Below are 283,146 nucleotides of genomic sequence, written 5' to 3'. Positions count from 1 at the left end.
GAGGGACAGCATGGGCCATCGGCCAGGGTGTTGAATAAGAGTCCTCAAACTTCCGGCTTGACGTCGTGACGATACAGTCCAGGGTGACAGAGCTCTGCTCCCCGAGACTGCTTTTCAGCCTGCTAGGGAGCCCCAAGGGGCTTAAGTCACCCCGGAGAGGTGACGAGCGAGGGGGAGATACCTGTAGATCACAAAGATAATGGCAATTGTCTTCGTTTGATCCAGGAAACTCCCCAAACCAGGAGGAGGAAAACAAACTGCTTGCTTGCTAGCGGTTTGTCCAAGTCATCGGCTGCCAAAGAAAAACAGCACTAAGTTTTGGATATTTTACATCGTGTTATCAACCTGGGTGAGACTATTTTTCTTTCCCTTTTTACTAACTCTATCAACATTCCTGACGAAAATAACTTCTTAAAAGAAAGAACGATTCTAAGCCGTCCCCTAGCTGGTGAAAGGAAGCGGCGACCAAAGAGAGGAGCGGTTCGCTGCTCTGAAGGGGAGGCTAAGAAGACACGGCAAGTCTATCCTATCAAACATTAATCTGTATTTGTTAGAAACTCTTCGAAAGCAATAGAGGGGAAATAACGAGTGTTTTTTTTTTTGGACCTAATATTGCAAATGGAGATCGGGAATCATCTTTCCAGGCATTAAAGAGTGGACACAAACTCTGAAACTTTGTTGTGTCTAAACAGTGGAACTGGCGGTGAGCCCAGATGAAGAGCAACAGTTATCTCTTATGATGACCTTGGCTTAGCTATAACTTTTAAAGCCTGTTTTTTTTTCCTGTTTCCTTTTTGGACCTGCAGCTTGGATTAATTACAGATGATTACAGACAATTAACTCTTGGATTACAAATAATAAACCTGATGGCTTTCAGATCAAGCTGGATTTACAATTAAAAACTCTAGATCATCTGGTCAGACTTGGATATATACGTCGAGAACTGGACAGTGGGAATAATCCTTGAAACTTTGTTATATCAAATTGTAAAATTGTAAAGCTAATAGTTTGCTTAGAATATAGAGCTGTGATGATCAGGTATTATTGATGACCATTGAATATAAGGTATTGCTGATATAATGATATATTGACAATATTTGAATACCTAAAGGGTGGAAAAGATAGTGTAGTAGATCAATAGAACTTTGGAGGGTTGGTCTGATATTTGGGGGAAAATATTCATAATGAGTCTACCAAATTTATCTAAAACTGTTAAAAAAACAGCCTCTGCACCATCATCTGGGCCTCCCAGTCCAGTAAAGCAAAGGTCTATTGATACAATGTTATTTCAAGAAAAATTTCAGAAAGATCTACAAACAACACTTCAAGCAATTCAAGATACAGTGGTATCACACAAAGAGGAGACAAAGAAAAATCAAGAAGAAGCAAGAAGAAACCATGAAGAAGCCAAGCTCAGTCAACAGAAATTGGAAGAGAAAATTGATAAAATCAATGAACAGATCGGGATGATGAGTACGCAACTCCAAGATATTCAGCAAAATACTATAAAGAACCAACAAAGAATTGAAAAATTGGAAAATAAGGCAGAAGAAACAGAGAAGAGACTGGATGAACTGAAAAGAGAAAACCACGAACTTTTTCAGGCTAATAAAAATTTACAAGACTCAATTGCAGTGATGGAGATGGAAAGAGCCTCAAACATTCTTAGATTTCAAAACATACCAGAAGATAAACAGGAGGACTTACCAGAACTGATGGCAACCATTTTGGCAGAGACACTGGGAATTGAAAAAGAAGAGTTGGAAAGTGAGATAGACCAAACATATAGATTAAATTCAAGCTATGCAAGAAAGAATAGAATACCACGTGAAGTACATGTAAAATTTGTGAAAAGATCGACAAGAGATGAAATACTGCGAAGGGCCAGTGAGGAACCAATACAGTACCAACAAAAGGAAATCATGGTATTGAAACAGATACCTTGGAGAATAAGAGAGGGGAGGAAACAATATCAATTTTTGACCACTAAATTGATTAGGAAAGGAGTGAATTTCAGATGGCTGGTACCTGAAGGGATCCCGGTCAATTGGAACACAAGAAGACACAGACTTGACTCTATCCAAAAAGCAAGAGAATTCCTTGAAAGACATATAACCTTCTTTGAAGAAGAAGCACAGGGGCAAGATATAAATGAAGGAGAAAGTAGAAAGAAAAGAGAGAAAACACCAGAAGAGGAGAGTGAGCTAAGTGAAGAAGAGAGTCAGAAAAAGGATACTGAGCAAGATTTGAACAAAACACAAAGAGAAAAAAGGAACACTAGGGCAGTAAAACCTAAATACAAGTAAACAAGATGGAGAATGAAATTGGGATCTTCTCAGTGAACATTAACGGTTTGAACGCACCAAGAAAAAGAAATCATGTTTTTTCAAAACTAAAAAAAACCAAAGCAGATATAATTTGTCTTCAAGAAACACACATCAAACAACAGCATTACAAATATCTGATCTACCCGAAGATTGGGAAGCTCTACTACTCAGCTGCACAACAATAGAAAAGAGGAGTAGCTTTGTATGTGAAAGAAAAGTTAAACTCTAAACATATCTATTCCGATGAAGAAGGGAGAATCTTAATGGTAGAAATAAAAATAAATCAAAAAAAGGTCTTGATGATAGCAATATATGCACCTAATAGTAAACAAGAAAAATTTTATCGTAAGCTATACAAAACAATACAGTGGTGCCTCGCATAGCGAGGTTAATCCGTTCCGGATTAACCTTCTCTATGCTGAAGCATCGCTGAATGGGGCAGGGATTTCCATTGGAACGCATTAAACATCATTTAATGCGTTCCAAATGGGCCAAATACTCACCGTTCAGCGAAGCTTCAGGATGGCCGGCAGCCATTTTCACGCCCTCGCCTCGCTTAACGAGGGCGCAAAAACGCTGCGCGTGGCCATTTTGGGCCATTTCCCGGCTTCCGGCGGCCATTTTGGCCACCGAACAGCTGATCGTCGGGGTTCGTTTTGCGAAGATCGGTAAGCGAAACGCTTACCGGTCTTCGCAAAGCGAATTTTTCCCCATTAAAAAAACGTTGAGCGATCACATTAGCGATCCGAAAAAACGGATCGCTATGCAATTTCATCGTTATACGGTGCGCTTGTTAAGCGAGGCACCACTGTATTGGAAAAAGAATACCAAAACATTTGCATATTAGGTGACTTTAATGCAATTGTAGATGAGAGATTAGATTATAAAAATGGCAAAAAAGGGGAAAATGGAAGGAGAAGACTGCCAAATGTTTTCTTTCAGATGGCAGAAGAACTAGGACTACAAGATATATGGAGAGAAACAAATACTAAAAGCTCTCAATTTACCTTCTACTCAAATAGACATAAATCCTGGTCGAGAATAGATATGATCTGGCTATCCTCAGAATTAAAAACTGAAATACAGGAAGTAGAAATTGAAACCAATATTTGGGCAGACCATAATCCAATGAAAATGCGGTGGAAAGGAGAGAGAAAAGAAAAGACAAGATGGACTTTAAGTCAGGAAATTTTGAAGGATAAAGAATTTGTGGAAAGAACTAAAAAAGAAATGGAACTCTTCTTCAAAGAGAATAAAAAAGAGGAAACATCCCTGCAGACAATCTGGGACACAACTAAAGCATACTTCAGAGGATTGGCCATATCATATATAGGAATAAAAGGAAAAATCAACAACTTACAAAACTGAAAGAAGAACTCAAAAAACTGGAGCTAGAGCTACAAAAAGAACCGTAGAAAAAAACTCTTAAAAACTAGATGGAGATAGTGAAACATAAATTTAACTTAATAGAATCAGAAGAATTAGCTCAACAAGTCAAAAGAGCTAAACAAAATTTCTTCGAGAATGCCAACAAACCTGGAAGATGGCTATCCTATAGATTGAAAAAAGAAAAACAAAAATGACTGATAACAAAGCTACAAGATCAAAACGGAGACCTCCAATATAAAAAAGAGCAAATAAAAAAATAGCTAAAGAATATTATGCTAATCTCTATGACACTCAAGAAGTTTCTCTTGAAAAGATAATACAATATATTAAAAAAGCAAATCTCCCTAAAGTACCAGAAAACATTAAAAATCTCCTAAATGAGAAAATAACAATGATGGAAGTAACGGAAGCAATTAAAAAACAAAAAAATGATAAGACTCCAGGACCAGACGAATTACCAGCGGAATTTTATAAATCCTTCCAAGATATAATAAGCTTACCAATAAAAGAGGTCTGCAGTGAAGTCCTACTAGAAGCTAAAATACCCAAGACATGGCTAGAGGCATATATCACGTTAATACCAAAAGAAGATATGGACTCCACACATATAAAAATTTTAGACCAATATCACTGTTGAATGTGGACTATAAAATCTTTGCAGTAATTATAGCGGAAAGATTGAAAAAGTTTTTAATTGAGTTCATTCACTCAGACCAAAATGGATTTTTGCCGAAAAGACAACTAAGGTATAACCTAAGGATAATTTTGGACATATTAGAATATTATGAGGTACATTCAGAGAAGCAAATGGCATTAATCTTCTTGGATGCCCAAAAAGCCTTTGATAATGTGAACTGGCAATTTATGATACAGCAAATAAAAGCTATGGATTTTGGCAAAAACTTTACAAATGTAATTGAGACAATCTACAATGAACAAATAGCTAAAGTAATTGTAAATGGTGAACTGACGGATAATATTAATATTAAAAAAGGCACAAGACAAGGATGTCCGCTCTCTCCATTGCTATTTATATTAACTCTGGAGGTATTAAATAGGAATGTGAGGAACGACCCAGAGATTAAAGGTACCAAAATAAAGGACGAGAGCTACAAGCTACAAGCATTTGCAGACGACTTGGTGTTTATATTGGAAGACCCATTGGAAACAACATTGAGACTACTGGACAAAATCGATGAATTTGGGAAAGTAGCAGGATTGAAGATAAATAAAGAAAAAACTAAAGTTATAGTGAAAAACTTAAGAGCCAAGCAAAAAAATCAACTCTCAAAGATGTCAGATTTACAAATAGTTAAAAAAGTTAAGTACCTAGGAATATATTTAACTGCTAGATGTGTAACTATAAAAGAAGATAATTATATGAAACTATTTAACCAAATAAAAATAGATCTAGAAAAATGGAAAAACTTACAACTATCACTATTAGGAAGAATTGCAACAATCAAAATGAACATTTTGCCAAAGCTACTTTTCTTGTTCCAAACAGTGCCAGTGAAAATAGAGAAGAAATATTTTGACGATCTAAACAAAGTGATACTACAATACATTTGGCAAGGGAAGAAAGCTAGAATCAAACTAAAAATGCTCCAAGAATCCAAGGAAAACGGAGGATTTGGTCTACCGGACTGGACCTTATATTACCAATCATCTGCTTTAACTTGGCTGAAAGAATGGATTAGCCTGAAAAACAAGAGACTTCTGTATTTAGAAGGACATGATCTGCAATTGGGTTGGCATGCCTTTTTATGGTATCAGAAAGCCAAATCTCATAGGTATTTTCAAAATCATTATATTAGAAACTCCTTGTATATAATATGGGAAAAAATAAAAATGAAAATGTACACAAAAATACCAGGATGGGTTTCACCCATAGAAGCATTTGTTCATCCCAACCTTTTGAATGTTAGAAAAATTTTGACTTATACAGATATTTTAGACAAAGATAGGCAATTAAAGCCAAAACAAGACCTTATAGACCAGGGGTTAGATGCATCGTGGTGGTCTATAATGCAAATACAATCAAGATATGAACGGGACCTAAAAATGTACGATTTTTATAAAGAACAGACAACTTTTGACCAAATAATGTTAACATCAGATGACAAATTAATTAGGAAAGTATATAAATACCTTCTAAATTGGAAAATGGAGGATGAACAGGTCAAAGAAACGATGGTTCAATGGGCAAAAAATTTTGGGTACAATATTGACTTAGAAAAATGGCAAGGGCTGTGGTCTAGAAACTATAAGATGACAATGGCAACATCTTATAAAGAGAATCTATATAAAATGTTTTATAGATGGCATTTACCTTCTGATAGATTAGCTAAGATGTACTCTAACAGGTCAAGTAAATGTTGGAAATGTCATAAAAAAACTGGAACCTATTATCACCTCTGGTGGACTTGTGATAAAGCAAAAAAATTTTGGTACAAAATACATACATGGCTTGTTAAAATAATCAAAAAACATGTAGATTTTAGGCCAGAGCTCTTTCTGTTAGGTATAATACCAGAAAGTGTTGATAGACAAAATGTATATTTAATACTGCATATTCTAACAGCGGCGAGGATTATTTATGCACAGTACTGGAAAAATGAAGGAACACCTACGGATCAAGAAATAATTAAAAAGATATTGGACTGCGCCGAAATGGACAGACTAACACTGAAAATCAAAGGAAAAGAAGATACAAAATATTACCAAACATGGGACTTATTCTATCAATGGTTAGAAGGATGTTGTATAGATTAGGAGTATAATGTGTGTAGTAGTTGTTTTACAAATGATTATAAGCTGTACCCTGGTGACACGATGTTAAACCAATATGGATGGATTTATATAATAAAAAAAGATTTTTTTTAAAAAAGAGTCCTCAAACTAACAAATATCCCTTTCTTTTGTAAAAGAAGCTGGTTGTACTTCAAACCTGGAAGGATGCCAGTGCGTCTCATCCGGCTCAGTGACTTCTTTTTTAAAAACTTGAAAGCCGGTTTTAAAATGTCACTTTAGATACCTGCTTCTGAACATGCCGGAGAACGTGACAGGTTGACTTCCTTGTTTGATAAAATCCTTCCTCTTCTCCAATAGCAAATATTCAGAAGTGCCCAGTGTTCGAATTAGCACTGAGTGAAGTTCATCCTGATTGAGTTTCTCAGGGTCATCCCTGAACAATGTGGCTGAGAAATACTGTTTTTTTTTTCCAAAGGATGTGATCTTGCCAGCCATGCAGCCTCTCGGTGCTGCTGTTTCTGAGCAGGAGGGTGCCATTTTGAGACCTTCTCAAGGGCGCCATTTTGTGTCCTTCTCTCTTGTCTGAAATCTAATACAGTAAGTAAGTAAGTAAGTAAGTAAGTAAGTAAGTAAGTAAGTAAGTAAGTAAGTAGGTAGGTAGGTAGGTAGGTAGGTAGGTAGGTAGGTAGGTAGATAGATAGATAGATAGATAGATAGATAGATAGATAGATAGATAGATAGATAGATAGATAGATAGATAGATAGATAGATAGATAGATGATATAAATAAATAAATGAATAAATAAATAAATAAATACATACATAAATAAATAAATGGGGTTGAGAGGGACAGAACAGGATCTTGAAGGACAGCATGGGCCATCGGCCAGGGTGTTGAATAAGAGTCCTCAAACAAACAAATATCCCTTTCTTTTTAAAAGAAGCTGGTTGTACTTCAAAGCTGGAAGGATGCCAGTGCCTCTCATCCGGCTCAGTGACTTCTTTTTTAAAAACTTGAAAGCCAGTTTTAAAATGTCACTTTAGATACCTGCTTCTGAACATGCCGGAGAACGTGACAGGTTGACTTCCTTGTTTGATGAGAAAATCCTTCCTCTTCTCCAATAACAAATATTCAGAAAGTGCCCAGTGTTGGAATTAGCACTGAGTGAAGTTCATCCTGATTGAGTTTCTCAGGGTCATCCCTGAACAATGTGGCTGAGAAATATTGTTGTTTTTTTTCCAAAGGATGTGATCTTGCCAGCCATGCAGCCTCTCGGTGTTGCTGTTTCTGAGCAGGAGGGCGCCATTTTGAGACCTTCTCAAGGGCGCCATATTGTGTCCTTCTCTCTTGTCTGACAGGACTTGCCTGCCCAAAATGGCTTCGGTTTTTGGCACCTAAGAACAAACTGCCTTCCCGTCTCGAATTTTTTCTCTCCCCAGAGCCGACTGCGCTCTGCTTTAGGCAAGGCCAACCATCAGTGATTCGTGAGTATCATGAAGGTGCTGAGTGAGGCGGATTTCAGCAAAGTGAAGCTGCGCCGGAGGGTAGGACATTTCATTTATAAGCACTACCACTCCACCATGACTACAATGTTGGACTTACGAAGAGGACGAAAACGTGGTGTTGAGAGAGAACTCAAACGTCCTAAAGCTTGGACTGGGAAAAAAATTAAAATTCGAACAAAAGAGACTCAAAATGTGGTAGCAGTCTGCCTTAGACTGAAGACGAAGGGACTGGACTTTGCTAAAATGGCAAATGCAATAGAATGTTAATTGTACCGTGTTAAATGTTATATGCTGTGTGTTCAATGAAAAAAATGTATGTAAGTATTAAAAGTGTTATGTGATGTTGTTGGGTAAGCACCTGTGTAGATGATTGGTGAGTATTGTAATTGAACTAGTAATTGAATTACAAGGGTTAATGTATTGCAAGCATATAATTTGTTTAATTATTACATCCCCTTCATGGATTGCTGCCTTGTCGTGGCGAAGGGGCTTGAGTAACTCACAGAAGCTATGGGCTATGCCGTGCAGGGCCACCCAAGACGGACAGGTCATAGTGCAGAGTTCCGACTAAATGCAATCCACCCGGAGTAGGAAATGGCAATGCCACTCCAGTATCTTTGCCAAGAACGTCCCATGATCAGAAACAAAAGGCTAAAAGATATGACCCTGGAAGATGAGCCCCTCAGGTCGGAAGGCATACAACATGTTACTGAGGAAGAGCGCAGGACAAGTACAAGTAGCTCCAGAGCTAATGAAGTGGTTGTTCCAAAGCCGAAAGGACGCTCAGCTGTGGACGTGCCTGGAAGTGAAAGGAAAGTCCAATGCTGCAAAGAAAAATACTGCATAGGAACCTGGAATGTAAGATCTATGAACCTTGGGAAGCTGGATGTGGTCAAATAGGAGATGGCAAGAATAAACATCGACATCCTGGGCATCAGTGAACTAAAATGGACGGCAATGGGTGAATTCAAATCAGATGATTATCATATCTACTGTTGTGGTCAAGAATCCCATAGAAGAAATGGAATAGCCCTCGTAGTCAACAAAAGACTGGGAAAAGCCGTAATGGGATATAATCTCAAAAATGATAGAATGATGTCAATACGAATCCAAGGCAGACCTTTCAAAATTACAGTAATCCAAGTTTATGCACCAACCACCAAATTGAACAACTTTATGAAAATTTACAACACCTTCTAGAACTGACACCAAAGAAAGATGTTCTTCTCATTCTAGGGGATTGGAATGCTAAAGTTGGGAGTCAAGAGATAAAAAGAACAACAGGAAAGTTTGGCCTTGGAGTTCAAAACAAAGCAGGGCAAAGGCTAATAGAGTTTTGTCAAGAGAACAAGCTGGTCATCACAAACACTCTTTTCCAACAACACAAGAGGCGACTCTATATATGGAAATCATTAGATGGGCAATATTGAAATCAGATTGATTATATTCTCTGCAGCCAAAGATGGAGAAGCTCTATACAGTCAGCAAAAACAAGACCTGGAGCTGATTGTGACTCTGATCATCAGCTTCTCATAGCAAAATTCAAGCTTAAACTGAAGAGAGTAGGAAAATCCACTGGGCTCCTCAGGTATAATCTAAACCAAATCCCTTATGAATACACAGTGGAAGTGAAGAACAGATTTAAGGAACTTGATTTGGTGGACAGAGTGCCTGAAGAACTTTGGATAGAGGCTTGTAACATTGTACAGGAGGCAGCAACAAAAACCATCCCAAAGAAAAGGAAATGCAAGAAAGCAAAGTGGCTGTCCAACAAGGCCTTAGAAATAGCAGAGAGGAGAAGGGAAACAAAATGCAGGGGAGATAGGGAAAGTTACAGAAAATTGAATGCAGACTTCCAAAGAATAGCAAGGAGAGACAATGCAAAGAAATAGAGGAAAATAACAGAAAAGGAAAAACCAGAGATCTGTTCAGGAAAATTGGAGATATTAGGGGAACATTTTGTGCAAAGATGGACAAGATAAAGGATAAAAATGGAAGGGACCTAAGAGAAGCAGAAGACATCAAGAAGAGGTGGCAAGAATAAACAGGGAATTATATCAGAAAGAGTTGGATATCCCGGACAACCCAGACAATGTAGTTGCTGACCTTGAGCCAGACATCCTGGAGAGTGAAGTCAAGTGGGCCTTAGAAAGCCTGGCTAACAACAAGGCCAGTGGAGGTGATGGCATTCCAGTGGAACTATTTAAAATCTTGAAAGATGATGCTGTTAAAGTGCTACATTCAATATGCCAGCAAGTTTGGAAAACTCAAAAGTGGCCAGCGGACTGGAAAACATCAGTCTACATCCCAATCCCAAAGAAGGGCAGTGCCAAAGAATGCTCCAACTACCGTACAATTGCACTGATTTCACACGCTAGCAAGGTTATGCTCAAATCCTCCAAGGTAGACTCCAGCAGTATGTGGACCGAGAACTCCCAGAAGTGCAAGCTGGATTCGGAAGGGGCAGAGGAACTCGAGACCAAATTGCTAACATGCGCTGGATTATGGAGAAAGCCAGAGAGTTCCAGAAAAACATGTAATTCTTCTTCATTGACTACGCTAAAGCCTTTGACTGTGTGGACCACAACAAACTATGGCAAATCCTTAAAGAAATGGGAGTGCCTCACCACCTTATCTATCTCCTGAGAAACCTATACGTGGGACAGGAAGCAACAGTTAGAACTGGATATGGAACAACTGATTGGTTCAAAATTGGGAAAGGAGTACGACAAGGCTGTATATTGTCCCCGGCTTATTTAACTTATATGCAGAATACATCATGCGGAAGAAATATCAACAACCTCCGATATGCAGATGATACCACTCTGATGGCAGAAAGTGAGGAGGAACTGAAGAACCATGTAATGAGGGTGAAAGAGGAGAGTGCAAAAAACGGTCTGAAACTCAACATCAAAAAAAATAAGATCATGGCCACTGGTCCCATCGTCGTCGTCATCTAGTCGTTTAGTCGTGTCCGACTCTTCGTGACCCCATGGACCAGAGCACACCAGGCCCTCCTATCTTCCACTGCCTCTCGGAGTTCTGTCAATTTCATGTTGGTTGCTTCGCAGACACTGTCCAGCCATCTCATCCTCTGTCGTCCCCTTCTCCTCTTGCCGTCACACATATGGAGGCAGTGACAGATTTTACTTTGTGGGGCTCCATGATCACTGAAAATGGTGGCAGCAGCCATGAAATTAAAAGACTCCTGCTTCTTGGGAAGAAAGCAATAACAAACCTTGACAGCATCTTATAAAGCAGAGACATCACCTTGCCAAAAAAGTCCGATTAATCAAAGCTATGGTTTTTCCTGTAGTGATATATGGAAGTGAGAGCTGGACCATAAAGAAGGCTGACCGCCAAAGAATTGATGCCTTTGAATTGTGGTGCTGGAGGAGGCTCTTGAGAGTCCCCTGGACTGCAATGAGAACAAACCTATCAATTCTAAAGGAAATCAACCCTGAGTGCTCACTGGAAGGACAGACCCTCAAGCTGAGGCTCCAGTACTTTGGCCATCTCATGAGAAGAGAAGACTCCTTGGAAAAGACCTTGATGTTAGGAAAGTGTGAAGGCAAGAGGAGAAGGAGACAACAGAGGATGAAATGGTTGGACAGTGTCATCGAAGCAACCATCATGAATTTGACAGAACTCTGGGAGACAGTGGAAGACACTGGCCTGGCCTGCTCTGGTCCATGGGGTCATGAAGAGTTGGACACGACTAAATGAAAACGAAACGAATAATTGTACATATCAAAAACGTGTATGTGCTCACTGAATTCTTTAACTGAATTCAAGTCTCAACATTTTAGCTGAGTGTCGCGGCAGTATGAATGTACAGTGGTGCTGAACTGAACAACAAAAGCCATTGGAACGCATTAAACATCGTTTAATGCGCTCCATATTGGACCAAATCTCACCCTCAGCGATGCTTCCGAGGTCCGGCAGCCATTTTCGCGCCCTCGGTAAGCGAGGCGAGGGCGCGAAAACGCTGCTCGCAGCCATTTCGGCTGTTCCGGTGGCCATTTTGAACCTGCCGAACAGCTGATCCCCGGGTCGCAAAGTGCAGGTTGGTAAGCGAAACGCTTACCGATCTTCGCTATGCGAGTTTCGGCCATAGAGTCCGACGCGATGCCTTCGCATCAGCAAGCCCAAAAAAGGGATCGCTATGCGAATTCATCATTGTACGGTGCGCTCGTTAAGCGAGGCACCAATGTATACAGAAAGGAAGAAGAAAGAAAGTGATGGAAACGGGAGTGTTGGAGAATAAGGGGGGACAGCCCTTCTCTTCTCTCATTCCTGTTCTCTGCCTGCAATCCGAAATTTCTGGTGGATTCCCAGCTGAATCACTGACTTTTCATTTACTGTATGTTTTTGTGATCTTTTGCTGCTTCCTGCTAGAGAGCAGAAAGCGCACCCGAGGCTTTCCAAGAAATCAAGGAAGGGTTGGATCAACCCACGAGGGCTGGAGCTGTAGGAAAATTTTCACACACACAAAAGCAGATGGAAATGAGTATATTGTCCATTTTTTGAGAAGGCTTAACCCTTTTCGTATACTTCTGTTCATTAGATCCCATATCTATACCTAGAGAGCAGGGCTGGATCTCTGTACGAGGCTCTTTACTCCATGTTATTACATTGCTCAAAACACGCACACCCCCTACGTGTGTGTCTCATGGCTATTTGTGTGTGATTGTATTGTTTGCACATCGGCGGGACATGACAGCTGCCTGTCACAACTCCCCTGGGCTCAAAACCAACTAGCCTCCCACTCCACGAAGAAAAAAAGATCAAAATTGCCTCTCAATGGGGGAGGGGAAGAGTGCTTGCGATGGTGCAGGGGCGCCCCCTGGTGCCCAAAGCTTTCGAGGCCGCTTCTTTGCTTTCACCTGATTTCCCAGAAAAGGCAGATAATACAGAAAAGGCAGATAATACAGTTTGGTTCCGGAAGGAACTAGGAAAGCTGGCTCATTGCCCAACAGTCGTCGCCCAGGAGACAGATGAATCGTCTTTCTTATTCCCAGCTGGACAGCAGGCATTTTGTAAAGCAGGGAAATGCCCCAGTGCAAAAACCTCACCTGTTGAATCTCTACCAACAGTAGTACCTGCTGGGGCCCTAAGGCCTGTGCATTGCAGGCTGGCATGGTTCCAGGACAAGGAAGAGGCTTTGCAAAAAACAGAGGAGGGGGGCTCTTCTCGGGCAGGGAGGATTCAGCAGCCCTCCTTGAAGGTGTTTCTTCTTGTGCTCCACTTTCACATCTGGGGGGGTCGGGTCGGGGCTCTGGCAGCAGAAAAGAAGGAGAGCCTCTCCCCACCTCTGGCATTGGGGCCCTGAGGACAATGTTGGCCCTTCTCCCTGCCTTCACATGGAGGATGTGACGAGTGCCGGGCCACCAATCTCACTGCCCCAGGTGGTCTCCTGGACCTTTTTTCAGCTCTCGGTGAAAAAACAACAACAAAAAACTAATGTCTTAGGCAAAATGGGCATATACTTTTTTTAATTTAGAAAAAAAAACTGTGCCTGTGCTTTGGTTATAATAATGAAGAATGAGTTGCTGCATTTTAAGTTAGCAGCCAACTTCCGAATGTATAGAAAGGCAAAGAGGATGTGCTGGGTTGAAAGAGAAGTTGGGGGACAAAAGCACTTTTCCATTTCCCTCATTCTTCATCCCCCTTCGCCTGGAATTTCCCATGGGTCCCTCATAGTAATGCTATTTTTCTATGATTTCCCCTTCTCTTCTCTCTGTAGGTCAGTTTAAATGACCTCAGGTGGCTTCCAGAAAATCCTACATGGCTGGCCGGCTCTTCTCCAGCACTCTTTCCCCCCCCCGTCTGCTTTCCTCACTCACCCACCACAGCTTTCACTCTTGGGAACACAAGCGTGTGGAGGATTTTGGCCTTGGTCTCCAGGAACCCAGCCTTACACTTGAGCATCTTTTCTAGTTCCTTCACAGCTGCTCTTCTGAGTCCCTGACTTGACCCGAGGTGTACAGCATTTTTAAATATTGTACGCAAAACTTACCAGTAACTCATGTTACAAATATGTTTCAAAAGGAGGGTAGCTTACATTTTAAAACTGCAAAAGTTTATACTGTAGCCTGAAAAAGCAAATTGAAAAAGCATAAAATGTAGCAAAGTTCTTAAAAGAAAGAATATGTGAAGTTTTTAAAAAGCATTTCTTAGTCTTTAAAGTGTATTTAAAAACACACATGGAAAAACACTACGTTTTCTAATGCTTATCCAACCATCTACCAGTTAAAATCTATGGAGGAAAATCCATGACTTCTGTGCTGGCAGCTTTTGGAAATGAAGCCTTTCTTCTCCTGAACTGTTTCATGATTGCTGTTGGTATCCGGTGTGTGTGGCATAGTGTGTAATGTTGTTATGATAAGTTGGGTGATGACATGATGGATTCCTCTTTTGAATTCCTCTGTGTGTCCCTTATCTCCCTATATTTATAATTATTTCAGTTGCTTTCCTTTCCCTTCTAACTGTAAACAGGCTCTTTTCTAAGGAGATCAATGGCAGAATCTGGCAAGCTACTATTATGACAGTAATAGTTTTTTTTTTAATTTTTCAAACACTAAAGGAATAAAGGCCTATAGCATAAAAGATCTGGAACTCCAGAATCCTGGAAAACCAAAACAGTGTAATTATAGGAAATGCAACTATAAGACCTGCATCACTTGCTTATGCTTGGTTATCCATTTTATAACATGTTCAACTGTCAGGATTGTTATGGTACAAAAACCTTGTTCAGCTGGGGAGGTGGCTCATTTTTTTTGCACTGACTATATTAAACTATTCTTCAAGCCTCAATTTTAAAAGTACCTTCATTTTTAGGGTTATTTTTTCTATATCTCCTTAATTATTTTGACACTCTATAAACACACCATTTCAGATCTTGACACCCTCTTCTCTAGTGACAATTTTGGCACCTTCTGTTCAGTGTGGATTCTCAAAAGCCATGCCTCACATAACAAAGTAATCAAAAAATTGCAGGCAGACAGTTCCTTGCTTTGTTTTGTAATACTCTGAACAATTCATTGACAAGAAAAAAAATACAGATAGTAAAGCTTTTTACTTCTATGTGTTTTTCGTTTCTCTCCTCAATATCAAAAGTATCCGAGAAATGCAGGAGGCATCAAAGACCATCTGAAGGAAGGCAAAGGGACCGTGCTCCCCTTTCTTGTTCTTCTCCAACATAGGATGGTACATAAAATGACCTCCAGCCAGGGAAAGAGGCATTCGCGACAGAGCAGCAGGGTCTGGGGAAGAAGGGCTTTCGAAGGCTGCAGAAAGAATCCTTCCGAGACAGAAAGGGGCGAAGTAGCTTTAGTAGGTCTCTCACTGTGTCTGGTTTCCTGCACAGATGGAATCAGAATATCATTACTGGAAGGGGGTCCCCAGAGAAGATCCAGTATATACACATTTGTAGTAAGGTGTAGTAAAACTATCACGCCAGGTGTGTTTCTGGTCTCTGCATAAACATTGCCAGGGAAAGAAGGCCCAGAGACCTCCCAGGCTTTCAGCAATCGAGGGATCAAGCTTTGAATCCACTGTCTTCAGTGTAGCCTCATCAAACCAAGCCTTTTCCTCCGGAATACGGAAGTACATCTAAATTAGCCATTGAAAGCCTATGATGAGGATGGGCCTGGGAAACCTCTCCTCTCCCCATAGAAAACATCAGCACTGCTGAGGGTGAGGGAAATCCCTCCTCTCCAGAAAAGGGAGAACGTGTCAACTCATCTCAAGGATCTCAAGTGAAGGGACTTGACAGAAACCCTCTTTTCACACAGAGCACTCTTCTTTCTCGTCCCCTTCAATTTAAGTAAGGCTGAGACCCCAAGTGTTTTTCTTCTAAGGCAACTCCCAACGAAATCCACAGGACTTGCTTTATAGGAAGTGAATGCGGGAGGAGAGGAGCAGTTACACGGCCATCCTAATCATGTTCCTGCGAAAGCTCCTGTATCTTATTGCCACCGTTGGGGGATATGATTTTAAACATCTGAACCGAGTACCTTGGCGTAAAAATATATTTTCAGAATAAATGACTAGTTCTCCTGGAAATCCCATCCATCATACACAGCACAGCAACGGGAGCCTCTGAAATGGTTCCTTCAACAAGTTCCATGTTGGCGTGAAAAGCTGTTTGACTGGGACACCAGTTCTGACGGCATTTCCTCTCTTCATGCAGTACATGCAGGCAGACCCCCTCCAAGTCCCCCGGCTTTTCCTCTACCAGCCATCACTTCCATTGCTTTCTCGGGAAAGGGACAAGGTGAGGCAGCCAAGAGGGGCCACCGAACCCCTGGCACCCAGGCTGGTTTTCTTGGCCACTGCTTGGTGTGAGGAGGGAAGAGTGAGGAGGGGGTCCTGCTGTGCCTTCCTTTTGCCCCACAGGAACAAACTGATACTTTTCTCCCCCAAGAGCTGTGCTGGCATCTGGTGGGATGGAAGACAGACCTCTTGGAAGGAAGCCAACCCCCCCCCCCGGGAATGGCAGGAGAAGGGGCTCCTGAGTAGGGATTAGGCAGACAAGGTGGTGGTGGGGAAATGGGCCATTAAATAGGAATTAGAGGCAGGGGACCTCATGATCTAATCAAGGTAGGGGAGCTGTGGGTCCCAGTGGGGGCAGTGCCAAGAGCAGGTTAGTCCCTGACATCCGCCAGAGAACACCAGCTATGCGGCCCACCGAGCGCATTCAGAGCCTAGTCGTGGAGAAACAAGGCAATCCCTGCTGCCACCGGGAAAGGAGCAGCTGCCAAAATGACTCCCTCCATGAACCTCATGTTGGCCAAAACAAATATGAGCAAACATGCAGCTGTTCAGAGAAGCAGCAGCTTCCCAAATCCCCACCAGGAGGTCCCGAGGGCTTTGAGTGGAAATGCTGGGACCGAACCAGGACCAAATCCTGCGCGTGGAAGGGGAGGCTCTGCCAGTAGGGTCAGCCCCTCTTTGACCTGGGCCTGATTCAAAGGAAGGACCACCCGCCACGCTCCTTGCAGGCCCTTGGACCATTATGCAGAACCTTTCACTGAACCTCATGCTCGGAGGTGAGAGGCAATCTGCAAGCATCCTGAGGAATGGCCACCGAGGGCTCCAGACTCCTTGACACATCTAATGCCCTCCTCCTGCCTCATAATAACTGTCTGCCGTCAAGTCAATTCTGACTTAAGGTGACCCTTTCCAGGGTTTTCTAGCTAAAGAGTCTTGAGAAACGGTTTCCCATTCCCTTCTCCTGGGGGGTGCCCTGGGACTGGGCAGCTTCCCCAAGACAACGCAGGCTAGCTCTCTGATCGGGAAGTTGAGTGGTGAATTGAACTCCCAACCTCTGGCTCCCCTAATGCACTGAGCTACGCAGCCACCTTCTCCCTTCAGACCAGGGCATAGTTCCTTTTTCATACTCCCCAAAATATGGGGGTCCTGCGGAGAGTTTTCACCTATGATGGTGCTCCTTCTTTGCCCCTTCCCATCTGGAGGTTGCTCAACCACCCCATCTCCTTCCTTCCCCCCACAAATGCTCACCACCAGGCCCTTCCCAGGCCAAGACCAGAGGCTCCGGCAGGCCAACATGTTTGATGTGGCATTGGTAGAGCCCTCTGTCTGTAAGGTCCATCTCGACACCGAGAGAGACATGGTAAGTCCCATCCAGGTTGCGAGTGACGCTCCTCCGGAAGGTGTCCTGCTCCACAATCTCCCCACCCTTCCTCCAGGTGGTTTCGATCTTGCCGGGGTAGAAGCCGTTTATGTGACAGACGAAAATCATCTGGCCTTCAGAGACCGACATGCTTGTCACCTTCCCTACTGGGGGCTCTGCAAAAATGACAAAATGAACGTCCACGTCAGCAATCCAAACCTCTCACTGGCAGGACAGGAGGAGCCTTCAAAGAGCAGGTGGACATCTTATCCTAGCAAGTGTACTAAAGGAGGACCAACCACCAAAGCAACGGATGTTCCAGGTTCACTTGGGGACACTCACATATATGGTCTTCAAGGATGACATCCCTGTTTGCAATCAAAGATGCTCAGGGCTGCTGGTTGTGCGTCTCCAGGCCCCAGGCTTGAATGGCCTGAAATCCGATGGATCGCCAGATCTGGATCATGGGCTCACAAGGTTTACCCTCCCAAAGGAGGGAGGCTGAATCTGCCGGCTCTCTGTGTCTTAGAATGATTTCCTTCTGAAATGAATCTTAGTATTACGAGTAAAGCCAGCAGACTAATCAAAGTAAAGCAGAACCTGCCCTTCAATGCCCTTGACTGTTCTGCCTGCTCTCATCCTCTGTCTGGCCTGTTGATCCGTGAAGAAGGACAATTGCGACTGGCAATTGATTTAAGAGCTGGCTCAGGCTCCATGCATTCAATTACACCACATGGTGACTCTTAGACAATCATTTAGATAACATGGCTAACTTTAGATATGCATTTTAATAACGGATCTGATTACTGAATGCGGGCTGAGCCATCATGAAATAGAAATTGGAATGAACAGATTTAGACATAAAACTTGATATGCTTGAGGGGCCAGGGGCAGCCACAGTATTGCCAAGGAGTGAAGGCCTTGACCAGCAGCCAGGAGCCTAATTAATATAAACAATAAAATTGTGTGGCCATCAGTTGAGAGTTTGGAAAAGCACAAGATGATCACCATCCATCACCTGAGGAGGAAAAGAGGAAGCCTACGTACGAGATGGACTTACCTTAAAGAGGAAGCCACAGCCTAGACTCTGCAAGGCATGAGCACAGTTGTTAATGACAAGACATTTTTAGGTCACCTATTTCATAGGGCTGCTGTAAGGAACAAGCTGCAGGACAGCACATAACAATGTCACTGTGGTTGTTATGAGCTTTCAAGTCGGAACCAACTTATAGCAATCCTAACGGGGCTTTCAAAGTACCTAAATGAGATATATAAGGCGTAGGTTTTAACTGTTCCACTCATCCAGCGAGTTTCCATGGCTTAGTAAGGATTTGAACACAGGACTCCTGAGTCGTACTCTGGCACTCTTATCCACTACACCACACTGGGTACTAACAATGGCATAAAGGGATGCAAAATAAAGATGGTGAAATATATGATGAGAGTCAAAGGCTCTCACAAGCGCCACCTCTATTCCGTGATGCAGCCACAGGAGGAGAGCAGATGAAAAGCAGGAGAATTCAAACTCGGCTCCGGATGGCCTCCATCAGCCCAGTTCCCTGCAGCTGGCCTTGAAGCTAGAAAGATGACTCATCAAGGGACAGGTTGCCTGCTCACCGAGCCTTGGGGAAGTTGAGGACTTACCAGATGGGATTTGGGACAGTCTGTGTAGGTGCCCGTTTCCCGCAGAGAAAAGAAGGGCCTTCTTCTGCCTCGCAGCGCTTACCCGGCAGACAGCCAAATGTCTGCACCATTTAAAACAGGGGTCTCAAACATGTGGCCCGGGGGCCATTTGCAGCCCCCTGGATGATAGTTTGTGGCCCCTGCCTTGCCTGCCCCCCCAAAGCATCCACACGTCCTCTGATGTCAAGAGTCCAAAAAAGCCTCGTGTTGCTCGCCAGCTCTGTCCCAAGACAGCGCCTCCTGCACCCTCCATCCGGAACTGCTGCCTGCCAGCCAGCCCGCTGGCCTGTCTGCTGGCTGGCAGGCTGCAGTTCCAGATGGAAGGTGCAAGAGGCACTGTCTTGGGGTAGAGCCAGCGAGCGAGGCGTTCTGCCAGCCCTTTTCCCCGAGCGCCCGAGCCACCGCTGAGTGGCTCTCTGGCTCTCTTTCTCTCTCGGCACCCCCAGCACCAGCCCGGCCAGTGGCTGCCTCAGCGCCTGGCGGTGCTTCCTCCTCCTCCTCCTCCTCCTCCTCCTCCTCCTCCTCCTCCTCCTCCTCCTCATCCTGTTTCAGCCGCCTCAGCTCTGGAGGCTGCCTGGGCTCGCCTCGCAAAGTTTGCTCCTCTTCTCGCGGTGGGGGTAGCTGCTGCTGCTGAGTGCACCTTTTTTTGAGGGGGGCCTCAGAGGAAGGTTGCTAGACCTCCCTGTGTGTGTGTGTTTGTGTGTGTGCGCCTGTGTGCACCTGTGGGGGCCCCCGCCCCATTTTGTTTAATTTTGTGGTTACCGATAGGGGCTTTTCTCCTTTGGCAAGGCGATTCTGTGAGGGCGTTTTTTTTTTTTTATTTTATGTCGTGCCCTTCTTCCCCCCCCCCAGCTAGGCGATTGCCGGCGCTCCCTCCCTTCTATGCTTCTTCGTCCTGCTGCTGCTAGTTGTGGTGGGAGTGAAGAAGGAGCGGGAGGGGGTTGTGGCCGGCGATGAGGGCTCGCGTGCTCCTCCTCCTCGGAGCCCCGCCGGGCTAAGGAAACTCCTGGGCGGCTTCCTCGGGCTCTTGCTCCGCTTGGCAGAAAATCTGATGCGGGAACTGCCTTTTCCCTCACAATTTTGCTCTCCTCAGAGCAGAAGGAGCTCTCTTTTGGGGGAGGATGGCCAACGCAGAGCCAAAACCGAAAGCCACGCCAACTGGGCTGAGAAGGATGCCGTGTGTCATGGACATGGCGTCTTGTTTCCCCCCCCCAGAGGCCAGGCTCTGAGCGAGGAAGCTGTATCGAGGGAGGCGGTGTGTGTCTCCATCATATTTCCTTCACCAGGCACACTCCCCTCACATTCTCCTCTCAATCCTGCCACCTTCACAGCTGCATTTGGTGGAGACATGTGGGAGAGAGCCTTCCCTGTGGTGGTGGTCCCTTTAGACTTTGGAACTCCCTGCCACTGGAGGCCAGCCTGGCCCCCGTCTTTGCACTCCTTCCGCAGGCCGATGAAGACCTTTCTCTTCAGGCAGGCTTTCCTTGAGTAAATGGCTGCCTGAGTGGGGTTTCAAATGGATTGTTGTACCTTACGCCCTGGAAACTCCCTTCGACCGTCCAAGGGGACCGAGAGAGGCAGGTGTGAACCAAAATAGGCGCGAATTCTCTCCCTCCCTAACAGGAGGGGCTCTTGAATCGCCCCACCTGGGGGCTGGTTGAAGCCGCTCAACATATTTTGCTGCCCGAGGAGGAGGAGCAAAGACCCCCCCCAATGTCGCCGGCCCCCAAAGCCATTCGATCTCGGGAAGGAAAAAAAAGATCAAGAATCTCACCAAGCGCCGGGGATCCTTTAATACCGGAGGGGAGGGCCCAGCCTGGCTCCCCGAGGAGCAGGACAGCGACCCCGGCCAGCCAAAAGCGAAGCGCCATCCTCTCGCTCCAAAGTCACTACGCTTTTGCGCCCGCAGCTCCTTGAAGTTATAGGAATACCCCCCCACCTCCCAAAAGAGAACAGAGAGTGCGGATTGGCTGCAAAGAAAATATTCCACCAATAGACAAGGAGATCTGCGATGTCGTCATCGGCTGTCGGGTAGAGGACGCACGGCAGGCCAGACAGCGCTCGGAAGACAGTATATTAATATTAATACTGTACAATAATACAGACATGGGGCAGCTGTAAATTAGTCTCTGAGAAGGAAAAAAATGGCAAACACATTTTGATTTACTTTTTTATTTACTTTTTGGGGTGTCGTCTCCACCCTAAAAAGGCCTCTCCCCATCCAGATCCCTTCTCTCTTCACTGCTCAGCCATCCCCACACCTGTAAGAGCCGGAGACTCTGGCAGAGTAAAAGGTGACGTGGCAGAGCTAAACTTTTTGAAGTCTTGCTGTCATCTTGGGCATCAGCATTTTGGGTGAGCCAAAATGGGAAGGTAAAAAGAGAAGCGCCAGGCGTCAGGTTGTGAAATCTGAAGACATTTAGAGGCAGTTTTCCGGATCTGGGCAAGTCTGGACGTCTGCTTCGTTGCTGACTTTGCTGAAGGTCTTCCTAGCCCTGCTTAAAGACATCTGTATTTCTGGCCTCAGAAAGATCAGGGGGTCTTTCGTTTCATTTAAATATTAAAAGATAAATTTAACAATATATGATTTAAAATACAATTAAAAGAGTAAAACATGAAAACATAAAAAAACATTCTGCTAAAATGCGGTTCAGGGACTCAGTTGTAATTATTAAAAGCCTATCTGAAGAGATGGATCTTTAGCTTTTTTCGGAAGGATTGCTGCCTTGTCGTGGCGAGGGGGCTTGAGTAACTCAGAGAAGCTATGGGCTATGCCGTGCAGGGCTACCCAAGACGGACAGGTCATAGTGGAGAGTTCTGACTAAACGCAACCCACCTGGGGTAGGAACCGGCAATGCCACTCCAGTATCTTTGCCAAGAACGTCCCATGATCAGAAACAAAAGGCTAAAAGATATGACGCTGGAAGATGAGCCCCTCAGGTCGGAAGGCATACAACATGTTACTGAGGAAGAGCGCAGGACAAGTACAAGTAGCTCCAGAGCTAATGAAGTGGTTGTTCCAAAGCCGAAAGGACGCTCAGCTGTGGACGTGCCTGGAAGTGAAAGGAAAGTCCAATGCTGCAAAGAAAAATACTGCATAGGAACCTGGAATGTAAGATCTATGAACCTTGGGAAGCTGGATGTGGTCAAATAGGAGATGGCAAGAATAAACATCGACATCCTGGGCATCAGTGAACTAAAATGGACGGCAATGGGTGAATTCAAATCAGATGATTATCATATCTACTGTTGTGGTCAAGAATCCCCATGATCAGAAACAAAAGGCTAAAAGATATGATGCTGGAAGATGGGACCCTCAGGTCAAAAGGCGTCCAACATGCTACTGAGGAAGAGCGGAGGACAAGTACAAGTAGCTCCAGAGCTGATGAAGTGGATGGGCCAAAGCTATCATGTCTACTATTGTGGGCAAGAATCCCATAGAAGAAATGGAATAGCCCTCGTAGTCAACAAAAGACTGGGAAAAGCTGTAATGGGATATAATCTCAAAAATGATAGAATGATGTCAATACGAATCCAAGGCAGACCTTTCAATATTACAATAATCCAAGTTTATGCACCAACCACCATTGCTGAGGAGACTGAAATTGAACAACTTTATGAAAATTTACAACACCTTCTAGAACTGACACCGAAGAAAGATGTTCTTCTCATTCTAGGGGATTGGAATGCTAAAGTTGGGAGTCAAGAGATAAAAGGAACAACAGGAAAGTTTGGCCTTGGAGTTCAAAACAAAGCAGGACAAAGGCTAATACAGTTTTGTCAAGAGAACAAGCTGGTCATCACAAACACTCTTTTCCAACAACACAAGAGACGACTCTATATATGGAAATCATTAGATGGGCAATATTGAAATCAGATTGATTATATTCTCTGCAGCCAAAGATGGAGAAGCTCTATACAGTCAGCAAAAACAAGACCTGGAGCTGATTGTGGCTCTGATCATCAGCTTCTCATAGCAAAATTCAAGCTTAAACTGAAGAGAGTAGGAAAATCCACTGGGCTCCTCAGGTATAATCTAAACCAAATCCCTTATGAATACACAGTGGAAGTGAAGAACAGATTTAAGGAACTTAATTTGGTGGACAGAGTGCCTGAAGAACTTTGGATAGAGGCTTGTAACATTGTACAGGGGCAGCAACAAAAACCATCCCAAAGAAAAGGAAATGCAAGAAAGCAAAGTGGCTGTTCGACGGGGCCTTACAAATAGCAGAAAAGAAAAGGGAAACAAAGTGCAGGGGAGATAGGGAAAGTTACAGAAAATTGAATGCAGACTTCCAAAGAATAGCAAGGAGAGACAAGAGGGCCTTCTTAAATGAACAATGCAAAGAAATAGAGGAAAATAACAGAAAAGGAAAAACCAGAGATCTGTTCAGGAAAATTGGAGATATTAGAGGAAAATTTTGTGCAAAGATGGACATGATAAAAGACAAAAATGGAAGGGACCTCACAGAAGCAGAAGACATCAAGAAGAGGTGGCAAGAATACACAGATGAATTATATCAGATAGTTTTGGAAATCCCAGACAACCCAGACAATATAGTTGCTGACCTAGAGCCAGACATCCTGGAGAGTGAAGTCAAGTGGGCCTTAGAAAGCCTGGCTAACAACAAGGCCAGTGGAGCTGATGGCATTCCAGTTGAACTATTTAAAATCTTAAAGGATGATGCTGTTAAGGTGATACATTCAATATGCCAACAAGTTTGGAAAACTCAACAGTGGCCAGAGGACTGGAAAAGATCAGTCTACATCCCAATACCAAAGAAGGGCAGTGCCAAAGAATGCTCCAACTACCGTACAATTGCACTCATCTCACATGCCAGCAAGGTTATGCTCAAAATCCTACAAGGTAGGCTTCAGCAGTATGTGCACTGAGAACTCCCAGAAGTACAAGCGGGATTCCGAAGGGGCAGAGGAACTCGAGACCAAATTGCCAACATGTGCTGGATTATGGAGAAAGCCAGAGAGTTCCAGAAAAACATCCACTTCTGCTTCATTGACTATGCTAAAGCCTTTGACTGTGTGGACCACAGCAAACTATGGCAAGTCCTAAAAGAAATGGACGTGCCTAACCACCTTATCCATCTCCTGAGAAACCTATATGTGGGACAGGAAGCAACAGTTAGAACAGGATATGGAACAACTGATTGGTTCAAAATTGGGAAAGGAGTACGACAAGGCTGTCCCCCGGCTATTTAACTTATATGCAGAATACCTCATGCGGAAGGCTGGACTGGATTAAGATTGCAGGAAGAAATATCAAGAACCTCCAATATGCAGATGATACCACTCTGATGGCGGAAAGTGAGGAGGAACTAAAGAACCTTGTAATGAGGGTGAAAGACGAGAGTGCAAAAAACGGTCTGAAACTCAACATCAAAAAAACTAAGATCATGGCCACTGGTCCCATCACCTCCTGGGAAATAGAAGGGGAAGATATGGAGGCAGTGACAGATTTTACTTTCTTGGGCTCCATGATCACTGCAGATGGAGACAGCAGCCTCGAAATTAAAAGACACCTGCTTCTTGGGAGTAAAGCAATGACAAACCTTGACAGCATCTTAAAAAGCAGAGACATCACCTTGCCAACAAAAGTCCGAATAGTCAAAGCTATGGTTTTTCCTGTAGTGTTGTATGGAAGTGAGAGCTGGACCATAAAGAAAGCTGACCGCCGAAGAATTGATGCCTTTGAATTGTGGTGCTGGAGGAGACTCTTGAGAGTTCCCTGGACGGCAAAGAGAACCAACCTATCAATTCTAAAGGAAATCAACCCCGAGTGCTCATTGGAAGGACAGATCCTGAAGCTGAGGCTCCAGTACTTTGGCCATCTCATGAGAAGAGAAGACTCCTTGGAAAAGACTTTGATGTTGGGAAAGTGTGAAGGCAAGAGGAGAAGGAGACAACTGAGGATGAGATGGTTGGACAGTGTCATCGAAGCAACCTTGAGGCACCTTCCTCACTCAGAGCCTGGGCTCTGCGGGGAGATCAGATGCCACACGACTGACACCCAGCATCTTTCTCAGCAAAGCTGCCTGTGGCTTTCAGTTTGAACTTGGTTGGTTGGCCATGCCTAAAGCAGAGCGCAGTCAGCTCTGGGGAGAGAAAAAATGTGAGAGGGGGAGGCAGTTCATTCTTGGGTGCTTAGAATGGAAACCATTTTGGGCAGGCAGGTCCTGTCAGGCGAGAGAGGACACAAAATGGCTTCCTCCTGCTCAGAAACAGCAGCACTGAGAGGCTGAGTGGCTGGGAAGGTCACATCCTTCAAAGAAAACTCAATATTTCTCAGCCAGATTGCTCAGGGATGAACCCGAGAAACTCACTCAGGATGAGCCTCACTCAGTGCTAATCACAACACAGGGCACTCCCCAAATACTTCACCCCCGGAAAAAGGAAAGGATTTTCTCATCAAGTTAGGAAGTCAACCTGCGATGTTCTCTGCCATGTTTAAGGCAGGTCCCTAAAGTTACATTTTAAAACTGGTTTATCAGTTTTTTAAAAAGATGTTACTGAGCCGGATCAGAGGCACTGGCATCCTTCAAACTTTGAAATACAACCAGCTTCTTTTATAAAAGAAAGGATATTTGTTCTAGGTGGCAGCTCCCAGGCTATGGAACGCCCTCCCTTGGGAGATGAGGATGGCCCCTTCCCTGTTTGTTTGTTTCTTTAGTCATTTAGTCGTGTCCGACTCTTCCTGACCCCATGGACCAGAGCACGCCAGGCCCTCCGATCTTCCACCGCCTCCCGGAGTTGTGTCAAATTCATGTTGGTTGCTTCGATGACACTGTCCAGCCATCTCATCCTCTGTCGTCCCCTTCTCCTCTTGCCGTCACACTTTCCTAACATCAAGGTCTTTTCCAAGGAGTCTTCTCTTCTCATGAGATGGCCAAAGTACTGGAGCCTCAGCATGAGGATCTGTCCTTCCAGTGAGCACTCAGGGTTGATTTCCTTTAGAATTGATAGGTTTGTTCTCATTGCAGTCCAGGGAACACTCAAGAGCCTCCTCCAGCACCACAATTCAAAGGCATCAATTCTTCGGTGGTCTGCTTTCTTTATGGTCCAGCTCTCACATCCATACATCACGACAGGAAAAACCATAGCTTTGACTATTCGGACTTTTGTTGGCCAGGTGATGTCTCTGCTTTTTAAGATGCTGTCAAGGTTTGTCATTGCTTTCCTCCCAAGAAGCAGGCATCTTTTAATTTCGGGGCTGCTGTCTCCATCTGCAGTGATCATGGAGCCCAAGAAACTAAAATCTGTCACTGCCTCCATATCTTCCCCTTCTATTTCCCAGGAGGTGATGGGACCAGTGGCCATGATCTTACTTTTTTTGATGTTGAGTTTCAGGCCGTTTTTTGCACTCTCCTCTTTCACCCTCATTACAAGGTTCTTTAGTTCCTCCTCACTTTCTGCCATCAGAGTGATATCATCTGCATATGGGAGGTTGTTAATATTTCTTCCGGCAATCTTAATTCCGGCTTGGGATTCCTCCAATCCAGCCTTCCGCTTGATGTATTCTGCATATAAGTTAAATAAGCCGGGGGACAATATACAGCCTTGTTGTACTCCTTTCCCAATTTTGAACCAATCAGTTGTTCCAACTCCAGTTCTAACTGTTGCTTCCTGTCCCACATATACGTTTCTCAGGAGAGAGACAAGGTGGTCAGGCACTCCCATTTTTTAAGGACTTGCCATGGTTTGCTGTGGTCCATGCAGTCAAAGGCTTTTGCATAGTCAATGAAGCAGAAATAGATATTTTTCTGGAACTCTCTGGCTTTCTCCTTAATCCAGCGCATGTTAGCAATTTGGTCTCTAGTTCCTCTGCCCCTTCGGAATCCAGCTTGTACTTCTGGGAGTTCTCGGTCCACCTACTCCTGAAGCCTACTGTGACAACCCCAGACCTACTGGGAGATGCCACAGTTTCACTAAGCTGCCACCAACCATTCCCTGTAAGGAGTCACACAGACCAGGAATGGATTTTTAACAAATAAAAGAACAAGGTTTATTTAAATAACACACAGGGAAAATAAAATGATCAAGTGAATAAGATACAGTAACGTGGCTTAGTCTCAATCATACATACACCAGTTTGGTTCACACAGAACACCTTTAAATAAAGCACAGACCCTGAACCTATCAGTTCTGGCTACCCATACAGACACCTGAACCTATCAGGTTGGTACTGACTGACACACAGTAGTACCCTGTCTGACACACAGACTCCCACACCAGCTTCTTCTCTCAGCTTCTTTCAGCTTCTCCTAACTTCTCCACACAAGCTCCACATATATATACAGTACAGCCCCTCCTCTTGATGTCCCGCCTTCCACTCCCCATAGGATGGAACTTTCCCTCCAACCCATGACAGACAGGTAACATCAGTTTTGTATGTAACACCTCCCCTCTTTATAAGTTGTTTTGTAGGGGGAAAGCTAAAGTGCTTTTCTCCAAAAAACAACCTGGATCCAAAACATACAAAAACAGTTATACAATAACATACAATACCATACTTACTCTAGGATAAACATATCAATTAGGCATTTAAACATTTACCATTTACAATACATCAAGTTACCTTTATTCATACAAACCAAGCATGTTTAATAAACAAGTACATTTAACCTTTGGTCACCAAGATATATACATAGTCCATGTTTCTTTCGCCGTCTTCATTCTTCGGGTCTTCTTGACAAGGCGTCAGCAACACAGTTCACTGACCCTCTGACCACCTTCACTTCAAAGTCATAGTCTTGCAGGTTTAAAGCCCACCTCATAAGTTTGCTATTGTGGGTTTTCATTGTCTTTAACCATTGCAGTGGTGAATGGTCAGTGCACAGAACAAAATGTCTTCCCCAGATGTAAGGCTTGGCCTTCTGGATCGCGTAGACTATGGCCAGGCACTCCTTTTCCACGGTTGCCAAATGTCTCTCATCTTTCTGGAGTTTCCTACTCAGGTAGGACACTGGATGCTGGTCACCATTTTCATCCTCCTGGCAAAGAACGGCTCCTACCCCGCTGTTAGACGCATCGGTGTAGATGATGAACTCCCGGTCGAAGTCTGGAGCACGCAGCACTGGATAGTTGATGAGGGCCTCCTTCAACCTCTGGAACGCCTCCTCACAGTCGCTGGTCCACGGGATGCGGTCATCAGTCTTCTTCCGCGTCAGATTGGTCAGCGGAGCCGCTATCTCGCTAAACCTCGGGATGAACTTTCTGTAGTAGCCCACCAACCCAAGAAATGATTTGACTTTTTTCTTGGTGTTGGGTCTAGGCCAATCACGAACGGCTTCTATTTTGGCCTCTAGGGGTTTTATCACTCCTCCCCCTACTATGTGACCCAAGTATTTTATTTCTGGGCTACCCAGCTGCAGTTTGTTCTCTTTGCAGGGCCTAGGCCAAAGCACTTCCTCCCCTGGGTTAAAGTGCCTCTCCCTGGCGTTGTGGTCATACCAGGTTTTCTGTCTGACCTTCTGAGTTTGCAGGGTCTCTGCTGCTAGCTCTAGGTTTCTCTTTAGGTCATTCCTTAAAGAGTCTATATATGTCACAACATCTTGTGGGTCATCCTGGGTGATCTGCTCCCAATTTTGTTTGATCAAATCAAGTGGCCCTTTCACCCTTCTCCCAAACAAAAGTTCAAACGGACTGAACCCGGTACTGGCTTGTGGCACTGATCGATAAGGAAACAAAAGGGATTGCAGCTTCTGGTCCCAATTGTTTGGATTCTCTGCCAAGTAAGCCCTAATCATGCGCAACAGAGTCCCATTAACCGTTAACCCATTACTTTCAGGGTGATAGGCAGTGGTTTCCTTGTGTTTGATTCCACAGATTTGCCATAACCGTTTCATGAGCTTCGATGTAAACGATGCGCCCAAATCTGTGATTATTTCTGAGGCAAATCCCATCCTGGACATATACCCCACCAAGGCATCTGCCACTGTGTTAGTTTCAATGTTGGTCAAGGGTATGGCTTCAGGGTACCTTGTGGCATGGTCCACAATGGTGAGAATGAACCTGTTCCCCCTCTTTGTGGCCTTGGGCAAAGGTCCCACAATATCCACCCCTATGCATTTGAACGGAGTGTCAATCACAGGCAAAGGGCACAACTTTGCTTTGGTCCTGTCACGGTTATTCCCCTGCCTCTGACACATATCACATTGTTTACAGAACTCCTTGATCTGCTTCCCTATTTCAGGCCAGTAAAAATTCTGTGTGATTCTCTGCTGTGTTTTGTTCACCCCTAAGTGCGCACCAAACATGTCACAGTGCCCCCTTTGTAAGATCATGGGGCGATACTTTTCAGGTACCACTAGCTGACTTCTGATCCCATCTCCCCCTTTTGAGATATTCCTCAGGGTCTCTCTATATAAAATTCCCTTTTTCTCTCGAAATCTCACTGGGGTTTCAGGTGTTAGCTGGGTGTCTGTCGCCTGTTCAAAACACTTTTGGAGAGTGGCGTCTGCCTTTTGCTCTTGGCCGAATCTGCTGTCTGTGATTAAGGTTTCCACCACAGCCTCGGAACTCCCCTCTGCTTCCGTCTCGGGCTCATCAGTACCCCCCTGAACTGTCCCCGTGGTAGCTTGTGAGCGTGTAATCACTAGCACCCGTTTCACATGTTCAGCCAGGTCATTTCCCACGAGCACGGCTGCTGGCAGAGTCGATGAAATCGCTAGCCGCCAAACTCCCCTCCAGCCTTGAAAGTTCACAGGTACCTCGGCTACTGGCAGCGAGATCACCTGTCCCTCAATCCCTGCCACCTTTATGCTCTCATTTGGGATTATATACTCCCTAGGAATAATATCTGGATGGCACAGGGTCACCTGGGAACAAGTATCCCTTAGCCCCCTATACTGATGGTCAAGTATTCCTACGTCCACCCCTGCGGTTTCAAACAACTGAGAATCTGTTCTCACTAGCAAGCAGCGCTTGACCTCCACAAGAGGACCATTTTCCTCAGCCTGATCAGCAGATGTAACTGTTCCAGATTGAGTAGCCATGGCAACAGGCTCCCTCAGTGACAAGGAGCTTTGCTCTGTCTGGACACAGAACACAGCTTTTGGCTTGGTTCCACTCAAATCATGAGGCACATTTCCTTTTAGCTGCTTTAATTTCTCACACTCTGAGATTAGATGGCCCTTTCCTTGACAGAAATAACATTTTCTGCTGTATTTGGAGTCTTTCTCATCTGGTTTTGGTTTTCCCTCCAAAATCTGAGGTCTTTGTGGTTTCATGTCTGAGGGCCTCCCTTCACCATGGGCCCCTCCCCCTTGCTGGCTTTTCCCTGGTCCCTGAGAGTACTTGCTGTAGGTTTCTTTGGGTTTACCTACAGATTTCCCCTCACCCAAGGGCTTTCTTATTTGGGAAATAAAATCTGCGATCTCGGCTGCCTCTGCCACAGATTTCGGTTTCCTTTCCCTCACCTGGAACTTCAGTTCCCCATGCAGGACTGAATAGAACTGTTCCAGCGCTATCAGGTCTTTGAGCTGCTGGAAGGTCTCTGTTCCCTCCTGAGATAGCCATTTCTCTAGCAGCCTCACCAGTTGGGCCCCCACTTGGGTAAAAGTCTGCTCTGGTTTCTTGGTGAGTGACCTGAATCTTTGCCTCAGCTGTTCCACATTTATCCCATATCTGGCAAGCACCAGTTTTTTAAACTCAGAGAAGTCTTTTAGCAGCTCCTCTGGCATCTCTGCATAGACTTCTGCCAGGCTGCCACTGATTAAAGATCGCATGATGGTCATCTTCTCATTTTCCCTTACTGAGAAGTCCACAAACGCTCTTTCCACTAGGGAAAAGAACACCTCAGGGCAATCTCCCTTGTGGTACACAGGGAATTTCTTCAGGTCAGCTTTAGACAATTGGCCTCCCTCAGAATCTCTATTGTTATTATTGTTCTGGTTCATCATTTCCAATTTTCTTAACTCAAACGCCATCCTTTCTTTTTCCAGAGCAATTTTCTCTCTCTCTAATCTTTCTTCCTTTTCCATTCTCTCTCTCTCTAATTCGAAATGTCTCTGCCTCTCCCTCTCCTTTTGCTCCATCTCCCTCACCCTCAGTTCATGCTGTTGGGCTAGGAGCATTTTTCTGAGTTCTGGGTTCTGTTCTCCCGTGCTGTCATCCTGCACTGAGCCAAATTCATCCTCAGAACCTTGGTCTACCTGGGGTTCCCTCACTTCACCCATTTCTGCCATTTGGCTTCGAGTCAAGGGCATAATCCCCCCCCAGAACAGGCTGCTTTCAAAAGTCAAGCCTCAAAATAAAGCGACCACTTTTTTTTCTCTTTTGCCTCAGAACCAGCCTTCTATAGATTGCTGCTGTTCTTTCAGCACTAACTTGCAACTGTTGCCAGCCAGAGTCCACCCCCCTCTGCTAGGCCTCTCAGCAGACAGGCTAGATCACTGCTACTTCACTCAGTTTTGCCTCAGCCTTTTCCCGCCAAAACAGGTTGCCTCAGAGCTCCCTAATCTAGTCCCCAATCTGAGTGTGCACGTTCTTCCACTAGCGTACCTCCCCGTGAGGTAAGGCTAGAAGATTACCTACGCGCTCTCAGATTTTCCCTGACTAGACCCCCCTTGCTCTGGGCACACTTGCCAAGGCTTTGCTGGACCACTGGACAACTGGACCAGTCGTATCCCACACGCTGGACACCAATCAATGTGACAACCCCAGACCTACTGGGAGATGCCACAGTTTCACTAAGCTGCCACCAACCATTCCCTGTAAGGAGTCACACAGACCAGGAATGGATTTTTAACAAATAAAAGAATAAGGTTTATTTAAATAACACACAGGGAAAATAAAATGATCAAGTGAATAAGATACAGTAACGTGGCTTAGTCTCAATCATACATACACCAGTTTGGTTCACACAGAACACCTTTAAATAAAGCACAGACCCTGAACCTATCAGTTCTGGCTACCCATACAGACACCTGAACCTATCAGGTTGGTACTGACTGACACACAGTAGTACCCTGTCTGACACACAGACTCCCACACCAGCTTCTTCTCTCAGCTTCTTTCAGCTTCTCCTAACTTCTCCACACAAGCTCCACATATATATACAGTACAGCCCCTCCTCTTGATGTCCCGCCTTCCACTCCCCATAGGATGGAACTTTCCCTCCAACCCATGACAGACAGGTAACATCAGTGCTGTATGTAACACCTACCTTGTAGGATTTTGAGCATAACCTTGCTAGAGTGTGAAATGAGTGCAATTGTACGGTAGTTGGAGCATTCTTTGGCACTGCCTTTCTTTGCGATTGGGATGTAGACTGCTCTTTTCCAATCCTCTGGCCACTGTTGAGTTTTCCAAACTTGCTGGCATATTGAATATAGCACCTTAACAGCATCATCTTTTAAGATTTTAAATAGTTCAACTGGAATGTCTTCACCTCCACTGGCCTTATTGTTAGCCAGGCTTTCTAAGGCCCACTTGACTTCACTGTCCAGGATGTCTGGCTCAAGGTTCCATCACCTCCTGGCAAATAGAAGGGGAAGATATGGAGGCAGTGACAGATTTTACTTTGTGGGGCTCCATGATCACTGCAAATGGTGGCAGCAGCGACGAAATTAAAAGACTCCTGCTTCTTGGGAAGAAAGCGATGACAAACCTTGACAGCATCTTAAAAAGCAGAGACATCACCTTGCCAAAAATGTCCGATTAATCAAAGATATAGTTTTTCCTGTAGTGATATATGGAAGTGAGAGCTGGACCATAAAGAAGGCTGCCCGCCAAAAAATTGATGCCTTTGAATTGTGGTGCTGGAGGAGGCTCTTGAGAGTCCCCTGGACTGCAAGGAGAACAAACCTATCAATTCTAAAGGAAATCAACCCTGAGTGCTCACTGGAAGGACAGACCCTCAAGCTGAGGCTCCAGTACTTTGGCCATCTCATGAGAAGAGAAGACTCCTTGGAAAAGACCTTGATGTTAGGAAAGTGTGAAGGCAAGAGGAGAAGGAGACAACAGAGGATGAAATGGTTGGACAGTGTCATCGAAGCAACCATCATGAATTTGACACAACTCTGGGAGACAGTGGAAGACAGGAGCGCCTGGCCTGCTCTGGTCCATGGGGTCATGAAGAGTTGGACACGACTAAATGAAAACAAAACGAATAATTGTACATATCAAAAACGTGTATGTGCTCAGTGAATTCTTTAACTGAATTCAAGTCTCAACATTTTAGCTGAGTGTCGCTGCAGTATGAACGTACAGTGGTGCTGAACTGAACAACAAAAGCCATTGGAACGCATTAAACATTGTTTAATGTGCTCCATATTGGCCGAAATCTCACCGTTCAGCGATGCTTCCGAGGTCCGGCAGCCATTTTCGCGCCCTCGGTAAGCGAGGGGAGGGCGCGAAAACGCTGCTCGCAGCCATTTCGGCTGTTCCGGCGGCCATTTTGAACCTGCCGAACAGCTGATCCCCGGGTCGTAAAGTGCAGGTTGGTAAGCGAAACGCTTACCGATCTTCGCTATGCGAGTTTCGGCCATAGAGGCCGACGCGATGCCTTCGCATCAGCGATCCCAAAAAAGGGATCGCTATGCGAATTCATCATTGTACGGTGCGCTCGTTAAGCGAGGCACCAATGTATACAGAAAGGAAGAAGAAAGAAAGTGATGGAAATGGGAGTGTTGGAGAATAAGGGGGGAAAGCCCTTCTCTTCTCTCATTCCTGTTCTCTGCCTGCAATCCGAAATTTCTGGTGGATTCCCAGCTGAATCACTGACTTTTCATTTACTGTATGTTTTTGTGATCTTTTGCTGCTCCCTGCTGGAGAGCAGAAAGCGCACCCAAGGCTTTCCAAGAAATCAAGGAAGGGTTCGAACAACCCACGAGGGCTGGAGCTGCAGGAACATTTTCACACACACAAAAGCAGATGGAAATGAGTATATTGTTCATTGTTTGAGAAGGTTTAACCCTTTTCGTATACTTCTGTTCATTAGATCCCATATCTATACCTAGAGAGCAGGGCTGGATCTCTGTACGAGGCTCTTTACTCCATGTTATTACATTGCTCAAAACATGCACACCCCCTACGTGTGTGTCTCATGGCTATTTGTGTGTGATTGTATTGTTTGCACATCGGCGGGACATGACAGCTGCCTGTCACAACTCCCCTGGGCTCAAAACCAACTAGCCTCCCACTCCAGGAAGAAAAAAAGATCAAAATTGCCTCTCAATGGGGGAGGGGAAGACTGCTTGCGATGGTGCAGAGGCGCCCCCTAGTGCCCAAAGCTTTCGAGGCCGTTTCTTTGCTTTCACCTGATTTCCCAGAAAAGGCAGATAATACAGAAAAGGCAGATAATACAGTTTGGTTCCGGAAGGAACTAGGAAAGCTGGCTCATTGCCCAACAGTCGTCGCCCAGGAGACAGATGAATCGTCTTTCTTATTCCCAGCTGGACAGCAGGCATTTTGTAAAGCAGGGAAATGCCCCAGTGCAAAAACCTCACCTGTTGAATCTCTACCAACAGTAGTACCTGCTGGGGCCCTAAGGCCTGTGCATTGCAGGCTGGCATGGTTCCAGGACAAGGAAGAGGCTTTGCAAAAAACAGAGGAGGGGGGCTCTTCTCGGGCAGGGATGATTCAGCGGCCCTCCTTGAAGGTGTTTTTTTCTTGTGCTCCACTTTCACATCTGGGGGGGTTGGGTCGGGGCTCTGACAGCAGAAAAGAAGGAGAGCCTCTCCCCACCTCTGGCATTGGGGCCCTGAGGACAATGTTGGCCCTTCTCCCTGCCTTCACATGGAGGATGTGACGAGTGCCGGGCCACCAATCTCACTGCCTCAGGTGGTCTCCTGGACCTTTTTTCAGCTCTCGGTGAAAAAAAACCCAGCCTTACACTTGAGCATCTTTTCTAGTTCCTTCACAGCTGCTCTTCTGAGTCCCTGACTTGACCCGAGGTATACAGCATTTTTAAATATTGTAGGCAAAACTTACCAGTAACTCATGTTACAAATATGTTTCAAAAGGAGGGTAGCTTACATTTTAAAACTGGAAAAGTTTATACTGTAGCCTGAAAAAGCAAATTGAAAAAGCATAAAATGTAGCAAAGTTCTTAAAAGAAAGAATATGTGAAGTTTTTAAAAAGCATTTCTTAGTCTTTAAAGTATATTTAAAAACACACATGGAAAAACACTACGTTTTCTAATGCTTATCCAACCATCTGCCAGTTAAAATCTATGGAGGAAAATCCATGACTTCTGTGCTGGCAGCTTTTGGAAATGAAGCCTTTCTTCTCCTGAACTGTTTCATGATTGTTGTTGGTATCCGGTGTGTGTGGCATAGTGTGTAATGTTGTTATGATGAGTTGGGTGATGACATGATGGATTCCTCTTTTGAATTCCTCTGTGTGTCCCTTATCTCCCTATATTTATAATTATTTCAGTTGCTTTCCTTTCCCTTCTAACTGTAAACAGGCTCTTTTCTAAGGAGATCAATGGCAGAATCTGGCAAGCTACTATTATGACAGTAATAGTTTTTTTTTAAATTTTTCAAACACTAAAGGAATAAAGGCCTATAGCATAAAAGATCTGGAACTCCAGAATCCTGGAAAACCAAAACAGTGTAATTATAGGAAATGCAACTATAAGACCTGCATTCCTTACTTATGCTTGGTTATCCATTTTAAAACATGTTCAACTGTCAGGATTGTTATGGTACAAAAACCTTGTTCAGCTGCGGAGGTGGCTCATTTTTTTTTTGCACTGACTATAGTAAACTATTCTTCAAGCCTCAATTTTAAAAGTACCTTCATTTTTAGGGCTATTTTTTCTATATCTCCTTAATTATTTTGACACTCTATAAACACACCATTTCAGATCTTGACACCCTCTTCTCTAGTGACAATTTTGGCACCTTCTGTTCAGTGTGGATTCTCAAAAGCCAGGCCTCACATAACAAAGTAATCAAAAAAATTGCAGGCAGACAGTTCCTTGCTTTGTTTTGTAATACTCTGAACAATTCATTGACAAGAAAAAAATACAGATAGTAAAGCTTTTTCCTTCTATGTGTTTTTTGTTTCTCTCCTCAATATCAGAAGTATCCGAGAAATGCAGGAGGCATCAAAGACCATCTGAAGGAAGGCAAAGGGACCGTGCTCCCCTCTCTTGTTCTTCTCCAACATAGGACGGTACATAAAATGCCCTCCAGCCAGGGAAAGAGGCATTCGCGACAGAGCAGCAGGGTCTGGGGAAGAAGGGCTTTCGAAGGCTGCAGAAAGAATCCTTCCGAGACAGAAAGGGGCGAAGTAGCTTTAGTAGGTCTCTCACTGTGTCTGGTTTCCTGCACAGATGGAATCAGAATATCATTACTGGAAGGGGGTCCCCAGAGAAGATCCAATATATACACATTTGTAACCAATCTTAAGGTCAGGCTCAATAGGAAAGGGAATTTAACAGAATCGATTAATACCTATAGAGGAGTCAGACAGGGCTGCTTACTGGCCCCCTCATTGTTTAATCTATATATAAATGATATAGTAGAACATCTGAATTCTCCCAGTCTTCATTCTCCAAAACTACACCAAAGACATATTTCTATCCTTCTCTATGCGGATGATGCCGTGCTTTTAGCGAGAACGCCAATTGGCCTAAAGAGAGCTCTTAAGAAATTTGCAGACTTCTGCAGAAAGAAGGAATTAGAAATAAATTATAAAAAGACAAAAATCATGGCCTTTGGTAGAAGACAAAAGAAAAGATCTTGGATTATAAATGGGCAACCTCTTGAACAGGTTTCTTGCTTTAAATACCTAGGCATGGCCCTGCAATCCACCGGGGTTAGGAATGCCCATATCCAATATGCAGCCATCCAAGGGGAAAAAACAGCAAACACCATTCTAAGATTCTACCATTCAAAAGGGGGCCGTTATATTCCAGCAGCCCAAAAACTTTTTCAAGCAAAGGTGGTTAGCCAGATGCTCTATGGCACCTTTATGGGGCCTTCACCCAGCTGTTTTGACCCGATAGAGCGGGTCCAATCGAAATTTCTTAGAGCAATACTTGAAGTCCCTAGATGCGTAATGAATGCACAAATCCGATTAGAGACCGGCTCACTAAAAATGGTAGCCAAAATTGAACTAGCCTCCCTTCAGTACTGGCTTAAAATAAACTTTCAATCACAGGGATTAACACACCTACTCCTAGAAGACAACTTCCAATCAAGCTGGTTAAAAGCAGTCTTAAATAAACTGCAAGTAATGGGATTCTCTCCACAAACAATATTAAATATGCAATGGGATAAAGCAAAATCAGTCCTTAAACAAAGATTAATGGATATGGAGAGACAGGAAGATCTCAGTAGATGCCCTAATTTCAGAGCAATAGACACGCATAAATATCGTCCGCTCCCTATGGCCTACCTATCACAGCTGGAAACGTATAAATTTAGGAAAGCCTTTACTCTGGCTAGATGCGAGGCTTTCCCCTCTGCAGTGCTGGAAGGCAGATTTAAGAAAACCCCGAGGGAACAGAGATTCTGTCCCTGTGGCTCCGGAGAGATAGAATCTATCGAGCACATGATGCTTAGGTGTGACAGACATAATAAGATCCGAGAAAAATATATCACACCACTTTTAAAAGATATGCCAAGCCAATTGGATTCAGACCACTGTAATCGATTGCTAACCGACCAGGATCGGACTATCACAGAGCTGGTGGCGAAGTTTTGGGCGGCATGTTACAGCAGTCAGACTGGATAGTTCAGCCCTTGGACCTTGGCCATACATCGCTATATTTGCTGCTTTAGACATTCTTAGCTGTTTTTAGACATTTTACCTTTTGTATGACTATATATGCCACTCTCCTCAACGGTTCACCTTTTATCTTTTAGCAGTTTTACCTTTTATCCTTTTAGCTTTTTACCATTTTTTATTCTTTAGTTTTACCTCTTGTATGACTTTGTAGTACATGCTTGCCTATGAAGTTATGTATTCAATTTTGTATGGCTCGATGCCGTAATAATAAAATGTAATGTACACATTTGTAGTAAGGTATAGTAAAACTATCACGCCGGGTGTGTTTCTGGTCTCTGCATGAACATTGCCAGGGAAAGAAGGCCCAGAGACCTCCCAGGCTTTCAGCGATCGAGGGATCAAGCTTTGAATCCACTGTCTTCAGTGTAGCCTCATCAAACCAAGCCTTTTCCTCCGGAATACGGAAGTACATCTAAATTAGCCATTGAAAGCCTATGATGAGGATGGGCCTGGGAAACCTCTCCTCTCCCCATAGAAAACATCAGCACTGCTGAGGGTGAGGGAATTCCCTCCTCCCCAGAAAAGGGAGAACGTGTCAACTGATCTCAAGGATCTCAAGTGAAGGGACTTGACAGAAACCCTCTTTTCACACAGAGCACTCTTCTTTCTCGTCCCCTTCAATTTAAGTAAGGCTGAGACCCCAAGTGTTTTTCTTCTAAGGCAACTCCCAACGAAATCCACAGGACTTGCTTTATAGGAAGTGAATGTGGGAGGAGAGGAGCAGTTACACGGCCATCCTAATCATGTTCCTGCGAAAGCTCCTGTATCTTATTGCCACCGTTGGGGGATATGATTTTAAACATCTGAACCGAGTACCTGGATGCCCAAAGAGGACACTTGGCGTAAAAATATATTTTCAGAATAAATGACTAGTTCTCCTGGAAATCCCACCAATCACACGCAGCACAGCAACGGGTTCCTTCAACAAGTTCCATGTTGGCGTGAAAAGCTGTTTGACTGGGACACCAGTTCTCACGGCATTTCCTCTCTTCATACAGTACATGCAGGCAGACCCCCTCCAAGTCCCCCGGCTTTTCCTCTGCCAGTCATCACTTCCATTGCTTTCTCGGGAAAGGGACAAGGTGAGGTACCCAAGAGGGGCCACCGAACCCCTGTCACCCAGGCTGGTTTCCTTGGCCACTGCTTGGTGTGAGGAGGGAAGAGTGAGAAGGGGGTCCTGCTGCGTCTTCCTTTTGCCCCACAGGAACAAACTGATACTTTTCTCCCCCAAGAGCTGTGCTGGCATCTGGTGGGATGGAAGACAGACCTCTTGGAAGGAAGCCAAACCCCCCCCCACCGGGAATGGCAGGAGAAGGGGCTCCTGAGTAGGGATTAGGCAGACAAGGTGGTGGTGGGGAAATGGGCCATTAAATAAGAATTAGAGGCAGGGGACCTCATGATCTAATCAAGGTAAGGGAGCTGTGGGTCCCAGTGGGGGCAGTGCCAAGAGCAGGTTAGTCCCTGAGATCCGCCAGAGAACACCAGGTATGGGGCCCACCGAGCACATTCAGAGCCTAGTCGTGGAGAAACAAGGCAATCCCTGCTGCCACCGGGAAAGGAGCAGCTGCCAAAATGACTCCCTCCATGAACCTCATGTTGGCCAAAAGAAATATGAGCAAACATGCAGCTGTTCAGAGAAGGAGCAGCTTCCCAAATCCCCACCAGGAGGTCCCGAGGGCTTCGAGTGGAAATGCTGGGACCGAACCAGGACCAAATCCTGCGCGTGGAAGGGGAGGCTCTGCCAGTAGGGTCAGCCCCTCTTTGACCTGGGCCTGATTCAAAGGAAGGACCACCCGCCACGCTCCTTGCAGGCCCTCGGACCCTTATGCAGAACCTTTCACTGAACCTCATGCTCGGAGGTGAGAGGCAATCTGCAAGCATCCTGAGGAATGGCCACGGAGGGCTCCAGACTCCTTGACACATCGAATGCCCTCCTCCTGCCTCATAATAACTGTCTGCCGTCAAGTCAATTCTGACTTAGGGTGACCCTTTCCAGGGTTTTCTAGCTAAAGAGTCTTGAGAAACGGTTTCCCATTCCCTTCTCCTGGGGGTGCCCTGGGACTGGGCAGCTTCCCCAAGACAACGCAGGCTAGCTCTCTCATCGGGAAGTTGAGTGGGGAATTGAACTCCCAACCTCTGGCTCCCCTAATGCACTGAGCTACGCAGCCACCTTCTCCCTTCAGACCAGGGCATAGTTCCTTTTCCATACTCCCCAAAATATGGGGGTCCTGCGGAGAGTTTTCACCTATGATGGTGCTCCTTCTTTGGCCCTTCCCATGTGGAGGTTGCTCAACCACCCCATCTCCTTCCTTCCCCCTACAAATGCTCACCACCAGGCGCTTCCCAGGCCAAGACCAGAGGCTCCGGCAGGCCAACATGTTGGATGTGGCATCGGTAGAGCCCTCTGTCTGTAAGGTCCATCTCGACACCGAGAGAGGCATGGTAAGTCCCATCCAGGTTGCGAGTGACGCTCCCCCGGAAGGTGTCCTGCTCCACGATCTCCCCGCCCTTCCTCCAGGTGGCTTCGATCTTGGCGGGGTAGAAGCCGTTTATGTGACAGACGAAAATCATCTCGCCTTCAGAGACCGACATGCTTGTCACCTTCCCTACTGGGGGCTCTGCAAAAATGACAAAATGAACGTCCACGTCAGCAATCCAAACCTCTCACTGGCAGGACAGGAGGAGCCTTCAAAGAGCAGGTGGACATCTTATCCTAGCAAGTGTACTAAAGGAGGACCAACCACCAAAGCAACGGATGTTCCAGGTTCACTTGGGGACACTCACATATATGGTCTTCAAGGATGACATCCCTGTTTGCAATCAAAGATGCTCAGGGCTGCTGGTTGTGCGTCTCCAGGCCCCAGGCTTGAATGGCCTGAAATCCGATGGATCGCCAGATCTGGATCATGGGCTCACAAGGTTTACCCTCCCAAAGGAGGGAGGCTGAATCTGCCGGCTCTCTGTGTCTTAGAATGATTTCCTTCTGAAATGAATCTTAGTATTACGAGTAAAGCCAGCAGACTAATCAAAGTAAAGCAGAACCTGCCCTTCAATGCCCTTGACTGTTCTGCCTGCTCTCATCCTCTGTCTGGCCTGTTGATCCGTGAAGAAGGACAATTGCAACTGGCAACTGATTTAAGAGCTGGCTCAGGCTCCATGCATTCAATTACACCACATGGTGACTCTTAGACAATAATTTAGATAACATGGCTAACTTTAGATATGCATTTTAATAACGGATCTGATTACTGTATGCGGGCTGAGCCATCATGAAATAGAAATTGGAATGAACAGATTTAGACATAAAACTTGATATGCTTGAGGGGCCAGGGGCAGCCACAGTATTGCCAAGGAGTGAAGGCCTTGAACAGCAGCCAGGAGCCTAATTAATATAAACAATAAAATTGTGTGGCCATCATTTGAGAGTTTGGAAAAGCACAAGATGATCACCATCCATCACCTGAGGAGGAAAAGAGGAAGCCTACGTACGAGATGGACTTACCTTAAAGAGGAAGCCACAGCCTAGACTCTGCAAGGCATGAGCACAGTTGTTAATGACAAGACATTTTTAGGTCACCTATTTCATAGGGCTGCTGTAAGGAACAAGCTGCAGGACAGCACATAACAATGTCACTGTGGTTGTTATGAGCTTTCAAGTCGGAACCAACTTGTAGCAATCCTAACGGGGCTTTCAAAGTACCTAAATGAGATATATAAGGCGTAGGTTTTAACTGTTCCACTCATCCAGCGAGTTTCCATGGCTTAGTAAGGATTTGAACACAGGACTCCTGAGTCATACTCTGGCACTCTTATCCACTACACCACACTGGGACTATCAATGGCATAAAGGGATGCAAAATAAAGATGGTGAAATATATGATGAGATTCAAACGCTCTCACAAGTGCCACCTCTATTCCGTGATGCAGCCACAGGAGGAGAGCAGACGAAAAGCAGGAGAATTCAAACTCGGCTCCGGATGGCCTCCATCAGCCCAGTTCCCTGCAGCTGGCCTTGAAGCTAGAAAGATGACTCATCAAGGGACAGGTTGCCTGCTCACCGAGCCTTGGGGAAGTTGAGGACTTACCAGATGGGATTTGGGACACTCTGTGTAGGTGCCCATTTCCCGCAGAGAAAAGAAGGGCCTTCTTCTGCCTCGCAGCGCTTACCCGGCAGACAGCCAAATGTCTGCACTATTTAAAACAGGGGTCTCAAACATGCAGCCCGGGGGCCATTTGCAGCCCCCTGGATGATAGTTTGTGGCCCCTGCCTTGCCTGCCCCCCCAAAGCATCCACACGTCCTCTGCTGTCAAGAGTCCAAAAAAGCCTCGTGTTGCTCGCCAGCTCTCTCCCAAGACAGCGCCTCTTGCACCCTCCATCCGGAACTGCTGCCTGCCAGCCAGCCCGCTGGCCTGTCTGCTGGCTGGCAGGCTGCAGTTCCAGACGGAAGGTGCAAGAGGCACTGTCTTGGGGTAGAGCCAGCGAGCGAGGCGTTCTGCCAGCCCTTTTCCCCGAGCGCCCGAGCCACTGCTGACTGGCTCTCTGGCTCTCTTTCTCTCTCGGCACCCCCAGCACCAGCCCGGCCAGTGGCTGCCTCAGCACCTGGCGGTGCTTCCTCCTCCTCCTCCTCCTCCTCTTCATCCTGCTTCAGCCGCCTCAGCTCTGGAGGCTGCCTGGGCTCGCCTCGCAAAGTTTGCTCCTATTCTCGCAGTGGGGGTAGCTGCTGCTGCTGACTGCACCTTTTTTTGAGGGGGGCCTCAGAGGAAGGTTGCTAGACCTCCCTGTGTGTGTGTGTTTGTGTGTGTGCGCCTGTGTGCACCTGTGGGGGCCCCCCGCCCCATTTTGTTTCATTTTGTGGTTACCGATAGGGGCTTTTCTCCTTTGGCAAGGCGATTCTGTGAGGGCGTTTTTTTTTTTTTTTTTATGTCGTGCCCTTCTTCCCCTCCCCCCCCCCAGCTAGGCGATACCCGGTGCTTCCTCCCTTCTATGCTTCTTCGTCCTGCTGCTGCTAGTTGTGGTGGGAGTGAAGAAGGAGCGGGAGGGGGTCGTGGCCGGCGATGAGGGCTCGCGTGCTCCTCCTCCTCCTCGGAGCCCCGCCGGGCTAAGGAAACTCCTGGGTGGCTTCCTCAGGCTCTTGCTCCGCTTGGCAGAAAATCTGATGCGGGAACTGCCTTTTCCCTCACAATTTTGCTCTGCTCAGAGCAGAAGGAGCTCTCTTTTGAAGGAGGATGACCAACGCAGAGCCAAAACCGAAAGCCACGCCAACTGGGCTGAGAAGGATGCCGTGTGTCATGGGCATGGCGTCTTGTTTCCCCCTCCCAGAGGCCAGGGTCTGAGTGAGGAAGCTGTATCGAGGGAGGCGGTGTGTGTCTCCATCATATTTCCTTCACCAGGCACACTCCCCTCACATTCTCCTCTCAATCCTGCCACCTTCACAGCTGCATTTGGTGGAGACATGTGGGAGAGAGCCTTCCCTGTGGTGGTGGTCCCTTTTGACTCTGGAACTCCCTGCCACTGGAGGCCAGCCTGGCCCCGTCTTTGCACTCCTTCCACAGGCCGATGAAGACCTTTCTCTTCAGGCAGGCTTTCCTTGAGTAAATGGCTGCCTGAGTGGGGTTTCAAATGGATTGTTGTACCTTACGCCCTGGAAACTCCCTTCGACCGTCCAAGGGGACCGAGAGAGGCAGGTGTGAACCAAAATAGGCGCGAATTCTCTCCCTCCCTAACAGGAGGGGCTCTTGAATCGCCCCACCTGGGGGCTGGTTGAAGCCGCTCAACATATTTTGCTGCCCGAGGCGGAGGAGCAAACCCCCCCCAATGTCGCCGGCCCCCAAAGCCATTTGATCTCGGGAAGGAAAAAAAAGATCAAGAATCTCACCAAGCGCCGGGGATCCTTTAATACCGGAGGGGAGGGCCCAGCCTGGCTCCCCGAGGAGCAGGACAGCGACCCCGGCCAGCCAAAAGCAAAACGCCATTCTCTCGCTCCGAAGTCACTACGCTTTTGCGCCCGCAGCTCCTTGAAGTTATAGGAATACCCCCCACCTCCCAAAAGAGAACAGAGAGTGCGGATTGGCTGCAAAGAAAATATTCCACCAATAGACAAGGAGATCTGCAATGTCGTCATCGGCTGTCGGGTAGAGGACGCACGGCAGGCCAGACAGCGCTCGGAAGACAGTATATTAATATTAATACTGTACAATAATACAGACATGGGGCAGCTGTAAATTAGTCTCTGAGAAGGAAAAAAATGGCAAACACATTTTGATTTACTTTTTTTATTTACTTTTTTGGGTGTCGTCTCCACCCTAAAAAGGCTTCTCCCCATCCAGATCCCTTCTCTCTTCACTGCTCAGCCATCCCCACACCTGTAAGAGCCGGAGACTCTGGCAGAGTAAAAGGTGACGTGTCAGAGCTAAACTTTTTGAAGTCTTGCTGTCATCTTGGGCGTCAGCATTTGGGTGAGCCAAAATGGGAAGGTAAAAAGAGAAGCGCCAGGCGTCAGGTTGTGAAATCTGAAGACATTTAGAGGCAGTTTTCCGGATCTGGGCAAGTCTGGACGTCTGCTTCGTTGCTGACTTTGCTGAAGGTCTTCCTAGCCCTGCTTAAAGACATCTGTATTTCTGGCCTCAGAAAGATCAGGGGGCCTTTCGTTTCATTTAAATATGAAAAGATAAATTTAACAATATATGATTTAAAATACAATTAAAAGAGTAAAACATGAAAACATAAAAAAACATTCTGCTAAAATGCGGTTCAGAGACTCAGTTGTAATTATTAAAAGCCTATCTGAAGAGATGGATCTTTAGCTTTTTTCGGAAGGATTGCTGCCTTGTCGTGGCGAGGGGGCTTGAGTAACTCAGAGAAGCTATGGGCTATGCCGTGCAGGGCTACCCAAGACGGACAGGTCATAGTGGAGAGTTCTGACTAAACGCAATCCACCTGGGGTAGGAACTGGCAATGCCACTCCAGTATCTTTGCCAAGAACGTCCCATGATCAGAAACAAAAGGCTAAAAGATATGACGCTGGAAGATGAGCCCCTCAGGTCGGAAGGCATACAACATGTTACTGAGGAAGAGCGCAGGACAAGTACAAGTAGCTCCAGAGCTAATGAAGTGGTTGTTCCAAAGCCGAAAGGACGCTCAGCTGTGGACGTGCCTGGAAGTGAAAGGAAAGTCCAATGCTGCAAAGAAAAATACTGCATAGGAACCTGGAATGTAAGATCTATGAACCTTGGGAAGCTGGATGTGGTCAAATAGGAGATGGCAAGAATAAACATCGACATCCTGGACATCAGTGAACTAAAATGGACAGCAATGGGCGAATTCAAATCAGATGATTATCATATCTACTGTTGTGGTCAAGAATCCCCATGATCAGAAACAAAAGGCTAAAAGATATGATGCTGGAAGTTGGGACCTTCAGGTCAAAAGGCGTCCAACATGTTACTGAGGAAGAGCGGAGGACAAGTACAAGTAGCTCCAGAGCTGATGAAGTGGATGGGCCAAAGCTGAAAGGACGCTCAGCTGTGGACGTGCCTGGAAGTGAAAGGAAAGTCCAATGCTGCAAAGAAAAATACTGCATAGGAACCTGGAATGTAAGATCTATGAACCTTGGGAAGCTGGAGGTGGTCAAACAGGAGATGGCAAGAATAAACATCGACATTCTGTGCTTCAGTGAACTAAAATGGATGGGAATGGGTGATTTCAACTCAGATGACTATCATGTCTACTATTGTGGGCAAGAATCCCGTAGAAGAAATGGAATAGCCCTCGTAGTCAACAAAAGACTGGGAAAAGCTGTAATGGGATATAATCTCAAAAATGATAGAATGATGTCAATACGAATCCAAGGCAGACCTTTCAATATTACAATAATCCAAGTTTATGCACCAACCACCATTGCTGAGGAGACTGAAATTGAACAACTTTATGAAAATTTACAACACCTTCTAGAACTGACACCGAAGAAAGATGTTCTTCTCATTCTAGGGGATTGGAATGCTAAAGTTGGGAGTCAAGAGATAAAAGGAACAACAGGAAAGTTTGGCCTTGGAGTTCAAAACAAAGCAGGGCAAAGGCTAATAGAGTTTTGTCAAGAGAACAAGCTGGTCATCACAAACACTCTTTTCCAACAACACAAGAGGCGACTCTATATATGGAAATCATTAGATGGGCAATATTGAAATCAGATTGATTATATTCTCTGCAGCCAAAGATGGAGAAGCTCTATACAGTCAGCAAAAACAAGACCTGGAGCTGATTGTGGCTCTGATCATCAGCTTCTCATAGCAAAATTCAAGCTTAAACTGAAGAGAGTAGGAAAATCCACTGGGCTCCTCAGGTATAATCTAAACCAAATCTCTTATGAATACACAGTGGAAGTGATGAACAGATTTAAGGAACTTGATTTGGTGGACAGAGTGCCTGAAGAACTTTGGATAAAGGATTGTAACATTGTACAGGAGGCAGCAACAAAAACCATCCCAAAGAAAAGGAAATGCAAGAAAGCAAAGTGGCTGTCCAACGAGGCCTTACAAATAGCAGAAAAGAAAAGGGAAACAAAATGCAGGGGAGATAGGGAAAGTTACAGAAAATTGAATGCAGACTTCCAAAGAATAGCAAGGAGAGACAAGAGGGCCTTCTTAAATGAACAATGCAAAGAAATAGAGGAAAATAACAGAAATGGAAAAACCAGAGATCTGTTCAGGAAAATTGGAGATATTAGAGGAAAATTTTGTGCAAAGATGGACATGATAAAAGACAAAAATGGAAGGGACCTCACAGAAGCAGAAGACATCAAGAAGAGGTGGCAAGAATACACAGATGAATTATATCAGATAGTTTTGGATATCCCAGACAACCCAGACAATATAGTTGCTGACCTAGAGCCAGACATCCTGGAGAGTGAGGTCAAGTGGGCCTTAGAAAGCCTGGCTAACAACAAGGCTAGTGGAGCTGATGGCATTCCAGTTGAACTATTTAAAATCTTAAAGGATGATGCTGTTAAGGTGATACATTCAATATGCCAACAAGTTTGGAAAACTCAACAGTGGCCAGAGGACTGGAAAAGATCAGTCTACATCCCAATACCAAAGAAGGGCAGTGCCAAAGAATGCTCCAACTACCGAACAATTGCACTCATCTCACATGCCAGCAAGGTTATGCTCAAAATCCTACAAGGTAGGCTTCAGCAGTATGTGGACCGAGAACTCCCAGAAGTACAAGCGGGATTCCGAAGGGGCAGAGGAACTCGAGACCAAATTGCCAACATGTGCTGGATTATGGAGAAAGCCAGAGAGTTCCAGAAAAACATCCACTTCTGCTTAATTGACTATGCAAAAGCCTTTGACTGTGTGTACCACAGCAAACTATGGCAAGTCCTAAAAGAAATGGGCGTTCCTAACCACCTTATCCATCTCCTGAGAAACCTATATGTGGGACAGGAAGCAACAGTTAGAACTGGAGTTGGAACAACTGATTGGTTCAAAATTGGGAAAGGAGTACGACAAGGCTGTATATTGTCCCCCGGCTTATTTAACTTATATGCAGAATACCTCATGCGGAAGGCTGGACTGGATTAATATTGTCGGAAGAAATATTAACAACCTCCGATATGCAGATGATACCACTCTGATGGCGGAAAGTGAGGAGGAACTAAAGAACCTTGTAATGAGGGTGAAAGAGGAGAGTGCAAAAAACGGTATGAAACTCAACATCAAAAAAAGTAAGATCATGGCCACTGGTCCCATCACCTCCTGGGAAATAGAAGGGGAAGATATGGAGGCAGTGACAGATTTCACTTTCTTGGGCTCCATGATCACTGCAGATGGAGACAGCAGCCCCGAAATTAAAAGACGCCTGCTTCTTGGGAGTAAAGCAATGACAAACCTTGACAGCATCTTAAAAAGCAGAGACATCACCTTGCCAACAGTCCGAATAGTCAAAGCTATGGTTTTTCCTGTCGTGATGTATGGATGTGAGAGCTGGACCATAAAGAAAGCAGACCACCGAAGAATTGATGCCTTTCAATTGTGGTGCTGGAGGAGGCTCTTGAGAGTTCCCTGGACTGCAATGAGAACAAACCTATCAATTCTAAAGGAAATCAACCCTGAGTGCTCACTGGAAGGACAGATCCTCATGCTGAGGCTCCAGTACTTTGGCCATCTCATGAGAAGAGAAGACTCCTTGGAAAAGACCTTGATGTTAGGAAAGTGTGACGGCAAGAGGAGAAGGGGACGACAGAGGATGAGATGGTTGGACAGTGTCATCGAAGCAACCTTGAGGCACCTTCCTCACTCAGAGCCTGGGCTCTGCGGGGAGATCAGATGCCACACGACTGACACCCAGCATCTTTCTCAGCAAAGCTGCCTGTGGCTTTCAGTTTGAACTTGGTTGGTTGGCCGTGCCTAAAGCAGAGCGCAGTCAGCTCTGGGGAGAGAAAAAATGTGAGAGGGGAAGGCAGTTCATTCTTGGGTGCTTAGAATGGAAACCATTTTGGGCAGGCAGGTCCTGTCAGGCGAGAGAGGACACAAAATGGCTCCCTCCTGCTCAGAAACAGCAGCACTGAGAGGCTGAGTGGCTGGGAAGGTCACATCCTTCAAAGAAAACTCAATATTTCTCAGCCAGATTGCTCAGGGATGAACCCGAGAAACTCACTCAGGATGAGCCTCACTCAGTGCTAATCACAACACAGGGCTCTCCCCAAATACTTCGCCCCCGGAAAAAAGAAAGTTTTTTCTCATCAAGTTAGGAAGTCAACCTGCGATGTTCTCTGCCATGTTTAAGGCAGGTCTCTAAAGTTACATTTTAAAACTGGTTTATCAGTTTTTTAAAAAGATGTTACTGAGCCAGATCAGAGGCACTGGCATCCTTCAAACTTTGAAATACAACCAGCTTCTTTTATAAAAGAAAGGATATTTGTTTGTTTGTTTGCTCAGGGACTATTATTCAACACCTCGGCCAATGGCCAGTGACATCCCTCAAGGTCCTGTCTTGTCCTTCATGTGGTTTAACATCCTTTTCGGCGATTAAAATCAGCAGAGGAGACCCTCCTCTCGGTACCATTGCCAGCACAAGCACAGCTGATGGGGACACGGGAGAGGGCCTTCTCGGTGGCAGCTCCCAGGCTATGGAACGCCCTCCCTTGGGAGATGAGGATGGCCCCTTCCCTGTTTGTTTGTTTGTTTAGTCATTTAGTCGTGTCCGACTCTTCGTGACCCCATGGACCAGAGCACGCCAGGCCCTCCTATCTTCCACCGCCTCCCGGAGTTGTGTCAAATTCATGTTGGTTGCTTCGATGACACTGTCCAGCCATCTCATCCTCTGTCGTCCCCTTCTCCTCTTGCCGTCACACTTTCCTAACATCAAGGTCTTTTCCAAGGAGTCTTCTCTTCTCATGAGATGGCCAAAGTACTGGAGCCTCAGCATGAGGATCTGTCCTTCCAGTGAGCACTCAGGGTTGATTTCCCTTAGAATTGATAGGTTTGTTCTCATTGCAGTCCAGGGAACTCTCAAGAGCCTCCTCCAGCACCACAATTGAAAGGCATCAATTCTTCGGTGGTCTGCTTTCTTTATGGTCCAGCTCTCACATCCATACATCACGACAGGAAAAACCATAGCTTTGACTATTCGGACTTTTGTTGGCAAGGTGATGTCTCTGCTTTTTAAGATGCTGTCAAGGTTTGTCATTGCTTTACTCCCAAGAAGCAGGCGTCTTTTAATTTCGGGGCTGCTGTCTCCATCTGCAGTGATCATGGAGCCCAAGAAACTAAAATCTGTCACTGCCTCCATATCTTTCCCTTCTATTTCCCAGGAGGTGATGGGACCAGTGGCCATGATCTTACTTTTTTTGATGTTGAGTTTCAGGCCGTTTTTTGCACTCTCCTCTTTCACCCTCATTACAAGGTTCTTTAACTCCTCCTCACTTTCTGCCATCAGAGTGATATCATCTGCATATCGGAGGTTGTTAATATTTCTTCCGGCAATCTTAATTCCGGCTTGGGATTCCTCCAATCCAGACTTCCGCATGATGTATTCTGCATATAAATTAAATAAGCCGGGGGACAATATACAGCCTTGTTGTACTCCTTTCCCAATTTTGAACCAATCAGTTGTTCCAACTCCAGTTCTAACTGTTGCTTCCTGTCCCACATATAGGTTTCTCAGGAGACAGACAAAGTGGTCAGGCACTCCCATTTCTTTAAGGACTTGCCATAGTTTGCTGTGGTCCACGCAGTCAAAGGCTTTTGCATAGTCAATTAAGCAGAAATAGATATTTTTCTGGAACTCTCTGGCTTTCTCCTTAATCCAGCGCATGTTAGCAATTTGGTCTCTAGTTCCTCTGCCCCTTCGGAATCCAGATTGTACTTCTGGGAGTTCTCGGTCCACCTACTGCTGAAGCCTACCTTGTAGGATTTTGAGCATAACCTTGCTAGAGTGTGAAATGAGTGCAATTGTCCGGTAGTTGGAGCATTCTTTGGCACTGCCTTTCTTTGCGATTGGGATGTAGACTGCTCTTTTCCAATCCTCTGGCCACTGTTGAGTTTTCCAAACTTGCTGGCATATTGAATGTAGCACCTTAACAGCATCATCTTTTAAGATTTTAAATAGTTCAACTGGAATGTCTTCACCTCCACTGGCCTTATTGTTAGCCAGGCTTTCTAAGGCCCACTTGACTTCACTGTCCACGATGTCTGGCTCAAGGTTCCATCACCTCCTGGCAAATAGAAGGGGAAGATATGGAGGCAGTGACAGATTTTACTTTGTGGGGCTCCATGATCACTGCAAATGGTGGCAGCAGCCACGAAATTAAAAGACTCCTGCTTCTTGGGAAGAAAGCGATGACAAACCTTGACAGCATCTTAAAAAGCAGAGACATCACCTCGCCAACAAAAGTCCGAATAGTCAAAGCTATGGTTTTTCCTGTAGTGTTGTATGGAAGTGAGAGCTGGACCATAAAGAAAGCTGACCGCCGAAGAATTGATGCCTTTGAATTGTGGTGCTGGAGGAGACTCTTGAGGGTTCCCAGGACTGCAAAGAGAACAAACCTATCAATTCTAAAGGAAATCAACCCCGAGTGCTCATTGGAAGGACAGATCCTGAAGCTGAGGCTCCAGTACTTTGGCCATCTCATGAGAAGAGAAGACTCCTTGGAAAAGACTTTGATGTTGGGAAAGTGTGAAGGCAAGAGGAGAAGGGGACAACCGAGGATGAGATGGTTGGACAGTGTCATCGAAGCAACCTTGAGGCACCTTCCTCAGAGCCTGGGCTCTGCGGGGAGATCAGATGCCACACGACTGACACCCAGCATCTTTCTCAGCAAAGCTGCCTGTGGCTTTCAGTTTGAACTTGGTTGGTTGGCCGTGCCTAAAGCAGAGCGCAGTCAGCTCTGGGGAGAGAAAAAATGTGAGAGGGGAAGGCAGTTCATTCTTGGGTGCTTAGAATGGAAACCATTTTGGGCAGGCAGGTCCTATCAGGTGAGAGAGGACACAAAATGGCTCCCTCCTGCTCAGAAACAGCAGGCTGAGTGGCTGGGAAGGTCACATCCTTCAAAGAAAACTCAATATTTCTCAGCCAGATTGCTCAGGGATGAACCCGAAAAACTCACTCAGGATGAGCCTCACTCAGTGCTAATCACAACACAGGGCTCTCCCCAAATACTTCGCCCCCGGAAAAAAGAAAGTTTTTTCTCATCAAGTTAGGAAGTCAACCTGCGATGTTCTCTGCCATGTTTAAGGCAGGTCTCTAAAGTTACATTTTAAAACTGGTTTATCAGTTTTTTAAAAAGATGTTACTGAGCCGGATCAGAGGCACTGGCATCCTTCAAACTTTGAAATACAACCAGCTTCTTTTATAAAAGAAAGGATATTTGTTTGTTTGTTTGCTCAGGGACTATTATTCAACACCTCGGCCAATGGCCAGTGACATCCCTCAAGGTCCTGTCTTGTCCTTCATGTGGTTTAACATCCTTTTCGGCGATTAAAATCAGCAGAGGAGACCCTCCTCTCGGTACCATTGCCAGCACAAGCACAGCTGATGGGGACACGGGAGAGGGCCTTCTCGGTGGCAGCTCCCAGGCTATGGAACGCCCTCCCTTGGGAGATGAGGATGGCCCCTTCCCTGTTTGTTTGTTTGTTTAGTCATTTAGTCGTGTCCGACTCTTCGTGACCCCATGGACCAGAGCACGCCAGGCCCTCCTATCTTCCACCGCCTCCCGGAGTTGTGTCAAATTCATGTTGGTTGCTTCGATGACACTGTCCAGCCATCTCATCCTCTGTCGTCCCCTTCTCCTCTTGCCGTCACACTTTCCTAACATCAAGGTCTTTTCCAAGGAGTCTTCTCTTCTCATGAGATGGCCAAAGTACTGGAGCCTCAGCATGAGGATCTGTCCTTCCAGTGAGCACTCAGGGTTGATTTCCCTTAGAATTGATAGGTTCTCATTGCAGTCCAGGGAACTCTCAAGAGCCTCCTCCAGCACCACAATTCAAAGGCATCAATTCTTCGGTGGTCTGCTTTCTTTATGGTCCAGCTCTCACATCCATACATCACGACAGGAAAAACCATAGCTTTGACTATTCGGACTTTTGTTGGCAAGGTGATGTCTCTGCTTTTTAAGATGCTGTCAAGGTTTGTCATTGCTTTACTCCCAAGAAGCAGGCGTCTTTTAATTTCGGGGCTGCTGTCTCCATCTGCAGTGATCATGGAGCCCAAGAAACTAAAATCTGTCACTGCCTCCATATCTTTCCCTTCTATTTCCCAGGAGGTGATGGGACCAGTGGCCATGATCTTACTTTTTTTGATGTTGAGTTTCAGGCCGTTTTTTGCACTCTCCTCTTTCACCCTCATTACAAGGTTCTTTAACTCCTCCTCACTTTCTGCCATCAGAGTGATATCATCTGCATATCGGAGGTTGTTAATATTTCTTCCGGCAATCTTAATTCCATTTTGGGATTCCTCCAATCCAGCCTTCCGCATGATGTATTCTGCATATAAGTTAAATAAGCCGGGAGACAATATACAGCCTTGTTGTACTCCTTTCCCAATTTTGAACCAATCAGTTGTTCCAACTCCAGTTCTAACTGTTGCTTCCTGTCCCACATATAGGTTTCTCAGGAGACAGACAAGGTGGTCAGGCACTCCTGTTTCTTTAAGGACTTGCCATAGTTTGCTGTGGTCCACGCAGTCAAAGGCTTTTGCATAGTCAATTAAGCAGAAATAGATATTTTTCTGGAACTCTCTGGCTTTCTCCTTAATCCAGCGCATGTTAGCAATTTGGTCTCTAGTTCCTCTGCCCCTTCGGAATCCAGATTGTACTTCTGGGAGTTCTCGGTCCACCTACTGCTGAAGCCTACCTTGTAGGATTTTGAGCATAACCTTGCTAGAGTGTGAAATGAGTGCAATTGTCCGGTAGTTGGAGCATTCTTTGGCACTGCTTTTCTTTGGGATTGGGATGTAGACTGCTCTTTTCCAATCCTCTGGCCACTGTTGAGTTTTCCAAACTTGCTGGCATATTGAATGTAGCACCTTAACAGCATCATCTTTTAAGATTTTAAATAGTTCAACTGGAATGTCTTCACCTCCACTGGCCTTATTGTTAGCCAGGCTTTCTAAGGCCCACTTGACTTCACTGTCCAGGATGTCTGGCTCAAGGTTCCATCACCTCCTGGCAAATAGAAGGGGAAGATATGGAGGCAGTGACAGATTTTACTTTGTGGGGCTCCATGATCACTGCAAATGGTGGCAGCAGCCACGAAATTAAAAGACTCCTGCTTCTTGGGAAGAAAGCGATGACAAACCTTGACAGCATCTTAAAAAGCAGAGACATCACCTCGCCAACAAAAGTCCGAATAGTCAAAGCTATGGTTTTTCCTGTAGTGTTGTATGGAAGTGAGAGCTGGACCATAAAGAAGGCTGACCGCCGAAGAACTGATGCCTTTGAATTGTGGTGCTGGAGGAGACTCTTGAGAGTTCCCTGGACTGCAAAGAGAACAAACCTATCAATTCTAAAGGAAATCAACCCTGAGTGCTCACTGGAAGGACAGACCCTCAAGCTGAGGCTCCAGTACTTTGGCCATCTCATGAGAAGAGAAGACTCCTTGGAAAAGACCTTGATGTTAGGAAAGTGTGAAGGCAAGAGGAGAAGGAGACAACAGAGGATGAAATGGTTGGACAGTGTCATCGAAGCAACCATCATGAATTTGACACAACTCTGGGAGACAGTGGAAGACAGGAGCGCCTGGCCTGCTCTGGTCCATGGGGTCATGAAGAGTTGGACACGACTAAATGAAAACGAAACGAATAATTGTACATATCAAAAACGTGTATGTGCTCACTGAATTCTTTAACTGAATTCAAGTCTCAACATTTTAGCTGAGTGTCGCTGCAGTATGAATGTACAGTGGTGCTGAACTGAACAACAAAAGCCATTGGAACGCATTAAACATTGTTTAATGTGCTCCATATTGGCCGAAATCTCACCGTTCAGCGATGCTTCCGAGGTCCGGCAGCCATTTTCGCGCCCTCGGTAAGCGAGGGGAGGGCGCGAAAACGCTGCTCGCAGCCATTTCGGCTGTTCCGGCGGCCATTTTGAACCTGCCGAACAGCTGATCCCCAAGTCGCAAAGTGCAGGTTGGTAAGCGAAACGCTTACCGATCTTCGCTATGCGAGTTTCGACCATAGAGGCCGACGCGATGCCTTCGCATCAGCGATGCCAAAAAAGGGATCGCTATGCGAATTCATCATTGTACTGTGCGCTCGTTAAGCGAGGCACCAATGTATACAGAAAGGAAGAAGAAAGAAAGTGATGGAAATGGGAGTGTTGGAGAATAAGGGGGGAAAGCCCTTCTCTTCTCTCATTCCTGTTCTCTGCCTGCAATCCGAAATTTCTGGTGGATTCCCAGCTGAATCACTGACTTTTCATTTACTGTATGTTTTTGTGATCTTTTGCTGCTCCCTGCTAGAGAGCAGAAAGCGCACCCGAGGCTTTCCAAGAAATCAAGGAAGGGTTGGAACAACCCACGAGGGCTGGAGCTGCTGGAACATTTTCACACACACAAAAGCAGATGGAAACGAGTATATTGTTCATTTTTTGAGAAGGCTTAACCCTTTTCGTATACTTCTGTTCATTAGATCCCATATCTATACCTAGAGAGCAGGGCTGGATCTCTGTACGAGGCTCTTTACTCCATGTTATTACATTGCTCAAAACACGCACACCCCCTACGTGTGTGTCTCATGGCTATTTGTGTGTGATTGTATTGTTTGCACATCAGCGGGACATGACAGCTGCCTGTCACAACTCCCCTGGGCTCAAAACCAACTAGCCTCCCACTCCACGAAGAAAAAAAGATCAAAATTGCCTCTCAATGGGGGAGGGGAAGAGTGCTTGCGATGGTGCAGGGGCGCCCCCTGGTGCCCAAAGCTTTCGAGGCCGCTTCTTTGCTTTCACCTGATTTCCCAGAAAAGGCAGATAATACAGAAAAGGCAGATAATACACTTTGGTTCCGGAAGGAACTAGGAAAGCTGGCTCATTGCCCAACAGTCGTCGCCCAGGAGACAGATGAATCGTCTTTCTGATTCCCAGCTGGACAGCAGGCATTTTGTAAAGAAGGGAAATGCCCCAGTGCAAAAACTTCACCTGTTGAATCTCTACCAACAGTAGTACCTGCTGGGGCCCTAAGGCCTGTGCATTGCAGGCTGGCATGGTTCCAGGACAAGGAAGAGGCTTTGCAAAAAACAGAGGAGGGGGGCTCTTCTCGGGCAGGGAGGATTCAGCAGCCCTCCTTGAAGGTGTTTCTTCTTGTGCTCCACTTTCACATCTGGGGGGGTTGGGTCGGGGCTCTGACAGCAGAAAAGAAGGAGAGCCTCTCCCCACCTCTGGCATTGGGGCCCTGAGGACAATGTTGGCCCTTCTCCCTGCCTTCACATGGAGGATGTGACGAGTGCCGGGCCACCAATCTCACTGCCCCAGGTGGTCTCCTGGACCTTTTTTCAGCTCTCAGTGAAAAAAAACCCAGCCTTACACCTGAGTATCTTTTCTAGTTCCTTCACAGTTGCTCTTCTGAGTCCCTGACTTGACCCGAGGTATACAGCATTTTTAAATATTGTAGGCAAAACTTACCAGTAACTCATGTTACAAATATGTTTCAAAAGGAGGATAGCTTACATTTTAAAACTGCAAAAGTTTATATTGGCAATGGTGCGGCTAAAAAATATTGTAAATAAATAAATAAATACTGTAGCCTGAAAAAGCAAATTGAAAAAGCATAAAATGTAGCAAAGTTCTTAAAAGAAAGAATATGTGAAGTTTTTAAAAAGCATTTCTTAGTCTTTAAAGTATATTTAAAAACACACATGGAAAAACACTACGTTTTCTAATGCTTATCCAACCATCTGCCAGTTAAAATCTATGGAGGAAAATCCATGACTTCTGTGCTGGCAGCTTTTGGAAATGAAGCCTTTCTTCTCCTGAACTGTTTCATGATTGTTGTTGGTATCCGGTGTGTGTGGCATAGTGTGTAATGTTGTTATGATGAGTTGGGTGATGACATGATGGATTCCTCTTTTGAATTCCTCTGTGTGTCCCTTATCTCCCTATATTTATAATTATTTCAGTTGCTTTCCTTTCCCTTCTAACTGTAAACAGGCTCTTTTCTAAGGAGATCAATGGCAGAATCTGGCAAGCTACTATTATGACAGTAATAGTTTTTTTAAAAAAATTTTCAAACACTAAAGGAATAAAGGCCTATAGCATAAAAGATCTGGAACTCCAGAATCCTGGAAAACCAAAACAGTGTAATTATAGGAAATGCAACTATAAGACCTGCATTCCTTACTTATGCTTGGTTATCCATTTTAAAACATGTTCAACTGTCAGGATTGTTATGGTACAAAAACCTTGTTCAGCTGGGGAGGTGGCTCATTTTTTTGCACTGACTATAGTAAACTATTCTTCAAGCCTCAATTTTAAAAGTACCTTCATTTTTAGGGCTATTTTTTCTATATCTCCTTAATTATTTTGACACTCTATAAACACACCATTTCAGATCTTGACACCCTCTTCTCTAGTGACAATTTTGGCACCTTCTGTTCAGTGTGGATTCTCAAAAGCCAGGCCTCACATAACAAAGTAATCAAAAAAATTGCAGGCAGACAGTTCCTTGCTTTGTTTTGTAATACTCTGAACAATTCATTGACAAGAAAAAAAGACAGAGAGTAAAGCTTTTTCCTTCTATGTGTTTTTTGTTTCTCTCCTCAATATCAGAAGTATCCGAGAAATGCAGGAGGCATCAAAGACCATCTGAAGGAAGGCAAAGGGACCGTGCTCCCCTTTCTTGTTCTTCTCCAACATAGGACGGAACAAAAACTGCCCTCCAGCCAGGGAAAGAGGCATTCGCGACAGAGCAGCAGGGTCTGGGGAAGAAGGGCTTTCGAAGACTGCAGAAAGAATCCTTCCGAGACAGAAAGGGGCGAAGTAGCTTTAGTAGGTCTCTCACTGTGTCTGGTTTCCTGCACAGATGGAATCAGAATATCATTACTGGAAGGGGGTCCCCAGAGAAGATCCAGTATATACACATTTGTAGTAAGGTGTAGTAAAACTATCACGCCAGGTGTGTTTCTGGTCTCTGCATAAACAATGCCAGGGAAAGAAGGCCCAGAGACCTCCCAGGCTTTCAGCGATCGAGGGATCAAGCTTTGAATCCACTGTCTTCAGTGTAGCCTCATCAAACCAAGCCTTTTCCTCCGGAATACGGAAGTACATCTAAATTAGCCATTGAAAGCCTATGATGAGGATGGGCCTGGGAAACCTCTCCTCTCCCCATAGAAAACATCAGCACTGCTGAGGGTGAGGGAATTCCCTCCTCTCCAGAAAAGGGAGAACGTGTCAACTGATCTCAAGGATCTCAAGTGAAGGGACTTGACAGAAACCCTCTTTTCACACAGAGCACTCTTCTTTCTCGTCCCCTTCAATTTAAGTAAGGCTGAGACCCCAAGTGTTTTTCTTCTAAGGCAACTCCCAACGAAATCCACAGGACTTGCTTTATAGGAAATGAATGCGGGAGGAGAGGAGCAGTTACACGGCCATCCTAATCATGTTCCTGCGAAAGCTCCTGTATCTTATTGCCACCGTTGGGGGATATCATTTTAAACATCTGAACCGAGTACCTTGGCGTAAAAATATATTTTCAGAATAAATGACTAGTTCTCCTGGAAATACCATCCATCACACACAGCACAGCAACGGGAGGCTCTGAAATGGTTCCTTCAACAAGTTCCATGTTGGCGTGAAAAGCTGTTTGACTGGGACACCAGTTCTGACGGCATTTCCTCTCTTCATACAGTACATGCAGGCAGACCCCCTCCAAGTCCCCCGGCTTTTCCTCTGCCAGTCATCACTTCCATTGCTTTCTCGGGAAAGGGACAAGGTGAGGCACCCAAGAGGGGCCACCGAACCCCTGGCACCCAGGCTGGTTTCCTTGGCCACTGCTTGGTGTGAGGAGGGAAGAGTGAGGAGGGGGTCCTGCTGCGCCTTCCTTTTGCCAAACAGGAACAAACTGATACTTTTCTCCCCCAAGAGCTGTGCTGGCATCTGGTGGGATGGAAGACAGACCTCTTGGAAGGAAGCCAAACCCCCCCCCCGGGAATGGCAGGAGAAGGGGCTCCTGAGTAGGGATTAGGCAGACAAGGTGGTCGTGGGGAAATGGGCCATTAAATAAGAATTAGAGGCAGGGGACCTCATGATGTAATCAAGGTAGGGGAGCTGTGGGTCCCAGTGGGGGCAGTGCCAAGAGCAGGTTAGTCCCTGACATCCGCCAGAGAACACCAGGTATGGGGCCCACCGAGCGCATTCAGAGCCTAGTCGTGGAGAAACAAGGCAATCCCTGCTGCCACCGGGAAAGGAGCAGCTGCCAAAATGACTCCCTCCATGAACCTCATGTTGGCCAAAAGAAATATGAGCAAACATGCAGCTGTTCAGAGAAGGAGCAGCTTCCCAAATCCCCACCAGGAGGTCCCGAGGGCTTCGAGTGGAAATGCTGGGACCGAACCAGGACCAAATCCTGCGCGTGGAAGGGGAGGCTCTGCCAGTAGGGTCAGCCCCTCTTTGACCTGGGCCTGATTCAAAGGAAGGACCACCCGCCACGCTCCTTGCAGGCCCTCGGACCCTTATGCAGAACCTTTCACTGAACCTCATGCTCGGAGGTGAGAGGCAATCTGCAAGCATCCTGAGGAATGGCCACGGAGGGCTCCAGACTCCTTGACACATCGAATGCCCTCCTCCTGCCTCATAATAACTGTCTGCCGTCAAGTCAATTCTGACTTAGGGTGACCCTTTCCAGGGTTTTCTAGCTAAAGAGTCTTGAGAAACGGTTTCCCATTCCCTTCTCCTGGGGGTGCCCTGGGACTGGGCAGCTTCCCCAAGACAACGCAGGCTAGCTCTCTGATCGGGAAGTTGAGTGGGGAATTGAACTCCCAACCTCTGGCTCCCCTAATGCACTGAGCTACGCAGCCACCTTCTCCCTTCAGACCAGGGCATAGTTCCTTTTCCATACTCCCCAAAATATGGGGGTCCTGCGGAGAGTTTTCACCTATGATGGTGCTCCTTCTTTGGCCCTTCCCATGTGGAGGTTGCTCAACCACCCCATCTCCTTCCTTCCCCCTACAAATGCTCACCACCAGGCGCTTCCCAGGCCAAGACCAGAGGCTCCGGCAGGCCAACATGTTGGATGTGGCATTGGTAGAGCCCTCTGTCTGTAAGGTCCATCTCGACACCGAGAGAGGCATGGTAAGTCCCATCCAGGTTGCGAGTGACGCTCCCCCGGAAGGTGTCCTGCTCCACGATCTCCCCGCCCTTCCTCCAGGTGGCTTCGATCTTGGCGGGGTAGAAGCCGTTTACGTGACAGACGAAAATCATCTCGCCTTCAGAGACCGACATGCTTGTCACCTTCCCTACTGGGGGCTCTGCAAAAATGACAAAATGAACGTCCACGTCAGCAATCCAAACCTCTCACTGGCAGGACAGGAGGAGCCTTCAAAGAGCAGGTGGACATCTTATCCTAGCAAGTGTACTAAAGGAGGACCAACCACCAAAGCAACGGACGTTCCAGGTTCACTTGGGGACACTCGCATATATGGTCTTCAAGGATGACATCCCTGTTTGCAATCAAAGATGCTCAGGGCTGCTGGTTGTGCGTCTCCAGGCCTCAGGCTTGAATGGCCTGAAATCCGATGGATCGCCAGATCTGGATCATGGGCTCACAAGGTTTACTCTCCCAAAGGAGGGAGGCTGAATCTGCCGGCTCTCTGTGTCTTAGAATGATTTCCTTCTGAAATGAATCTTAGTATTACGAGTAAAGCCAGCAGACTAATCAAAGTAAAGCAGAACCTGCCCTTCAATGCCCTTGACTGTTCTGCCTGCTCTCATCCTCTGTCTGGCCTGTTGATCCGTGAAGAAGGACAATTGCGACTGGCAACTGATTTAAGAGCTGGCTCAGGCTCCATGCATTCATTTACACCACATGGTGACTCTTAGACAATCATTTAGATAACATGGCTAACTTTAGATATGCATTTTAATAACGGATCTGATTACTGAATGCGGGCTGAGCCATCATGAAATAGAAATTGGAATGAACAGATTTAGACATAAAACTTGATATGCTTGAGGGGCCAGGGGCAGCCACAGTATTGCCAAGGAGTGAAGGCCTTGAACAGCAGCCAGGAGCCTAATTAATATAAACAATAAAATTGTGTGGCCATCATTTGAGAGTTTGGAAAAGCACAAGATGATCACCATCCATCACCTGAGGAGGAAAAGAGGAAGCCTACGTACGAGATGGACTTACCTTAAAGAGGAAGCCACAGCCTAGACTCTGCAAGGCATGAGCACAGTTGTTAATGACAAGACATTTTTAGGTCACCTATTTCATAGGGCTGCTGTAAGGAACAAGCTGCAGGACAGCACATAACAATGTCACTGTGGTTGTTATGAGCTTTCAAGTCGGAACCAACTTGTAGCAATCCTAACGGGGCTTTCAAAGTACCTAAATGAGATATATAAGGCGTAGGTTTTAACTGTTCCACTCATCCAGCGAGTTTCCATGGCTTAGTAAGGATTTGAACACAGGACTCCTGAGTCATACTCTGGCACTCTTATCCACTACACCACACTGGGACTAACAATGGCATAAAGGGATGCAAAATAAAGATGGTGAAATATATGATGAGATTCAAACGCTCTCACAAGTGCCACCTCTATTCCGTGATGCAGCCACAGGAGGAGAGCAGACGAAAAGCAGGAGAATTCAAACTCGGCTCCGGATGGCCTCCATCAGCCCAGTTCCCTGCAGCTGGCCTTGAAGCTAGAAAGATGACTCTTCAAGGGACAGGTTGCCTGCTCACCGAGCCTTGGGGAAGTTGAGGACTTACCAGATGGGATTTGGGACAGTTTGTGTAGGTGCCCGTTTCCCGCAGAGAAAAGAAGGGCCTTCTTCTGCCTCGCAGCGCTTACCTGGCAGACAGCCAAATGTCTGCACCATTTAAAACAGGGGTCTCAAAAATGCAGCCCGGGGGCCATTTGCAGCCCCCTGGATGATAGTTTGTGGCCCCTGCCTTGCCTGCCCCCCCAAAGCATCCACACGTCCTCTGCTGCCAAGAGTCAAAAAAAGAGCCTCGTGTTGCTCGCCAGCTCTCTCCCAAGACAGCGCCTCTTGCACCCTCCATCCGGAACTGCTGCCTGCCAGCCAGCCCGCTGGCCTGTGTGCTGGCTGGCAGGCTGCAGTTCCAGATGGAAGGTGCAAGAGGCACTGTCTTGGGGTAGAGCCAGCGAGCGAGGCGTTCTGCCAGCCCTTTTCCCCGAGCGCCCGAGCCACCGCTGAGTGGCTCTCTGGCTCTCTTTCTCTCTCGGCACCCCCAGCACCAGCCCGGCCAGTGGCTGCCTCAGCGCCTGGTGGTGCTTCCTCCTCCTCCTCCTCCTCCTCTTCATCCTGCTTCAGCCGCCTCAGCTCTGGAGGCTGCCTGGGCTCGCCTCGCAAAGTTTGCTCCTCTTGTCGTGGTGGGGGTAGCTGCTGCTGCTGAGTGCACCTTTTTTTGAGGGGAGCCTCAGAGGAAGGTTGCTAGACCTCCCTGTGTGTGTGTGTATGTGTGTGTGCGCCTGTGTGCACCTGTGGGGGCCCCCGCCCCATTTTGTTTAATTTTGTGGTTACCGATAGGGGCTTTTCTCCTTTGGCAAGGCGATTCTGTGACGGCGTTTTTATATTATTTTATGTCGTGCCCTTCTTCCCCCCCCCCAACTAGGCGATTGCCGGCGCTCCCTCCCTTCTATGCTTCTTCGTCCTGCTGCTGCTAGTTGTGGTGGGAGTGAAGAAGGAGCCGGAGGGGGTTGTGGCCGGCGATGAGGGCTCGCGTGCTCCTCCTCCTCCTCGGAGCCCCGCCGGGCTAAGGAAACTCCTGGGCGGCTTCCTCGGGCTCTTGCTCCGCTTGGCAGAAAATCTGATGCGGGAACTGCCTTTTCCCTCACAATTTTGCTCTCCTCAGAGCAGAAGGAGCTCTCTTTTGAAGGAGGATGGCCAACGCAGAGCCAAACCCGAAAGCCACGCCAACTGGGCTGAGAAGGATGCCGTGTGTCATGGGCATGGCGTCTTGTTTCCCCCTCCCAGAGGCCAGGGTCTGAGCGAGGAAGCTGTATCGAGGGAGGCGGTGTGTGTCTCCATCATATTTCCTTCACCAGGCACACTCCCCTCACATTCTCCTCTCAATCCTGCCACCTTCACAGCTGCATTTGGTGGAGACATGTGGGAGAGAGCCTTCCCTGTGGTGGTGGTCCCTTTAGACTTTGGAACTCCCTGCCACTGGAGGCCAGCCTGGCCCCCGTCTTTGCACTCCTTCCGCAGGCCGATGAACACCTTTCTCTTCAGGCAGGCTTTCCTTGAGTAAATGGCTGCCTGAGTGGGGTTTCAAATGGATTGTTGTACCTTACGCCCTGGAAACTCCCTTTGACCGTCAAGGGGACCGAGAGAGGCAGGTGTGAACCAAAATAGGTGCGAATTCTCTCCCTCCCTAACAGGAGGGGCTCTTGAATCACCCCACCTGGGGGCTGGTTGAAGCCGCTCAACATATTTTGCTGCTCGAGGCGGAGGAGCAAAGACACCCCCCCAATATCGCCGGCCCCCAAAGCCATTCGATCTCGGGAAGGAAAAAAAAGACCAAGAATCTCACCAAGCGCCGGGGATCCTTTAATACCGGAGGGGAGGGCCCAGCCTGGCTCCCCGAGGAGCAGGACAGCGACCCCGGCCAGCCAAAAGCGAAGTGCCATCCTCTCGCTCCGAAGTCACTACGCTTTTGCGCCCGCAGCTCCTTGAAGTTATAGGAATACCCCCCACCTCCCAAAAGAGAACAGAGAGTGCGGATTGGCTGCAAAGAAAATATTCCACCAATAGACAAGGAGATCTGCGATGTCGTCATCGGCTGTCGGGTAGAGGACGCACGGCAGGCCAGACAGCGCTCAGAAGACAGTATATTAATATTAATACTGTACAATAATACAGACATGGGGCAGCTGTAAATTAGTCTCTGAGAAGGAAAAAATGGCAAACACATTTTGATTTACTTTTTTTATTTACTTTTTGGGGTGTCGTCTCCACCCTAAAAAGGCCTCTCCCCATCCAGATCCCTTCTCTCTTCACTGCTCAGCCATCCCCACACGTGTAAGAGCCGGAGACTCTGGCAGAGTAAAAGGTGACGTGGCAGAGCTAAACTTTTTGAAGTCTTGCTGTCATCTTGGGCGTCAGCATTTTGGGTGAGCCAAAATGGGAAGGTAAAAAGAGAAGCGCCAGGCGTCAGGTTGTGAAATCTGAAGACATTTAGAGGCAGTTTTCCGGATCTGGGCAAGTCTGGACGTCTGCTTCGTTGCTGACTTTGCTGAAGGTCTTCCTAGCCCTGCTTAAAGACATCTGTATTTCTGGCCTCAGAAAGATGAGGGGGCCTCTCGTTTCATTTAAATATTAAAAGATAAATTTAACAATATATGATTTAAAATACAATTAAAAGAGTAAAACATGAAAACATAAAAAAACATTCTGCTAAAATGCGGTTCAGGGTCTCAGTTGTAATTATTAAAAGCCTATCTGAAGAGATGGATCTTTAGCTTTTTTCGGAAGGATTGCTGCCTTGTCGTGGCGAGGGGGCTTGAGTAACTCAGAGAAGCTATGGGCTATGCCGTGCAGGGCTACCCAAGACGGACAGGTCATAGTGGAGAGTTCTGACTAAACGCAACCCACCTGGGGTAGGAACCGGCAATGCCACTCCAGTATCTTTGCCAAGAACGTCCCATGATCAGAAACAAAAGGCTAAAAGATATGACGCTGGAAGATGAGCCCCTCAGGTCGGAAGGCATACAACATGTTACTGAGGAAGAGCGCAGGACAAGTACAAGTAGCTCCAGAGCTAATGAAGTGGTTGTTCCAAAGCCGAAAGGACGCTCAGCTGTGGACGTGCCTGGAAGTGAAAGGGAAGTCCAATGCTGCAAAGAAAAATACTGCATAGGAACCTGGAACGTAAGATCTATGAACCTTGGGAAGCTGGATGTGGTCAAATAGGAGATGGCAAGAATAAACATCGACATCCTGGGCATCAGTGAACTAAAATGGACGGCAATGGGTGAATTCAAATCAGATGATTATCATATCTACTGTTGTGGTCAAGAATCCCCATGATCAGAAACAAAAGGCTAAAAGATATGATGCTGGAAGATGGGACCCTCAGGTCAAAAGGCGTCCAACATGCTACTGAGGAAGAGCGGAGGACAAGTACAAGTAGCTCCAGAGCTGATGAAGTGGATGGGCCAAAGCTGAAAGGACGCTCAGCTGTGGACGTGCCTGGAAGTGAAAGGAAAGTCCAATGCTGCAAAGAAAAATACTGCATAGGAACCTGGAATGTAAGATCTATGAACCTTGGGAAGCTGGAGGTGGTCAAACAGGAGATGGCAAGAATAAACATCGACATTCTGTGCATCAGTGAACTAAAATGGATGGGAATGGGTGATTTCAACTCAGATGACTATCATGTCTACTATTGTGGGCAAGAATCCCGTAGAAGAAATGGAATAGCCCTCGTAGTCAACAAAAGACTGGGAAAAGCTGTAATGGGATATAATCTCAAAAATGATAGAATGATGTCAATACGAATCCAAGGCAGACCTTTCAATATTACAATAATCCAAGTTTATGCACCAACCACCATTGCTGAGGAGACTGAAATTGAACAACTTTATGAAAATTTACAACACCTTCTAGAACTGACACCGAAGAAAGATGTTCTTCTCATTCTAGGGGACTGGAATGCTAAAGTTGGGAGTCAAGAGATAAAAGGAACAACAGGAAAGTTTGGCCTTGGAGTTCAAAACAAAGCAGGGCAAAGGCTAATAGAGTTTTGTCAAGAGAACAAGCTGGTCATCACAAACACTCTTTTCCAACAACACAAGAGACGACTCTATATATGGAAATCATTAGATGGGCAATATTGAAATCATATTGATTATATTCTCTGCAGCCAAAGATGGAGAAGCTCTATACAGTCAGCAAAAACAAGACCTGGAGCTGATTGTGGCTCTGATCATCAGCTTCTCATAGCAAAATTCAAGCTTAAACTGAAGAGAGTAGGAAAATCCACTGGGCTCCTCAGGTATAATCTAAACCAAATCCCTTATGAATACACAGTGGAAGTGATGAACAGATTTAAGGAACTTGATTTGGTGGACAGAGTGCCTGAAGACCTTTGGATAGAGGCTTGTAACATTGTACAGGGGGCAGCAACAAAAACCATCCCAAAGAAAAGGAAATGCAAGAAAGCAAAGTGGCTGTCCAACGAGGCCTTACAAATAGCAGAAAAGAAAAGGGAAACAAAATGCAGGGGAGATAGGGAAAGTTACAGAAAATTGAATGCAGACTTCCAAAGAATAGCAAGGAGAGACAAGAGGGCCTTCTTAAATGAACAATGCAAAGAAATAGAGGAAAATAACAGAAATGGAAAAACCAGAGATCTGTTCAGGAAAATTGGAGATATTAGAGGAAAATTTTGTGCAAAGATGGACATGATAAAGGACAAAAATGGAAGGGACCTCACAGAAGCAGAAGACATCAAGAAGAGGTGGAAAGAATACACAGATGAATTATATCAGATAGTTTTGGATATCCCAGACAACCCAGACAATATAGTTGTTGACTGTGATGTGTGCCATGACGTCACCTGCCTGTCTTGGCTAAGGCTGGAGTTTCCTGGCCTATGGCAAGGGAGGAGGTGGGTCTTATAGGGGTGGAGCTTGTGTATATAAGGGGGGTGTGCAAAGAGGGAAAGGAGGTTGTTGGGGAATTAGAGAGTGAGAGGGTTAGGTGGTTAGGTAACTGTGTGTTATGTAACCAAGAACTGTGCAGGGTGAAGGTCTGATAAATATAGTATTACAAGTGATTCATTTACCCAATGATTTCCTTTTTATTTCTGTAATCAATAAATCATCCTTTTTATTTAAAATCCATACATAGTCTGAAGTGTCAGGTTTATGTGTGGTTGGTGGCAGCGAAGAAGTACTGTGTGTGTGTGAAGGATCGTGGCCTGTCATCTCTTGTGGTGACGTAGGAGGAGGTGGCAGTCGCGACAAAACTGGTGCCAGCGTGTGGGATACGAGTTGTCCAGTTGCCCAGTTGTCCAGAAAAGCCTTGGCAAGTGTGACCAGAGCAAAAGGATTTCAGTGAGGTGCACCTGAAGTGGAGTGTGGGTAACTCTCTAGGATTTGTCTCCAGGGGGGAGCAGATCTAGTAGAGAGGCACCTAAACTTCAGAGTGAGGGAACTGACTTATGAGCTCTAGAAGGTCCATTTTGTGAGGGAGATTGACCCAAAATAGGAGGCTGTTGTGACTTGGTCTGAGAGTCCAGAGTTAGGAGAACTCAGAAGGGACAGACAGACCAAGGGCAGCAAAGATTTGGGATCTCTCTAGTGAACTGCAGAACCTGAGAGAAGGTGAAGCTGTGGTGGAATTTGGAAGTAGAGCCAAGGGCAGAAGATTAAAGTAACTCTAAATCTGGCAAGAGGCCCAGTGAAGGGGCAGAAGCCATTAGAGACTACAGTAACAAGCCTAGCCATATCTGTGGGTATACCCTGTTGAAGAGTGTCAGACCTTAGCACAGGAAAAGAAAAAGTGACGTTTTAAACAGAGGCTTGAAAATAGAAAAGAGCCTTCTGTGTAATTAAAATGCCTCTCACGCGCAGTCAAATGGCAGAAGTGAGTGAACAAAGAGACCAAGCAATGTCAGACTGGTCTGGGGATGAGTCAAATGGTGAGGGAAGAGTTGCCTCAGTGCAGGAAGAAGCTAATGGTGAACAGTTATCAGAACTGAGGAGAATTCAGTTAGCCCAGGCACATGAATTTCAAATGAAACAGCTAGAAAAGGAGGAAAGAATAGAAAGGGAAAGAATTGCCCTAGAAAAAGAGGAAAGAGAAAGAGAGAGACAAAGACAATTTGAACTGGAGAAGGAGCGTATGGCTTTTGAACTTAGGAAATTGGAAATACTGAACCAAAACAACAACAACAACAGAGATTCTGGTTCTGAACCTAGCCAGTTATCAAAATCAGATTTGAAGAAATTTCCTACATATAAACAGGGGGATTGTCCTGAAAACTTCCTTAAAATCTTTGAACGAAGTTGTGCTGATTTTTCTGTGAGGGAAACAGAGAAAATGATAATTTTGAGGTCTCTCCTGAGTGGAAAAATGGCTGATGTGTATGCTGATATGCCAGTTGAGCTCAGTAAAGATTATTCAGAGTTCAAAAAAATGGTTTACAATCGGTTTAGCATTAACTCAGAACATGTTAGGCTGAAGTTCAGAAAACTTACTAAAAGATCAGATGAATCTTATACCCAACTTGGTTTTAACTTAGAAAAGTGTTTAGATCGGTGGCTTGAAGAAGAGAATGTAAAAACTTTTCAGGAATTGAAAAATGTTGTGGGCCTGGAGCAGTTTTATTCCTTACTCCATGGGGAACTTAAATATTTAGTTCAAGAACGGAAACAAACTGATGTTAGAAACGCTGCTCAAATAGCTGATTTTATTTCTCAAATAAGGGGTCCTAGTTGTTATGAGGGGAGACAAACTAAAGCACAGAGACAAACTAAAGTGGGCGGCCATTCTAGTGAAAAGCCCTCAGAACAGGGCCAGCACAGTAAACAAGTTTTGGAGGGAAAAGAGAAACTTGAAAGATTTGATGGGAAAAGCTCATGGGGGGAGAGAATCTGCTTTATTTGCAAAAAGAAAGGCCACATTGCTGCACAATGTTTTAATACAAGGCAAAATAAAGAAATTCCACCTCAGAAAGTTAATGTAAAAGAAGCAAAGGCTGTATTTTGTGTTCAGAATAAACCTCAAGCTTCTTCTATTGAGAGCTCTGTTGTCATGGAAACCCAGGCAGAGGCAGTTAGGAGCTCTGAATTGGATACATTGAAGGAGCTACCTCTCGCTGAAGTTGTCCACTGTTATTACATAGAGACCAATGGTGCTTTATTGGAATCTGCTGGGGACAGGATAAAAGTTTTTGAAAATGACTATTCAGCTTTGAGAGACACCTGTTCTCAAATTTCTAAATGCCACTCAGACATACAGTAGTACCACAAAGTTGTATGATTGCTGACCGGACTCTATCTGTGAAAGGGATTGGGTCAGAACTAGTTTCATTACCTGTAGCTGATTTGAAAATTGAATATCAAGGTTGGAAGGGACTTTGGAGAGTAGGGGTGTCTTCTGAGATCCCTATCCCTTTTCTTATTGGTAATGACTTAACAAAGCATGTCAAGAGTGCCCTGGTGGTAACACGTTCACAATCAGTACAAAGTGAAGCCAGTAGTGAGACTGACTCTCAAGAGCCAGAGAAATTTGTACCACAACCTGAGGCATTCTCAGTTGAAATACCTCAGAAAAGCCTCTTTGTCAAGGAACAAACAGCAGACCCCACCTTAAAAGACTGTTTTGGAAAGGTGACTGATAAAGATTTATCACCTGAGTGCCCTGAACGTTTTATTATTAAGGGTGGTTTACTGTATAGGGAAAAACTGAATAATATTTCAAAAGGGGGGCCTGAAGTTAAGAGACAGCTGGTGGTGCCTGAGAAATATCGCCCTATGATTCTGGAAAAGGGACATGCAGACATTTTCTCAGCTCATATGGGGATAAACAAGACCAAACAAAGAATGCCCAATGCCACTAAGCGGGGGAACAGATTTATTTTAACTATAGAGACCCAGACTGCAGCAGAAGCCTTAGTGAATTACATGAGTAGGATGGGTTTTCCTTCTGAGGTAATCATAGATTTAGGAACCTCTCATACATCCAAACTTATGAAAAGGTTAGGCAGGGGGGTCATTCACATAAATGCCCTGAAGCCTTATTACAGAGAGACCATCCATGTGCAGTTTGCAATAAAAGAGGCTGATAAGGAGGAACATGGCTTGCCCTTCGGGGAAGAGAGGGGCTCACAAAAGTTCAATCCACAAGAGGTGCAGATCAGCCCTGCTCTATCCAGAGAACAGCAGAATAGTGGTAGAACGCAGGTTACAAAACCTCAAGAAGTGTTCTCAAACAAACCTGGTGTTGACAAGGGAGTGCTACCCAGGACTGACACAGGGAATGCTTCTCAGTCTGTAACACCATATAGAGTAAGAGGTTATTACTTTGACAATATTCGCAGAACGCTAGACGAAATGCTAAACGATCAAATTATTGTACACTCATCTAGCGCTTGGTTAGCCCTTGTAGTTTTGGTAGTCAAGCCGGATGGCAGTGTCAGGTTCTGTGTGTACTACAGCAAGCTCTATTCAGTAACCAAAGCTGATGCTTATCCCAGGCCTAGGCTTGATGACCTAAGTAAGATGATTGGAGATTGCAGAGTCATATCCTTTTTTGGTCTAACCAAAGAGTGTTTGCAAGGAAGAAGTGATCCTAAGACCCAAGAGAAAAGCGCATTTGGTAGTCCATTTGGCCTGTTTGAGTTCCGGGTCCTCAGTTTTGGCCTGAGAAACTCACCAGCAACGTTTCAAAGGCTCATGGACCATACTCTGAAAGGGCTTAGTGACTTCACAGTAGCTTATATCGATGACATAGGGGTCTTTAGCAACACCTGGCAAGATCACCTACATCATCTAGAGTTAGTGCTACAAAGATTGAAAGATGCTGGCTTAACCGTTAAAGCTAGTAAGTGTCAGCTAGGTAACTCAGAGATGAAGTACCTAGGTCACATAGTGGGAGGAGGCCTAATCAAACCTTTAGAGACCAAGGTAGAAGCAATCCTGAAGTGGCCCAGACCTACCACTAAAAAGAAAGTGAGGTCCTTTCTAGGTCTGGCAGGGTATTACAGAAGGTTTATACCCGGTTTCAGTGAGATTGCTGCACCTTTATCAGACCTGACAAAGAAGCAGAGCAGCAACAGCGTTTCCTGGTTGGAAGAGTGCGAGATGGCGTTTGGACGGCTGAAAGATGCTCTAACCAACCATCCAGTGCTGCATGCTCCTGACTTCAACAGAGAGTTCATCATCTACACAGATGCATCTAATGCCGGTGTGGGAGCGGTACTGTGCCAACAGGATGACAGCGGAGACCAACATCCGGTGGCGTACCTGAGCAAAAACTTGCTTCCCAGGGAGAAGAATCTTTCTACCATTGAGAAAGAGTGTTTGGCGATCATCTTTGCGATCCGGAAGCTGAAGGCTTACGTCTGGGGTCGACATTTTACCTTGTGCACTGATCACTCACCTCTATCGTGGTTGCGGACTATGAAATCACAGAACAGTAAACTGATGAGGTGGCCGCTTCTTTTGCAGGACTATGATTTCGAGGTTAAGGTGGTCAGAGGGACTATAAACTGTGTGGCTGACGCCTTATCCAGAAGACCGGAAGACAACACCTAAAGGACTTATGGACTCTGTGTATGGTATATGGCAATGTAAAGTGTTTGGAAAGTTATGTATTGTATTATGATAAATGTTTGCATTGCATGTTTTTATTTACCTGTATGGAGGAAGTGTAAGTATATTTGTAGTTGTGTTAAACTGTGATGATACATGTAATGATTGATGTTTGTTGCAGTTGTTTTGGGGAAAAAGCACCTTAGCTTTCCCCCACAAAACAACTTATTAAAGGGGGAAGGTATGTGACGTGTGCCATGACGTCACCTGCCTGTCTTGGCTAAGGCTGGAGTTTCCTGGCCTATGGCAAGGCAAGAGGTGGGTCTTATGGGGTGGAGCTTGTGTATATAAGGGGGGTGTGCAAAGAGGGAAAGGAGGTTGTTGGGGAATTAGAGAGTGAGAGGGTTAGGTGGTTAGGTAACTGTGTGTTAAGTAACCAAGAACTGTGCAGGGTGAAGGTCTGATAAATATAGTATTACAAGTGATTCATTTACCCAGTGATTTCCTTTTTATTTCTGTGATCAATAAATCATCCTTTTTATTTAAAATCCATACATAGTCTGAAGTGTCAGGTTTATGTGTGGTTGGTGGCAGCGAAGAAGTACTGTGTGTGTGTGAAGGATCGTGGCCTGTCATCGCTTGTGGTGACGTAGGAGGAGGTGGCAGTCGCGACACTGACCTAGAGCCAGACATCCTGGAGAGTGAAGTCAAGTGGGCCTTAGAAAGCCTGGCTAACAACAAGGCCAGTGGAGCTGATGGCATTCCAGTTGAACTATTTAAAATCTTAAAGGATGATGCTGTTAAGGTGATACATTCAATATGCCAACAAGTTTGGAAAACTCAACAGTGGCCAGAGGACTGGAAAAGATCAGTCTACATCCCAGTACCAAAGAAGGACAGTGCCAAAGAATGCTCCAACTACCAGACAATTGCACTCATCTCACATGCCAGCAAGGTTATGCTCAAAATCCTACAAGGTAGGCTTCAGCAGTATGTGGACCGAGAACTCCCAGAAGTACAAGCGGGATTCCGAAGGGGCAGAGGAACTCGAGACCAAATTGCCAACATGTGCTGGATTATGGAGAAAGCCAGAGAGTTCCAGAAAAACATCCACTTCTGCTTCATTGACTATGCTAAAGCCTTTGACTGTGTGGACCACAGCAAACTATGGCAAGTCCTAAAAGAAATGGGCGTGCCTAACCACCTTATCCATCTCCTGAGAAACCTATATGTGGGACAGGAAGCAACAGTTAGAACAGGATATGGAACAACTGATTGGTTCAAAATTGGGAAAGGAGTACGACAAGGCTGTATATTGTCCCCCGGCTTATTTAACTTATATGCAGAATACCTCATGCGGAAGGCTGGACTGGATTAAGATTGCAGGAAGAAATATCAACAACCTCCGATATGCAGATGATACCACTCTGATGGCGGAAAGTGAGGAGGAACTAAAGAACCTTGTAATGAGGGTGAAAGAGGAGAGTGCAAAAAACGGTCTGAAACTCAACATCAAAAAAACTAAGATCATGGCCACTGGTCCCATCACCTCCTGGGAAATAGAAGGGGAAGATATGGAGGCAGTGACAGATTTTAGTTTCTTGGGCTCCATGATCACTGCAGATGGAGACAGCAGCCCCGAAATTAAAAGACGCCTGCTTCTTGGGAGGAAAGCAATGACAAACCTTGACAGCATCTTAAAAAGCAGAGACATCACCTTGCCAACAAAAGTCCGAATAGTCAAAGCTATGGTTTTTCCTGTAGTGTTGTATGGAAGTGAGAGCTGGACCATAAAGAAAGCTGACCGCCGAAGAATTGATGCCTTTGAATTGTGGTGCTGGAGGAGACTCTTGAGAGTTCCCTGGACTGCAAAGAGAACAAACCTATCAATTCTAAAGGAAATCAACCCTGAGTGCTCATTGGAAGGACAGATCCTGAAGCTGAGGCTCCAGTACTTTGGCCATCTCATGAGAAGAGAAGACTCCTTGGAAAAGACTTTGATGTTGGGAAAGTGTGAAGGCAAGAGGAGAAGGGGACAACTGAGGATGAGATGGTTGGACAGTGTCATCGAAGCAACCTTGAGGCACCTTCCTCACTCAGAGCCTGGGCTCTGCGGGGAGATCAGATGCCACACGACTGACACCCAGCATCTTTCTCAGCAAAGCTGCCTGTGGCTTTCAGTTTGAACTTGGTTGGTTGGCCGTGCCTAAAGCAGAGCGCAGTCAGCTCTGGGGAGAGAAAAAATGTGAGAGGGGAAGGCAGTTCATTCTTGGGTGCTTAGAATGGAAACCATTTTGGGCAGGCAGGTCCTGTCAGGTGAGAGAGGACACAAAATGGCTCCCTCCTGCTCAGAAACAGCAGCACTGAGAGGCTGAGTGGCTGGGAAGGTCACATCCTTCAAAGAAAACTCAATATTTCTCAGCCAGATTGCTCAGGGATGAACCCGAGAAACTCACTCAGGATGAGCCTCACTCAGTGCTAATCACAACACAGGGCACTCCCCAAATACTTCGCCCCCGGAAAAAAGAAAGGATTTTCTCATCAAGTTAGGAAGTCAACCTGCGATGTTCTCTGCCATGTTTAAGGCAGGTCTCTAAAGTTACATTTTAAAACTGGTTTATCAGTTTTTTAAAAAGATGTTACTGAGCCGGATCAGAGGCACTGGCATCCTTCAAACTTTGAAATACAACCAGCTTCTTTTATAAAAGAAAGGATATTTGTTTGTTTGTTTGCTCAGGGACTGTTATTCAACACCTCGGCCAATGGCCAGTGACATCCCTCAAGGTCCTGTCTTGTCCTTCATGTGGTTTAACATCCTTTTTGGTGATTAAAATCAGCAGAGGAGACCCTCCTCTCGGTCCCATTGCTAGCACAAGCACAGCTGATGGGGACACGGGAGAGGGCCTTCTCGGTGGCAGCTCCCAGGCTATGGAACGCCCTCCCTTGGGAGATGAGGATGGGCCCTTCCCTGTTTGTTTGTTTGTTTAGTCATTTAGTCGTGTCCGACTCTTCGTGACCCCATGGACCAGAGCACGCCAGGCCCTCCTATCTTCCACCGCCTCCCGGAGTTGTGTCAAATTCATGTTGGTTGCTTCGATGACACTGTCCAACCATCTCATCCTCTGTCGTCCCCTTCTCCTCTTGCCGTCACGCTTTCCTAACATCAAGGTCTTTTCCAAGGAGTCTTCTCTTCTCATGAGATGGCCAAAGTACTGGAGCCTCAACATGAGGATCTGTCGTTCCAGTGAGCACTCAGGGTTGATTTCCTTTAGAATTGATAGGTTTGTTCTCATTGCTGTCCAGGGAACTCTCGAGAGCCTCCTCCAGCACCACAATTCAAAGGCATCAATTCTTTGGTGGTCTGCTTTCTTTATGGTCCAGCTCTCACATCCATACATCACGACAGGAAAAACCATAGCTTTGACTATTCGGACTTTTGTTGGCAAGGTGATGTCTCTGCTTTTTAAGATGCTGTCAAGGTTTGTCATTGCTTTACTCCCAAGAAGCAGGCGTCTTTTAATTTCGGGGCTGCTGTCTCCATCTGCAGTGATCATGGAGCCCAAGAAACTGAAATCTGTCTCTGCCTCCATATCTTCCCCTTCTATTTCCCAGGAGGTGATGGGACCAGTGGCCATGATCTTAGTTTTTTTGATGTTGAGTTTCAGGCCGTTTTTTGCACTCTCCTCTTTCACCCTCATTACAAGGTTCTTTAGTTCCTCCTCACTTTCTGTCATCAGAGTGATATCATCTGCATATCGGAGGTTGTTAATATTTCTTCCAGCAATCTTAATTCCGGCTTGGGATTCCTCCAATCCAGCCTTCCGCATGATGTATTCTGCATATAAGTTAAATAAGCCGGGGGACAATATACAGCCTTGTCGTACTCCTTTCCCAATTTTGAACCAATCAGTTGTTCCAACTCCAATTCTAACTGTTGCTTCCTGTCCCACATATAGGTTTCTCAGGAGACAGACAAGGTGGTCAGGCACTCCCATTTCTTTAAGGACTTGCCATAGTTTGCTGTGGTCCACGCAGTCAAAGGCTTTTGCATAGTCAATTAAGCAGAAGTGGATGTTTTTCTGGAACTCTCTGGCTTTCTCCTTAATCCAGCGCATGTTAGCAATTTGGTCTCTAGTTCCTCTGCCCCTTCGGAATCCAGCTTGTACTTCTGGGAGTTCTCGGTCCACCTACTGCTGAATCCTACCTTGTAGGATTTTGAGCATAACCTTGCTAGAGTGTGAAATGAGTGCAATTGTACGGTAGTTGGAGCATTCTTTGGCACTGCCTTTCTTTGCGATTGGGATGTAGACTGCTCTTTTCCAATCCTCTGGCCACTGTTGAGTTTTCCAAACTTGCTGGCATATTGAATGTAGCACCTTAACAGCATCATCTTTTAGGATTTTAAATAGTTCAACTGGAATGTCTTCACCTCCACTGGCCTTATTGTTAGCCATGCTTTCTAAGGCCCACTTGACTTCACTGTCCAGGATGTCTGGCTCAAGGTTTCATCACCTCCTGGCAAATAGAAGGGGAAGATATGGAGGCAGTGACAGATTTTACTTTGTGGGGCTCCATGATCACTGCAAATGGTGGCAGCAGCCACGAAATTAAAAGACTCCTGCTTCTTAGGAAGAAAGCGACGACAAACCTTGACAGCATCTTAAAAAGCAGAGACATCACTGTTACATACAGCACTGATGTTACCTGTCTGTCATGGGTTTGGAGGGAAAGTTCCATCCTATGGGGAGTGGAAGGCGGGACATCAGGAGGAGGGGCTGTACTGTATATATATGTGGAGCGTGTGTGAAGAAGAAGAAGAAGCTGGAGGGGAAAAGCTGAGAGAAGAAGCTTGAGTGAGAGTCTGTGTGTCAGACAGGGTACTACTGTGTGTCAGTCAGTACCAACCTGATAGGTTCAGGGGTCTGTATGGTTAGCCAGAACTGATAGGTTCAGGGTCTGTGCTTCAAGTTAAGTGTTCTGTGTGAACCAAACTGTGTGTATGTATGATTGAGACTAAGCCACGTTACTGTATCTTATTCACTTGATCCTTTTATTTTCCCTGTGTGTTGTTTTAAATAAACCTTATTCTTTTATTTGTTAAAAATCCATCCCTGGTCTGTGTGACTTCTTATAGGGAATGGTTGGTGGCAGCTTAGTGAAACTGTGGCATATCCCAGTAGGTCTGGGTTTGTCACATTGATTGGTGTCCAGCGTGTGGGATACGACTGGTCCAGTTGTCCAGTGGTACAGCAAAGCCTTGGCAAGTGTGCCCAGAGCAAGGGGGGTCTAGTCAGGGACAATCTGAGAGCACGTAGGTAATCTTCTAGGTGTACCTCACGGGGAGGTGCGCTAGTAGAAGAACGTGTAACCTCAGATTGGGGACTAGATTAGGGAGCTCTGAGGCAACCTGTTTTGGTGGGAAAAAGCTGAGGCAAAACTGTGTAGTAGCAGTGAGCTAGCCTGCCTGCTGAGAGGCCTAGCAGAGGGGGGTAGACTCTGGCTCGCAACTGTTGCAAGTTAGTGCTGAAGAACAGCAGCAATCTATAGAAAGCTGGTTCTGAGGCAAAAGAAAAAAAAAGTGGTCGCTTTATTTTGAGGCTTGACTTTTGAAAGCAGCCTGTTCTGGGGGGGGATTATGCCCTTGACTCGAAGCCAAATGGCAGAAATGGGTGAAGTGAAAGACCCCCAGGTAGACCAAGGTTCTGAGGATGAATTTGGCTCAGTGCAGGGTGACAGCACGGGAGAACAGAACCCAGAACTCAGAAAATTGCTCATAGCCCAACAGCATGAACTGAGGGTGAGGGAAATGGAGGAAAGGGAAAGAGAAAAACAAAGGCAATTTGAGTTAGAGAGAGAGAGAATGGAAAGAGCAGAAAGATTGGAGAGAGAGAAAATGGCGTTTGAGTTAAGAAAATTGGAACTGATGAATCAGAACAATAATAACAATAGGGATTCTGAGGGAGGCCAATTGTCTAAAGCTGACCTGAAGAAATTCCCTGTGTACCACAAGGGAGATTGCCCTGAGGTGTTCTTTTCCTTAGTGGAAAGAGCGTTTGTGGACTTCTCAGTAAGGGAAACTGAGAAGATGACCATTATGCGATCTTTAATCAGTGGCAGCCTGGCAGAAGTCTATGCAGAGATGCCACAGGAACTGATGAAAGATTTTGCAGAGTTTAAAAAACTGGTGTTTGCCAGACATGGGATAAATGCGGAACAGCTGAGGCAAAGATTCAGGTCACTCACCAAGAAACCAGAGCAGACTTTTACCCAAGTGGGGGCCCAATTGGTGAGGCTGCTAGAGAAATGGCTATCTCAGGAGGGGACAGAGACCTTTCAGCAGCTCAAAGACTTGATAGCGCTGGAACAGTTCTATTCAGTCCTGCATGGGGAACTGAAATTCCAGGTGAGGGAAAGGAAACCGAAATCTGTGGCAGAAGCAGCCGAGATCGCAGATTTTATTTCCCAAATAAGAAAACCCTTAGGTGCTGAGTGGAAATCTGTAGATAAACCCAAAGAAACCTACAGCAAGTACTCTCAGGGACCAGGAAGAAACCAGCAAGTGGGAGGGGCCCATGGTGAAGGGAAGCCCTCAGACATGAAACCAAGACCTCAGATTTTGGAGGGAAAACCAAAACAAGATGAGAAAGACTCAAAATATAGCAGAAAATGTTATTTCTGTCAGGGAAAGGGCCATCTAATCTCAGAGTGTGAGAAATTAAAGCAGCTAAAAGGAATTGTGCCTCATGATTTGAGTGGAACCAAGCCAAAAGCTGTGTTCTGTGTCCAGAAAGAGCAAAGCTCCTTGTCACTGAGGGAGCCTGTTGCCATGGCTACTCAATCTGGACCAGTTACATCTGCTGATCAGGCTGAGGAAAATGGTCCTCTTGTGGAGGTCAAGCGCTGCTTGCTTGTGAGAACAGATTCTCAGTTGTTTGAAACCGCAGGGGTGGACGTAGGAATACTTGACCATCAGTATCGGGGGCTGAGGGACACTTGTTCCCAGGTGACCCTGTGCCATCCAGATATTATTCCTAGGGAATATGTAATCCCAAATGAGAGCATAAAGGTGGCAGGGATTGAGGGACAGGTGATCTCGCTGCCAGTAGCTGAGGTACCTATGAACTTTCAAGGCTGGAGGGGAGTTTGGCGGCTAGCGATTTCATCGACTCTGCCAGCAGCCGTGCTCGTGGGAAATGACCTGGCTGAACATGTGAAACGGGTGCTAGTGATTACACGTTCACAAGCCACCACGGGGACAGTTCAGGGGGGTAATGATGAGCCCGAGACGGAAGCAGGTGGGGGAAGTTCCGAAGCTGTGGTGGAAACCTTAACCACAGACAGCAAATTTGGCCAAGAGCAAAAGGCAGACGCCACTCTCCAAAAGTGTTTTGAACAGGTGACAGACGCCCAGCTAACACCTGAAACCCCAGTGAGATTTCGAGAGAAAAAGGGGATTTTGTATAGAGAGACCCTGAGGAATATCTCAAAAGGGGGAGATGGGATCAGAAGTCAGCTAGTGGTACCTGAAAAGTATCGCCCCATGATCTTACAAAGGGGGCACTCTGACATGTTTGCTGCGCACTTAGGTGTGAACAAAACACAGCAGAGAATCACACAAAATTTTTACTGGCCTGAAATAGGGAAGCAGATCAAGGAGTTCTGTAAACAATGTGATGTGTGTCAGAGGCAGGGGAATAACCGTGACAGGACCAAAGCAAAGTTGTGCCCTTTGCCTGTGATTGACACTCCGTTCAAATGCATAGGGGTGGATATTGTGGGACCTTTGCCCAAGGCCACAAAGAGGGGGAACAGGTTCATTCTCACCATTGTGGACCATGCCACGAGGTACCCTAAAGCCATTCCCTTGACTAACATTGAAACTAACACAGTGGCAGATGCCTTGGTGGGGTATATGTCCAGGATGGGATTTGCCTCAGAAATAATCACAGATTTGGGCGCATCGTTCACATCGAAGCTCATGAAACGGTTATGGCAAATCTGTGGAATTAAGCACAAGGAAACCACTGCCTATCACCCTGAAAATAATGGGTTAACTGAGAAGTTCAATGGGACTCTAATGCGCATGATTAGGGCTTACTTGGCAGAGAATCCAAACAATTGGGACCAGAAGCTGCAATCCCTTTTGTTTGCTTATCGATCAGTGCCACAAGCCAGTACCGGGTTCAGTCCATTTGAACTTTTATTTGGGAGAAGGGTGAAAGGGCCCCTTGATTTGATCAAACAAAATTGGGAGCAGATCACCCAGGATGACCCACAAGACGTTGTGACATACATAGACACCTTGATGAATGACCTAAAGAGAAACCTAGAGCTAGCAGCAGAGACCCTGTAAGCTCAAAAGGTCAGAAAGAAAGCTTGGGATGACCACAAAGCTAGAGAGAGGCACTTTAACCCAGGGGAGGAAGTGCTTTGGCCTAGGCCCTGCAAAGAGAACCAACTGCAGCTGGGTAGCCCAGAGATAAAATACTTGGGTCACATAGTAGGGGGAGGAGTGATAAAACCCCTAGAGGCCAAGATAGAAGCAGTTCGTGATTGGCCCAGACCCAACACCAAGAAAAAAGTCAAATCATTTCTTGGGTTGGTGGGCTGCTACAGAAAGTTCATCCCGAGGTTTAGCGAGATTGCAGCTCCGCTGACCGATCTGACGAGGAAGAAGGCTGATGACCGCATCCCGTGGACCAGCGACTGTGAGGAGGCGTTCCGGAGGTTGAAGGAGGCGCTCATCAACTATCCAGTGCTGCGTGCTCCAGACTTTGACCGGGAGTTCATCATCTACACCGATGCTTCTAACAGCGGGGTAGGAGCAGTTCTTTGCCAGGAGGATGAGAATGGTGACCAGCATCCAGTGTCCTACCTGAGTAGGAAACTCCAGAAAGGTGAGAGACATTTGGCAACCGTGGAAAAGAGTGCCTGGCCATAGTCTACGCGATCCAGAAGGCCAAGCCTTACATCTGGGGAAGACATTTTGTTCTGTGCACTGACCATTCACCACTGCAATGGTTAAAGACAATGAAAACCCACAATAGCAAACTTATGAGGTGGGCTTTAAATCTGCAAGACTATGACTTTGAAGTGAAGGTGGTCAGAGGGTCAGTGAACTGTGTTGCTGACGCCTTGTCAAGAAGACCTGAAGAATGAAGACGGCGAAAGAAACATGGACTATGAATATATTTTGATGACAAAAAGTCAAATGTGTCTGTTTATTAAACATGTTGGTTTGTATGAATAAAGGTAACTTGATGTATTGTTAATGGTAAATGTTTAAATGCCTAATAGAGTGTAAGTATAAGTAAGTATGATATTGTATGTATAACTGTTTTTGTGTGTTTAACCAGGTTGTTTTTTGGAGAAAAGCACGTTAGCTTTCCCCCTACAAAACAACTTATAAAGAGGGGAGGTGTTACATACAGCACTGATGTTACCTGTCTGTCATGGGTTTGGAGGGAAAGTTCCATCCTATGGGGAGTGGAAGGCGGGACATCAGGAGGAGGGGCTGTACTGTATATATATGTGGAGCGTGTGTGAAGAAGAAGAAGAAGCTGGAGGGGAAAAGCTGAGAGAAGAAGCTTGAGTGAGAGTCTGTGTGTCAGACAGGGTACTACTGTGTGTCAGTCAGTACCAACCTGATAGGTTCAGGGGTCTGTATGGTTAGCCAGAACTGATAGGTTCAGGGTCTGTGCTTCAAGTTAAGTGTTCTGTGTGAACCAAACTGTGTGTATGTATGATTGAGACTAAGCCATGTTACTGTATCTTATTCACTTGATCCTTTTATTTTCCCTGTGTGTTGTTTTAAATAAACCTTATTCTTTTATTTGTTAAAAATCCATCCCTGGTCTGTGTGACTTCTTATAGGGAATGGTTGGTGGCAGCTTAGTGAAACTGTGGCATATCCCAGTAGGTCTGGGTTTGTCACAATCACCTTGCCAAAAAAGTCCGATTAATCAAAGCTATGGTTTTTCCTGTAGTGATATATGGAAGTGAGAGCTGGACCATAAAGAAGGCTGACCGCCAAAAAATTGATGCCTTTGAATTGTGGTGCTGGAGGAGGCTCTTGAGAGTCCCCTGGACTGCAAGGAGAACAAACCTATCAATTCTAAAGGAAATCAACTCTGAGTGCTCACTGGAAGGACAGACCCACAAGCTGAGGCTCCAGTACTTTGGCCATCTCATGAGAAGAGAAGACTCCTTGGAAAAGACCTTGATGTTAGGAAAGTGTGAAGGCAAGAGGAGAAGGAGACAACAGAGGATGAAATGGTTGGACAGTGTCATCGAAGCAACCATCATGAATTTGACACAACTCTGGGAGACAGTGGAAGACAGGAGCGCCTGGCCTGCTCTGGTCCATGGGGTCATGAAGAGTTGGACACGACTAAATGAAAACGAAACGAATAATTGTACATATCAAAAACGTGTATGTGCTCACTGAATTCTTTAACTGAATTCAAGTCTCAACATTTTAGCTGAGTGTCGCTGCAGTATGAATGTACAGTGGTGCTGAACTGAACAACAAAAGCCATTGGAACGCATTAAACATTGTTTAATGTGCTCCATATTGGCCGAAATCTCACCGTTCAGCGATGCTTCCGAGGTCCGGCAGCCATTTTCGCGCCCTCGGTAAGTGAGGGGAGGGCGCGAAAACGCTGCTCGCAGCCATTTCGGCTCTTCCGGCGACCATTTTGAACCTGCCGAACAGCTGATCCCCGGGTCGCAAAGTGCAGGTTGGTAAGCGAAATGCTTACCGATCTTCGCTATGCGAGTTTCGGCCATAGAGGCCGACGCGATGCCTTCGCATCAGCGATCCCAAAAAAGGGATCGCTATGCGAATTCATCATTGTACGGTGCGCTCGTTAAGCGAGGCACCAATGTATACAGAAAGGAAGAAGAAAGAAAGTGATGGAAATGGGAGTGTTGGAGAATAAGGGGGGAAAGCCCTTCTCTTCTCTCATTCCTGTTCTCTGCCTGCAATCCGAAATTTCTGGTGGATTCCCAGCTGAATCACTGACTTTTCATTTACTGTATGTTTTTGTGATCTTTTGCTGCTCCCTGCTAGAGAGCAGAAAGCGCACCCGAGGCTTTCCAAGAAATCAAGGAAGGGTTGGAACAACCCACGAGGGCTGGAGCTGCAGGAACATTTTCACACACACAAAAGCAGATGGAAATGAGTATATTGTTCAGTTTTTGTGAAGGCTTAACCCTTTTCGTATACGTCTGTTCATTAGATCCCATATCTATACCTAGAGAGCAGGGCTGGATCTCTGTACGAGGCTCTTTACTCCATGTTATTACATTGCTCAAAACACGCACACCCCCTACGTGTGTGTCTCATGGCTATTTGTGTGTGATTGTATTGTTTGCACATCAGCGGGACATGACAGCTGCCTGTCACAACTCCCCTGGGCTCAAAACCAACTAGCCTCCCACTCCCCGAAGAAAAAAAGATCAAAATTGCCTCTCATTGGGGGAGGGGAAGAGTGCTTGCGATGGTGCAAGGGCGCCCCCTGGTCCCCAAAGCTTTCGAGGCCGCTTCTTTGCTTTCACCTGATTTCCCAGAAAAGGCAGATAATACAGAAAAGACAGATAATACAGTTTGGTTCCGGAAGGAACTAGGAAAGCTGGCTCATTGCCCAACAGTCGTCGCCCAGGAGACAGATGAATCGTCTTTCTTATTCCCAGCTGGACAGCAGGCATTTTGTAAAGCAGGGAAATGCCCCAGTGCAAAAACCTCACCTGTTGAATCTCTACCAACAGTAGTACCTGCTGGGGCCCTAAGCCCTTGCATTGCAGGCTGGCATGGTTCCAGAACAAGGAAGTGGCTTTGCAAAAAACAGAGGAGGGGGGCTCTTCTCGGGCAGGGAGGATTCAGCAGCCCTCCTTGAAGGTGTTTCTTCTTGTGCTCCACTTTCACATCTGGGGGGGTTGGGTCGGGGCTCTGACAGCAGAAAAGAAGGAGAGCCTCTCCCCACCTCTGGCATTGGGGCCCTGAGGACAATGTTGACCCTTCTCCCTGCCTTCACATGGAGGATGTGACGAGTGCCGGGCCACCAATCTCACTGCCCCAGGTGGTCTCCTGGACCTTTTTTCAGCTCTCGGTGAAAAAAAACCCAGCCTTACACTTGAGCATTTTTCTAGTTCCTTTTGAATTCCTCTATGTGTCCCTTATCTCCCTATATTTATAATTATTTCAGTTGCTTTCCTTTCCCTTCTAACTGTAAACAGGCTCTTTTCTAAGGAGATCAATGGCAGAATCTGGCAAGCTACTATTATGACAGTAATAGTTTTTTTAAAATTTTTTTTCAAACACTAAAGGAATAAAGGCCTATAGCATAAAAGATCTGGAACTCCAGAATCCTGGAAAACCAAAACAGTGTAATTATAGGAAATGCAACTATAAGACCTGCATCCCTTACTTATGCTTGGTTATCCATTTTAAAACATTTTCAACTGTCAGGATTGTTATGATACAAAAACCTTGTTCAGCTGGGGAGGTGGCTCATTTTTTTTGCACTGACTATAGTAAACTATTCTTCAAGCCTCAATTTTAAAAGTACCTTCATTTTTAGGGCTATTTTTTCTATATCTCCTTAATTATTTTGACACTCTATAAACACACCATTTCAGATCTTGACACCCTCTTCTCTAGTGACAATTTTGGCACCTTCTGTTCAGTGTGGATTCTCAAAAGCCAGGCCTCACATAACAAAGTAATCAAAAAAATTGCAGGCAGACAGTTCCTTGCTTTGTTTTGTAATACTCTGAACAATTCATTGACAAGAAAAAAATACAGATAGTAAAGCTTTTTCCTTCTATGTGTTTTTTGTTTCTCTCCTCAATATCAGAAGTATCCGAGAAATGCAGGAGGCATCAAAGACCATCTGAAGGAAGGCAAAGGGACCGTGCTCCCCTTTCTTGTTCTTCCCCAACATAGGACGGTACATAAAATGCCCTCCAGCCAGGGAAAGAGGCATTCGCGACAGAGCAGCAGGGTCTGGGGAAGAAGGGCTTTCGAAGGCTGCAGAAAGAATCCTTCCGAGACAGAAAGGGGCGAAGTAGCTTTAGTAGGTCTCTCACTGTGGCTGGTTTCCTGCACAGATGGAATCAGAATATCATTACTGGAAGGGGGTCCCCAGAGAAGATCCAGTATATACAGATTTATAGTAAGGGGTAGTAAAACTATCACGCCAGGTGTGTTTCTGGTCTCTGCATAAACATTGCCAGGGAAAGAAGGCCCAGAGACCTCCCAGGCTTTCAGCGATCGAGGGATCAAGCTTTGAATCCACTGTCTTCAGTGTAGCCTCATCAAACCAAGCCTTTTCCTCCGGAATACGGAAGTACATCTAAATTAGCCATTGAAAGCCTATGATGAGGATGGGCCTGGGAAACCTCTCCTCTCCCCATAGAAAACATCAGCACTGCTGAGGGTGAGGGAATTCCCTCCTCTCCAGAAAAGGGAGAACGTGTCAACTGATCTCAAGGATCTCAAGTGAAGGGACTTGACAGAAACCCTCTTTTCACACAGAGCACTCTTCTTTCTCGTCCCCTTCAATTTAAGTAAGGCTGAGACCGCAAGTGTTTTTCTTCTAAGGCAACTCCCAACGAAATCCACAGGACTTGCTTTATAGGAAGTGAATGCGGGAGGAGAGGAGCAGTTACACAGCCATCCTAATCATGTTCCTGCGAAAGCTCCTGTATCTTATTGCCACCGTTGGGGGATATGATTTTAAACATCTGAACCGAGTACCTTGGCGTAAAAATATATTTTCAGAATAAATGACTAGTTCTCCTGGAAATCCCATCCATCACACACAGCACAGCAACGGGAGCCTCTGAAATGGTTCCTTGAACAAGTTCCATGTTGGCGTGAAAAGCTGCTTGACTGGGACACGAGTTCTGACGGCATTTCCTCTCTTCATACAGTACATGCAGGCAGACCCCCTCCAAGTCCCCCGGCTTTTGCTCTGCCAGTCATCACTTCCATTGCTTTCTCGGGAAAGGGACAAGGTGAGGCACCCAAGAGGGGCCACCGAACCCCTGGCACCCAGGCTGGTTTCCTTGGCCACTGCTTGGTGGGAGGAGGGAAGGGTGAGGAGGGGGTCCTGCTGCGCCTTCCATTTGCCCCACAGGAACAAACTGATATTTTTCTCCCCCAAGAGCTGTGCTGGCATCTGGTGGGATGGAAGACAGACCTCTTGGAAGGAAGCCAACCCCCCCCCCCGGGAATGGCAGGAGAAGGGGCTCCTGAGTAAGGATTAGGCAGACAAGGTGGTGGTGGGGAAATGGGCCATTAAATAAGAATTAGAGGCAGGGGACCTCATGATCTAATCAAGGTAGGGGAGCTGTGGGTCCCAGTGGGGGCAGTGCCAAGAGAACACCAGGTATGGGGCCCACCGAGCGCATTCAGAGCCTAGTCGTGGAGAAACAAGGCAATCCCTGCTGCCACCGGGAAAGGAGCAGCTGCCAAAATGACTCCCTCCATGAACCTCATGTTGGCCAGAACAAATATGAGCAAACATGCAGCTGTTCAGAGAAGGAGCAGCTTCCCAAATCCCCACCAGGAGGTCCCGAGGGCTTCGAGTGCAAATGCTGGGACCGAACCAGGACCAAATCCTGCGCGTGGAAGGGGAGGCTCTGCCAGCAGGGTCAGCCCCTCTTTGACCTGGGCCTGATTCAAAGGAAGGACCACCTGCCACGCTCCTTGCAGGCCCTCGGACCCTTATGCAGAACCTTTCACTGAACCTCATGCTCGGAGGTGAGAGGCAATCTGCAAGCATCCTGAGGAATGGCCACGGAGGGCTCCAGACTCCTTGACACATCTAATGCCCTCCTCCTGCCTCATAATAACTGTCTGCCGTCAAGTCAATTCTGACTTATGGTGACCCTTTCCAGGGTTTTCTAGCTAAAGAGTCTTGAGAAACGGTTTCCCATTCCCTTCTCCTGGGGGTGCCCTGGGACTGGGCAGCTTCCCCAAGACAACGCAGGCTAGCTCTCTGATCGGGAAGTTGAGTGGTGAATTGAACTCCCAACCTCTGGCTCCCCTAATGCACTGAGCTACGCAGCCACCTTCTCCCTTCAGACCAGGGTATAGTTCCTTTTTCATACTCCCCAAAATGTGGGGGTCCTGCGGAGAGTTTTCACCTATGATGGTGCTCCTTCTTTGGCCCTTCCCATCTGGAGGTTGCTCAACCACCCCATCTCCTTCCTTCCCCCTACAAATGCTCACCACTAGGCCCTTCCCAGGCCAAGACCAGAGGCTCCGGCAGGCCAACATGTTTGATGTGGCATCGGTAGAGCCTGCTCTCTGTAGGGTCCATCTCGACATCGAGCGAGGCATGGTAAGTCCCATCCAGGTTGCGAGTGACGCTTCTCTGGAAGGTGCCCTCCTCCACAATCTCCCCGCCCTTCCTCCAGGTGGCTTCGATCTTGCCGGGGTAGAAGCCGTTTACGTCACAGACGAGAATCACCCGGCCTTCAGAGACCGACATGCTTGTCACCTTCCCTACTGGGGGCTCTGCAAAAATGACAAAATGAACGTCCACGTCAGCAATCCAAACCTCTCACTGGCAGGACAGGAGGAGCCTTCAAAGAGCAGGTGGACATCTTATCCTAGCAAGTGTACTAAAGGAGGACCAACCTCCAAACCAATGGACATTCCAGGTTCACTTGGAGACACTCACATATATGGTCTTCAAGGATGACATCCCTGTTTGCAATCAAAGATGCTCAGGGCTGCTGGTTGTGCGTCTCCAGGCCCCAGGCTTGAATGGCCTCAAATCCAACGGATCGTTAGATCTAGATCATGGGCTCACAAGGGTTACCCTCCCAAAGGAGGGAGGCTGAATCTGCCGGCTCTCTGTGTCTGAGAATGATTTCCTTCTGAAATGAATCTTAGTATTACGAGTAAAGCCAGCAGACTAATCAAAGTAAAACAGAACCTGCCCTTCAATGCCCTTGACTGTTCTGCCTGCTCTCATCCTCTGTCTGGCCTGTTGATCCGTGAAGAAGGACAATTGCGACTGGCAATTGATTCAAGAGCTGGCTCAGGCTCCATGCATTCAATTACACCACATGGTGACTCTTAGACAATCATTTCTGTAGATAACATGGCTAACTTTAGATATGCATTTTAATAACGGATCTGATTACTGAATGCGGGCTGAGCCATCATGAAATAGAAATTGGAATGAACAGATTTAGACATAAAACTTGATATGCTTGAGGGGCCAGGGGCAGCCACAGTGAAGGCCTTGAACAGCAGCCAGGAGCCTAATTAATATAAACAATAAAATTGTGTGGCCAGCATTTGAGAGTTTGGAAAAGCACAAGATGATCACCATCCATCACCTGAGGAGGAAAAGAGGAAGCCTACGTACGAGATGGACTTACCTTAAAGAGGAAGCCACAGCCTAGACTCTGCAAGGCATGAGCACAGTGGTTAATGACAAGACATTTTTAGGTCACCTATTTCATAGGGCTGCTGTAAGGAACAAGCTGCAGGACGGCACATAACAATGTCACTGTGGTTGTTATGAGCTTTCAAGTCGGAACCAACTTACAGCAATCCTAACGGGGCTTTCAAAGTACCTAAATGAGATATATAAGGCGTAGGTTTTAACTGTTCCACTCATCCAGCGAGTTTCCATGGCTTAGTAAGGATTTGAACACAGGACTCCTGAGTCGTACTCTGGCACTCTTATCCACTACACCACACTGGGTACTAACAATGGCATAAAGGGATGCAAAATAAAGATGGTGAAATATATGATGAGATTCAAAGGCTCTCACAAGCGCCACCTCTATTCCGTGATGCAGCCACAGGAGGAAAGCAGACGAAAAGCAGGAGAATTCAAACTTGGCTCCGGATGGCCTCCATCAGCCCAGTTCCCTGCAGCTGGCCTTGAAGCTAGAAAGATGACTCTTCAAGGGACAGGTTGCCTGCTCACCGAGCCTTGGGGAAGTTGAGGACTTACCAGATGGGATTTGGCACAGTCTGTGTAGGTGCCCGTTTCCAGCAGAGAAAAGAAGGGCCTTCTTCTGCCTCGCAGCACTTACCCGGCAGACAGCCAAATGTCTGCACCATTTAAAACAGGGGTCTCAAACATGCAGCCCGGGGGCCATTTGCAGCCCCCTGGATGATAGTTTGTGGCCCCTGCCTTGCCTGCCCCCCCAAAGCATCCACACGTCCTCTGATGTCAAGAGTCCAAAAAAGCCTCGTGTTGCTCGCCAGCTCTCTCCCAAGACAGCGCCTCTTGCACTCTCCATCCCGAACTGCTGCCTGCCAGCCAGCCCGCTGGCCTGTCTGCTGGCTGGCAGGCTGCAGTTCCAGATGGAAGGTGCAAGAGGCACTGTCTTGGGGTAGAGCCAGCGAGCGAGGCGTTCTGCCAGCCCTTTTCCCCGAGCGCCCGAGCCACCGCTGAGTGGCTTTCTGGCTCTCTTTCTCTCTCGGCACCCCCAGCACCAGCCCAGCCAGTGGCTGCCTCAGCGCCTGGCGGTGCTTCCTCCTCCTCCTCTTCATCGTGCTTCAGTCGCCTCAGCACTGGAAGCTGCCTGGGCTCGCCTCGCAAAGTTTGCTCCTTTTGTCGTGGTGGGGGTAGCTGCTGCTGCTGAGTGCACCTTTTTTTGAGGGGGGCCCTCACAGGAAGGTTGCTAGACCTCCCTGTGTGTGTGTGTTTGTGTGTGTGCGCCTGTGTGCACCTATGGGGGCCCCCGCCCCATTTTGTTTAATGTTGTGGTTACCGATAGGGGCTTTTCTCCTTTGGCAAGGCGATTCTGTGAGGGCGTTTTTTTTTTATTTCATGCTGTGCCCTTCTTCCCCTCCCCCCCCCCAGCTAGGCGATTGCCGGCGCTCCCTCCCTTCTATGCTTCTTTGTCCTGCTGCTGCTAGTTGTGGTGGGAGTGAAGAAGGAGCGGGAGGGGGTCGTGGCCGGCGATGAGGGCTCCCGTGCTCCTTCTCCTCGGAGCCCCGCCGGGCTAAGGAAACTCCTGGGCGGCTTCCTCAGGCTCTTGCTTCGCTTGGCAGAAAATCTGATGCGGGAACTGCCTTTTCCCTCACAATTTTGCTCTCCTCAGAGCAGAAGGAGCTCTCTTTTGGGGGAGGATGGCCAACGCAGAGCCAAAACCGAAAGCCATGCCAACTGGGCTGAGAAGGATGCCGTGTGTCATGGGCATGGCGTCTTGTTTCCCCCTCCCAGAGGCCAGGGTCTGAGCGAGGAAGCTGTATCGAGGGAGGCGGTGTGTGTCTCCATCATATTTCCTTCACCAGGCACACTCCCCTCACATTCTCCTCTCAATCCTGCCACCTTCACAGCTGCATTTGGTGGAAACATGTGGGAGAGAGCCTTCCCTGTGGTGGTGGTCCCTTTAGACTCTGGAACTCCCTGCCACTGGAGGCCAGCCTGGCCCCGTCTTTGCACTCCTTCCGCAGGCCGATGAAGACCTTTCTCTTCAAGCAGGCTTTCCTTGAGTGAATGGCTGCCTGAGTGGGGTTTCAAATGGATTGTTGTACCTTACGCCCTGGAAACTCCCTTCGACCGTCCAAGGGGACCGAGAGAGGCAGGTGTGAACCAAAATAGGTGCGAATTCTCTCCCTCCCTAACATGAGGGGCTCTTAAATCGCCCCACCTGGGGGCTGGTTGAAGCCGCTCAACATATTTTGCTGCCCGAGGCGGAGGAGCAAAGACCCTACCCCCCCAATGTCGCCCGCCCCCAAAGCCATTCGATCTCATCTCGGGAAGGAAAAAAAAGATCAAGAATCTCACCAAGCGCCGGGGATCCTTTAATACCGGAGGGGAGGGCCCGGCCTGGCTCCCCGAGGAGCAGGACAGCGACCCCGGCCAGCCAAAAGCGAAGCGCCATCCTCTCGCTCCGAAGTCACTACGCTTTTGCGCCCGCAGCTCCTTGGCAAAGACTTGAACCAGAAGTCACAGGAATACCCCCACCTCCCGAAAGAGAACAGAGAGTGCGGATTGGCTGAAAAGAAAATATTCCACCAATAGACAAGGAGATCTGCGATGTCGTCATCGGCTGTCGGGTAGAGGACGCACGGCAGGCCAGACAGCGCTCGGAAGACAATATATTAATATTAATACTGTACAATAATACAGACATGGGGCAGCTGTAAATTAGCCTCTGAGAAGGAAAAAAATGGCAAACACATTTTGATTTACTTTTTTAATTTACTTTTTGGGGTGTCATCTCCACCCTAAAAAGGCCTCTCCCCATCCAGATCCCTTCTCTCTTCACTGCACCGCCATCGCCACACCTGTAAGAGCCGGAGACTCTGGCAGAGTGAAAGGTGACGTGGCAGAGCTAAACTTTTTGAAGTCTTGCTGTCATCTTGGGCGTCAGCATTTCGGGCGAGCCCTAGGCACTTGCCTCATTCGGGGCTCTTTGAACTGGGCTAAGGCCCAAGTTGAAGACAGATGAGGAGGAGCAGAGAGAAATGAGCGAGAGCAGCTCTTTCGGAGGGGGCGAGAGTGATGCCCGTGCATAAAAGGAAAATCTGCCCAAAGGGGGAAAGGAAAAAAAAAAAAACCTAGGTTGCCCGCAATTCCGGTCCAGATGAAGTTTATCTATCGGTAGGACAAGAGGATGAAAATAAAGCAGCGTTGTGTATGTTGTATTTCATAAAATAAATGTAAAACAAGAGGTTCTCGGTCTACAACTTCCAGAAATCCTGGCCAGCATGGCTTGTGATGAAGGCTTCTGGGTGTTTTAGTCCAAGAACCTCTGGGGACCCAGTTCTAGAGTGAAACTGAGAAGAGGGTGCTTTGGCATCAGGGAAGGTAAAAAGAGAAGCGCCAGGCGTCAGGTTGTGAAATCTGAAGACATTTAGAGGCAGTTTTCTGGATCTGGGCAAGTCTGGACGTCTGCTTCGTTGCTGACTTTGCAGATGGTCTTCCTAGCCCTGCTTAAAGACATCTGTATTTCTGGCCTCAGAAAGATCAGGGGGCCTTTCGTTTCATTTAAATATTAAAAGATAAATTTAACAATATATGATTTAAAATACAATTAAAAGAGTAAAACATGAAAACATAAAAAAATAAACATTCTGCTAAAATGCGGTTCAGGGACTCAGCTGTAATTATTAAAAGCCTATCTGAAGAGATGGATCTTTAGCTTTTTTCGGAAGGATAACAGGGAAGAGGCCATCCTCATCTCCCGAGGGAGGGCGTTCCATAGCCTGGGAGCTGCCACCGAGAAGGCCCTCTCCCGTGTCCCCATCAGCTGCGCTTGTGCTGGCAATGGGACCGAGAGGAGGGTCTCCTCTGCTGAAGGATGTTAAACCACATGAGGGAGAAGACACGACCTTGAGGGATGGCACGGGCCATTGGCCGAGGTGTTCAATAACAGTCCCCGAGCAAACAAACAAATATCCTTTCTTTTATAAAAGAAGCTGGTTGTATTTCAAAGTTTGAAGGATGCCAGTGCCTCTGATCCGGCTCAGTAACATCTTTTTAAAAAAACTGATAAACCAGTTTTAAAATGTAACTTTAGAGACCTGCCTTAAACATGGCAGAGAACATCGCAGGTTGACTTCCTAACTTGATGAGAAAATCCTTTCTTTTTTCCAGGGGCGAAGTATTTGGGGAGTGCCCTGTGTTGTGATTAGCACTGAGTGAGGCTCATCCTGAGTGAGCTTCTCGGGTTCATCCCTGAGCAATCTGGCTGAGAAATATTGAGTTTTCTTTGAAGCCTCTTACTGCTGCTGTTTCTGAGCAGGATGGAGCCATTTTGTGTCCTTCTCTCACACCTGACAGGACCTGCTTGCCCAAAATGGCTTCCATTCTAAGCACCCAAGAATGAACTGCCTTCCCCTCTCACATTTTTTCTCTCCCCTGAGCCGACTGCGCTCTGCTTTAGGCAAGGCCAACCAACCAAGTTGAAACTGAAAGCCACAGGCAGCTCTGCTGAGAAAGATGCTGGGTGTCAGTCGTGTAGTGTCTGATCTCTCCGCAGAGCCCAGGCTCTGAGTGAGGAAGGTGCCTCAAGGGAGGTGGTGGGCATCTCCGCCATACAGTATTTCCTGCTCTAGAAGCGGCCTTGGTTGGGTGCACTCCCCTCACATCCCATGGCTGTTCTTCTAGCCTTGGGGGGAAAACCACAATTTTCTTTTTGACACTTTCAAATGCAACAGCAATACCCCTTTTAATGGCCAGTTGAGCCCTTGCTTTCTGCTTCAGGTCGACTTGGGCAACAGGGGCTTCCTGAGGATGGAGCAATGCCTGGCCAGAGCCAAGTGAGTCTGACTACATCCCTGTCTCACAACCGCCCTGTGAGGAAGGCTCAGTTGAGGCATGAGGTGGGAAAAGCCTCCCCACTCCACCATGAAACTGAGGGGGATTTGAACCCAGATCTGTTGCATCTAAACACTGTATTCCGGATGTTGCTAAGTGCACCCAAATTCTCTTTTCCATCTTGGGTTTCTTTCCCAAGAGGGCTTTTGCCCCATTCTCAGGATTTCAATTTCTACCACAGAAATACATATCTGTATCAATCTGCAAACTTCTTCTGTAAGACCCAGAGTGGAGGCTGGACAGTATTCTTTCTTATAATTTTTTTTAAATTGTACATATCTACCCACAGCAACGCCTATTGGGTCCCTCAGCCCTGCACAGAGGAGGCTGGCCCTGTTCCAGAACCAGGAACAAGCTTCACACCCCACAGGGAACAAGGCCGGCCGAAGCTCTTCTGGGTGTTTCCTTTGGCTCCTTTTTTGTGTCCCAGAGAAACCTCAATCTGCATAATGGGAGAAGAAGGGCCCCTTCCCATTCCTGCCATTGGGGGGCATGAGGACAGGGTCAGGACACCCCGGAAACTGCCATGTGTGGCCTCATGGACATTTCCCCCCTTCCCAGTGAAAAAAACCAAAATGACAAAAATACTCATTTTTATATACTTTTTAAACTAAGGAAAAACAATCTGTGCTTGTACTTTACTTTTAATAAGGAAGAAGAGTTTGCAAAATTTGGTTGTCAATCACGTTCCTGAATTTCAAGGTAGTTGCAGAAATTCGAGTTGCACAGGTAGGCAAACAGGATGTGGGCAAGAGAAAGAAAGAGCTTTTTCTTTAGGCTAAATCCCTTCCATCCATGAGTTTCCCACGGGCCACTAATACTAACTCTATTTTTCTATGATTCTCCCTGCCCCAGGATAAACAACCTCAGGTGGCTTCCAGGAAATCATAGATGAATGGCTGGACGGCTCTTCTCCAGTGCTCCTTTCTGCTGCAGGCTTTGCTCACTGCCCAGCGTTCACATCCATACACAGTAACTGAGAATGCAAGCGTCCGGAGGATTTTGTTCTTGATCTCCAGTAACATGTCCTCACACTTGGCGGCTCTTTTCTAGTTCCCTTCACAGATGCCCTTCTGAGTCTCTGGCTTCTTTTGATTTCTGTGTTGTAGTGTGCAATATTTATTTATCGTTTATTGTTTTATTCATAAGCCACTTTTCTCCCTAAGGCGGTTCACAACAGTTAAAATCACACAATAACAATTTAAAAATTCTGTAGAAAACTATAAACATTGGTCAAGATTTAAGAACCATTTTGAAGACATTTTAAAAAACCTTTAAAATATCTAATGATGACTGTTCTGAGATATATAAAATATCTGAATATTAATTATTGAAAGGAATTAAATAAAATCTGGTCAAAACAAATTTTAAAACACATTTAAAAAGGCAGAAGGATAATTTCCCCCTTAAAACCTTTTCCTCAGCAGCAGTTCACATATTACTAACCCATCTGAACAGGATTAGCATCTCAGTGGGGATGGAAACCCACGTTCCGCCCCTCCAAAGAGAAAGTATTTTTCATTTTGTGCTCCCCCACTCAAAATTAAACAGAAGAAAGTATTAACGTCTTTTTAAATGAAGGCAAGGAGACCCTTTTCCCTTCCTCTTTCTTCTCAATGTTTCTGTGTACCCCCCAGTATTAAGCAGCATCTAACAAATTCAGAAAGCATTTTTTCTGATGTGGCATCAAGTCATTTTTAACTCATCGTGAACTTTTTTGAAGTTGTTCAGGAAGAGAGTAATCAGAAGTAGTTTCCCCTTCCGTTCCTCTGGAGGGGCGCCCTGGGACTGTGCAGCTTGCCCAAGGCCACACAGGCTGCCTCTCCTTGCAGGAGGCACAGTGGAGAATCAAACCCCCAGCCTCTGAAGTTGGATAGCTAACTTGCTGAGCTATCCAGCCAGGCAGCAGAAGGCACTGAAGCAGGGCCGGACTGCCCATCTGGCGCTTCTGGCAAATGCCAGAAGGGCCGATGGTCAAAAGGGCCGGTTCCTGCCTCACCTTCCCCCCCACCCCACCCCCACCCTCCTTCCTCCCCCCCCCCCGATACGGGATGGGAGCTGTCAGGCTCTGCTCCTGGGGCTTTTGCGGTGGTTGAAGTTTTCCAGCAACAAAACCCCAGACAGTGGCTCGTTCTGTTGCTTGGCGGGCGGCCGGTTCTGCTCCCTTCCTCCCGGCGGGGCGGGGAGAGGGAGGGCGCGCGGACACGGCCGTGGACGGACTTGCTCCCTCGCGCCGGTAGCAGCTTCCCTCCCCCACCCCACTCGGCCGCGCTCGCTCGCTCGCCTTCCCTCCCGCCTTCCTCTCCCTCCACCTCCCGACCAGCGCGTTTGTGTCTGGCGGAGGGAGATGGCGCTTGTGCCGGTCTCTTGGCAGTGGGCTTGTGTGGGCGGAATGGTCGGGGCCGCAGCGCAGCTCTGAGTGAGCGGCTCCCCCCGCCCCCTCTGCTTTCCCCTCCCTTCCGTGTGTTTGTATCAGGCTGGTCGCGGCGGTGGCGGCGGCGGCTGAGCGGCTGCCCGGGGCGCCGCGCTCGGCAGCTGAGCGGCTGCCCGGGGCTCCCGGCTCACAGCGGTGGGCGAGGGGCTCAAGGACCGAGCCAGCCAACCAACCAACCAACAAATGAAGGAAGGAGGGCGAGACAAAACAGTCCCCCCGCTTGCGACCAACCGACTCGGCCTCAGCGCGGCGGCCGCCCCCTCCCCCAACTTTGGGAAGTGGGGGCCGGACTCCCCTCCGGTCGAGGAGGGGAAGGCAAATCCTGTGGGAGGATTCCCTTCCCTCTCAGAGGAGTGGGAACTGCTTCCTCCCTTCAGCGCGCTTCTGAGGGCTCCAGCAGAAAGGGGGTGAAGTGAGGTATTCCTCGCGGCCCCCCACCCCAATATAGAGGGCCTGCTTGCTTTGTGTGTGGGGGGAGAAGTGGAGGTAGTAACAGGACACTCCCCCCTCCGCTCCTGGAGAGAGGAGGGCGGAAAACAGGCGGTGGGGGAATTTAAACATGACACATCCGCTCTAATTTCCCCTTTTCTAGGTCCCGAAGAGAAAGAAGGGGGATACAGTGGTAAGCAGCCAGAGAAAAATCTCCCCCTCTTCCCTGCCTCCCCTTCCCACCCAGTCTGATTTGTAGTGAAGGGAAGCACCTATTTCCATTCTCCATGTTTTTTGGGGGGGTTTTTTGCACACATACATGGGAGTGTGTGCGTGTTTAGTCTGTGTTTGGTATAGAACCTGGCTGACGTGGATCGTGGAAGTAGAAATTATAGTGAATAGAACGGCGGGCAACTGTTGGTGATTTGCAGGTGGAGTTTTTTGGATTTTTCTTCTTAAGAACAGAAGGGTTTATATACACAGAGAGTCCAGCTCTTGCTGCCATTTCCCTTCTCTTAAAATGAGCCTGATGAAATTCTATCTCTGCTCAGCATGCCTGATAAGCAAAACAATAAAAGGCACTGATTTTTGGCTCGTTTCTTCTTGCCACATAAACTGTTGTTGTTTGGGTCCCCCTGTTCATTTATATCTCACATTTTGAAAGATGCCCTGTCATCTGGCAAATCTGGTGGGTGGTGGCGGTTTCTAAATGTCATAGGTTGAGCAACCATTACAGAAAAAGTAAAATAAAAAAACTTACTGAATGGGTGATTTCAACTCAGATGATTATCATGTCTACTATTGTGGGCAAGAATCCCGTAGAAGGAATGGAGTAGCCCTCATAGTCAACAAAAGAGTGGGAAAAGCCTTAATGGGATATAATCTCAAAAATGATAGAATGATGTCAATACGTATCCAAGGCAGACCTTTCAACATCAAAATAATCCAAGTTTATGCACCAACCTCCATTGCTGAGGAGACTGAAAATGAACAATTTTATGAAGATTTACAACACCTTCTAGAACTGACACCGAAGAAGGATGTTCTTCTCATTCTGGAGGACTGGAATGCTAAGGTAGGGAGTCAAAAGATAAAAGGAACAACAGGGAAGTTTGGCCTTGGAGTTCAAAACGAAGCAGGGCAAAGGCTAATAGAGTTTTGTCAAGAGAACAAGCTGGTCATCACAAACACCCTTTTCCAACAACACAAGAGACGACTCTACACATGGAAATCACCAGATGGGCAACATCGAAATCAGATTGACTATATTCTCTGCAGCCAAAGATGGAGAAGCTCTATACAGTCAGCAAAAACAAGACCTGGAGCTGACTGCGGCTCTGATCATCAGCTTCTCATAGCAAAATTGAAGCTTAAACTGAAGAGAGTAGGAAAAACCACTGGGCCACTCAGGTATAATCTAAACCAAATCCCTTACGAATACACAGTAGAAGTGAAGAACAGATTTAAGGAACTCGATTTGGTGGACAAAGTGCCTGAAGAACTTTGGATAGAGGCTCATAACATTGTACAGGAGGCAACAACAAAAACCATCCCAAAGAAAAGGAAATGCAAGAAAGCAAAGTGGCTGTCCAATGAGGCCTTACAAATAGCAGAAAAGAGAAGGGGAAAAAAATGCAGGGGAGATAGGGAAAGTTACAGAAAATTGAATGTAGACTTCCAAAGAATAGCAAGGAGAGACAAGAGGGCCTTCTTAAATGAACAATGCAAAGAAATAGAGGAAAATAACAGAAAAGGAAAAACCAGAGATCTGTTCAGGAAAATTGGAGATATTAGAGGAAAATTTTGTGCAAAGATGGACATGATAAAAGACAAAAATGGAAGGGACCTCACAGGAGCAGAAGACATCAAGAAGAGGTGGCAAGAATACACAGAGGAATTATATCAGAAAGTTTTGGATATCCCGGACAACCCAGACAATATAGTTGCTGACCTAGAGCCAGACATCCTGGAGAGTGAGGTCAAGTGGGCCTTAGAAAGCCTGGCTAACAACAAGGCCAGTGGAGGTGATGGCATTCCAGTCGAACTATTTAAAATCCTAAAGGATGATGCTTTTAAGGTGCTACATTCAGTATGCCAACAAGTTTGGAAAACTCAACAGTGGCCAGAGGACTGGAAAAGATCAGTCTACATCCCAATACCAAAGAAGGGCAGTGCCAAAGAATGCTCCAACTACCGGACAATTGCACTCATCTCACACGCCAGCAAGGTTATGCTCAAAATCATACAAGGTAGGCTTCAGCAGTATGTGGACCGAGAACTCCCAGAAGTACAAGCGGGATTCCGAAGGGGCAGAGGAACTCGAGACCAAATTGCCAACATTCACTGGATTATGGAGAAAGCCAGAGAGTTCCAGAAAAACATCTACTTCTGCTTCATTGACTATGCAAAAGCTGTGGACTGTGTGGACCACAGCAAACTATGGCAAGTCCTAAAAGAAATGGGCGTGCCTGACCACCTTATCCATCTCTTGAGAAACCTATATGTGGGACAGGAAACAACAGTTAGAACTGGATATGGAACAATGGATTGGTTCAAAATTGGGAAAGGAGTACGACAAGGCTGTATATTGTCACCCTGCTTATTTAACTTGTATGCAGAATACATCATGCGGAAGGCTGGACTGGAGAAATCCCAAGCTGGAATTAAAATTGCAGGAAGAAATATCAACAACCTCCGATATGCAGATGATACCACTCTGATGGTGGAAAGTGAGGAGGAACTAAAGAACCTTGTAATGAGGGTGAAAGAGGAGAGTGCAAAAAACGGTCTGAAACTCAACATCAAAAAAACTAAGATCATGGACACTGGTCCCATCACCTCCTGGGAAATAGAAGGGGAAGATATGGAGGCAGTGACAGATTTTACTTTCTTGGGCTCCATGATCACTGCAGATGGAGACAGCAGCCACGAAATTAAAAGATGCCTGCTTCTTGGGAGGAAAGCAATGACAAACCTTGACAGCATCTTAAAAAGCAGAGACATCACCTTGCCAACAAAAGTCCGAATAGTCAAAGCTATGGTTTTTCCTGTAGTGTTGTATGGAAGTCCGGAGCTGGAGTCCCGAAGGCAGCATGTGTCGTTCTGCCAACTCCTGCGACATTGCTGGAACCAGTTGTATTGGCTCTTGCCTTTCCATTGGATCATTTCAGCAATGTGGAGAGGGGGGATCTGCTGCTTGGGTAACAGCCTATCCTCCATATTACCTTACCCGGGCTTCATGCTCTGGAGAGGACACTCCTCGATTCAGAGCATGTTACCATAGTCTCTTGAGACTGAAGGATGCCTATATATATGTATGGAAGTGAGAGCTGGACCATAAAGAAAGCTGACTGCCGAAGAATTGATGCCTTTGAATTGTGGTGCTGGAGGAGACTCTTGAGAGTTCCCTGGACTGCAAAGAGAACAAACCTATCAATTCTAAAGGAAATCAACCCCGAGTGCTCATTGGAAGGACAGATCCTGAAGCTGAGGCTCCAGTACTTTGGCCATCTCATGAGAAGAGAAGACTCCTTGGAAAAGACTTTGATGTTGGGAAAGTGTGAAGGCAAGAGGAGAAGGGGATGACCGAGGATGAGATGGTTGGACAGTGTCATTGAAGCAACCAACATGAATTTGACACAAGTCCGGGAGGCGGTGGAAGATAGGAGGGCCTGGCGTGCTCTGGTCCATGGGGTCACGAAGAGTCGGACACGACTAAACGACTGAACACACACACACTGAATTTTTGCACAGGAGTCCTTTATCTTTTTTAAATTGGAGCATCCTTCTGCCTGTGTTTTCTTAATGGGTGTAGGAATGTTTATGGAGGGAGAAAAAAGGGGCAGGATATATTCTCTGGTGGGAGAAGGAGATGAAAAAAAATAAGCAGGATTCCCTTGCTTAGTGTTAGGAATATACTGTATAATGTGGAGATATAATTCAAGTTGCTTTTTAAATATTTTGCCTTCAGTTTTAATACTCCCTTGAAAGTCTGTTTATGTGATATGTTACTGTTATAATTGTAGAATCTGTATATTTTGTATTGTAGTGCTTATTTATAAAAACATGATTTCTTGGTCATCACGTGGCCGCCCGTGAGGTGCGTGCCCTGCTGACTCCTGGGCCGCGGCGTCTGCGGGCTGTGATATGCGCTCACAGAGCGGCGCTGTGAGCGTGGCTGACTCAGCCTGGCCCCTAATATTCAACCTGGCCCCGGCCCGGCGAGAGGAGTCTGACTGCTGGCCGCGGCCCCATCATAGACCCTAGGATCTTTTCAAACATAAGAGAACAAGGGCTTCATATATCTGCAATGGAAGATTTAAGTAAAGTCTTGATCAAATTTAATGAGAATGCCACAGCTGAAAATTTGCAGTGTGAATTAACTAGTCTAGCTTTGCATTGGGACAAATTGAAGACATCAGCGCTAGAAGAATACACTGTAAGGGTGTCAAGAGAAATGCCCATGGAAGATCTAAGTCAACAATTTGATGAAATGGAGCTGTTAAATAAGCCATGTGCAACATGTAAGAAATGTGTCATTTGTTGCTATCAAATTCTATGGCGCTACAATTTATTAACAGATGCCTATAATGTGATAGGTCTAGCCTACAAATTCCTACTGACTCTATCATTTACTCAAGTTGCTTGTGAGAGAAGCTTCTCCACCTTGAGGTTCATCAAGAATCGACTGAGGAATACTGTATCCCAGGACCATTTGGATTCATTCATGTTAATGGCTACAGAAAAAGAAATCCTCATGAGTCGTGATTTGGATGCCATCATCAACAGAGTTGCAGAGAGTAGTGAAGCCCTGCAAAGTCGTCTTATTCCTTGATAACGTATCATTCCTAATTCTTTCCAGTATTAGTAGGGTTCAAATTTAAAATGTTCAAATCATAAACGAGGTGGAAAGTTCTTGAGCTGAGCCTTTTGTTCCTGGTGGAAGTGTTGATGTAGGAGGATCTGCTACTTATGGCTTGTTCACATTGAACGTTTTGTTGCAGTTATGTTTAATGATCTAATGTTTCAATACATTAAAATAGCTATAAGATCTCACATTGTACTGTTGGTGTTTTTTGTTTAGAGAGCACTAGCATTGCCAAATTTAAACATTAAATTTTAATTACACTTTTTGTTAAATGTGATGATTTTATAGGTTTAGATTTCCTGATGCTCCTTGTTATTTATACAACCAGGGCAATGATTGGGATAGGGAGAACTCGTAAGCATGTACCAATACCACTATACCAGCAACGCCCTTTCAGCGCGCCACAATATCGTGAATGGAGCCCACAACAGGTGGGCCTGTGTCCCCCACAGCCGGTGGGCCTGTGTGCTCTAAATGCCAGGGCCGATTTTTGGTCCCAGTCCGGCCCTGCACTGAAGTCCATTTAAAGGACCACTTTCCCTTTTCTCCTTCTTATCGGTTGGTTTCCTCCCTGCCGAGCAGGCCTCTCCCACATCAGAAGGTGTATAAATGTTCCCAGCCAGGGAAAGAGGTGCTCGTGAGAGTGAGGAAGTGTCTTGGGAAGAACTGCTTCTGAACTCGACTGAAATAAGGTTCCAGTGATGGAGGACTCAGTGAATGCTGCTTTACAAGGGTCCTCCCTGTTGCTGGTGCCCTGCAGAGAGAGAGAGAAAGTCAAAATATCAGAACTGGAAGGGGGTCCCCAGAGAATCTCCTGTGTAGTCAGAGGAGTCTTCTAAAACCTCCACCTCAGGAGCTGTTCTGTCTCTGCTCTGCATAAACACCACCAGGGAAGGAAATTTCCCAGGCTAGGACAGTTGTCGAGGAATTGAACTTTGTGCTGATGGGTCTTCCATGTAACCCCATCTCTCCTGGCGCTTCCCTCTGGAGCACAGAAGTACATTTAATTCATCACCAGGTGTGAGAAAGAGATGAAGGAAAAAGAGATACCGGAGAGTGTGCCGTCCCCTTCTCCAGATATAACCACATACGCAGAGTCAAAGGACGAGGGAAAGAAATCAGAGGATAAGGAAAAAGAGAAGGAGGAGAAAGACAAAGGAACAAAGGGAACCAAAGAGGAAGCAGAGGTTTGCTTAGTAGAAGAGATAGAGGAAGGAAAAGGGGTAGAAGTAGAGTTGTCAATCAGGGAGGAGGAAGAGTCAGGAGAGAAAGAAGAGAAGATGGATGGAAAAAGGGAAGAGAGAGAAGGTGAAAGAAAAGGAGAGGAGGATTTTCCTAATTTAAGAACAGGAGGATTGCTTCCAATACTGGAGAAATTTCAAATAAAGAGTATACCAAAACCTGTAGAATGGACTGTAATGGGGGATCCAAAGTAATATGAGCGATGGAAGAAACTAGCCAAACCGGATTCCTATTTCAATCAACCTCTTCGGGAGGACGAAGGGGTGACGCACCCTTGTTGTGGGACTGTATGTGCCATGAGAAGCAATCATATCCGCAAGTTGAAGGGTCAAGCGAGGTTTGGCCCCGCTCCCTTTTGAATTGTGAAGAAAAGAATGTGAGACCGTTGTCTGACAGTTATGAGGAGAAGAAGGTTGGACCGTTGTACGTTAGTTATGAACCGTTAAAGAATTTAAACTTGTTAGAACCAGTGGAAGCGGTTATAAATCCATTTGAAATTGTTAACAATAAAAATGTTGATTTTCCCCCCAGAAAATAGATCTCTTATTTTTGCCTCAGAAGGGGAACTGGCTCTCTAAACGTGTCAAACCCAATCATACCTGGTCTCATGGATCTATCCCTGTGGTGACTCAAAGAAACAGAAATCATCAAAAACAAAATTATAAACAGATTTCCTACATGTAGGATTTGGGATGGTCCAGTTATAGTTTCTTCGAATGATGGGAGAGAAGCTGAGAGTCTCAAACATCAAAGGTTAGTCTTCAAAGGGGAGACACAAACCCCTTTAAATTAGGGGAGATATAATAATTATAATCCAATACCATCAAGTAAGTTCTGACTTCCGGTTCCGCAGAAAGTTACCTAAACCACTCAGCTATTGTAATCGACATGGCATTAGAAGCCTATTCCCCCCCCCAAAAAAAATGTTCATGTGTAGATGAAAATTTAAGCAAGAGAATGACCAGACTAGATGGCGCTCAGCTGCCTTCCAGTCCAGGAGAATTGAGCTTTGGGGATCTAGATTTCATGGATTCATCCTCAAAGATTTAAGCCCCAGAAATGGCTTCTGAAATATGAAGGGTAGGATAATGTGTTCAGGGTTGAAATTACAGTGGTAGCCCGCATAACGACGATAATCCGTTCCAGGAAAATCGCTGTTAAGTGAAATCATTGTCATGCAAAAAGCCTTTCCCGATTGGAATGCATTGAAACCTGGTTTAATGCGTTCCAATGGGGAAATTACCTCGTCGTCCAGCGAAGATCCTCCATAGGAAAGCCATTATGAGAGCGCTGATCAGCTGTTAAAATGGCTGTCCTGCGAAGTATGGGTCTGGAAAACGCAGGGCAGCCATTTTAGGAACCTGATGATGAGCTGTAAAGATCGTCGTCTTGCGAACAAACGGTTCGCGAAGCAAGGACCTAATCGACGTCCAGTGAAAAAAAACCATAGGAAACATAATTTTGCAATTGCTATACTGACTGCAAAAAAGTCACCATCCTGCGGATTCATTGTACAGCGGGGTTGTTGTCATGTGAAGTACCACCGTACACTCTTGATGTCCTATCCGCTGCTTGATCTTTAAGGACAGCGATCTTCATGAGCATCCCCAACAGAACAACAGACACCACCCAAGAAGTGTGTTCTGGGCATACTCACTGCGAAAGAAGACAATCCCAGCAGCCGTCAGGAGGAGAGCAGCCAGGACCCCGAAGATGATTCCCACAGTGGGCCACACATGAGCTAAAACAAAATGAGGCACAGACGTGGCTATTCAAGGAAAGTGGCACCAGGAGGTCCTGAGGGCTTCAGAGGGAGGTGGTGCTCGACTGACCCAGCAACCTCTCAGATGTGAAAAAGGAGCTTCGTCGATGGGCCAAATCCCTCCCTGCCCTCAGCCTGATCCAATCAATACAAGGTCAAACACAGCAGGCTCTCCGGGAAGAACCCGAAACCTTTCCCCGATCAAGGCATATGGTTTGAACCCAAGAGTTCATCAAGGCATCAGAGCCCTGACTAAGAGCCACGGAGGGCTCCCAACCTCCCTGAAGAGATCTCACGCCTTCCACACTCCCCACAGAAGAGCACTGTGAAGGACAGGAGGCTAGTGTGCCATCCTCAAACAAAAATGTACAGGAGGAGATGTTTGGATGTGTAGAAGGAGTGCTTATAGAGATAGAGGAGGAAGGAGTGAGTGAAGAAGAAGATGTTAGAAGTATGTCTGGCGGAAGACAAGGAGGAGGGTAGAGGGGAGGAGCAAGAGTTGATAGTGTGGGAGGAGGTTATAAAAGAGTGGGGTGATGCGCGAGAGTTTAGAGTCGAAACAAACCAGACGCAGAGACGTACTGTACTAGGGATTGCGCAGTTCAAACAGAGGGGAGTAAAGCTACTTCTAATAAGGTCTGTGATTAGTCAAAAGATTTTCCAAACCTGACTGGTGGAGGATTGCTCCCGGATCCAGGCATACTGAGGCAGGAGGGCAAGGGGGCTAGACCTGTAGAATGGACGGTAGTGGTCTACACCCGCAACCAAGGTGGAGGGAGGAAGTTGATTCGTCCCAGGCCCTCTTTCAACAATCCACCTCTCAAAGGGGACTGGGCGAGACACCCCTGTTGCGGGACAGTATGCGCCGTAAGGAGTACCCCCTTGAGGGTGGTAACGGATCACAAGCACTTTGGTCCAGCCCCAATGTGAGGAGTGACCTGTTCACGCCAGAAGCGAAGGTCTTGAGTTACAAGACTCTATCCGAATTGAGTTGTTTTGATCCACTTGATCTAGTTGAACCCAAAGTTGATGAAAATAAAGTTGAACCTGTTGGATTTTTAAAACCGCCTCCGTCTCTTATTCCAGCCAAAATGAGGGGACTGTCACCAGCTTTTGAAGAACCTGATCACAAGCATGTGTCTGTTTTTTTTCCTTTTGTCCAGAACATGCTATAGCCCCCTAGAGTGTTTTTGCCCGGGATGGTGCTCCTTTTTAGACCCGTCCCGTGCGAAAATTCCTCTCCCACCCCACAGCCATCCCTCCCCTGCAGCTGCTCACCACCAGGCGCTTCCCAGGCCAAGACAAGAGGCTCCATCAGGCCAGCGTGATCGATGTGGCATCGGTAGAGGTCTCTGTCTCCAGTGTTGATCTCGATGCTGAGCCAGGCGTGGTAGGTCCCATCGGAGTTGGGAGCGACGTTCCTCCGGAAGGTGTCCTGCTCCAAGATCTCCCCGCCCTTCCTCCAGGTGGCTTCGATCTCCTTGGGGTAGAAGCCGTGGGCCTGGCAGACCAGCATCTCCCTCCCTTTGGAGACGAACGTGCGGGTCACCTTCCCTACTGGGGCCTCTGCAAAAATGACAAAATGAGCACCAATGGAGGCACCCAAACCTCTCTTAACGGTGCGACAAGACAGCGAATTTATTCACTGGACTGGGCTAAACATGGTCTGAGACGAAAAACGATCCTTGCATCCACACGCAAGGAAGATGTCGTTTGGGGACAGGAAGTCACACCGCACTTTGAAGCAAACCTATTAAGCCCTTTCCTTCCAGCCTGTTCCCAAAGCTGTCCAAAATGTGAGATACAGTAACGTGCAGTATAACCTGAAGTTTCTTGCAGGGAGGGATGGTGTCTCTGGGGAGCAGAAAGGGATCTTCTGGTGATCACCCATCCCCACTCAACCACCCCGTTCTGGAACTGAATAGCATAGATGTAGATTCTCCATGGTCCCTTGGGAACCCTCACATTGGGTGTCAAGGGAGAACGTCCCCGTTTGCAACCAAAGAGCCTCGCGGCTTCTGGGGGAGGAGCCCCCGGCCCCTTGGATGAACTGACTCCGATCCCGTGGACAGTCAGATCTGAGAAGGGGCTCTGAAGGGCTCCTGCCTCAAAAGGAAGAGGCTGCAGCTGAAGCTCCTTTCTATCTGAGAATCCTTTCATTCTTTGATGAATCTTGGGATGAAAGCCGGCAGCCTCATCAAACAAAAACAAAAAACCCTCCTCACGCTCTTGGGTCACTCTTCAAGGGACGGGACCCCTGATGGCCAGCTCACCCAGAGTGAAACCATGCAGTGCAATACTTATCTGGGGAAGCACTGAAGGAAAATTTTGAAAAAATACATATATGAAAAAAATTTAAAAAATCAAATTAGAGACAGTAGAAAGAAAGGGAACGTTGGCAACATAGACCACAATGCAAAACTCAGGAGAAGATGCCACAGAAAACGTCACCCCAGGAAACACCCAGCAGGGCTGCTCTGCATTGATCCTTGTGATTATTTGGTCCAGAAACAGAAATCAATCCATCAATCTATCGTCTATCTTTTTAATGGCACCCCCTACAGAACAAACACTCTCTGGGAGGTGCAGATGACTGCATTGCATCCCCCCAACTACAGTCCAAAGCAGGGAATAAATGGCAGCCGGACTCCTTTTGGGCAAATCATAAGCCAAGGGGCTGTTCAGGTCACAGGTGGGAGCAAGCGGGAGAGACGGGGAGGCAGAGAAGATGGCCCTGGTTCCCCAGAAGGAGACCTCCTTGTTCCTCCATCCCATCCCTCACCTCTCCTCAGCAGCCTCTCCTTCCCGTAGTTCAGGAATCTCTGCAGCTCCTCAAGGCATTTCCCCTCCAGGTAGGCCTTGAGTGTCTGGGCAAAGGCAGGAGTCTTCTCCCACTTCTCTTTGGTGATCTGGGCCTTGGGATCGGCTGCCGTCCAGGTGAGGGTCTCCTTGTCGAGGGCGAGGTGGTCTCTCCCATCATAGGCGTCCTGCATGTGCCCTCTTTTGCTCCCGTCCTCCCTCAGCTCACAGCCGTACATCCACTGCAGGGAGTGAAATCCTGAAAGGGACCCACATTGGGGGGTGAGAGGAAGACAGAGGAGAAGGGCAGTCCCTGCCACCACCACCCTCAGCCCCACTTGCCAAGCCCCACAGCAGACCCCAAAGAAAAGGGAGGATTTGCCTCAGGAGAGGCCAAACCACTGAGAGATTCTCCACTATGGGTAGCCCCTCAGGAGAAGAAAGGGAGCCATTTGAGGGTCTCCTTCTTTCCCTTCTGCGAGCAGTGCCTGACTTTCAAAAAAATGAAACCCCAAGAGATACCCCACAAAAGGGCAGAAGGGGTGCCCCCAAATAGGGGGCAGCCCCCTTCCCCTGCCACCTCTGGGCCCCCAGAAATGAGGCTGCCCTCACAAACACACACCAACACCCACACCTGCCTCTTCTCTGCCGGACCTTCTTCCCCACTTCCACTCGGCCCCCCTGGAAAGATGGAGCCGACTCTCCCTCCAGCGCTTGTGGGTCAGAAAGGCTGCCACAGACAGCCCCTCCCCAGCTGCCCCCAAAAGGCCTTCGGGGGGTATCTCCCTCCCCATTTGCACCCTTGGGGGGGGTCTGATCTTCTCACCCCCCCATCTTGGCTGCAATTTCTGGCAACCCTGAAAGAGGAAAAGCAGACCTCTCTCTTCTGCTCCACTGCCTCATGAAGATGGTATTTGGGGTGTGGGTGTGCCTGAGGTTTGCTCATTTTGGGGAGGATCCAGAGAACAAGGAGGACCCCCGGCTCTCCCCTCACCCCCACTTCCATGTAGAAGAGGGGCAGCCATCTTTAAAGAGCTTTGATCCCCCTTTTTCCTCCATTAACTCTCGACCACCTACTTCGAGGGAGGAAAACCCACATATTCTGGAACTTCTGCTTGGAAAAGGGGCTCCACCTTGCCCAAGACGAGAAGGGCAGAGGATTTGGGGGAAAGTGGGGAGGAGATCCGCTTTGCCCCAAAGCAAAAGGGCTTCAGTGCTGTGGCCTGAATTCAGGTCATTCCTCTGCCCAAGATGGCTGCCAGCTGATCGCAGCATAAAGTGACCCTGTGTCATGAGTTCAGCCGAAGAAGATCTGGAATCTGAGGGGTTAATTACAGCTGAGGGAAATGCTGGGCAATTAGTGTCACAGACAGCTGAATCACCACCAGATTCTCCTACCCCACTAGCCAGAGTGAGGGACAAGCTTCAGCAGAGACTCACAACACAAATATCTGAGGCTCGCATGAATGTTTCGCACAGCCCTGAATTTTAACAGGTCGACCAGCCCTGAATTTTAACAAGATGGAATGTTTCTAGGAGTTTGATTTTTGTTGCTACGATATAATTTGTACCTAGATGCTTGGGAGCCTGTGGAAGCAACAAGTCAATTCTCTCGTCCACGCTCCTGCTTATCTTGAACCTTGCTCTCTTGACCCTTGGCTTTTGGATTCTGACTTCTGACTATGGTCTGTGTTTTGGCTTTGACAATTTGGCATCTATTTTGTATCTCCTGGACTTCTGACTTTGGACTTATTGGACTTTCGCCTGCTGCATCCCCTGGAAATGCGACACCCTGAAAGGCACCGATCACCCGAATTACCCCCATAGTCCTGACAACGTGAGAGGGACACAGACACACAACACGCCAGCAATTTGAATATAGGTTCAAAGGGTGATTGTGAAGAAAATGTGAAATGTCATAGAAAACCTCCCCGTATGACGGTGTTTCCCAAAGTGTGTGCCATGGTGCTATGGGGTGGAAGTCCACTTGGGGTCACAACGGCATCCTCTGGTCCCTCCCTCTCCCTACTCCCCCAAAGTGTCCTAAAACAGAATTTGCTTGCACATTCTCTGTTGTCTGTGCACGGGGGAGAGGGGTCCCCAGGTCCCAGGACTGGGTGGTCCTGCCTTCCTGTTCGCAAGGGAGTCTTTTCTGCCAACCCCCAGCCCTGCAAAAAGGGCAGCTTCTCTGGATTCCCCCCCCCCCCCCCGCAGCTGCTTCTCTGGGAGAAGTCAGGCTACAATACAAGGCTGGGTCTTAAGCTATCTGTCAATAGCACAGCCTCTGATACCATCTAGTGACCAGTCCTGGTAATACAACCTGGAAAGGAGTATTCGTGTGCTTTAATACACACACACACACACACACACACAGAGAGAGAGAGAGAGAGAGAGAGAGAGAGAGAGAGAGAGAGAAACTATGCCACATATATTTTCCTTTTGCAATCCTTCCATACAATGAACGGCCCTACAGGGGCTCTCCCACAGAACTCAATTAAGGCTGCTCTTAATTGGAGCGTGAGGCTGACTGATCTCACTGGAACTAGCAGGTAAAAAGTGAGATCAGATGTATTTTCCATCTTGACCGGGACTCCAGTTGAGATGAGAAACTGGGAGGAGAGGGTTGACCCTTTGCGAATTTCTGAACCACCCATCTCTGTCATTTATTTTAAAGATTCCTATTACTGTAATTCTAAAGATCCATCCCAATCCAATACAAAGGAAAAAAATGGCTGAAACCCTGTCGCTCAATGTAGCAACTCACAACTAGAGTAGATCCACTGAATCAGTTGGGATTTGGAGAGTCCATTCCTCTGTAAGTTCCAATGATCCAAAGGGACCTACTCCAGTAGCAACTTACTATGTCAAGCAACAAGATTTCAGCCACCAATTAGACACAAAATAAGAAAATGAACACCAACACAAACATCTAGAGCAGGGGTCTCAAACTCAATTTACCTGGGGGCCGCTGGAGGCAAAGTCTGGGTGAGGCTGGGCCGCATCAGATTTTCCGCCAAGCGGAGCAAGAGCCCGAGGAAGCCGCCCAGGAGTTTCCTTAGTCTGGGGCTCGGAGGAGGAGGAAGAGGGGAGTGGAGCCCTCGTAGCCGGCCACAACCCCCTCTGGCTCCTTGTTCACTACCAGCACCACCAGTAGCAGCAGGACAAAGAAGCGGAGAAGGGAGGGAGCACCGGTGACCGCCTAGCCGGGGGGGGGAGAAGGAGGGCACAAGATAAAATTAAAAAAAAAAGACTCACATGATTTGCCTTGCCAAAGGAAAAAAAAACCCCACCGGTACCCATGAAATGAAAGAGAATGGGGGCGGGGGCCCCCACTGGTGCGCACACAAGCACACACAAACAAGGGCCCCCCTCCAAAAAAAGGTGCACTCAGCAGCAGCAGCTACCCCCACCATGACAGGAGAGCAAACTTTGCGAGGCGAACCCAGGCAGCCTCCAGTGCTGAGGCGGCTGAAGCAGGAGGAAGAGGAGGAGGAGGAGGAGGAGGAGGAGGAGGAGGAAGCACCGCCAGGCGCTGAGGCAGCCACTGGCCAGGCTGGTGCTGGGGGTGTCGAGAAAGAGAGCCAGAGAGCCCCTTCCCTGGAAGAGGTGGCGGCGGCAGCTGCTGTTGGCGGCTTGGAGGGTGTAAGAGGTGCTGTCTTGAGGGAGAGCCGGCGAGGCAAGGCTTTTTTGACTCTTTACAGCAGAGGATGCATGGGCGCTTCAGGGGGCAGGCAAGGCGGGGGCCACAAATATCATCTGGTGGGCCACAAATGGCCCCCGGGCCGCATGTTTGAGACCCCTGATCTAGAGAGACGAAACAAGCAAAAGAAAACAACCCTTGGATGTGCCGCTGGTCTTTTTGTCACATCGGACCCCAAAATAATCAAGGGCAAGGGTCTCCAAGCTGCTGCCCTCCACCTGACGTGGAATACAAAGCCCATCAACCCCAATCAGAACTGGTGGCACAAATGGAAGAAGCGGTTTGGAGGCTGCCTAGTGGATGCTGTCTAGGATTCTAATGGTGACCAGAAGCGACACCTTTCATCCCTCTCCCCACAAGGGCACTTTTCTTTCTTGGACTTTCTCCCTTCTTTCAGCCAGATCTGCACAATATTTCCATCCATGTCTTTCAGACAACTGGAGGGACTGGAATAGGATCAGGGGACCTCCCCTGTCGGCCACCTGTGTGTTTTTCAACATTTGTGTCGCTGAAGAGAGAAGTGTGAGTGCTCTGTGAACCCTCCACTGTGGATCAGGACTCTTTTAGCTCCCAGTTTAAGGGAACTCCTCAGGAACAATCAGGGACACTTCTGTGGTGAAAAATACCCACAGTTCAGGGTATTTAACAGAGAAACCCCACCATATTAACTTTGCCTTGCCGACCCTCTTGATGACCCTTCCATGGGTGTCCACACACATCCAACTTCCCTTCCTGTGTTTACTGAGGCTCGAACTGGACGGCCACAACACATTCCCCACAGCTTCCATGGGGCTAATCTGAGGAATAGTTTGTGGGGTGAGGAGAGAGTCTTGATTGGGCTGAAAACCCTGTTTCCTTCTCTGCAACAGCCACCTCTCCTCACTTTCCTTCCCTGGAAGGGACGAAAACAAATGTAGGGGTTGGGCAAAATCCTGCCGTCTCTCCCGCCCTCCATTCACCTCCGCTGTGGTTGTAGCGATGCTTCAGGATGGCCAGGTTCTCTCTGAACACCTGCTCGTTAACCTGTTCTATCTGGGTGTTCCTCTCCCAATATTCCAGATCCTCTTCCTCCATCATCTTCTCTATCCAGGGCGCTTGAGGCTGCACTCTCCGGGTGATGCTGTCATAATGGCTGAAGAGCTGGCCGTCCACGTATCCCACTGCGATGTATTTGGTAAAGCCCTGATTGGGTTCAGACATAGCAGTGGAGAAATAGTGCATGGAATGCGAGGAGGAGCCTGGAAAGGGACGGAGAGAATGGGCAGAATTAGGAGGGCCTGCAGATAAGGGGGGAAAACCCTGAACCCCCCCATTCCTTTAGATACACTTTTCAGACAGTTCCCACACTAGACTCCACCGTCAGCCCCTAGACTACAATTCTATCTGTACACAAAAGAGGCCTCTCCGTGGGGTAAGAGGTGGATCCTCACAAGCAAGAAACACAAAAGACACCTGGACAGGGGGTGGTGGGAAGGAGGGAAAGGCGTCCCCCAAAAAGGGGGGGAAGTGCAGAAGTAGGAAAAGTGAAGAAGGATATCTTTGGAGGAAGGATGGGGTACAAGGAGGAATAAAAAAGGGGGGTGAAGGCTGCCCATTCTAGGGTTAACAAATAAGCATTTTATTATTATTATATCTCACTCCATGCACCGCTTTTATTCCCATTGCTTCTTCCACAACGCAGCAATTGTATTTAGTTTCAATACAACTTAATTATTGTAACGTCTTGCACATGAATACTTGTGTAACTTTATGTATCTGAATGTATCTGTATCTGTATTAGAAACTGCTTTTACTGTAGACTGACCCTGACTTAGATCTCTTCTGACTCTTGCCACAATCACACCAGGGTGCTAACTTTACAAACACACCCTTGCATATCAAAACACATGGGGCCTCAATGGCCTTCCATCTGCTAGCTGAGAGATATCGCCCCAAGGAACAGAACTTTCACTTCCCAAAACAACAGGCCTGCTCAGAGGGCAATTAAGGAGATAATTGGCACCCTTGGTATGCGTAGGGAGGAAGCTAAGGCATTTCCATCTTGACACCAAGGGAAAAGCTGTTACTTGAAGGCCACCATATACAATGCAACAATAAACAAAACGACAGAGATAAAACGAATATCTGGGTACTGTCAAATCAGACACATAGTCGCCATCTGAGTAATTCATAACCTTAAGGCCAAGGGGGCATGCGTATCATATACACATTCAGGTATAGCCAATAAGTCAGACCCACAGAACATTTAGGGCCAATGGGCATAGAGATCCAAAGTTTCGGGTTCAGGACACCAATCAGAATCTAACTGTTTATGGCCCTTTGTGTGTATTCCTATAAAACATCCATGCACCCGTGTTTCGGGGCTCTTCTCTGCTTTTAAGAGATTGGGCCCTAGCTGTGTAATTTAATAAATAATTGGCATTCTATACAGCTGGTTGTCTCGTGTCTTAGTCTGCTGCCTCTGCCGGAGAATTGCCTCAATTTTCGGGGTTAACAGGGGTGTTCAAAGGTAGGATGTCTGGAATTGGAAATCAGTGGTCGAAAAAACTTTTATACACCGTTTCATGGAAATCATGTCATCTGTTTCCCATCCTGTATTTGCACACCTATTGTTCCAGCAGTAGCTTTTTTAAAATCAAGATTAAACTGTGATGATGACCTAGAGAAGGAACCTTTTAGCAAGTTTTCTCTCCTTGTAGTGTGTGTGTGTGTGTGTGTGGGGCGGAATTTTGGTCATTGGGTAATAAAGTCTGTTTCAGAAGAAGGACCTAAGGAACAAAGTGGGCCTGTGAGTATCTAGAATTCACCTGTTTTTTTGTAATAAAAGCTGTTTTTATTGAAAAGCCATGAAGATGGTGTGCCTGTAAGCCTCCTTAGTACATCTTCTCTATCTGACAGAAAGCTATTTTTTTAAAGTCAGTAGAAAGCATGCCTCTGAACATGTGCAGAGTACACAATAGACTTCCTCACAAGGGCCCCTTGTTTACTGGACTCTTGTCCAAGGGCAAAAGTTAGGGTGGTGCTATGTGTTGGAATTAGACCTGAGGAAAACATTCAATCCGCCTGGAGAAATCTGGGGGTGGGGGGGAACAAAGGATGTTTTTGTGGCCTTGCCAGCCAATAAGCCTCTTGGAGCAGCCATTTTGTGTCCCTTTCTTCTGCCTGACAGGCAACAGCCTGCCTGCCCAAAATGGCTTCCGTTCTCATCAGCCAAGAGGGAACTTTTCCTTTTCTCTCACAATTTTTATCTCCTCAGAGCAGAAGGAGCTCTCTTTTGAAGGAGGCTGACCAACGCAGAGCCAAAACCGAAAGCTACGCCAACTTGGCTGAAAAGGATGCTGTGAGTCATGGACACGGCGTCTTGTTTCGCCCTCCCAGAGGCCAGCCTCTGAGCGAGGAAGCTGGATCAAGGGAGGCGGTGTGTGTCTCCATCATATTTCCTTCACCAGGCACACTCCCCTCACATCCTCCTCTCGATTTTGCCTCCTTCACAGCTGTATCTGGTGGAGACACGTGGTTGAGGACCTTCCCTGTGGTGGTTCTTTTAGACTCTGGAACTCCCTGCCACTGGAGGCCAGCCTGGCCCCCATCTTTGCCCTCCTTCTGCTGGCCGATCAAGATCTTTCCTCTTCATGCAGGCTTTCCTCGAGTGAATGGCTGCCTGAGTGGGTTTTAAATGGATTGTTGTACTTTACGCCCTGGAATGTGTCCTGGTGTTACTTTTGTTAGAATTTTTTTTTGTTTGATCTTTTTAGTATTTGTAAACTTACTGTTTCTAGCTTTAAATACTTATGTCAGCAGCCTTGGGTACTTTTTAAGGGGAAAGGCGGGGGGGAATAAATAAACATACACCTATACTTTTGGCCAGTTGAATGCTTGATTTCTGCTTCAGGCAAGCCTTGTGCAGCATTTCAAGGACTAATCAAGCCATGGATTCAGCCTTCTGGCCCAAATTCTGCATCTCTGGCGGCAAGAACCTATTTGAATTTTACAACATCCCAGTTTGACAAGAGCCTTATGAAGCAGGCTCAACTGAGACATGCAAAATGTGAGCTGTGTTGAGGTTGCAAAGGCCTCTCACTGCCCTCCCTATGAATGCTATGATTGAGGGGGATTTTAATTCAGATCTTTTGCATCTATGTATTATCCTCTGGAGGTTCCAAGAGCCACAAATTCAGCACTTAATTTTTTTCTTTCCCAGCTGGGCTTTCTTCCCCCAATGTTCTGTGCCCCATGATTGCGATTTCTTCTTTTGCCATGGAAATAAATCTCCATATTAGCTTGAAAAGTCCTTCCATTGGGCCCACGATGGAGACTGGACCATTTCCCGCCCCCCACCTTCTGGACTCTTTTTAAAAAGCTCATTAAAAGAAATCGTAAATATTAAAAATCTGTGTATGCAGAAAAGGAGAAACGAGGTGGGAAAATGTCAGTGAAAAAGGGAGGAAGTCCTTCTCATTCCTGTTCTCTGGGCCTGTCCAGAGTGCCTGTTTTGGATGTCAAGTGATGTCAAGGGACGACTGAGGTGGAGTGGGGGGAAGAGAGATGTACCATTTGATGTGCCCCTTCTCCGACCAGCAAATAACTGCTCGAAGCACAATCACCTGCCAATTAAGCATTTACCCCATCACTGTGGAGAGTCAAAGGGAGTGGGGAAAAATTATGTTTCTCCTCTCCCTCTGTGGGCGCCCTTCTGTTTCCCCCCCCCCCCACTTCCCTTCCCTGGCCCTTCCCAAAATGTTCATGGATTTATAGTGGTCTGTGTTTTTCTTTTCCCTGATCTCTTGCTGCTCCCTGCTGGAGAAACCGCCCCCCCCATGTCGCCCGCCCCCAAAGTCATTCGATCTCGGGGAGAAACCCCCCCCCCCAAAAAAAAGGATCAAGAAACTCACTAAGCGCCGGGGATCCTTTAGTACCGGAGGGGAGGGCCCAGCCTGGCTCCCCAAGAAGCAGGAGGGCGACCCCCACCAGCCAAAAGCGAAGCGCCATCGCCTCACTCCGAAGCCGCTCCGCTTTTGCGCCCGCATCTCCTAGGCAAAAGGTTGAACCAGAAATCACAGGTATACCCACACTTCCTGATGGAGAACAGAGAGTGCGGATTGGCTGCGGGGAAAAATATTCCACCAATAGGCAAGAGGATCCGCGAAATTGTCATCGGCTGCCAGGTAGAGGACGCACCGCAGGGCAGACAGCGCTGGAAAGCGAAAGCCAGTTGGTGCGCGCAGTTTTTTTTTTTTCTTTTTCCGGGAATCCCCTTTGAAGTGACGCGCCTGCCATGGAGGGGGAGGGGCAGGAGACTAGAGGGGGAGGGGGATGATTAGGTTATCCGGAGGCTCGGTCCTGCTAGCAAAAGAGCGGTGTTGTTGTGTTTGGGGGGGGGGGGAATCCTAATGGACTAAATTTAAGTTAATGTTGCTCCCAAATGACACATTTTAGATTTTCTTCCTTCTGTCAAGGAAAGAGGTCAGAAGAGTATCCAGTCAGGAGATTTCGTCTAGGAATAGCTGACATTCCCATCCCACAATCTCCCATCTTTCCTGTGATTCTAAAACTGACCCTAAACATGGTTAAGTCTTCCTTTGACAAAAAGACTTCTGGAACAGTCCGTGAATTGCCACTTCTTTTAGAGGTGATGGGTGTCTTCTCTCTCTCCTCCAACCAGGTCCGGGGGCCAAATCACTCGGGGGGCCACGTTTGCATTAAAAGGCATTTTTATTGTGGTAAGGAAAAGACTTTAAAATATTTTTTCAGAATATAATTATAGCCCAATATATTAATACTGTATTGTAATATTAATATAGACATGAGACAGCTGTAAATTGGCCACCGCCAATTTACATTTTTTGGGGAGGGAAAACACCCCCTACCCTTCATCCCTTCTCCATCCAAAAAGGCATCTCCCCACCCAGGGCCCTTCACTGCACCGCCATCGCCACACCTGTAAGCACCGGAGACTCTGGAGTTTTTAAAGTCCTGTTGCCATCTTGGGCGTCAGCATTTCGGGACTCTTTGAATTGGGCTAAGGCCCAAATTGAAGACAGATGAGGAGGAGCAGAGAGAAATGAGAGAGAGCAGCTCTTTCGGAGGGGGCGAGAGTGATGCCCATGCATAAAAGGAAAATCTGCCCAAAGGGAGAAAAGGAAAAAAGATTAGGTTGCCTGCAATTCCCGTCCAGATTAAGTTCATCTGTGGGCCAAGAGGATGAAAATAAAGCAGCATTGTGTTGTGACGGACAGGTCAGTAACCACTCCTGTCCATCACAATGGAACCCTGATTTAACAACCAATGGGTGAACAGAAAAGGCGGAACTAAGATGATATAAGAAGAATGGAAGATAGTTAAAGATCAGTTAGGGATGAGTTAGAAGTTAGAGTTATATATATATATATGTATATACACACACACACACACACAGAGACATACACACACACACACACACACGTGTGTGTGTATACACATATACATATACAGTGGACCCTCGACTTACAGACGGCTCAACTTACAGACTTTTCGAGTTACAGACTTCTCTGGCTGCAAAATTTAGGTTCGACTTACAGCCAGAGAATCAACCTACAGACCAGAAAAAAACCAAAATGGAACAAAAATGGAACAAAAACGGCCAGTTACAGGATTAATCGGATTTCAATGTATTGTAGGTCAATGGAGACTCGATCTACAGACTTTTCGACCTGCAGCCACCATTCCAATACGGATTAATTCCGTAAGTAGAGGGTCCACTGTACAGTATATACATATACATATACAGTAACTCTATATATGTTGCCCTTGGTGAGGGGTGCTGAGGACACAGCTGTGAGGGAAGTGAGGGGACTCTGCTCTGGGCTTTAGTCTGAACTGTATATATGCAAATCCTTTCTTGGTAACAATAGCTGATATTGAACTTTTAAGAGATCAATGCAAAGACATGCCTCTGAGCATGTGCAGAGGCTCAGCCGTTTTGCCATTCTTAATCTGACAGGACAGCCTTTCTTTTTTTTCCTGTGAGAGGAAAAATGGTGATAAGTTCATTATTATTTATTTATGTGTTTGTTTCATTTCTAGTCCATCTTTCCCCTGATGAGCAGACTTAAGGTGTCTCATAATGGTTAAAACAAATGTGATGAAAAGCACAATAAATTGTAAAGTAAATATATAATAATAATAATAATAATAATAATAATAATAATAATAATAATAATAATAATAATAATAATAATAATAATAATAATAATAATAATAATAATAATAATAATAATAATAATAATAATAATAATAATAATAAAAGAATTGATAACTTAAAAAGTTAAAAACACTCTTGAAACTGACATATGCCCGGCATCCAGGAGGGACTCAATCCTAGTTCTTAATTTTTACAAATTTTTAGAATTTTTACATTTTTGCCATCTTGGATTCATAGTATATGTTTATTGGTTTCACTGTTTTTAACAATTTGTAATGCCACCCACAGTAGACCTTTGGTCTAGATGGGTGGGGTAGAAGTCGAATGAATGAATGAATGAATGAATAAATAAATAAATAAATAAATAAATAAATAAATGGGGCTGAGAGAAGGGCCTCCTCTGAAGATCTGAGGGGCTGGGAAGGCTCATACAAAGAGAAAGCCAGATCACTTCAAACAGCAAGGACCCAAATAGTATGAGGCTTTATGGGTCATAGCCAGCAGTTTGAATTGGGCCTGGAATTGGACTGGAAGCCAGTGACACTGTTCTTATATGGCTGATATAAACTCTCTGTTAACTGGTCCAGGTCCGCAATCCAGTTGCTGCATTTTGAACAAGCCGAACAGTCTTCAAAGGCAGCCCTATGTGGAGCATGTTACAGTGGTCCAGTGATTGTTGTTGTTTAGTCGTTAAGTCGTGCCCAACTCTTCATGACCCCATGGACCAGAGCATGGCAGGCCCTCCTGCCTTCCACTGCCTCCCAGAGTTTGGTCAGATTCATGCTGGTAGTTTTGATGACACTGTCCAATGATGGTGAACCTTTTTCAGTGATGGTGAACGTTTTTGAGCCCAAAATACAACACAAAACCTCCTTATTTATTTCAAAGTGCCAACACTGCAATTAAACCTGAATACTGAGTTTAAAAAAATCTACTGCCCCTGCCCTGCAGGGGTTAAATGCTTCTTTCCTTTTATAGGGGCAATATTAAAATAGAAATACTCACCAATCCCCTCTTGGGCTAGACTGGTATAGTGGTGCCCCGCTTGACGACGATAATCCATTCCAGGAAAATCGCTGTAAAGCAATATTGTCGTCAAGCAAAAAAAACAACCCATTTGAATGCATTGAAAACCGGTTAATGCGTTCCAATGGGAGAAATACCTCATCTTCCAGCGAAGATTGTCCATAGAGAACCACCAAGCATCTGTTCAAAATCGCTATATTGCGAAGCTTCCCTCTGGAAAGCAGCCATTTTGAGAAGGGAGGGAAGCCATTTTGCGGAGGGAAGCCATTTTGCCGAACCGGAAAAATCATCGTATAGTGAACAAACAATTCACGAAGCAGGCTCCTGATCAACGTGAAGCAAAAAAAAAAAAAACCCCATTAGAACCATTGTTTTATGATGGCAATAGTGATCGCAAAAATGTCATTGTTAAGCGATTTTCATGTCATGCGGGGTAAGCATCTAGCTGGGCACCACTGTACTGGCCGCCATTGCACCCCTCTGCTGGACTACTGCACCAGAAGAGGGGAGTGCCAAAATCCGGGATTGGAGGATGGGTAAGTCTTTATTGATGGTGACTTGTGGCTCACATGCCCACAGAGAGGGCTCTGGGTGCCAGCTTTGGCACACATGCTATAGGTTCGCCATAACTGTGTAGTCGAAGTGGAATGTATAGCCAAACAGAAGCCTCAAGGAGGGTTCAGACTGCACATCCATTGAAACGGTGGAAATGTACTCTTCGCCACTGCCAAAAACCTGGGCATTGAAGTTCAGGGAGGAGTCCAGGAGTATCTCCACTTTGCAGGCCTGGGTTTTGAAGGGGCACCTAACCCCCATCTCCCACAGCCTGAGACCCTATTTCATCCTCTATCTTTTGAGCATTTCTGTGTCATTTATTTGCCCTCTCATGCCTGGCACCAGAGCTAAGACATCATCCTCAGAATCAGATGGGAAGGAGAGAGAGAGAGTTGGATGTCATCAGCATTCTGAAGCCTCCGAACCCCAAACCCCCTTTTCTCAGTGGGTTTAAGTGGATGTTAAACCACATGAGGGACAGAACAGGCTCTTGAGGGACAGCGTGGGCCATTGCCCAGGGTGTTGAAGAAGAGTCCTCAAACAAATACAGTATCCTTTCTTTTGTAAAAGAAGCTGGTTGTACAGTACTTCAAAGCTGGAAAGATGCCAGTGCCTGTGATCTGGCTCAGTGACTTTTTAAAAAACTTGAAAGCCAGTTTTAAAATGTTGCTTTAGATACCTGCTTCTGAACATGGCAGAGAACATTACAGGTTGACTTCCTTGTTTGATGAGAAAATCCTTCCTCTTCTCTGATAGCAAATAGTTGGAAAGTGCCCAGTGTTCGGATTAGCACTGAGTGAGGTTCATCCTGATTGAGTTTCTCAGGGCCCTCCCTGTGCAATCTGCCTGAGAAATATTTATTTATTAATTAATTCTATTTGTACCGCGCCTATCTGGTCGATACGACCATTCTATTGAATAAATACTGAGTTTTCTTCAAAGGATGTGACCTTCCCAGCCATGCAGCCTCTCAGTGCTGCTGTTTCTGAGCAGGAGGGCGCCATTTTGTGTCCTTCTCTCTTGTCTGACAGGACCTGCCTGCCCAAAATGGCTTCCGTTCTTGGGACCCAAGAATGAACTGCTTTCCCCTCTCGCATTTTTTCTCTCCCCAGAGTCGACTGTGCTCTGCTTTAGGCGAGGCCAACCAACCAAGTTGAAACTGAAAGCCACAGCCAGCTTTGCTGAGAAAAATGATGGGTGTCAGTCGTGTGGCGTCTGATCTCCCCACAGAGCCCAGGCTCTGAGTGAGGAAGGTGCCTCAAGGGAGGTGGTGGGCATCTCCACCATATTTCCTGCACCAGAAGCGGCTCCAGTTGGGTGCACCCCCCTACATCCCATGGCTGCCCTTCAGTTAATTCCCATTTTGCACACTTGTGCCTGTGAGCTTGGAAAGGAAAACCAGCGGGGATTTGATCCCAGACCTTTTGCATCCCCTGGAGGTATCTGGAGACACAAACAGAGCACCCAATTCCGTTTCCCAACTGGGGTTTCTTCTGAAAAAGACCTTTGACCCTTGCTCAGGCTTTATCTTTTTACTCCAGAAATAAATTGCAGCCTCATCCTGGAAAGACCTTCCCTGGGACTCAAAGTGGATGCTGGACAGTATTCTTTTTTCCCCAGAATCTTTTTTTTATCCCCTTATACGTAACTGTATATATCAAAAACGTGTGCATGTGCTCACTGTATTCTTTAACTGAATTCAAGTCTCAACATTTTAGCTGAGTGTCACAGCAATATGAATTTAAACAGAAAAGAAGGAGAAACGAAGTGGCAGAAATAGGAGTATTGGAGAATAAGGGGGGAGAAGCCCTTCTCTTTTCTCATTCCTGTTCTCTGCCCCCCCGATCCGAAATTTCTGGTGGATTCCCAGCTGAATCACTGATTTTTATTTATGTTTTTGTGATCTTTTGCTGCTCCCTGCTGGAGAGCAGAAAGAGCATCCGAGGCTTGCCAAGAAATCAAGGAAGGGTTGGAACAAGTCACGAGGGGTGGAGATGCAGGAACATTTTCTCTCTCTCTCTCTCTCTCTCTCACACACACACACACACACACACACACACACACACACACACACACACACACGAGGGGTGGAGATGCAGGAACATTTTCTCTCTCTCTCACACACACACACACACACACACACACACACACACACACAGAGAGAGATGGGAATGAGTATATTGTTCATTTTTTGAGAATGCTGAACCCTTTTTGTGTAACGTATGTTCATTAGATCCCACATCTATTCCTAGAGAGCAGGGCTGGAGCTCTCTGTAGGAGGCTCTTTACTCAATGCTATTACATTGCTTAAAACACGTACCCCCACACCCACGTGTGTCTCATGGCTATTTGTGCGTGATTGTATTGTTTGCACATAGGTGGGACATGACAGCTGCCTGTCACCACCCGACTCCCCTGGTCTCGAAACTAACTAGCCTTCCAACTCCACGCAGAAAAAAAGATCAACATCTCCTCTCCTTAGGGAGCGAAGCGATGGTGCAGGAGCGCCCCCTGGTGACCAAAACAGTCGAGGCCGCTTCTTTGCTCCCACCTGATTTCCCAGAAAAGGCAGAGCTGAGTCAGATGATACAGTTTGGTTCAGGAAGGAACCAGGAAAGCTGGCTCATTGCCCAGCATTCATAGCCCAGGAGGCAGAGGAATGATCTTTCTGATTCCCAGCTGGACAGCAAGCATTTTGTAAAGCAGGGAGATGCCCCAGTGCAAAAACCTCACCTGTTGAATCTCTACCCACAGCAGTACCTGCTGGGGCCCTAAGGCCTGTGCATTGCAGGCTGGTGTGGTTCCAGGACAAGGAAGAGGCTTTGCAAAAACCAGAGGAGGAGGAGGAGGCTCTTCTGGGACAGGGAGGATTTAACGACCTTCCTTGGGGGTGTTTCTTATGGTGCTCCACTTTCACATCTGGGGGGTCGGGTCGGGGCTCTGGCAGCAGGAAAGAAGGGGAGCCCCTCCCCACCCCTGGCATCGGGGCCCTGAGGACAGCGTTGGCCCTTCTCCCTCCCTTCATAGGGAGGCTGTGATGAGTGCCCGACCACCCATCTCGCTGCCCCAGGTGACCTGGCCATTTTTTCCAGCTCTCAGTGAAAAAAAAACTACAAAAATGGGCAGATACTTTTTAAATTTAGAAAAAAAAATAATCTGTGCCTGTGCTTTGGTTATAATAATGAAGAATGAGTTGCTGAATTTTAAGTTAACAACTGATTTCCGAATGTACAGAAAGGCAAAGAGGATGTGCTGGGCTGAAAGAGAAGTGGGGGGATGAAAGCACTTTTCCATTTCCCTCATTCTTCATCCCCCTTCACCCGGAATTTCCTATGGGTCCCTCATAGTAATGCTATTTTTCTATGAATTCCCCTTCCCTTCTCTCTGTGGGTCAGTATAAACAACCTCAGGAGGCTTCCAGAAAATAATACATGGTTGGCTGGCTGGCTGGCTCTTCTCCAGCACTCTTCCCCCCCCCCCCGTCTGCTTTCCTCACTCACCCACCACAGCTTTCACTCTTGGGAACACAAGCGTGTGGAGGATTTTGGCCTTGGTCTCCAGGAACACAGCCTTACCCTTGAGCATCTTTTCTAGTTCCTTCACAGCTGCTCTTCTGAGTCCCTGACTTGACCCAAGGTGTAGAGCATTTTAAAATATTAATTATTCAAAGGCACTATTCATTCATTCATTCATTCATTCATTCATTCATTCATTCATTCATTCATTCATTCATTCATTTTATTTTATTTCTATCTCATCCATTTGGTATATTCTACCACTCTGGGCGGCTACCAACAAACATATATACATTAAAATAACATAAATCCATTGACATAATCAAGAACAAGAACATTCCAAAATATAATAAATGATAGATAGCAAAAAGAAAGGAAGTTAACTGCTGACAGGAGGGAAGGCCTGGGTGTAAAGCCATGTTTTTAGTTGAATTTTAAATGTATCCAGCATTGGGGCCGTGCGAATCTCAGGAGGGAGATTGTTCCAAAGGCGAGGAGCCACCGCCGAGAAGGCCCAGTTTCGTGTCTTTTCCCTCCGCCCCCCCCTTGGCGTCAGGCTCCTCAGCCTCACCTCCTGGCTCGCGCGGGTGATCCGGGTAGATCTTGGTGGGAGCAGGTGTTCCGCCAGGTATCGAGGTCCAAAACCGTTTAGAGCCTTACAACTTTGAAGTCAATGCGGAAACGAATGGGCAGCCAGTGCAGCACTAAAGAATATTCTCTTAAAACAAATTTAAGAACAAATTTGAAAAGATAAAAGAATGACTCTCCCCTTAAAGCCTTTTCCTCAGAAGTTGTTTACATATTAAAAGCCCACCTACTAAAGGTCATAGAATTGTCGTAGGGTTGGAAAGGACCAAGGCAGGAGACCTCATCCCATCTCGGACTTCATACCGGAAATATGGTGATCCAATCTTTTCTTGAAAACCTCCCAACAATGGGGGCCCCACAGCATCAGGAGGAAAGGTGTGAGATTAAAGTCTTGCTGGGGATGGAAACCCATTGTTAGATCAGGGTTTTCCCCAAAAGCTTGAGAGAATTTTATAGACCTATAGGGAAAAATTAGAAGCCTATATTGATTGCAGCTGATATTTATCCCAGTTACCCAGTATCCCTGAAAATAAGAAATGGTCTTATATTAATTTTTGCTCCAAAAATGCATTAGGGCTTATTTTCAAGGGGTGTTTTATATTTTTTTTCATGTACAATCATCTACATTTATTCAAATACAGTTGTGTCATCTTCTGGTTGATGCACAAGGGTGGAGGGTGGAGTTTCACTTAACCGGGGCTTATTTTTTAAGTAGGGCTTATATTACGAGCATCCTGAAAAACCATATTAGGGCTTATTTTCAGTTTAGGTCTTATTTTTGGGGAAACAGGGCAGAATGGAACCACAAAATCAATGAATACCATATCAAAATTTATCTGAGTATCAAATAAAAGTCATTTTATTGTTGCAATAATTCCAGACAGCATCAGGTTGTCTAATTCTACAATACTTCTATATTCCACATGCACAAAATACTTCAAAAAGTAAAAACTCAAACATGTAGTAAACATTTGTAGGCAGAAATGCTTTGGTAGAAATCTATTCTTTCAACGTATGGAAAGCTGCAGGTGAGATTGCTGTCCAAAATTCTTATAGTTATGCAAACAAAAGGACATCGAAAAACAAAGCTTAAGTCGTAGGGAAAACTTAACTCATGTTATAAATGTTTCAAAAGGGCAGTAGCTTACATTTTAAAAATACAAAAGCTTACACTATAGCCTGAAAAGGCAAATTGAAAAAGCATAGAATGTAGCAAAGTTCTTAAAAGAAAGAATGTGTAAAGTAAAAAAGCATTTCTTAGTCTTTATATTAAAAAAAAACACACATGGAATAACACTACATTTTTTAATGCTTATCTAACCATCTGCCAATTAAAATCTATGGAAGAAAATCCACTTCTGTGCTGGCAGCTTTTGGAAATGAAGCCTTCCTTCTCCTGAGCTGCTTCATGATTGTTGTTGGTATCCGGTGTGTGTGGCATAGTGTGTAATGTTGTTATGATGAGTTGGATGATGACATGATGAATTCCTGTTTTGAATTCCTCTGCGTGTCCTTTATCTCCCTATATTTATAATTATTTCAGTTGCTTTCCTTTCACTTCTAACTGGAAACAGGTTCTTTTCTAGGGAGATCAATGGCAGAATCTGGCAAGCTACTATTATGACAGTAATAGTTTTTATTAAAATTTTGCAAACACTAAAGGAATAAAGGCCTGTAGTATAAAAGATCTGGAACTCCAGAATCCTGGAAAACCAAAACAGTGTAATTATTGGAAGTGCAACTATAAGACCTTCATCATTTGTTTATGATTGGTTATCCTTTGTAAAACATGTTCAACTGTCAGGATTGTTACGGTACAATAACCTTGTTCAGCTGGGGAGGTGGCTCTTTTTTTTTTTTGCACTGACTACAGTAAACTATTGTTCAAGCCTCAATTTTAAAAGTACCTTCATTTTTAGGGCTATTTTTTCTATATCTCCTAAATTATGTTGACACTCTGTAGACACACAATTTCAGATCTTGACAACCTATTTTCTAGTAACAATTTTGGCACCTTCTGTTCAGTGTGGGTTCTCAAAAGGCATTCTTCACATAACAAAGTAATAAAAAAAAATAGCAGGCATGCAGATCCTCACTCTGTTTTGTAATACTCTGAACAATTCCTTGATAAGAAAAAATACACAGAGAAAAGCTTTTTCCTTCTATGTGTTTTTTGTTTCTCTCCTCAATATCTAAAGTATCCGAGAAATGCAGGAGGTATCAAAGACCATCTGAAGGAAGGCAAAGGGACCGTGCTCCCCTTTCTTGTTCTTCTCCAACATAGGACGGTACATAAAATGCCCTCCAGCCAGGGAAAGAGGCATTCGCGACAGAGCAGCAGGGTTTTGGGAAGAAGGGCTTTCGAAGGCTGCAGAAAGAATCCTTCCGAGACAGAAAGGGGCGAAGTAGCTTTAGTAGGTCTCTCACTGTGTCTGGTTTCCTGCACAAATGCAATCAGAATATCAGGACTGGAAGGGGCTCCCCAGAGAAGATCCAGTATATACAGATTTATAGTAAGGGGTAGTAAAACCTCCACCCCAGGTGTGCTTCTGGTCTCTGCCTAAACATTGCCAGGGAAAGAAGGCCCAGAGACCACCCAGGCTTTCAGTGATCGAGAGATCAAGCTTTGAATCCACTGGTCTTCAGTGGCACCTCATCAAACCAAGCCTTTCCCTCCGGGATACGGAAGTACATCTAAATTAGCCATCAAAAGCCTATGACGAGGGCAGGTCTGGGAAACATTGGCATTGCTGAGGGTGAGGGAATTCCCTCCTCTCCAGAAAAGGGATAACATGTCAACTGATCTCAAGGATTGCCCAACAGGAAGAAACAGATACTTCGCACCCCCAAGGGCTGTGCTGGAATGTCCATGGAGGGCTCCAGACTCCTTATCTAACACTCTCTTCCTGCCTAATGAATGATGATTTTGTGCCATCAAGTCAATTCTGACTTAGGGTGACCCTTTCCAGAGTTTTCCAGCTAAAGCGTCTTGAGAAATAGTTTCCCATTCCCTTCTCCTGGGGTTGCCCTGGGACTGGGCAGCTTCCCCAAGACAACGCAGGCTATCTCTCTGATTGGGAAGTTGAGTGGGGAATTGAACTCCCAACCTCTGGGTCCCCAGCCAGAAACCTAACGCACTGAGCTACGCAGCCAGCTTCTTCTTTTCCATACTCCCCAAAATATGGGGGTCCTGTGGAGAGTTTTCGCCTATGATGGTGCTCCTTCTTTGGCCCTTCCCATGTGGAAGTTGCTCTCCCACCCCATCCCCTTCTCTCCCCTGCAGCTGCTCACCACCAGGCACTTCCCAGGCCAAGACGAGAGGCTCAGTCAGGCCAGCGTGATTGATGTGGCATTGGTAGCGCCCTCTGTCTGCAGGGTCCATCTTGATGCCGAGCCAGGCGTGGTAGGTCCCATCGGAGTTGGGAGCGATGCTCCTCCGGAAGGTGTCCTGCTCCACAATCTCCCCGCCCTTCCTCCAGGTGGCTTCGATCTCATTGGGATAGAAGCCGTATATTTGACAGAGAAGAATCACCCGGCCTTCAGAGACCGACATGCTTGTCACCTTCCCTACTGGAGGCTCTGCAAAAATGGCAAAATGAACATCCATGTCAGCAATCCAAACCTCTCGAAGTAACTGGCAGGACAGGAGGAGCCTTCAAAGAGCAGGTGGACATCTTATTCTAGTAGGTGTACTGAAGGAGGACCAACCTCCAAACAACAGACGTTCCAGGTTCACTTGGGGACACTCACATATACAGTGGTGGCTCGCTAGACAATGATAATCCACTGAAATCGCTGTTTAGCAAAATCACTGTCTACAAAAAGCACTTCCACATTGGAATGCATTGAAACCTGTTTAATGCCTTCCAATGGAGAAGATTCGTCATTGTCCAGCGAAGATCGGCCATAGGAAAGCCGCTTTACGAACTGCTGATCAGCTGTTTAAATCGCTATCTTGCAAAGCTTAGATCCCAAAAACACCTGTTTGCGAGTGCGGAGGGAGCTGTCAAAATCGTCGTCTAGCTAAAATAGGTTTACGAAGCAGGGACCAAACATTGTCCAGCGAAATTCCCCCATAGGGGGGGAATCGCAAAATCCCGCTATAGGGGATATAGCGATCGCAAAAAGCCAATGTCTAGCGAAAAAACTGTCATGCAGCGCAACTGTCTAGCGAGGCACCACTGTATGGCCTTCAAGGATGACATCCTTGTTTGCAAGTAAAGACACTTAGGGCTGCCGGTTGTGCGTCTCCAGGCCCCAGGCATGAATGGCCTGAAATCCGACTGATCGTCAGATCTGGCTCATGGGCTTACGAGAGTTACCCTCTCAAAGGAGGGAGGCTGAAGCTGCCAGCTCTCAGTGTCTGAGAACGGTTTCCTTCTGAAATGAATCTTTATATTAAAGCCAGCAGACTAATCAAACCAAAACAGAACCTGCCCTTCAATGCCCTTGACTGTTCTGCCTGCTCTCATCCTCTGTTTGGCCTGTAGATCCATGAAGAAGAGAAGGACATTTGCGACTCGCAACCAAATTGTGTGGCCATCATTTGAGAGTTTGGAAAAGTACAAGGTGATCACCGTCCATCTGTTGAGGAGGAAAAGAGGAAGCCTATGTACGAGATGGACTTAGCTTAAAGAAAACCTACAGCCTAGACTCTGAAAGGCTTGAGCAGAGTTGTTAATGATAAGACATTTTTAGATCACCAATTTCATATGGCTGCTGTAAGGAACATGCAACTGGATAGCACATAACAACGGCACTGTGATTGTTGTATGCTTTCAAGTTGGAACCAAATTATAGCAATCCTAATGTGGCTTTCGAAGTAAATGAGATATTTAAAGGCATAGGTTTTTTAACTCATCCAATGAGTTAAGGATTTGAACACAGGGCTCCTGAGTCCTACTCTGGCATTCTATCCACTACACCACACTGGGTACTAACAATGGCATAAAGGGATGCAAAATAAAGATGATGAAATAGATGATGAGCTTCAAAGGCTCTCACAAGCCCCACCTCTACTCTGTGATGCAGCCACAGGGAGAAAGCAGATGAAAAGCAGGAGGAGAATCCAAACTCGGCTCCGGATGGCCTCCATCAGCCCGGTTCCCTGCAGCTGGCCTCGAAGCTAGAAAGACGACAGGCTGCCTGACCACCGAGCCTTGGGGAAGTTCAGGACTTACCAGATGGGAGTTGGGACAGTCTGTGTAGGTGCCAGTTTCCCGCAGAGAAAAGAAGGGCCTTCTTCTGCCTCGCAGCGCTTACCCGGCAGACAGCCAAAGGTCTGCACCATTTAAACCCAACCGAAAAGCCCAGTGAGGATGTTCTCAACAACGTTACCCCAGGAAGCACCCGCCGGAGTTGCTCCGGGTCGAACCAGGCCATCGCAGAGGACGGAAGTGGAAATGAAAGGGAGTGATCCTTAACTGATCCTGAACAACGGGAGCCTGTGCTGGTCTTGGGGGGGGGGGGAATGGTCTGGAAAAGGCCAAAGAAAAAGGCTGGGCTGGTTCATGATTAGCTCAAAAATAGCTTGCTTGCTTGTTTTCTTCATCATATTTCTATTCCACCCCAGAGAAAACAAGCGCTTTCTGCGGTGGTGGCCCCAGTGAGACTCCAGCAGCCCAATTGCTATCTAGGGGATAAACTGGAGCCTGACGACACCCTCAGGCTCCTTTGTATCAAAGATGGAAAAAAGCGGAAGGGTTGCAATGGGAATGGTTCCCCCGGAACGAGCCCTCCTTGGTCCCTCTGCCATCCCTCACCTGCTCTCAGCAGCGTCTCCTTCCCGTAGTCCAGGTATCTCCGCAGCCACTCAATGCAATTCTCCTCCAGGTAGGCCTTCACATACAGGTTAGACGCCAAGTCCATCTCCCACTTCCTCTTTGTGATCTGAGCCGTGGGAACGGCGGCCGTCCAGGTGAGGGTCTCCTTATCAAAGCTGAGGTAGTCCCTCCCATCGTAGGCGAACTGGGAATGCCCTCCTCCTGGGCTCCCGTCCTCCCTCAGCTCACAGCCGTACATCCACTGCATGGAGTGAAATCCTGAAAGGGACACACATTGGGGGTGGGGGTGAGAGGAAGACAGAGAGGAAGAGGGGGAGTCCTCCCTCCCACCCCCTTCAGCCCCACTTGCTAAGCCCCACAGAAGGAGGCTGAGCAGGAAGATTTCCCACAGCAGAGGCTGAGATAGAAAGATTTTCTAACATGGAGGGGCCCTTAGGAAAAGAAATAATGGATAACCTAAAATGTTTTGTGCATGGTCTTCACGGTAGGATTACTCTACTCTCCTGGTTCCTCTCCTTGGGGTATAAAGAACAGTAACCCATCTGGGTAACAATTACACATGGGGACAAATATAAAAACGAATCAGGATATTCATTGAATATCCCTGATTTGTCAGATATTCGTTGCTTCATATTCTTGGGGTCCAGCAATGCCTATGAATACGAAGCAATGAACATAACCTTTTTCTATTCGTCCCTGTGTTCCCTATCTGCTTATGCTCTAGAGCAGTGGTTCTCAACCTTTTTTGAAAGAAACGCCCCCTTGAGTCATTGAGGAAGTTATCATCGCCCCCTTCCCCACGGTGATGATATCTTATTTATTTATTTGTTTATTTAAGACACTTAAATCCAATGACCCCTGAAAACAAAATTCAATTCCAAGAAAATGAAATGCCCCCAAAAAGGAACATTTAATGATTTAGTTGCAAGCAGATTTTAAGACAGAAAAAGAAATATTAAAAGGGTATAAAAACAAACCGCAATGCAGGAACTAAAAATTTCAAGACAAAAACTCTGAAACTAAATTAAGATTGGAGGAAAATATATATTCATGCACACTGTAAAAAGGCTGCAGCCATCTTCACAGGTTTGGCTTGCTCCAGCGCCCCCACGCTGCCCCTTTTCGTTCTACTACCCCCCTGAAAAATGAAATCGCCCCCTGGGGGGCATTATCGCCCACGTTAAGAACCACTGCTCTAGAGGATCAGGTGTTCCTCAAGGGGGGGAGGAATAAGCAAAGAGGTGCTTTCCAGGTGGCTTGCTAAAGCCCGCCCAAAAGGAATCCCACCCTTAGGGCTGTGGGATGGCTAGGTTCCCTTTTCTTCCTATTCCTATGCCCACACAGCAGAAGAGGAGGAGGAGGGAAGGCATCAAAGAGAGATCAAAGGGATCCCCCAGCTCAGGGACAGCTGCAGGATGACGTTGATCCCTTTCCCCCTCATTTTGCTATGCCACGTGGGATCAAAGGGAAAAAAGGGATCAAAGTGATTCCACAGCCGCGCTGCCTTACCAAAGGCACAGCAAAAGGGAAAATTTTTTAAAATAAATAAATGATCTGACGAATTATGAACTGATTTGTTGTTCGTCAGGTCACTTGGGGGGAATTCATAGTTTGTGGGCTGTCAAGTTTGATGACTCACAAACTAAGATGCGCTTCCTCCGCAACTCTAGGAACAATTTAGGGGGCCCTTTCACTCTCCTCCCTCATGAGAGCTGCTCTCACTTTTCTTTATGAGTCTGCCCCAGTGTTCAAATCATCGGGGACACCTTTCTCTTGGTCTCCACAGGCTTTCAGAGCCCCTGCTTGAAGGCTTCTGCCTTTCACTCACACACATACACATACACACACACACACACATACACACACACACACACATACCTGATTTTCCTTTCTGTGTTTACTGAAGTGAAGCTGGAACACACTCCCCACAGCTCCCATGGGGGTAACCAGATGCATAGTTTTGGGGAAAGAGGGAGAGGTGGTCTCTCCCCAGAAGGAACCCCTTTTCCTTCTTTCCAGCCACCCCCCTTCCTCATCCCCCTCCCCAGAAGGAAATAAGAGTGAAGTTGAGGTTTGGGGGAACAACACCTGTCCATCCTGCCTTCCACTCACCTCTACTCTGGTTGTAGCGATTTCTTAGAATCTGCAGGTTCTCTCTGAACACCTGCTCAGCATTCCAGGATATCTGGGTGTTCCTGTCCCAATACTGGGGGTCATCCTCATCCACCTTCTTGATCCAGGGTGCCCGAGGCTGCTCCCTTCTTGCGACACTGTCATACTGGCTGAAGAGATGGCCGTCCACGTACCCCACTGTGATGAACTGGGGCAGCCCCTGGTTGGGTTCAGACACTCCTGTGTAGAAATAGCGCAGAGAGTGCGAGGAGGAGCCTGGAAAGGGATGGGGAGAGGATGGATTGAGGAGGACTTGTGGATGAGGAAAACACCCCTGAACCCCAACCACAGTTCTTCAGATACTCAAAGTCCTAACTGTTCACTCATTAGCCCCCCACCCACCCATGGGCCTCCAGACTGTTCGTGTTTCTGAGCACATATGCATCTATGGGGAGGAGGGCCAGATCCTCTATATAGAAACAAATATCAAACCCTTCAAATTTCATGGGATCCAGCAGTCCCAGGCCAGGTTCTGGGCTGGAGTGAGACTGCTTTCTCTTTTCCCTATGCTGTGAAAGCCGCCTTTTGGCCTCACCCTCAAAACTCTCTTGACTGCTTTGGCAAGCTCCTCACAGCCCTCCCTCTGGCATGCCTCCCCTGGATCAAGGCAACTTCCCCTCCAGAATGTTCTGACAAATCCCTGGCGTGAGATTTGGGTGAAGGAGCTTATTGTTTATTTATCTGCATACTGAGTTATTTGATTTTTATCCCAATGTTCTTCCCTCCTGGGGACCCAAAATGTTAAGACAATTTTTTAAAAATCAACCAATAATTGAAATAAATCAATTTAGATTGGAAGCTTGAATATATTCGTATTTAAAACATAATTTCAAACTGTACATTTAGAAAGGCCTCCTCATTTAAGTTGACTCCTGGCTCCCTATAAATCTCTCGAAAGAGGCAGGTTTTCATCTGCCCATGGAAGGAAATGAGGGAATGGGGCCACCAGACAAATCATTCTTTTGGGTCCTCAGCAGGCGGGAGTGAGAGAAAGCAGTCCCCCACCTGCAGCATCTTCATACACAGAGAGATCTGTGGAGTGAGCGACAGTCTCTCAAGAGCTTCCCACTGTTTCGGAAATGGGGCCCCCTCCCTATATCTGTTTACAGCTGACAAAATCCTGATTCAAAGGAAGGACCAGCCGCCACACTCCTTGCAGGCCCTCGGACCCTTATGCAGAACTTTTCACTGAACCACATGCTCGGAAGTGAGAGGCAATCTGTACGCATACTGAGGAATGCCCACCGAGGGCTCCAGACTCCTTAAAACATCTAACAACCTCCTCCTGCCTCATAATAATAAAGGACGACTGTCTGCCGTCAAGTCAATTCTGACTTACGGTCACCCTTTCCATGGATTTCTAGCTAAAGAGTCTTGAGAAACGGTTTCCCATTCCCTTCTCCTGGGGTTGCCCTGGGACTGGGCAGCTTCCCCAAGACAACGCAGGCTAGCTCTCTGATCGGGAAGTTGAGTGGGGAACTGACTTCTCAGCCTCTTGCTCCCCAGCCAGAAACCTTACGCACTGAGCTACGCAGCCAGTTTCTCCCTTCAGACCAGGGTATACTTCCTTTTTCATACTCCCCAAAATATGGGGGTCCTGTGGAGAGTTTTTGCCTATGATGGTGCTCCTTTTTTGGCCCTTCCCATGTGGAAGTTGCTCTCCCACTCCATCTCCTTCCCTCCCCTGCAAATGCTCACCACCAGGCACTTCCCAGGCCAGGACCAGAGGCTCCGGCAGGCCAGCGTGATCGATGTGGCATCGGTAGAGCCCTCTATCTGCAGGGTCTGTCTCGACACCAAGCCAGGCGTGGTAGGTCCCATCGGAGTTGGGAGCGATGCTCCTCCGGAAGGTGCCCTCCTCCACGATCTCCCCATTCTTCCTCCAAGTGGCTTCGATCTCCTTGGGGTAGAAGCCGTACATGTGACAGACGAGAATCACCCGGCCTTCAGAGACCGACATGCTTGTCACCTTCCCTACTGGAGGCTCTGCAAAAATGGCAAAATGAACATCCATGTCAGCAATCCAAATCTCTCGAAGTCACTGGCAGGACAGGAGGCGCCTTCAAAGAGCAGGTGGACATCTCATCCTAGCAGGTGTACTAAAGGAGGACCAACCTCCAAACCAAAGGACATTCCAGGTTCACTTGGGGACACTCACATATATGGCCTTCAAGGTTGACATCCCTGTTTGCAAGCAAAGATTTTTAGGGCTGCTGGTTGTGTGTCTCCAGGCCCTAGGCTTGAATGGCCTGAAATCCGATGGATCGCCAGATCTGGATCATGGGCTCACGAGGGTTACCCTCCCAAAGGAGGGAGGCTGAATCTGCCGGCTCTCTGTGTCTGAGAACGGTTTCATTCTGAAATGAATCTTAGTATTAAAGCCAGCAAACACATTTTGTAACAATAATAAAGGATTAAGAGTAAAAAAAATATGGTCTTTTTCACAAAAGGAGGATTAGTTTACCTAATGTGTAGAAGCTACATGACAGGTAATAGTCAATGTACAATCTGGAGTAATTTAGAGTTTTATAGTATTGCGGGAGATAAAGAAATAATTCTTTATGGAAAATGTGAAAGAAATTATAATGAATCTAGAAAATTCCTAAATAATTTGGTACAATGCTGCAAAAAATGATTTCTCCATTATGTCAATTGATTGAATTAGACTGATTTCCTGGAAATATTAAGAGAGGTATAAAAAGGGTATTAGTAGAGCAAGGAATCAGCAGAATAAGCGATTGGTTAAAGAGGATGTGTAATAGATAACAAATTAGAGTGTTACCAGGAGAAGGAGGAATTTCATGGGTTAAATGCAATTCATTTAGAAAACTGGATTAATGATAGGAGGAAAAAAATTAGGGAAATGTAGAACTTTGACAAAATTTTAAGAAATTATTGAAAAAAGGAAAAGGGAGAAGGTCATAAAAGCAATAGAGAGAGAGGATAATAAGTATAATATACTGTAAAAGATATTGAAGGAAGCAGAAACTAAATTAAATACTGAGATTTACATGAAGAAATTAGTGTTAGAGATTGGAAGCTATGGAATAAAAGAATACCGAAGAGCATATCTATAAGGGTTAACGAGAGCTTGTATAAAGCAATATAGAGATAGTATTTAACTCGGGTGGAATTGAATTTAATAAATAATGAAGCACCATCTCTTTGCTGGAGAGGTAAGAACAGACCTGGTAATCTACACATTTTCAAAGGTGGTGGGAATGTGATATGATGCAGAAAGACTGGACAGTGGTCTTTAATAAGATAAAGGAAATGATGGGCATAAACATACAAAAGTGTCCAATGATAGCTTTGTAAACATGTGTAGAAATATTCAAATAGAAGGGGGGGAGAAAGTAATTAATATTATGGTAACTGGGGCAAGATTTAATATGTGCAAGAAACTGGAAGAGTAACCATTTTTAAAATATGACTGAAACTCCGTGGCAGCCAAGGTGGCTGGAGAGGCAGGTCTCTGTGTAGAAAGAGCTTTCAGGAGGCAGCTGGAAACGATGGGTGGTGTATCTGACAGCTTTCCATCAAAGAAGGGGATATTTTGGTCATATTGTCTAGGAACCAGAAAGAGGGAAAGAAATGTCCTGCCCTCCTTTCTTAAAGGTTATGATGTTTTCGGAAAGCCTCGTCAGCTTTGTTATCTGCTGGAGTGCCAGTTCTTCCTCCAGGGAGCTTCCTTCTTTCTGTTGCCTTTGAGCATCCTTATTTAAGCAACTAAGTATTTTGGTTTCAGGATCCTTTTGTGTGTCTGTCCGTGTGTATTCGTGTGTATGGGGGAGGGAGGGAGAAAGAGAGAGAGAGAGAGAGAGAGAGAGAGAGAGAGAGAGAGAGAGAGAGAGAGAGAGAGAGTGTTTGTGAACCCTCGAGGCTTACATCCTCTTTATAAAATGTTGGCTGGTCTGACAAATCATCCTCTTAATCATCCTGGTTCTGTGTCTCTAATTTGCAAGGTGGAAGAAGGAGGGAAGTGGCAGCTGGCAAAAAGCAAATCGGGAACCAGATGGAAGAAATTACACAGCGGGGAAAGGAATGACCAGATGGGGATAAAAATGGGGGCCAGGGAAGTGATGGAGCCACAGGGAGCAAGAATAAAAGCAGAGCGTTGAAGTGTTTAAGATGAAAGCAGGAAAAGAATTCAAACTCGGCTCAGGATGGCCTCCATCAGCCTAGTTCCCTGCAGCTGGCTTCGAAGCCAGAAAGACGACTCTTCAAGGGACAGGACGCCTGGCTGACAATGGTGTACAGTATGTGTGTGTTGTTTCCCTCACAGAAAGAGGGTGCCTTCTTGTCCGGGGCAGAAATTGGCAACGGGAGGGCAGGGAATGTCTGGACCGCAGGACAGAGAGCAAAAGCCCAGTGAAGATGCCAAGGGCAGCATCGCAAAAAGGGCTGCTCTGGATTGATCTTGGCCATCAGCCACGCTGGAAACAGAAACGGAAGGGTGCAATCCAGAACAAGGGGAGCCCACAAAGGTCTCGCTGGCCAAAGAAGAAGACTGGGCTTGATGCTGTTTTGTTGTCAGAAAATAGCTCTTTTCTTTTCTTTCTTTCTTTCCTTCTTTCTCTCCATCCATCATCAGCTCCTTCCTCCCTCCCTCCCTTTCCCCCTCCCATTTCTATACCATTCCACAAGGACCAGGCATTCTCTAGGGTGTGTGTGCGAGTGTCCCACATTACACTTCAGCAACCCAACTGTGATCCAAAATGGGGGATAAGCCTCACACCCCTTTGAGTCAAAGATAGAAAAAAGGCAGAAAAGAGGCGTTGCAGAGAATATGGCCCCTCTTCTCCACCAGGAGCCCTCCCTGTTTCTCCTGCCATCATCCCTCACCTCTCCTCAGCAGCGTCTCCTTCCCGTAGTCCAGGTATCTCCGCAGCCACTCGATGCAAATCTCCTCCAGGTAGGCCTTTTGTCTCTGGGCAAGGGCCAGATCCTTCTCCCACTTCATCTTTGTGATCTGGGCCTTTGGATCAGCAGCCGTCCAGGTGAGGGTCTCCTTATCGAAGCTGAGGTAGTCCCTCCCATCGTAGGCAAACTGGGAATGCCCTCCTCCTGGGCTCCCGTCTGCCCTCAGCTCACAGCCGTACATCCACTGCACGGAGTGAAACCCTGAAAGGGACACACATTGGGGGGGGGGGGGTGAGAGGAAGACAGAGAGGAAGAGGGGGAGTCCTCCCTCCCACCCCCTTCAACCCCACTTGCGAAGCCCCACAGAAGGAGGCTGAATAGGAAAATTCCCCACAGCAGAGGCTGAGATAGATTTTCTAACATGGGTGGCCTTAAGAAAAGGAAAAGAACCAATTAATGGGTCCCCCTCACTCTCCTCCCTCATTAGAGCTGCTCCCACTTTTCTTTATGAGTCTGCCCTGGTGTTCAAATCATTGGGAAGGCCTTTCTCTTGGTCTCATCACCATCACCAGGTACATTTGGTGAGGACACACACAAGAGGGCCTTCTCTGTGGCTGCTCCCAGACTCTGGAACTCCCTGCCCCATCCTTGCTGTCCTTCCACCAGCAGGCAAAAGTGTTGCTGTTTTGGCAGCCTTTTCTTTAATGACTGGCTCTCTAAGAAAGGTGTTAAAATAAGGTGTTGCTTTTAAATTTGTTTCAATAATGTTTTTACCTAATATTTTAAATACAATGTATATTTAATTCTTTTTTTATTATTTCGATAATTTATTGTCATCAAAGCTATCAACATGAATTGGACGAAACTCCAGGAGGCAGTGGAAGACAGGAGGGCCTGGCATGGGGTCACGAAGAGTCAGACACGACTTAACAACTAAACAAACATTTGTTTTTAGCCGTTAATATTGTCTTTCAAACTCTATAAGCTGCCTTAGGTCCTTCTATTTGGAGAAAGGCAGAGTACAAATATTTTAAATAAATCAAATATATAAATACATTTGTCCTGCTGCAGGGAGGGATCACCTGATGGAGAAAGACACAGAAAGGGAGGTGGTGCAGAGGGTGGCCCCAGATGAAGGACTGACCCCCCATCCCACCCCTCGGCTGCCTTATTGCCACCTCTGGGCCCTCAGAAAAGAGGACCAGGAGGGAATTCTCACCTCACTTGCGGAGCTGAGGCTGAGAAAATGAAACTGGGGGAGAGTGGAGGGAACTATTAGTAAGAATACTTGAGGTTCACATTGGACTATCTTTCCAGTGAAACGAAAAGGAATGGTCAGATGATGCCATCAACATCAGTCCACCTGCTTGTCTGCGGGCGATCCCGTGTGGACGTCTTTGAAAGATGCAAGACCTGGGAGGGGCTAATTGGCTATTCAGGTCAGACCCATCCGGAAGCCTTGCCTGCAGCATGGATCCAGTAGATCCCCCACTGTGGCCGGTGGAACAGGAGAAGCAGGACACAGGCCAGGACAGCCTGGCTAGAGAGGACACACCGCGATGGCGTGAAGCAGGCAGGAGGCCAGGGCCAGTGTCTTGAGCCCAGGCATTTACCTACGTCTCTGAGCTAGGATGTGTGAAAGAGTTAGTTCCACATTTGTATTCTTTACTCAGGCAGACACATTAATGGAGACAGAAATCGGTGGCGGTTGAAGACTCCGGTGTTGCAGAAATGGCAAACCCACTCTGAATTTTACAGGAGGCATCCCAAGGTGTTGAAAGCTATCCCTAAACTAGGTTCAGCCCCTGAAAACTTCCTTTAAAGTCTGGACTAACACCTGGAGTGGATTCATCCTCTTCCACGAGATCCGTTCATCACAATGTACCTTTAATAAATATACAGTATTGTACACTGTGAAGAATCTTGCCCCCAAACGTCAAGCAAGAATTTGGGATAATTTATCTTGTGTTCTGTTTTGCTCAGAGAGAGAACTGGTTACTGAGTTCATAGACAGGGGTGAGAACAGATCCACAGGCTTTCAGGGCCCCAGCTTTTAGGGCTCCTCTCTTTCCATCCTTGTTCGGAGAAAAGAAAAGAATTAGGGATTCTGTGGGTGTACACACACACACATGCACACACACACACATACCTGATTTTCCTTTCTGTGTTTACTGAAGTGAAGCTGGAACACACTCCCCACAGCTCCCATGGGGGTAACCAGATGCATAGTTTTGGGGAAAGAGGGAGAGGTGGTCTCTCCCCAGAAGGAACCCCTTTTCCTTCTTTCCAGCCACCCCCCTTCCTCATCCCCCTCCCCAGAAGGAAATAAGAGTGAAGTTGAGGTTTGGGGGAACAATACCTGACCATCCTGCCTTCTACTCACCTCCACTCTGGTTGTAGCGATTTCTTAAGATCTGCAGGTTCTCTCTGAACACCTGCTCAGCATTCCAGGATATCTGGGTGTTCCTGTCCCAATACTGGGGGTCATCCTCATCCACCTTTTTGATCCAGGGTGCCCGAGGCTGCTCCCTTTTTGTGACACTGTCATACTGGCTGAAGAGCTGGTTGTCCACGTACCCTACTGTGATGAACTGGGGCAGCCCCTGGTTGGGTTCAGATACCCCTGTGTAGAAATAGTGCAGGGAGTGCGAGGAGGAGCCTGGAAAGGGATGGGGAGAGGATGGATTGAGGAGGATCTGTGGATGAGAAAAACACCCCTGAACCCCAGCCACAGTCTATTCATGTTTAAAATGTTGACTCACTAGCCCCACCCAGGAGCATCCTATGTTTTTGTTTCCGTGTATAAATGCACCTCCATGGAGGATAGCCAGATTCCTGTATTCGGAAACAAAGATAATAAGTGGCTTAACAAAGGGTGGGGGAAAAGACGTGAATGAAAATGAGGTAAACGGGGCAAGTGCAGAACTGAGGAAAGGGAATAAGTAAGTCTTTGGAGGCAAGAAAGAGTGCAGGGCAGAATAAACAAAAGTCTCCTGAATTTGGCATTTTTTTACAGCTGTTGCTTCTCATCTTCTGATCTTCTCATGTAACATGAGGATTCACTGTTTATTTCTAGTCTAAATTTTATTTACTTAACTGCTCGGAAGCAGCTATCTATTTTAAAAATTGGCTTATTTACTTAATTCTGCCCCCAAAGCAGTGGCTGTTGCTTGAAAGAGTCATTTTTGTTTACATTAGCTGCTTAATTGCAATAGACCTGCCATTAAGCAGGGAAATAAACATTCATATGTCATCATTTTATCAATTCAGCTTACAAGCAAAATTAAAATGTATCTACATCAATTACCCATCAGATGCCAATATTTACTGTTATCATTATGTATAGATTGGAAAGCAAAACAGAATTGGGGATTGCCAAAAATTAGTCCTTTCAAGGACCTTGCTGGTACTGCAGCCAATTCACTGTTTTCAGAACACTTGTAGTCAACAATATCTTTATGCTGGAAGTTTAAAAGTACTTTACTTTTAGGGCAGTTTTAGAGCTGTTTCTATACCTTTGATAACCGTTTTAATTCCTAAACAGACAAGGTATCAAACCCTGGCACTTGGTACTCCTCCCAGCCATCAGAATTCAGATAACCTTATCAACTGACTCTGCTCTGCTCATGCTGCTACTAAATATCAGGGATGATGGACTTTGCCCTGGGTGCACTATTGAGGTCCTCCAGACTTTTATTTCTGGGGGATGTTAACATCAATGTGGAGATGCATGTTACCAGGGTAGCCTTGGAGTTCATGGACACCATGTGCCATGAAGTAAGGCAGAAGGGTCCCTGTATATTGAAAGCACTTTGGGCAGCTTCAGACTCAAGGTCATCTAGACAGACCCCAGGGATTTTTGACAATTACTTAAAGATGAATCATAAACTAAGAAGCCAAATAAGAATGAGTGCCCCCCTTCAATGGGGGGGGGTGTGGAGTCGTCAACCCACAGGGGAGCTGGCTCTAACTTCACTTGCTTTGAAAGGGAACAGTTTTCCATGAAGGGAACCCACTTTTAAGGCCGAGCTCTCTGTTTAGCTTCTTTCAACTGGTTCAAAAAAGTTTTAGGAGCCAATCTTCTGCCTCTGGTTGTGTCTGCAGTGAAGAAAAGGTCAAGTCACCCTCTTCAGCCAAGACCCAGAAATCCCCAAAATAAGACCCCTTTTGCCCCAAATGGGTGGATGGGGCACAGGCAGATCTTCCACCCCCACTTTGTCTTTAAAAAAAACCTTGAATGCTAGCTTAAAATTAAAAAAAATCATTTGGGGGGCTGCTTTCTGCAGGGTCAAGCAAAGCTCTGAGGCATGGCACTGGATCAGGCCCATCTCCAGCAGGAGACATATCCCAGCCATATAGAGGGCTTCTTGGTCGCCTTCCCCTCCCTCTGGCTCAAACTATTTGATAAAGCAGGAAAGGCAGAGCTTGACCTGTGCAGAGTAGTTCACAAGCACGGGATGGGTTTCTCCATTCCCCTCTGCCTGCCCCCCCCCGCAAGGCAGCCCAGTAGGCGGCTCTTAAGGGTACCAAATGCTGGGGAAAGGGCATAAAATGAATGCTACAGATGATGAACCATTCGGCTCAAAGAGAACACATCATCTGGATAGGAACTGACCCACCAGGCCAGGGTCGCATGCAGTCCCTAGAAGCTGACACCCCATCATCACACCTTTTGGGAGTGTGTGGCGAGCGGGGACCCTACAGATTGTGAAACCATTTAAACTGGACTGGTCAGCAGAGAGAAAAAGGATGGAGGAAACAGAAAAGAGGACCTTGGATGGCTAACGCATTAACAAGACAATAAAAAATATGCCCAAGAGCGGGAAACGAGACTGCTCTGGACTACAAGGGCCATATTCCCCAAACCAAGGCGTTTGCAACGTTCCCCCGCTTTTGAGGTTGGCTGGGAGATTTTGGGGATCCAGGCAACAGTTTCCACGCCCCAGGTGTTTCGCCCACCAGGGCCCCGATGCATTAGCGAGGGCAGCGGTTCCTTCCGTCCCTTCGCCGCCCATCCGGATCTTGCTCCGCGTCCACTTCGACGGCGCTCCGAAGCAGGAAAAGGGAGCGGCTCCTGCCCCGTCCGGCTTCCCAAACATGCAAGTCAGGGGCGGAGAAGGGGAGACGCTCAGAGCCCCTTTCCTTCGTCCTCACCCCCCAGCAGATCGACTGAGACAAAACCTCCTTCCCCCGCCCCATGTAAACGGAATATTTATTTATTTGACTTTTATACCGCCCATCCGGTTGCAAGGCCACTCAGGGCGGTTTACAACATAATATCAAACAATAGAAAATGCTGCGAATTCCCTCCTCCTCCCTTCCCAACACGGGTGACTCCGAAGTTGCGCCTCCTTCGGAGCGCTCGTCACAGCCGCTCAACATATTTTGCAGCCCGAGGCAGGGGTAGCAAAGCGGGGTCCTCCTCCCCGTCCCCAAAAGCCCCCCCCCCAAGCGCTTCGGTCCCTGGGAGGAAAAGCAGGACTCACCTAGGACCGTCAGCCCCGGAAGAAGCAGGGCGGCCACCCCCGCCAGCCAAAAGTGAAGTGGCATCGCTTCGCTTCGCAGCAAAGCCGCTCCTCCGCAAAAGCCTTAATCCGAAGTCCGAGAAACGAACCCCAGCCTCCAAGAGCGAACGAAAAGTGCGGATTGGCTACGGTGAAAACTTTCGACCAATAGTAAAGATGGTCTCCATTGTCGTCATCGGCTGCCGGGCAGAGAACGCGACGCAAGGAAAGAGAAAGTCACTTCGTAAATGTTTTTTTCGGGAATCTCTTTTAAGCCGCTTGTTTCCCTCTGAGGGGGGGGGAGGGGAGTAGGTGGAGGGGGAGGGAGGGAGGCTGCGGGGGGGGGGGGGCGGCGGACTCATCGGGTTAATCAACGAGCCAGTCCTCCACCCAAAGATGCTTGTGGAACAACACCGAGAATTATTATCCCTTTGCTTGCTGTTTTCGGTGTTATAACACTTACCTAATGTTATTTTTCTTCAATGAACATTCCAGTTGTCACTGTTTCTTTTCCTTCCCTTTCCTTTGTATTTTAACACAACTTGGTTTAGAGCAATTGGAGGTGGGGGTTTTCTGCTCTCGCAACAGGCTGGATTTGCCCACTTTTCTTTCTGCAGTAAATAGTGGGGTTTTGGGGGTTACCCCAGAATGGACATTTATCAGTGCTGGCTTTCCATTTTAGGGAGGCCTTGGGCAAGAGGGTCTTGATGCCATCCACCCCTGTTCTAAGCCACCTTTTGCTCTTCACGATTTCTGACCTCATTTGTCAAAGTTTTCCTAGACTTCGTTTTATTTTTTATTTTTCTAGAAAAGAGACCAGAGCAATGTACATATAAGACATGGGGAATCCATATATGCTGTGCACAGAAAGTCCAAGAGATGTTCAGAAGCAATTTTAGCAGTTTACTATCGTCAATCTGAACCTAATGATAATACGTAACTATGGGATGGGTTGAAGTCTGAGGGGAACAGCACCCTTTCCTCACAATCGGACTTCCTGAAAGACGCAAATGGGCACAAGACGTCAGAGTGCTCGTTTGTGAGCTTTGAGCTCAATCCCGTTACCAGCAGAATTTTTATTATTTATTTATTATCATTTCTTTGATTTATATACTGCCCATCTGGCAGCCAGGGCCACTCTGAGTGGTTTACAACAAATGGAAATGGGATTTGAACCATGTCTAGCAAGTTTTAATTAATTTCTTGAAAGGTGTAAAAGGAAGATTGATTCTCCCCACACACATTCATGTTTTTTTACTTATTTAAACTCCTCTGCCAGGGGCCATTTGTTTTACTATAGCGCTGTTTTAGGAATCCACTTGCCCATTGTGCATTCCACTGTCTCCATGTGTGTGCATGTGCATGTGTGTGCACGCACATGTGTGTGTCTGGCTTCAACATTGCTTCCTGGAAGGAAGAGGCCAGATGGCCACATCACCCGTTTCTCCTGCCTACCCATCTTTAATTTATCTGGGATCTGGGAACCCAGGAGCACGAGGGTGGGGGAGCTTCTTGTTTTCTTTCTTTCTTCCTCCTCCTCGCCCTTCTTCTCCTTTCTTCTTTTCCTCAAAGATTTCTTCCTTTCTGCGCAATCACATGGGCAACAAAACAGAAATCTGAAAGACACCACAAACCAACAGGCAAGGCATCGGAAAAGCAAACACAATAAAAAACCAAACACAATACAATGCAATACAATGCAATGCCCATTTTATACAAAGAGAAGTTGACTTGGAAGCCTTGAAGATGTCCTTCCTGGAAGCCTGCTCAGTACCTCTTGTTGACCTGACAAAAAGGTGTATTTAAACTGTCACCTGCCTGAGAACATGGCAGAGCACACAATGGGTTTGCTTGTGTATTGGAGAAGATCTTTCCTCTTTTCCAATATGGTGCCAGCTGTTGGGATTAGAACAGAGGGAAGTACTCATTCCTCCCCGAGGAATCTACCCTGGAAATGCTCAATGAGCTTCCATGGACATGGGCTCACCAGCCAAACAACCTCTCGGTGCTGCTGTTTTTGAGCAGGAGGGCGCCATTTTGTGTCCTTCTCTCTTGCCTGACAGGACCCGCCTGCCCAAAATGGCTTCCATTCTTGGCACTCAAGAATGAGCTGCCTTGCCCTCACAATTTTGATCTCCTCAGAGCAGAATGAGCTCTGCTTTAGGTGAGGTTAGCCAATGCAGAGCCAAAATTGAAAGCCATGACAACTTGGCAGTGAAAAATGCCAAGTGTCAGTGAGATGCCGTCTTAACTCCCCATACCGCTTCACCCAGCAAGCAAACTTCTTTTCTGGATGAAGAAGCTGCATGAAAGGAAGTGGTGGGCATCTCCGCCATATTTCCTGCATTAGGAGAAGGAGCTGGTGGCTCTGGCTGTGGGCACTTCCTCACCTCCCACAACCACCCATCAATCACTGTAATTCTCATTTTGCACGCTTGTGCCTGTGAGCTTGGAAAGGAAACCCAGCTGAAGGATTCGATTCTCTGGCATAGGCTCAGGCTTCTTCCTTGAACATCAACAGGCCCATCTTGTCCTTTCTTTTTAACACTTTTGAACACAACAGCAATACCCCTTTTAATGGCCAGTTGAACCCTTGCTTTCTGCTTCAGGCCGACTTGAGCAACAGGGGCTTCCAGAGGATAGATCAATGCCTGGCCAGAGCCAACTGAGTTTGACTACATCCCAGTCTCACAACCGCCCTGTGAGGAAGGCTTAGTTCAGGCATGAGGTGGAAAAAGCCTCCCCACTCCGCCATGAAACATCGTACCTGAGGGGGGATTTGAACCCAGATCTGTTGCATCTAAACACTGTCTACCGGATGTTGCTAAAGGCACCCAAATTCCAACTGGGGTTTCTTTCCCAAGAGGGCATTTGCCCCATTTTCAGGATTTCAATTTTTACCACAGATATATATCTGTATCAGCCTACAAATGTCTTCTGTGAGCCTCAGTTGAGGCTGGACGGTATTCTTTCTTACAAACTCTTTTGAATTTTTAAAAAAATTATACAAAATGTCAAAAGTTTTGTCAATTTTTTTACTTCAATGTCAGAGCTGTATAAATTCAATTTAGACAGAATCAATAGAGAAAATTAAGTGGGGAGAATGGAGATCTTGGAGAATAAAGAGGGGAAAGCTCTTCTCTCCTTCGTGTTCTCTGTCCACAACCTGAAATGTCTCCTGGATGTCTGACAGAGCCACTGACAGTTTTATTCTCCGTGATCTTTTGCATCAGAAGGTTTGTGAGAAATCGGGCAAGGAGGAGGGCTTGAGCTAGTCACGAAGGGGCTTTCATGCACACATTCTTCGTTTGGAAAATCAAGCACAAATTGGTGCACTCTTTGCAGAGTTTTTTGGGGAAGGGGTTGGCAAGGCTGTGTACCCCTTGTTTCCAACTCAAAAACATAGGATGAACCTCTTCAGATCTCATCACTGGATCCTACACCTATGCCTGAAGATCAGGCCCAGATCTATGGCTGTGTCTCTTTTAGTCTGAAATTGCCTCCATACTTCTTTTTCTTGTCCATTCCAATATATAAATTAGCTTCCCACTCCCTCTAGAAAGGGCCCCCGAAATGCCCTCTGCTCTGCATCAGAGGCGCTTGTGATGGTGCAGGTTCACACTCTGGTGTCCAAAGAGGTCAAGGGAAGGGTTGGTGTTTTGTTGTTATTTTGCTTTTACCTGATTTCCCCCCCCCCCCAAAAAAAAAGGCAAAATGAAGCAATCTGGTCCTGAAGCAGGAATTTAAAAGGGCCCATTTCCCAACAGTCCTAGCTAGGAATTCTCCAGCAAAACAGAAGAATAGCCTTTTTTTCCTATCAACCAATCAGACATTTTGCAAAGAAGGGAAATGCACCAATGCAGAAATGACCCCTGTTGAATCTCTACCCACAGCAACACCTATCGGGTCCCTCAGCCCTGCACATCGGAGGCTGGCCGGGTTCCCGAACCAGGAACAAGCTTCACACCCCACAGGGAACAAGGCCGGCCGAAGCTCTTCTGGGTGTTTTCTTTGGCTCCAGTCTTGGGTCCCAGGGAAACCTCAGGCTGCAGAAAGAGAGGAGAAGGGGGGGGCCTCCCCATTCCTGTTGTCAGGGGCCTGAGGGCAGGGTTGCCCCTTCTCCCTGCCTTCCCACGGAGCCAGGACACGCCAGCCACTGCTACGCGTGGCCTCATGGACATTTCCCCCCTTCCTGGTGAAAAAAACCAAAATGACAATAATACTCATTTTTATAGACTTTTTAAATTAGGGAACAAAAACCGATCTGTGCTCGCACTTTACTTTTAATAATGAAGAAGAGTTTGCTAAATTTCGTTGTCAAACATGTTGCTGAATTCCAAGGTAGTTGCAGAAATTCCAATTCTGCAGGCAGGCAAACAGGATGAGCTGGGATGGAGGGTAAGAGAAAGAAAGTGCCTTGTCTTTATCTTAAATCCTTTCTGGCCATGAATTTCCCAGGGGTCGCTAATACTAACTCTATTTTTCTATGATTCTCCCTGCCCTAGGATAAACGACCTTGGGTGGCTTCCAGGAAATCATACATAGCTGGCTGGACGGCTCTTCTCCAGCGCTACTTTCTGCTGCAGGCTTTCCTCACTGACCAGTGTTCACATCCATACACAATAACTGAGAATACAAGTGTCCGGAGGATTTTGGCCTTCATCTCCAGCAACACATCCTCACACTTGAGGCTCTTTTCTAGTTCCCTTCACAGCTGCCCTTCTGAGTCTCTGGCTTCTTTTGATTTCTGGATAATAGTCTGCAATATTTATTTATCATTTATTGCTTTATTTATAAGCCACCTTTCTCCCTAAAGCAGTTCACAACACTGAAAATCACACAATAACAATTTAAAAATTCTGTAGAAAACTATAAACATTAGTCAAGATTTAAAAACCATTTTGAAGACATTTTAAAAAAACCTTTAATATACCTAATGATGACGGTTCTGAGATATATAAAATATCTGAATAGTAATGGTTGAAAGGAGTGAAATAAAAGCTGGTCAAAACAATTTTAAAAATACCTTTCAAAAGGCAGAAGGATAATTTCCCCCTTAAAATCTTTTCCTCAGCAGCAGTTCACATATTACTAGCTCATTTGAACAGTATCAGCATCTCAGTGGGGATTGGAGCCCACGTTCCACCCCATCAATGAGAAAATCTTTTTAATTTTGTGTTCTCCCATTCCATATTAAACAGCAGAAAGTATTAAAGTCCCTTTAAATGAAGGCAAGGAGACCCTTTTCCCTTTCTTTTTCTTCTCAAAGTTTCTCTGTCCGCCCCCCAGTATTAAACAGCATCTGACAAATTCAGAAAGCATTTTTTCTGATGTGCCATCAAGTTAAATTCAAACTTATGCTGAACTTTTTTGAGGCTTGATCAGGCAGAGAGTAATCAGAAGTAGTTTCCCCTTCCGTTCCTCTGGGGGGCACCCTGGGACTGTGCAGCTTGCCCAAGGCCACACGGACTGCCTCTCTTCGCAGGAGGCACAGTGGAGAATCGAACCCCCAACCTCCGAAGTTGGACAGCTAACTTGCCTCCCTGCCGAGCAGGCCTCTCCCACATCGGAAGGTGCATAAAATGTTTCCAGCCAGAGAAAGAGGTGCTCGTGAGAGTGTGGAAGTGTCTCTGGAAGAACTGCTTCTGAACCCGACTGAAATAAGGTCCCAGTGATGGAGGACTCAGTTAACGCTGCTTTACAAGGGTCCTCCCTGTTGCTTGCGCCCTGCAGAGAGAGAAAGAGAAAGTCAGAATATCAGAACTGAAAAGGGGTCCCCAGAGAATATTCCGTGTAGCAAGAGGGGTCTTCTAAAACCTCCACCTCAGGTGCTCTTCTGTCTCTGCTCTGCATAAACATCACCAGGGAAGGAAGACCCCAAAATTTCCCAGGCTAGGACAGCTGTCCAGGTGTCAAACTTTGCATCTGTGGGTCTTCCATGTAACCCCATCTTCTCTCCTGGCGCTTGCCCAAGGCACCACAGTCTGGCTGTTCCTGAAAGGAGGCTCAGTGGGGGATTTAAACTCCCTACCTCTTTTTCCGCAGGTACCTAAACCATTCAGCAATTAAAATCCACATGGCACTAGAAGACTATTTTCCAAAAATACTTTAATGTGTAGATGAAAACTCAAGCAAGAATGACCAGACTCGATGGCGCTCAGCTGCCTTCCAGTCCAGGAGAAATGACCTTTGGGGAGCTAGATTTCATTTTGGTTCATCCTCAGAGATTGATTTAAGCCCCAGAAATGGCTTCTGAAATATGAAGAGAAGGGTAGGATGATGTGTTCAGGGTTGAAATTACACTCTGGATGCCCCATCCGGTGCTTGATCTTTAGGGACAGAGATCTTCATGAGCATCACTGACAAAACAACAGACGCTGCCCAAGAATTGCGTTCCAGGCATACTCACGGTGAAAGAAGGCAGTCCCAGCAGCCATCAGGAGGAGAGCAAACACAACGATTCCCACAACGGCTCCCACATGACCTAAAACAAAAAGAGGCAAAGACGTGGCTGTTCAGGGAAAGTGGCACCAGGAGGTCCTGAGAGCTTCAGAGGGAGGTGGTGCTCGACTGACCCAGCAACCTCTCAGATGTGAAAAAGGGGCTTCGTCGATGGGCCAAATCCCTCCCTGCCCTCAGCCTGATCCAATCAATGCAAGGCCTTCCCTCCAAGCACAGCAGGCTCTCCGGGAAGAACCCGAAACCTTTCACCGACCAAGGCATATGGTTTGAACCAAGAGTTCATCAAGATATCATCATAGGCATCCTTCAGTCTCAAGAAATTATGGTAACATGCTCTTTATCAAGAAGTGTCCTCTCCAGAGCATGAAGCCTGGGTAAAGTAGTATGGAGGATAGGCTGTTACCCAAGCAGCAGATCCCCCCTCTCCACGTTGCTGAAATGGTCCAATGGAAAGGCAAGAGCTAATACAACTGGTTCCAGCAACGTCGCAGGAGTTGGCAGAACGACACATGCTGCCTTCGGGACTCCAGCTCCGGATTTTGCCTCGAGATTAACTCCTGAAGCCTTTTCCATGAGTGGATATAGCCACAAGGCAGTGGAGGTTTGAAATCGGAGTTTTCCTTCTCCTAGATGGGGCTGCCTTCCATGGCTGACGAGCCCCACCTACCCATCCTGCTCTTTAATAGTGCGGAAGTATCATCCGACCCTTAAAACTTTCCTGCCTCCCAGGTGTATGCAATTCTAATTAGCTTTCCTATTTACCACATTAGGGTCAGAGATAGAGTCAGAGAATTTGAGGATTTCCTGGCACACCCTCATTTAAGGAGGGAAAGCCCCACCTCCTAGGCTATGCGGTGTGGGGGGAAAACAAAGCATCAGCACCCTGACTAAGAGCCACAGAGGGCTTCAACTTCCTTGAACAAATCTCACCTCTTCCTCCCTCCCCACACAAGAGCATCTCTCTGGGGTTTTTTTGTCCAGAACATGCAACAGCCCTGCAGAGAGTTTCTGCCCAGGATCGTGTTCTTTTTTTAAGGCCCGTCACATGGGGAAGTTCCTCTCCCACCCCAGGGCCTTCCCTCCCCTGCAGCTGCTCACCACCAGGCGCTTCCCAGGCCAAGACCAGAGGCTCAGTCAGGCCAGTGTGATCGATGTGGCATCGGTAGAGCTCTCTGTCTTCGGGGTTGATCTCGATGCTGAGCCAAGCGTGGTAGGTCCCATCGGAGTTGGGAGCGACGCTCCTCCAGAAGGTGTCCTGCTCCATGATCTCCCCACCCTTCCTCCAGGTGGCTTCGATCTCCTTGGGGTAGAAGCCATGGGCCTGGCAGACCAGCATCTCCCTCCCTTCGGAGAGGAACATGCGGGTCACCTTCCCTACTGGGGGCTCTGCAAAAATGGCAAAATGAGCATCAATGGAGGCACCCAAACCTCTCTTAACGGTGTGACTAGACAGCGAATTTATTCACTGGACTGAGCTAAAGATGGTCTGATATGAGGAACAATCCTTGCATCCACACACAAGGATCAGATGGTTTGGGGAGAGGAAGACAAACCACACTTCAATGGAACCCAATTAAGCCCTTTCCTTCCTCTCTCCCTCCTCCTCTGCAGGGAACAAGGAAAAAATGGGTTTGTTTTTCCTTTTATTGTTAAATGACGTATCACTTCATTGTCTTGTCACTGAATTTTAAAAGCACTAGATTGTAAAAGAAAAGGAGGGAAATGATTTTCACTCCACCTCTTCTTCTGCCTCATCTTTTACAGGTAAATAGGAAAAGCTGGATTGCTTTTTATAGAAATAAAATGGCACAGCATTTCATTGGTTTGGAGCCCAAGTGACATAGCAGTGAATTACTGGGAGAAACACCTAGAGGTTCAACACTGGCAATCGCAGGGGGAAATTAGGGGTGGAGCAACCGGCAGCGAGAACAGGGGAATTCTCAGGGCTCTGAGAACCCCTGGGTTTTACTCTGAGGCAGTGGACCCCCCAAGAAAGGGGGGGAAGTTTCCACAGGAGAGTGGGACTGGCAGCAGGGGAGCTGGAGACACCGGAGAAACCAGACTGCAATCTGTTTTTTCGGAGGAGTTTCCTTTCCTCAATTGCAACTGACTCATGAAGCCGCCATGATGAATTGGTGTGTAGCTGTCCAGAGAGGGGAGAAAGGAAGATTTATGATTTGACTGCATGAACAGAAGTCGAATGGCTATTTTTATGGCATGTAACAGACCAGATGTTTTGTTTCTCTTTGGAAAGTTTAATTGTGGAGATGATCTCTTAAGTGACAGAGTATCTTGGCAAACTTTGGAGGGTTTTCTTAGTATGCCATAACTGGTTAAATTGAGAATTGAGAAAATGAAACTTATCTTTTCCACCCTAACCCTCCCTCCTAAGGTCTGGCTTCTTATAAAGTAGAAGTTTGAGAATCTTGAAAGACTACGAACAGCTTAAATCTATGGAACCTTACTCTGAGCCATAAAGGAGGATTATCAATCAAACAGTCACTTTTATGACCAAAGTGTTCTCCGTAAGACTCTGAATCAGTTCTGGCCAAGGAGCGAGAAGGGAAAGCTGAGCAACATCAACTGTCTGACTCTTATGGTTTTTGGATGAAAATTTAAGGGTGAGACTTTGGGATTTTAAAATGGAGAATTATATGATACACTGTCTTCAGGAATTTCAATCTAATCTCATCAACCAAATTTCAGAACTGGAGGCAGATATTAAAGCAATACCTCTTGGCTTGGACACTATGATAGAGACAGGAGACAAACAGACAGCATCTTCTGAATCAGCTGAACAACTATCATCGCCAGAGAGAGAGGGAGAGACCACTGTTCCTGATGAGGAGACAGGAGATGAAACTACTTTGAACTAATTGAACAACGACCTCCAGAGAGCCAGAGGGAGACTTTTTTTACAAAAGCAGAATGAAATACTTAAAAATGAGGAGAGGAGAGGAGAGATGGGGACAAGGTGGGAAAGCACATGGACTTTATCCTGATGGAAAATGATGCTAAAGACATGGGTGAATTTGGAGGCAGAAATTTATGATCAGAGGTCAAATAGATCTGTGTTGCTTGGAAATCAAGATACGAATTATACTGAGAGGAAATTAGTAAAGAGCTTCAAAAGCAGGGAAAAGGAGATCAAATGTATTGGACGGACAGTTCAATAGAGTTCAATGAGGGAAAAACATTGAGGGGCATCGGAAAGAGCTTTAAAAGGGAAACGGAGATCAAAGAGCTCTTTCCGATGCCCCTTTTCGCTCCTGTAAAAGTGTCTTTAACTGTTTGAAGCCTGTTTTAAATGCTTGCAATCGTTAGCCCACCTCCTGAACCCTATGCAAACTTAATTTGGTGTTGTTCTGAGTCTTCGTTAATTTTTGGTGATTTTTTGTTTTCTCCATTGAAAGCCATTGAATGGTCTAATGGCTTTCAGTGGAGAAAACAAAAAACTCAGAACAACACCAAATTAAGTTTGCATATGTTTCACAAGCTGGACTATCGATGCCAAGCATTTAAAACAGGTTTCAAACAGTTTAAGGCACTTTTAAATGAGGGGAAAGAGACATCGGAATGCCATTCAAATGCATGGAGTCGGCTTCAATACATTTGAATGGAGGAAACATTGTTTCACTCAACGATGTTTCCTATGGGGATTTTCGCTCAAGGACGGCAATCCGTTCCAATTGGAACGGATTAACCGGTTTTCAATGCATTTCTATGGGAAATGGTGTTTCACAGAACGATGTTTCACACAACGTTGATTTTTTTGGAACCAATTAACATCGTTGTGTGAGGCACCACTGTATGTTAATCTTTGGGGTTTACGCAGTCAGAATTATATATTAAACAGATACAGCCTAAAGATGTTTAGTAGGGCAATATGGTTTATGCAGTCAGTATTATATGTTAGAGCAGGGGTCAGGGAACTTTTTTACCTTTTACCCCCCCAAAAAATTATATACGCCAACATTACCCCCTTGATTTGAAAGTAAGGAAATAATACATTATTTGAATTCAAAATATTGAATTTACAAAGGCTGTGTACTGAACTAGCAGGATATATCATCAGTATCAATGGCTGCCAGGCTATGTACCAAACTATCAGGATGCACCAAATTTAATAAAGATGTGCACTATTTTTGCTGGAACACATTGCACTCCAGCCATGGGGTGGTATAGGGAGTAGTAAGGTGTCCAACGTGCCTAGCAAGTTGCATTAAATTTTTGTTAGCTCGCAGAGGATTTAATCATCATCAGTGGCTGCCAGAATGGTGCTAGCAATGGGGGGGCACTTTTCCTACCACTTTAATCATTCTGTGTGTGGTTTGCAAAAAGGAACAAACCAGGCTAAAGATCATGTCACCCACCCTGGTGCCACAGCCCAACATCAAAGACCAGTGCACTATTTTTTTTTATCATCATCAATGGAAAACTCAGCAGTGGCTAGAGGACTGGAAAAGATCAGTCTGCATCACAATCCCAAAGAAGAGCAGTGCCAAAGAATGCTCCAACTACCATACAATTGCCCTCATTTCACACGCTAGCAAGGTTATGCTCAAAATCCTACAAGGTAGGCTTTGCTCATTACCCCCAGGATTTTCATTTTTACCCCATTTGGGGTAATTTACCCCTGTTCCCAGACCACTGTGTTAGAGGGATATATGGGAAATATTCTCCCTGATTATGTGTTCTGTATTTATTTTGTATGTTTATTTGTGTTATTAATTAATTAAAATAATAAAACACTGGCAATCGCACATGCCGGAACCCAAATTAAAATGGAACAAACGTACAGTACTTGGACTAAAATAAACAGCAGTCCCTAGAAGAGGCCCCAAAAGGAGTGGGTAGTCAGGGATAAGAGACCGGCTGGTGCCTGAACTTCATGTGGTTGCCAGAAAATGGAGTGAACCAGTCTGTTCCCAAACTTGTCCAAAATGTGAGGTACAGTAAAGTGCAGTCTAACCACACCCAAAGGTTCTAGCAGGGAGGGATGGTGTCACTGGGGAGCAGGAAGGGATCTTCTGGTGATCACCCATCCCCTCTCAACCATCCCATTCTGAGACTGAATAGCGCAGATTCTCCGGGTTCCCTTGGGAACCCTCACACTGGGTGCCAATGGAGGACGTCCCCGTTTGCAACCCAAGATCCTCGTGGCTTCTGGGGGAGGAACCCCTGGCCCCTTGGATGAACTGATTCTGATCCCATGGACAGTCAGATTTGAGAAGGGGCTCTAAAAGGCTCCTGCCTCAAAAGGGAGAGGCTGCAGCTGAAACTCCTTTCTATCTGAGAATCCTTTCATTATTTGATGAATCTTGGGATGAAAGCTGGCAGCCTCATCAAACAAACAAACAAAAAAAACTCCTCATGCTCTTGGGTCACTCATCAAGGGACAGGACCCCTAAAGGCCAGCTCACCCAGAGGGCAACCATGCAGTGCAATACTTATCTGGGAAAGCACTGAAGGAAAATAAATAAATAAATAAATAAATAAATAAATAAATAAATAAATAAATGAATGAATGAATGAATGAATGAATGAATGAATGAATGAATGAATGAATGAATGAATAAATAAATAAATAAAAATAAAAATAGAGACAGCATAAAGAGAGGGAATGTTGGCGGCACAGACCACAATGCAAAACCCAGATGAAGATGCCAGAGAAATCGTCACCCAGGAAACATCCAGCAGGGCTGCTCTGCATTGATCCTTGTGATTATTTCGGCCGGAAACAGAAATCAATCCATCCATCAATCAGATGGTTGTTGTGGGTTTTCCAGGCTCTTTTGCCGTTTTCTGAAGGTTGTTCTTCCTAACGTTTCGCCAGTCTCTATGGCCGGCATCTTCAGAGGACAGCACTCTGCTCTGGTCCTTTGAAGATGCTGTCCTCTGAAGATGCCCATGGCCACAGAGACTGGCGAAATGTTAGGAAGAACAACTTTCAGAACACGGCCAAAGAGCCTGGAAAACCCACAACAACCATTAGATCCCGGCCGTGAAAGCCTTTGCATATACATTAAATCAATCAATCAATCAATCAATCTTTTTAATGGCAGCTCCTACTGAACAAGCACTCTCTGTGAGGCACAGAAGACGACTGCATCGCATCCCCCCCGAACTGCAGTCCAAAGCAGGGAATTAAATGGCAGCCGGACTCCTTTGGGGCAAATCATAAGCCGAGGGGCTGTTTGGGTCAAAGGTGGGAGCAAGCGGGAGAGACAGGGAGGCAGAGAAGATGGCCCCGGTTCCCCAGAAGGAGACCTCCTTGTTCCTCCATCCCATCACTCACCTGCCTTCGGCAGCCTCTCCTTCCTGTGCTGCAGGTATATCTGCAATCCCTTCATGCATTCCCCCTCCAGGTAGGCCTTCCGTCTCTGGGCAAGGGCCAGATCCTTCTCCCACTCCTCTTTGGTGATCTCGGCCTTGGGAACGGCCGCCGTCCAGGTGAGGGTCTCCGTGTCAAAGCTGAGGTAGTCCCTCCCGTCGTAGGCGTACTGCCAATGGCCTCCCCCTGGGCTCCCGTCCTCCCTCAGTTCACAGCCGCACATCCACTGCCAGGTATGAAACCCTGAAAGAGACCCACATGGGGGGGGGTGAGAGGAAGACAGAGGAGAAGGGCAGTCCCTGCCCCCACCACCCTCAGCCCCACTTGCCAAGCCCCACAGCCAAGCCTCCAAAGGGAGGATTTTCCCTCAGGAGAGGCAAAGGCCACCAGGAGATTCTCCACTATGGGGAGCCCCTCAGGAGAAGAAAGGGAGCCATTTGAGGGTCTCCTTCTTTCCCTCCTGGGAGCAGCACCTGCCTCTCAAGGGAATGAAACCCCAAGAGATACCCCACAAAAGGGCAGAAGGGTTGCTCCCACATAGGGGGGCAGACCCCCCCCTGCCCTGCCACCTCTGGACCCCACAAAAAGAGGCCCAAGAGGGAATCCTTATCCCAGGTGTGGGGCAGAAGGTGAGAAAGAGCAAAAGACTAGTCCTTCGGGCGCAGGACCTCCCTCCACGGCCCCCACTGAAGCATCTTCACACACCCAAATTGCCCTCTTCCATGCCAGACTTTCTTCTCCCCCCTTCCCTCTCCTTGTATTTATGGATCTGACTCTTCCTCCAGCACTTGTGGGTCAGAAAGGCTGCCACAGACAGCCCCTTCCCAGCAGTCTCCAAAGGGCCTTTGCGGGAGTGCTTCCCTCCCCATTTGCACTCTTGGGGAGGTCTGATCTTCTCACCCCCATCATGGCTACAATTTCTGGCAACCCACAAAGAGGAAAGGCACATTCCTCTTCTGCTCCACTGCCTCATGAAGATGGTATTTGGGGTGTGGGTGTGCCTGAGGTTTGGGGGAATCCTCTTCTTGCTCAGTTTGGGTAGGATCCAAAGAACAAGGAGGATCCCCCCATCCCATCCCCCCTTCCATGCAGAAGAGGGGCAGCCATCTTGCAAGAGCCTTGATCCCCCTTTTTCCTCCATTAACTCAGGACCACCTACTTGGAGGAAGGAAAACCCATACATTCTGGAGCTTCTGCTTGAAAAAGAGTCTCCATCTTGCCCAAGATGAAAAGGGCAGAGGATTTGGGGAAAAGTGGGGAGGAGATCCCTTTGCAAGGAAGCCTTTCCTACCCACCCCCAGCCCTGCAAAAAGGGCAACTTCTCTGGATTTTCCTCTCCAGCAGCTGCTTCTCTGGGAGAAGGTAAGCTACAATACAGTGGTGCCTCGCTAGACGATTTCCTTGCAGGACAATTAATCCGCAAGACAATGACTTTTTCTGATCCCTATGGTGCCTCGCAAGACAATGGTTTCCTATGGACGATTTTCGGAAGACGATAATTTTTCCCCACTGAATAGGTTTCAATGCATTCCAATAGGGAACCACATTCCGCAGGACAATGTTTCCTATGGACAATTTTCACAAGACGGCGATTTTTCAATTGGAACGCATTAAATAGATTTCAATGCATTCCAATGGGGAAACGCATTTCGCAAGACGATGTTTTCTCAAGACAGCGTTTTTCGTGGAACACATTAACATCATCTTGCGAGGCACCACTGTATAAGGCTGTGTCTTAAGCTATCTGTCAATAGAACAGCCTCTGGTTCCATCTAGTAACCAGTTCTGGTAATACGCCCTGTCCAAAGTGTTGTTTCTGGTTCCCAAACAAAACTTAGTACAGTGGTGCCCAGGGCCGGACTGGGACCAAAAATCGGCCCTGGCATTTAGAGCACACAGGCCCACCGGCTGTGGGGACACAGGCCCACCTGTTGTGGGCTCCATTCACGATATTGTGGCGCGCTGAAAGGGCGTTGCTGGTATAGTGGTATTGGTACATGCTTACGAGTTCTCCCTATCCCAATCATTGCCCTGGTTGTATAAATAACAAGGAGCATCAGGAAATCTAAACCTATAAAATCATCACGTTTAACAAAAAGTGTAATTAGAGCCAGCGTTTGTGCAAAGACAATCTTCCGTGGTCACATGGCCAGTGCGACTTAGACACGGAACGCTGTTACCTTCCCACTGGGGTGGTCCCTATTGATCTACTTGCATTTTTACATGCTTTCAAACTGCTATGTTGGCAGGAACTGGGGCAAGCGACGGGCACTCACACTGTCGCATGGATTCGATCTTATGACTGCTGGTTTTCTGACCCTGCAGCACAGGCTTCTGCAGTTTAGCCCACAGCACCACCACATCCCTCAAACAAAGTAATAACCACAACTAAATTTTTTAGATGTTTCTATTTTTCCAAAGTCTTGCATGGGTCTGTGAGACTTGTTGTAAACCTGCCATTTCTTGTGACTCTTTAATCTGAAGACCTGCAGCACTTTCACTACCCCAGTCTTGCAAAAGAAGCAGCATTTCAAGGTCAACAGAGGCACAGACCTCCAGAGCATGACAAAAAGCTCACAGACTCCCTCCACTGGTGCTTTAAAGTGGGGTAGAGAACCTAATGTATGACTTTCAATAAGGCTTGACTGTCTGGTAACATGATGTGAAGACCTTTGAGAAATGCAACATCCAATTTTTAGAGAAAGATCAGAGAGGAAAATATATATATAATTTTTAAAATATATATTTTGTGCTGAGAATTTTCCCAATCTAATATTACAGAAAAGGCCAGCTTTCATTTTATGTTGGAATCAGTATTGGAACAAAAATATTATCAGTCTTTTGTATTTATGTCATACTCTATTTGTAACACAAGGTGTTTAAAAAAAGCTTTTTTGCTCTTAATAACTACATGACAGGAAGAAATTCAACAAGTAAATGTTTCCCTGTCTTGAAATGCAGTAATAGGGGGCTTTGAGGAAGGGGGGCTTCAGATTGCTTTATTTATAACTGCCAAGCATCTATTAAAATGCCTTTGTTTAAGATAAGCTAACCACCCTTGATTTCTGATTTCATTGTCTTCAACCACTATCATGCTCTTATATTCCAACACACATTTAAAGCAACCATGCAAGGAGTCATCCCTTGCACGCTGATAAGGACAGCCTTGTTTCCAGCAACTTGAAGCTTAAAATCAAAATGTTTTCAGTGATGCCCCAGTTCCTGTTTAGACATTTTAGCATGTCTTGACCTATAAATGATTGACATCCATACAGAATAGATACGCTTCTTCCCTATTTCCTAACTAGAAAGGGTAGCTGTTTTTCTGTTGTGTGTGAAGTTTGTGGTATCTTGAATTTGTCTCTTGAGCCTCATCCTTTGCTTAACCCTAGCATGGATCAAGCTACTGAAAGTGGAGCTTAGCTGTGAATGGTATTTGTTGGTAGCTTTATTGTGTAGTAGGGACGTGGTGGCACTGCGGGTTAAACTGCAGAAGCCTCTGTGCTGCAAAGTCAGAAGACCAGCAGTCGTAAGATCGAATCCACGTGATGGAGTGAGCTCCCATCACTTGCCCCAGCTCCTGCCAACCTAGCAGTTCGAAAGCATGTAAATACAAGTAGATAAATAGGTACCACCACGGTGGGAAGGTAACGGCTTTCTGTGTCTAGTCACGCTGGCCACGTGACTATGGAAACTGTCTACAGACAAACACTGGTTCTATGGTTTGGAGACGGGGATGAGCACCGCGCCCTAGAGTCAGACACGACTGGTCAAATTGTCAAGGGTAACCTTTACCTTATTGTGTGGTGCTTTTTTCAGCTTGCATTATCAGTGTAATAATGTTTCTATGCCACATTGAGTTATTTAGGAAAAATAGCATATATTTGAGCCATAATCCTATTGTAGAATACTGTAGTGATTTCCACAAATTTTTGGCTCTCTGTTGTTTGTCCAGGGGTGCAACTAAGTGAATGGTCTGGATATGTGCTGATGGAGTAACCACACACACCAAGTATGCACATTGCACATGGCTACATAGGATGGGAGAACATAAATTAAGACAGGCTAGAGCTTAGTAGCAGCATACGTGCTGGTCCCAGGTTCAAAGCTTCCCGGTCTGGGAAACTTTCTGATCTGTAATCCTAAAGGCAATGTAGACTGGGGGTGGCGGGGGGGGTGGAGCATCATTGGCCCTCCAGATATTTTGGAAGTCATATTACAAAGGCCTCAGCCAGCATGACCAATGATGAGGGATTGTGGGAGTTATCATCCAAAGCAACTGGAGAGACATTAAGGTTGCTGACTTCTGGTATAGACAATCAATGCTAGACGGTCCAGTGGTTATTGTTTTCTCTATATCTGACTTAAGAACTAAGTAGATACCCTGACTTTTCTATGTTCGGAAATGAATTTTTATTCTGTGGGGCTTGCTTCATGATAATAAAAGATGTGTTACCTTGGGCTTGCAAGACATGTTAAGAAGAAGAATGAAGAATGCCTGAGAGGAGAGAGGTTCAGACCTCCATTGCCATTCCAGTCTATCCCGGATATGTGTGAAGGTACCTTCCTAGCTGTACCTTTGGGAGTGGCTGCTCGTGGTCTGAACTGGAGGAAGGGCAGAAACTCCTCATCCCAGACTGGCATGATGTGTCTGTCCCTCATGCTCACATCGCGGCCCACCTGTGACTTTTGGGAAGAAGCAGGACTTTGAAACGCAACCCATTTTCAGCAAGTACTGTATCTCACAAAACAGGAGGAAGGAACAGATCTGGGGTGCCTTGGAAAGATAGCTACTCCATATCCAAATAACTCGGCCGGCTTTGGGTTCTAATTTACTTGGACCTGAGTGGAAGTGGGGTTGCCAATTAGCTGCTCTGCCTCAGACATCAAATGTCTTGGGCTGACCCTGAGATCAGCCATTGATCCTGATTTTTAATGTCAGATCAATCCTGGAATCTATGATGGCTGTATCTAAAGCCGCCTCATCCTACTGACAGAACACCAAGGTTGACCATATTTTTGCTCTGTCTTAACAACTGGATTCCTTCCCCTCTGCCCAAGCTTCTGTGATGAGACATGTCAGAACAGACAAGAAACCTTTCAGAATAATGTTGATTACTTTACATTATACTCTTAAGCATACCTGATTAAGGGGGAGGGGGGAATCAAACCTGAGCCAACAGAGTGTTTGTGAAATAACTATGTGCAGACAGTGGAGAGCCTGCAAATTGGTACCTTTCTCACTCACCCATGTGGAATCTAAAACTGTTTTGCTTTCCTGGCAGTCTGGTTTCATGGGCTGTGGGCATCAACTCTGGCCCAATTTTTAAGATACTGTATTTGCCTTAACTAAATTTTATAGCATCTTTGTGTGATGAAGAGTTCTGGAGAGCTCAAAATCTCATCTGACCAGCAAGCCAAAAAAAAAAAAAAAAAGTGCCCAGTCCAGAGACAATATTCTATGAATAGATCACACATATGTATACTGTACTTTTTGTATTATACTCTGGCCTGCAGTTTTAGTGATACTGAAGGAAAAATGTCCAAGTGAACAAAATACAGCTTGCATTCTCGAAGGCTTTCATGGCCAGGATCCAATGGTTGCTGTGGGTTTTTCAGGGTTGCTTGTCCATGTTCTGGAGGTTTTTCTTCCTAATGTTTTGCCAGCCTCTGTGGCCGGCATCTTCAGAGGACAGGAGTCACAGACAGCCACTTCTGTCCTCTGAGGATGCCGGTCACAGAGTCTGGTGAAACGTTAGGAAGAAAAACCTCCAGAACACAGCCAAACAGCCTGAAAAAAAAACAACAACCAAAATAGAGCTTACTTCTGAGTAACCAGGCATAGCCTGTGGACCAAGATGCTCCTCTCAAAACCTTATGAGGGGAAGGGAGGTCATGCCAATCACTGCTCTGTCATAAATGTGCTCCTGGAGGAAATCTTTGCAGATACCCCGTGGGTCCTAGATCAAATCAAGCTTGATCTATCTCTGGAGGCAAAAAGGAAGAAAACGGAGACTGTCTTACTTTAGGCACATCATGAGAAGGTGGGATTCTGTGGAAAAGACAATCGTCCTGGGAAAGGCGGAAGGCAGCAAGAAAAGAGGAAAAGCAAATATGAAATGGACTGACTCCCGACAGGCTTAAGTTTACAAGAGCTCAGCAGGGCAGCTGAAGGCGGGGCATTTTTGAGGTCGCTCCTTCATAGCCGATACAGTATTCCTCATTTCAGGCGGTCTGCCCACCGCTATTCTCCCGCCACCCCTCAGCAAGCCCCGCACCTCCAAGGTGAACAGGGGCGGCAGGTTGAAAGCGAGGCGGCATCGGCGTCTACACACACACACACACACAAACACAGCTCCCCCCGTCTGTGCAGCTCGCGCGCCCGCGCGCGCCACACGGCTCCACCAAGAGGGCCGCGCGGGGAACCAGGAGACGCCGCGGAGTTGCTCGGCTGCCTGCCGCCGCCGCCGCTGCTTTTTTCCCGCCTCCCTCCATTGGCTGCAAAAGGGAGCCAAGGCGGCGCCCGCCCGGCTTTTGTAAAGCTGCGGCAACGAGAGGAGAGCGGAGAGGAGCGGAGCAGAAGGGGAGGCAGTGGCCGTTGCCACCGCCGCGGGGCTCGCCTTCTCTGCTGACGGTAGCGAGGGCGGCGGGCGGCCAGGGCAGAGCAGAGCAGGCGGCGCAGGCCCGCCGGGGCTCCGCTGCCCCATGTCTCCGAAGGGGCTCCCGTGAAGTCAGTCGTCCTGTTCCCGCCAAGGAAGAGAAGGAGGACGAGGAGGAGGAGGAGGAGGGATGGGGCCAGTTGGCGGCGGCGGCAGCGGGGGGGGGGAATGGCTGGCAGGAACCGGCCTTCTGACCATCGGCCCTTCTGGCATTTGCCAGAATTTCCAGATGACCAGTCCGGCCCTGGTGGTGCCCCGCATAGCGACGATAATCCGTTCCAAAAAAATAGTTGCTATCCGGATTCGTCGCTATGCAGGACTAAAAAACCCATAGGAATGCATTAAAACACGTTTAATGCGTTCATATGGGGGAAAACTCACCACTATGCGGAAATCCTCCATACGGCCACCATTTTCACCGCCCGGTATGTGAGTAAACCACGTGAAAACACTGTGGGCGGCCATTTTGTTTACCCAGCGGCCATTTTGGAACCACCGATCAGCTGTTTTAAAAACATCGCAATGCGAAGATTGGTAAGCGAAACGCTTACCGATCATCGCAAAGTGATTTTTGGCCATTTAAAACATCGCAATGCGAACACTTTTGCAATCGCTAAATCCACATTGCTATGCAGATTCGTTGTTAAACGGGGCGCTCGTTAAGCAAGGTACCACTGTACCAAAGAGACTTCTTTAAGGTTCAGACTAAAACCTGGAGTGGATTCATCACCTCTCATGACATCCAATCACCAGTTTCCACTGTGCAGTCTTGATCCACCCAACAAACTTCAATTCAAATTTGGGGAGTCTGTGTAGCAATTTGTCAGGTAATCAGTCTATTGCCTCAGACAGAATTGCTTGCCCAAACTGCCTGTCCCTAGAATGGATCCATTCCGGAGGCTTTCAGGGTTCATGTCTTTCCTTCCTTATTCAAAAGATAATTTGTGCTTCCATGGGTGTCCACACACATCTGACTTCCCTTCCTAAGTTTACTGAGGCTGGAACTGGACACTCCCCACATCTCCCATGAGGCTAATCTGATGAACAGTTTGTGGGGTGAGGAGAGTTTTGACTGGGCTGGAATCCCCTGTTTCCTTCTTTCCAATCATCACCTCTCCTCACTTTCCTCCCCTGCAAGGGACAAGAACAAATGTGGGGGGTTAGGCAAAATCCTGACGTCTCTCCCGCCCTCCGCTCACCTCCACTTTGGTTGTAGTGTTCCTTCAGGACGGCCAGGTTCCTTCTGAACACCTGCTCGTTGTGCTGTTCTAGCTGGGTGTTCCTCTCCCAATATTCTGGATCCTCTTTCTCTGCCATCTTCTCCATCCAGGGCGCTCGAGGCTGCACTCTCCGGGTGATGCTGTCGTACAGAAAAAAGAGCTGGCCGTCCACGTATCCCACTGCGATGTATTTGGTAAAGCCCTGATTGGGTTCAGATATAGCAGTGGTGAAATGGTGCAGGGAGTGCGAGGAGGAGCCTGGAAAAGGGACGGAGAGAGGGGGAAGAATTAGGAGGGCCTGCAGATGGGGGGGAAATCCTCAACCCCCCCCACTCCTTTAGATACACTTTTCAGACAGTTCCCATGCTAGACTCCACCGTCAAATTCTGTCCGTACACAAACGAGGCCTCTCCGTGGGGTAAGAGTTGGATCCTCACAAGCAAGAAACACAAAACACACCTGGAACAAGGCATGGGGGGAAGGAGGGCAAGGCGCCCCCCCAAAAGGGGGAAAAGTGCAGAAGTAGGAAAAGTGAAGAAGGATGTGTGAGAGTTCAAACTTTGCCTCTTCCGGTTTCAACAAAGACACGGGAGACGGCTGTTTTTGAAAATCAGAACTAGGTTTTATTGTAACATGGGACAACAGGTCCACGTGATCAACTTCTGCGAGGGCATCAAAATGTCTCTTTCAAATGGATTACAGTGGAGTCTGACAGAAAGCTACTTTTTAAAAATGTCAGTAGAAAGCATGCCTCTGAACATGTGCAGAGTACACAATAGGCTTCCTCACAAGGGCCCCTTGTTTACTGGAATCTTTTCTAAGGGCAAATGTTAGGGTAGTGCTATGGGTTGGAATTAGACCTGAAGGAAATATCCAAGAGAAATCTAGGGGGGGGGGGAAACAAAGGATGTTTTGGGGGCCTTGCCAGCCAAGAAGCCACTTGGAGCAGCCATTTTGAAGGAGGAGGGGGTCATTTTGTGTCCCTTTCTTCTGCCTGACAGGCAACAGCCTGCCTGCCCAAAATGGCTTCCATTCTCGTCAGCCAAGAGGGGACTGCCTTTTCCCTCACCATTTTGATCTCCTCAGAGCAGAAGGAGCTCTCTTTTGGGGGAGGTTGGCCAACGCGGAGCCAAAAGTGAAAGCCACGCCAACTTGGCTGAGAAGGATGACATGCGTCATGGACACGGCGTCTTGTTTCCCCCTCCCAGAGGCCCCTCTGAGTGAGGAAGCTGTATCGAGGGAGGTGGTGTGTGTCTCCATCATATTTCCTGCACCAGACACACACCCCTCACATCCTCCTCTCTATCCCGCCACCTTCACAGCTGCATCTGGTGGAGTCATGTGGGAGAGCACCTTCCCTGTGGTGGTTCCTTTAGACTCTGGAACTCCCTGTCACTAGAGGCCAGCCTGGCTCCGTCTTTGCCATCCTTCTGCAGGACGATCAAAATATTTCCTCTTCAGGCAGGACTTCTTTGAGTGAATGGCAGCCTGCGTGGGGATTTAGATGGATTGTTGTACCTTACGTCCTGGAATGGGTCTTGGTGTTACTTTTGTTAGTACTGTATGTTTTTTGGTTTCATCTTTTTAGTATTTGTAAACTTACTGTTTTTAGCTTTAAATACTGTTTTCTGATTTTGTCAGCAGTCTTGGGTTCTTTTTAAGGGGAAAGGTGTGGGGGGGAAATAAATAAATATACACCTACATTTTTTGGCCAGTTGAATGCTTGATTTCTGCTTCAGGCAAACCTTGTACAGCATTTCAAGGACTAATCAAGCCATGGATTCAGCCTTCTGACCCAAATTCTGCATCTCTGGCAAGAACCAACTTGATTTTTACAACATTCCAGTTTGACAAGAGCCTTATGAAGCAGGCTCAGTTGAGACAAGCGAAATGTGAGTTGCATTGAGGTGGCCAAAGCCTCTCACTGCCCCCTAATAAATGCTATGATTGGGGGGGGATTTGAATCCAGATCTTTTGCATCTATGCATTATCCTCTGGAGTTTGCTAGAGCCACAAATTCAGCACTTAATTTCTATTTCCCAGCTGGGCTTTCTTCCCCAAATGGTCTGTGCCCCATGGTCATGATTTCTTCTTTTGCCATGGAAATAAATCTCAATATTAGTCTGAAAAGTCCTTCCACGGGGCCCACAATGGAGTCTGGACCATTCCCCCCGCTTCTGGACTCTTCTAAAAAAGCTCATTAAAAGAAATCGTAAATATCAAAAAATCTGTGTATTCACTTCACAGATTTTTTTTCAGCTGAATTCAACTCTCAACATTTCAGTGGAAGGTCATAGCAGCAGGAGTTTATACAGAAAGGAGAAACAAGGTAGAAAATTGCCAGTCAATAAGGGAGGAAGTCCTTCATATTCCTATTCTCTGGGCCTGTCCAGAGTGCCTGTTTTGGATGTCAAGTGGATCGGGCTACCAAGAGACAAATGAGGTGGAGTGGGGGAAAGAGAGATGTACCATCTGATGTGCCCTCCTTCCGAACAGCAAACAACTGCTTGAAGCACAACCACCTGCCAATTAAGCATTTACCCCCATCACTGTGGAGAGTCAAAGGGAGTGAAAAAAAATTATGTTGCTCCTCTTCCTCTGTGGGCACTCTTCTGTCCCCCCCCCCGCTTCCCTTCCCTAGGTAAACATAAAGGTTCCCCTTGACATTTTCAGTCCAGTCGTGTCCGACTTTAGGGGGTGGTGCTCATCTCGTTTTCAAGCCGTAGAGCCAGCGCTTGTCCAAAGACAGTTTCCATTGTCACATGGCCCGTGTGACTGGAACGCTGTTTTACCTTCCCAATGACGTGGTACCTATTTATCTACTCGCATTTACATGCTTTCGAACTGCTAGGTTGGCGAGGAGCTGGGACAAAGCGACGGGAGCTCACTCCGTCGTGTGGGTTCGATCTTACGACTGCTGGTCTTCTGACCCTGCAGCACAGGCTTCTGCGGTTTAGCCCACAGGGCCACCACGTCCCCTGGCCCTTCCCAAAATGTTTGTGGATTTCTAGTGGTCTCACTGTTTTCCTTTTCCCGGATCTCTTGCTTCTCCCTGCTGGAGAGCTGGAATACGGTATCAGCTGCTTTCCAAGAAATCAGGCAAGAGCAGAGGATGGTTTGAGGAAATCAGGCCGGGTGGAGCTGCAGAAAGAGTTTCACAAACACCACATACACTTGGAAATGCAAGCGTAAATTAGTATCGCTTCTTCCTTTTTTTAAAATTATGAATGTGTGTACCTACTGCTTACAGTCCAAAAACATGGGAGCAGGGGGTGAGATTCATCAGATCTCTTCGTCGGACTCTACACGTATGCCCAGAGATTGGGGCCAGATCCAAGTACGAGGTGCTTTTAGTCTTAAATTGTCTTGATATTTTGGGCCTTCCCCTCCCCTTCTACATAAATCGACTAGCCTCCAAAAGCAGAGCCCAGAATGTGCTGCTTCATCCGGGGAGAGGAAACCCTGAAGAGAAACCACGTGCCAGGCCCTGCCCTCCATGGGGCTTCCTTCCTCCCATTCAAAACCACCTTCGGAGCAAAATTTACATTGGCTGCATGTGCGGTTAAGTGCAAAGTCACTTTCCTTGATCAAGACCCAGAGAACTGCACCAGAAAAGATCCTTGCGTGCAAAGGGGGTTGGGGAGGCAGGGGGGGAGAGCCAGGGTAGTTCTTCCGACTTGACTTTTCCTTTCCAAAAACCCCTTGGACCTTGAATGAGCCCTGCTGATAAAGAAGATCAAAGCAACAGAGTCAACCATAGACGAGAATACTATCTCGAAAGCCTCCTTCAGAGACAAGTGATGGACCCTTCATCATGCTGGAGAAGGAAGGGGGTCTCGCAATAAGTGTCTCCCCCCTCCCAAGGTGAAGCACACCAGAAGCACAGAATTAGGAGTCAAAGTCCAGCACAACCTTTCACCGTCCTGTTTACGTTTAAAAGGTCCGTAATTTGAAGACTTCTTTTAAAAACGGGATTCCACTGACTGCCCCTTCCTCCAAGCCAGATGGGTCTCCAAAAGTTCAGAAAACCTCCCAAGAAGTACCCAGCTGTATTCCCCCCCCTCCGCCGCTGCCCAAAAGGCAACACAGAAGGCCATTGTGACGGGAGAGGGGGGATACATTAGAGAAAAGGAGCCTAAAATGAACTGCAACAGAAGGTGGAAAAGTCGACACAACATCTGGAATGGAAAGGGGTTGTGGACAGACAGACTGGCTGACAGACACACACACACCAACATGCTCATCTGATGCCCTCATCACAGTTGAGTTAGGGTGGCGGCTGATTAGGCATAATTAAGGTGAGCCTTTAGGAAACCAGTTGATAGGCTCTGTGATTCCTAAAAAAGAAGATTCAAATCTTTTCAGCACTAGGATATGTTACTTTTAAGACTACAACTCCCAGAATCCACAGCCTGCACAATTCGGGTTTGGGAACTGCAGTCCAAAAAAAACACACGTGTTCAGCTCTATTTTAGGCCAAGCAGCGCCCGTCATAGTTACAGCTCCGAAAAGGATAAACGGAGTGGGACTCTGCCCCTGGTGGCTCCCCAAACGTACAAGCCGGGAAAAAGGGATTTACAAAGAGATCCGGATTAGGGTGGGTGGGGGGGGAAGAGACGGTCTTGAACTCCTTCCAAATCCCTTGGACCGTCAGGGGACCGACCGAGGCACGTGTGAACCAAAATAGGCGCGAATTCTCTCCCTCCCTAACACGAGGGGCTCTTAAATTCCCTCTCCCGGGAGGCTCGGAAGGCGCTCAACATATTTTGCTGCCCGAGGCGGGGGAGCAAAGACCCCCAGCAATGTCGCCCGCCACCAAAGCCATTCGGTCTCGGGGAGAGAAAAAAAGCCCCCCCCCAAAAAAAAGGATCAAGAAACTCACCAAGCGCCGGGGATCCTTTAGTACCGGAGGGGAGGGCCCGGCCTGGCTCCCCAAGAAGCAGGAGGGCGACCCCGGCCAGCCAAAAGCGAAGCGCCATCCTCTCGCTCCCAAGTCGCTACACTTTTGCGTCCGCAGCTTCTTGGCAAAATGTTTGAACCAGAAATCACAGGAATACCCCCACCTCCTGAAGGAGTGCGGATTGGCTGCAAAGAAAATATTTGACCAATAGATAAGACGGACTCCGATGTCGTCATCGGCTGCCGGGTAGAGGACGCACCCCGCAGGCCAGACAGCGCTCGAAAGCGACCAGGTGCGTGAACTTCTTTTTTTTTCTTTTCCGGGAATCCCCTTTGAAGTGACGCGCCTGCCATGGAGGGGGAGGGGCAGGAGACTAGAGGGGGAGGGGGTTGATTAGGGTATCCGGAGGCTCGGTCCTGCTAGCAGAAGAGGGTTATGCGGGCAGCCCTTTTGTCCAGCGCCTATCCTACGCAGGTCGGCCCCTGTCAAATTTTCCTGGGTTTGTAATTATGGCTAAGGAGGGATTTGAACTCAGGCCCCCTGAATCCTAGTTCATCAGATTTCCCACCATAGTAGACTGGGTCCCTACCCAGATTTAGTTTAGGTCTGAGTTCTTTGTCCAAAGATAAAAATAAGTATCACATTCACAACTTATGAAATCTCCTGGGGGAGGGATACTAAGGGGCTAAATTTAATTTAATGTTGCCCCCAAATTACACATTTTAGATTTTCTTCTTTCTGTCAAAGAAGGAGGTCAGAAAAGTATCCAGTCAGGAAATTTCATCTGTTCCGTGAATTGTATTCCCTCTCTCCTCCAGCCAGGCCGAGGGCCAAATCATTCAGGGGTCCACATTTGCATTAAATGGCATTTTTATTGGGGTAAGGAAAAGACTTTAAAATATTTTTTCAGAAGATAATTATAACCCGATATATTAATATTAATGCAATAATACAGACATGGGGCAGCTGTGAATTAACCTCCACCAGATAAAATCTGAGGAGGAATAAAATGTCAAACACACTTTGATTTACTTCTTTTGGGGAGGGAAACCCCACCCACCCACTATTCATGCCTTCTCCACCCCAAGAAGGCATCTCCCCACCCAGGTCCCTTCTCTCTTCACTGCACCACCATCGCCACACCTGTAAGAGCCGGAGACTCTGGCAGAGTGAAAGGTGCCGCGGCAGCAAAAACTTTTTGAAGTCTTGCTGTCATCTTGGGCGTCAGGATTTTGGGCGAGCCCTATGGGCTTGCCTCATTCAGGGATCCTTGAACTGGACTAAGGCCCAAGTTGAAGACAGATGAGGAGGAGCAGAGAGAAATGAGCGAGAGCAGCTCTTTCAGAGGGGGCGAGAGTGATGCCCGTGCATAAAAGGAAAATCTGCCCAAACGGGTAAAGGAAAAACTCTAGGTTGCCTGCAATTCCCATCCAGATGAAGTTTATATATCTGTAGGCCAAGAGGATGAAAATAAAGCAGCGTTGTGTATGTCGTATTTCATAAAATAAATGTAAAAGAATTGCAACTAAAAATAACTTCTGCAACCAGCCAGAAAATAATTCATGACTCCCCCAGATTGGTAACTCACGGCTCCCTAGATATTCTTGGAGTACATCTCCCAGAAATCCTGGCCAGCACGGCTTGTGGTGAAGGCTTCTGGGGGTTTCAGTCCAAGAACTTCTGGGGACCCAGTTCTAGAGAAAAACTGAGAAGAGGGTGCTTTATGGATTGATCGATTGATTGATTGATTGATTGATTGATTGATTGATTGATTGATTGATTTAACTTATATGCCGCCCACTCAACCCAAAGGTCTCTGGGCGTTTCAGGGAAGGTAAAAAGAGAAGCGACAGAACCCAGGCGTCAGGTTATGAAATGTGAAGAAATCCAGAGGCAGTTTTCCGGATCTGGACAAGTCTGGACGTCTGTTTCGTTGCTGACTTTGCTGAAGGTCTTCGTAGCCCTGCTTAAAGACATACATATTTATGGCCTCAGAAAGATCAGGGGGCCTTTCATGCCTTCCTGGCTTGTTGGGAAAGGCTGCAGCTTCTGCCTGTCTTGGTGCTCAGCTTGTGTTTCAGACTGTCGATGTGCCTGATGGTGGGATCCGGGCCAAAAAGACAAACATTTCCGACCTTTGCCCAGGGATTTCCTCACCGAGTGAGCTTCAGGCTCAGGTTTTTCAGGCTCAGGGCCTTGTTAATACGCACCAGGATTTCCAGATGTACCAAAGTGGCTCACAACATTAAAATTCACACAATTTAAAAGTTAAATTTAAAAGTTAAATATCAAAAAATAAATTAAACAAAATTTGATTTAAAATACAATTAAAATAGTAAAACATGAAAATATAAAAAAAACATTCTGCTAAAATACGGTTCAAGGACTCAGTTGTAATTGTTAAAAGCCTGTCTGAAGAGATGGGTCTTTAGCTTTTTTTGGAAGGATAACAGGGAAAGGGCAATCCTCATCTCCCGAGGGAGGGCGTTCCATAGCCTGGGAGCTGCCACCGAGAAGGCCCTCTCCCCTGTCATCATCAGCTGTGCTTGTCCTGGCAATGGGACCGAGAGGAGGGTCTCCTCTGCTGAAGGATGTTAAACCACATGAGGGACAAGACACGACCTTGAGGGATGGCTCGGGCCATTGGCCGAGGTGTTCAATAACAGTCCCCGAGCAAACAAACAAATATCCATTCTTTCATAAAAGAAGCTGGTTGTATTTCAAAGTTTGAAGGATGCCAGTGCCTCTGATCCGGCTCAGTAACATCTTTTTAAAAAACTGATAAACCAGTTTTAAAATGTAATTTTAGAGACCTGCCATAAACATGGCAGAGAACATCCCAGGTTGACTTCCTAACTTGATGAGAAAATCCTTTCTTTTTTCCGGGGGCAAATATTTGGGGAGTGCCCTGTGTTGTGATTAGCACTGAGTGAGGCTCATCCGGAGTGAGTTTCTCGGGTTCATCCCTGAGCAATCTGGCTGAGAAATATTGAGTTTTCTTTGAAGGATGTGACCTTCCCAGCCACTCAGCCTCTCAGTGCTGCTGTTTCTGAGCAGGAGGGAGCCATTTTGTGTCCTCTCTCGCCTGACAGGACCTGCCTGCCCAAAATGGTTTCCATTCTAAGCACCCAAGAATGAACTGCCTTCCCCTCTCACATTTTTTCTCTCCCCAGAGCTGACTGCGCTCTGCTTTAGGCACGGCCAACCAACCAAGTTGAAACTGAAAGCCACAGGCAGCTTTGCAGAGAAAGATGCTGGGTGTCAGTCGTGTGGCGTCTGATCTCCCCGCAGAGCCCAGGCTCTGAGTGAGGAAGGTGCCTCAAGGGAGGGGGTGGGCATCTCCGCCATACAGTATTTCCTGCTCCAGAAGCGGCTCTGGTTAGGTGCACTTCCCTCATGGCCACCCTTCTAGCCTTGGGGGAAATTTCTTTTTGACACTTTGAAATGCAACAGCAGAAAGGGAGAAGGGGGGCCTCCCCATTCCTGCCATTGGGGGGGGGGGCTGAGGACAGGGTAAGGACACCCCAGACACTGCCATGTGTGGCCTCATGGACATTTCCCCCGCTTCCTAGTGAAAAAAAACCAAAATGACAAAAATAATCATTTTCATATACTTTTTTAATTAGAGAAAAAAACAATATGTGCTTGTAATTTACTTTTAATAATGAAGAAGAGTTTGCTAAATTTGGTTGTCAGACATGTTGCTGAATTTCAAGGTAGTCATAGAAATTCCAGTTGCACAGGTAGGCAAACAGGATGAGGGCAAGAGAAAGAAAGAGCTTTTTCTTTAGGCTAAATCCCTTCTAGCCATGAATTTCCCAGGGGTCGCTAATATTAATTCTATTTTTCTATGATTCTCCCTGCCCAAGGATAAACGACCTCAGGTGGCTTCCAGGAAATCATACATGGATGGCTGGACGGCTCTTCTCCAGCGGTCTTTTCTGCTGCAGGCTTTCCTCACTGCCCAGCGTTCACATCCACACACAGGAACTGAGAATGCAAGCGTCCGGAGGATTTTGTTCTTGATCTCCAGTAACATGTCCTCACACTTGCGGCTCTTTTCTATTTCGTTCACAGATGCCCTTCTGAGTCTCTGGCTTCTTTTGATTTCTGGGTTGCAGTGTGCAACATTTATTTATTGTTTATTGTTTATTTATAAGTCACCTTTCTCCCTAAGGCAGTTCACAGCAATTAAAAATCACACCATAACAACAATTTGAAAATTCTGTAGAAAACATTGGTCAAGATTTAAGAAGCATTTTGAAGACATTTTTAAAAACTTTTAAAATATCTAATGATGACTGTTCTGAGATATATTAAATATCTGAATAGTAATTATCGAAAGGAATTAAATAAAATCTGTTCAAAGCAATTTTTTAAACACATTTCAAAAGACAGAAGGGTAATATCCTCCTTAAAACCTTTTCCTCAGCAGCAGTTCACATATTACTAGCCCATCTGAACAGTACAGTATTAGCATCTCAGTGGGGATTGGAACCCACGTTCCACCCCATCAACGAGAAAATCTTTTTAATTTTGTGTTCTCCCATTCCATATTAAACAGCAGAAAGTATTACAGTCCCTTTAAAACAAGGCAAGGAGACCCTTTTCCCTTTCTTTTTCTTCTCAAAGTTTCTGTGTCCAAATTCAGAAAGAATTTTTTTAATGTTCCATCAAGTGATTTCTAACTTATCATAACCTTTTTTTGAGTTGTTCATGTAGAAGTAGTTTCCCTTTCCGTTCCTCTGGGGGGGGGGGCGCCCTGGGACTGTGCAGCTTGCCCGAGGCCACACAGGCTGCCCCCCCCCCTTGCAGGAGGCACAGTGGAGAATCGAACCCCCAGCCTCCAAAGTTGGACAGCTAACTTGCTGAGCTATCCAGCCAGGCAGTCAAATGCACTGAAGTCCATTTAAGGGACCCTTTTCCCTTTCTTCTCGGTTGGTTTCCTCCCTGCCGAACAGGCCTCTCCCACATTGGACGGTGCATAAAATGTTTCCAGCCGGGGAAAGAGGTGCTCGTGAGAGTGAGGAAGTGTCTTGGGAAGAACTGCTTCTGAACCCGACTGAAATAAGGTACCCGCGATGGAGGACTCAGTTAACACTGCTTTACAAGGGTCCTCCCTGTTGCTGGTGCCCTGCAGAGAGAGAAAGAGAAAGTGAGAATATCAGAACTGGAAGGGGGTCCCCAGAGAATATTCTGTGTAGCAAGAGGGGTCTTCTAAAACCTCCACCTCAGGTGCTTTTCTGGTCTCTGCTCTACATAAACATTGCCAAGGAAGGAAGACCCCGAAATTTCCCAGATTTGTCCAGGTGTTAAACTTTGCATCTATGGGTCTTCCGTGTAACCCCATCCCTCCTGGGGCTTGCCCAAGGCACCACAGTTTGGCTGTTTCCGAAATAAGGCGCAGTGGGGGATTTGAACTCCCTACCTCTTATTCTGCAGATAGATACCTAAACCACCCGGCAATTAAAATTCACATGGCACTAGAAGCCTATTTTCCAAAAATACATTTACTGTATGTGTAGATGAAAACTTAAGCAAGAGAAGAATGACCAGATTAGATGGCACTCAGCTGCCTTCCAGTCCAGGAGAATTGAGCTTTGGAGAGCTAGATTTCATTTTGGTTCATCCTCAGAGATTTATTTAAGCCCCAGAAATGGCTTCTGAAATATGAAGAGAACGGTAGGATGATGTGTTCAGGGTTGAAATTACACTCGGGATTCCCTATCCACTGCTTGATCTTTACAGACAGAGATCTTTATGAGCCTCCCTGACAGAACAACAGATGCCGCCCAAGAAATGCGTTCCTGGCATACTCACTGCGAAAGAAGACAATCCCAGCAGCCATCAGGAGGAGAGCAAACACAACGATTCCCACAATGTCTCCCACATGACCTAAAACAAAAAGAGGCAAAGACGTGGCTGTTCAGGGAAAGTGGCACCAGGAGGTCCTGAGGGCTTCAGAGGGAGGTGGTGCTCGACTGACCCAGCAACCTCTCAGATGTGAAAAAGGAGCTTCATCGATGTGCCAAATCCCTCTCTGCCCTCGGCCTGATCCAATCAATGCAAGGCCTTCCCTCCAAGGCATATTGTTTGAACCAAGAGTTCATCAAAGCATCAGAGCCCTGACTAAAAGCCACAGAGAGCATATCTCTGTTTTTTTTCCTGGTCCATAACATGCAAGAGCCCTGCAGAGAGTTTTTGCCCAGGATGGTGCTCCTTTTTTCATGACCGTCCCATGCGATAGCTCCTCTCTCACCCCATGACCGTTTCTCCACAGGCGCTTCCCAGGCCAAGACCAGAGGCTCAGTCAGGCCAGTGTGATCGATGTGGCATCGGTAGAGGTCTCTGTCTTCAGGGTTGATCTCGATGCTGAGCCAGGCGTGGTAGGTCCCATCGGAGTTGGGAGCGACGCTCCTCCTGAAGGTGTCCTGCTCCATGATCTCCCTGCCCTTCCTCCAGGTGGCTTCGATCTCGTTGGGGTAGAAGCCATGGGCCTGGCAGACCAGCATCTCCCTCCCTTCGGAGAGGAACACGCGGGTCACCTTCCCTACTGGGGGCTCTGCAAAAATGGCAATATGAGCATCAGTGGAGGCACCCAAACCTCTCTTAACGGTGCAACTAGACAGCGAATTTATTCACTGGACTGGGCTAAACATGGTCTCAGATGAAGAACAATCCTTGCATCCACACACAAGGATCAGGTGGTTTGGGGAGAAGAAGACAAAACCACACTTCAATGCAACCCAATTAAGCCCTTCCTCTCTCCGTCCTCGACTGTAGGGAGCAAGAAAAAAAAATGGGTTCCTTTTATTGGTAAATGACGTATCATTTCATTGTCTTGTCACTGAATTTAAAGAGCACTAGATTGTAAAAGAAAAGGGGGGAAATGATTGTCCACCACCTCTTCTTCTGCCTCATCTTTTACAGAGAAAGGGAAAAACCTGGATTGCTTTTTATACAAATCAAGGGGCATAACACTCCATTGGTTTGCAGCCCCAGTGATGTAGCACTGAATTACTGGAGAAACATCTACTGAGGTTCAACACTGGCAATCGCACATGCCGGAATCCAAATGAAAATGGAGTAAACCTACTTTTATTAAATAAAAAGCAGCCCCTGCAAGGGCCCCAAAAAGGGGTGGATAGACATAGATAAGGGAGCAGCTGGTTCATTGTTGCCTGTACAGTGGTACCTCGACGTACGAACTTAATTGGTTCCGGAACTCCGTTTGTAACTCAAAATGGTCAGAAGTCGTGACGTTCTTAAGTCAAGGCACCACTGCACTTTGTGTGGTTGCCAGAAGGTAAGGTGAACCAGCCTGTTCCCAAAGCTTGTCCAAAATGTGAGATAAAGTGCAGTCTAACCACATCTGAAGTTTCCGGCAGGGAGGGACGGTGTCTCTGGGAAGGAATCTTCTGGTGATCACCCATCCCCACCCAACCACCCCATTCTGAGACTGCATTCATCTGAGATGTAGATTCTCTGGGTCCCTTTGGGAATGCTCACATTGGGTGTCAAGGGAGGACGTCCCTGTTTGCAACCAAAGAGCCTCGCAGCTTCTGGGGGAGGAACCCCCGGCCCCTTGGATGAACTAATTCTAATCCCATGGACAGTCAGATTTGAGAAGGGGCTCTAAAAGGCTCCTGCCTCAAAAGGAAAAGGCTGCAGCTGTAGCGTTCAGCCCTGCCCTCACCTGTCCGTCACAGCTGAGCAGTGGAAAAGGAGCCAATGTCTGAATGGAAGGTGGTGCTAAAGGGGGAGGAGCTTGTATATAAAGGGGGGGTGTATGGAGTATGTGGGAGAATTGAGAGTTCTGGCAGTGAGTGAGAGTGAGATTCAGTGAGCCAGTGAGAGTTGGGTTCTGTGTATTAGTGAGTTCAGTGAGTGAGAGAAATTGATTAGCTACCTGTGATTTACCTATTACTTATTATTAATCAAATAAACAAGTTTAATTTTCAAAGAAACAACTGTCTCAGTGAATATTTGGTATTGAAAGAGCAATACTTGGTGGCAGCAACTTGGGAAGAAGAGTGAGCAGGGAATAAATGTCAGCCGGACTCCTTTTGGGCAAATCATAAGCCGAAGGGCTGTTTGGGTCAAAGGTGGGAGCAAGCAGGAGAGACAGGTGTGATGAGATGGGTTATATGGTTGAGATCTTGTACTGAAGATGGGTTATGTAGTAGGGAACAATGCAAGAGGGATTCCATATTGGTTCTCTGCATAGATGATTTCTGCAATGCTAACAAAGTACAGTGGTGCCTTGCTTAACGAGCACACCGTATAACGATGAATTCGCATAGCGATCCCTTTTTTGGGATCGCTAATGTGAAGGCATCCTAACCACCGCAATGGGCAAAACTCGCATTGCAAAGATCGGTAAGCGTTTCGCTTACCGATCTTTGCATTGCGACGCCCGCGGATCAGCTGTTCGGCGGTTCCAAAATGGCCGCCGGAAGCCCAAAATGGTACTTACCGAGGGTGCGAAAATGGCTGCCAATGGGCTTTTACGTTCCGTTTAGCGATGTTTTCACATAGCGAGGGTTAATCCGGAACGGATTAAACTCGCTATGCGGGGCACCACTGTATCTGTTAGTAGGAAGATGGGAGAATGCTCTTCTGTAGGCCAGAGAAGAACATTCCACGATAAGATAGATGGACTTTGTTGTGACTCATTGGAGACCACTAAAGCCAAATAACATCTGTTACCCATGGGAAAGTAATGGAGCAGGAAGACAGGAGGTAAAGAAGGACTGTTTACCCAACGAAGTACCGTGATTGGATAACACCGTGAGAAGAGGAAGATAAGTGATATGCCAGCTAAGCTTGAAAAAGGAACTTTTACCTATGGACAAAAATCAGTTCACTATGGATTATTAGGATTAGTACCATATGGCTTAGTTATAAAGAGATGTGATTATTAGCAGTAGTAAAATTAATAGAATAGGATATTTCTTGTACAGGATTTTTCTTTTTACAGAATAATGATGGACTTTGGACTTTTATACTTATTTGGACGATTTTCTTCATTTTGCTTTTCCTTATGGATTACCTTTCTGGATTAGAGGGGAGGCCTCTTTCTTTTTGCCTTCTTGACCAGTTTTTACTTGTCTTCTTGGAGTTTTGGATCTTTTACTATTTTTAATACTTGTATATTTTTCATGGATTCTTTATTTCATTACAATTTTGTAACTAACTTGGAAAATGCTCTTTGGCTGGCTTATGCATAAAATGACTTTTTCTTTATGGAATTTTCTTTTTTCTTTAATAAAAAATGATTATAAAAATCAGTTGGTCTCTTGAACAGTAAACTTGTCCTAGGTCACCTGATGGTATTGCCTCGGCCTATTTTACTTAATGAGTCCTGCCCTGTGGTGCACAGTAAGTCTAAGGACTACAAAACCCACATGATTATCTACCTGAAATATCCTAAGGTACAGTAGTGTTCTTACTAGGGCAGAGTTGTAAGAGGGTGTTTAACGCATACCTTGCTGAGACCCCAGGACTCTCTCAGCACCTCAAGGGTGTGTAAACTCCTAATTACTCTCTGTCCGCTGACTAGTTATCCTCTAGGGGGACCTGGGTCATTACAACGGGGAGGCAGAGAAGATGGCCCCGGTTCCCCAGAAGGAGACCTCCTTGTTCCTCCATCCCATTCCTCACCTCTCCTCAGCAACCTCTCCTTCCCGTACTCCAGGTATTTCTGCAGCCACTCGATGCAAATCTCCTCCAGGTACTCCTTTTGTCTCTGGGCAATGGCCAGTTCCTTCTCCCACTTGTGTTTGGTGATCTGGGCCTTGGGAACGGCCGCCGTCCAGGTGAGGGTCTCCTTGTCGAGGGCGATGTAGTCCCTCCCGTCGTAGCCATACTGCATGTGCCCTCTTTTGCTCCTGTCCGCCCTCAGCTCACAGCTGTACATCCACTGCAGGGAGTGAAACCCTGAAAGGGACCCACATGGGGGGGGGTGAGAGGAAGACGGAGGAGAAGGGCAGTCCCTGCCACCACCACCCTCGGCCCCACTTGCCAAGCCTCACAGCAGAGCTCAGAGAAAAAGGAGGATTTTCCCTCAGGAGAGGCAAAAGCCACCGGGAGATTCTCCACTATGGGGAGCCCCTCAGGAGAAGAAAAGGAGCCATTTGAGGGTCTCCTTCTTTCCCTCCCGGGAGCAGAGCCTGCCTTTCGAGGGAATGAAACCCCAAGAGACACCCCACAACAGGGCAGAAGGGGTGCTCCCACATAGGGGGGCAGATCTCCCTGCCCTGCCACCTCTGGGCCCCACATAAAGAGGCCCAGGAGGGAATCCTTATCCCAGTTGTGGGGCAGAAGGTGAGAAAGAGCAAAAGACTAGTCCTTCGGGTGCAGGACCTCCCCACCCCACGGCCCCCATTGAGGCATCTTCACACAAACACACAAACACACCCCCACCGGCCTCTTCTCTGCTGGACCTTCTTCCCCACTTCCACTCGCACCCCCCTGGAAAAATGGAGCCGACTCTCCCTCCAGTGCTTATGGGTCAGAAAGGCTGCCACAGGCAGCCCCTCTGCAGCCGCCCCCAAAGGGCCTTCGGGGGTGTGTGCCTCCATCCCCATTTGCACTCTTGAGGGGGTCTGATCTTCTCATCCCCATCTTGGCGGCATTTTCCAGCAACCCCGAAAGAGGAAAAGCAGGGCCCTGTCTTCTGCCCCCCTCCCTCCGGAAAATGACATTCTGTGGGGTGCTGGAGGTTTGGGAGAACCCTTAGACTAGACAGTTGGGGGGGGCTCTTTGCCCTCTTCTTTCTCAGGCCAAAGAGGATTCCCCCCTTGCTCTCCCCTCCCCACCCGCTTCCAGGTAGAAGAGGGGCAGCCGTCTTGCAAGAGCCTTGATCCCCCTTTTTCCTCCACCAACTCAGTACCACCTACTTCGAGGAAGGAAACCCTCCCCTCTCTCTCCTCCTCTCCCTCCCTCCCTCCCTCCGATGCTTGTGTCTGTGATCCTGTCCCATATCCTTTACCTCTTCCGACATGTTTTTTTTCTCAAAGAAGAATTCTGTACAGCAAAGTCATCTAATAAAGCGGGTTTATTGTTAATAAATCATCTGCCTCATTTATGTTCATACCTTACGACTCTGGTTTCAGCAATAAGTCTTAACTTTTGAAAAATGTGATAAATCCCCTTTGAACGATAAGGGTGAAGAACTCGCAACGTTTGGTTCCACTTAGGTATGGCGCCCTGTTCTAATGATTTTACAAGAGCCGACAGCTCTCTCTAGCGGGTCTGGGGCACAATGCCCATCCTGGTCCATCAGCTGACACGGCCCAGAGCCTAGCTGGGTGCCCCCTTCCCCCTCCGAGTGTTTGAGCAAATCTGCTCCGTTCCTCATGCCAGTCCAGGAGAGATCCTCCCCCTTCCAAGCACTCAAAAGGGATGGAAGGGATGAGGGGAAAACACACGCTTGCCCACGTGAACATCTCTGAAAGGTGCAAAGGCTGGCCAGGTGTCTCTGGGTGCTAAGATGTGAGAGAGTTTGGTCTATATTTTCCCCACCTTTTAAAAAAAAATTAGGCAACCCCATTCATGCAAACAGGAATCAGTAGAATGTGGGAATGCTGGCGTTGCAAGATGGCAAACCTACTCTGGGTTTTAGTCTGAACTTTACTGGAGGAGTCCAAAGTGCTGTTTCTTGTTTCCAGAACAAGACTCAGTACCTAAGGTACCTCTTTAAGGTTCAGACTAAAACTAAAACCTGGAGTGGATTCATCACCTCTCATGATATCCAAAAACCAGTTTCCACTGAAATATACACTGTGGAGTCTTGACCCACCCCACAAACTTCAATTAAGATTTGGGGATTCTGTGTAGCAGTTTGTCAGGTACTCAATCTATTGCCTCAGACAGAATTGCTTGCCCAAACTGCCTGTCCCATGTCTTTCCTTCCTTATTCAAAAAAAAAAAAAAAAAAGAATTTGTGCTTCCATGGGTGTCCACACACACCTGACTTCCCTTCCTGTGTTTACGGAGTCTGGAACTGGACGGCCCTGACACACGCCCCACATCTCCCATGAGGCTAATCCGATTAATAATTTGTGGGGTGAGGAGAGAGTCTTGACTGGGCTGGAACCCCTGTTGCCTTCTTTGCAACCATCATCTCTCCTCACTTTCCTCCCCTGCAAGAACAATGCGGGGGTAGAGCAAAATACTGACATTTCTTCCGCCCTCCGCTCACCTCTGCTGTGGTTGTAGCGATCCTGCAGGAGTGCCAGGTTCTCTCTGAACCATTGCTCGTTGGCCTGTTCTATCTGGGTGTTCCTCTCCCAATATTCCGGATCCTCTTCCTCCATCATCTTCTCCATCCAGGGCGCTCGAGGCTGCACTCTCCGGGTGATGCTGTCATAATGGTTGAAGAGCTGGCTGTCCACGTATCCCACTGCGATGTACCTGGGAAGCCCCTGATTGGGTTCAGACATAGCAGTGGAGAAATAGTGCATGGAGTGTGAGGAGGAGCCTGGAAAGGGACGGAGAGAGGGGACAGAATTAGGAGGGCCTGCAGATGAGGGGGTGGGGGAAACCTCAACCCCCCCCCCACTCCTGTAGATATACTTTTCAGACAGCTCCTACACCAGACTCCATCGTCAGCATCCAGACTACAATTCTGTCTGTACACAAACGAGGCCTCTCCGTGGGGTAAGAGATGGATCCTCACAAGCAAGAAATACAAAACACACCTGGACAAGGCATGGGGGGGGAGGGCAAGACGACCCCCAAAAGGGGGGGAGTGCAGAAGTAGGAAAAGTGAAGAAGGATGTCTTCGGAGGAAGGATGGCGTGCAAGGAGGAATAAAAAAGGGGGGTTATGCAAAGGCAGGATATCTGGAATTGGAAATCAGTGGTAGAAAACACAATTACACTATATGCAGTTTCATGGAAATCATGTCATCTCTGTCCCGTCCTGTATTTACACACCTATTGTTCCAGCAGTAGATTTTTTAATATCAAGGTTAGACTGTGATGAGGACCTAGTCAGAGAAGGAGCATTTCAGCAAGTTTTCTCTCCCTGATATATATATATGTATGTATGTATATATGTGTGTGTGTGTGTGTGTGTGTGTGTGTGTGTGTGTGTGTGTGTGTGTGTGTGTGTGTGTGTGTGTGTGTGTGTGTGTGTGTGTGTGTGTGCGCATGCACATGTGTGCGTTGGTCATTGTCTTCCACTCCCCCCCCCGCCTCAGGCTGGACTGCCTTAAGAGTGGAACTGTCGAAGCTGAAATAGATCAAGAGCCCATCCACACTGAACGTCAGCTTTCCTAGCATCTCAGGATCCACACAAGACGGACACAATCACCAACAGTATAGAAGTAGGAGCTAAAAAGAGGCTTTCCAGTTGTGATGGTGGTGCTGGGTTTTTTTACATCCCTGTCAGGTACTGGAGGGCTTTTGCGCCCTGCTTCGCTCAGTGTTGGCTCATGGGGGACCCCAGGGCTGCATTTCTATGTGATAATATGTGCACTTTTGACAACATTTCCTTATGGGTGTTTTTCGGCTGGTCACTTTCCACCACTCCATGTTTCACCGCGGCTCCTGTTCGGTTTTTCTTCATCTGATGGTTATGCATTATAGTTCTATTTTTTTAAAAAGAGAAGATAAGTCAAAGAGGATAAGAATCTGCCCTTGGAGGAAGAGGTCAATTCTAGCATTGCTCTCACATGTACATGGGGGCGGGGGAAGCAGCCACGTGCCACCCTCCCCTCTCCCTTTCTGGGTACAATTTAAAGGACTGACTTTAACTTAAGATTGTCCGAAACAGCCTGGGTCCAGCCTCCTTAGGTGTAAACATTCTCAAGAGAGGCCCTTCTCTCAGTCCTACCACCTTCACAGGTGTGCTTCATGGGGACCCAGGAGAGGACCTTCTCTGTGGCTGCTCCCAGACTCTGGAACTCCCTGCCACTGGAGACCAGGTTGGCCTCAACTTTGCTGTCCTTCCCGCAAGCAGGCAAATGACCTTTTTCTTCATGCAAAATTTCCCTTAAAGGACAACTTTAAGTAGGAGTTTTAGATGGGCTGCTGTGCTTTGTTGCTTTAAATGTGTTTTTGGTACTACTTTAGTTTATCTGTTTTCAGTCTGCCTTTTTAAAAAACTGCTTAGTATTTGCATACTTACTGATTATAGCTTTAAATATGGTCTATTAGTGATGTAAGCTGCTTTGGGTCCTTTTAAAATGGGGTAAAAATTTCAGTAAATAATAATGGTTTTGAATGTTTGTGATAGAAGCAAAAGGTTTGACTTATTCAAATGAGGCAATTGCCTCATAAAAGATTGTTCTTACTTGAAAAAGAAAACCAAGCTGTTTGTGTGTGTATTCAGAAGAGATTATCCAGCCTTGTAAAAACAGGCTCCTCGATCCCCCCTTTCTCCTTGCCTTTTCTTCTCTGTTCAAGGTCTCACGCTTTTCTGAGATAAGCATGGAATGTTGAGACAAAGGCCCAATTTAGGGAAAGTGAATTGTTCTGCGCATGTCTAAAATGTGTTTTCACTAATCCAATGAATTGTTGCTAACTAACTTAATGACCTCAAAGGCCCACCCCTCTCGCCCTGAGGGGACAGCTATAAGACTGTACCAATTCCTTTGTTCTTGAAAGAAATCCTAATCACCCACAATTAAGGTGAAATTGGTTTTTCTTCCCACCAACTGCAGTGGTGTTCTGTTTGTTTTGTTCTCATGTAAATAAAATGAACTTCAATAGAAAAGCCTTCGTGTCTCAGTCTTTTGTTTAAGGTAAATTGTTTGGCATAACAATTTGGGGGCTCGGCCGGGATCCCTAAACGCCCCGATTGGGGCTGGATTTTGATCCAGTTGAGGTCAGGCAGAACAGGCGGTGGTGAAGTGAATCGGAAGGCGCCCCTGCCTTCTTTTAAGGCAGCCGCTTCCTTGCCGACGCTTTGGCTGCTTGGCATCAAGAACTCGGAAAGAGGCACGAACGCGAGAGTTTTTTTTAAGCCGGCCGGCCAACGAATCAACGAGCCAGCAGATCAACGGACCTGGTAAGTCGTAGTGGGAAACTCTGAAAGGGTTGGTTGTTGTTGTGTGAATGAAGAGTGAGTGACCTTGCGGTTCCCAGAGGTGGCCGTTGAAGTAGTCCGGGGCCCTGGGCCAAGGTGTGCGACTGTTGTCTGTACCCTCCTTGTGTCTGCGTCAGAGAGACCCCTTACTCTCTACGCAACCTCCCTATCCTTATGTCTTTGTCTCCCGTGGGATGGGAATACAGACTTCCAAAAAGGGCCCGCGGGGGTCCAGAAGGTCCAGAGGGGACCGAGGTAGGAATTCCGAGGGGGACGCCCCGACTCCAGGCCCTTGTGGGGGTGGTAATGAGTTAGGAATTCCTGGCAACAGTGCGGTGGGCAAGCTGTTGCTGCATTGGGAGTCTGTAAAAAGGTACAGGAGTTTCAGACAGAGAAGGAAATGGTCCGTGTGCTCTGGAGTTTAGACACAATTTGATATTCGTTCTAAAGGGCCAAAATTTGGCCCATCCGCCCCGTGTCCCTTATGTAGATTTTTGGATATGGTACCTAATCAAATTTGGAGAAGAAATAAAACTGGCAGTAAGTAGAGACTTGATAGGTTCTAAGTTACAAGGTGAGGAAATGACAAAATTGGAGTTTGTAAATTGGACTGCTCCACCTCAGTAAAAGAAAAGGAGGGGGATGGCGAAAATAAAGACGGGACGCTGTCCGAGGGACCGGTGACCCGCTCTAAGGCACGGCAGATGAAAGAGCAGGGAGTTAGTGCCCAGTATCCACTCAGAGAAGTCTCAGAGATGCTTTAGGGATTATGATTTACAAGCCCACAGAGCTGCTGCACATTTGTAAGCAGCTGGCCGGAGTCACATAGGAGACTCTGGCAATTGCCGCTCGAACAGAACAGGCGGCCGGGGAATCCCTTCCAGAAGTAACCCCTGGAGATTGGGATTTTCAGGATGAAAATATCAGAGGGCGAAGTGCAGAAATGAAAGAGTTCTTGTTGAAAGGGTTGGAGGCAACAGTCCCTAAGACTGTTAGCATGAAATTGGCTTTTTGGTCAACCCTAAGGAAAAGAATATCAGTTGAATATCTGGAAAGGCTAAAACGCAATATGCGAAGGAACACTGGGCTGGACCCAGAAGATTCAGGAAATGAAAATATTCTGAGATTGGAATTTGTGTCAGGGTGTTACCCGGATATAAAGTCCAAGTTACAGAAAAGAAACTGGAGGAGTTTTTCTCTGCCCTACCCGCTCAGAAGAGAAGGGAAAGAGAAAGGGGGGCAAGGGGCCCTGACTGTGTTCACTTTTAAGGTGGCTCAGGAAATACTTAGGTGAAGCTAGGCAAAGAGAGAGAGAGTATGTTGTAAAGAAGGCAAGGAAAGTTGTTGCAAGATCAGATAAAGAGTTTTGAGGGGAAATGGGAAAGGAAAGGCTAGAAAGGAGGGAAAAATAAGTGTGTATCAACAAGCGATGCAGCTAGAGGAGGAAGGAGATTCAGGAAAGGAGTCCTTAACAAAACTAATAGTGCATGCCAGCTCGGACAGCAGAACTGTTTGCTCTAAGCTGAGCACTACAGTTAGCTGAAAGGAAAAGGGATTAAAAAGAGAAGAAGGAACGTAACTTTCTCAAAGTTCATGAAAAACACAGAGAATGTTATCCAAAAGTGTATATGAAATGGAATCCTCAGGAGGAGTCCTAAGAGAAATAGGAGCGAATGGAAAACAGGGAATGAGAAAAAGCTCTTTTGGCTTGTTAAACTTACTGGGGTATAAAGGGTTAAGAGTAGGCACAGAGTAGGAAAAAAAAAAATCGCCTGGTGTTGAGGGAGGGAGATCCCGGCCAGCGTTAGGACTGTATAAACACATGCAGACTTTAGTGATTAACAGGGTAATTCTTTTCCATCTAAAGGGGCTGTAAAAGCCTATTGGAAAGCTACACTTCTGGATCTGTAAAATTTGTAGTTAGAAAATGGGGAAAATCACACACACACACAAAAGACACTAGGGGAATTGTTGACTATGGAATCCCACAGAAAAACATGCAGGAAAATGACAGATGCAGTATGTGGATTGATTGGCAGAAGTACGTGTTTAAAAAGCCTGAATTGAAAAGGAGGCTTTGGAGGTGTGAAGATGTTGGCAGTGATAGAGAAATGCAAAGAAAGAGAATTTGACAGGAGAAAGAAATAGGTTAGTAGATAAGAGATAGCAAGCAGAATTGCTGGGAATGTTCAGATCCCCCTCCTTGCTTCTCCAGATGCACAAAGTGGGAGTTGGAGAGACAAGGGGGGTTGATTTCACACCAGGAATGGTTTGCCTGTTTTACATAGGCACTTTCTGTGGGAATTCCTTAGAAGTCACTTTTGCATTCAGGGGTCATTACCAGTTTTAAGAGATTAAAATGTGTAGTATTTTTATTGAGAGTGAATTATCTAGAAGCCACAGAGGATCTAATCATTGGCATGGATGCCTTGCAAACTATGGGTTATGGTTTAATTCCTATAACAAACAACTACATCGAGCCTAAATCCGGAAATCGTTAGGAGAATATATTTCAGTTTTAAGGTGAAGAATTTGAGAACAGGAGTAAATGCAACATAGGAACAAAGGAAGCGATTGTCCTGCATTCTTCACACCAGCATAGGACTATCCTTGGCGGTGGATGATGGTCAGTAGGCTGCTACAGATCGAGGCTATTCTCCTTGAAAAACTCGATCTAATACTGAGGGTTTATCAGAAACTGTCAGGAAGGAACTGTGTAATGAACATGATTGTATTGCCCTGACTGGTCTACAGATAAAGTTTAGGGAAGACCTACAGGAAGAGACAATAGAGGGAACATGGAACCTGTACACTGACGGTTCCTCTAGAGTAGTGAATGGGAAAAGAATAACGGGATATGCAGTGGTAGACAGGATAAGGGGTTCGAAGTTGAATCTGGACCCCTTCCCCCGTCCATGTCAGCTTAGACAGCAGAATTATATGCCCTAAAAGAGCTTTAGACATAAGCACAGGAAAATCTGTAAATATCTGGACAGACTCTAAGTATGCATGTGGAGTAGTCCACGTTTTTGGAAAAATTTGGAGTGAAAGAGGACATCCCAGGGAAAGAATCTGGCCCACCATCAGTTGGTACTGGACACTCTAGAAGCGTTGAGCCTCCAGTCCGAGGTAGCTATTATCCACATTCCAGGGCACCAGAAGGGAAACTCCCCGGAGGTAGTAGGAAACCGGCTGGCTGACGAAGTGGCAAGAAAGGTGGCAGGAAAAGAATTGAATCCCGCCCTCTTAGCAGCCCTTATTCCTACCAGTAAAGAGATCACTGCCCCTTTGGTGTATTCACAAAGGAGCTTGAATTGACAGAGGAGCAGGGAGCTACAATGGTGAATGGCACGCTAAAGTTGAGAGATGGAAGACAATGGCTGCCCGAGGGGGTGGTCAGGGAAGTCCTCAAGGCATTGTATGAGGGAGGACACTGGGGAGTTAAGGCTCTGGTCTCAGCCTTTCTGCAAAAATATACAGGGAAGAAAAGTGTGGTCACACGCCAACACCATTTTAGCCCACTGCATTCCTTGCCAGAGAGTAAATAAGAATAACCCGAGAAAAACAGAAATGGGAGGACGACTTCTGGCCATCCACCCCTTTGAACATTTGCAATGTGATTTTATTGATATGCCAAAGTCAGGACTTTGGAATCAGTGTTTGATAATAACTGATCAGCTCACTGGCTGGGTAGAGGCATACCCTACGGCTCGGGCAACGGCAGGGACAGTTTGTAAAATCTTATTGGAACAAATTATTTGTAGATATGGGTTAATCCAATCAATGGTTAGCAACAGGGGTAAAAACTGAAAGGATGAACCAGACTTTGAAAGAGCAAATTAATAGTTGATGCAACAAGCGCAGTTGCCCTGACCGAAGGGTTTGCCCCTAGCAGCTGCATAGCATTACAGGACTCTCGCCCTTTGAAGCCTGTGCAGAATGGAAATTTGGGATGTTAATGCACAGAGATACACAGAGAGTGAGCCTTAATTTAGATTTGTTCAAGGATGCCTTTATAAGAAAGTATTTGCTGGCCCTATTCTCTATTTTCTCCGATAACAGGGAGCGAGGCATTTCAGTGCAACGGACGTTATTGGAGGTAGCAGTGCATTCCTTCCACCCCGGGGATTGGGCTTATATCAAGGCATGGGAGAGTGAACCGCTCGCCCCAAGATGGCTTGGTCCGTTCCAGATACTGTTGACAACAGAGACTGTCATCCAAACTGAGGAAGCTGGTTGGACTCACTATACCAGAGCCAAGCGCGCAGTCGACCCTGAGGGACGGTGAAAAGTTGTGCCTGTGTCCAAGGACGGACTAAAAGACTATTTTTAAACGACATATGTAATGTCCATTAGTCGGTTAGCGCATAAATATTGTCCTTTCTTTAGTGTGTATATAGAAGTAAGAAAAGTTAATAATCTGGTCCAAATTTGGCAGGTACATTTGAGAATAGACAGGAGTCTTAGGGGACTCTATTTCTTAAAAAGATATTCAATTGGTGATCAAGTAGTGTTGGAGGACGAGGGGACCACTGATTGGGAGGAGGAAAGGAAAATCTTTAACGGAGTTTTTACAGATTTGTGGGGTTCTCGGTGGTAATGAGGATTGTCGGATTTCATTGTCCTGCCCAGGTTACCACTATTTGGGTAATTGCTGTCAGAGTAATGTCTATAACTCCCTATATAACAGGTAGAATTTGTCCCTGGTTTTCCTGTTCAATTAGTCGAACACCAAAAGGGGAGGTGGAAGAGTGGAAGGTACAAATACAAACCACTTCCTATTGGGACACTGAATACAAAGGGTTGGCCTGTGGTAACCAACTGATGGTACGCAAAGAGGTACGAGGTAAGGGCCGTGGAACTTTGTATACTAGCACTGAGTTGGCTTCAAGTCTAGAGTTCTGGCATAACCGAGATTGCAAGCAGTGCCCCCTCATTAAAATCAGAGATAGCAACATCTGCCCTGGATCAGAGTCAGACTCCGACTAGGTCATTTCCCCAGGAAAGTGATCTTTCTACTCTCATACTTTCACCTCCCGGCAGTTTACTCGGAGTATCAGGTGAAACTTAAAGACCCCCTGATAGGATTGGATCCTTTTGAGCCTTACTGTTATTTGTATTGCCATTTTTGCCCTCACCATTGGAGTGCCAGAATAACTGAATTTGACGAAAACCCGGCTTTGAGGTGGTATGTGCTTAAGGTGAGATATCCTGAAGGGTTGTGGACTGAAGCTTGTAGGCTGTAAAAACGCCAATTGCAAGCTGTCCGTGGAGAATTCAATCTGATAGCTCGGCGCAGGCAGAGACCAATTCCCAAGGGATGGCTCCGTTACGCATCTTCGGTGCACCACGAAACGTGTTAGAAGTGCAAGAACGCAAGCCCCTGGTCAGTGCCCAGTCTAGATTCAGAGGACGAGGAATGGAATTCCCACTACAAGCAGAGGTAAAGCCCACCCCTCTAATGTCTTGGAGAAATATCAGGCAATTGTTTATTGGCAGACCACGGGTTGATGGCAAAATAAGGATAGTGTTAGGGCTCTTCTTGAGCCTTGTGCTACAAGCTACAGGATCCACCTGCCCCTGTGTAATAACGACAAGGCAGGGAAGCAGGGAACAGCAGACCTTAACCTATAAGTCCATCTTCAATTGTGTTGATAATATTGCCTCCTGTGCATTTGGCAAGGTAGAGTACAAAATTTGTCAGGACTCCCTTGAAACTCAAACTTGTTATGACCCTAGAGAAAACCCCGAGAGAATTTGGATTGAATTCCGTGTTACAGTAATTGGTAATGGAGGCTGGACTAGAATTAAATGTGGTGGAATAGGCTGGGTTCAGCACAACATGGTATGGAGAATAGCAGCAAGTGCAGGTTAGAAACTCACCTGTTTGTTTCTGTATGAAACTGTGTGAAGTTAGCCACCTGATCTACCACGCCCTGCAAGCCTCAGGAAGGTGCCTGTAAAGTTCGATTGTACCTGGGGCTCCTATGAAAATTGTCCAAGTGAAAGACACCTTTGGTCGGTCTGGGGGAGGGGGGAAGTTTTCATAATTGTGAATAAGTCAAAAGAAATTATAAAAAGAAAAACGGGGGAATTGATAGAAGCAAAAGGTTTGACTTATTCAAATGAGGCAATTGCCTCATAAAAGATTGTTCTTACTTGAAAAAGAAAACCAAGCTGTTTGTGTGTGTATTCAGAAGAGATTATCCAGCCTTGTAAAAACAGGCTCCTCGATCCCCCCTTTCTCCTTGCCTTTTCTTCTCTGTTCAAGGTCTCACGCTTTTCTGAGATAAGCATGGAATGTTGAGACAAAGGCCCAATTTAGGGAAAGTGAATTGTTCTGCGCATGTCTAAAATGTGTTTTCACTAATCCAATGAATTGTTGCTAACTAACTTAATGACCTCAAAGGCCCACCCCTCTCGCCCTGAGGGGACAGCTATAAGACTGTACCAATTCCTTTGTTCTTGAAAGAAATCCTAATCACCCACAATTAAGGTGAAATTGGTTTTTCTTCCCACCAACTGCAGTGGTGTTCTGTTTGTTTTGTTCTCATGTAAATAAAATGAACTTCAATAGAAAAGCCTTCGTGTCTCAGTCTTTTGTTTAAGGTAAATTGTTTGGCATAACATTTGTTTATCTTTTTAAAATACAGTAGAAGCCCTGCATCCAACTTCCACCATGGATGCTGAAAAATGTGGACTATAGCAAACCCTATACAGTATCAGTGATGGCGGACCTAGCCTGTTTCCCCTAAAATAAGACCTAACCTGAAAATAAGCCCTAGTATGATTTTTCAGGATACTTGTAATATAAGCACTACCCCCAAAATAAGCCCCAGATAAGTTGAACCCTGCTCTCCACCATTGTGCAGCAACCAGAAGAAGATGATATGACTGTAGACCTATTGACTTCTGTTCCTCTGAAGATGCCGGCCACAGAGACAGGTGAAATGTTAGGAAGAAAAAACCTTAAGAACATGGCCAAAGAGCCTGAAATACCCACAACAACCATTGGATCCCAGCCGTGAAACCCTTTGAGGATTTACTGGTCTCTTTTCCAAGGGCAAACATCAGGGTGGTGCTATGGGTTGGAATTAGACCTAAGGAAAACATTCAATCCTCCTGGAGAAATCTAGAGGAGAAAAAAAACAAAGGATGTTTTTGTGGCCTTGCCAGTGTAGAAGCCCCTTGGAGCAGCCATTTTGAAGGAGGAGGGGGCCATTTTGTGTCCCTTTCTTTTGCCTGACAGGCAACCGCCTGCCTGCCCAAAATGGCTTCCATTCTCGTCAGCCAAGAGGGACTGCCTTTTCCCTCACCGTTTTTATCTCCTCAGAGCAGAAGGAGCTCTCTTTTGGAGGAGGCTGGCCAACGCAGAGCCAAAAGTGAAAGCCACGCCAACTTGACTGAGAAGGATGACATGCGTCATGGACACGGCGTCTTGTTTCCCCCTCCCAGAGGCCAGGCTCTGACCGAAGAAGCTGGATCGAGGGAGGCAGTGTGTGTCTCCATCATATTTCCTGCACCAGGCTCACTCCCCTCACATTCTCTTCTCGATCCCGCCACCTTCACAGCTGCATCTGGTGGAAACATGTGGGAGAGGGCCTTCCCTGTGGTGGTTCCTTTAGACTCTGGAACTCCCTGCCACTGGAGGCCAGCCTGGCCCCGTCTTTGCCATCATTCCGCAGGCCGATCAAGACCTTTCCTCTTCAGGCAGGCTTTCCTTGAGTGAATGGCTGCCTGAGTGGGGTTTTAAATGGACTGTTGTACCTTATGCCCTGGAATGTGTCTTGGTGTTACTTTTTTAAGTATGTTTTTTGGTTTGATCTTTTTAGTATTTGTAAAATTACTGTTTCTAGCTTTAAATGCTGGTTTCTGAGTATGTCAGCAGCCTTGGGTACTTTTTAAGGGTAAATATACACTTATATTTTTGCTCAGTTGAATGCTTGATTTCTGCTTCAGGGAAACCTTGTGCAGCATTTCCAGGAGGAATCAAGCCATGGATTCAGCCTCCTGGCCCAAATTCTGATTCTCTGGCAAGAACCAACTTGATTTTTACAACATTCCACTTTAACAAGAGCCTTATGAAGCAGGCTCAGTTGAGACAAGTGAAATGTGAGTTGCACTTAGGTGGCCAAAGCCTCTCACTGCCCCTTAATAAATGCTATGATTGAGGGGGGATTTGAATCCAGATCTTTTTCATCTATGCTTTATCCTCCAGCGGTTGCGAGAGCCACAAATTCAGCACTTAATTTTTCTCTTTCCCAGCTGGGCTTTCTTCCCCCAATGTTCTGTGCCCCATGATTGCGATTTCTTCTTTTGCCATGGAAATAAATCTCAATATTAGCTTGAAAAGTCCTTCCATTGGGCCCACGATGGAGACTGGACCATTTCCCGCCCCCCACCTTCTGGACACTTTTTTAAAAGCTCATTAAAAGAAATCGTAAATATTAAAAATCTGTGTATGCAGAAAAGGAGAAAGGAGGTGGGAAAATGTCAGCGAAAAAGGGAGGAAGTCCTTCATATTCCTCTGGGCCTGTCCAGAGTGCCTGTTTTGGGTGTCAAGTGGATCGGGCTACCAAGGGACAACTGAGGTGGAGTGGGAGCAAGGAGTGATGTGCCCCCCCATCTAAACAGCAAACAACTGCTTGAAGCACAACCACCTGCCAATTAAGCATTTACTCCCATCACTGTGGAGAGTCAAAGGGAGTGGGGAAAAAATTATGTTGCTCCTCTCCCTCTGTGGGCGCCCTTCTGTCCCGTCCCCCCCCCACCTTTCCCTTCCCTGGCCCTTCCCAAAATGTTCGTGGATTTATAGTGGTCTCACTGTTTTTCTTTTCCCTGATCTCTCGCTGCTCCCTGCTGGAGAAAAAAAAACCCATGTCGCCCTCCCCCAAAGTCATTCGATCACGGGGAGGAAAAAAGACCCCCCCCCCCAAAAAAAGGATCAAGAAACTCACCAAGCGCCGGGGATACTTTAGTACCGGAGGGGAGGGCCCGGCTTGGCTCCCCAAGAAGCAGGAGGGCGACCCCCACCAGCCAAAAGCGAAGCGCCATCGCCTCACTCCGAAGCCGCTCCGCTTTTGCGCCCGCAGCTTCTTGGCAAAAGGTATGAACCAGAAGTCACAGGTATACCTGCACTTCCTGATGGAGAAACAGAGAGTGCGGATTGGCTGCGGGGGAAAAATATTCCACCAATAGGCAAGAGGATCCGCGAATTTGTCATCGGCTGCCAGGTAGAGGACGCACCCCAGGCCAGACAGCGCTCGAAAGCCAAAGGGAGTTGGAGCGGAGTTTTTTTTTTCCTTTTTTCCCGGGAATCCCCTTTGAAGTGACGCACCTGCCATGGAGGGGGAGGGGCAGGAGACTAAAGGGGGATGATTAGGTTATCCGGAGGCTCGGTCCTGCTAGCAAAAGAGCGGTCTTGTTGTGCGGGCAGCCCTTTTGTCCAGCGCGGGGCCTACACAGGTCGAGCCCTGTCAAATTTTCCTGGGCTTGTAATCATGGCCAAGGGGGGATTCGAACTCAGGCCTCCTGAATCCTAGTTCATCAGGCTGCCCACCGTACCAGGCTGGGTGGCCACCCAGATTTAATTTAGGTTTGATTTCTTTAGTCAAAGATACAAATAAGAATCACACTCACAACTTACAAAATCTCTGGGGAGGGAAATCCTAATGGGCTAAATTTAAGTTAATGTTGCCCCCCAAATTACACATTTTAAATTTTCTTTCTTCTGTCAAGGAAGGAGGTCAGAGGAGTATCCAGTCAGGGGATTTCCTCTAGGAATAGTTGACATTCCCATCCCACAATCTCCCATATTTCCTGTGATTCTAAAACTGACCCTAAACGTGGTTAAGTCTTCCCTTCACAAATTATTTCTGGAACAATCCGTGAATTGCCACTTCTTTTAGGGAGGATGGGTGTCTTCTCTCTCTCCTCCAACCAGGTTGGGGGGCCAAATCACTTGGGGTCCACATGTTCATTAAAAGGCATTTTATTGGGGTACAGAAAAGACTTTAAAATATTTTTTTCAGAATACAGTGTAATTACAACCTAATATATTAATATTGTAATATTAATAATACAGACATGGGGCAGCTGTAAACTGGCCTCTGCCAGATAAAATCTGAGAACATTTGGGGACCCAGTTCTAGAGTGAAACTTTGGCCTCAGGGAAGGTAAAAAGAGAAGCGACAGGCCCCAAGCGTCAGGTTGTGAAATCTGAAGAAATCCAGAGGCAGTTTTCTGGATCTGGAGAAGTCTGGACGTCTGCTTCGTTGCTGAAGGTCTTCCTAACCCTGCTTAAAGATATCCGTATTTCTGGCCTCAGAAAGATCAGCGGGCCTTTCATGCCTTCCTGGCTCCTTGGGAAAGGCTGCAGTTTCTGCCTGTCTTGGTGCTCAGCTTGTGTTTCAGACTCTCGATGTGCCTGGTGGTGGGATCTGGGCCAAAAACATTTCTGACAAACATTTCCGACCTTTGCCCAGGCGTTTCCTCACCGAGAGAGCTTCAGGCTCAGGTTTTTCAGAATTGCGGCCTTGCTAATACGCACCAGGATTTCCAGATGCACCAAAGTGGCTCACAACATTAAAATTCACACAATTTAAAAACACATATGATTTAAAATACAATTAAAAGAGTAAAACATGAAAACATAAAGAAATAAACATTCTGCTAAAATGTGGTTCAGGGACTCAGTTTTAATTGTTAAAAGCCTGTCTGAACAGATGGATCTTTATCTTTTTTCAGAAGGATAACAGGGAAGAGGCCATCCTCATCTCCCGAGGGAGGGCGTTCCATAGCCTGGGAGCTGCCACCGAGAAGGCCCTCTCCCGTGTCATCATCAGCTGTGCTTGTCCTGGCAATGGGACCTCTGCTGATTTTAATCATGGAGAAAGATGTTAAACCACATGAGGGACAAGACAGGACCTTGAGGGATGGCACAGGCCATTGGCCGAGGTGTTCAATAACAGTCCCTAAGCAAATAAATAAAAATAAATTAAAATAAAAGAAAATTAAATTAAAATAAAAGAAGCTGGTTATATTACAAAGCTTGAAGGATGCTCAGTAACATCTTTTTTTAAAAAAACTGATAAACCAGTTTTAAAATGTAACTGCCTTAAAAGTGGCAGAGAACATCGCAGGTTGACTTCCTAACTTGATGAGAAAATCCTTCCTTTTTTCCAGGGGCGAATATTTGGGGAGTGCCCTGTGTTGTGATTAGCACTGAGTGAGGCTCATCCTGAGTGAGTTTCTCAGGTTCATCCCTGAGAAATCTGGTAGAGAAATATTGAGTTATCTTTGAAGGATGTGACCTCAGCCTCTCAGTGCTGCTGTTTCAAAGCAGGAGGGTGCCATTTTGTGTCCTTCTCTCTCACCTGACAGGACCTGCCTGCCCAAAATGGCTTCCATTCTAAGCACCCAAGAATGAACTCCCTTCCCCTCTCGCATGGTTTCTCTCCCCCAAGCCAACTGTGCTCTGCATTATGTAAGGCCAACCAACCAAGCTGAAACTGAAAGCCACAGGCAGCTTTGCGGAGAAAGATGCTGGGTGTCAGTCGTGTGGCCTCTGATCTCCCCACAGAGCCCAGGCTCTCACTGAGAAACCTGCCTCAAGGGAGGGGGTGGGCATCTCTGCCATACAGTATTTCCTGCGCCAGAAGTGGCTCTGGTTGGGTGCACTCCCCTCATATCCCATGGCCGCCTTTCTAGCCTTTGGGGGGAAACCACAATTTTCTTTTTTACACTTTCAAATGCAACAATACACCTTTTGATTGCCAGTTGAGCCCTTGCTTTCTGCTTCAGGCCGACTTGGGCAACAGGGGCTTCCTGAGGATGGAGCAATGCCTGGCCAGAGCCAATTGAGTTTGACTACATCCCAGTCTCACAACCGCCCTGTGAGGCAGGCTCAGTTGAGGCACGAGGTGGGAAAAGCCTCCCCACTCCGCCATGAAACTGAGGGGGATTTGAACCCAGATCTGTTGCATCTTAACACTGTATTCTGGATGTTGCTAAATGCACCCAAATTCTCTTTTCCATCTTGGGTTTCTTTCCCAAGAGGGATTTTGCCCATTCTCAGGATTTCAATTTTTACCACAGAAATACGTATCTGTATCAATCTGCAAACTTCTTCTGTAAGACCCAGAGTGGAGGCTGGACAGTATTGTTTCTTATAAACTTTTTTTTTCAAAAAAAATTGTACATATCAAAATCTGTGTACAGTACTAATTTCTTTTGCATCAGGAGGTTTGTGAGAAATCAGGCAAGGAGGAGGGACTGAGCAAGTCACAAAGGGGCTTTCAGAAACAAATTCCACACTCGGAAAAATCAAACACAAACTATTATACTCTTTGCATAGTATTTATTTGGGGGGGGTGATTTGAAAGCTTTGTACCCCTTGTTTCCAACTCAAAAACATAGGATGAAATTCTTCAGATATCTTCACTCAATCCTATACCTATGCCCAGATTCTACAGGCTGGCCGGGTTCCTGAACCAGGAACAAGCTTCACACCCCACAAGGAACGGGTGTTTCCTCTGGCTCCAGTCTTGTGTCCCAGGGAAACCTCAGTCTGCAGAAATGAGAAGAAGGGGGCCTCCCCATTCCTGCCTTTAGGGGGCCTGAGGATAGGGCTGGCCCTTCTCCCTGCCTTCCCACAGAGGCTGCTCTGAGAGCCAGGACACCTCGGCCATTGCCATGTGTGGCCTCATGGACATTTCCCCCCCTTCCTGGTGAAAAAAAACCAAAATGACAAAAATACTTATTTTCATATACTTTTTTAATTAGGGGAAAAACAATATGTGCTTGTTCTTTACTTTTAATAATGAAGAAGAGTTTGCTAAATTTGGTTGTCAAACATGTTGCTGAATTTCAAGGTAGTCACAGAAATTCCAGTTGCACAGGTAAGCAAATAGGATGTGGGCAAGAGAAAGAAAGAGCTTTTTCTTTAGGCTAAATCCCTTCTAGCCATGAATTTCCCAGGGGGTCGCTAATACTACTAACTCTAGTTTTCTACGATTCTCCCTTTCCCCAGGATAAACGACCTTGGGTGGCTTCCAGGAAATCATACATAGCTGGCTGGACGGCTCTTCTCCAGCGCTCTTTTCTTCTGCAGGCTTTCCTCACTGACCAGTGTTCACATCCACAAACAGGAACTGAAAATACCAGCCTCCGGAGGATTTTGGCCTTCATCTCCAGTAACATGTCTTCACACTTGCGGCTCTTTTCTATTTCGTTCACAGATGCCCTTCTGAGTCTCTGGCTTCTTTTGATTTCTGGGTTGTAGTGTGCAATATTTATTTATCGTTTATTATTTTATTTATAAGCCACCTTTCTCCCTAAGATGGTTCACAGCAGTAAAAATTCTGTAGAAAACATTGGTCAAGATTTAAGAACCATTTTGAAGACATTTTTAAAAACCTTTAAAATATGTAATGATAACTGTTCTGAGATATATAAAATATCTGAATAGTAATGATTGAAAGAAGTTAAATAAAATCTGGTCAAAACAATTTTTAAAACACATTTAAAAAGACAGAAGGGTAATATCCTCCTTAAAACCTTTTCCTCAGCAGCAGTTCACATATTACTAGCCCATCTGAACAGTACAGTATTAGCATCTCAGTGGGGATGGGAACCTACGTTCCACCTCATCAACGAGAAAATCTTTTTAATTTTGTGTTCTCCCATTCCATATTAAACAGCAGAAAGTATTAAAGTCCCTTTAAATGAAGGCAAGTAGACCCTTTTCCCTTTCTTTTTCTTCTCAAAGTTTCTGTGTCCAAATTCAGAAAGAATTTTTTTAATGTTCCATCAAGTGATTTCTAACTTATCATAACCTTTTTTTGAGTTGTTCATGTAGAAGTAGTTTCCTCTTCCAATCCTCTGGGGGGCGCCCTGGGACTGTGCAGCTTGCCCGAGGCCACACAGGCTGCCTCTCCTTGCAGGAGGCACAGTGGAGAATCGAACCCCCAGCCTCCGAAGTTGGATAGCTAACTTGGTGAGCTATCCAGCCAGGCAGCAGAAGGCACTGAAGTCCATTTAAAGGACCCTTTTCCCTTTCTTCTCGGTTGGTTTCCTCCCTGCCGAGCAGGCCTCTCCCACATCAGAAGGTGTATAAAATGTTTCCAGCCAGGGAAAGAGGTGCTCGTGAGAGTGAGGAAGTGTCTTGGGAAAAACTGCTTCTGAACTCGACTGAAATAAGGTTCCAGTGATGGAGGACTCAGTTAACGCTGCTTCACAAGGGTCCTCCCCGTTGCTTGCACCCTGCAGAGAGAGAAAGAGAAAGTGAGAATATCAGAACTGAAAAGGGGTCCCCAGAGAATATCCTATATAACAGATGTAGTAAGAGGGGTCTTCTAAAACCTCCACCTCAGGTCCTTTTCTGGTCTCTGCTCTACATAAACATCGCCAGGAAAGGAAGACCCCAAAATTTCCAGGTGTCAAACTTTGCATCTATGGGTCTTCCGTGTAACCCCATCCCTCCCTGCACTTGCCCAAGGCACCACAGTCTGGCTGTTCCTGAAAGGAGGCTCAGTGGGGGATTTGAACTCCCTACCTCTTTTTCTGCAGATAGATACCTAAACCACCCGGCAATTAAAATCCACATGGCACTAGAAGCCTATTTTCCCAAAATACATTTACTGTATGTGTAGATGAAAACTTAAGCAAGAGAAGAATGACCAGACTCGATGGTGCTCAGCTGCCTTCCAGTCCAGGAGAATGGAGCTTTGGAGAGCTAGATTTCATTTTGGTTCATCCTCAGAGATTGATTTAAGCCCCAGAAATGGCTTCTGAAATATGAAGAGAAGGTAAGGATGATGTGTTCAGGGTTGAAATTACACTCTGGATGCCCCATCCGGTGCTTGATCTTTAGGGACAGAGATCTTCATGAGCATCACTGACAAAACAACAGACGCTGCCCAAGAATTGCGTTCCAGGCATACTCACTGCGAAAGAAGACAATCCCAGCAGCCATCAGGAGGAGAGCAACCAGGATGATTCCCACAATGGCTCCCACATGACCTAAAACAAAAAGAGGCAAAGACGTGGCTGTTCAGGGAAAGTGGCACCAGGAGGTCCTGAGGGCTTCAGAGGGAGGTGGTGCTCGACTGACCCAGCAACCTCTCAGATGTGAAAAAGGAGCTTCGTCGATGGGCCAAATCCCTCCCTGCCCTCGGCCTGATCCAGTCAATGCAAGGCCTTCCCTCCAAGCACAGCAGGCTCTCCGGGGAGAACCCAAAACCTTTCACCAATCAAGGCATATGGTTTGAAGTTCATTGAGGCATCAGCACCCTGACTAAGAGCCACGGATGGCTCCCAAACCCCCTGAACAGATCTCTCCCCTTCCTCCCTCCCCACAGAAGAGCACATCTCTTTTTTGTTTCTGGTCCATAACATGCAACAGCCCTGCAGAGAGTTTTTGCCCAGGATGGTGCTCCTTTTTTCATGACGGTCCGATGCGAAAGCTCCTTTCTCACCCCAAGACCGTTTCTCCACAGGCGCTTCCCAGGCCAAGACCAGAGGCTCAGTCAGGCCAACGTGATCGATGTGGCATCGGTAGAGGTCTCCATCTTTGGGGTTGATCTCGATGCTGAGCCAAGCGTGGTAGGTCCCATCGGAGTTGGGAGCGACGCTCCTCCGGAAGGTGTCCTGCTCCATGATCTCCCCGCCCTTCCTCCAGGTGGCTTCGATCTCCTTGGGGTAGAAGCCGTGGGCCTGGCAGACCAGCATCTCCCCCCCTTCGGAGAGGAATGTGCGGGTCACCTTCCCTACTGGGGGTTCTGCAAAAATGGCAAAGTGAGCATCAATGGAGGCACCCAAACCTCTCTTAACAGTGTGACAAGACAGTGAATTTATTCACTGGACTGAGCTAAACATGGTCTGAGATGAGGAACGATCCTTGCATCCACATGCGGTTTTTGGAGACAAACCACACTTCTAAGCAACCCTATTAAGCCATTTCCTTCCTCTCTCCCTTCTCCTCTGCTGGAAGCAAGAAAAATATGGTTTTGTTTTTCCTTTTATTGGTAAAGGATATATCACCTCATTGTCTTGTCACTGAATTTAAAAAAGCACTCGATTGTAAAAGAAAAGGGGGAAAATGATTGTTCTCCATGTCTTCTTCTGCCTCATCTTTTACAGAGAAAGGGAAAAACCTTGATTGCTTTTTTAAAAAATCAAGTGGCGTAACATTTCATTGGTTTGGAGCTCCAGTGACATTGCACTGAATTACGGGGAGTAACATCTACTGAGGTTCAACACTGGCAATCTCACATGCCGGAATCCAAACTAAAATAGAACAAAACTACTTGGAATAAAATAAACAGTAGTCCCTAGAAGGGGAACCAAAAGGGGTGGGTACGCAGGGATAATGGACCAACTGGTTGCCTGTACTTCATGTGGTTGCCAGAAAATGGAGTGAACCAGTCTGTTCCCAAAGTTGTCCAAAATGTGAGATAAAGTGCAGTCTAACCACACCCAACCCCTTCACGGATTGCTGCCTTGTCGTGGCGAAGGGGCTTAGGTAACTCAGAGAAACTATGGGCTATGCCATGCGGGGACACCCAAGACGGACAGGTCATAGTGGAGAGTTCCGACTAAATGAGATCCATCTGGAATAGGAACTGGCAAGCCACTCCAGTATCTTTGGCAAGAAAACTCCATGAGCAGAAACAAAAGGCTAAAAGATATGAAGCTGGAAGATGAGCACCGCAATCGGAAGGCGTCAAACATGCTACTGAGGAAGAGCGGAGGACAAGTAGCCCCAGTGCTAATGAAGTGGTTGGGCCAAAGCCGAAAGGACGCTCAGCTGTGGATGTACCTGGAAGTGAAAGGAAAGTCTGATGCTGCAAAGAATACAGTACTGCATAGGAACCTGGAATGTAAGATCTATGAACCTTGGGAAACTGCACATGGAGAAACAGGAGATGGCAAGAATAAACATTGACATCCTGGGCATCAGTGAACCAAAATGGGTAGGAATGGGTGAATTCAATTCAGATGATTACCATATCTACTATTGTGGGCAAGAATCCCACAGAGGGAGACCACAGCTGCAATACAAGGATATCTGCAAGGCTTTCGGAATGAACCTCAACAGAGGGGAAACCCTGACATCTGAGAATTCTGTCTGGCGGCAGGCGGTGCAGCATAGCCTCTCTCAATTTGAAGAGTCCCTTGTTCAGCACACTGAGGCAAAGAGGCAGCCCCAAACCCAGCAAAATCAGGGAGCTAGACGGGGTACAGATTGTATCTGTCCTAAGTGTGGAAGGGATTGTAACTCTCGAATTGGCCTTCTCAGCCACACTAGATGTTGTTCCAAGTACTCCATACCACACAGAGCATATTACCATAGTTTCTTGAGACTGAAAATGCCTAAGCTGAGGGGCTGTTTGGGTCAAAGGTGGGAGCAAGCGGGAGAGACAGGGAGGCAGAGAAGATGGCCCTGGTTCCCCAGAAAGATCTCTTTATTCCTCCATCCCATCCCTCACCTCTCCTCAGCAGCCTCTCCTTCCCATACTCCAGGAATCTCTTCAGCTCCTCAAGGCATTCCCCCTCCAGGTAGGCCTTCATTCTTTGGCCGTATGCAGGATCATTCTCCCACTTCTCTTTGGTGATCTGGGCCTTGGGAACGGCCGCCGTCCAGGTGACGGTCTCCGTGTCGAAGCTGAGGTAGTCCCTCCCGTCGTAGCTGTTCTGCCAATATCCTCTTTTGCTCCCGTCCCTCTTCAACTCACAGCCATACATCTCCTGCACGGAGTGAAAGCCTGAAAACAGACCCAAATTTGGGGGGGGGGGGGTGAGGAACAGAGAGGGAGAGGCGGAGTCCCTGACACCCCCCCTCAACCGACTTGCCCCAGAGAAAAGGGAGGGTTTTTCCTCAGGAGAGGCAATAGCCACCGAGAGATTCTCCGCTATGGGGGGGACCCTCAGGAAAAGAAAGGGAGCCATTTAAGGGTCTCCTTCTTTCCCTCCTGGGAGCAGCGCCTGCCTTTCCTTCTGCTCCAGGGAAGGAAACCCAGAGAGAGGAAGAGAGGGAGACCCCACAAAAAGGAAATACAGTGGTGCCTCGCTTAGTGATTGCTCCGTTGGGCGACGAAATCGCTTAGCGACAGGATTTAAGCAATCGCAAAAGCGATCATTTAGCGATAGTCCCTATGGGGAAAATTCGCTTTGTGATGATCACGGGGAAGTGATCATCGCAAAGCGCCCATTTTCGACCAGCTGATCGGCAGTTTCAAAATGGCCACCGGAAAAACAAAATGGCGGCCTGCTGTGTTGCCTCGCTTTACAGGCACCGAAAATGGCCGCCCCTATGGAGGATTTTTGCTTAAGGTTAGTTTTGAAGCCTATAGAACGCATTAATGGCGGTTTAATGCGTTTCTATGGTCTTTTAAAAATCCGTTTAGCGATGAAATCGCTTAGCAACATTTTTTCCTGCACGGATTAATGTCGCTAAGCGAGGCACCACTGTATATGTTAAATCCATCCCTGAACAGACCTGAAGCTCTTGTTGAAGTCAAACAGTGGTGAAAAGTCGATCCAGACAAAGGATCGAGAGGCTCCTTTCTCTTGCTTTGGGGGAGATTTTTTGCTTTAGGGATGCTCAAAAGGCCCTCCTGTCAAATAGATCATAGACGGAGGTTTTGTGAACAAATTCTCCCCTGCCCCTCGCTGCCAGGTCGAGGAGCAGCTTGCAGACCGCCAGCTCCGGCGCGATAGGAAGGGAGGTGTGGAGTCTGCGGTGGCGGCAGCGGTGGACACCGTTAGTGGACGGTCCAAACCCCGGGGCTGGACACCTTGTTATGCCCACCTGCGTGGGGGTATTTGCATTCGTATACAAATACCCCCGTCTCTAGTTGTAAGGTTTGGCAAGCCTCATGCTCCTGTGCTTGGGTGTTATCAAACTTGTGTGTGTGTGTTTGCTCTCCGATGCTTGCAAGTGTCTGCCAGACTTTCAGGGAAAAACTTCTCCAGGTTTACATTCCTGCCTTCCTAGACGCTCCATGTCCAAGCAGGACATAATGCATATTTTGTAAATTAATTGCAGACAAATTTTGTATTAATGGAAAATGACTTTTTTGTTTTAAAAAGTATCAAACCTGATCACTAAACACTTCCAGAAAAGCAAACGCAGAAATGCGGCCTTCCTCTTATTTATTTATTTAGTCAGTCAGTCTCGTTTGTTGGTTTCCTTTCTCCCCAGCTAAGATGTGAGAGAGATACAGTAGGTCTACATTTTCCCCACTTTTTTAAAAAATTAGGTACACCATTCATGTAAACAGAAATCAGTAGAAGATGGGGGTGCTGGTGTTGCAGGGTGGCAAATCCACTCTGGGTTTTAATCTGAACTTTACTGGAGGAGTCCAAAGTGCTGTTTCTCGTTCCCAAACCTTAGTACCAAAGTGATCTCTTTAAGGTTCAGACTAAAACCTGGAGTGGATTCACCACCCTCTCATGACATCCGATCACCAGTTTCCACTGAAATAAACACTGTGCAGTCTTGACCCACCCCACAAACTTCAATTAAGATTTTTGGGATTCACTGTCACAATTTGTCAGGAGCTGAACTGATTTCCTCACCTGTCCGGGTGATGCTGTCCAGTTGTCCAAATTGGCTATCTCTGAAATGGATGGAGAGGCTTTTAGGGCTCATGTCTTTCATTTCTTGTTCAAAAAGAAAGGGGGAAATGTGTACAGTGGTGCCCCGCATAGCGACGATAATCCGTTCCAGAAAATTGTCGCTATCCGGATTCGTCGCTATCTGGATTCGTCACTATGCGAAATAAAAAAGCCCATAGGAATGCATTAAAACATGTTTAATGTGTTCCTATGGGCTTAAAAACTCACCTTATGCGAAAATCCTCCATAGGGGCAGCAATTTTCGGTACCTCTAAAGTGAGGCAACACAGCGGGCGGCCATTTTGGAACCACCAATCAGCTGTGCGAAAATGGGGCCTTTGGGAGGACCGCGGGGGAAGGTTCCCTCGCAGTCCTTGCAAAGCCCCAGCCGGCATTTTCTCCCAGCTGACCAGCAGGGGCTTCGGAAAGCCCCAGCCGGCATTTTCCCCCAGCTGTTCCTTCCGAAGCCCCCACCGGTCAGCTGGGGAGGGGAAAATGCCAGCTGGGGCTTTGCGAGGACTGCGGGGGAGGGCTCCCCCATGGTCCTTCCAAAGCCCCCGCCGGTCAGCTGGGGAAAATGGGGCGTATGGGAAAAAATCGCAAAGCGATTTTTCTGCATAGGGAACATTGCAATGTGATCACAAAAGCGATCACAAAATCTTCATCGCTATGCGGATTTGTCTTTAAACGGGGCGCCCGTTAAGCGAGGCACCACTGTACTTTCATGGGCATACACACACAAATTTGGTTTTCCTTTCTGAGTTTACTGAGGCTGGAAAATCCTCCCCACAGCTCCCATTGGGGGGGTTGTCATCTGGTGGGTAGTTTCTGGGGAAGCCGGGAGAGTCCCTCCTGTGCTGGAACTCCTATTCCTTCTCTGCAGAAATCCCTCTCCCCTATCTTCCACCCCTGGAACAGAGAAGAGGGATGAGGGATGGGGAAAATCTGTGCCTCTTCCGCCCTCCGATCACCTCCGCTGTGGTTGTAGCGATGCTTCAGGACGGCCAGGTTCTCTCTGAACCACTGCTCACTGCCCTGTTCTATCTGGGTGTTCCTCTCCCAATATTCCGGATCCTCTTCCACCACCTTCTCCATCCAGGGCGCTCGAGGCTGTGCTCTCCGGGTGATGCTGTCGTACTGAAGAAAGAGGTGGCCGTCCAGGTATCCCACTGCGATGTACTGAGGACTCCCAAGGGGGGGTTCAGACACAGCAGTGTGGAAGTAGTGCACGGAGTGTGAGGAGGAGCCTGGAAAAGGGACGGAGAAAGAGGGCAGAAATTAGGAGAGCAGCCACACCATTTCAGATACTCCCACTTCAGACAGTGTACACACCGAGACACCCAGTGTCAGCATCCAGAATGCCAGGCTTTCTATCCGCAAACTAGGCATCCACCAAGGAGCAGATTCTCTCCATTGACACAAAACATGCAAAGGAGGGAAAGGAAAGGAGGGGATGGGAGGAGAGGAAGGCGGCAAAGAAGAGCAAAAAATTCAGAAGCAGGGAAAACAAAGAAGGATGACCTCTGTGGACAAGGAAGGGGCACAAGGGAGGAAATTTAAAAAGGAAGGGTTCAAAGGCAGGATGCCTTGAATTGGAAATCAGTGGTGGAAAAAGCAGTAGCTTTTTTTAAACTCTAGGTGAGACTGTGATGATGATCTACAGTAGTTAAGGAATACTTTAGCAAGTCATCTCCCCTTGTAAGGTTGGTCATTGTCTTCCACATACAGTGGTGCCCCGCTTGATGACGATAATCTGTTCCAGGAAAATCGCTGTTAAGCGAAATCGTCATCAAGCAAAAAAACCAAACACACAAACCATTGGAATGTATTGAAAACCGCTTAATGCGTTCCAATGGGGAAATACCTCATCGTCCAGCGAAGATCACCCATAGAGAACTGCCAATCAACTGTTTAAAATCACTGTCTTCCGAAGCAGGGGTCCGGAAAGCAGCCATTTTGCGAAGGGAGGAAAGTCATTTTGCGGAACCGGAAAAATCATAGTTTAGCAAACAAATGGTTCGCGAAGCAGGCTCCTAATCAACATAATGCAAACAACAACAACAAACCCACTGGAACCGTCGTTTTGTGTTCACAATAGCGATTGCAAAAAACTCATTGTCAAGCGATTTCATCGTCAAGCGGGGTCATCATCAAGCGGAGGCACCACTGTACAAATAAAACCCCTGCTAAGCTGCCTTCTTTTGGACTAACTTCTTCATGGGGAGAGGGGAGGGGCTGAGGGTATCAGAGAAGCCGAGAGCAATGCCATCAGAAGGCTAGACTCCATTATAAGTATGAACCACTCGCAGTGTCAACCAAGGTGGAAAAGTCAAAGCTGAGACAAGATCAAGAGTCATCCACACTCAACTACAACTTTTCTTGCATCTCAGGATCCACACAATAGGAGACTAAAACGAGGAGCTGCAAATTATAAGTGAGATCAAAAAGATGTGTTCCAGTTGTGGTGGTGTTTTGTTTTGTTTTTTTAAATACCACTGCCACGCAGTGTACTTTTTCACCCCGCTCTGCTTGGCTCGAATTTCCTCCATTGTACCATGTGCTCCTGGGGACTCCTCTGTTGGATTCCTAAGTGCTGATCTATGCACTTCACAAGTGTGTGTCATTTGATGACGTTTCCTTATTTATGGGTGTTTTTCTGCTGGTCAGTTTCCATCCCTCCATATCTCATTGCTGCTCCTGTTCAATTTTTCTTGACATAGATCTGATGGTTATGCATTCTAGTGTTTTTTTTAAAAAAGACAAGTAAAAGAGGACAGGAATCTCCACTTAAGAGTGAGATGTCAAAGAGCAATTCCAGAGTTGTGTTAACAGGCAGTACTGGGACCGTAGAACCATAGAATCATGAATTTGGAAGGGACCTCTAAGGCCATTTGAGTCCAAACTCCTGTTCAGTGCAGAAATACAAATCAAAGGATATCTGCCAGGTGGTTGTCTACATTTCTCTTGAAGGCCTCCAGTGTTGAAGCACTCACCACCTCTTCGGGTAAATGGTTCCATTGTCGTACAGTTCTTACAGTTAGGAAGTTTTTCTTGATATTCAACCAAAATCTGGCTCCCTGTAACTTGAGCCCATTGTTAAGTGTTCTGCACTCTGGGACGATGGAGAACAGATCCAGCCCCTCCTCAGAATGAAAGCCTTTCATCTTATCTTTGAAAAGGGATATAATTACTCCCACTCAGCCCTGTCTTCTTTTCTTAAGGCTAAAGAGGCCCAGTTCTTTCAGCCTTTCCTCATAAGGCTTGGTTTCCAGCCACCTGATCATCTTTGTTGCCATACTCTGAACTTGATCCAATGTGTTGGCATCCTTCCTGAAGTGCGGTGTCCAGAACTGGGCACAAGACTCAAGGTGAGGCCTAACCAGTGCTGAATAGAGGGGGACTAAACCTCGTGGGATTTGCAGACTATACAGTACTTCTGTACAGTGAGGAGGAACTAAAGAACCTTGTAATGAGGGTGAAAGAGGAGAGTGCAAAAAACGGTCTGAAACTCAACATCAAAAAAACTAAGATCATGGCCACTGGCCCCATCATGTCCTGGCAAACAGAAGGGGAAGATATGGAGGCAGGGACGGATTTTACTTTCTTGGGCTCCATAATCACTGCAGATGGAGACAGCAGCCACGAAATTAAAAGATGCCTGCTTCTTGGGAGGAAAGCGATGACAAACCTTGACAGCATCTTAAAAAGCAGACATCACCTTGCCAACAAAAGTCCGAATAGTCAAAGCTATGGTTTTTCCTGTCGTGATGTATGGAAGTGAGAGCTGGACCATAAAGAAAGCTGACCGCCGAAGAATTGATGAATTGTGGTGTTGGAGGAGGCTCTTGAGAGTCCCCTGGACTGCAAGGAGAACAAACCTATCAATTCTAAAGGAAATCAACCCTGAGTGCTCACTGGAAGGACAGATCCTGAAGCTGAGGCTCCAATACTTTGGCCATCTCATGAGAAGAGAGGACGCCCTGGAAAAGACCTTAATGTTGGGAAAGTGTGAAGGCAAGAGGAGAAGGGGACGACCGAGGATGAGATGGTTGGACAGTGTCACCAAAGCAACCAACATGAATCTGACTCAACTCCGGGAGGCAGTGGAAGATAGGAGGGCCTGGCGTGCTCTGGTCCATGGGGTCACGAAGAGTTGGACACGACAAAACGAAACGACAAGCACTTTGCGGGATTTGAAAATTATACTTCTTCAATGCAGCCTAAAATAGCATTTGCCTTTTTGCAACCACATCATGCTGTTGGCTCAAATTCAGCTTGTGATCTACGACAATTCCAAGATGTAATGGTTGTTGTGGGTTTTTTGGGCTTCTTGGCCGTGTTCTAAAGGTGCAGTTTGCTGCCGGCCACAGAGACTGGCGAAACATTAGGAAAAACCACCTTCAGAACATGGCCAAGAAGCCTGAAAAACCCACAACAACCATTAGATCCCGACCGTCAAAGCCTTTGCAAATAAATTCCAAGATCCTTCTCACTGGTGCTATTGCTGAACCAGGTATCCCCCATCTTGTCACTTGTGTGTTTGGTTTCTTTTTCCAAGGTGCAGGACTTTGCACTTATCCCTGTTTGAATTTCATTCTGTTGTTTTCAGCCCCCTGCTCCAGCTTATCAAGATCATTGTGAATATTGTTTCTGTCTTCCAGGGTCCTAGCTAGTCCATCCAATTTTGTGTCACCTGCCAATTTGATCAGCATTCTCTGCACCCCTTGATCCAAGTCATGAATTAAAAAATTGAAGAGCACCGGGCCCAGGACTGAGCCCTGGGGTACTCCACTTGTTACCTCCTCCCAGTTTGAGAAGGAGCCATTAACCAGTACGATTCTGTAGCCAACTGCATATCCCCCTTACAGTTGTTCTGTCCCACGGAGCACCCACCAAGAGTACTTCCGCCTTGTCTGGATTGAGTTTCTATTTATTGACCCTCATCCAGTCCATTATCAGGTCCACACACGAGTTCAGCACAGAAACCGCCTCCTCTGGATTGGTGGAAAACGCGAGGTAGAGTTGACTCCATAGTTCCATGGTTAGCATTGACCGAATATTGGCAATTTTAAAAGCCGGGGAAAAAGAATCTGAAGTAAAGAGGAAACAACGGAGGGCGGATGGTGAGTTGATTGACATTCACTGAAAAAACCTTCCCAGCCAAAACCTCTCAGAGGCATAATACGAAAATACAATATAGACAACAAAATAAAAAGCTCTGGGGCATGAAAATGTCAACGCAAAGAGATCCTTGCCCTAACACAACTTCTCGAAAGGAGACGGGTGTTCCTCTCTTCACATGCCTGCAGTCACACACACACACACACCACACAACACTCTGGTGTGCTCTCATCACAGTTTTTTGGGGCTGGAGCAGATGAGGAATACTGTTAAAAAAAAGGTGAGCCTTTCAAGTGGAGGGGGCAAGGGTGGAGGAAATCGGTGCAGCCTCTTGTGAGTGATTGCTTTTCAGCTCTACGATATGTTACTTTTAAAATTACAACTCCCAGAATCCCCAGCCAGCACAACCGGTGTTTGGGGAGTTACAGGCAACAACAACAACAACAACAAAAGTTTCCACCCCTGAATCCAAACAGCGCCCCTTCCACCTTCTCTTAATCCGGATTCCGAAAGCCCACCCCAGTTCCTTTCACCCGCCAGGGGGAGCTATTGAGCCAAGACCTCCCGCTGCCGTGTGAACAGAAAAGGATGCGAATTCCCTCCCTCCTCCTCCCTTGTCCAGCATTTCCAGGGGCTCTTAAGTCCTCCCCCCCTCCGAGGCAGAAGCCGCTCAACAGATTTTGCTGCCCGAGGCAGGGGCGGCAAAGACCCTCCCCCCCCGAAAAGTCTCCCGTTCCCAAGGGTTCTCCGGGAGGAAAAGCACAAAAAACCCGATCCAAGGACTCACCAAGCGCCGCCGGCGGGGGGCCCTCAGAGCCCGTAGGGAGGGCCAGGCCTGGCGCCCCGAGAAGCAGGGCTTCTCCGGCCACCGCCAGCCAAAGGCGAAGCGCCATCGCCGGCCTCGCTCCGAAGCGAAGAGCGCCTTGGCGCAAAAGCTCTTAAGGATCCCCACCTGAAAGTGAAAAGAACGTCTCCACCTCCCGGATGCGAAGAAAGAGTGCGGATTGGCTGCGGGGGAAAATATTCGACCAATGGAGAAGGCCGCCTGCGATGTCGTCATCCGCTGCCAGGCAGAGGACGCACCGCAAGCCGGGAGAGAGCTGGAAAAGGAAAAAGCTCTCTGGAGACATGGGTTCGAATCCTAGCTCAGGCGCGGAAACCGACTGGGGGTATGGAAGTGGTAAAAACCACTCCTCTAATATATCACTCACCTTGAAAGCCCAAGTAGGGTCGCTGTTAGTCGGTTCTGACTTGAGAACATTTAACAACATCCTTGGGGTTAGACCACTTCAAAGGCATCAAACTGCCCTTCCTCTCCTATTTCCATGTCAGCCCTTGCAGTACAGATCAGTCCCACTTTGTCCTCTTAACTTTGGACCTCCCTTCTTTCCTTGAATGTTCCCCAAATGTTTTCCTCATGGGAAGGCTTTCTGTTTGCTCTGGAGGGAAATTTGGAAACAGAGGAATTAAAACAGAAGGAAGAGCCACCAGGCAACCTGGAGAAATTCAGGGGTAGTTTTGCTATTTCTGAAGGGACCAGTCCAGGCAACTGCTTCATCACTGACTTTGCAGAACATCTTCCTAGCCCTGCTCAAAAGGTATTCTTCTTTCTGGGCTCAGAAGGATCAGGGCCAGTCATTTTTTTCTTGTTTCCTTCGGAAGGGCTGCAGCTTCTACCTGTCTCCTGCTCAGATTGTGTTTCAGATTCTCAGTGTACCCAAAGGTGGGATCTGGACCAAAAACTCTTTGTGAACCGGAAAATAAGAGAGAATAAGAAAGAGAGTGTGATCCGTCCCCTCCTATGTCTCTAGAGGAGGAAAAGGATAGAGAGGCAATTAAGGAAGAGGTAGTGAAAGTTACAGAAAGGATGAAGGAGTTAAAGGCAGGAAAAGAGGGGGAGGAGTCAGAGAGGGGCAAGAAGGGAGATAGATGTCTTCTTGATCTCAGAGAAGGAAGAAAAATCAGGGGAGATGAGAAAAGTAGTGTTGGAAGAGGAATGGCAGGAGGTAGAAGGAGAAACCAGAGTGTTTAAGATACCACAGAAGGAAGGATTGGGATATAAAAGTAGGGAACGCAAAGAAGTGGAGATAAAAAAGGAAGAAGGAAAACCGATCATAGAAGGACTCGGACCAGAGGAATGGACAGTCTTAGTGTTGCGGGACGATATGTGTGGTGAGGAGTGGTTGTTGGAGAAAACCAACAGACCAGGAGCGGTTTGGACAGACCTTCCGTTAAAGAAAAACAGTTGCGAAGAAATGTTGCCCTTGTTATGGTCAGATTTTCCTGTTAATGTTGAACATGTTGATCCCATTGAGGTGGTTGTTGAGAAACCACCAAGTTTTGTTAATAAAGAGCTTGTATTTAAAGAACCCTCGCTCCTGTCGTTTCCCGCCAAAAACAAGGAGCTGTCAGACGCAGACAAAGAACAAGATCTGACAAAATACCCAGCCTTTGCTCCAGCAAAACAGAAGAAAGCCTTTTTCCCCAATCAGCCAAGCAGACATTTTGCAAAGTAGGGAAATGCACCAATGCAGAAACAACCCCTGTTGAATCTCTACCCACAGCAACACCTATTGGATCCCTCAGTCCTGCACATCAGAGGCTGGCCCGGTTCCAGAACAAGGAACAAGCTTCACACCCCACAAGGAACGGGTGTTTCCTCTGGCTCCAGACTTGTGTCCCAGGGAAACCTCAGGCTGCAGAAAGAGAGAAGAAGGGGGTCCTCCCCAGTCCTGCCATTGGGGACCTGAGGACAGAGGTGCCCCTGTTCTCTGCTTTCCCACAGAGGCTTTTCTGAGAGCCAGGACACCTCGGCCACTGCCACGTGTGGCCTCATGGACATTTCTCCCCTTCCCAGTGAAAAAAAACCAAAACGACAAAAATACTAATTTTTATATACTTTTAAAATTAGGGAACAAAAAGAAAGTATTTTTGTATTTTACTTTTAATAATGAAGAATAGTTTGCTTTAAATTCGGTTGTCAGACATGTTGCTGAATTTCAAGGTAGTGGCAGAAATCCCAGTTGCACAGGTAGGCAAACAGGATGAGGGTAAGAGAAAGAAAGTGCCTTATCTTCAAGCTAAATCCCTTCTACCCATGAATTTCTCAGGGGTCGCTAATACTATTAGAAGTATATTCTATGATTCTCCCTGCCCTGGGACAGGATAAATGATGGAGGATTTTGGCCTTGATTTCCAGTAACACATCCTCACACTTGGGGCTCTTTTCTAGTTCCTTCACAGATGACCTTTCGATTTCTGGGTTGTAGTGTGCAATATTTATTTATCATTTCTTGTTTTATTTATACGCCACCTTTCTCCCTAAGGCGGTTCACAACAGTTAAAATCACACAATAGCAACAATTTAAAAATTCTGTAGAAAACTATATATTGAAAAACTATTAAACATTGGTCAAGATTTAAGAACCGTTTTGAAGACCATTTAAAAACATTTAAGATATCTAATGATGGCTGTTCTGAGATATATAAAATCTAAATAGTAATTACTGAAAGGAATTAAATAAAATCTGTTCAGAACCATTTTTAACACACATTTAAAAAGGCAGAAGGATAATTTTCCCTTTAAAACCTTTTCCTCAGCAGCAGTTCATATATTACTAGCCCATCTGAACAGGATTAGCATCTCAGTGGGGGAACCCATGAACTCTAGTTGTTAAGTTGTTAAGCTGGCGCCCCACCAACGAGAAAATCTTTTTCATTTTGTATTCCCCCACTCAGTATTAAACAGCAGAAAGTATTAAAGTCCCTTTAAATGAAGGCAAGGAGACCCATTTCCTTTCCTCTTTCTTCTCAATGTTTCTGTGTCCAAATTAAGAAAGCATTTTTTCTGATGTGCCATCAAGTCATTTCTAAATTACCATAACCTTTTTTGAGGGTTGTTCAGGTAGAGAGTACAGTGGTGCTTCGGCTTAGGAACATCCCTGCTTACGAACATTTCGACTTACAAACAGCTCCGGTCACATTTTGCTTCGACTTGTGAACGAAGCTTGCACTTACAAACAGAAACAGGAAGGGAAAAAAGGCGGGCAATTCAGATTTCTAACTAGGTGGTGACGAGGCTGCTTTGTACTGTAGCTCTTTCACTTTTGGCAGTTAGAGAGTGTGTCGTGGTAGTTAGTTGTGCTTCAGAGTGAGTGTCTCCAAAGTAGTTCTGCGCTTTTCCAAAGTAGTTTTGCTTCTTCAAAGTAGTGCTTCTTCGAAGTAGTTCTGCTTTGGAGTGACCGTGTGTGTGTCTGCGGGGAGGTAAGCTGCTGTTTTCTCCTTTTAAAAAACTGTTCTGGGTGGGTTTTGGCTGGGGCAGGTATGTTTCTGTGCTCTGTTGTTAGCAGCTTTGCTTTTATTTTTAGAGGTTTCTTCTTAAACCTCAGCAACGGAGGTGGCTTTACTTTTTGTTTATGGAGTTTTTTCTTCTTCTTAAACCTCAGCAACGGAGCGCCTTCCGACTGGGCTTGCTGTGTTCTTTTAATTTTTGGGGTGATTTTTTTTCTTTGAACGGAAGAGATTAATTGGTTTTCAGTGCATTCCTATGAGAAATGGTGCTTCGACCGAGTAACATTTCGACTTATGAACACCATTCCAATACGGATTAAGTTCGTAAGTCAAGGTGCCACTGTACACAGAAGTAGTTTCAAAGTCACTTCTAAATGCTTCGGAGTGTGTGTGTGTGTGTGTGTGTGTGTGTGTATCTGTCTGCAGGGAGGTAAGCTGCTGTTTTCTCCTTTTAAAAACTATTCTTGGGTGGGTTTTGGCTGGGGTGGGTATGTTTCTGTGCTCTGTTGTTAGCGGCTTTGCTTTTATTATTGGAGGTTTTTTCTTCTTTTTAAACCGCAGCAATGGAGGTGGCTTTAGTGTTTGTTTATGGAGGTTTCTTCTTCTTCTTAAACCTCAGCAACGGAGGTGGTTTTACTTTTTGTTTATGGAGGCTTTTCTTCTTCTTAAACCTCAGCAACAGAGCACCTTCTGACTGAGCTTGCTGTGTTCTTTTAATTTTTTTTTTTTTTGGTAATTTTTTTTCTTCGGACGGAACGGATTAGAACCAAACCCCCAACCTCCGAAGTTGGATAGCTAACTTGCTGAGCTATCCAGCCAGGCAGTTGAATGCACTGAAGTCCATTTAAAGGACCCCTTTCCCTGTTCCCTTTCTTCTTGGTTGGTTTCCTTCCTGCCGAGCAGGCCTCTCCCACATCGGACAGTGCATAAAATGTTTCCAGCCGGGGAAAGAGGTGCTCATGAGAGTGAGGAAGTGTCTTGGGAAGAACTGCTTCTGGACTTGACTGAAATAAGGTTCCAGTGATGGAGGACTCAGTTAATGCTGCTTTACAAGGGTCCTCCCTGTTGCTTGCGCCCTGCAGAGAGAGAGAGAGAGAGAAAGTCAGAATATCAGAAGGGGGTCCCCAGAGAATATCCTGTACGACAGGTGTAGTAAGAGGGGTCTTCTAAACCTCCACCTCAGGTGCTCTTCTGATCTCTGCTCTACATAAACATCTCCAGGGAAAGAAGACCCCAAAATTTCCCGGGCTAGGACAGCTGTCCAGGTGTCAAACTTTGCATCCACGGGTCTTCCATGTAACCCCATCCCTCCTGGTGCTTTCCTCTGGAGCACGGAAGTACATTTCACTCATCACCTGGTCTCATGGATCTATCCCTGTGGTAATTCAATGAAACTGAAAACATCAAAAACAAAATTATAAACAGATTTCCTACATGTAGGATTTGGGATGATCCAGTTAAAGTTTCTTCGAACGATGGGAGACAAGCTGAGAGGCTCAAACATCAAAGGCTAGTCTTCAAAGGGGAGAGACAACCCCCTTTAAATTAGGGGAATTATAATAATTATAATCAAATACCACCAAGTAATTTCTGACTCATATATAGTGACCCTTTCTAGTGTTTTCTAGGTAGAGAGTATCCAGAAAGGGTTTCCCATTCCCTTCTTCCAGGGGTTGACCTGGGACTGTGCAGCTTGCCCAAGGCACCCCAGTCTGGCTGTTCCTGAAAGGAAGCACAGTTGGGGATTTGAACTCCCTACCTCTGGTTCCGCAGATAGGTACCTAAACCACTCAGCTATTACAATCCACATGGCACTACAAGCCCATTTCCTAAAAATATGTTTCTGTATAGATGATGATTTGAGCAAGAGGAGTACGACCAGATGAAATGATGCTCAGCTACCTTTTCAGTCATGGAGAATTTAGATTTGGGAATCCGGATATGTCATTACTTCTTCCTCAAAGAACAAAAAGAATTTAAGCCCCAGAAATGGTTTCTAAAACATGAAAAGGCTAGGATGATGAGTTCAGGGTGGAAAATTACACTGTGGATGCCCAATTCAAGGTCAACAAATGAGGATGCCATGATGGGATCACACCGAGAGTACTCAAGCAACAGCATCCACGTGTTTGATCTTCAGGTGCAAGATCTTCATGAGCATCTTTCACAGAACAACAGAGATGACTCACGAGATGTGTTCAGGGTTTACTCACTGAGAAAGAAGATAATCCCAGCAGACATCAGGAGGAGAGCAGCCAGGACTCCAAAGACGATTCCCACGATGTGTCTCACATTATCTAAAACAAAAAGAGGCAAACTCATGGCTGTTCCGAGAAGCAGCAGGTTCTCCCAGGCCCCACCATGAGGTCCTGAGAGTTTCAGAGGTAGGTGCCGAGACTGAACCAGGGACCTCTCAGATGTGGGGGGAAAAGAGGCTCTGCCAATGGAACTGCATCCCTCCCTGCCCTGGGCCAGATCCAAAGCAAGGCTGTCCCTCCAAAACCCCACCAACCCACTGCCGGCTTTCACAACAGCGTGCAAAACCTGTCACAGTCAGATGCATACTGTCTGACACGAGGTAATAAGAGACAGAAGCACCCTAAGAGCCACGGATGGCTCCAACCTCCCTGAATAGATCTGACCTCCTCCTACAGAAGAGTTTTTGCCCAGGATGGTGCTCCTTTTTTTTAAGGCCCATCTCATGTGAAATTTCCTCTCCGACCCCACGGCCTTCCTTCCCCTGCAGCTGCTCACCACCAGGCGCTTCCCAGGCCAAGACGAGAGGCTCAGTCAGGCCAGCGTGATCGATGTGGCATTGGTAGAGCTCTCTGTCTTCGGGGTTGATCTCGATGCTGAGCCAGGCGTGGTAGGTCCCATCGGCGTTGGGAGCGACGCTCCTCCGGAAGGTGTCCTGCTCCATGATCTCTCCACCCTTCCTCCAGGTGGCTTCGATCTCCTTGGGGTAGAAGCCGTGGGCCTGGCAGACCAGCATCTCCCTCCCTTTGGAGACGAACATGCGGGTCACCTTTCCCAAAGGCGCCTCTGCAAAAATAGCAAAATGAGCGCCAATGTAGGCACTCAAACCTCCCTCAGGGGGGAACTGGACAGTGAAGTTATCCTGGGCTGAACTGCATCACTTGAAAGAGCAGCCTGAGATGCAGAATGATCCTTGCATCCACACACAAAGATCACGTGATTTCAGGACTGGGAACTACACGGCCCATACAAGCAAGCCTATTTAGATCAAAGCATTCACCCAGCAAGGCCATGAGAAATCTCGTTATCTCCCTATCAATCAGTTCAAAGCCAGTTACAATTAAATTATCAGACACTCTTAACAGAGTAGAAATGTGCTTTTCAAAATCTTGTTTGTTAAATCAGAGACATCTAAATTCTCAAATAAAAATTGCTTATGATTTATTTAGAGCAGGGGTTTCGGAAATTCTGGCCATGAGAGTTACTGGATATTTTCAATGTTTTTGAGGGCTGAAGGAACAGGAATGTGTGCCACACACAGGTTAAACTGGAGTTTGTTTCCAGTAATAGGAATTCAGAGAAGTTAACTGTGTTATTTTCGCGAAGGCTTTCACGGCCGGGCTCTAATGGTTGTCCTCTGAAGATGCTCGTCACAGAGACTGGCGAAACATTAGGAAGAACAACCTTCAGAACACGGCCAAAGAGCCCGGAAAACCCACAACAACCATTAACTCTGTTGTTTTATCCTGTTTTCTAAACCCCACCCCCCAGAGTGGTCTTGGCAGCCAGATGGGTGGTATAAAAATAAATGGATGGATGGATGGATACTTGGCTGAATGCTTACTCCCAACTAGTTCTACCCGTGACACCCGCGCGAGCCAGGAGGTGAAGCTGAGGAGCCTGACGCCGAGGGAGGCCCGGAAGGAAAGAACTAGAAACCGGGCCTTCTCGGTGGTGGCTCCTCGTCTCTGGAATAAACTACCTCCGGAGATTCGCACTGCACCCTCGCTGGGTACTTTTAAGAACCAACGAAAAATGTGGATGTATAGGCAGGCCTTCCCTTCCAGTTAATTCCTGTCCTCTCTCCTTTTTTTCTCTTTATTTGATTTATTTTTTTATTTTTCCCATCTTGCAGAATCATTTAATTAATTAATTGTTATACATTTTTCTTGAACTTGTTATCCTTTATGTTGTAAGCCGCCTAGAGTGGTCGAAATGACTAGATAGGCGGGGTATAAATACAATAAATAAATTAAAAAATTTAACAAAATGGATGAATGAATGAATGAAATTGTGTGATCCTAATCATTCCAGAACAAGGATAGCCTCAGCTGGTGATCCAGAAAGGTCTGGATGGCTATAGAAGAAGGCTGGGCTGGTTCACAGTGAGTTTTATGTTGTGTTGTTGCCAGAAAAAAATATGTTTCTTTCTTTTTTTTCTACCACCCCTCTGTGAACAGACAGTCTCTGGGTGGTATAAAAGTAGCCCAGACAACACTTCACCACCCCAACTGGAATCCAAAATGAGGGATAAACCAGAATCTGATTGAACCGTCTTGCCTCCTTTTTGGTAAATAATAAGCAGAGGCAGAGAGGCTGTTTGGGGGAAGCAAGGGAGAAAGGAAGGATTGTATAGCAAACTGCCCATTTCCCAGAAGATGCCGTCCCAGTTCCCCTTGTCCCCCCAACCGCCTCACCTGTCCTGAGCAGTGTCTCCTTTCCATAGTCCAGGTACCTCCGCAGCCACGCAATGCACTCCTCTTCCAGATAGGCCTTCTTTCTCTGGGCAACGGCAGGTTCTGCTTCCCACTTCCTCTGGGTGATCTGGGCTGTGGGATCAACTGCCATCCAAGTGAGGGTCTCTATGTCAAATCTGAGGAAGTCTCTCCCGTTGTAGGCATGCTGGAAATGCCCTCTTTTGCTCCCATCCTTCCTCAGCTCACAGCCGTACATATACTGCAAAATGTGAAACCCTGGAAGGGGCCCACACATGAGAGGAGAGGCAAAGCATCAAGGGGAGAGAGAGGGAGAGCCTTACATCAAGCCCTATAGAATGGGTACAAGGAGATGGATCTTGTCAGGATATTGTGGCCCGTAAAGTAGAATTTACTCTTAGTACAGTGGTGCCTCGCACAACGAGTGCACTGTAGAGCGATGAATTCGCTCTATGAGGCCGGTTTTGCGATTGCAAATGCGATCGCATACCGATGCCTCAATAGGGAAAAAATCGCAGAGCGAAGGTCGGTAAGCGGTTCGCTTACCAACCTTCGCTTTGCGACCTGCCGATCAGCTGTTCGGCGGCTTCAAAATGGCTGCCAGAAGCCGCAAAATGGCCGCGCGCAGCGTTTTCACACCCTCGTTAAGCGAGGGGAGGGTGTGAAAATGGCTGCCAGCCATCGGAGAAACATCGCTGAGCGGTGAGTACAGCAGCCGATTGGAACGCATTAAACACTGTTTAATGCGTTCCAATGGGCTTTTCTGCCCCGTTCGATGTTTTCACACAGCGAGGGTTAATCCGGAATGGATTAACCTCGCTGTGCGAGGCACCACTGTACATGAATCAGAGTGTATGAACCAGAGTGTTCTATTACCATGTTCCTCCGAAAAGACCGAAACTGAAAATAAGCCCTAATATGATTTTTCACGATGCTCGTGATATAAGCCCTCATAGGCATCCTTCAGTCTTGAGAGACTATGGTAACGTGCTCTGTAGGGAGGACTTCGACGCTGTATGCAAAGCTGGAGTGTCCTCTCCAGAGCACAAAGCCTGGGTAAAATAATATGGAGGATAGTCTGTTACCCAGGCAGCAAATCCCCCCTCTCCACATTGCTGAAACAATCCAATGGACAGGCAAGAGCCAATACAACTGATTCTAGCAACTTCGCAGGAGTTGCCAAAACAACACGAACTGCCTCCGGGACACCGGCTCTGGATTTTGCCTCGAGATTAACTCCTGAAGGCTTTTCCATCAGTGGATATAGCCACAAGGCAGTGGAGGTTTGGAATCAAGAGTTTTCCTTCTCCTAGATGGGCTAGATTCCCCCTTGTGCTCGCATCTGAAGTTTACTTTTCAGTCTTTCCATCTACCCATCAAAATAAGCCCCAGTTAAGTGAACCCCCAACCTCCAGCATTGTGCAGCAACCAGAAGATGACATTACTGTATTTAAATACATGTAGACTGTTGTACATGAAAAAATAAATAAAACATCCCCTGAAAATAAGCCCTAATGCGTTGTTTTGGAACAAAATTTATTATTTTTAGGGAAACATGGTAGGAATCCATTTTTATAACAGGTGTACAGCTATAAGGTCAGCACGTATAGCTGATGCAATACTTAAAATGTGGATTGAGTAGGAAGTAATGTCTGGGTGAACATGTCAGGTCATGCCAGTGGTTGGTTGATTGATGCTACGTAGGGACTGCACATCAGAGTGAAATAAGGAGCTTTATATGAAGAGCTGCTGCACAAAATAATGTCCGTTTAGTTTACTGTTATGTATATTGTTAAGTCTGCTGACTGATGTACAGAACTTTGCTGTACATTTTTGTGAATTCATTGCTAATGGAGAAATCTACCATCTCTGCGAGGTTTTTTTTTGCTGTTGACCTGGAAGACTGAATTGGCGCAGGGCCATCTCAGGAACACAAAATTCCTGACAGATTTACCTTTGCAGAAACAGAGAGATTTTCCACCACGAAGCGGGGCTCAGGAGGAGAAAGGAAGCTGTTTAGACTCCTTCTTCTCTCCAAAAACTGATAATATTGTGGGGTTACCTCAAGTTTGGAGGGAATCCTTGGGGAAAGAAAGCGGCGGCTCTTTGCTGCGACAAAGAACTATGTCTTGTCTCAACCAGCTACTGGGAAGTGTAGTCATTGTGTCGGTGTGGTGGCAGCTACCTTACAAAGCTGGCATGTATTCTAAGTGCCTAGCCTTGTGGATTTTTTTTTTTGGACTCCCCGCAAACACTGCTGAGTCGGAGTTGACTGTTGTGTACTAGAGTGATACAGTTCCAGTCAACATCCACAGCCTTCGGCGCATCTGACTACTTGCTGGGCTTAACCATCCCAGGACAGGAAGGGAACTAGCACGGTAGAGTGGCTACAGAGTGACATGTAGTCAATGGGAAAAAAATGAAAATCAGCCTATACCAAATCCATAGCATTTCCCACCTTTTTTTGTTAATATGATTGCACCCTAAGAAAATCTCCTAGCTATCAGAACCTCCCACAGACTAACAGTCTGAATCAAAATTTACATTATGGAGATATAAACCGGTGGAACATATTCTGATATCTAAGAGGATGCTTAAGAAGACTTGAGGTTCATGTTAGACTCCATTTCCATTGAAATGTAAAGGAACGGTAAAATGAAGCAGTTTCCCACGAGACTTTGCTGTTGGAAACATCAAACAGCACGTCACAATGGGATCAGTCTTGGGATTTAACTACCCTGCTCCTTAAAAGCAGTCCATACTAATGGAAACTGCATCCAAGAAATCAAAAAGAAACGGGACAATCCTCACCTTTCCAGGCACTCAGGGGATATGGAAGTGAAGATGGAGGAAGATGGATTTGCCTGCTTGTCTGTGGGCGATCCCGTGTGGATGCCTTTGAAAGGTCCAAGAGCTGGGAGGGGCTAATCGGCTATTCAGGTCAGACCCAGCCAGAAGCATTGCCAGTAGCCTGGATCCAGTAGATCCCCCACTGTGGCCGGTGGAATGGGAGGAAGCAGGACACAGGCCGGGACAGCCTGGCCGAAGGAGACATACCGTGTCGGCATGAAGCAGGCAGGAGGCCAGGGCCAGCGTCTTGAGCCCAGGCACTTACATACGTCGGTGGGCCGAGATGCGTGTGAGGGAGTCAGTCCCACATTTGTTTTCTCTACTCAAACACATTAGTAGAGGTTGAAGACTCTGGTGTTGCAGAAATGGCAGATCCACTCTGATTTTAGTCTGAACTTTAATACGACACATCCAAGATGTTGAAAGTTATCCCTAAACTAGGCTCAGCAACTCGGATATTGCTTTAACATGTGGACTAAAAACCTGGAGCGAATTCGCACACCTCAATGACATCAAAGCAAAGTGCACTGTTTATGTACTGCCCCATAGCTGTGTCGTGGTCTGGTCAAACCATGCATTTGTTCCCTGAGCTTCTGGAAGCTTTCCTAGAGACCAGCTGCAGCTCACTACAGCTGCAGCTCATCAGAGATAATGTAAATAGGCCTGTATATAAGGAGAAACGCCAGAACAGTTGGTGTGGGTTAGATTGGGTTAGAATGGGTGTGTAGGAGTGCACGTCTGCTGCTGATATTTTCTTTATTTTGTTTAAAGTAAAGTGCCTCTGAAGAAGACTTGCTTTTGCTTGTTGTGCTTCTTTCTGCTGGAACCTTTGCTGAAAAGCATAACTCTTACATCCAAAACACAACAAGCTGTTACGACACTCTCTGTGCGGGCTACAGTTCAATTGAGCAGGCTACACATTGCCCGCACCCTGAGCTGGATACTCCGTTTACTGACCTCGGAAGGATGGAAGAATGAATCAGCCGTGTGCCTGGGAGCAAATTCGGGTTGTGAGCACAGTCCTAGCTGTAATACTGCAGTTTAATCTCTGCACCACAGGCCTGTGTTAGATCAGTGGTTCTTAACCTTTGTTAGATGTTTTTGGACTGCAACTCCCAGAAGCCTTCACCATCAGCTGTGCTGGCTGGGGTTTCTGGGAGTTGCAGTTCAAAAACACCTGAGTAACAAAGGTTAAGAACCACTGCGTTAGATCACCAGCCTCCACCAAAAAATATACAGTGGGGTCTCGACTTACGAACGGCTCGACATACGAACGTTTCGACTTACAAACCGCTCTCATAGGAATATATGGACTCGACTTACGAACTTAGATTCGAGTTACGAACTTTGCCCCCCCTTTTTTTAAAAGCTAAGTCATCTTAGGTTAAAAGGAAAAAAAAATCCCCCTCTAGTGGCAGAAGGCGGAATAGCAGCTTCCCATTAGTTTCTATGGACGAAAAGAGCAGATACGGATTAAATGGTTTTCAATGCATTCCTATGGGAAATGCAGATTCGACTTAAGAACTTTTCGACCTGAGAACTGCCTTCCAATACGGATTAAGTCCGTAAATCGAGACCCCACTGTACACTGCGAGGAGTCTTACCCTACTCCACCCCCGAACTTGAAGCAAGATTTTTGGATTCTCTATCATAATTTGTGATGTACTCGGCATATTCCCTCAGAGAGGACTGGTTACCTTAATTGCCTGCCCCTAACAGAGGGTAAGAATGGACCCACAGGCTTCAAGGGCCTTTTGCTTTTCCAACCGTGTTCCAAAAGAGAAAAAAAGACAAAGAATTAGAAATGGATCCGTGCGTGTATACACAAACACACACCCCTCTGATTTTCCTTTCTGTGTTTCCTGAGGGTGGAACTGGGGGACCCCCAATTCATTCTCTTATGGAGGGGTAATCAGATGGATCATTTGTGGGGGTGAGGTGAGAGGAGGGTCTCTCCTGGGCTGCAACCCTTTTTCCTTCTGCGCCACAATCACCTCTCTTCATTTTCCACCCCTGGAAGGGACAAGAGGAGGTGTGGGATTGAAAAAAAACACGTTGGTTCCTCTTCGGCCCTGCACTCACCTCCACTCTGGTTGTAGCGATTTCTTAGGATCTCCAAGTTCCGTCTGAACACCTGCTCATTGTTCTGTGCTATCTGGGTGTTCCTGTCCCAATACCGAGGATCGTCCTCCTCCACCTTCTTCATCCAGGGCGCTCGAGGCTGTCTTCTTCTTGTGATGCTGTCATACTCAGTGAAGGGCTGGTCATCCACATACCCCACGGTGATGAAATGGGGCAGCTGCTGGCTGGGTTCTGAGACAGCAGTGCAAAAATACCTCAGGGAATGCGAGGATGAACCTGGAAAAAGACGGGGGGGGGCAGAATTAGGAGGGCCTACGCATGAGGAGACAGCAGATTCTCAAAACTCAAAAGACACCTTGACAAGGGGGTCAGGAAGGAAGTGAGGAAGGCAAGGCGGCAATCAGGGACGGGGCAGGACTGGGCACAGGGCAGAATAAAAAGGGTGGGGGTTGAGAGGCAGGATGCATTGAATTGGAAAAGTGGTGCAGAAAATACCTTTACGTAAAAGGTAGGTCACCTGTGTTCTATGCCTGTACTTACCAAATCTATTCTTTCGGGAAGTAGCTTATTTGATTAGGGTTAGACTATGGGAACCTAGTTAGAGGAGCATCTTAACAAGTTTTCCTCTCCTGTGATGAGTGCTTAGGGAGGGCTTGGCTGATGTTTTCCACTTCTCCTTCCCTCATCTTATTGCAGTGGTTCCCAGTCTTCAGTTTCCAGATGTTCTTGGACTAAAACTCCCAAAAGCCTTCACCACTAGGCGGGGAAAACAGTCTGAGGTAGAGAGGAAACGTTGGCTGACATTTACTGTAGCTCCCTCCCTGACCAAACCTCTGAAAGGGATCATGTGCAGGGTTTGAAAAATGCACTCTTCTGCAACTTTTCCAGTTCAACGATGCCTTTTTTGAACTGCTTGGGGGGGGGGCACATTGGAAAATTAGCCTAAAATACGTCAGGGTGGCAAAGTTGGAGTGAGGAAATTGAGTGTGTTTTTAATAATAATAAATATTCCTCTTCTTAAGGAGGAGATAAAATGGTTCTGGCAGGAACCTACAGAGCAGACTGAGCTACAGTCTCCTCCAGTACACCACACTTTATCTCTTAGTTTGCCTCAGCTGGCACTTATCTCTTTCAATACATTCACTTAGAGCCTCTGGTAATTGAAAATTTATTTATTTACTTATTTATTTATTTATTTGATTTGATTTATATCCTGCCCATTTTTTAAACAAAACGTTTAATTTTTATTCACAGTTCTTATATGAAAATAAATATACGTATTCTGGGAAAATGTTAATTTGTTACATCACTGAGCTTAACTGGTTCTCTGTTGGCTTTATCACTGACTAACCAACTAGTTACATAATAACTGATAGAAAACTGCACTCCAATTGCTCACTTATTTATTTATTTAAACTTATATGCTGCCCACATTTATATGTTGGCTCCGTAACTCCACGGTCGGCACCGACCCGATATCGACAGTTTGAAAAGGCGGGAAAAAGAATCTGAAGTAAAGAAAAAACAACGGAGGGCAGATGGTGAGTTGATTGACATTCACTGAAAAAACCTTCCCAGCCAAAACCTCTCAGAGGCATAAGACGAAAATGCAATATAGAGAACAAAATAAAAAGCTCTGGGGCACGAAAATGTCGACGCAAAGAGATCCTTGCCCTAACACAACTTCTTGAAAGGAGACAGGTGTTCCTCTCTTCACATGCCTGCACTCACACACACACACCACACAACACTCTGGTGTGCTCTCATCACAGTTTTTTGGGGGCAGAAGCAGATGAGAAATACTGTTAAAAAGGTGAGCCCTTCAAATGGAGGGGGCAAGGGTGGAGGAAATCGGTGCAGGCTCTTGTGTGTGATTAATCGAAAAAAGCCCTTTTCAGCTCTAGGATATGCTTCTTTTAAGACTACAACTCCCAGAATCCCCAGCCAACACAACCGGTGTTTGGGGAGCTGCAGGCAAAAAAAAAAAAGTTTCCAGCCCTGACTCCAAACAGCGCCCCTTCCACCTTCTCTTAATCCGTTTTCTTCGCGGTCAATCCGACTCTTGCTCCCAGTCCGTCCACTTCGCCAGAGACCCGAGAAAGTTAGAGAAAAGGGATCGACAAAGAGATCCGGATTCGCAAAGCCCACCCCGATTCCCTTCGCCCGCCAGGGGGAGCGATTGAGCCAAGACCTCCCGTGTGAATAGAAAAGGATGCGAATTCTTTCCAGGGGCTCTTAAGTTCCCCCCCCCTCCTGAGGGACTCGCAGAAGCCGCTCAACAGATTTTGCTGCCCGAGGCAGGGGCGGCAACCCTCCCCCCCGAAAAGTCTCCCGTTCCCAAGGGTTCCCCGGGAGGAAAAGCACAAAAAACGCGATCCAAGGACTCACCAAGCGCCGCCGGCGAGGGGCCCTCAGAGCCCGGAGGGAGGGACAGGCCTGGCGCCCCGAGAAGCAGGGCTTCCCCGGCCACCGCCAGCCAAAAGCGAAGCGCCATCGCCGGCCTCGCTCCGAAGCGAAGAGCGCCTTGGCAGAAGCTCTTAAGGATCCCACCTCCCGGATGCGAAGAAAGAGTGCGGATTGGCTGCGGGGGAAAATATTCGACCAATGGAGAAGGCCGTCTGCGATGTCGTCATCCGCTGCCAGGCAGAGGACGCGCCGCAAGCCGGGAGAGAGCTGGAAAAGGTCTCCTCTCTGGAGACCAGGACTCTGGAGACAAGGGTTCGAATCCCAGCTCAGCCATGGAAACTGACTGGGGGTGTGGGAAGTGGTAAAAACCACTAATATATCACTGATGACAGAAAGTGAGGAGGAATTAAAGAACCTCGTAATGAGGGTGAAAGAGGAGAGTGCAAAAATGGTCTGAAAACATAAAAAAACCTAAGATCATGGCCACTGGTCCCATCACCTCCTGGGAAATAGAAGGGGAAGGTATGGAGGCAGTGACAGATTTCACTTTCTTGGGCTCCATGATCACTGCAGTTGGAGACAGCAGCCCCGAAATTAAAAGACGCCTGCTTCTTGGGAGGTAAGCGATGACAAACCTAGACAATATCTTAAAAAGCAGAGACATCACCTTGCCGACAAAGGTCCGCATAGTCAAAGCTATCGTTTTCCCTGTAGTGATGTACGGAAGTGAGAGCTGGACCATAAAGAAAGCTGGCCGCCGAAGAAATGATGCCTTTGAATTGTGGTGCTGGATGAGGCTCTTGAGAGTCCCCTGGACTGCAAAGAGAACAAAACTATCCATTCTGATGGGAATCAACGCTGAGTGCTCACTGGAAGGACAGGTCCTGAAGCTGAGGCTGCAATACTTTGGCCCTCTCATGAGAAGAGAAAAATCCTTGGAAAAGACCCTGATGTTGGGAAAGTGTGAAGGCAAGAGGAGAAGGGGACGACGGAGGACGAGATGGACAGTGTCATCGAAGTCACCAACATGAATTTGACACAACTCCGGGAGGCAGTGGAAGACAGAAGGGCCTAGCGTGCTCTGGTCCATGGGGTCACAAAGAGTTGGACACGACTAAATGACTAACCAACAACAAATATATCACTCACCTTGAAAGCCCAAGTAGGGGTCAGCTAGTTCACGTTTTTGGTATTCAGGCGTGGCAAAAAGCCTGGCGCGTGGTTTGGATCCAGCTGCCCCCACCATCATCCTGAGGCCCATAGGATTTGCGGAAGAAAGAGGCCAAACTTGGAGGAATTGTAGAGGAAAACCAATAGAAGCTTTTCTGATTTTAGTGTCTCTAGATGTCAGGAGGAGGGCTTTCCTGGGGGCCCCCCTGTGTGTGGGTGTATAACATGTTTTATAGAGAAACAAATAAAAGCACTAAAAAGTGATTTATATTCATTGCGGGGCCATTGATTTGTCTGAATATGGATGGATGAATTAGTCGTTTTTGACCAAATGTGGCAATTTTTTTTTAAAAAAATCATGCCCCTCTCTAGTGGCTGGCATCAGAAACAGGCGATCTAAACCAGCTAAACATATGAATTTAAACACTTAAGAAAAAAGATGTCTGAGGATATAGACTTGTCCACGAAAGCTCACATTAAAATAATATAAACATCTTGAAGATGCTCCCACATTCTTGTCTCTTTTTTAACTATTTATTTTGTTTTCACCTAAAAAAATAAACTTTAGAAACACATATTAAAAGACCATTTCGTTCCTTAAAATTCGTTCCCCAGGTGCAGTAGACTTACTATTTAAAAATGTATTGGAAAAGGATCTGTATCTTTTGGGAGACCCCCATGTTCCCTGATAGCCAGGCCCAAAATATATTACAGTAATTAATTATAGGTGGGATAGCACACCTATATTTAAGTAATTACTAAACTGGCTTGAAGACCATTACCTTCTTTGTTTCATTAACACTCCTCCCACTTTTTAACAAGAAAAAGGCAGACAAAGAAATTATTTCTCCTTTTATTTTTTTTCCATACATGATAGGAACTAGAAGGAAAGCAGAAATACAAAAGGAAGACCAAGTGGTTGGCATTTCTTTCCCCTTTTCCCCTCTCTGTTCTTCCTGGTTGGTTCACTCCCTGCAGAGCAGGCCACCCCGACGGATCAAGGAGTCGGAAATTCACATTTTCAGCTGCTTTTATTAGCGCCTTTTGTCCTCGGTCCGGGGAGAGAAAGCGCTGATGGCGGGGCGAGAGCGCCCTCTTGTGTCCGAAGGGAGCAAGGCGGCTCCTTCTTTCCGAAAACAAAAGGCAGAGCCTGGCGGATGACAAAGGGAGTCATTGTTCCGGAGAGAAAAATCAGAATATTGGAAACCCCTCCCCCTTCTCCCCACTTTTAACTTTTCCTCAGGTCTGCAGCTCAGAAAGGGGGGACCCACCCGATTTCCTCCACCCGCCCCCATCCCCGCTTCCTCTCGCGCCCCCTTGGACTCCAACTCCCAGAATCCGTCCTGCTGGGGAGGGGGATTTGTGGGAGCTGTAGTAGAATATTTCCCCCTAGGAAGGGGGAGGGGGAGAGAGGATCCTTGGTGGGGAGGGAGGAGGAAAGGAGAGGGACATCATCCCGGGAGGAGTTCTCTGCATCCCTCCGCCCCAGCCTGGTGTTTGCTGCATTCACACGTGCAAGCAAATACCCGCAACTTCCACCCGCCTTTGCCAGGGTAAAGGCCAGCGCTCACAGCTCTTGCATAAGAAGTAGGGGCTTGGTTGCCTGCCCCCCCCCAGGGCCTGCGTCTTCGCCGCCCCCCAAGACAAGGGGCCGGGATCTGGTGAGTGGGGAGGGCGCGGAAGGCAAACCCCCCCCCATCTCCGGAGGTCGGGGAGATGCTGGTTGGGGCGAGGTAGCCCATGGGAATTGGGGGTCCTGCGCCCCAGGGTGTGTGTCTGTGTGTGGGAGCCGGGGGGGGGGAGAAGGCTTTGAGAGACCCCCCCGTTGTTCTCTTGCTTGCACCCCATCTTTCATCCCCAACCACAGAATTCCCGAATAATATGCATGCAATTAGAATGTTTACATGTGTTGGTCTTCAACGTTCTACAAGTATTGTTTTATTATCTTCCACAAGTATTGTTTTATTATCTTCCACAAGTATTGTTTTATTATCTCCCCTTCCCCTCCCGACCAAATTGTTGCTGTACAAGGTCTGATCCAGGCACCAATATTTGGATTTTTGTTCTGTCCCACCTCTGTACTCCTAGACTTTCTCTCTGTTTCTAGTACTGTATATTATAATCGAACTAATTAAATTGCCTTCCAACGCTAAAAAAAAGGGATGGGATTTACTCGGAACATCCCCTGTCCGTTGGCTTTTTTAACAGGCCAATTCCTAAAGCTTTGGGTGTCTCGCCACCTTTTTATTTTTTGAGAAAGCTGTGTTTTTCTTCGCTTCTCCTTCGCCCTCCTCCAGTCCCCTGTTTATAAACAAACATTCGGCTTGTTATTCAAAATTAAAAACCGACACAACGGGGGTTTTAAATGGGAAATTGGCAGAAACAGCCTTGCCTGGCACAAAACAGTAATAATAATAAAATGAGATTTGCTTTTTTTTAAGAAGCTGAAAACACATGGGGGGGTGAGGCAGCACCCCCAATCTTACATTCCCCCTAGTCTTCCAATTTATGAATGCCATCCTGGCAGGCAGGTCCTGTGTTTAGAAACCGGTGTTTTGAATCCAGAGTCTCATGGATGTAGAGCTGAGGGTTATTATTGAAATTTATCAGCCACCCCAAAGCCAAACCTCCCGACGGAATAGGGCTAGACAGCAAAGAGAGGCTGATCTGCTTATTATTTTTTTCCTGTTTTCATATTTTAATACTCTGATCGGGTACTGTAAAGATTGCTATTATGGGCTCCTGTCTACTGAAAAAAATGGGTTAACTAAAAGATTTGTCTTTTTAAATACAGAAAATTGCTCTGTACCTGCTAGTCATAAAAATACTTATTTTGGGGGCGAGGGACAAGAATTGTGGAGGAATGTGGGTCTCAGCCTTGTTTAAAGTGAGGCCCTCCGAGTGCCACTGGGAGATCTAAGACACTTCGATCTTTTTGAGCCCCCCCCCCAATACAGCAAAAGTAAAATTCTTCAAGAAAAACCCGCTCAACTCCTTTCTTAGGATCTTCCACTGTTAACTTCTTCTGCCCTCTGAGAAGCTAAGACGTTCAAAACCGGTCCATTGACCAGCTGGGAAAGATGCTCCCATGCCAAAAGGATATGTAGAACAACTCTTTTCCTTTTAGGGATACATCCTTTTGAAGAACACTGATGGGTTTATTTCCCGTCTTCTGAAAATAAAATGAAATGAATGTGCAACCTCTGTTCTGAATAACCACAGAGCATCCTGGAAGTGGTGCTGGAGGAGGCTCTTGAGAGTCCTCTGGACTGCAAGGAGATCAAACCTATCCATTCTGAAGGAAATCAACCCTGAGTGCTCACTGGAAGGACAGATCCTGAAGCTGAGGATCCAATACTTTGGCCATCTCATGAGAAGAGAAGACTCCCTGGAAAAGAACCTGATGCTGGGAAAGTGTGAAGGCAAGAGGAGAAGGGTTGATAGAGGACGAGATGGTTGGACAGTGTCATCGAAGCTACCAACATGAATTTGACCAAACTCTGGGAGGCAGTGGAAGACAGGAGGGCCTGGTCCATGGAGCCACGACGAGTCGTACGCAACTTAACGACTAAACAACAACAATCCTGGAAGTTCCGCAGCACAGGCTGGGCAGTCCTCCGCCCGTGGTTTCTGCACTGTGGATTTCCCGTACTGATAAGAGAATGGACAAGGATCGCCTTGGAGAGCCTTACGTTTTAATCTTCTCTCTCTCTCGCAGGTGGCAGGATGATGCTGGCAATATATCCTTCTCAGACATCCATTCTTCACAATGCAGTGGAAACAGTTGCCATGGGACCAGTTCAGGTAAATTCCCTAGAGAGAGATGGACTGGAGGCAACATGGATGCCATGCCCTACTGTTCTCATGTCTGGGTCCAAGCAAATTTGTCCCATTTCCCCTGTTTTGGTCCTGGGCTGGACACTGGGAAAGCTGTGAATGCCATCTTAGGAGGGCTGACCCGCCTTGCATCCTTTTCAAGGAGAAAGGCAGGTTAAAACTATTTTAAATAAATAAATGGAGAGCCTGGGAATCATTTCCTCCCCATTCAACCATGGATGGTCTTCTGCGTCTAGCTAGGAGACCATTGCTCTGAGGAGGAACTCTGGCTGTTTTCTTTCAGGGTCTGGCGACCTTTGAGGAGGTGGCTGTGAGCTTCACCCAGGAGGAGTGGACGCTGCTGGATCCGGACCAGAAAGCTTTGCACAGGGAAGTCATGGAGGAGATCCGTGGGATTCTGGCCTCTCTCGGTAAGCCTTCCTCTTTTCCCGGTGGGTAATAACAACTGCATTTTTTTTTTAAAAAAATAGAAATTTATTTTATTTGGCCCATTTCCTGCAGTTCAGTTTCACAAGTCCCCTTCTTCATATCTGGCAGGAGTTACTTGCTTTTTGGGATTAAAAACATTTACATCCTGCTTTTCCATTTAATCCAAACAGAACTGGGGTAATAACATTTATATGCTGCTGTCAGACACTTGTTTCCTTAGAGGCGGCACGAGGGGAAGGTGCCACCTTTTCATCCTAGATCGGGTGAGACCTAGGAGATGCATCAGCGGACAACTATGGACAGTCTTCTCCCTTATTTGAGCTTAAAACCCTTTAGCTGTGGACTTTGAACCTTGCACCTCTGCTTGACCAAGCAGGACACCCAAAGAACAAAAATTAGCAATCTTAGGCCTTATGGCTAAGGCACTTTCTTGAGGCACTCTCACCCTGGCCCCCAAGAAACACAACTGGGGTAAAATATAAATGATTTATTCTAAAAAGAGTAAAAAGTTATAAAACATAAAAAAGATACAAATTGTAGTGGTTAAATGCCAAGCATCTAAGTATTCAGTAAGCTCCCATAAGACTTTCCCATAAAGCAATAAAATACTTAACTAGCTAATCGTTTTCCTACTTAATGGCAAGGCTGTTCTAAGTAACCCTGGCTAAATCTCCTTAATCCAAGAAGGCTTTAAACCTGCCGTCCATCTTCTCCTTCTCCAACTTACACACACACACATCTTTCTTAACCCCCTTCCCTTTCTATACTGTAAATCAAAGTCTCTGCTTCGTGATGGTATCCAATCAGCCCACAGTCCTTTACCCACAACTCCACACCCAACCTTGTTCCCAGGCTGTTAGGCTATTACGAAGGAATGCTGTGTTTGTCAGTCTTGAGATGTGGCCTTGATGCTCTTCTTCCACAATGAGTACTACAAAACCCTTCTCCCCGTCAGGGAACCAAGGCGACCTGTAGCCCTAACAGGTTTCAGAGTTGTGAGACATCAGTATGAAAGAGTGCAGCTGACTCATTGGAAGAACGATTCAAAAACTAGGGGCATGTTTTCAAAGCATCAGGAATGAATGAATGAGTGAGTGAGTGAATGAATGAATGAATAAGAAGGAGCAATAAAGAGAAATAGAGGCTGGAGACCTTGTAGAATTATAGGAGCCTGACAGAAAAGCCTTATCCTTAGCTCTGCCTGAAAGACCCCAAAGAGAGGCAGGAGGCAGGGAAGTGGACCAACTTAGGCCCACTGTGGAGAAGGCCGTGCCCTCTTACGTTATTCTGTGATGCTATGACATAGACATGGTAGCCCATCAAGACTAGCAGTGATGTCCACCAACCTCTGAGATGCATCAGCTTAATGGTCAAAATAAGGAGATTCTCTTAACACGGCTTGAGACGGGATCCCAGCTGGGAAAACTCCTCCAGCCGCAGGGCTGCTCTGCGGAGGTCTCTTAAGACACCCAGAAAAGCAGCCTTACTTGTTGCTCATCTGAGATGTGGGACAGACATGGCTGAGACTCCGATCCTCAGTACCTCCAGGTCTCTGTCAGACAACCCAGGTTGGCTCAGGCCTTCAGACCCAGCTTCATCCTCTCATAGACATTCTTAATTTTCCTAGCTTGTTTTCCACTCAAGGGCTGGAGATGGTCAGTTCATGGCTTTGTGGATGCCTTGGTAGGAAAGCCTACCATGTTCTGGACACCAGTAGGAAGAGCAGAAGGAATGAGCCACAGTGACCTTCCTGTCTGAGCAGAGGCTCAGCAAAGCCAGTTTCCAATCTGTCATGTTTTCTCCCAGCTGGTGCCAGTCCTTTGTGTCTTTTAAATGCCGGGGGGGGGGGGAATCTGCCTCTCTTTAAGTGTTCTCCATCCTTCCCTGTGTTGCAAGGAGAACACGAGGTTCTTCAGATGTTTGGGGTTCCATTTCTGACACGAACTTTCCCATTTCCTTTTTTTCTTCCAGCAGGCAATGCCTGGGAAATGGGCAAGAAGGGAAATCCCCATTTGGTGGAAAGAGACAGTCGTACAACTAGCAAAGCAGAGCAAAACAAGAGGAATAAATCCATTTTCCCTGGAAGCAGTGGCTACTCTGACATCACAGACCTGGACGCAGGGGGTAAAAGAAAAGGGGATCCGTGCAGTGTGGCTGAAACATGGTTCGGTTCTGAAGCAAAGCTGAACGTTCGTTGTAACATCGACAAAGAGGAAAAAGCTTACAAGTGCCTGGAGTGCGAAAGGAGCTTCCGCCTGAAAGAGAATCTCAGGAGACATGAAAGAACTCACACAGGAGAGAAACCGTACAAATGTTTGGAGTGTGGGAAGAATTTTACTCGCAGTTCATATCTCATTGTTCATCAAAGAATCCACACAGGAGAGAAACCGCATGTATGCTTGAAGTGTGGGAAGAAATTTACCCAGAGTTCCCACCTGATAATCCATCAAAAAACCCACGCAGAAGGGAAGCCCCATAAGTGCTTACAGTGCGGAAACAGCTACCGAAGGAACGCAACTCTTCTCTTGCACCAAAAAAAGCACACAACGGAGACACCTTATGAATGTCTGGATTGTGGAAAGACCTTCAACATAAAGACAAGCCTCAGGAGACATCAAAGGACTCACACAGGAGAAAAACCGTACAGATGTTTGGCGTGCGGGAAGAGCTTTCAGGACAACACAGCTCTGACTGCGCATCAAAGAAGCCACACCGGAGAGAAACCCTATAAATGCCTAGATTGTGGGAAGAGCTTCGGCTTAAAGAGAAACTTGAGGAGGCATCAGAGAACTCACACCGGAGAGAAACCTTATACATGCTGGGAGTGTGGAAAGGGCTTCCAGGAGAGCGCAAGTCTCACTTGCCACCAAAGAAGCCACACCGGAGAGAAACCCTACAAATGCTGGGAGTGTGGAAAGTACTTCAGTTTGAAGAAAAGCCTGAGGAGACACCAAAAAACTCATACAGGTGAAAAGCCGTACGTCTGCTGGGAGTGTGGGAGACGTTTCAGTTTAAAAAAGTATTTCAGGAGTCATCAAAAAATCCACACCGGGGAGAAACCGTACGAATGCTTGGAGTGTGGAAAGAGTTTCAGCTGCAGCAGTAACCTCAGGCAGCATCAAAGAATTCACACGGGGATAAAGCCGTACCAGTGCGCGGCGTGCGGAAGCAGCTTTGGCAGAAAGACAAGCCTCAGCCGGCATCGGTGGATTCACACCGGGGAGAAACCCTGCCGGTGCTCGGAGTGTGGAAAGAACTTCAGCACCAACACAAACCTCAGCAGGCATCAGAAGAACACGCATGAGAGGAGAGGAATCTGAGGGCCTCAAACAAGGAAGGAGCCTTGGTTAGCCCTCGCACCTTATCCGTGATCAGCAGCAGAGAAATCGGACACAGATGTTGGTGTGGGGAGAGAACTTTCGTGAGTCGAACCCGCAGCGAACAGAGAAGGCTGCCGAGCTCCTTTGAGACTGGGAAGAGTTTCAACACAAACACATGCCTTGCTTCTCGTCAAAAAAATGTTTGAAAGGGAAGTAACCATGGGGTGGGTTGAAATGTTGAAACTATTTTTTAAAAAATAAACAACACCCAAGGCTGTCTGGAAAGTGTTTGCAAGAAACACACTCACTGAGGTGCTGGGGATATGCTCCAAACCAACAATTAGTAACAACATTTACATGCAGGATGTATTAAACAGATTATAAAAAAATAAAATAATACAGGCCGGCAGCCTTAGCCAATCTTGATCTTGAAGTTTACGGTTGTCCTGGAATGAGTGTGCTAATTTTGCTGATGGGACTGCCAAATTTCTCTTTTTTTCCCTTGGGCGTTGGTCCCCTGAGGACTGCTTAGTCCTACTGCAAAATCAATCAGGTAGAGATTGTCTGTATTCTACAGACAAAATACATATAATCATAGATGGTGGGAGTGGAAAAGACTCAAGGGTCATCTAGCACAGCTTAGGACTGATGCCACGAAATCCACCATCCTGACAGATGACCTTCCATTCTCTGTTGAAAAGTCTCCAGTTCACTATTTTCCATCCCACCCTCAGGACTAGCAGGGTTGAGTCCTCGGACTTTCTGATTAACAGGCACTAGGTATGCCAGCAAGGGACTACAGTTTCTATCATCACACTTATTGGGGGACAGTCTGCCAGAAGCAGCAAAGTCCCGCAAGCTATTTGTTTTGTGATGCAAAGCTTTTGAGTATACAGTGGTGCCTCGCATAACGAGCGCACCGTTTAATGATGAATCCGCATAGCGATGTGCATTTTGCGATCGCATACCGATGTTCTAATAGGGTGAAAATCGCTTTGCGACTATTGGTAAGCATTTCGCTTACCGACCTTCGCATTGCGATGGGGGAACAGCGGCCAGATGGGGAGACATCACAGAACAGTGAGTTTTGGGCCCATTTGGAATGCATTAAACGAATGGGCTTTTCCGTTCCGTTTAGCGATGTTTCCCCATAGTGAAGGTTAATCCGGAACGGATTAACCTCACTATGCGGGGCACCACTGTATAGTCTTGACTAGGCAGTTAAGAGCTGTTAGCTTTACAAAAGACCTGCTCCTTATTTGTTGTTATGAATCTCTCCAGCAGCCTGTGTCTCAGGTTTCTCCTTCAGAAGGGGCCCGAGCACAGGGGCGGTCATGAGAACCACCTGCATATTTACTATTCACCATGTTGGGACCCACTTAGATACCTGGTGATGGCTGCTTTGCCACCTCTCAGTGTTTTCTTTCCTAGGTTCAACATCTACCCAACTCCCTCAACTATTTTGTTTAGTAATGGTTAAGAAGCCCCTTAAGAAAGACAGCTTGCTTAACCTATGATGCCATGAACTGGACTCCGGATTCCAGGTGTCGTTTGAACAAAGCAGAACACTGTGTCCCTGGAATTGCCTTGGCTCTTTTTGCTGCTCCATCACACGGTAAGCTCATGTTGAGCTTGTGGTGAACTGGGACCTCTAAATATACATGTACTTCAGCAAACCCGGGTGCCACACATGATCTTACCTGTAATGCACTAGTCTTAAAGGGTAATGTAAAGGAACTTACTCAGGAGGTGTTGATCGTGAATGTAACTGTTGACTTGGATCTACGCCTTCAGGCACAACGTCCAGGGCTAAAAATTCTTAAAGGATGCAACTTTGAGGGAGAACTGCTCTGATTGTGATAGCACAAAAGTGGTTTTCATTTTAAAAGCAATTTCATTGTTGAGGCTCATGAATGTACCAGTGTTCCATTGGCTCATTATATTATGCTTCTTTAAATGCCTGTTCTTGTTTTCTACAAAGAAGCGGTGCTTATTTGCAAATACATAAAACTGTTCAGCCTTATGAGGACCTAAGGGTCATCATGATTTAAGCAGATTTCAAACAGGAAGTCCCAGAGGCTCATAGGTTTTGTTTTCGGCTGTAACCTCAAAAATGTAGACGCCGTTAACAAGCAAGGAAGAGAGATTGTGGGGGAGAAGGAAGACATTTTTAGAAACTGGCTTTCCAAATGACAGAAGACAGTCTAAAGCCATCACCACCTGGGAAAAAACATGAAGTCCAAGGGGACTGATAAATTGATATTCCATCTTCTATCCAATGAGCTCAAAGCGAAGGATGTTGCTTTTCCTTCATGCTTTAGCCTCACAACAGCGTTGTGAGGTACAGTAATGAGGTTGTGTGAAATTGCCCAGTGCCATCTGAGGAGTCTCCTGGCCAAGGCAGGATTTGAACCCAGGAGGCTGGGGAAAATATCCACAAATAGCTGGGACACGGAAGGAAGGACGAGAGGAATAAATGCAGCATTGCAATGTGTTCTGGAAATGGTTTCTCTGCCTATTTTACATTATGATTTATGTTTGGGATTGTTTATATTATTATATATGTACATGACTTGTGGTACACCACCCAGATTAGCAATTTGATAGATGGCTGGTATAGAATTAATGGATGGGTGGATGGATCTATCGATCTATCTATCCTAAACTGACTGGCAGTGGTTTTTGAGCAGGGAACCAGCTGGAAGAACATGAATGAAATTGGGAGAATGAAATTGGGAGAGGAGGGCCGAAGCCAACCTGGTAGCTCTTACCAGGAGTTCTGTGGATCAGAGTCCCAGCCGTGTGTTTGGCTCACCTCTTGGACCAGCAACAGGTAAGGCTTCTTTTCTGGGTGGGTTGGTGGCCTCTTAGCCCTGTGGCCGGGGGGGGGGGATGTTTCGGCAGCTGGGGTCCCATCTCGAATCCCATTGGAGAATCCTTCCATTTGGACTGTGAAGCAGATGCTCTTCTGAGGCTGGTGGGCGTCACGGCTACTCTTGACGGGCAGCCATGTCCGTCAGATTAGTTGCCTGCCATTTATATATTTAAAATATTTTTATCTCGCCTTTCTCCTTCAAAAAGACTTGAGGCAAGCTTACACTATAAATGTTTTTCTAAAAGCAAAAACAGTAAGTTTCCAAATACAGTGGTGCCTCGCAAGACGAATGCAATTCGTTCCGCGAGTAGCACTGTCTTGAGAAAAGCGGTTTCCCATAGGAATGCATCGCAATGCATTCCTATGGGAACCTTGCAAAATGAATTTTTTCGTCTTGTGAGGCATCGGTCTTGGGAAAAAAATGTCTTGTGAAGCACGGCCATAGAAGAAACTGTCTTGTGAGGCACCATTGCCATCGCAAAAGCCATTCGTCTTGTGGGTTTTTCGTCCCGTGAGGCATTCATCTTGCGAGGCACCACTGTATTTAAAAGAATCAAACGAATACCACACTAAAAATGGTAAACAAAATCGACACCAAGGACAGATACAAAGGAACAAGGCACAAACCTGCATTTTAAAAAACCCTCTCAGGCAGTCAATCAGGAAAAGACTGCCTGAAGAGAAAGGTCATTTGCCTGCTCGTGGAAGGACAGCAAAGATGGGCCCAGCCTGGCCTCCAGTGGCAGGGAGTTCCAGAGTCTGGGAGCAGCTACAGAGAAGGCCCTCTTCTGTGTCCCCACCAAATGTACCTGGGAAAGTTGTGGGACCATACTCTTTGCATGGCATATAAGAAACAGGTTTAGATAGAATCACAGAAAATAGGCTCTTGCCAGTACAGTGGTGCCCCACATAGCGACATTAATCCGTTCCGGATAAATCGTTCTGGAAACGTCGCTATACGGAACTAAAAACCCCATAGGAACGCATTAAACTCCGTTTAATGCGTTCCTATGGGGGATAAACTCACCGCTAAGTGGAAATCCTCCATAGGGCCGCCATTTTCGCCGCCTTGGTAAGCGAGGAATCGGCGCGAAAACGCTGTGGGCGGCCATTTTGTTGATCGGGCGGCCATTTTGGAACCGCCAATCAGCTGTTTTAAAACATTGCAATGCGAAGATCGGTAAGCGAAACGCTTACAGATCATTGCAATGCAATGTTCTGCCTATTTAAACATCGCAATGTGATAGCAAAAGGCGATAGCAAAATCCGCATCACTATGCAGATTCATCGTTAAACGGAGCGCTCGTTATGCGAGGCACCACTGTACAGGAAATTTACAACACAACCCATCTCCAGCAAATGAGAATCCAGTGAGAATCTATATGGTCCCTTCCACAATTCTAAGATTATTAGATTCTGCTGGCATTTTTTTTTCTTAATACAGTATTCAACTAGAATCTTCTTTCCTGATTTTGAACCTTCTGGCTGTTGACCTCCCATCTTGAGTAGCAGAAAACAACCTTCTTGCATCTGATCACACAGTGCTTCAAATCCTTGAAGACAGTTCTGTAGCCACTTCTGAATGGCCTCTTTTTGAAGGCCTGTGTCGATCCACGTATTTTTATTTCTTTAAAGGCTTTTTTTTTAAAAAATTGCCTTCTGCCAGCGAGGGATCCCAAATAGGATTTTTCAAAAAATCCACATTTCTGGCTAAAGCCTTCTTTTTCAGATGCATCCCGTTCAGAAGCCAGGTTCTGGGGCTGTTCGCATGTGTGGAAAAGATCATCAGCTCCACCGAAACTGCCCAGTTATATTTTTTAAGGCTCAGCTTAAGGAATATAGGTGGCAGACGCCTGCTAGGAAAGATTTGGGACATTCATTCAAAAATTTTCTGCATTCTCCACAAGATATTGGTGAAGAAGTGATTTTTAATCATAAAAGCTCACACTGAATGTTTGATCTGCAGTAATTGAAATGAAGGCATCGCCTCTCCATTTTGTGCGCTAGAAATGTTGGTTTCTGAACAGGGGGACCTGCCTGAGAGGATGAGAAAGGGAGGATGATTCTAGTACATTAAACATGTTCTGTTACTGTTACTTTTACAGCATTTTAGTCACTTTTCCTTTCAGAAAACCATTTCATTCCATTTTCTTGTACTTATTCTTAATTTGGAACCTTTGGACGTTTATTTTTAAGGGGGGAGCTGAATGATTAAAAAGTTGGCATTGGGGAGGCACAAAGCCTGAAAAATGCAAATAATAATAATAATAATAATAATAATAATAATAATAATAATAATAATAATAATAATAATAATAATAATAATAATAAGATGATGATGATGATGATGATGATGATGATGATGATGATGATGATGATGATGATGAAGAAATACACATGGTGGTCAGAATCTTCCCCTGCCGGACCAGCTGGTTTAAAGCTGGAAAAACAGTTTATTTAATGAATTCTGTTCTAAAAATGCAGAATGCTGTCTCAGAAAGTCTGGCCTGGATGGGCGGCTTTCCAACGAGGTCGCTGGAAGGTCCCGCCTGTCTCAGCAACCCCGAAAGCAAAACAAGCAAGCAGGTCTTGTGTAACGCATTTCAGACGCAACACGTTTCTAATCCGAAAACGATGTTTCAGAAGTAAAGCAACACCACCAGCAGGGCCGTCTCGAAAAGCCTGCAGCCCCCTCCCATGCAAATCCAGAGGCTTGCATCCCGAAGAGATAAAGATTTAGAGTGTATGAGCTGCGTGTATTCCTGCACGTGTGAATACAGGTAACATCAGGAAGAAGCCGGACAGCGGGGGGGGGGGGGAATGCTGAGCTCCTCCCTGCATGGTGCCTCTCTCTCTCTCAGGATCCACTCGGGAAAGAGACCCGGGATGGGGCCAAGAATTGCTGTGGGTCCCCCCCCCCCACTCTTGTTCTGATCCCACAGCCATGGAAGGGTTAAAAAGGGGGGGAGGGAGAGGTTTGAGGCCGACAAGGCCAAGCTGTCAAAGGGCCACATCAGAATGAAGAGGTCCTCTGTCTCCCCTCTCCCCAGGGAAAATTCCTCTGTGGACTACAGCTCCCACAATCCCCTCTCTAGCAGGATGGATTCTGGGATTTGTAGTCCACGGGGGGGGGAAGCTAGGGCGGCAAAAAACCCAGAACGGATTGCCCATAAGCAGGAAGACTCCCCCCCAACGGTTTTGGGATCCTCCGCCCCTCCAGGAAGACCGTCTCCCCCCTCCCCGGTTGTAACCCTTTCCTGTCAAGGACTTCTCTCCCCAGCCCCCCCTCCGACTCTAGACACAGAAAGAGAAAAGAGAGACGCGCACAGCCTCCTCCTTCCGAGTCCGCTCTGAAGGCGGCGGCCATGTCAAGAAGGCAGGAGCGGGGTTGGGGTGGGGGAAGGAAGGAAGGAAGGAAGGGAGGCATTGGGGGCTCATATGGGGGGGGGGGCGGAGCCGAGGGCCGGTCCCTGCCCGCGAGTCTGCTTTTCCCGTCCAGACGTGCAAGAAGGTTGGAACCGGGTGGGTCTCTTCCTTGCCCGCCCGCCCGCCGTGGGTCTCTTGCACCCAGAGAAGCCCCCCCCCACAGACGCCCCACTTGGAGGGAAGCAGAGGGGAAGGGTCGGGAGGGCATTGCCCCGCTGCCTTGCACCCCGAGCCTCCCTTCTTCCGACCCCCCCATCCCGATCCCGAGTCCCCCCCCTCCAAGGGTCGCCTGCCCGTCCTCTGCCTGGATCGGGTGAGTGGGGAGGGGACGGCAGTTCTCCCGCGGGTGGGGGGTGTAGGAGAGAAATATGTCGAGAATTTGGGACCCTGGGCCTTATTGGGAAAGGGTTGTTTGTTTATTTATTTATTTTGTCTCTCTCCCCTTGCTTCAGTTTTTGAAGCCCCACACCCCCCCACCCCCTTTAGGTTTCTCTTAATTCCCCCCCAAAAAATATCATGCAAGGCCTTCCTATTGGTGTATGGCAGCATAACTAGGAAAGCAAAGGTCCAATTCATCATCACCACCACCTTTGAACTGCATTGCTGGAAGGGACCTCAGGGATCATCCAGTCCAGCCCCCCTTGTCAAGGAGGCAGAGCGGGGAATCGAACTCCCCAACCTCTGGCTCCACAGCCAGAGACCTAAACCACTGAGTTATCTAGCAGTTCAAGAAAGGAAACGTGGCGTTTCTGGATTCTGTAGGGCTTTTAGGAAGGATCTCGCCTAGATCGCCGACAAATCGGCCCTGAGTTGTAAGGATCAAAATCTGGTGCTTTGGGGCTCAGCTGCAGCACAAAAACGTAGACCTCGGATATGGATTCCTTAAGGCATGGATCCTTTTTTTAAAAACACTGCTGGATCTAGTTCAAACTGTTGTGAAACGAGAGACTGCGTTTGTACCCATGCACAGAACCATGCCCATCACATGGCAACCCGTTGTGCCATCCGTGTGACAAGAAAACATGGATCCCCTCTAAGGATCCTCGTGGATCCATATGAGTTTGACGCAAGATCTGCCTAGCTGCACCTCCATCAAATCATGATCATAGATTTCAGATGACATTGATGGCCCTAGAGTGAACCTTAAAAATAATTTCAGTACAACCAAAGGAAAAAAAATAAGGCAAAACATTGTGGCGTTATGACTAACAGATTTATTTCAGCGGCAGCTTTTGTAGATCGAAATGGACTTTTCGTGTTAGTCTTTAAAGGGCTTCAATATTTTGCCATTTCTCTCTCCCCTCCCCCCCGCCCCATGTCTCCTTTCTTTTTTTGCCGTTCAGATTTTTCCAACATCCTAAGATAGGCTGATTGCTTCTTTTTTTGCTTTATAATCACAATGCCCTTGCTTCATAGTGTCTCTGTGGTAGAAATCGATCTGTCAGAGTTGCAGAGCCTCATGTATGCAGGCGGTCACCCAAAATACATGCTCAAGTCACAAAACCTGTGGGTGCCCACTGACTTGAGTCAGGCGGGGCTTCCTTGGAGGCCAGAATGAAGATCGGACCCTTGCCTTTGGGTCACACTTGCTTTCTGCCTCTTGCAGGTGATGGGATGACGCGGGCAACACACCTGCAGACGCCCGTTCTTCGTGCTACAGAGGAAACAGCTGCCATGATGCCAATTCAGGTGGGGGAATATTCACTAAGGAGATGGACAGGGGGCAACAGGGTACCTTGTCCCCTTCCTCGCCTTTCTTGGTCTGAACAGCTCTCTCTCTCTCTTGCTTCTGTCCAGGTAAGGTAAAGGTTTCCCTTGACATTGAGTCAAGTCGTGTCCGACTCTAGGGCGCATTGCTCATCCCCGTTTTCAAACCATAGAGCCAGCATTTGTCCGAAGACAGTTTCCGTGGTCACATGGCCAGCGTGACTAGACATGGAATACCATTACCTTCCCACCGAGGTGGTACCTATTTATCTACTCGCATTTTTACATACTTTCGAACTGCTAGGTTGGCAGGAGCTGGGACAAGCGATGGGAGCTCACTCCATTGCGTGGATTCAATCTCATGATGGCCGGTCTTCTGACCTTGCAGCACAGAGGCTTCTGCGGATTGACCCGCAGCACCACCACATCCCTTCCGTCTAGGCTCTATACTAAAAAAAAAAAAAAAAAAAGAGCAATGAATGTCATCCAGGGAGACCAAGATCCTCAGAATAATAAGGTTGACTCATAGGACTGGAATTCACTTATATCCAATCTCTCCCTGGAGGAACTGTTTTCTTTCTTTCAGGGACTGGCGATCTTTGAGGAGGTGGCTGTGCATTTCAGCCAGGAGGAGTGGGCGCTGCTGGATCCGGACCAGAAAGCTCTGCACAGGGAAGTCATGGAGGAGATTTGTGGGATTCTAGTCGCTCTTGGTAAATCTTCCTCTTTCCCTGGTGAGTAATGGTATCTCTTTGTTGTTTTCTTTCATAAATGTACATTTATATATTTAAGTGTAGTGTATGTATCTCTTATATTTCTACAACTCTTTGAGTTCCCCCTGGCTTAGCCAAAAGAATGATCTGTTTTGAGGGATTAAAAGTACTGGTAAGTCTTGTTCCTTTCTACTAAAACCACAATGGGGTTTTCTCTGGCTAGATATAATGCATATGAGCAAAGCCATAAAATAAGAAAAGGAATCAATTCATCATTAATCCATGATGGGGAAAGCAAAAGTTTGCTGATTAAATACCACCTTGTAGCACTTAAAGCACTCTCTGGGCAGTTTACAATTTAATTACCATATTTTTCCATGTATAAGATGATACTTTTGTCTAAAACCTTTAGACCAGGGGTCTCAAACTCAATTTACCTGGGGGCCGCTGGAGGCAGAGTCTGGGTGAGGCTGGGCTGCTTCAGATTTTTCCGCCAAGCGGAGCAAGAGCCCGAGGAAGCTGCCCAGGAATTTCCTTAACCCGGCTGGGGCTCTGAGGAGGAGGGGCGCACGAGCCCTCGTCACCGGCCACAACCCCCTCTGGCTCCTTCTTCACTACCACCCACCACCACCAGCAGCAAAAGGATGAAGAAGCAGAGAAGGGAGGGAGCGCCGGTGACCGTCTAGCGGGGGGAGGAGGACACGACATAAAATTTTAAAAATCTTCACAGAATTCACCTTGCCAAAGATCTCTGGGCGGCTTAAACAGAACAGGGCAGGGGCCCCCAAAGGTGCGCACACACAGAGGGAGAGAGGGAGGAAGGGAGATCCGGCAACCTTCCTCTGAGGGCCCCCGTCAAAAAAAGGCACACTCAGCAGCAGCAGCCACGACAGAGGAGCACACTTTATGAGGCGAGCCCAGGCAGCCTCCAGAGCCAAGGCGGCTGAAGCAGGATGAAGAGGAGAAGGAGGAAGCACCACCAGGGGCTGAGGCGGCCGCCTCAAGAGAGAAAAAGAGCCAGAGAGCTGCTTCCCTGGAAGAGGCGGCGGCAGCAGCTGCTGTTGGTGGCTTGGGGGCCCTTTTCAAGGACGGGCCGGAAGCGAGCTCTGCTCTCAGGCATCGCTCGGTGGCAGCTTGGGCACTTGGGGATAAGGGCCGGCAGCACACCTCGCTTGCCGGCTCTCTCCCAAGACAGCGCCTCTTGCACCCTCCATCCAGAAACTGCAACCTGCCAGCCGGCAGACAGGTGGACTGGCTGGCAGGCTCCAGTTCCAGATGGAGGGTGGAAGAGGCGCTGTCTTGGGAGAGAGCCGGTGAGGGAGGCGAGGCTTTTTAAAAAAAACTCTTGACAGCAGAGGACGTGTCGGGGGGGCAGGCAAGGCGGGGGCCACAAGCTATCATCCGGTGGGCTGCAAATGGCCCCTGGGCCACATGTTTGAGACCCCTGCTTTAGACTAAAATTTGAGGATCATCTTATACATGGCTTAGCTAGAAAGAGGAAAGCAGGGATCAAAGCGATGCTGCGGTGCTTTGATCTCTGCTTTCCCCTTCCACTTGCTAAGCCCCCTTAGATTTCTTAATTCTGGGTTAGAAAAGTGGGAGGGGGTCTTATACATGGGCACATCTTATACACAGAAAAATACAGTATAGAGGCTACACGCGGTTGAGAAGATGACATCATGTGCCTTATGCAGAGTAACTTACAACAACAGGATTTTCAGGCACTATGTTTAAATTATCTGTCGCCCGTGGTGTTTCGGTACCCTTGTAACTTATTTTCTTGTACCACAGGAGAGAAGTTATTTCAGTGCTTGGCTTGTGCTGAGAGCTTCAGTACAAATGGAAGCCTCATTTGCCATCAGAGGACCCACACGGGAGAGAAGCCCTACAGATGCCTAAAGTGTGGTAAAAGCTTTGGTCAGAGTCGAAGCCTCCACTCACATCAGAGAACACACATGGAAGAAGGACCGTACGAATGTCTGAATTGTGGAAAGAACTTCAGTTCAAAAACGAAGCTCGGGAGACATCAGATAGTTCACACAGGGGAAAGACCTTACCTGTGCTTGCAGTGTGGGAAGAGCTTCACGGTGCAGGCCAATCTTGTTAGACACCAACGAACTCACACAGGAGAGAAAACATATACATGCTTGAAGTGTGGAAAGAGCTTCAGAGAGAAAGCTAATCTGAACAGGCATCAGAAAACCCACACAGAAGAAAAGCCATATAAATGCCTGGAGTGTGGGAAGAGCTTCAGCATGAAGGGAAATCTCGCCAGACACCAAAGAACTCACACAGGGGAGAAGCCGTATAAATGCTTGGAGTGTGGGAAACGTTTCTCCACCAACGAAAGCCAGATTTATCATCAACGGACCCATACAGGGGAGAAACCATATAAATGCCTGGACTGTGGAAAGACCTTCAGTTTCAATACAAGCCTCAAGACACATCAGAGGACTCACACAGGGCAGAAACCCTACCACTGCCTGGAGTGTGGAAAGTGCTTTGCACGCAATTCAAAACTTAGCATTCATCAAAGAACTCACACAAAAGAAAAACCTTATGTGTGCTTGAAGTGTGGGAGGAGCTTCTGTGACCGTGGAGGTCTCACTTCTCACCAAAGGATGCATACCGGGGAGAAACCCTACGAATGCTTGGAGTGTGGAAAGAAGTTCAGCTGCCATGGAAACCTCAGCAGGCACAGGAGGACTCACACGGGGCAGAAACCCTATCAGTGCCTGGAGTGTGGAAAGTGTTTTATGTGCAATTTGAAACTCAGCATCCATCAAAGAACACACACAAGTGAAAAGCCATATACATGTGCTAAGTGTGGAAAGAGCGTCTGTGACCACGGAGGTCTCGCTTCTCGTCAAAGGATTCATACCGAGGAGAAACCGTGCTAATGCTTGGAGTGTGGAAAGACGTTCGGCTGCCACAGAAATCTCAACAGGCACAGAAGGAAAATCGGAGAACAGGAGATCTAAGCACTCGAGAATGCAATAGTTAGGTGGAAATAGTTGAGGTTATTTCATTGCTATTTTGGGGGTACTGAAGAGAAATATGTACATGTAGACTAAAAAAATTTTGTTGCTTAGCACAGTGATTCCCAACAGGAGTTACTATAGTTCTGTGCCATCAAGTTGGAACATATACCAATCCTAATAGGGGTTTCAAGGTTAGTATGGTATTTAAGGTTTTACCAGTTCCACACACCCCCAGTGAGCTTGCATGATTTGAACCCATACAGCCTAAGTCCTGATCCATCACTCTATCCACCACACCACACCGGGTATCATCCAACATGGATAGATCCATTGAATCAGTAGGGATTTGGTGAGTCAACTCCTCCATAAGCTCCATTGATTTGGATGGGCCTACTCCACTTGTGACTTACTACAGAGTAGGCCCATTTGAATTGGTGGAGCTTATGGGGGAGTTGGCTCACCAAAAGAACTTGCACTTCAGTATGGGTGTGCTCTTTTCCAACTAACTTTTTTCTCTTTTTATATAATGCTACTGTGATTGGGTTCTTTGTCACTGGTGGGCGGGCTCTCCTTTTCAGCGGGAAAAACAGATGGAGACGATGCCAATGGTCCAAATAACGGTTCTTTATTCTTTTTAATGTCATGAACTCCAACAGAGAATGGGTCAAAGTCATCCAACTCCGGCAACAACTTATAACTTTTAACCTTATTAAAGTCTGTGGCTCTTGTGTCTTTTGTTACTTCTCCATCCCAAATGGACTTGCCCCTACTGGGTTCCGCACTGGATAACTCAAGACCGCACATGCCGTCCTGCAGCAGGGATGCTTCACATAATCCCCCTCTAGATAGGGAAGGTAACTGTTGGTACCACTAATGGTCTCTCTCTTCCCCAAATCCTGGACCGGTGGCACCGTTGCCATATTCCATACTTCTTTCCCTCTTGTCTTATCCCTTTCTAGCAAGCGTGGGAGATCAAGTAACAGTCCTCCTCCCGTTCTTAAGTTAGGAAATCCTCTCACCAACTCTATTGGTTAGTACCTTGATAATTCCACTTTCTCCGTCTGTGTACTCTTGTCATCTTTTCCTCCTTCTCCCCCTTTCTCTTTCCTCTCCTCCTCTTTTATCTCATCCCACCTCATTAAGTCCAACTCCACCCACTTCTGCTTCTCTCTTCCTTCTGCTAGAAACACTTCTACTGCCTTATTCCTCCCCATTTCTCCCTCAACTATTTTCATCAACTCCCCTACAACGCAGCCGTCTGTCACCTCTGGTTTGTTTTTCATGGAGGATGGCTCACTTGGTTGATCTCCTTCACAGCTACTTTTTTGAGAGGTTTTTTTTTCCTGTTCTGGGGTCCGGATTTAATTTTCTTTTGAGAGGAGACTGAGGTTTTACTGTGGGTTATGTACTTTTGAGAGATTGTATGCCTGTCATCAGAATTCAAACCTTTCTTGGGCTAGAATACGGTTCATGGACTGCTTTGATAAAAATTTGCTTTCTAAAAATGCTATTACTTTCTCCTTTTAATCCAGCCCCCCTTCCTGTGAGGCTCAGATTTCATAATCCTATTTTACAACCCCCCCCCCCCCCGCCACATTTTCCTGTCTTGACTTTTCCTGGGTTAATCTTCCTTCACATTCCACTGAGTTTTCTGAAACATTTTACTTTGGAATAAATAGCTATAGGTCTGTCCGTCTGACTGTCTTTGGCCAAAGATTATTATCAATTATTATTTTTGCATGTTATAACATTAACATAATGCTTTATATTAAATTAAAAGTGCAGTGTTCTACACTGCACTTTTCATTTAACAACAATGTTGTATTTTTAAGAAATATTTTCCTCTGATGTTTTGTGTGTAGTTGCCCTTAATTTCATGAATGTTATTCACAGTTGTGATCTGAATAAATTATCAAATTAGCTGCATATGTCACTAGACTTTTTCTAGAGCCTGTTTTAATTCCACCATGCAGTACTGTACTCCATTAGGTATATTACACACACCCCAAAAGCTGCAGTCCAAGGATTTCTGTTGAAACAGCAGTGATCACAAGGGGGGGGGGGGGGGGAAATCACATGGTGCAGCTTTTTGGGAGGAGGATACACTGATGCAAAAGCTGCCCTTCCCCTGTTGAATTTCAGCCTGGTCAAATTCACACAGCTGGCTGGATAGCTCTGGTTTAGTATCCAGCTGCAGAGCCAGAGGTTGGGAGCTTGATTGCCTCCCATGAGAAAAGCCTGCCTGGGTGACCTTGGGCAAGCTGCACAGTCCCTGGGTACCCCCAGAAGAATGGGATGGGAAACCACTTCTTTGCCTGGAAAACCCTGAAAAGGGTTGCCATAAGTCAGAATTGATGTGACTGCATGCAGATATTCGTTGTCGTAATCACACAGCAACCATACTAAGCAAAAGGCGGCAACTCAAGACACCTGACTGGGTTTTGGAGAAGAGATGAAGGGAACCTACATTTTTATTCACAGATAAATCACAGGCAGAAGAATACAGAGGTGGGGAAGGAAGTAACAGCTCTCAAATTATATGCCCCCTCCCAACTCCTGGCTATGTCTTTTCTAGGGGGCAGGTGGGTGACTTCCACAGTTCTATTCTGTCACTGCAGAGAACCATAAATGAAAAACATATCCATCTGGGGTCTTTCCAGATGCTTATAGGATGGTGGGGAGGGACGGCCATCCTATTGTACTTTGTTATATCCCTGTCCTTCATGAGCCCCAGTCTATCTACATCTCTCTCACCCACTTCATCCATGATCTTCTGAACCCCTACAAAATTAGGCAACAGCTCTCAGTAGGGATCGAGGGGCTGAAGAAGTTACTTTTTTCCTCAACAGTCTAATCCGTGGAGAGATGTGATTATGTTAAGTCGCAAATCCAAATTCTTCATCAAAGCCCTTCCTGGAATTTGTTAGGCACCCATTAAAAATGTGGGAGGCAGCTGTTGTGAATGGTGCATAGACCCAGCGAATGATTGACGCAGTGTGTCTGTATTAATTGCTAATGGCAATGTGTTACAAACCACTGAAACCTTGCTCTGTCCTCTTTTTGGCTGGAGACTTCCAGATTTCTCCCCTCGTAGATTTCGCTACGAACATAATGGTCGTTGTTATGTGTCATCAAGTCGGAACCGACTTATATCGACCCTAAGATCATCCACACTCTTGTATTTCCAGTCACCATGTATAGGTGTGAAACCTGGACAGTTAAGAAAGCTGACTGGGGGGGGGGACCTGATTTGTTTGAAATGTGGTGCTGGAGTAGAACATGTGGATACTCTGGACTGCCAGAAAGATAAAGAAAGGGGATCCTAGATAAAATCTACTCTAAACTATATCTGGAGGCAAAAATGTTGAAGCTGATGCTGTTCTACTTTGAACACATCATGAGAAGGCAGGATTCTCTGGAAAAGGCCATCATGCTGGGAAGGGTGGAAGGCAGCAGGAAAAAAGACCAAATATGAGATGGACAGACTCCTCTAAAGAAACCACAAGATCAGCTTTGTACCAGCCGAGTAGGACAGTTGAGGACAGGACGTTTCAGAGATCGCTCATTCTGCAAAAGCTCACATTAAAAAAAAATACGTCTTTAAAGTGCCACCTCTTTTTTTTTGTCTTTTAAAACTTTTTAATCTTTATGTTGTTTTTACCAACAAGAGGAACGGGGGGGGGCTTTCAAGGCGAGTGAGATATTTAAGGAGTGGCTTTGCCAGGGCCACTCTTCCAGTGAGTGAGAGCGGAGGGATTCGAACCCAGGGCTCCTGAGTCGTAACCCCGGGCTCCTGAGTCGTAACCCCAGGGTGTGTGTGTGGTGTTTTTTTTTCTCATGATGTGCCCAAAGTACATAATGGCCGGGCGGGGGAGGGTAGCTGCGTCCGGGCCTGCCACCTTGGCCAGTCCCGACTCTTCCTCCTCTTCGCTTTTCATGGAGGACCACAGCCTTATTGCCACTGTTTAAAAACTGCCACCGCCCCCCCTACTCTGTCTTCTCCCTGTGGACGTCTCGTCATGCCACTGGGTTGCCTTGGCAACCTCACAGCCAGAGATGGCGCGGGCTGATGACGTCGGCTCCGAGCCTCGCCACCGAGAAAACTCCCTCCCCCGCCCCCACCGGCGGGCGGGTCCTCCTCTCGTCTAAGAACTCGTTTTGTTTTTTTGTGAATTTCCCAGGGTTTGTTAGAACTGACAGCATTGACTTCCAAAGTCTTGAAATCACTTGTTGCCCAGAGATATCTCCAGGGAGATGATTCCCCCCTCCAGATTTGGCATTTGAATTTCAGGGTTTTTAAAACTGCTTCTCTTCCCCCTGCCCCCCCCCCTTGTATTTCATCATTAAAAAGAAACAAAAGGATCAATTTTACTGAATCTGAACAATTCTTTTTATGAAATCTGGAGGACTTCAGGAGGTGTTAGAAAAACCTGATATCCACGGGAACCAAAACAAAAACGGGAGGGGTGGAGAGATGCTTTCAGAACATATATTCCTCAGTCTACAGAACACTTTTCTACCCAAATACCTTGAATCTTGAAAACTGTTCTACATGTTTTTTTTTTGGGGGGGGGGTGTTTTAAAGCAACAGCAGTTCTAAGATATGTTTGGTCCTGGGGAGAAAAAGGGGGGAACTTGTGTCATTTTCTAAGGAAGGGAGAAAGGCAGTGGATTTTTTAAAAATGTATTTTTATTTTATGATGATCTTGACTATGTAGTTAGCTAGTTAACTATGTAGTTAATTTTTGTCTCATGGCTGTTGATTGTTGTTTTTCATATGTAAACCACCCAGAGTGGCCTTCAACCAGATGGGCTATAAAAATGAAATAAACATATACAAATGAAAATTAAAAACTACACAATATTGATTGCATAGACAATAGTGCAATGGTATAGGTTCTGGTGAACCTTCAAAACTCTAAAGGTTCCATTCGTAATACCGTTGTCACTTCCAAAGTTAATTAACTGCCTAAGAGCCACCCATTCTCTGTGTATATAACCCGCGGCCTGAAGAAGTGGGATTATGTCCCATGGATCCAAATCTGTAAGTCTCAAAGGAGCCACAATTTTGTTTATTGACTCAGAAATTAATGTCTCCTTTGAATGTGGTCCCCTTTGGATGCGGTTAGGTAAAGACAGGAACCAAGTGGGGTAGAAAGAGCATAATTTGGGGAAGGTCTGCTCATCTATCCAGCAGTTAGTTTCCATAGCTTAAAGGGGATTTGAACCCAGGCCCCCCAAGTTGTAGACCAAGCCTATCCCTGTCCTTTCACGTCCTCCTTCATATGTGTGGACAGGTCCATTTTACTGAATCAGAACAATTGTTTTATGAAATCTGGAGGACTTCAGGAGGTTTTAGAAAAACCTGATATCCATGGGGTCTTTTAGGTGCCGGCTCACTCTGCAATTATTGGTTAGCTGAAGAACGATGGAGGAAGTTGGATGAACATGGGCTGAAGAAAAGACATTGGAGATGGGGACGTGGCAGCCATCTTTCAATATCTGAAGGGCTGTCACGCAGAAAACTTGCTTTCTGCTGATCCAGAACCTAAGCCTTAAACCAAGGGGTTCAAACTACAAGAAAGGAGATTCTGAATCTTTTAATTAATTTTTAGGAAACTTTAAAGCTTAGAATTAGCTCGCCATACACATGATGACATTTAGTTTTGTTTTTGAAAATGAGAATCAATAGAGAAATCTAATACTGTATTTTATTTGATATCTTAAAAAAACTATTTAATTAAAATAAAAACCACCCCTATCTTTATTCTTGTTGTTGTCCACTGAAATCCCAGAAAAACTGAAAGCATCCATTATTGTTTTAGGGGTTTGTTTTGTTTTTTTGCAGGAGACACAGTCCTTTTTATATTAAGGGACATCACATCTAATTTGTCCATTATCCAAGTCTGTTCTGGAAATTATATCATCATATCACATGCTTACAACATCTGTATTCTAATTAACTTAACAAAGAAGTGCAACAATAACAATCATAACATTGAGAGTCTCTCCTGGTAGAGTGTAACTTGGTTTACTATCCCTATAATTCAGTCGGCTACATGGTGTGAGAGAGCCATTCCTTGTAGACAAGGATTCACATAAACTTCCCCAATTAAAACTTCCCGATTCAGAGTAGACTCTTGTTAAATTAATCATTCAGGATCTATTTGTTACGGACAGCAAGATTTTGTTCATAGGATACCTACATAATTTTGTGGCAAGATTCAGCAGTCAACATGAAATAAACACCTTCTTATGCATAAATGTATCCCCCTTAATCCGTCTGTGCCAGCAGTTCAAGTTGACTAAATGTGCTCATTTAGTTCTGCCTGTTCTTTAATTTCTTCAGAGTACCCTTTACCTTACAATTCCAAATAGTTTGTGAATGGTTTAATAAAGTTGTCTTTTGTGGAGTGGAACAGGATAAGAGGTCCTGATAATTTCTGGTGCTGTTTTCCCCCTATTTTAGGTCCAGAGTTGCCAACATAACCATTTTTATCTCATGAGAAGTAAGAACTGTGTCAACACCGAAATTTCTCCCACATGTCAGAACTCTATGTGGTTAACTCTCTGTGTGATGTTTAAGCTGTGAGGTTTGCATGGGGTCTTTCTTTGCACCAAACATTTCTACTGTTCTTCCTCTGTCTTTTGGCATTTCCTGTGAGATAAACTTCCTCTCAAAGTTGCTCCACACACCAATGTCCATAACAGTTTTTTCCATTATGTGAGTTGATTTAAAAAAGAAAGAGAGAGAAAATGAAGCGTGTCCTTGAAATAAACTTATTCCTACACTCTGAACATTTATACATTTTCTTTCTTGTGTGAGTTCCTTTGATGTCTATGGAGGTTTGAGTTTCTACTGAAGTTTTTCCCACACTCCAAACATTTGTAGGGCTTCTCCAGTGTATGTGTTGTTTGGTGCCTACTCAGGTTGGTTTTCCTCCCGAAGCTCTTTCCGCATTCCAAGCACTGATACGGTTTTTCTCCCGTGTGGGTTCTTTGATGCCTTGCGAGGTTTGTGTTCAAACTGAAGCTCTTTCCGCACTCCAAGCACTGGTACGGTTTCTCCCCTGTGTGAATTCTCTGATGCCTTTTGAGGTTTGCTTTTAAGCTGAAGCTCTTTCCACAATCCAAGCATTGATACGGTTTCTCTCCTGAGTGAGTTCTCTGATGAAAAGCCAAACTGGTGCCCCACTGAAAACTCTTCTCGCATTCCACACATTTATACGGTTTCTCCTCGGTATGGATCCTTTGATGAGATGTGAGGCTGGTGCTCAAATGGAAGCTTTTTTCGCACTGCCAGCACTTGTACGGCTTCTCCCCTGTGTGAGTTCTCTGATGCCGAATGAGGCTTTTGTTGAAGCTGAAGCTCTTGCCACACTCGGAGCATTTATAGGGTTTCTCTCCTGTGTGACTCCTACGATGGAGAGCAAGATTTGTCCTCACCTGGAAGCTCTTTCCACACTCTGAACATCGATGGGGTTTCTCCCCTGTGTGAGATCTTTTATGTCTGTTGAGGCTTTTGTTAAAACTGAAGCTTTTCCCACATTCCAAGCATTTATACGGCTTCTCCCTTGTGTGAGTGATTTGATGAGAGGTCAGACTGGTGCTCACGGGAAAGCTTTTTCCGCACTCCAAGCAGCTGTACGGTTTTTCCCCCGTGTGAGTTCTCTGATGCCGACTGAGGCTGGTTTTCAAGCTGAAGGTCTTGCCACATTCTAAGCATTTGTACGGTTTCTCTTCGGCATGTTTTCTTGGATGGGAAGTCAGATGTGAGCTCTCATGGAAACTCCTTCCATACTCTAAGCACTGATGTGGTTTTTTGTCTTTGTAGGTTTTGCAGTGTGTTTGAAAACTTGCATAAGAACTGAAATGTTTCTTACCTACAGGGTTTTGATTCATTGTCCTTCTCTCTTGTTTTGTAATTTCCGAAAATTCTGATTTCACGGTGATCCACTGCCTTGAGAAGCAAAGGCCTGATTCTTCCTCTTTCAATTTAGTTCCCTTTTTCCCCCACCTCTTTTTTCTCTGTTTCTACGTCTCCTTCTGCTGACACCTTTCCCCACATTCAACAACTGTTGGAATGAAAACAAAACAAAACAAAAAACAAGAAGTAAATTGTTGGCAGTCACAAATATTCCCTGCACTTCAATTTATCACTGTGATGCAGGGGAGAATTGATGCAGGAAAACAAGACAAATGATAAAAAAATAAATATAGTAAATATATGTTTGTATAAATATATGTGTAAATATAGTAAAGTAGGCATGCCATAAGTAAACAAATTGAAGCTGAATCCAAACGAGACGGAGGTGATAGTTGCTGCCCAACAACCGAAATAAGATAATAAGGGAGAGTAATTCTATGACATTTCACATTTTCTCTGCAACCTACCTTTGAATCCATAAACAAATTCAAACATGTTTAGGAGTAATCTGGCTTTGCTCACCAGATTATTCATACACATGTTCAAACCCACCCATAAGCTCAAAACATAGGTTGCAGGAAAAAATATATGACATGTCATAAAAATGTTTCTCCTAATGATGTCAATAACAAAACATCTCCAAATCGGCAGTGATTAAAGAAAAATAACTGTTCAGTTCTTATTATCTGTTCATATGCACATGTGTGTTTTTGGGTATACACAGAGATAAGGAGAACTAGAGTGGTCTTTTAGAACAGATGGGCGGGGTATAAATCAAATCAAATCAATAAATCAATCAATAAACTAAACAACACTTTAATCAAGGTTTTTCTGAGGAATGCAGTTTACACCTATAAAAGTGACTAACAAGCAGAAGCATTCAAGTACAGCACTTATGTTAGTCACTTATAAGTGTATATATGTGCAGATTTGTGTGTGTGTGTGTGTGCGCACGCGCGTGCGCATTCAGACATACAGCTAAAAGCCATGTGCAACCCGTTTTGGGCCATCTGCGGTTGGGGACAACTTTTTTTAAAGTTGTGCTACTTGCTGGATAGCTCAGTGGGTGAAGTCTCTGGCTGCAGACGGAGAGGCTGGGAGTTCAAATCCCCACCAGTGCCTTTACGCCAGCCTGTGTGGCCTTGGGCAAGCTGCGCAGTCCCAGGGCGCCCCCCAGAGGAAGGGAATACTAAACCACTTCTGAGTACAGTACTCTCCACCTAAAACTCTGCAAACAGTCAGAATTGGCTTGGCGGCAGAGTTATTATTTTAACTATGGCCCAGTGGCTGGCGTCTGACCAGGTCTCACGAGACTTGGGTTCAAATTCCGATGGAGACTCGCCAGGAGCTGACAATGCTAAAAGCTGCCCCGTAAAGATCTCACCTTCCTCTGCTAACCCTGCAATGTTACCTATGGTGAAATACTCAGCAGCATCTTTAAAAAAAAGGCAAGGCCTGGAAATCCATGGATTGCAAAATGCTCTTTCTTCGCTTCGCCTTCCTTCTCCACCCCCCCCCCGGGCGGGTCCCCAAGCCGATTCCTCCTCCCCACCGGCCCCTCTCTCTCCCCCCTCCAGTCCCCCCCCACTCACCAGCTCCCAAGCAGGGCGATGGGGCAGAGGCAGGCGCCCCTTGGGCTCCGTGTGTGTGTGTGTGTGTGTGTGTGTGTGTGTGTGTGTGTGTGTGTGTGTGTGTGTGTGTGTGTGTGTGTGTGTGTGTGTGTGTGTGTGTGTGTGTGTGTGTGTGTGTGTGTGTGTGTGTGTGTGTGTGTGTGTGTGTGTGTGTGTGTGTGTGTGTGTGTGTGTGTGTGTGTGTGTGTGGGGAAAGAAGCCGGAGGAAGGGCGCCGTGGGGAGGAGCGCGTCCTTCCCGACCCTTCCTTCCAAGCGGGGGCCGAGGAAGCCGGTGGGGCAGCGGGAGGCCCGGAGGGGATCCGCTTGGGAGGTGGGGGGGCGCTGCAGATTTCGGCTCTCCTCTTCCTCCTCCTCCTCTTCCTCCTCCTCCTTCCCCCACCAAGAGCAAGCCTTTGCATGCAAGGAACGGAAGGAGGGACGGAGGGCGGGGAGAGCCGCTCAGGCCCTTCCCGAATTGTTCTCGCGGCTCAGGCGCAAACTGGGCCCGGAAGGATGCCCCCTCCCCGGTTGCCCCTCTCTTCTTTTTTCTTTCTTTCTGAGTCTAGAGACTGCTTGGCCGCTACACCGGCGGGGGCGGGGGCGGGAGGTGTCTCGAGCGCAAAGGGCAGGAAGGGGTTAAAAAGGGGGTGGCGGGAAGAAGAGGAGATTTCTGCGGAGGGGGAGGCGGGAATCCTTTTTTTTTACACATGCATGCATTATGCATCGTGCACGCATCGGAATATGCATGCATTGTGCCTCATGCATGCATCAGATTCGTGCATGCCTGAAAATGCGGTGCATTCAAAGGCGGTGCATTGAAAACCCGTGCAAGGCGAGGCGCGCGCCCCGGCCAGAAACGCTTCCTGCGCCACCATTTTCTTTGGCACGAAATGGCTGCAAGTGGCTCTCGGCTCAAGTCTTCTGCTCAAGAGATCCCGGTGGAAGGAGAGCATTTCTGCAGAGGGAAGGCTTCTCCCTTTGGATCTTACGTTGCACGGCATGAGTCTGGCATTTGCCAAGCTTCGCCTCCACGCTTTTTGAAAGTTTTATGGGAGCACTTGCGTGCTTTTTTTTGGACTACAACTCCCAGAATTCCCCAGGCATCACCTGAGAATTGTCATCTTGGGAGAGAAAAAAACCCGCTCAAATGGAGGCTGGAGTTAATTTGCTGAGGGGAACAGCGACACAGATAGAGGATTATCCTGAAGATAGCCACATTAAAACACGGGGGCGGGGAGAAAGAGATTTATTTATTTATTTATTTATTTAACTTATATGCCGCCCACACTACCCGAAGGTCTCTGGGTGGCTTACAGCATTTAAAATACAATAAAAAGGCAAAATAAAAGGGCAAAATAATTAAAATGCAATTAAAATATACATTCTAAAAATTGCCATCAGACCCACATTTGATGTTATTTCAGTTAAAAGCCATTACGACTACAACTCCCAGAATCCACTGGGGCTGCACCAGTCAGGGGATTGTGGGAATTGTAGTCCCAAAAAAAAAGATTTGTAAGATTTACAGCCCCACTCCACCCCCAAATTTGAGGCAGGAGCAAAGTTGGATTGTAGTCAGGGTATCGGAGCCAATTATGTGGTGCCTGTGGTGGTCAGGATTTCTAAAACAAATTTATAATGTCAACCAACCAACCAACCAATTTTATAAATAACATTTCCAAGCTCTTTGTTCTCTGTTTTGGGCACTGTGAACTGCTTTTGAAAATCTCTCTCAAAAAGAGAATTGTAGGGTCACATGGCAATACTGCCTAGCGGTCAGATTATGGCAGAGGAGATGTCTCTCATCCCCCATAGGTGCAAGAGGAATGGTATGGAATACCCAAGGTCTTACCCATATTTTGTATTATTTAAAATTTTTGCTGAAGAGCTCTAAGGAATAGAAAAGAGTATCCTGAGGCAGCTAAAATTGGTGGGATTTGTTTAAAGGCAGCTAGAGGTTGGTACAGTACTACAGCTCCAACAATCCCCTAGTTAGCTTGACTAGAGGATTCTAAGCTTTGGCATACTCACACCTCTCCCCCAAATAACTTTGTTAGCCATTGTGTGCTTCAGCCTTATGTTACTGGATGTCTGCCGAATTCTCCAGACCACAACCCCCATCTTCCACCGTAATCCAGAGTTTATGGAGGGCCCCCTGTTGCACAAGGGCATCACATATCTCTACATAAGAATAGCCCTGCTGGATCAGGCCAAGGGCCCATCTAGTCTTAATCAGGGCTCTGATTGTCATCATTTTGCAGTTGAAAGCTTGGTTACTCCCAGAGCATCAGGGAACGCAAGAGGCCTGGGTAGCCCATGAAGGAAGCCCAGCGTGTATATTAATGAAATTGTACAATGTCCCAGAATCCTGTGCTGTGTGCATGCACACAAGTGTGCATGCGCCTCAAGAAATGCTTCCTCTGCAACACAGACCAGTGCGACAATGCAAAGAACTGCTAGATAGCTCAGTGGTTTAGGCATCCGAGCCAGACGTTGGACATTCGGTTTCCTGCTGGGCCTCCTTGGCGGGGACTGGACTCAAGGACCCATCGAGTCTCTTCCAGCTCTGCTTTTCTATGATGATTATTATATAATGGCCACTTTGAGTGATTCCAGAAATCAGCAGTAGACTCCCTGACAGTCTCTGCCACAGAGTGCATCTTAAATCCCAACCTCACATCAGCTCTTACTTTGAAACATGATTCTTATCTTTCTAAATGCTTTCCTTGAACTCTTGGGAAGTACAGTACCATACAGCTTTTGAAATCTGATTTCTTTTTCCAAATACTTCCACTGAACTCTAAACAGGGCTCGCTTTTGTCGTCCTGGTAGGGCTACTTGAGTGATGCGCTGGGGTGGACATTCAACAGGTTCAGTTTTTGTCATTAGAAGAGACGCACCATGTGAATTTCTGCCTATCAAAGGGGTGCAAATGGCCAATGCTGTTTCTTTGAAACCTCTGGGATATAGATATGCGAGGGTGCATTTGCTGATTTTTAACTGGCCATGGCATCCTTCAGTCTCGAAAGACTATGGTATCGTGCTCTGTATCGAGGACTTGGAATAGTGTCTAGTGTGGCTGAGAAGGCCAATTTCGAGAGTGACAATCCCTTCCACACTGAAGACAAATCCAGTCTCTTCCCCTGTCCAGCTTCCTGATTTTGCTGCTTTCGCAACTGCCTCTTTGCCTCAGCCTGCTGGACAAGGGTCTCTTCAAATTGGGAGAGGCCATGATGCACCACCTGCCTCCAGGCTGAACGCTCAGACGTCAAGATTTCCCATCTGTTGAGATCCATTCCTAAGGCCTTCAGATCGCGCTTGCAGATGTCCTTGTATCGAAGCTGTGGTCTCCCTCTGGGGCGATTTCCCTGCACTAATTCTCCATACAGGAGATCTTTTGGAATCCGACCATCAGCCATTCTCATGACATGCCCAAGCCAATGTAGACGTCGCTGTTTCAGTAATGTATATATGCTAAAAAACTGGCACACGGTTAAGAATCACACATAATCAGGAGTCGGTCTGGCTCCACCTTTTCTGGAAAAGCAGGATAGCAAGAAGCAAAGAATTGCAAAGGCCCTTCGAAGTCCAGATAGAGGTAAACATCCATGGCCTTGTGAACATGATCTGGGATTTTTATGGTTTGGTAACTGAATAGTTCAGGGCTCGGTCACACTGCGAATTTACATCAATTCCAGTCCTCACTTTTTTTAACATATAGATTAAGAATTAAGATTTCTTTAGAAAAATGCATTGGTATGAATGCCTAATAATGATTTTGTACTTTAAGCCCAACTTATGGCCTTGTTTTGTTTTGTGTGGGTTTTTTTTTTTTTTTGCTGCAGAAAACAGTGAAATAAAGTGGGTTTCAATGTCCACGGGAAACATTTCTGCAGCTACTCTGTTAAGCAAAATGACTTTCCAACAGAGTGCTCTAAAATTTCCACAACTCTGAGAAGTATAGACCAAGGTCATATTGGGCAAGGGTCAAGTACAAAGCAAGCGTGTTCTGGAATTAAAAAAAGAAGAATTTGGCTGAAATCCTGTTGCTTATTGTAGTAAATCACATAGGAAGAGACCTATTGAATAAGTGGGATTTTGGTGAGTCAACTCCTCCATAAGTTCCATTGACTCAAATGGGTGTACTTTAGTTGTGACTTATATTAATGTCTCAAAGTCTCTGACCATGAACAGTTAATATCAAAAATTAGAGTAAATCTAAAGAACAGTAAAAGACTCAATGTTACAAAAATGTTGATTCATGTACCTTGGCAGGTCAGACCTAATCACCTACAAGATGGGAGAGAAAGAGAACACCAGCGATGAAAGATCTGTTATCAAAATTTATTCTGCAGAATAAAGAAAAACACATGGAACTAGTGCTCAGAACAGAGTGTCAAATACACAAACATGCTATGCATCTTATATACTTAGCTAGTTACATATCACAACCGAATCTAAATTTTAATCCCCTTTTCTCAGAAGAATTTCCACTTTACTTACCTTCTTGATTTATCCTTTGGCTTTGTGACAACCTGTTCATAGAATCATAGAATAGTGAAGTTACAAGGGGTCTTTAAGGCCATTGAGTTCAACCCACAGCTCAGTGCAGGAAGAGAAATCAAAGGAAACCTGTCAGGTGGTTGACCAAATTTTTCTTGACTGCCTCCAGTGTTGGAGAGTTCACCACCTCTCAAGGTTCCACTGTCATACTGCTCTAACAATTGAGAAGTTTTTTCTGATATTCAACTGAAATCTGGCTTCCTGCAACTTGACCTCATTGTTGCATTCCTGATTCTGTTTTTCCATCCTATAGACCATGGGTCTCCAAACTACAGGCTGCGGGCCACATCCAGGCCACCTTGCTGTTTTATCTGGCATGTTCCCTTCACCCCGTGTACACAACTGGGGGTGTGCGGGGTGGGGGTGTACGTGCATATGTGTGTGTGTGTGTGTGTGTGTGTGTGCAGGGGGGTGCATGCATGTGTTCAGGCATGCGTGTGGCCGGCCACACATATGTTCCCATGTGCATACACATTCCTGTCTTTTTGGCCCTCAAAAATATTGAAAATATCCGGTGTGGCCGTCACGGTCAAAAGTTAGGAGACCCCTATTATAAACTCATACCACTGCTATTAAGCATCAGCTGAATGAAGCTATTCTATTTATAAGTTAAATGTAGAGGTAATACAAAACAGGTTTCTAAGGCTAGGCATATAGCATTTGAAAATACTGTACAGTGGTGCCCTGCATTACGATGTTAATTTGTTCCAGCAAAATCGCTGTAGAGTGAAAACATCATAATGCGAAAATAAAAAACCCACTGAAACGCATTAAAACCCGGTTAATGCGTTCCAATGGGCTAAAAACTCACAGTCCAGTGAAGATCCTCCATACAGCGGCCATTTTCAGTGCCTGTATAGCGAGGAATCCGTCCCTAAACACAGCGGGGAGCCATTTAAAGCACCCGGTGGCCATTTTGAAAACCTGACGATCAGCTGTTTTGATCATCGTAATGTGAAGAATTGGTTCCCGAAGCAGGGAACCAACCTTTGCAAAGCAAAAACACCCCATTTAAAACATTGTTTTGCGATCGCAATTGCGATCGCAAAAACGTCATTGTAAAGCGGATTCGTCATAATGTGGGGCAATCGTTAAGCAGGGTACGACTGTAATACAAACGTTCAGGGATGGGAACTTTATGTTGCTGTTGAGTCAGACTTAAGTTGCATAGGCAATTTGATTTGGACTTGATTTGCGAGTTTCTCACGTGATTTGCAACTTGCAACTCTGACCCATTTCTCTAAATTCTCTTGTCAGGTCCCTATGGCCCCCACCCCCCACTGGCCTGCCTGGTGCTGCCACCACCATCATCAAAGGCAGTGCATCAGAGGGCCTTTCATTGCGACATTCTCACCTGCCATATTCAGAGGGTGGGACCTCCAACCCACCTTTTCCTGTAAGTCACTCTGGCTGCAGAAGGCCTGAATGTTTGGTGCCAAGTCCTGACTCCTAAGCAACTGGTGGCAGGGCAGTGACTCGCCACTTGGACTCGAGGCTTTGGACTTGATACCAAAGATATGAACTTGGGACTTGAGACTTGTGTCCCAGCACTTGGACTTGGGACTTGGGTTGCGAGACTTGCCGACATCCCTGCAAAAGCTAATATGAAATCAAACACTATAACAAAATCTGTTCATATCAATGTGCCAAAATATAATGTAAATAAATTTTTTGATAAATTCAGGATCCATATAAAAACAGGTTTCCATTAGTAAATCCAATTTTCTGCAAAGCAGAAGAAAAGTACTTTGAAATTTGAGATATTTTTTGAATTTCATTTTCCGTTCGTTAGGGGGAAAACATAGGGAAGGGGATTTGGAACAGGGTAATGGGGTAAATATAAAAATACAGAGATATTATCATGGAAGAATAGTCAAAAGGAAAGAAAATCCTAGAAGGATATTTATTTATTTGATTGATTGATTGCCCATGTAGTGGCCAGTTACTACTCAGGGTGGTATGCAATAGTACACTCTAGCCACCCGCCATAAACGAAGATGATAACACCATCATAATAACAAAACAATCCACAGAGGCGACAGCAAGCAGAGATAACATTTAAAGATAATCTGTCCTAGCGGGAGGATGCTCTTGAAGGCCTCCTTGAAGAGCTCGGTTTTAATGTGCTTCCTGAAGGATGCATTTAACGGGAAGGGACATTAATTAGAAGGGGAGAGTTGCATCAGCCGTACAGCGAGCTAAATTCTCGGTGGGATTTAGGCACAGCTGTAGAGCAAGAATGAAATTTCCTGAAGGGAATTCACCAGAATGGTTCGAAGGTTTGCTATGTAAGCCGCCCAGAGAATTTTGGGTAGTGTGGGCGGCATATAAGTTAAATAAATAATACATAAATGAACCGACTAACATAAAGGAGAACATGGTCTGTCCTTTACTGGCTCAGTCATTCCCCTTCTGAAAATCCAGGATAAGGTCCATCTTTTGGAGATGTATATGAAAAAGCGTACAACATGAGATTGTTACTGTTGAAGATAATGGGCACATAGAATCATAGAATAATTGAGTTGGAAGAAGGCCTATAACATCATCAAGCCCAACTCCTGCCTTTCCTCTGTCAGAATTTCAAATCGCCCTGCTCCAAAATGTTCTCCAAACAGTGTTGTCTCCCCATGGTGATGAGGAAAATCATAATTCTCCAGGAATGGTGTACTCTTTTGTTTTCTAGATTCCCAGAAATCTCCAGGTAGAATTCTGGGAGTTTCAGCCCACAAACGCACATTTACAGATACCTACCTTTCTCCCACCTGGAGCATTATGGACTTTGGTGGCTGCATGGCCTTCCCTTCCTGTTGTTAATGCTGGAAAAATGAAGCTGCTGCTTTGCTTCTTGGGAATCATTGTTCTTTGGGAGCCACCCTCAGTAGAGCCTAATGGAGAGGAAGACTATGACTCCCATAAAGCAATGTGGGAGCCAGGTGCCGGGAGAAATTTGTCTATTTCATAATCTGTTTTATTGTACCGGTGGATTGGCGAACGGTCTGAATCTGGATAATCAATATTTAGTTCATTTCCCCTCACTGGATGTAGCGATTTCTATGGTTAGGAGTTCTGGACAGGGGACTAAGCTGGCAAAATGGGAATCAAGTCTACCTTTCCCTTGCTTCCTCTGCATCTCAGTCATTTTGAGCTGTTGTGGTGTTCTTTTGATGCTGGATATTATATGGGCTGACCCCTTACTATGGGATGCTCACTGTACAGTTTAGTATGTTCTTGGAATGTGTCAGGTGTCGGTGAGGCCTGGCACACACGACTCAATAGTTTGATGATTTCCTGTTTGCTGGGCCACTAGGGCCATGCCAGTGTGGGGCCTTGTTGGGGTTGTTTGGGACAGTTAGTGAGTTGGGGGTTCCTCTGATGGAAGAAAAGACAGAGGGACCTGCTACTTGGTTGGCCTTTCTAGCCATTGAGACTGAAACAGGCATGCTAAATCCCCTCAGATAATCTGAAGGATTTAAGGAGACGTTTGGAAGAGTCTGTGGCTAGTAGCAGGATGTCAGTGAGGGACCTAGAGGAGCATGCAAAGTATTTACCCCAGGACTCACATTTCTGTGTTGGCTCTTGGATGCAATAATGGGTTTCTCCAAACCTCACGAAAGACTTGAGATTATGGAGGCTATAAAGGAGGAATTCTCTCACCTAGAGTAGGGCTTACCTCAGAGGCCACATGGCCTTCCCTTCCCTTTCTTAATGTGAAAAAAGGAAGTTGCTGAAGTGCTTCCTGATGCTTCCAAGTTTGGGAATTGTTCCTGAGGAATCCCAGTGTAGTTTCATTCTGGATAGAGGGGCTGAACGTGAAGGTACAACTTCACGTACAGTCTGAGGTGGCAGACTGCAAAGAACCTTGAAAATGATGTGGCAGACTCAGTCTGCAGAGAAACGTGGGTCTTTGTTACAATGATTTGCAAACAGCAAATCGTCGTAACAATAAGCCATCTATGCTGGACCCAACCTAGAGAAGAGGGCTAAGTTGTTCAAATGCTGTGCATTCAGAGTGTCCTTTAGAGCGAGATGTACTCTGATGTGGCCCACGGAATGCGTGGCAGGGAGTATCTCCGTGATTGGACACTTTTAGTAGAGTTTTAGCAGTTGTATAGCCCATTGACCACTTAATGCAGTTTTGTGTTTTCCTCCAGCCTAAGGTCCTCGACCTTTCCTCTGTTCAGGGTATGATGTTGGCTCTTGCATTTCAAGTTAAATCCTGGGTCTGGGCTGATAACCGTGCAGGGATCTCAGGCATTGCAAGGTGCTTGAGGGGTGGCGCACAGAAAGAGGCCCTACCATGGATGACAGGGTCACTCAGCCTCCATGGAGAGTGTGGCAGGGAGAAGGAGGGGGACCCCCAGAAACTGGACAGGGGAAGGAGGGGATTCAACCAGAAGTTGAGAATCTGGTTACAGATAGGAAGAGATAATTTTATGAAGCACTGGGACATCAGTTATGTCTGGAATGTTTTCATGGAAATGAAGTAACTCTTTCAGATCAAAGGGGAGATATTTTCTCAGACATCCAGATGAACTCTTATCATCCTCATCAGCAGTGGCATAGTAGTCCACACAGCTGCTGTAATGAGAAATTCACAAGCTCGTAAGTCATCAAAATTTCTTAAAATTCGTTTTTATGTTACATTTCATCATGAGATGCTCCTTGGTGTTCAGGTGAGGCCTCAGCACAAGGATGTAGCACTTGGGGATAAAGATACAGCCCACAAGCCCAGCCCCGGAGGCCAGGATGGAGAAGACCTGGACGGCCACCATGTACTTCCCCCTGGTGCTCAGGTAGGTGGGCACGAAAGACACCCAAACGCTACAGAAGACCATCATGCTGAAGGCGATCAGCTTGGCCTCGTTGAAGGCCCCAGGCAGCTTCCTGGCCAGGAAGGCCACCACGAAGCAGACGGCAGCCAGGAGACCCAGGTAGCCAAGGGCCGTGTAGAACATGGCCACAGACACCTCGTTGCATTGCAGGATGATCTCTCCAGGCCGGGAGTGGAGGTCAGAATCCGGGAATGGTGGGGAGATGCCCAACCAGGTGGAACAGATCACCCCTTGAACACCAGAGCAAACTAATATGATGTTCTTTGCCAGAGCCCTTCCCAGCCACTTCTTTGTCCTGCTCCGTGGCTTGGTGGCCAGGAAGGCCAGCACCACAGTGATGGTTTTGGCCAAGACACAAGAGATGGCAACTGTGTAGATGAGGCAGGAGGCTGTTTGTCGGAGGAGACAGGTGGCTTTCGTTGGCCGGCCAATAAAAAGGAAGGAGGATGCAAAGGAAAGCAGGAGGGAGACGAGGAGAAGGAAGGAGAGGTCCCGGTTGTTGGCTTTGACGACTGGAGTTTCTAGGAATTTGAGAAATATTCCTAACACAAGACCAGTAATTAAGGACAAGAGTAGGACAAAGGAGATGAGGGTGATCCCCAACGTTTCTTCATAGGAGAGAAAGGTGATAAACTTGAAGACACATTGATCTCGCTCCTTGTTTGGATGCTGATCTTCTGGACATCTGGTGCAACGGTCTGCATCTGATGTGGAGGAGAGAGAGGTAATTGCAATACCAACAAATGATTCTATAGTCTGGTTGGGAAACTTGGGAGAGAGGAGGGGACCCCCAACCACCTTTTACACTTGTCAATTGCTGCTTCTCCCCCCCCCCAAAAAAAATCATTAGAGAGCAGGTCATAGTTTTCCATTAGGATGACGATGCAACAGCAGAGAAGAGGGTCTTGTTCACAGTTTGGCTTTCCTAACTTGTTTCAATTGCAGGATATTTGAGAAACTGGCTAACAGCCAACCAGAAACAGTCAATTCTGTTCTTTTTAGGGGACGCTATCCTGGCACTGCTCAGATATTGGCCGCCTGGTTACGAGGGGGTCAGAAGAGGGGTCTCAGAATATGGGGCCTCCCTTTAATTCTCTCCCAGTGCACATTAGATGACTCTCCCTCGGACGTCCCCTACCTTCCCGACTGGAGAAGGTCCCTTCTGGACACTGAGCACAATTGTAGCAGCAAGATGGCTTTCCTTCTTGGGTTTCCTTGACATATCCAGGGGGGCATCTCTCAGAGCACGTGGAGCGAGGCGTCGTCTGGCAAGAGAGCAAAAGGACATCAAGGAGAAAACTTCAGGCATGGGGGGCGGGATTCTGGTTGCACCCTGGGAGAGCGTAGTGCTGCCCCATTGCAGTCTCGGCACTCACAAATGTTCCCAACCAGCCTGTCCCCTGCAGTGTCGTTCTGCAGGAACTTAGTGAGGGGATGGGACGGCTGAGCACATGATGGCAGCAGGCGATGAGGAAATGTTCCACAGGTCCATCAACACCCCCCCCCGACCTACAGCCACTACGTCGCTAAAGATGAATGGTGCAGCCAGTGCAGGGATTGCCCCATTGAATCTGTTGGGCCAGGAGGTGCTGGAGACCCATGTGGGCAAGTTCAGCCGAGGTCCAGTCACTTGCCCCCGGGGGCTTCCATTACATGATGGGACTGGAGGGGGAGGAGCCCCCCCTTGGAGCCCCACCACTCTGTTTGGAAAGGGCCAGCTGGATCTCCAGCCCTACTTGCTGGAAGTCACCACCTGCCCCTTTTCCGTATAAGGGAAGTCAAAGGGTTGCTTCTTGACTCTCACAGCTCCCCAGATTTCCCCCTTGGCCCCCAAATCCCCTCTGTTGTCTTCTTAATCAGACTTCTGTGACTGATTGTGCCTTTAATGGAAACGTGGTTGGTCAACTTACTCCCGATTCCCAGCAACACACTCTTTTGATTGAGTCGAAAGGGAAATGGGCAGTCATGGAAGGAACACACACAACCACAAACGCTTCCTGGTGTAAATCAGGTGTAACAGAGCGCAACACATACACGGCTGTTTGCATCTCCGAGAGGCCATTGTGAACTGTTTGAGGTCAGACATTGTTTTCCCTAATAAAGGATGAATTGCTATGTGTTATAGACATTGTATGTGTTGTAGGCTACACTGAGGATGCCTGGGGGTAGGAGGGAGAGCTACCGGTCACTTTATGGTTCCATGTGCCTTATTTCACCATGTCTTAGAACATAACAGCTCTCCCTCGTGCAAGAAGGCAACGAGGTCCCAGATACTTTAGCCCCAGAAGCCAGAGTCACCCCCAGGAACGGCCATGGCATCAGCCCTGCAGTCCTGGCAATGATCACGAAATCACCTCTGTGGTCCGAAGTGTGGGAACTGTTGTAATAGATAACACAGATCGTGCCCTTACCTGGTTAAACCTGAAGGGCCAGGCAATGAGCTCTGGATTCAGGGTCAACGTCACCTGGGAGGGTGACTTGGCCTCTAGACTCCCAACCTTCACTCGGCCGTGAGACTTATTGTGCAGGAGGACCCAATTCACTACGTCAAAGCTGGTTGTCATCACCATATTCTCGTCCCCATCCTGTCTGCCTGTGGAACTATTCGGAAGGCGGATTTTTCTCAGGAAATGGTGCAGCTAGAATAAACCCACTGCAGTTAGTAATTCATGCGTGAAATTTCTTGTCATGCTTTTCATCAATACTTCTCAGGTGTTGTCCGTGTAGCAATTTATTTTTCCATCTGTTCTATTTACATTGTTGTTTCTTTTATTGAGCCTTTGTTTATCCAATGCCCAAGTAATTTTTCTCTGCTTGTATTGGTATTATCATTTAGGTTTCTTTTCCCCTCCTCTACTACCTGCTGTATCTGCAGTAATCCACAGCCTCTGATTTTTTGTGGTAAATATGATCTGTGGACATCACTTCTTGGACGTAGTGTGTGATGCATGTTCATTAGTTTCTGTATTTTTCCATTTAATTTGTCTAAATCATTTGGACCTAATTTATTTTTCCAGCTAGGTATCTAAGGAGTGGAGCTTACAATGTGTTTATGGCTCTGATGATATTTATACTTTTCATCGCTTGAGAATGATTTTATAATATTGCCATTTTATAACTCTGTTCTATTTCGTTTATGGATCTTGCCACGGTGTATAGGGAAAGCTCCACATTTGTCAATTCCAAATTTCATTTGGATATCTTCATTAAATATTTATACTTTATTTAGCAATGATTCTATCTCTGTGGAACTTTTTGCATATAGTTTTAGGTGATCCATGTGTAAGAGATGATTGATTTTTCCTGCTTGTCCTGAAATATGGTAGCCCAATCCAGTTTAGTTGCAATTGTCATCATAAAAAAACAACAACATTATATTATAATTACCATGAAAAATGGGAGCTGGTGGCTTACTGTAAATACATTTCTTTACTATCCACTATCAACGGACATCCACAGACTCTCTGTGAGGAAAATGAACTCTCAGGAGAGAGGCAGTCTCTTTTGGAATCCTAACCACTGAGATGACTATTGGTGGGTAGATTGTCTGTCCCTCCTGGTCATACCAGCTGGAAGGCAGCACATGAGCTTGTAATAAAATCCAACATACCTGGCCTAAGGTAGGACCAGCAATTTCACCTCACTGCTCTCCTTGCTTCTAGCTCCAAAATCAGAGCTCAGAAGGCATGTGTTTTTCATCTCAGAATCAAGATGGAGGTGGAACATTTTTGCCTTCTGCCAAACACAATCCTTCATTGTTAGGCAACACAGCCAACAGTCCCACAGAAAACGGAAGGGAGTACCTGCCAGGGTTGCAGACGTGGAGGGCTCCGCCCGCTTCTTCCGCCTGCCGTCGACCCCCATTTGGATGTGGAAGAATAGGCTGCATTCAAGGCAAGGGCTACACATTTGACACTGGTGTAGGTGCTGTAGCCGTCTTGGGATTGGGCCCTTTCCACCTCCTCCTGGGGCACAGTTTCCAGGTTCTCTGCCTCTCTGCATCTCGTCCAGCCTTTGACGGACAACACGTGCTTGGAATAGGAACAGGAAAAAGCTTTCTTCCAAAACTCTTCAAGAGCAGCAGAAAAGGGTTCGTAATAGTCATATTTTGCCCTTTGTTGGGTTTCCATTTCCAAGGAGAAAGTACCGTGGAGATAAACGAAATACAAGGTTTCGTAAGACAAGACCATGTTCATATCCTGAAAAGCTGTCGTGATCCAGACTTTGGCCCCAATCCCATACGCTTCCAGTTTACTCTCTATCAGGCTTATTAGAGCAAAAGACTCGACAGTGTCTGCATGCAAAACAACTACATTGATTTCTTCCCAATCGAAGGAGAGCTCCAACTGGGTCCATATTTCTTTTGTGCTGGTTTGTGGTATCCTTTTTGAGAAGGCCACACAAATCTCTCTCCTCATCATCATCCGCGTCAAGGCTTCTGTGAACCTTTCTCCATCGTCACTGTCAGAGGCAACAAGAGCCACCCACGTCCAGTGAAAATGCAGGAGCATTTGGACAATCCCCAGATACTGGCTTTCTTTTCTCGGGATCATCCGGTGGAGAAAAGGGAACTGGGTGTCCTCATCAAGAACTTCAGCAATGAAGCCAAAACTGAGCTGGTAACAGAAAGAAGCGATAGCAGCTTCACTTTGTTGGGGACAAAGAAGAGTCTGAAAATGGATAACATCTAATCATGGAAGTGGCTGCCTGTGTTTGGACACAGTGGTAATTTCCAAGAATAATTTTTGATGCAGCCGAAAGCATTTGAAGAAATTTTCCAATGGATTTCATGGCTGTATGGCTGTATCTTCGCATCATTGATGTTCATAACACACCTCATCATGCCTACTCCCACCAAATCTACCCATATCACTCGATCTAGCCAGGAGGTAAGGTTGAGGAGCTTAACACCGAGGGAGGCCCAGAAGGAAAAAACAAGAAACCAGACCTTCTCAGCAGTGGCTCCTTGCCTTTAGAATAAACTCCCTCCTGAGATGAATATGGCCCCTACGCTGGGCATTTTCAAAAGCCAATTGGAAACTTAGCTGTTTAAGCAGGCCTTCCCTCCAGCCATTATTTGATTTAATTTTTAAAATTTTTCTTTCTGTCTTGAACAATTGATTACTGATGTTGTATATTGTTGTTATATTTAAATTGTTTTATTTTTAAATGTTGTTAGCCGTCCAGGGTGGTCAATAGACCAGATGGGTGGGATATAAATACAATAAATAAATAAAACATAAAATAAATTAGTGTCCCTTAAAATATAAAGTCATTTGGAATTCCAAGTGTTCAATGCCCTCCCCCCTCCCTCAGTCAGTGATGATCTTTACTTGGAGGGGTTTAGCAGCCCCTTTGACAGTGATGTGCACACCACACACACCCAACAGATCCACGCTTGGGAAAATGTTGGAGACATTGGTCTACACAGCATCTGTTTGTAGGGGAAGATTAACACTGGCAGGACTTCTTTCTATCATGTTCCAACCCAACTTAGCCTCAACATACAAGAGCTTGAAAGGGGAGAGGATGGGGGTACACATATGGGCCTTGTTCCCCTAGCCCCCCAGCTGTGGGACCTCTTCTTTGATCATTGTGCCTTGAATATGAATTTGGCTGAGTTGCCTTGGAGCCATCTCAGAATAAAGAACCCTGCCTTACTGAAACACATTTCGGAGCAATTTATTTAAGGCCAGTTACTTCACACACACACACACACACACACACAAAGACACACAAAGACACAGAGAGAGATGGATAATGATCTGACATTCGAAACAATGATATATAGAGACACCACTGGGAGAACACTGCTCTCAGGGTGGCCATCCTTGACGAAAAGAACTTCAACCATACATTTCAAATGGGAAAACCAAACAAAGATACATCAAGAATGTCACTTCTCTCCCCTTTTTTGGGGGCAGGGTCAAGGGGGTTGTGCATCCCTCTGCAAGTGATCCAGACCACGTTGTGCTGCTCCAGTCCAAATCCTGGCACTCCTGTCCCCTACCAAGCTTCCCTGATTTTGTCTGGCAGCAACTGCACACATTTCTATGCAGATTTTTATATTTGGCTTAAGCAGAGACTTTTCTGTTCACATCAAACTCTTCTGATGTGCTTGGATATCATCATCCACCAATGATGATTTTTAATGACCATCCTTGATTCCAAAAAATCATGTGCTGCTTATAAATGGTTTAGGACCTCAGTACTTGACAGAACGCCTCCTCCCACCTAGATCTACTCGTAACACTCGCTCTAGCCAGGAGGGGTGCCTGAGGAGCCTAATGCCGAGGGAGGCCCAGAAAAAAAAAACAAGACACCGGTCCTTCTTGGCAGTGGCCCCCCGCCTCTCGAATAATCTCCTCTACAAGATTCACTTGGCCCTTTCGCTTGATATTTTCTAGAGCCAACTCAAGACCTGGCTATTCAGGCAGGCCTTCCCTCCGGTCACCATCTGATTTATCCCCTTTTTCCATCTTGAATAATTTTCTAACTGTTGTTAAATTGATAATATTTGATTGTTTTTATTCCATTTTATTGTGAGCTGCCCAGAGTAGACGCTGTCTATATGGGCAGGATACAACTTAAATAAATAAATAAATAAATAAATAAATAAATAAATAAATAAATAAATAAATAAATAAATAAATAAATACCGCCCCATAGCCCGTAAAGCACTCTCATGGCTACACATTGCACAGCTCCACAGTGAGCTGAATACTCAATTTGCCAACCTTGGATGGATGGAAGGCTGACTGAGCCTCAAATTGGCTTCCTGGGATTGAGCAGAGTTTGGGTTGCAGTGTTACATTTTAACCCATGTGCCACAAGGCTCCTGTCAATTAACACCTGCACTCAACAATGCAGTTTGGAAGTTTAGGTCTGAACATTAATTCGTCAGTATCAAAAATCAGGAGATTTAACCTGTCATTGTCAGTGTTCCAATCTCAAAATCTCTATTACATGTGGAAGTGATTTTATCCACTTCTCAACGGAAGCATTCGAAATTAATTTACTGTTTGAAATAAATTGTTTGATTCACATTGCCTTCTCGTCTGCTACTCTCCTGAAGAAGCTAGATCTTAGCTGTACTTTCTAAAGCCCTAATCGGTTTTCGAGGGATGTAAGATGTTCAAGGAATGGTTTACCACTGCAGTCCCAAAGAGTTTCCCTGACTGAGCAGACATTCAATCTCCAATTCGGTAGAGAGAGTGGAATGACAGTGGAGTAACCCTTTCTCCTGCCTTCCCAATGTCCTACCTGTGGGATTTTGTAGGTGCCCAACAAGCGGGAGATATGGGTGGAGATCTCAGAATCGCCTCTTTCGAGAACAGCCACAAGGTGACTTCCTCTTCCGCAGCTGTAGTTCGGGATATTGTTCCCTCCGCCAGACAGGAGGTCCATCAAGGCGTCAGAAGTGATTCTTCCATCAAAATGACTCTCATAGATGTTGTAACCCAAGGTGAGGTTGGGCAAGATCTTAGGATTCTGGTTGATGTCTTGAATGGCAAACAGGAAGGACAGGATGTGCCAGAGCAAAGCAGAAGACACTCTGCCAAAATGAAGAGACATCAGATTTAGGTGTTTTGGGATTTTTTCCCCATAAACAACTAAGCCTCTCTAGGCAGAGAAAATGAGAGAAATGTGTTTCCTACAGAGAAATTGACCTACCATTCAAAGATTGGTCTATTGAGTTTAATCTAGTAAGGAATAGCCATGGAGTTTTTTAGATCAGCAACACCAGGAAGAAAACAAATGCCATACCAGCAGCTTGCGTTCAGTAAAAATCAAACATCACACTCTTCCCAAGACAAAGGAGTAACTTCAAGTGCAGAAGGCGACTCGTCTTTTCTTTATCTCTGGGCATATGCCTTTATCCTCAGCTCCACAGCCAAATCGGGCAGTCCTGGGATATTGATGCTGAGTAATTTCTGAGTAGATAGGATACCCCGTCTGGTGTAGTGGACAGAGTCACAGACTAGGCCCGAGGAGGCCTGGATTCAGATCCTCACTCAGCCTTGGAAGCTCACTGGGGTTTCTGGAACTCCTTAAATATCTCAACTTTAAAGGTTGCCATGAGTTGATTTTGACTTGACAGCACATAACAGAACAGAATTGGTAATATCACTTACCTACTAAGGTACCTACATAGGGAAATACATCTGATTTGCACCTTGATCCTCAAAGCACTCCACACTGCAGTTCACACACATACACCACGTCCAAATGCTTCTCACCACAAAGGATTTGGTTACACTGCAGCTGAGACCCGTATTCTAAAACATTTGTTCCTCTGACCAACCCAGCTGGCCATGGAAAGACAGAGAGGCAGCAGGGGTGGCCCTGAGAAAACACCTCTTTCAATATCCCACTTACCTTGAAAGACTTATTAGGGCTTCTGTGTGTCATTTCCAACTTGACAGCTCATTCAACCACTTACTATAGCTGAAGAAGGACTCAGCTAGTGGAGATCAGTTTTTCACTCTGTATGTCCAGGATGCCCACAGTCCTCCTTTGAATAACACACCAGAGCGAAGAGCTGATCTATAGGGACGGTGGGTGCCAGAAATCTCCAGTTGTCTACACTGAGCAGAGACAGCTGGGGAGTCGGTAGGGGAGCAATGAAGCAGCCAAGACAGAGTGACTTACTTCTCTAGATTGATTAAAGGGGGTTTAGAGAAATCAGAGGATGCTCGAATTAAAGCATGTTGTGCAGCAGTGATGGCACCAAGGAAAAGGTGTCCTGGCCGGTAGTAATTCACTGCTTGGTGATCATCCCGCACCAGATTCAAAGGGCAATGGAGGTTTTTTTGCATCCCGCACACTCCAGGAGGTAACAACAGCAAAACCAGCAACACCAGGATCATACTGGCTTGGCCTCCTGGCTGCATCTCCCCTCTGACGCCCTCTCTCAGCTCCATTGCCTGCTGCTGAGAAGAAGTGAAGAAGAACTCTAAAAATGCAAGGTCCAACTGTGTTGTGTAGCTTTCATGGTGGAAGGGATTTCCTGTGAAATCTCAGACAGTGTTAGTTTCTCTAGCCTTCCCGTGACTCTAAGCTCTCAGCAGCCAAGGAGATATTTTTATGCATCAATGTTTTCAGCAAAAGTGCTGAAAAATACTTCTTCACATGTTCCTCTTAATTATATTTTGTAGATCATTGCGTTCACAGTCGATCTTGGAGGAAAGAAGATCTCTGGAAGTTTAGAAAGGACAGGAGTGAATTATTATGATTAGGATAATTATAAGGGATGGAGAATAATGTATTTAACCATGGGATCTGAATTTTCTGTGTGACATGAGGCGCAGGTGCAAAGCGAGAGAAAAACAAAAGTTGAGACAGTTCATTGTGTTTTCAGCACTTCAAGATCTGGGAGTGAGAAGGTCCCTTCCCAGCCTTCACAACAAAGAGTCTGGTAGCATCTTCTACGCTTAAGAAATTCATCTTAACATAGGCTTTTTATTGACTAACAGTCGTTTCAAAGGGACATCCAAAGGCCTTCACACACACGTTTCAAAGGGAAAAAGCCAAGCAAAGAAACACCAAGAAAGTCAGCTCGATCCCCCTTTGTTGAGACAGGGGCAAGGGAGTTGTGCCTCCCTCCGCAAGAGATCCAGACCATCTTGTGCTGCTCCAGGTCCAAACCTTTGCACTCCTGTCCCCTACCAAGCTTCCCAAGATTTTGACTGGCAGCAACTGTACACATTTCTATGCAGAGTTTTATATTTGGTTTAAGCAGAGACTTTTCCGTACAGGACTTGTATCAAACTCTTCTCCTGTGCTTAGATGTCATCATCCACCAATGGTGATTTTTAATGACCACCGTTGATTCAAAAAAACTTGTGGTGCATATATACCACCCCATAGCCCTTAAAGCACTCTCATGGCTACACGAAGCACAGCCCCACAGTGATTTGCCAACCTTGAGTGGATAGAAGCCTGAATGAACCTCAAGTTGGCTTCCTGGGATTGAGCAGAATTTGGGCTGCAGTGCCACATTTTATCCCATGTGCCACAAGACTCCTGTCAATGAATACCTGTACTCATCAATGCACTTTGGAAGTTTCGGTCTGAATATTAATTCGTCAGTATCAAAAATCAGGAGATTAACCTGTCATTGTCAGTGTTGCAATCTCAAAATCTCTACTATTTGTTGAAATTGATTGTAATCATTTGTCAGTTGAAGCATTTGAAATTAACGTACTGTTTGAAGTTGTTTGATTCACAGAGAATGTCATCTGGATTGCCACTGTAGTTGCGTAATTAGTAAAGTCTCCTTAGCTTTTTATCACTCTTATCCTGGATATACAGAGATCCTAGTCAATATCTAGGTTGTCCTGTCAGGTGACACATTCTGTTTTCATTGGCGCCTCATGAAAGAGACTCCGAAAGACCAGGGAATATCTGTAGATAAGCTCTCCATAAGCTTTCCTTTTCAAATGAAGAATTTTAATTGGGAAATTCAGTTAATTCCTTTGGATGTCAACTAAACTCTTCCAGATAACTTTTCTAAATATTTTATCACATTTCATAGAATTTCTTTTCCCTGCTCCGGGTAGAGTCTTGAGTAGCAGTCAAGCTGATCTTCCTTTCGGGAGACTGGCTCCAATCCTTTCACCTATGAGAGTGGGCTCTTTCTACCTCCCCAAGAGTCTGGGTGAGATTTCTGAGCCTTAGTTCACCTGTGGACTGGTCGGTACCAGAGAGGCATATGATGCCCTCAAGGCCACAGGTGTAGCAATGGCTGAGATGGGATTTTAGCAGGTCCGTGAAGCAGTAGAAGAGGACTGTTGGGTTGATGCTCTGGATGGGGAGGCTTTGAGGGGCCCTAGAGGTGCTTCTGTGGCCAGAACATTGGGTGGACAGCTGGGAGACTATCCACTGCCATGAACCTGACATTGGATGGTGTATCTCCTCCCTCTGCTCCATGATATGCCGGAGAGCCTGGCCAGGTTCAGTTTGGCCTTCCTCTCCAGAGGATGATCAAATCTAGGGGAGAGCCACCACTAAATGGGACTCTGGAACTGTAGCAAGGGAGAGGGCTCTGCACCACACTTCTCTAAGGACACCTGATGGATTGCATACAGCACCCGTGTTGTGGCGCTCCGTGTTTGATCACTTAAGGAATGTTCTGGAACTGGCAGGAGGCCGGACTCTGGCCCTCCTACTGAAAGACCTGAGGGGGTTCCTCTTCCCCAAAAAACTTTGGGAGAGACCTCCCGGGCTCCCTAACATTCTTGAATCTGGTCTTTGGCCCTGTTGGCTCTTGAAGGAGTCTTGTTGCTCTGCTAAAAAGCTTGTTCAATAAACATAACCTTTGAGCTGCCGAGCTGGAAGGGACCCTGTGGATCATCGAGTCCAGCTCCTCTGAAGGAGGCACAGTAGAGGAATCGAACTCTCAACCTCTGGCTCCACAGCCAGACGACTTAAACCACCGAGGTACCCAGCAGTTCCTGAAAATACTCATTGTGTCATTATGCAGGAGGGCATGGGGGGGACTCACAACTGTATTTTCTTTTTTATTGGGCCACCTTATATCTTAGGTACAGAATAAAAATCATGCGAAGAGGATGATGATGATGATGATGATGATGATGATGATGATGATGATGATGATGATGATGATGATGATGATGATGATGATGATGTGCCTTCTTCTGCAGTGAGGTGAATTCAGTCCATCAAGTAAGCCACAGGCCTGAGTTTGCTGATCAGGACTCTTGCGGACAGGAAATTTTTGCAGATTCGTCATTCATCAATCTGAATAAATTTGCTGGCAGGCAATGACAACAGCATGCGAATTGTATTTGGACGAACGTCATCTTCCTAAGTGGCCCAGTTCTGCTGCTTAAAATCTGGGAAGAAAGATCTTGCTGCTTCAGTGGTCAGAACAGTTGGAATTCGATCATGTTCTCATCAAGAATAGCAGATTAATACTTTGAAATAAATAGACATCATAGATCATAGGAGGAAGGAGGAGGAAGGAATGAAAAGCTGACCAGCAGCGGTGCTTCTCCAAATCATCAAAAAAGCCTTCCTTCAAGCCTAGGGTGAAACAAACCATTCTTACTAATAGAGGAGTGAAAGCATCCTCTTGATTCCAGTTGGTACAAAATGCTCCCTAGAGCAGTGGTCCCCAACCTTGAGCCTCCCGATGTTCTTGGACTACAACTCCCCGAAGCCTTCACCTCCACCTCTGCTGACCAGGATTTCTGGGAGTTGAAGTCCAAGAACATCTGGAGGCCCAAGGTTGGGGACCACTGTCCTAGAGGACACCAGATTAAGTAAGTCAAAATGAAGACTGGAGTTCTGTAAAGTGCCTACAGTGGCGAGTAACTACTTAAGAGAAAAAGTCACTGAAATAATAATTTAAAACAAACAGAGGAACACAAGAAAGACAGGCAGAAACCCTGTCATATGCTTTAGTGCTCTGGAGAGGACACTCCTCGATTCAGAGCATGTTACCTTAGTCTCTTGAGACTGAAGGATGCCTATGTGTATGTATCTGGGGGCATCCTGGGACTGTACAGCTCGCTCAAAGTGACACAATCTGTCTTTGCTCCTGGAGAGTGACTGGAGAATCAAACTTCTGACCTGTGGCTCAGCAGCCAGGGAGCTGACTCACCAAGCTATCCAGTCAAGTCCCAGTAGTTCCTGCACTTTTGCAAGTATACCCTCAAACAGACACTTTTGTAAACTGTTGTAGTACTGAAATCTTTCTTTCTTTCTTTCTTTGAAGGTACCCAGTCTTCTCTTTCTTATGACTGGGAGCCCTTCTGATCTGGGAGATTCTTAGAATTACAATTCCAAAAGTAACTTTTCCAAATTCAGCATCAATGTGTTGTTGTTTTTCTAGTATTTAGTATTTCTGAATAGATACACCATTATCATTACTGTCTGATATTCCTCAAAACTGGTTTACAGTAGAAGCCAAGGTTCAGCTGGATACATGCATGGATAGAAAGGAGTCTGGCAGAAGGTTCCAGAAAAAATTCTCTCTGTCCCCCTCCCCAAATACAGCACCCTTAAACCCCAACACTCTGGAGAAGATCGGGAGCAAGGTTTCCCAATCTTGGGTCCCCAAATGTTCTTGGACTAAAACTCCCAGAAGCATTCACCACTAGTTGTCCTGGCAAGGGCTTCTGGGAGTTGTAGTCTCAAAACATCTGGGGGCATAAGGTTGGGAAACAATAATATAGAAGGTATGCAGAAACTGGGAGGAAAGGAATCACCTTTTCCTGGAACTGCCTTCTGTCAGCACAAGGACCTAGCCAGAGAGAGCATAAAACACCAGGGGAAAGCACCAGAAAAAAACAAATGAAAAACATTGCAAAGGAATTAAAGTATTTCTCCTGAGATTCTGATAAGATGGAATGAACCATTTCCTCAAAGCATATGATACCCTGTCTGAAACCATTTATCTTTCTGTTTTCAGCCTGAGGTGCTCCTTGGTGTTCAGGTGAGGCTTCAGCAAAAGGATGTAGCACTTGGGGATAAAGATGCAGCCCACAAGCCCAGCCCCAGAGGCCAGGATGGAGAAGACCTGGACGGCCACCATGTACTTCCCCCTGGTGCTCAGGTAGGTGGGCACGAAAGACACCCAAACGCTGCAGAAGACCATCATGCTGAAGGCGATCAGCTTGGCCTCGTTGAAGGCCCCAGGCAGCTTCCTGGCCAGGAAGGCCACCACGAAGCAGACGGCAGCCAGGAGACCCAGGTAGGCAAGGGCCGTGTAGAACATGGCCACAGACCCCTCGTTGCATTGCAGGATGATCTCTCCGGGCTGGGAGTGGAGGTCAGAATCCGGGAATGGCGGGGAGATGCCCAACCAGATGGAGCAGATCACCCCTTGAACACCAGAGCAAAAAAATATGATGTTCTTGGCCAGAGCCCTTCCCAGCCACTTCTTTGTCCTGCTCCGCAGCTTGGTGGCCAGGAAGGCCAGCACCACAGTGATGGTTTTGGCCAAGACACAAGAGATGGCAACTGTGAAGATGAGGCAGGAGGCTGTTTGTCGGAGGAGACAGGTGGCTTTCGTTGGCCGGCCAATAAAAAGGAAGGAGGATGCAAAGGAAAGCAGGAGGGAGACGAGGAGAAGGAAGGAGAGGTCCCGGTTGTTGGCTTTGACGACTGGAGTTTCTAGGAATTTGAGAAATATTCCTAACACAAGACCAGTAATTAAGGACAAGAGTAGGATAAAGGAGATGAGGGTGATCCCCAAAGTTTCTTGATAGGAGAGAAAGGTGATCATCTTGAAGACACATTGGTCTCGCTCCTTGTTTGGATGCTGATCTTCTGGACATCTGATGCAACGGTCTGCATCTGTCATGGAAGAGGAAGAGAAGAGGTTACTATAATAATACTCAGGAAAGGTTCTGAAGTCTGGTTGGGGAATATGAGAGGGAGGTGGAGACTCCAAACAGCCTTAGAGAGCAGGGCGTAGCGATTACTTTCCCCATTGCTTTCTCCATGAGGATAGGGATCCAACGGCAGAGGAGAGGGTCTTGTTCACACATTAACTTTACTAACTTTCTTCACATGCAGAATGTTTGAGAAACTGGCTAACAGCCAGCCAGAAACAGTGGATTCTGTCCTTTGCAGGACACGCTATCCTGGCATTGCTCAGATATTGTCTGTCTGGTTACGAGGGGTCAGAAGAGGGTCTCAGAATATGGGGTCTCCCTTTAATTCTCTCCCAGTGCACGTTAGATGACTCTCCCTCGGACGCCCCCTACCTTCTTGACTGGAGAAGGTCCCTTCTGGACACCGAGCACAATTGTAGCAGCAAGATGGCTTTCCTTCTGGGATTTCCTTGACATATCCAGGGGGGCATCTCTCAGAGCATGTGGAGCAAGGCGTTGTCTGGCAAGAAAGCAAAAGGATGTCAAGGAGAAGACTTCAGGAATGGGGGTGGGGTGGGATTCTGGTGGCGACCTGGGAGAACGTAGTGCTGTCCCATTGCAGACTCAGCACTCACAAATAGTCGCAACCAGCCTGTCCCCTGCAGTGTCCCTCGTTCTGCAGGATCATCCCTTTTCCACCCATAGGGAACATTTTGCCCCCCCATTAAAGCCACCAATGATGGAGGTGTAACCAGCCAAGAGGTGCCCCAATGAGGGAAAGGCATGGCAACCCCCCTGTATTCCACTTTCACAGCCACACGCTGGAGTTCATCTGGCCTCGGAGACAGCGGGAGACCCCCTGCTCTGGCGTCTTGTGCAGGAGCCCAAAGAAGAAGGGAAACGGAGCAGACTTTTGAGGCTGAGGACCAGTTCCTCCCAAAGCCTTTGTGAGGGAGGGGCTGAGCACATGATGGCAGCAGGCCATGAGGAAGTGTTGCACAGGTCCATCAACCGACCCCCCCGACCTACGTCCACTACATCGCTAAAGATGAATGGTGCAGCCAGTACAGGGGTTGCCCCATTGAACCCCTTGGGGCAGGAGGTGCTGGAGACTTGCGTGGGCAGACTCAGCAGAGGTCCAGTCACTCAGTGCAACACATGGATGACTGTTCGCTCCTCTGAGAGGCCATTTTGAGTGGTTTGAGGTCAAACGAGGGCGAGTTGCTATGTTTTGTAGAAGTTGAGTGTGTTGTGGGCTACCCTGGGGATGCCTGGGGGTGGGAGGGAGAGCTACCGGTCACTTCCTTTAGGATTGCATGTGCCTTATTTCACAAAGCCTAACATAACAGCTCTCCCTCATGCAAGAAGTCAACCAGGTCCCAGATGTTTTAGCCCCAGAAGTCAGAGCCACCCCCAGGAACGGCCATGGCTTCACCCCTGTAGTCCTGGCAATGATCACGAAATCACCTCTGCGGTCCCAACTGTGGGAGAACAGCTGTAATAGACAACACAGGTCGCACCCTTACCTGGTTAAACCTGAAGGGCCAGGCAATGAGCTCTGGGTTCAGGGTCAACTTCACCTGGGAGGGTGACTTGGCCTCTATACTCCCAACCTTCACTCGGCCGTGAGACTTATTGTGCAGGAGGACCCAGTTCACTACGTCAAAGCTGGTTGTCATCACCATATTCTCGTCCCCGTCCTGTCTGCCTGTGGAACTATTCGGAAGGCAGGTTTTTCTCAAGAAATGGTGAAGCTAGGATGGAAATACCCTCATTTAGAAAGCTTGAAACAGAGTTGGATTAGTCAAGTTTCCTCACTTTCCATATTAGTTCCTGTTCTTAGAGTCTGGTGCACCTCTGAATAAACCCACTGCAGTTGGGAAGAATCAACAGGAAGAATAAAATGACTCAAAAGCTCCCCTGTTAAGACACAACCGACACTTAAGAGCTAATGAGCCAAAACAGGTAACAAGTCAAAGATAAAGAGTGTCCCTTCCTTGATGATTGATGACACAAAACATTCTAAGGTATAATAATAGTCATGAGGGCTCCAGTCAATTCTGACATATGAAAATTTTTTTCAGGGTTTTCCTGAATATTCAGGTAGAGAATATTTAGAAGTGGTTTCCTATACAGCTGATATAACTGTATTTTCTTTTTTAACAAGTAAAACCTCGACAAGTGTTATATTATAGAAGCATTATATTGTCTGTCTAGAATTGCAATCTGAATATCTGGTCACAAATAACTATTGCAGCACAGAATTTGGCCACTTGTAATATAAGGGGTATTGTCAAAGAGTAGCAACTGTACATAATACTCCTCTGATCTCCTGGGAGATTTACAGATAATAGGAAGTAAAAGCTCCATACATTAATTCCCGATAGCAAATACAATATAGACCACAGGCTTATTGGTCAGTAGTTAGCTGGATTCCCTCTATTTCCTCTTTTGTAAATTGGGACAATGATGGCTAGGCCCCAGTTCTCGGGAACACATGCTGTTTTATCAATCCAAGTGAATAAAGAGGCCCACAAGTCAGAGTTGGACATTATTAAATTAGGTGGAATATAGTCAGTTCCTGGAGCCTTGCCTGGATTGAGTTACTCAATTAGTATTAAGATTTCCCTGGGAACAACAGGGGGCCATTCAGGTAAATGATCAAAATCATTCTGATAACTTAAAACTACTAGCTGAGTGGACTGTGAAAATACTTTGAAAATATTCCTCCCTTATACAGTAGTGCCTCACAAGATGAATGCCTCGTAGGACAAAAAAAACTCGCAAGACGAAAGGGTCATGAGAGATTTTTGGTGTTTTTCGTCTTGCGAGGCACGTTTCCCATAGGAATACATTGAAATTTAATTAATGTGCTCCTATGGGGAAAAAAGTCAGACACCAAAAAAAAAAGTCAGCAAAAAGTCACTTACCAGGTACAGTAGACCGAGCCCAGCTCCTCACAGTGCCTTTGTAGCCCCAGAACAGCCAGAAAAAGAGTGGCAAACAGCGGAGAGTCGGCAACCAGCAGGGAGCCGGCAGCCATTTTGTGGTAGTCTCAGCTCCTGCCCCCCTCCCCGCCTCTCAGCTGATCGGCACAGTCCAAGGAGACTAGCTTACAAGATTGAGAAGAATCATGCTCCCCTGTTACTCATATAGTGATTTTAGTTGCTGGCATTCGACATTTATACAGTTCAGCTCCTGTTCTCTAAGGATCCCAGACTCGTTTGGCAACATCAGACCATCAGGACCCAAAACCAGATCTGATGCAAAATCTGACAGTCTTAACTTGCTATTTATATCAGCTGGATAGAGTCTCTGGCTTCTCTATCTATAGCCCCCCCTTTCTTTCAAAAGGGCTAGATCAAAAACTTTAAACTGAAGATTTTAAAACCTATCTAAAAACTGTATATTAAAAGAATAAAAAGGACTAAATTAAAATAGAAGGAGGCAACCAGGAGAAAACTCTGCTGATGTCGCTTGCCGGAACCAGAACCCACTTTTATCATCTTTTTCTTGGCAGAGTCCACATTTGTGGTCAGCACGAATTCTTTGGGTCTTTGCTTTTTTCATGTTGGTTAGGCATGTTTATTCTTGTGCAGCAAAAATCAAGCCTTTTGGTTTCTTTCGTAAGGATCTCCAGTTTTAGCCATCCCCATGTTGAATTAGTTAGTAGGCATCCTTCAGTCTCAAGAGACTATGTAACGTGCTCTGTATGGAGGTCTTGGAACAGAATCTAGTGTGGTTGAGAAGGCCAATTCGAGAATGACAGTCCCTTCCACACTGAAGACAAATACAATATGTCCCCTGTCTAGCTGTCTGGTTTTGCTGGTTTCGGGACTACTGTACCTCTTTGCCTCAGCCTACTGTACAAGGGTCTCTTCAAATTGGGAGAGGCCATGATGCACTGCCTGCCTCCAGGCTGAACACTCTGACATAAAGGTTTCCCATCTGTTGAGGTCCATTCCTAAGGCCTTCAGATCTCACTTGCAGATGTCCTTGTATCGCAGCTGTGGTCTCCCTCTGGGGCAATTTCCCTGCACTAATTCTCCATACAGGAGATGTTTTGGAATTGGACCATCAGCCATTCTCGCGACATGTCCAAGCCAACGTACACACCGCTGTTTTCAGCAAGGTTGTGCTATCTCGATGTTGGGGCGCTCACTACCTTGGTGCATGCGCTCGTAATCTCAAGATTAGACCACTGTAATGTGCTCTACTTGGGGCTGCCTTTGAGGCAGGTGGTGCAGAATGCAGCGGCCAGACTTCTTAGTGGTGTGAAAAAATACCAACACATTTCACCCACTCTGGCCGCATTGCATTGGCTGCCCATCGGATTCCGCATTGACTTCAAAGTGTTGATGCTTACGTATAAAGCCCTAAATGGTTTAGGGCCTCGATACTTGGCGGAACGCCTACTCCCACCAAGATCTACCCGTATCACTCATGCGAGCCAGGAGGTGAGGCTGAGGACCCTAACGCCGAGGGAGGCCCGGAAAGAAAAGACAAGATATCAGGCCTTCTCGGCAGTGGCTCCTCGCCTCTGGAATAACCTACCCCCTGATATTTGCGCGGCTCCATCGCTGGGTATTTTTAAAAATCAACTAAAAACATTGATGTTTCGGCAGGCCTTCCCTTCAGCCAATTCCTGATCTTCCCTTCTTTCCTCTCCCTAGTGTTTGTCCCATCTTGTCGAAAGTTTTCCCTTATGTATAATTGTTTCTATTTATATTGTTGTATTCTTTGTTGTAAGCCGCCTAGAGTGGTCTTAATCGACTAGATAGGCGGGATATTAAATAAATAAATAAATAAATAAATAAATAAATAAATAAATAAATAATTATAATTGCTTTTCAGCAATATTTCTCAGATGTTTACCATTTAGTGGTTTAGTTTTCCATTTGTTCAATTTATTTTCACATTGTTGTTTCTTATATTTAGCCTTTGTTTCTGTTTTCAAAAGATTCTCTATTTTCACTGCCTTAAGTAATTTTTCTCTGCTTGTACTGATATAATCATTGAGGCTTCTTTTTTCCTCCTCGACTACCTGCTCTATTTGCAGTAAACCATGGCCTCTGATTTTTCATGGTAAATATCATCTGTATAAATAACTTTTGGATGTAGTGCATAATGCATGTTCATTACTTTCCGTGTTTATTTTACCAATTCATCTAATTCATTTTTGGCCCAATTATTCCAGCTAATTACTGATTTTAAGATTTTCCATAATCATTTGATACATTCCCTTTCTGTCATTTCTTTAACTTCTGTGTGCAAGATATTATCTGCGTCTACTTGAAAGTGATTTTATAATATTGCCATTTTTAACTCTATTCTATCTCGGTTTCGGATCTTGCCACAGTGTATAGCCTGAGCTGGATATTTGCCAATTCAAGATTTCATTTGGATATCTTCACTGAATATTTGCACTGTGTTTAGCAGTGATCCAATCTCCACGGAACTTTTTGCATATACTTTTAGGTCATCCATGTATAGGAGATGGTTGACTTTCCCTGCTTGTTCTGAAATATGATAGCTCAATCCAGTTTTATTTATTTAATTATTATTGTCATCATCATCATAAAGAAACATACATTAGATTATATCTACCATGAAAAACTGGAGGTGGTGGCTTACCGTAAATACATTTCTTTACTATCCACTATCAACGGACATCCACAGACTGCCTGTGAGGAAAATGAACTCTCAGGAGAGAGGCAGTCTCTTTTGGAATCCTAACTGAGCAGATAACTCTTGGTGGGCAGATTGTCTCTCCCTCCTGGTCATACCAGCTGGAAGGCAGCATGTGGCGTTGCAATAAAATCCAACATACCTGGCCTAAGGTAGGACCAGCAATTTCCCCTCATGGCTCTCCTTGCATCAAGCTCTAAAATCATAGCTGAGAAGACTTGTGTTTTTCAACAAAAACTCTCAGAACCAAGATAGAGCAGGATCATTTCCACGTTCTGCACAGTTAGATAACGCAGCCAACAGTCCCACAGAAGATGAAAGGGATTACCTGCCAGGGTTGCAGGCGTGGAGGGCTCCGTCCGCTTCTTCTGTCTGCCATCGACCCCCATTTGGATGTGGAAGAATAGGCTGCATTCAAGGCAAGGGCTACACATTTGACACTGGTGTAGGTGCTGTAGCCGTCTTGGGATTGGGCCCTTTCCACCTCCTCCTGGGGCACAGTTTCCAGGTTCTCTGCCTCTCTGCATCTGGTCCAGCCTTTGACGGACAACACGTGCTTGGAATAGGAACAGGAATAAGCTTTCTTCCAAAACTCTTCAAGAGTAGCAGAAAAGGGTTCGTAATAGTCATATTTTGCCCTTCGTTGGGTTTTCATTTCCAAGGAGAAAGTGCCGTGGAAATAAATGAAATACAAGGTTTCGTACGACAAGACCATGTTCATATCCTGAAAAGCTGTCGTGATCCAGACTTTGGCCCCAATTCCATTCTTTTCCAATGTTGTTTGTATCAGGATTATTAGAGTAAAAGACTCAGTAGTGTCTGCATACAAAACAACTACATTGATTTCCTTCCAATTGAAAGATAATGCATAGTGGCTCCATATTTCTATTAGGCTGGCTTGTGGTATCCTTTTTGAGAAGGCCACACAAATCTCTCTCCTCATCATCATCCGCGTCAAGGCTTCTGTGAACCTTTCTCCATCGTCACTGTCAGAGGCAACAAGAGCCACCCATGTCCACCGAAAATGCAGGAGCATTTGGACAATCCCCAGATACTGGCTTTCCTTTCTCGGGATCATCCGGTGGAGAAAAGGGAAATGAGTTTCCTCATCAAGAACTTGAGCAGTGAAGCCAGAACTGAGCTGGTAACAGAAAGAAGTGATAGCTACTTCACTTTGTTGGGGACAAAGAAGAGTCTGAAAATGGATAACATCTAACCAAGGATGGGGTCCGTGTGTTAGGACACAGTGGCAAATTTTTGATGCAGCCAAAAGCATTTGAAGGAATTTTCCAACGGAATTCAAGGCTGCCCGGCTGTATCTTAGCA

At 46.4% G+C, this 283,146-nt stretch overlaps 11 protein-coding genes and 2 long non-coding RNA genes across 22 annotated transcripts; 3 read left to right on the top strand and 10 right to left on the bottom strand.

Annotated features, from left to right (window-relative positions):
* Positions 1-14,983: 14,983 nt before the first annotated feature.
* On the bottom strand, positions 14,984-25,444 carry LOC140703872 (H-2 class I histocompatibility antigen, D-P alpha chain-like). Its single transcript, XM_078387978.1, has 3 exons — positions 21,071-25,444; positions 17,502-17,789; positions 14,984-15,337 (listed from the first exon to the last, which is right to left on the bottom strand). The coding sequence occupies exons 1-3, from the start codon at positions 21,165-21,167 to the stop codon at positions 15,321-15,323; spliced, it is 402 nt and encodes a 133-aa protein (XP_078244104.1). The 5' UTR covers positions 21,168-25,444; the 3' UTR covers positions 14,984-15,320.
* A 1,208-nt stretch (positions 25,445-26,652) lies between these two features.
* On the bottom strand, positions 26,653-44,088 carry LOC144587341 (saoe class I histocompatibility antigen, A alpha chain-like). Of its 2 annotated transcripts, none has more exons than XM_078387398.1 (3): positions 43,933-44,088; positions 40,387-40,674; positions 26,653-36,588 (listed from the first exon to the last, which is right to left on the bottom strand). In XM_078387398.1, exon 3 carries the CDS (start codon positions 31,515-31,517, stop codon positions 27,981-27,983), a length of 3,537 nt encoding a protein of 1,178 aa, XP_078243524.1. In that variant the 5' UTR covers positions 31,518-36,588; positions 40,387-40,674; positions 43,933-44,088; the 3' UTR covers positions 26,653-27,980. The 2 variants fall into 2 exon arrangements, with proteins under 2 accessions (XP_078243524.1, XP_078243525.1); XM_078387399.1 differs by having other exon boundaries at positions 36,236-36,588; positions 43,933-44,087.
* Positions 44,089-57,207: 13,119 nt separating this feature from the next.
* Positions 57,208-63,425, bottom strand: LOC144587400 (saoe class I histocompatibility antigen, A alpha chain-like). Its single transcript, XM_078387979.1, has 3 exons — positions 63,267-63,425; positions 59,724-60,011; positions 57,208-57,560 (listed from the first exon to the last, which is right to left on the bottom strand). The coding sequence occupies exons 1-3, from the start codon at positions 63,361-63,363 to the stop codon at positions 57,544-57,546; spliced, it is 402 nt and encodes a 133-aa protein (XP_078244105.1). The 5' UTR covers positions 63,364-63,425; the 3' UTR covers positions 57,208-57,543.
* A 20,319-nt stretch (positions 63,426-83,744) lies between these two features.
* On the bottom strand, positions 83,745-89,936 carry LOC144587401 (HLA class I histocompatibility antigen, alpha chain F-like). Its single transcript, XM_078387980.1, has 3 exons — positions 89,769-89,936; positions 86,234-86,521; positions 83,745-84,097 (listed from the first exon to the last, which is right to left on the bottom strand). The coding sequence occupies exons 1-3, from the start codon at positions 89,863-89,865 to the stop codon at positions 84,081-84,083; spliced, it is 402 nt and encodes a 133-aa protein (XP_078244106.1). The 5' UTR covers positions 89,866-89,936; the 3' UTR covers positions 83,745-84,080.
* Positions 89,937-100,272: 10,336 nt separating this feature from the next.
* Positions 100,273-115,178, bottom strand: LOC110070512 (class I histocompatibility antigen, F10 alpha chain-like). Of its 2 annotated transcripts, XM_078387944.1 has the most exons (6): positions 114,432-115,178; positions 110,499-110,777; positions 105,823-106,098; positions 104,319-104,606; positions 102,936-103,019; positions 100,273-100,790 (listed from the first exon to the last, which is right to left on the bottom strand). In XM_078387944.1, the coding sequence occupies exons 1-6, from the start codon at positions 114,526-114,528 to the stop codon at positions 100,762-100,764; spliced, it is 1,053 nt and encodes a 350-aa protein (XP_078244070.1). In that variant the 5' UTR covers positions 114,529-115,178; the 3' UTR covers positions 100,273-100,761. The 2 variants fall into 2 exon arrangements, with proteins under 2 accessions (XP_078244070.1, XP_078244071.1); XM_078387945.1 differs by lacking the exon at positions 102,936-103,019.
* An 8,056-nt stretch (positions 115,179-123,234) lies between these two features.
* Positions 123,235-207,048, bottom strand: LOC110070514 (uncharacterized). Of its 8 annotated transcripts, XM_078387452.1 has the most exons (12): positions 190,294-190,404; positions 188,340-188,468; positions 178,506-178,784; positions 175,964-176,239; positions 148,286-148,573; positions 137,605-137,880; positions 135,204-135,482; positions 132,057-132,344; positions 130,299-130,574; positions 128,166-128,444; positions 125,695-125,982; positions 123,235-124,843 (listed from the first exon to the last, which is right to left on the bottom strand). In XM_078387452.1, the coding sequence occupies exons 3-12, from the start codon at positions 178,765-178,767 to the stop codon at positions 124,827-124,829; spliced, it is 2,529 nt and encodes an 842-aa protein (XP_078243578.1). In that variant the 5' UTR covers positions 178,768-178,784; positions 188,340-188,468; positions 190,294-190,404; the 3' UTR covers positions 123,235-124,826. The 8 variants fall into 8 exon arrangements, with proteins under 8 accessions (XP_078243578.1, XP_078243573.1, XP_078243574.1 ...); XM_078387447.1 differs by lacking the exons at positions 175,964-176,239; positions 178,506-178,784; positions 188,340-188,468; positions 190,294-190,404 and adding exons at positions 198,826-199,101; positions 201,928-202,203; positions 206,865-207,048; XM_078387448.1 differs by lacking the exons at positions 178,506-178,784; positions 188,340-188,468; positions 190,294-190,404 and adding exons at positions 201,928-202,203; positions 206,865-207,048.
* LOC144587420 (uncharacterized) lies at positions 180,538-187,407 on the top strand. Its single transcript, XR_013542576.1, has 2 exons — positions 180,538-181,318; positions 185,399-187,407. It is a non-coding gene; the product is annotated as an uncharacterized LOC144587420 (long non-coding RNA).
* LOC144587415 (uncharacterized) lies at positions 207,049-212,789 on the top strand. The gene is made up of 2 exons (XR_013542566.1): positions 207,049-210,903; positions 210,962-212,789. It is a non-coding gene; the product is annotated as an uncharacterized LOC144587415 (long non-coding RNA).
* Positions 209,341-222,554, bottom strand: LOC110070923 (major histocompatibility complex class I-related protein 1). The gene is made up of 6 exons (XM_072987905.2): positions 222,379-222,554; positions 219,991-220,266; positions 215,041-215,316; positions 213,122-213,409; positions 212,581-212,664; positions 209,341-211,443 (listed from the first exon to the last, which is right to left on the bottom strand). Exons 1-6 carry the CDS (start codon positions 222,482-222,484, stop codon positions 211,415-211,417), a joined length of 1,059 nt encoding a protein of 352 aa, XP_072844006.2. The 5' UTR covers positions 222,485-222,554; the 3' UTR covers positions 209,341-211,414.
* A 2,715-nt stretch (positions 222,555-225,269) lies between these two features.
* On the top strand, positions 225,270-244,780 carry LOC110070925 (uncharacterized). The gene is made up of 7 exons (XM_078386770.1): positions 225,270-227,370; positions 227,687-227,834; positions 229,804-231,150; positions 237,527-237,766; positions 239,060-239,142; positions 239,747-239,894; positions 241,665-244,780. Exons 1-7 carry the CDS (start codon positions 227,293-227,295, stop codon positions 242,771-242,773), a joined length of 3,153 nt encoding a protein of 1,050 aa, XP_078242896.1. The 5' UTR covers positions 225,270-227,292; the 3' UTR covers positions 242,774-244,780.
* A 3,767-nt stretch (positions 244,781-248,547) lies between these two features.
* On the bottom strand, positions 248,548-252,998 carry LOC110070926 (uncharacterized). Its single transcript, XM_020778660.3, has 2 exons — positions 252,374-252,998; positions 248,548-250,929 (listed from the first exon to the last, which is right to left on the bottom strand). Exon 2 carries the CDS (start codon positions 250,754-250,756, stop codon positions 249,656-249,658), a length of 1,101 nt encoding a protein of 366 aa, XP_020634319.3. The 5' UTR covers positions 250,757-250,929; positions 252,374-252,998; the 3' UTR covers positions 248,548-249,655.
* A 5,819-nt stretch (positions 252,999-258,817) lies between these two features.
* LOC144587163 (vomeronasal type-2 receptor 26-like) lies at positions 258,818-264,357 on the bottom strand. Its single transcript, XM_078386769.1, has 3 exons — positions 264,199-264,357; positions 262,926-263,052; positions 258,818-262,491 (listed from the first exon to the last, which is right to left on the bottom strand). Exons 1-3 carry the CDS (start codon positions 264,355-264,357, stop codon positions 261,566-261,568), a joined length of 1,212 nt encoding a protein of 403 aa, XP_078242895.1. The 3' UTR covers positions 258,818-261,565.
* Positions 264,358-274,421: 10,064 nt separating this feature from the next.
* On the bottom strand, positions 274,422-277,817 carry LOC110070627 (vomeronasal type-2 receptor 26-like). Its single transcript, XM_072990294.2, has 3 exons — positions 277,659-277,817; positions 276,526-276,652; positions 274,422-276,112 (listed from the first exon to the last, which is right to left on the bottom strand). The coding sequence occupies exons 1-3, from the start codon at positions 277,815-277,817 to the stop codon at positions 275,208-275,210; spliced, it is 1,191 nt and encodes a 396-aa protein (XP_072846395.2). The 3' UTR covers positions 274,422-275,207.
* Between the last annotated feature and the right edge of the window lie 5,329 nt (positions 277,818-283,146).

This window comes from Pogona vitticeps, chromosome 2 (assembly GCF_051106095.1).
Source record: "Pogona vitticeps strain Pit_001003342236 chromosome 2, PviZW2.1, whole genome shotgun sequence".
NCBI lineage: Eukaryota > Metazoa > Chordata > Lepidosauria > Squamata > Agamidae > Pogona > Pogona vitticeps.
Note: the sequence above shows the minus strand (reverse complement) of the source record. Positions and strands in the feature narration are given on the sequence as shown.

What these genes read in the sequence shown, in the direction of transcription:
- LOC140703872 (XM_078387978.1), bottom strand. Translation starts at nt 21,167, where the DNA reads ATGGCGCTTCGCTTTTGGCTGGCCGGGGTCGCTGTCCTGCTCCTCGGG. An exon ending in TAAAGGATCCCCGGCGCTTG is followed by an intron (nt 17,790 to 21,070) that starts GTGAGATTCTTG and finishes TCATTTTTGCAG; the next exon opens with AGCCCCCAGTAGGGAAGGTG.
- LOC144587341 (XM_078387398.1), bottom strand. Translation starts at nt 31,517, where the DNA reads ATGCCCTTGACTCGAAGCCAAATGGCAGAAATGGGTGAAGTGAGGGAA.
- LOC144587400 (XM_078387979.1), bottom strand. Translation starts at nt 63,363, where the DNA reads ATGGCACTTCGCTTTTGGCTGGCCGGGGTCGCTGTCCTGCTCCTCGGG. An exon ending in TAAAGGATCCCCGGCGCTTG is followed by an intron (nt 60,012 to 63,266) that starts GTGAGATTCTTG and finishes TCATTTTTGCAG; the next exon opens with AGCCCCCAGTAGGGAAGGTG.
- LOC144587401 (XM_078387980.1), bottom strand. Translation starts at nt 89,865, where the DNA reads ATGGCGCTTCGCTTTTGGCTGGCCGGGGTCGCTGTCCTGCTCCTCGGG. An exon ending in TAAAGGATCCCCGGCGCTTG is followed by an intron (nt 86,522 to 89,768) that starts GTGAGATTCTTG and finishes TCATTTTTGCAG; the next exon opens with AGCCCCCAGTAGGGAAGGTG.
- LOC110070512 (XM_078387944.1), bottom strand. Translation starts at nt 114,528, where the DNA reads ATGGCGCTTCGCTTTTGGCTGGTGGGGGTCGCCCTCCTGCTTCTTGGG. An exon ending in TAAAGGATCCCCGGCGCTTA is followed by an intron (nt 110,778 to 114,431) that starts GTGAGTTTCTTG and finishes GTCCCTTTCCAG; the next exon opens with GCTCCTCCTCGCATTCCATG. An exon ending in GGAGAGGCTGCTGAGGAGAG is followed by an intron (nt 104,607 to 105,822) that starts GTGAGGGATGGG and finishes TCATTTTTGCAG; the next exon opens with AGGCCCCAGTAGGGAAGGTG.
- LOC110070514 (XM_078387447.1), bottom strand. Translation starts at nt 206,970, where the DNA reads ATGGCGCTTCGCCTTTGGCTGGCGGTGGCCGGAGAAGCCCTGCTTCTC. An exon ending in TCGCTACAACCACAGCGGAG is followed by an intron (nt 199,102 to 201,927) that starts GTGATCGGAGGG and finishes GTCTGTTTTCAG; the next exon opens with GCTTTCACTCCGTGCAGGAG. An exon ending in TCGCTACAACCAGAGTAGAG is followed by an intron (nt 128,445 to 130,298) that starts GTGAGTGGAAGG and finishes TGTCCCTTTCAG; the next exon opens with GATTTCACTCCATGCAGTGG.
- LOC110070923 (XM_072987905.2), bottom strand. Translation starts at nt 222,484, where the DNA reads ATGGCGCTTCGCTTTTGGCTGGCGGTGGCCGGGGAAGCCCTGCTTCTC. An exon ending in CCCCTCGCCGGCGGCGCTTG is followed by an intron (nt 220,267 to 222,378) that starts GTGAGTCCTTGG and finishes GTCTTTTTCCAG; the next exon opens with GTTCATCCTCGCATTCCCTG. An exon ending in GGCCTGGGAAGCGCCTGGTG is followed by an intron (nt 212,665 to 213,121) that starts GTGAGCAGCTGC and finishes TTTTTGTTTTAG; the next exon opens with ATAATGTGAGACACATCGTG.
- LOC110070925 (XM_078386770.1), top strand. Translation starts at nt 227,293, where the DNA reads ATGATGCTGGCAATATATCCTTCTCAGACATCCATTCTTCACAATGCA. An exon ending in GCATGAGAGGAGAGGAATCT is followed by an intron (nt 231,151 to 237,526) that starts GAGGGCCTCAAA and finishes TTTCCCGTCCAG; the next exon opens with ACGTGCAAGAAGGTTGGAAC. An exon ending in CTGCCATGATGCCAATTCAG is followed by an intron (nt 239,143 to 239,746) that starts GTGGGGGAATAT and finishes TCTTTCTTTCAG; the next exon opens with GGACTGGCGATCTTTGAGGA.
- LOC110070926 (XM_020778660.3), bottom strand. Translation starts at nt 250,756, where the DNA reads ATGAATCAAAACCCTGTAGGTAAGAAACATTTCAGTTCTTATGCAAGT.
- LOC144587163 (XM_078386769.1), bottom strand. Translation starts at nt 264,357, where the DNA reads ATGGTGATGACAACCAGCTTTGACGTAGTGAATTGGGTCCTCCTGCAC. An exon ending in GGCCCTTCAGGTTTAACCAG is followed by an intron (nt 263,053 to 264,198) that starts GTAAGGGCACGA and finishes CTCTCTTGCCAG; the next exon opens with ACGACGCCTCGCTCCACGTG. An exon ending in GACCTTCTCCAGTCGGGAAG is followed by an intron (nt 262,492 to 262,925) that starts GTAGGGGACGTC and finishes CCTCCACATCAG; the next exon opens with ATGCAGACCGTTGCACCAGA.
- LOC110070627 (XM_072990294.2), bottom strand. Translation starts at nt 277,817, where the DNA reads ATGGTGATGACAACCAGCTTTGACGTAGTGAACTGGGTCCTCCTGCAC. An exon ending in GGCCCTTCAGGTTTAACCAG is followed by an intron (nt 276,653 to 277,658) that starts GTAAGGGTGCGA and finishes CTTTCTTGCCAG; the next exon opens with ACAACGCCTTGCTCCACATG. An exon ending in GACCTTCTCCAGTCAAGAAG is followed by an intron (nt 276,113 to 276,525) that starts GTAGGGGGCGTC and finishes CTTCCATGACAG; the next exon opens with ATGCAGACCGTTGCATCAGA.